Source organism: Stylophora pistillata, chromosome 5, assembly GCF_964205215.1.
Source record: "Stylophora pistillata chromosome 5, jaStyPist1.2, whole genome shotgun sequence".
In the NCBI taxonomy this organism is placed as follows: domain Eukaryota; kingdom Metazoa; phylum Cnidaria; class Anthozoa; order Scleractinia; family Pocilloporidae; genus Stylophora; species Stylophora pistillata.
The window spans coordinates 23,504,345-23,792,702 of NC_142523.1; the positions used below are offsets into that span (position 1 = coordinate 23,504,345).

Below are 288,358 nucleotides of genomic sequence, written 5' to 3' on the forward strand. Positions count from 1 at the left end.
GGTTCGACTGTAGTTGTTGATAACTGTTTTGAAGAGTCTGTTTTAATTCAGTAAACCAGCTCCAAAGTTAAACCAGCTCCAAAGTGAACTGTTGAAAGTACAATGTAGTTTTAACATTGAACACACTCCCAGTCATAATCGTGGCTCAGCAACGTGATAGTTTGTCGGGAATCGTGTGTTTACATAATCAAACCTTTTTAACGCGTTTAAATTTCGTTGTTTAATCCACCGGAAAGGGATAGGCATCGAATCTGTCATCTTTAGTAACTGTAAGCAATCAAAGGAAACATTCACCGATTGTATATCCTTTGCTCTAAAATACACCACGTGTGTTGTAAAAAATACTCGGCACGTTGTGAGAGAAAAATGTATCTGTTAAAAAGTTATATCGTGAGTGACTGATTTTAGCGCGAGTTTATCGGGAAAACCGCTGTGTTGTCAGGCAATTATCTTATTCCCAACACAAAGTGGCACCTCCGGTGGGAAAGGAACAAAAGAAAGGGGAAAATAATCAGATCTGACGCCGGGATTTTACAATGGAGAAACTGCTCGCGGATCTGAACACACAGTTACAATTGCTTAACTTCACCAAGGATAAGAGCGAAGGAATCATCGCAAAGGGAAACGTGGAAGGTGTGGAACGTCAACTTCAGTCTTTGAGGACTATCGTTACGAGAGTGGAGGAATTTAAGCTTCAAATCGAGCAAACAAAAATCGCAAACGGAGAGCAACTGGATGACGTGTCAAAATGGAGCCTCACAGTTGAGGCCGCGCAAACATCTGCTGATGAGAACGTCGCGTACTTACGAAAGTGGTTAGCAGAATGGAAGCAAAAGGAAATCCTCACAGAAAAGGAGGGAGAACAAGCCCTTTTAATGAAATCGAGGAAAGATCAGCTTGAATTTGAACGTGCACAACTGGAGATGAGGCTAACCTATGAGAAGCAAATCGGGGAGACAAATTAAAGGAAATCATGCGAAAACCACAGAACCGACGTTGACTCAAGCAGCGAAAACCGCAAAACTTCCTAAGCTTGTCATTACAAAGTTTAGAGGCGAGCTAACAGATTGGCCCCGGTTCTGGAGTCAGTTTGAAACCGAGATCGACAAGGCAGAAATACCCAGCGTGACGAAGTACTCCCACTTAAAGGAACTCGTAGACCCGAGGATACGAACGGATATCGACGGTTTGCCCTTTTCATCAGAGGGATACGAGCGCGCGAAGAACATCCTGTCAAGGAAGTATGGCCAAACAAGGGAGGTCATTAACGCGTACGTGGAAAAAATCATGTCTTTGCCTACAATTGGTGGAACCCAGCCGGCCAAAATCCACGATTTCTACGAGAAACTTTTTTTCAATGTGCAATCGTTAGAGACAATGGGGAAACTGCGAGATGTGAATGGATACGTGCGGATGACTATAGACAAGCTGCCAGGGATAAGAGGAGATGTTGTGCGAACGGACGATTCTTGGCGAGAGTGGAATTTCCCAAAGTTAGTGGATGAGCTCCGCAAATAGACAGAAAGAAACCCGATTCAATCTAAGCAAAGTGACAAGCCCTGGCGTGACACGAATTTTCAAGTCCAACATCACACTGATGGCAGAAACCGGTGATGCGTTTATTGTGAAAGCCATGATCACAAATCGGTTGACTGCAAAACTGTTGCAACTGTCGACGATCGCAGGAAAGTACTCAGCAACAAACGCCTCTGTTTCAACTGCACCGGAAGCAAACACAGAGCTGACGATTGCAAGAGCCGTTCCTTGTGCCAGATTTGTCACAGAAGGTACCACACCTCCATCTGCAACAGCAGAATCAGTAACAGCTACTTCAATGGAAAGACCAACTGTGATCTATCCGGTCGCCGTAGTGAAAGTGCTGGGAGTCAAGTGTCGTGCGTTGTTAGACACCGGTGCCGGAAGCTCGTACGCTTCAGCAACGTTACTTGATCGCTTAAAGATCCGTCCTCATCAACGAAGTACGACAGATTGAAATGATGATAGGAGTGGTTACTAAGCCTGTGGAGATTTTCAAGGTCCAGATAAGTTCCCTGAATAGTGATTTCCTTCTCGAAACGGACGTAACCATGGTAAACAGAAAACAGCTTTTATCCCTGGAAAACCCTCGCTACCAGCAGGTCCTGAAAAGCTACGATCATTAAAGAGAGTGAAAATGGACGATATGGACACAAAGGATCTCCTTCCAGTGCACCTTTTTTTGGGAGTGTGCGACTATACTAAGATAAAGAATGAAACTGCACCTCTTATCGGAGCCGCAAACGAGCCTATCGCCGAGAAAACAAGGTTTGGATGGACCATTATTTCGCCAGGCAAAGAAGTGGATCTGTCTCCAATGTTCCTGACACAAACATCGACGGCAGACTACGACAACTTGTGCAGACTGGACGTACTTGGACTCGCGGATTGTGCAACTGGTGACCAAGACGAGGTATATTCAGAGTTCAAAGAGCAACTTAGACGAGACGAAGAGGGTTGGTACGAAACTAGTCTTCCATGAAAGGGAAACCACCCACCACTGCCAAGCAACGAAGCAGGAAGTCTTCGCAGGTTAACTGGCCTCGTAAAGAGGCTTCACAGTCAAGGAATGATATAGCGTTACAATCAAGTGATCCAAGACCAAATCAAGGCTGGGATCGTCGAGAGAGTCAGTAGACCTCCAACTGGGCAACACGAGTTTTACATTCCTCACAAGGCAGTGGTACGCGACACAGCCGAAACCACCAAGCTTCGAATAGTTTATGACGCATCACCACGGGCCTACTTTGGTGCACCCTCGCTAAATTAGTGTCTGAATCCTGGTCCACCTCTTCAGAACAAGCTCTGGAGTGTCCTAGTTCGTTCTCGATTTCATCCAGTTGCAGTCACAGGAGACATCAAGCAAGCTTTCCCCCAAGTCCGTATTAAAGAGCAAGACCGCGATGCGCTAAGATTTCATTGAAGGACCCAAGCAGTCAAATTGTGGAAACGCTGAGGTTTACTAGAGCCCTTTTCGGCCTCACATCGTCGCCCTTCCTGCTGGGAGGCGTAATTCAACACCTGTAGGAGAGTTGCAGACAAAACTACCCGAACATTGTCAGCGAGATCGAAAGAAGTTTATACGTAGACGACCTTATCAGCGGCGGCCCTACAAGTGAAAAGGCAAAAGAAATCAAATCAGCTTCTCAGATTGTATTCGCCAAGGGCACCTTCGAGTTGCATAAATGGCATTCGAACGTGAAAGAGTTGGAATCAACCACTTATGAACAAGTCTCGATCGAGGAAGAAACGTACGCAAAAGGGCAGTCAAACGTCCCCAGAAGAAAAGGAACTACCCTGCTTGGCTTGCCATGGGACAAGGAAAACGATACTTTCGGCGTGAGTTTTCCACAAGAGAAAGCTGATCCCAGCAGGCGGGGAATTTTAAGCAAAGTGGCGAGGATCTATGACCCACTGGGATTGGCTTCTCCTATCTCATTGGGCGGAAAATTTCTCTACCGTGACGTGTGTGACTCCAAGCTGAACTGGGATGCAAGACTACCAAGCAAGTTGATGCAGAGTTGGATCCGATGGGAGGAGCGACTTCACGAGCAGCTCACAGTCCCGAGGTCTTGAGTAGCCTATCAAGAGGATATTCAGTCAATCGAGTTGCACGCCTTTGGTGATGCCAGTAGTAAGGGTGTAGCTGCGGCTGTGTATGCTGTAGTTGTTCAAGAGTCAGGTGCCAATCAGGGGCTCGTGGCAGCAAGAGCGAGACTTTCCAAAAAGGGACTGACGATCCCTCGGCTAGAGTTGGTGTCTGGACATATGGCAGTGAATCTTTTTGCAAACGTGGCCTCAGCTCTGGAGGGATTTCCCCTAATAGAAAAGTACTGTTGGCTCGATAGCACTGTCTCCCTGCACTGGATCGTATCTCCAGGCACATATAAGCAGTTTGTGAGTAACAGTATTGACAAAATACAAGCACATTCGGAAGTAACCTGGCGACACGTAGGGACTTCGGAGAACCCTGCTGACCTTGGAAGCCGTAGTGGAGATGTCACAAATAATCCCTCTTGGTACAATGGACCGAAGTGGTTGAAAAACAAAGCGTGCTGGCCTCCAGATATTCTGACTGAGGGATCAGATGAGTCAATGGCAGAAGTGAACGCGACGCGAGATGTTTTTGCTGTGGCGATAGCAACTACAGACGAGCTAGACACCCTCCTTGAGAAATCTACCTACTGGAGGACGAGGGGAATCTGTGCGTGGATAATGGGGTTCGTCCACAACGTTCGTTCAAGGAAGACAGGAAGACTCAAGGGACCGCTGACAACTGAAGAAACTAACAAGGTGATAATCTCTTGGGTGAAAAGAGCCCAGTCCCGAGCCGCAGCTGATAAACAATACCAAGAAGATCGGTTACAACTCAATCTACAACCAACCCAAGACGGAGTTTTGGAATGTCGAGGTAGAATCCAAGGGCATTTTCCGGTATGTTTGCCTGATAGTCACCCCTTCACACAGGTGCTCGTAACACAAGTTCATCTCGGAACGCTCCACGGGGGAGTCGTCAGTACCGTGGCAAAGGTCCGAGAGCTGTACTGGGTTCCGCGCCTCAGAAGATTGACCAAACGAATCGTGAAGAGTTGCCACGGCTGTCGGCGGTTTCAAGCCCAAGCATTTTTATCCCCACCCCAAGGAGACCTCCAAAGGGATCGGACGGAAGGTCAAACACCCTTTTAAGTCGTCGGCGTCGACTACACGGGTCCGTTGAAGTACCGTAAGAATGCGAAGACAGAGGGAAAGGCGTATGTGTTGCTGTACGCCTGTAGCCTGACACGAGCTTTATTCTTGGATTTGCTTCCCAACTTGGAAACTAAAGAATTGCTCGCGAGTTTCAAGCACTTCATCGCCCGACGCAGGAGATCGCAAAAGGTGTATTCTGACAACGGAAGAACTTTCGTTGGTGCTGCCCGGTGGACTAAGCAAGTGAGGCAAAATTAAAGGTTCCAGAGTTTCCTCGCTTACCAAGGGATCAAGTGGCAGTTCGATTTGAGTCGTGTACCGTGGTGGGGAGGGCAATTCGAGAGAATGGTTGGACTCGTAAAAGGAGCTCTTTACAAGTGCATTGGGAACGGTCTACTGTCCTGGACTGAGCTTGAAGAGGTACTGCTAGACATAGAAGTGGCACTAAACAACAGACCACTGAGTTACGTGGATGACGATATTCAGCTACCTATCCTGACCCCGAGTTCCTTCCTGTATGGTCAACCGAACATGCTACCCGAGTTAGAACCTCATCGCGTTCAGGAACATGACTTGCGGAAGAGAGCCAAGTATTTGAGGAAGTGCAAGGATACACTATGGTCACGCTACACCAACTGTTTTCCAACTGTTTAAGTTCAATGACATTTGCCCTCTCGAGGCAAATGAGGGGAGGGTGTCATAAGTCGTGTGTTTACATAATCAAACCTTTTTAACGCGTTTAAAATTTCGTTGTTTACTCCACCGGAAAGGGATAGGCATCGAATCTGTCATCATTAGTAACTGTAACCAATCAAAGGAAACATTCACCGATTGTATATCCTTTGTTGTACAATACACCACGTGTGTTGTAAAAAAAACTCGGCACGTTGTGAGAGAAAAATATATCTGTTAAAAATTATATCGTGAGTGACTGATTTTAGCGCGAGTTCATCGGGAAAACCGCTGTGTTGTCAGGCAATTATCTTATTCCCAACAAGTTGTTACCAGGATGTATTCGAGAACACGGCTCTGGGGTGTTTCTGCAATTTCCAAAAAAAAAACATACTTGCGTTTAAGCGTCAAATGCTTCACTAAACATTGTGCGTACTTGTACGTACTATTTTGAAGGATTCGTGTTTTTTTTAAATGGTGTGTTCGAAAACACAATTGACTACAAGAATGATCGGAGAGCAACTTCATAGCCTCGTGCTGCATCAATTGCTCTTCTGTTTTTCGTTTTCTCATTGACTAGACTATTTAAAAACGTTCACATGTTTTGAGGACCCCATTCTCGGGCCCTTTTCTCAAGAAGGAGCCTCCCTAGAATTAAAGGGGCCTACTGGCCCCTGTTTGGCCAATTTCTAGAATAAACCCTCAATCTCCCGTCGATCGTTTTAATCAGTTATCTTTACTGTGTTTTTGCTCGCTTGTCAGACTTTCTCTTTTTCATTTAAAACTGTTTTTCTGCGGTAAACAGATGTCACGAAGCTAAGAGAAGATTCCTGTTTTCCTCTTAAAACACTTTATTGGTCTGCGACATAACTTTACAGTGGTTTGTTAAACCTCAAAAAATCTCAGAAGATCTTACGATCTCGAGCCTTATATATAATAGCCGGTTACGTTATACCTCTTTCTAAAGCACTGTTTTTAGCAGTAAGAACAATCCAGACGTTCATGACGGATTTCCTTAAAATAACTGAACAGAATGTTCCGTAATAAGAAGAAGCTTCTAGCACAGCTAATAGGGACCTTAAGATACTCGGCCTAGGACGACGTCAACCGGAAGTAAATTCGCAAGATCTCAATTTTAATTTGCATAAATGTGACGCCACTTGACGGCCACCAGCTCAGTTGCGGCGGCGACGAAGTTTATTTTGGCGGCCTCTCAGAAAGGTGAGTCATTTTTCCAAATTCTTCCCTTAAATTTACAAGTTTTGCATAAAATTTGCAAACATTATTATAAACGAAAAAGATTCCCAAACTGTCTGGTTCATTTTTGTTTATATAATTCAGATTTACCGAGCAGATAGAGGGTTTTTGTGTGAGCGTCAAGTCTTCAGAAAGGAATCCGAAAAGCAGGTAAATCTGGGTAAATATCCTCGGACAGTATTGCTTTATTTTTCATTTTAACCTTCATTTTTATCGTGTAAAATTAATCAGTGGCAGTTTAGGAACGCTTTAGAAAATGGTTTTGCATTATTTATATTATTTTGCGCCATCTTTCTTCGGGGTCAAATCTTTCGTACTCTTCATACGGTAATTCTAAGTTCTTTGAAAAGCTGCAGTCATAGAGGAGCACGAATTCTCCATCAGAAATGACTTGGGCCAATAAAGAGCCTGTTAAAAGCTCTCGGGTCCTCATAAACGACGTCATAGCAGCCAAACCGCCTGATTCCAGCAGTTATTCTCTGACTGAATGTGTTTGTTGTTATGTGTTTCGGCGACCGCTTCCACATTGCAAATCTTAAGGCTCGTATTTCCCGCGAAAAGGTGGCGGTCACAACCCATGCCCTCTCGGACGTGACCGCGTTCTTAAAGGCAGCCGCGTCCAGTATCGTAACAGTGGTGTGGTAATTCATTGTTCTAAATTGTTCGCTCGATTTCTGGAAACTTCGTTACAACAGACCAAGTAAAAGATTTATTTGTGGAGTTTCTTATTGATGCCATTGAAAGCGCTGAAGATGATGAAGAGTTAGTGGAGACTTTTGTGCCTCTCATACTCGCATTTAACCAACACTTTGTAGGTAAAGAGATTCTGTTTTGTGGAAACAATAACAACTCCGAGGGGGGAAGGGTAGAAAGAGGCATTGCCCCCTCCATCTTCATGCCTTACAAAGTAAAAGTCTTCGTTTTAAATTTGGAGCTCAGATCCTCGTTATCAGAGAACAAAACCATCCAATCCAACCAGGTTCATTTTTTGTTGAATCACTCACTACCATTCCTGGTATCAGTTAACAAAAGTTACAAAACTTCAGACCCCTAGATAAAAACAAACTTCCCTGGGATTCCAATATGATAATTTTTTATCATTCTTTTTTAGGGGCAAGCCATTTGAAAATTTAAATTCATTTGAAAAAGGGAAGTGGTATGACACTCTAAACTTGAATAAATTCCTTTACGGTCAAATTTTGCGTATGTTTTTTTCGGCGCAATCCTGTGCTGAAGAGTCAAGAAAGTTATTACGATACCGACTAATCCAGAAGAGTTTAAAATATTGAATCACTCACACAAATTCTGGTACTGTTTATCAAAAGAAGCAGAATCATAAATCCGCGGATGAAAATAAACTCACCTGGATTCTACAAGATTTAATAATTTTTTTTTTCTATCTTACCTCCTTGGGACCAATTGTTATTTGTCGCCTCGAGTGGTGCCTGAGGGAGGAGGGGGAGGGGGTAGGTCATAAGATTTGGGGCAGGGGACATACGGTTTTGAGCGGAATCAAGAAGAGATCAGTTGTTGCTATCAGGGTATACAGGCGGCGGCTTTTTAACATCGACTACTGTTGAGAGACAGTCATTAGATAACTATAGAGCCTGAGGGGGGTTCAGGTAAAATTTTGTTATTACACAACCAAAGTTCCGCCCCCCTCCCTCTCTCTCTCTCTCTCTGCCGTGATTAAAATTTACTGGTGCCTAAGCTGCAGAGCCATGTGAAATTTAACCTTACTTGCCAAGGAGAAGAAATGAAGAAATTATCAACTGACATTATTCTTCATCGGTGCACAAGTATTTTGTATGCTTTAGCCATCCTCCCCCGCCCCACAAATTTAATAATTGATCGGTTCTTACCAGTCCTTTTCGTATATTTCTTTGCAAGAACTTGAGGGCGTTGGTTCTGAAGAGATGAGAATAGCTATTAATATTAGGCAATCATTTATAAGTGAATACAGCAGAAATTCCAAACAATGTTAACGATGAATTTTAGTCCAACCAAAAATCAGAACCGTCATAGTAACAAAGGTGTGATGTAGCTGTTAACGTTGAAACGACAGAAATGATCATTCTAAACCGTACCCGGTGTACAGCAGTCCTGTTTCTTCTTGATCAAGTCCTCAAGATTTGACAACTTCTTCAATATTTTTCTGCAAAGTTTATTTCTCTTAACAGCGTCAGCGCCAATGGCGAGAAAAACCAGGAAGATGAGCGCACAGTATTTCATCTCTGCCCTTTCACTGTCTTGAGTACTCCTGATCTCAGTGAGTCTCGATAATATCTAAGGAGGGAATAGCAAACCCTAATGTTCCTAACTGGCTAATCCGTTTAGTAGTGGACAAAGTAAAGACTTTGTCCAAAGTTGATCTCTGAAGAGCAGACTGATCCATCCTTACTTGTTCACGGTTTGGGTTAACAACTTCCCAGGAACTCTTTGAAGTGACTCTCTAAATTTACAACAGGACAAAGCTGGTGCAACAAAAGGCAAACTTTGCTGCGTTCTAAACGGGAATCAGATTCTATTTTTCTAAAAACGTTTTTATTAGTTTTTTTTTTTCTTGGCCAAGCTACGTTGATCAGACGAGCAGATTACATATAAGAATCATTCTTACAGCAATTTTTTTCTGCACAAAATCCCCACGAAGGTTTCTATATAACTCCACAGTGACTCAACTTGCACGGAATATTTATCCGGTGCACCATCGACATTTCTTCGATCTATGTACTTAGTTCGTAACTTCTCTCTCAGCCCTTTAATTCCATAAAGGTTTAGGCCATACTTTCCAAACGCTCTGAGAAGCGGAAATCTAGCATCTTATTTAGACTTGCTAAAAGTTAAGATAAAGATGGGTAAGTACGGCCTCCGAAATTTGAGACATTGCACTGAACACGTAATGTTATTCAAAAAACAAAGACATCCCTTACCTAAAGAAGTTATCTTGCCCAGTTTTAGTAGTGGTCTGCAAAAAAATACGAAAGTGCCAACACCTGATGTATCTTAAATACAACTCGACCATAAGTCGACGAGATAGGAGTGACACGAGCACGCTATTTGTACGAATGTAAGTTAAAAACAAGACTGATTTTGACATATCCAATGAAAAAGTTGTCATGATGGCTAATTTTAAAACTTCAAAACAAACAGTAATAATATATCTATCAAAGTCATCACTTTGTTCTTGACAATAGATCATACGTGCAATACTCACAAATTAGGTTTACTTTTCCTAATTTCCTTCCAATAACACTTGGCATGCCTCCACTTAATAATTTCTCGACAATTCTCTTTTCAACAAGGTAGAGAAAATGTTTTAATTAATCTCTAATAAGTTGATAAAACCCCCCTCCTTCCTCCAACAATGTTGCAATACAATTTTTTTTTTGTTAAGTTAAAACATGGCTGATCTTGACTCGTACAATTATAAAAATTTTCATAATGGCCAATTTGTGAAACTTCAAAACAAACGGTAATATTTCTTTCTATTAGAGTAATTACATTGTTTTTGATAACAGATCAGATGTACAGTACTCACAAGATCGACGTGCAACGAAAAAATTTATCATAATGGCTAATTTTACAACTTGAAAACAAACAGTAATAATTTATTTAATCAGAGTCATTACTTTGTTATTGACAATAGATCATAGGCAGAATACCCACAAAGTAGGCTTACTTTTCCTAATTTCCTTCTAATAACACTTGGCATACCTCCACTCAGTAATTGCTCAACAATCCTCTACTCAACAAGGTAGAGAAAATGCTTTAAATTAATCTCTAATAAGTTACTAAAATCCCCCTTCCTCCAACAATGTTGCAATACAGTTTTTTCTTAAGTTAAAACATGGCTGATTTGACTTGTGCAATAATTAAGAAAAAATTCATAGTGGCCAATTTGTAAAACTTCAAAACAAACAGTAATATTTCTTTCTATCCGAGTCATTACTTTGTTTTTTACTATAGATCATAGAAACAATACTCACAAGCTCAATTTAATATTTTTAATTCCTCTTATACGACAGTTGGCACACCTCTCCCTTCTAATTGGTCAACAATCTTCTACTAAACATAACAAGCAGAATTCTTTACATTCGTCTTTGATATTGTATATGCAAGTCCTCCTCCCTTGCCACAAACAATGTGAAAACACAAATTTTGACCATTTTGTTATTCATTGTACGTAATAATCACATACTCATATATATATATATATGTATATATATATATTTATTATCCAACTACACCTAGACGAATAGAAATAACGCCATAGACGAGTACAAATATCACGCGGCATTTGTACTCGTCTCATTAATTACCGGTTAAACAGGTTTTCTCGCATTGTGCAAGTGAAGAATTGGATTGTAGTTACGAAAAAAAAAACAAATGGCGGACAATTTGAATCATATTTCCGACGACGAAGAGTTAGAATGGCTGGAAAATATAGATCCAAGTTCATTAGATGAATCGAACGAAGAAAAACAGCTTGACGACCAGAAAATTTCTTCATTTAATGAAGAAAATAGAAACAGCAGCACAACAACGCGCCAATTCCGTTCCGCTTCGCATACTTCTGTTACGCACTCCCCGTAAATAAACATCCGCGAAATTCGCCCACACTGAAATAACAGTTTGGCGTGTTGGATAATAAATAACTTATTAGACGTTTTGTTGTGTAGTATCGCTGAGTATTTTTACTCGTTATTTGTATTTTGACTCGCGCTACAGGCTCGTCAAAATACGGCACAACTCGTAAAAATACTCAGCGATACTACACAACAAAAAGTCTAATAAGATATATATATTTATATAATAATTCTTTAACTTGAGTAGAATAAATCTATAGAGCGCTCAACTCTGAGAGGAGCAGTAATAATAATAATGATCAATGGTAGCAAAACTTCAGTTCATCGTTTTAATGCGACAACGCTGTTTCGTGTGGTCAGAGAATGACCACACTCATCAGGCAATATCAACGAGTGTGGTCATTCTCTGACCATACGAAACAGCGTTGTCGCATTAAAACGATGAACTGAAGTTTTGCTACCATTGATCATTATTATATTTGCCGTAATAGTTTTCTAGCGAGAGAAGAGCATTGTAATCCGCACTTCAACCAAACAGCAATGCGGAAACACTGATTCTCAACATTGATGCATCCTTCAGGGACAGAGGACGTTTCGGAAGATCATTACCCAGTGGGTTTTCGACACAAATACTGCTTACTTGTCGGGCCTTGATTTCAAATTTCCTCCTGTTTCTTTCATTGACGGCTTTTCTTCTTCTTCTTCTTCTTCTTCTTCTTCTTCTTCTTCTTCTTCTTCTTCTTCATCTTCTTCTTCTTCTTCTTTTTCTTCTTCTTCCCATGCCGATGTTGTCTTTAAATAGTCTTGTACCCAGATCCTATCGTGTAACTGTAATTTTATAGCCAAACCGGTGGAAGGACTGGGTACGAGACCAGTCTTTATGCGGGTCTTTAATATGTTACGAAAATTTTTAAAGCAGAAGTGAAAACAATAGTGATGATGAGAGCAATAAAGATTCCATCAATTCTGTGGTGACGATGATTCGACGAATGATGTCATTCTTGCTTTAATCGATAGCGAGAAAGAAATTAAGAGCTCAGATATGACAAGCTAAGGAATGATCTGTAAGCAGAAGATTGGAAATAGACTTTTCTTTCGTTTTAGTCTTGATTGAATCTCTCTATGTTTGAAAAACAGTATAGAAATATCATAACAAACAGACAGGAATTACTTTTCAATTAACGGCTAAGAGGCTGCTACATCTGTAGAATGAGTTGTTATCAGTTTCAAATTAAACAAAATGTTACAAATCATGCTGTACACTGCTAAATACATGCATGTCACCTTTAATGATGAAGTCTTTTTTTCAGGGGGAAAGAGGGGTAGGCCTATTTTGATTATGCCGGTACAATGCTGGAAGCTTGCTCACTAGAATGGATCACCTAATGCCGAAAGTTGCTTAGAAATTGCCAAAAAGTCCAAAAAATTGTTAACTAAATTTCAAAAGTTGCAGCTGTAATTGCTAGATTGTTTTATGTAAAAATTCATTAAAAGCTATATTTTTTATTTTTCGCAATAATTTCTAACATCGGTCTACAAATTACTTGAAACTTAGCTTTAAATAATTTCTCGCAATGTCCTCGTACTTCCATTCGTGGGTGGTGAATTGACAGGTGTTTTACATCATTTCAAACGCTTGCGAAACGTTGTCAAACTACAGGCTATGTCTTTCTCCAAGGTAATTTGGTTCTATCAACTAAGCTGAAATTGGAAATTGGCCACCGTGAAGAGTTAAAAAGCTGACGTTTCGAGCGTTAACCCTTCGTCATTCGCTCTGACGAAGGGCTAACGCTCAAAACGTCAGCTTTTTCCTCTTTGCGGTGGCCAATCTACAATTTCAACTTCGTTTATAAAACCAAATTACCTTGTTACCCCACTGCCACGCAGCACCACAGTTTCTTTAGAAACTTACCCCCTTTATTCATTTGTTTTTCCTCCAAGGTTGATAACATTCAAGAAATTCGCATAAATAAAGACTTTATGAGGTCGTCGACTTGATATAAGCTCTGAACCTTGGTCAAAAATTGCTCACAAATATGTGCTCGAGGTTACTGGAACTGCAAAAATTCGCATCAATCGCCAAAAGTTGCTCAAAAGTTGCCGAGCGCGATCGGATTTTGCGAAAGCAAGTCTTAGTTGAAAAACCATTGTTTGGATTTCACCTATTTTGAGTTTTCCAAAACAATTAATAGTTTTGAGATGCATTGACTTTTCCGACAAGTGGATTGAGGAATTACTTTAGTCGACTTTGAGCTGCGCTTTAATCATTGGTGTTGAAACGAGATCCTTGGGGAAGAGCTGTGCATTATGGTAACCTCACGCATTCCAAGGTCAGTTTTAGTTAGAAAACGATTGCTTCGATTTCACTGTAAGGGTTTTGTTACACAGACAAGGCATGTTAGAGGGTCTTACCGAGAGGAGCATTGGGGTCTCTTAGAAATCGAAAAACTGCTCCAAAGAAAGGCCAAAATCACGAAACCGAAAATCTCAAGGTCCCCCCCTCCTTATGGTAATATTTGGGTCATGATCATGATTCTGCAAAGTAGACGCAAATTAATCAGTCAAACAATATCGTATAATTTGCGCTAAGTATTTCTCTCTTTTTTAATCGTTCGTAGTCGTTATTACCTTTATTTGCTCTTCCTTGTGTTAAATGGAAACTAGACTGATTTCTCTCAGCAAATCGTGATGTAAAAGTTTGAAATCTTTTAAAGGAATTAACCTACATTTATTTGAAGCGTGTCGTGAGCTAATTGACACTGAAAATCATTTAGAGTTTGCCTAAAATGTTAGAAGAAAAAGTCTTTAGTCTCTTCTACGCGTTTCGGTTCTGCCTCGTTGGCGCAAGAGAAAATTCATTCGCACTACTTTCAGTTCCGCTTCCACTTCTAGCCAACACCAGCACTTACCTTTATATTGAAACTTCAGATACTATGTTGTAAAAAATTATTTGATTCTTTTTAGGATATTTTCTTTTAGTTTATTCTAATAGAAAAGTAACACTTTAAGATTGAGTTTCTCTTAGATATTGAGACCGAAAATCACTAATTAATTATTAACTTGAACTGTCTGTTTGTCCGTGAGTTGAGGAAAACGTACCGTGTGTGTAGTATTATACGACTAGATCTTTGCAATCTTGTTTCTTCAAGCGTCTTCCATCTATTTGCTACGTATTTTTGTCCTTTTCATTCCGTGTTCGCGATAATAAAGCTATCAAAAAGAATAAAGGCTGAATGTTTCTAAAGAAACTGTTTGGCGCTGCGTCGGTGGGGGTAACGAAATAATTTGAATATATTAACAAAGTTGAAATGGTAAATTTCCCACCGTTAGGATTATAAAAGCTGATGTTTCGAGCGTTAGCCCTTCGTTTGAGCGAATAGAGGAATTATGGGTTGTGTGTGCTGTTAAAAGCAGAAAATGGAGCTACGTGATTGAAGTTATGGAATGGACAGCTGCCATATTACATAAACAAGATCAATTCCCTCATACAATTCAATTCAATTCCCACATACTTTTGATCAAGATCAAAAGTATGGAATGGACGTAAGACAGCTCAGTTAGCATTTGATAAAAAAAAAAACAAACAAACAAACAAACAAACAAAAACAAAAATCAGCAGCGATTTGCTACACAGCATTTCGGAGGAAGGTCCAACAGAAAGCAGCTCTCGTCACTTGGGTGACCGTGAGGCGGGAAACGTTTACAATCGATCAAAAGATTAATCTCAAGTAAGATTTAAATGAGGGCTGCGAGATTAATAAGCAGTCTTTTTATATGGCACTAAGACCAAACTTGTTTATTTTGAATCAGCTGGCTTTTGCGACCAAAACTACATGGGCTTGTATGGCAAAGTGCGGACCAAGTGGGAACCAAAAAGAACTCGCAGATTATCTTTAGGAATGCCTTTTTCTATGATACATCATAAATAAAAACCTTGATTTCAAACGATAATGGTGACCTAGAAATAAGTGAAGAACTTGGAAACGAAATGATTGAGAGAGTATGTGCTGATGATTTAAATAATTTTCCACAGTTCTTCTCAAGTGAATGAATAAAATGCAAGAGTTTACTGAAGCGACCAGCATTTAAACAGTCACAAAAGGAAATAAGAAGAATAAATTTAACATAAATATCATCTTAGTCTTTTTTCAAAGAAAACATTTTGCTTCTGATTTAATTCTTTTTCAGATTCAGGATTACAGATTTTACATTTTTGACTAAATAAAAATGGAAAATGCGAAAGAGGAAATTGAAATTGAAAAATGAAAATTATAAAACATATATGTTTTGCTTCTGACTCAATTTTAATTCAGATTCAAAATCTCCGATTTGGCATTTTAGTCTAAATGAAAAATGAAAAAAATAAAGTGAAAAATGACAATTTCGATGGACGGTGAGAAGTCGCCTTTACTGCGAGCAACTAAGGTTAAACAGGTGAATAACGAAAATAAAGCTTTTAATTAATGTTTATATGAAAATATCATGAAATTTAGGACGCACCTTTTGAAATTTAGGGAGCAACTTGACGGATTTGTTTAGCTATTTCTCAGTAATTTTTTAACATTCCAGTGAACACCTTTGTAGCATTTTACGAGCACGATCGAGACAGGCTTACTTCTGATTACAGATCGCTAAATTGGTGGCTGTTAAAATTGTCTATGTTTACTTTCAAATCTGTTTTTCCAAAAACGAAAGTGAGACATCGCTAACTACTTATGTCTTCGGGACAGTAAAATGTATTGTAATCAAATGTCTTAATTCATAACACTCAACTCCTTTTTAACGGTAATGTAAATATCTAGAGCGATGATAAAAAAAAATAATAAAAATACAAAAGAACTTTTCAATTTTCTCGTATAAAAAACTTTTAAAAGAAAGTGTTTAAGAAGTGCAATTTCCCTCTTAATGCATCAGGCCGGCCTAATCCAAGAGAGTTTGGTTATTTCAACTTGGCTGAACTCTTAATCAAATTTTTACCTAGCCAAGTAAGATCATTCAGACCAGACGCAAAGGTCGTCATTCCCACTTACTTCCATATCTTGTGTAAGTTTAAAAGATCGTGGAGTCGTATAGCTTGTAAGGTCTAGCTGTGAAGCTCTCCTTAAGAATAACAGAGTGTGTGGACAGAGATCACTACACAGTAACTCTGGCTGGGTCTAAACCCTGAACCTTTTCATCTGAAGTCCAGCGGTCTTCCTATCGATCCCTACATCCCTTTTGTGGTTCAAGTGCATTGTGATACATTCTCACGAAAAGAACGTGAATTTGTGAAAAGATCAACTCTTGATTTGCTAAAATTAATTCAGCGGTGACAGTAGAAGGATTTTAGACAATAGAGTGAATTTGTACGTAATGCTAATGAGAAGAATAATTCTTAACGGCCGTTGTGAACGCTACTTCGAATCAAATATATGTCCAGCGCTGAATTTTCGCGTGAAAATTCCTTATAAACCGATGCTGCAAATTAAAGGGTAAGGATTTTCGTCCGGCGGCGGTGACTGTAAAGTCACAATAATCGTAAAAAAGGCAAGTTTATTCACAAGCACTACGTACGCAGACTATGCACCTTCATGACCTTTAGGCGCCACAGGATGTTTCTGGCTCTTTCTTTGCTAAATGCGGTGACCGCTTGTTTTCAAAAGTCCAGTACATTTCGACGTGAATCACTCGTGGGTGTCCAGCTTCCCTAAACAGGTCACGAAAAAATTACACAAAGAATATATTTTGCTGAGTTTTGGGACTTTATCGTTTGCAGTGTCGGTTTTATTAGGAAAATATAGTGGTGAGGACGTATTTGAATAAATGATGAGAACTGTTTTTAATTGTGATTCGCGCTTTCGATGTGAAGCGTTAATATAGCTTTGAAGGTTACAGATGTATGGTGACCCATTTATTTTCGTCCTGGTTGCCAGAGGAAGCAAGTCAAACTAAAAAACAAATACGGATTTTTTTAAATATAGAATAACATTTGAGAGTTCAATGAAATGTAACGTACAATTCGTAGGGCATTCCATACATCTTATAGATCTTTACGTAATCTTTGGCTGACCGTTATTTTTAATATTGGATTCGGCGCGTCTTTAAATAAAAAGTGGGGGTTGGTCCTCAAAATCCCTGGGACAAAGCTCTGTCGGCAAAACTATCAAACGCCAAGTGCACATCAAATTTTTCTTCTCATTGGCAATTAGCCGACGTCGACAAACTCATTTAGGGACCTTCAGCAAGCACGACGGCGACGGCAACGAGGAGAAGGAAAAACAAGAGATCTAATTAACAAAACAATAGCTCAGCATGTGCGTTTACAAACTTTGTACATTTCTTGGCTGTCCTATGCAAAACAACAACGTGAAATCGCCAAAATTTGCGTCGTCTGCGAACTGAAGCCGCCACGGCAAATAAATTAATTGCCATTTGGAACTCAACGCTACTTCTATTCTTCATGCTGAAGTCGAGCTGTGGCGCCGTATGAGACAGTAGTCTCATGCAGCCATTTTTGAAATTCTAACTAAGAGTAGTAATTCATTTTTTAATCGAAGTCTTCCTTGGCGTTGCCGTCCTGACTGCTTAAGGTCCCTACTAATTAGCACATAACGAACGGGTTATACGACTTCAATCTATTAGACTTATTTAGCTGTGGTCACGAGGTTTCAAATGGTTCAACAATAAATCGAAATGGCTACTCAAGTATATGCCGCAGACGACATCTTATGGACGAAATTCCTAGTTCTCGTGCCGAATTTTTTTTTATTCACGGATTAATCAGCACTGAAATGATTGAAGTACTGAGAAATTGCCTGAAATCGACTGCCGGTCACGGTCCTTAAATATCTAAATGACAACCAGTCGGAAACTAAATCTAAGAAATCTGAGAAAGCGACACAGCCTGTAGAATCCAAACGTTTCCTCCGTACGTATAACTTTCATGTAGAAAGTTCAATTTACGCTGGGGTAAGTGTCAACATCCATGGTTTCATTCCAACTTAAGTTGCATAACAAAGGGAAGGATACACTCGCTGTGAATCTGTCAACTGTTGTAAACAATTTACATAATCAAATTCAAAAAGGAAAGTGTCACTGTCTGTAAAGATGAACATCTGCATATTTACTTGAGGTTTCACTTTCTCCTGCCTAATTTCAAAATCAGATCGCGTGATATCCCGGTTAGCCCAATGGATAGACCGCTGGACTGTTGTGCGGGAAATCGAGGGTTCGAGCGCCGGCCGGACCAACACTCAGGGTCTTAAAATAATTGAGAAGAATATGCTACCTTTCTATAACATCAAGAAATGATTAGATATTCTAGTCTTTTCGGATAGGGACGAATAAATGGAGGTCCCGTCTCCTGCAGGGTTAGGGGCAGGAGACGTTAATTTCCCACGCAGGAGATTGCTGTGTGATGGATGTCCTCCCCTGGGTGGGTTGGGTGGGTAACAGGACCCCCGTTGATACCAATGTTTATTACACTGAAGGGGCTATCATGTACAAATATAGATGTCTACTCTACATTTGTACTCGTGTCGGGCGTTATTTGTATTATACGAAGCACATTTGGATTATAAATACACTTATTATCCAACTACGCCATAGACGACTACAAATCTCACGTGGTATTTGTACTGTAGAGTATTGGTTAAATAGGTTTCTCGCATCGCGCAAGCGAAGAATTGGATTGTAGTTATGAAAAAAAAAATGGCGGACAATTTGAATCGTATTTCCGACGACGAAGAGTCTGAATGGCTGGCAAATATAGATCCAAGGTTTTAAGATGAATCGAACGAAGAAAAACAGCAAGACAACAAGGAAATTTCTTCATTTATTGCAGAAAATAGAAACATCTACGCGACAACGCGCCATTCCGTTCCGCTTTGCATACTTCTGTCACGCACTCCCCGTAAATAAACATCCGCGAAATTCGCCCGCACTGAAATAACAGTTTGGCGTGTTGGATAATAAATAACTTATTAGACGTTTTGTTGTGTAGTATCGCTGAGTATTTTCACTCGTTATTTGTATTTTGACTCGCCCTACGGGCTCCTCAAAATACGGCACAACTCGTAAAAATACCCAGCGGTACTACACAACAAAACGTCTAATAAGATATAGATATTCGTATGACTAGAAGTTGAAGAAATATAGCATGTATACTTAACTTCTGAAGCTTAGAGTCCTCACGTTATTTATGAAAACACAAATCTGAATTTGTAGAAATTTTGTGGCAGTTACAGACGCAACGAAAGTGAACCAATTTTTTAAGCTTGGCTGCTACGTTACCACAGCCGCGACTCGTTATTTACCCATTTCAGATCGCGTGACTAATCTATGACGTTTGAAGCTAAACAAGTCTATTACTGTCACAAACTATTAAATTCTTCAACGGATCTGGACATGTTCAGGCATGCTCGTGGACATTTTCCAAGCAAGACTGAAGCTTTAAATCTTTATTACGTGTTTCCTATCAAACAATTTTCTTCCGCCAAGTGAGTTTACGTCAAATCAGCTTTATCAACTCAGAGTTGGTTAACAAGTTGAGATACTTTGAAAAACTTTCCATTTGTTTTTCTTACCTTAGGTTTGCAGAAGCAGTGAGTTGGCACTTCCGGCATCTTTTTATTGCGTTTGTCGTTAACGTTTCACTATGACCTGAGAGAAAACTGCACTTAATGATGAAGTTTCGATATTTAATTCAGGTATGTCGAATAGCTACAATTCTACAGAAATTCTTGTGGAAAAAAACATGAAATCGAGTTTAACGCAATAAGATAAACACGAGTAATTCAGCTTTCAAAGACCAGGAAAATCTGTGAAAGATAATTTACAAAGGCTTGTGAATATTCCAAAGTAGACAATTATTAAAAATAGAGTATACGTCTTCTCTTGTTTTGTCGCAATACTTACTTATTAATTACTTATTAACTTCTCAATGAGAGTGTTAGTTTGTCCGCGAGTTCAGACAAATGTACATTTCCTCGCTTTGCCAGAAATGATCAGTAAAACTGACAACAGCGAAAATCGGCTTTTCTCAGTATTTTCTGTATTACAGAAAAGGGAAGTCTACCATGTGTGTAATATTATTCGACTAAATCTCTGCAATCTTAATCGAGTACTGGCTTTTTATTCCCACATCTGGTTTCTTTAAGTGTCTATTGACTATGCAGTTTTGTCGTTTCATTCCGCGTTCGCGATAATGAAGCCACTCTGAAAAAAGGTCGTCCGTACGATGAAAAGCCGCCGCATTCTATGACAGACTAGATCAATTTCAAAGCATGGCATGAGCGAAAGACAAGAAAACGAGCGAAAGACAAGAAAACGAGCGAAAGACAAGAAAACGAGCGAAAGACAAGAAAACGAGCGAAAGACAAGAAAACGAGCGAAAGACAAGAAAACGAGCGAAAGACAAGAAAACGAGCGAAAGACAAGAAAACGAACAGCGAGTTTGGAAAAGCCTTGCAACACAGCATTTCGGAGGAAAGTCAAATAGAAAGCTCCTTTCGGCTCCTGGGTGACTGTCGGACTGGGAAAAGTTTACAATCGATCTCAAGCCTAATCCCATGTAAGTTTTTGAGTGACCCTTCATTCCCAGTGAAAAAAATTCAGAGAAACATTTCTCCTAAATTTCATCTTGATATCGTCAAGTCCTATTGTGTATGTTAAAACACTGTAAGTTTTTATTGAACGTGGAGCGTGACAAATTTATTCATAGATGGCTTGCTTTGCGCCTGATGCCGGAACGACACGAATAAATTTTCAAGTGTTCGAAGGTCCGTCTCTTTGTAACGCTTTTGGACGTGAAGGGTCGGTTCCGTGTTAAAACTTTCGCTTTCGCACACTTTTGTGTCCAAGAATATAATTTCGCAGAGGTCAGTGGTTCGAATCCCGTACAGGCCTGATTTTTTTTTTTTCAGGTCTGAAATACGCTATTGCATAAATAGCGCTATCTACTGCGAAGGATCGTGCATCATACGTATTTAATACCGCAGTTCAAATACGTGAACTTCATATATTCATTGTATCTGATTTATCATCCCGGGTTTATTACGAATCAACTTAACGGCCTGCTCCCAGTTGGCTTCTTAGCTCAATTGGTAGAGCGCTGCACTAGTATCGCAGAGGTCAGTGGATCGAATCCCGTACAAGCCTGATTTTTTTTTTTCAGGTCTAAATTTCGCTATTGCATAAATAGCGCTATCTAGTGCGAAGGATCGTGCATCATACGTAATATTTTCTGATACTTCAGAAATCACTATTTATAACAGCCATTTTTAAGGGGTAAAAGCCCATTTCTATGGCAATGAAGGGATAGATCCGCGACTAATAAATGCTGGTGGGTTCACTCGCTTACCCTTTAACTTTTTTAAAAATGCCATTTTGCTACCCAATCCGAAAGACCAAGTGGAGCATTCGAAACGTCTTCGATGTTCAAGTTACCTGTTTTGTTTTAAGGCCTTACAGTGCAATTTTTTTTAATTGCAAGGTTTCCTGTCTCGTTTTAATCTAAGTTACGACTTAAAAAACTGACCACATCATAGTCCTATTATCCAAAATTGTTTTCGCCAGGTTTTGCTTTTTGAGGTTGGAATTTTTTTTTATTACACGCGTTTTTTTAGACCCCAAATTAGACGCAACGCCGGGTTACAAAAGTGCCATAATTCTTTATACTCACCTAGAATTCCAATGCCCAGAGATAAATACCTAAACAAATCAGAAGTAAATAATCTTTGGTGCCAGTAATAATCAATATCATAGCTTTTTTGCAACTTTAATTGAAAGTTGTAGCGTTTTACCCCTTGATGCTTGATACAGTTTTGTCGGGTTTGTAATCGAAAGCTTTCAGTAAGCTCCATCCAGTACACTACTTAACCTTTTTCACAACTTTTTAGACATTCCTGCAATACGGGAAGGGTTTATACATTTTATCGGTTGTTTAGCGCAACTGCAACAAATTCAAAAAGCAACTGTTGGACTGATTTCTCTTCAGGGAACACTCGAACACAAACCTTTGAATGACAATGGCTATGGAAACACCCTCTACGATCGTTACAAAAGATTTACATTAAACTGGTGTTAACATATAAAGCACTTCCAGTAGCAAAACCGTTTTTCTAGTTCTATATAAGATAAGGTTTCAGTCCATCCGTTTACCTACACGGCATATAAAAGATATATTCTATAAATTTCATTGTCTTTCACTATCAGGAAATACATGTGTACGAGGACACATGGAAGGTTTGCATCGCGTATTATTCCAAACTTGCCGCATTGGTAAAAAAAAAAAAAAAGAAAAAAAAAAAGGAAGAAAAGAACACCCTTATACATTCGAACGAGCTTTTATAAATAGACAATAATTCTATTGGGAAAGAAAAGTCGATGATAAAATGCCACAAAGTGTTTGCATAGCCAAACTTTTGTGTCACATCAGAGCTGCAATTCACGGTGTCCGCTAAATACTCAATAGAAGCTCATTTTACAGTAAATGTAATAATAAAAGTTTAGGACGAAGCATAGTGTCCACGTTTCAAAGTTTCAAAAGTAGTTGATACCCAGAATCAGTTTACCAAAAATTTTTTATAAGACGTTCAGTATTGATCATTGAAATAATGAGGAACTGCGTGGTACGTTACGTGAATTAATCTGTATTAGGCGCATAGTTAAAAATGTTTACGAAAGTGTTTTTGGCTTAAAGGAATGATTAACAATTATTCCACGAGCGCGCGTTGGATATGAGATGATCGATAGCCAACGAAGCGCGTAGCGCGGAGTTGGCTATCTATCATCTCATATCCAACAAGCGCGAGAGGAATAGTTGTTTTTATTAAAAACATTAAATGAAATTATGGAATTTTATTAAATTTTTTAGCTCCCTTTTAATTTTAAGCTGACGCGTACACTTACCATATTTGTAGATTATGGTATATTGGCTCATATACCATAATGGCTAAGCCAATAAAAAGTCTAGAATTGCATTATCCAAAGATCCAGTTTTTAATAAAAGGGGTTATACCCGGAACGATATGTAAACTTTTTTGCTCACGTCACTTTTGGAAAAGATGAACTCGAAACAGTTACACCGGCGCAAATAAAAAGATGAATATCAACTAATGCTTAAGTAATTAATAATAAACCGCATAGATTTGGATTGCATTAATTTATATTGCAGCTCTTGGAGCGAAAGGTAAGAACTAAATCTAAGTTATTTTTACATTCGTACACACCTGGTTGTGGAATCGAAAGCGGGAATACTTTCGCCGTTCGTGTTAAGGAATTTATTTCAGAAAAACTGACTGAACTAAGATCGAACCGTTTCATATCATGCCTGGATCATAAAGTTAAAAATTTCACGGTCATTACGATTCTCCAAAAAGTTTAGTTGGAGTGGGAGAAGAACTGAAAAAAGGCGTGAAGTAGTATTGAATTTAGGACTCTATCAGTTGTATATTTAGTTCGTACAGAAAAATCTCTTTAGATTTTTCGTTCACCTTTGCGACAGACAGTTTTTTTTCCTGGTGAACTTCGATAAATTTCTTGTATTAAAGAGCTGAAAAAAGTTGCGCTTTTCCCATGACGCGATATTGAAGATTGTAGGCTCTTTTCTCGTCAGCTCCTTATTGAATAAGACACATTTTTCCTTGTTCTATAAGGTGATAAAGCCTCGTTAGATGGTGCGAGAACACGAGGAAAGCTTATTAATCACGAACTGAGAACTACATTTTTGTTAAATTACGCTTTTATTCATTGCTGACGAAAAAACTTAAACAACGATTGTTGCGTTTTTTGTTGTATTTTAGCCCTTTTCTCAGATGTGAAAAGTGTTTTTTCCCCTTGCAATATTGTAATGCTAGAATTTTTCAGTTTTGCAGTTTCTTTGCCGTCTCCATATCACGTTGCGAAATGATCAAAATTCTAAGGCTCTATAAGTTTCGCGTCATTTTATAGCTGTAAGAGTTGTAGTTTCAACTGTCACACAAGAGTTTGGAAACAAATGCAATACATACTTAACTAATCCTTTTGGGGGATAGACTCAAATGTTAAAGTCGAATTAACTTCCTTAAGAAAAAAAGAATCCCGGCAAAATTCCAAATTTCTCTGAGCAGCTGGTGCACCTCGGCATGATTACTGAGCTCACATTGAACCCGTAATTAACACCTTTTTAAAATTAATCGATAAATTTCCATTTTGATGAGTTTTAAGATCGTTTTGTAACAGGTAGAGTCAACATTAGTCGCAGGCCTATACTTCACACAATACAATTCACATTATAAAACGAGATATCGGGTGATGGCCGTGACTCTTTTAAGGATTTAATTTTAAGAGGAATTGGCTCATTTTCCGTTTTCTCTTATTATTGATTTGTTTTTTTGTGAAGATCTCTTTGTCGTTTTTGTTTACAAGCCAAATTCAACGAATTCTTGGCAGAATCTATTGAATGGGTGGGCAAAATGCAAGTTTAATCAGTAAGCGGTGTTTATCCTCATCAAATGTTTCTTCGAGTTGAGAATTCATCGATGTATATATGCATACAAGTGTATTAATGGCGAAATTAATCATTCTTTGGACATTGTAAGAAAGAGTGATATGCACTCCTACAATACGCGCAATAACGATACTATAAAGCTACCCAAAATCAAATACAATTGGGGAAAACATCGTTCGCCGTATCACTGTTTCAGAGACTTTAATGAGTTAGAGAGAACTGTAAGAAACTCAGTAAGTTTGCCAATTTTTAAAAAGTGTCTTTTTTCTGCTTGTTATAATTAGGTATTTTTTTTAATTAATTTTTGCGGTGTATGTGTTGTAATCATTTTTATATTTCGATTTTAGCTTAAATTTCTATATTTTAACTGTATTTTTATATAATACACATCTAGTATTTAGGACCTCTATGTAAACCACTATTGTGATGGAGTTTCCTAATAAAAGATTGTTATTATTATTAATTCAAAAGAAATCATCCGAGTATTCCTCTTTACAACAAGCATTTATAGAAGAAATATCTGCTGTATGGAAGGTGACATGGCAATTAATCTTCCTTGAAGTGCTTCGTGTGTTTTACTAATATACGTCCTTCCTCTGAATTTATTAGAATTAACACTCCGTTAGAAAAAAAAGCAAATTTAATTAAACTAGACAGGTTATAGTGGGATTGACGCTGAAAAGTATCAGAAATTGTTTCCAGCAGTTATTTTGGATGGGTACATACATGTTTTTTCCTGATTAAGTAGGTGTCATTTGCGCAGTTTTTGTGAAATTTTATTTTTTACCAACTGTTTAAGTGCATCGATTACAACGCAGCGACCCTTCAGTAACGTTTCTATATCAATTAGCGATCAGGTATCCGTCATAAGAAGGTCTCACTGTAAACTTTTTCATCAAATTTTTGCACCTGTTGGTGAGTGAAATGGAAGACTTGATCCCAACAAAAATCTTATTTCATCAACTTGCAGACTTGATGCATGGATTATCACGGTTTAAAAGCAAGACTCGCGGACTTGAGGAGTGCAGAATTAGCAGCGCTTCGTCGAAGAGACAACAAGGCTGCAGATAGGGTAAGCTGGCTGAACAGCGCCTAAATGATAAATTACATGTGGCTTGAAATAAATTTCCGCATGGACAGTAAGGGAAGATGCCAAATCCCATCCATGCTAGGGCATATTTGTTTTAAGAAGCGCACAAACTAAGTTAAAAAAATCTTTTGGCATTGTATCCACATCCAAACATCGAAAACAACGACTGTGGAAGAAATTAGAGCTTACGTTGATAAAGTGGATGCAGAGAGTTATGGGTTTTCGATAAAACGGAAACAGAATGCCACAAAAACGCTTTACGGTGTATGGGTATACGGAGCAAGATTGAACTATACGCACGTCGAGCAGTTCAATGAACCATAAACGTTTGAATTGGACAGAGAACAATGTCACATGGTAGTGGAATATTGGTTTATACCAGGAATGCTTTTATTGATATTTGCATACCTTTTGCGTTTGTGGTCACCTCTTTCATTCCGTATAATATGCAATACATGTTTGATCATACACTTTATGTTTTCACCGGCAATGTGAGTGCGCTTCTACTCAGACAGCGAAGTCTGTGAATTATATATTGTGTTTCTCTTAATATGTGAAAGCAATTATTTCAGCAAGTAACGACCGTATAACGGACTTCGACATATCCAACAAATGAGTAAGCCGGGTTAATTTTTTATTGATTCAACTCAGTTGAGAGGCTAATATGCTTCTTTTCCTCTAATATAGTTCAAAAGTGGGTTTTACGAATAGACCCTTAAAGTATGTGCTATTTCAAAGTTACCAAAAATTGTTGCGACCGCTGGCCATTTTTCCTGCGCTCAGTAAGTTTCCCAGGATCGTTGTGAAGGGTAGAGAGCACGAGGTCAAAAAAATCAAGTGTTGTTGTTGTTCAGCAAAACAAAAGTTATGTTTAATGGACACACCAGAATGATCAATGCCAGACATATATGAAACCTTTAGCCAGCTAAAGGATGGAGGAACGCGAAACGGTGCATTCCTTGGACGAACGAGTGTTTTCGCCGCTCCATAGCAGTATTGTCCAGGAAGATTCAGTCAGTCAAGCCTCGTCAACTGGAAGTTCTTCATCCTTGTCAAGGACGAGAAGAGCGCTTAAATAAGAGCGGCTATCGCAAACGTTCAGCAAAACAGTTACCGGAACGAATCGAGAGAAAAATGAAGCGTGTGAAAAGGAATTTGAAGAAGGGATGGCTCAAAGGGACCTGGAGCTAAAACTGGAATGTCGTAAACGGGAACTTGACCTGCTACGGAAGAAAAGAAACAACGGAACGGTTTTCATCGTCGCCCAAAACTAAGCAGAAATGGCTCAGCTCGAGTAGGGAATACTGGGGCAAGACTCAATCGAAGGAAGGACAAGCGACGACCAAATTACTGGTAAGGTCAGCATAGCTTCGCCATCTTTAAAACATCATTTGTCTCCCAGTACTCGCGCAGCTACTGACTTCGAAAGAGGGGACAATCATTCAGGTCCATGTACCGATGTAAAATCTGGAGCGCTATTGGGATATGTTTCCCGTGAATATAAAACTGTTTGTTCATAGTCATCTCTGGATTATGTCAGGCAAACTGTCATCCTCAATGAAAATACTCCATTGAGTATAATGCCTACGCCTTTCATGAGACGACACACAGGGCTTCCACTGTAAGTTCCCCAGAAAGCTTCATACAATTCCTTATAATTTTATTATAAGAAATAGTATGGCACTTTTGTAGCGTTAGTCGTGGAGCGGCGGGTGTTGTCACGTATGATCCTTGCGAGGATCATGTGTGACAACACCTACCGCGCCTCGACTAATGCTAAAAAAGCTCCATACAATTCCTTATAATTTTATTATAGCTCTCCGAGATACTTACAGTGCAAGCCCCGTGTGTCTCCTTATGCCAGTAAAGAGTTAAAGAGTTTCCTGTTACAAGCAGCAATGGCCTGATTTTGATCACAGTTAAGGGATCATCTGCAAAAGAAGGTGAAACCGATGCGTTGACCTTCAACACTATTTGGAAAGTATCACAACGGAGTCCTTTTCACCTCGAAAATAAGAGTTTAGTTACACACCCTCAGGTGTACCGGAAGTCCTGTTTGCCTGGTTGTATGACTAAAACACAAAAAAATGGGTCATCTCATTATGGTAGCGTATCTAACCGCTATTTTAGTGGAGAAATTCATCATGACATCAATTCCCTGCAGGGACTGCAAGAGTGCCTTTGGCATCAAATCTCAGCAGTAGTCGTAGGGAAAGTTTAGCTTGGGCTTTACATATCACCCTCCATCACTCAATGGGCTCCTGATAACCACAAAGCATCAACTCCTTACATGAGTGGTTTTGGCTTGACGCCTGGGCAACACTTAACACATGTTGAAGAACCAGAAGATGCATTTATTGATAGCCTCATAGAAGGTCAGGACACCTTCTTCCAGTTTAGCTTCAATAGGTCACAATCAGACTCAAGTATGGCCTTGCTCCGAGCACAAGAACATCAGCGACTGCCCCCCTCGAGCTTTTCAAGTTCTTCATGTTTTTCAAGTTCACAGGCCTATGGAGTGTCCAAAATTTATTGAGACACTTCGTGACCAGAGTCATAACAAGACAACGCTCACTGATTCAGACCGTATGGCCGACTTATTTCAAAACCTAGATAGTGAAGGCAAGAAAGCAGTTGAGGGTATTCACAGCTACCCAACTGCCCTAAGGACTCTGAAACACCAGTTTGGAACTGCTAACAGCGTGGAGGGCTGCTCAATTCTATTAGCCTGGTGGTTATTTTGGGCAGCCATGCACTTTATTTTATTTGTTTTATTACTTTTTTTGTAATGTAAATTTAATATACTTCAGGGTGTAAATAAAGTTGTTGTTGTAGTTGGCTTACTTGAGCAACATGTTAGAAAGTGCCTTTATTCCAGCAAATGATAGACAAGCATTACGTGTCAACTATTACCAAGTGAAGGCTTGTACAGCGCGGTGTGTAAAGATGGGCCAGTCTGCCATACTCCAAACCCCAGAGTATCTCTGAAGAGCAACCATATTATGTATTTCGCAGAAACATAAGATTATGCTTGAAATCGAAAACTCAACCGTTTATTTTCACAAATTTTTCCGTAATCGAACCAGTAAGGCAGGTTTTCTGCGAACAGAAGATGCACTGTAACAAGGGAAATTACAATTCACATGAAATCAACAAAACCTTATCGACTGTTTCGAGTCTAGAGTGTCCAACAACAAAAATTTACGGTAATAAAAACATGTTAGTACGAATACGGCAGCTCTCATTCGAAGAGCATATGGTAAATTTCCCAGATCTCTACGTAAAAATATAGGCACCCAATGGGAGCTACAAACTATGCGACTACCGATGCATCTCGGAGCGAGATAGCATGAATTTCTAGATGGTTGTACAGATGAGTCTACACTAGTAGAGCTCGAGAAATGGTTGCGAAAACGAGTGGAAACATCGTTTAATCCCCCTGGAGTTCATATCGCTGAGTGGAACAAGAAGCTAAAATCTACTAGAGCAATCTCAATGATTAAACTGCACCCTCTTGCCACGGTGACAGAGCTCCCATCGGAAGTTCCACTATACGGCAACAGTTCTTCAGACCCAAAACCATTTGTTCAACTGCACCCATAGGCTGTGAATGCAGGGGTCCCTTCTGAAACTCGGAGAGAAGGTAGTAGTTTCAGTGAGCCCGGGTAAACCCAAACTCAGTTCCAAAGAAAGTAAGTGGATAAGAAGGTAGATTTAGTTGACAAACTAAACAATCCATCTAGAAAAATGACGAAAGGGGTGGCCATCCAACAATGCAGTCGTTTATCGGCTGTCGACCATGCTCAGCTTGACATGACATGGTTCATCTACTGATCTACCTTGAGGTCCACCAGGGACGAGTAGATGAGCCCATCGCCGTGGAGACACCCATTGGGTGGACCTTCTCTGGAAATGCAACTAATAAAAGGAGTATGCGAAGCGATCCATGCGAACTTTCTTGCGTTGAACGAAAAACCCCCTTTTACGCAAAGGGTTGAACGAATTTAGGAGATTGATTCATATGCGACAAAACAAGCGGGTTATCCTTTAAAGATGAAGGCGCGTTAGCTACTTTACAGAGCATCACGGGAAAAGAAAGAGGACCGTGCTGTGGAGACGAGACCCGATCTTGCCGGACAACCGCGCGCGATTGCCGTCTCAAGACTTCTTTCAGGTGAGAAGGAACTTAAAAAAGAACCCACAACTGGCGGAGAAATAACAGAAAGTCATGAACGATTATGTCAGTAAAGGACACCCCGGTCACACTGGCCCCTTGGACAAGTGCCAAAGACGCTAGATAATGGTAGAGTGCGGATGGCAGAAGTGAAAACTCTTACGGGAATCCTTATGGGACCTACCCGCGAAGTTACGTTGGATGAAAGAATCTGCTCAATAGAGTGAACAATGACTAGTGGAACGTTATTAATAGCATTTGTAAAATAAGACTCGTTTCTTTGTTGTCGTTCGTCTTGTAGACTCACTGTGGGAGGCGGGGGAACGTTGCAGCCACTGGTCATCTTGTCTGCGGCCAGTAAGTTATCCAGGATACCATGGGAGGGGGGAGAGAGTATGAGGTCAAAAAAATGAAGTGTTATTGTTCTTGTTGTTCAGTAAAGCCAATGTCAATAGATGTCACAAACGTAAATATACATCTAAATCATTTTCTATTAACACCTTCTGGAAAAGCAGGATAGAAAAGTATTTCGTAAGGTATCAGGCATAGACCGACACCCTCTAAGGGGACTATTACCCGAGAGGAAAGTATCGACTTACAATTTAAGGAATCGAACAAGTCAGTATCCGAAAGTTAATACAGATAGATTCAAGAACTCTTTCATTAATCGCTTAATTTTTAAATACAATTTAGCTATGTGAGTTTATAATTTAGATATATATACTTTTTACTCAAATATTGTAACATAAGATATGTATTTTTTATCTTGTGAGGAAATAAAGACTACTAGACTAGACTAGTCCAGTCCAGTCTTCAAAATACCATAAATGTGTTTTTTTATTGGACTCACTAGAAGTGCTTACGATATTCGCACTCTAATGGTATAGTCGTGATTAATTTTATCAGTTTCATGGCAATGTACAGTTTTCCGGTGGAAACGAGACGGCTAACAGGTAGTAGTATAGTTTACCTTTTTAAATTCACTTTCTTCATTTTTCTCCAGTGCAGAGAAAGAGCATTTGCCCTCAGGAATCAGTGGACGACTTATCAGGCCTCCCTGTGCTCGCAACTGGAGACATTTAACGAGAATGAAAACGAGATCGGCGACGCCGAGAGTGATGGGAACCGCAGTTTGGGTGATAACCGAGAAGGAATCCCCACAAAATGCCAGAGTGACAGGAGAATTGGTAGTCATGACCAAGGTGATGAAAAAGAAGAAGCGTCATTAATGGAAGGTGAATTTAGCGACGAGAGTGAAGATAGCAAGAATACAGAAAGTACCGCTGATGACAATAGTAAAGATTGTCAGGAAAGCAAAGACGAAAAGATCACTAGAAAGCGTCAAAAAAAGGTGTGCCCGTTTCCACACTGCTACAGCAAGGTTGTTCACCTACCGAGACACCTTAGAACGGTTCATAAGTGTAGCAAAGATTATGCGAGAACAGCGACATCGAGATTTGGTTTGCGCAGAAAGTATAAATTTGCGAATAAAGAAAAGGCTTCGGCTGGAAATCGAAAATTGAAAGCGAACACTGAAAAAAGAAGCCAAAAGAAGCCTAATCGTAAGATGAAAAGGTGCCCTCTCACAGGTTGCATGACCACTACTAACCGACTGCCTCAGCATCTGCAGAAAGCTCATAAACTACAGCGCGCGTCTCCCAAGTATAACAAAGCTCTTTCAATGGCAAAAGTAATCTCACGTGACAACCCTCATATTTTCCTTAGAATGAAGCAGGAAAGTGAAAGATACCAAGGCCCAGACTTTGAAGATGCACTGTCGGTAGGTGGGGATGGTGAGGAGGTTGAGATGGCGGAAGGCAACACCTCAGTTAGGTCAGACGATCAAGAAGCCGATACAACTGAAGCGAGCTGTGACTCTGCTAGCCAAGCCTCAGGTAATATCGACATTAAAGGTGATGACGTTTCAAAGACTATGAGCGCATTTCGAGACTGGCTTCTTTCACCTGATGGGGGCAAGAAAGACAGGAGGACAGCAAAGAAACACGTTTCCCAGTTACACAAGGTGCTCTCAGTAGTTGGTAAAGGAGTTCTACTATCGTCTTTGTTGGACACGAAAAGAATAAGGGATACTTTCCTTCAACGTTATGCAGCAGAGAGGTACCACGCAGCCACAATCAAGTCATACCTACTGAGTCTGCAACACTATTGCTCGTTTTTGCTCGCAGATCAGCCCAGCGGTGTCGTATTCGACAAAGAGCATGTCCTCAGATTACGTGAGAAACTGAAAAGGTGGTCAGCATCATACAACCGCGAGAACAACAGACGCAGATGGGAGAAAATGGAGGAAGACAGAAACGCCCTCATCACTCCCGACAAAATCTGTGCATTTGAGAGAAGCCAAGCGGCAAGAGAGGCAATTATTCTTCTGAGTCAACTGTGTGGGACCTCCGCGATTCACATAACCCAAGAGAAGTACATTCTTGTGAGGGATTATCTGATCGCACAAATAATGATTGATAACGCCAACCGCGCAGGTGTCGTAGCATGTATGACTGTCATGGAATTTGAAAGAGCCACACTCGAAGGCGACCGTTACGTTGTTCGCGTCCTACATCATAAGACCGTGGACACCCATGGTCCCGCACAAGTGGTGTTGACGAGCCATCTGTATAACTACATCAAAGTTTTTGTGAAAGAAATACGATCTCAGCTACCCGGTGTCGCTCTTCTGAAGAAGCAGACAATGTTCCTCTCCTGGTGTGGAAAGCCAATGGAATCCAGCCAAATGACTAAAGCCTTGGGGTCAATTTTTAAGAAAGCAGGGGTAAATGGCCCAGTACATCACACCCTTTATCGCAAGAGTGTGGTCTCACATTGTCACGAGCAACACAAAGAGATCAGTGGCAACCTAGCTGACCTGATGGCTCACCGAGAGCAAACGGCACAGAAGTACTACCGAGTGTTCGAGAAGAGCAAAAGTTCAGTGAAAGCTTCACGAAAATTATCCAGAATAATGCGACATGATACTTCGCTAGAAGCACTAGATGGGACTGAAGATGAAAACGAGGAAGGGACTGGCGATGCAAAAGCAACTGAGGACGAAACCCCAATGCCGGGACGGAAGGTGTGGAATGAAGAGCTAAGAAGCGCTGTCCGGACACTGTTTGCCGAGGAGATTGCAGCACGAAGTATCACAATTTCTTGCGTTAGACAGAAAATACAGAGCAATCCAGTACTATGCCGTCTGGTGCCCAAGCGCGTATATGACAGGGTCCGGGCAGAATGGCGGTTCAATAGCACATCTGACGACTTGGGAAAAGTAACAGCAAATCCACCAGAAGAAGAAGAGACGATTGACAACTGCGTCAAAAGAATGTTTCAAGTGAAAGAAGACGATCAGCAGAGTAGTGCGTCGTCAGACATTTTGTCCTCTACTGAAACCACTGCGAAGTCCCGAGGCTTGTTTGCCGCTGAGCATGTTCAAATTCTGCTACATCTCTTTCAAGATATGATAAACGGTTCGCCAATTTCAAAACAAAAAGTCAGTGCTACTTTACAAAATGACAGTACTGGCAAATTCCTGTTATCGAAGTTCACCTTGGCACAGATTGTGAATCGGTTGAAGTATGAAAAGAAGCAGAAAAGAGAGAAGTAGAAAGCCAAAACGTAAACATTGGCAAACCAACCAGACAATGTAATTTGGTTATATCAATCAAGTTGAAATTGTAAATTGGCCACCGTAAAGAGTTAAAGACACTTACCGCCTTTAACCAAACAACGACCTGATGGTCTTTTCGAGCGGGTTAAGGTGGTAAACAGAGTGTCTCAGAAAAATTTGAAATATAGAGTCGGTGGAAGTTCAGTTTAACCAAGTGTTTCAGTATTGTTTCTTAGATCAAACTGTTCACTTCTATGATTATTCATTTTCTCGTTTATAAATCCAAAACATAAGTTAGTTCCTTTCTAACGAAAAAGAGGAGTATGTTGAGTAAGAATTGACTTAGAAATAATTGATTGTTAGTTTTTGCGTTAGGCTTTTAAAGGCATTAATCGAGCATGTTACTCAGAGTAAAGAAATTTGCCATGAGGTTAAAATTGTAGGAAAAGGATGTATCCGCCTCAAAAATTTCTTAGTTTTCTAAACGGAAGGGTTTGTAGGCTCATGAATGTTTGCCCGTTTCATTATTGCTTTATGGAGGTGCGTTGATCTCATGGTTAGTGCACTCGACTCCGGATCGAGTGGTCCGGGTTCGTGCCCCGCCCGGGACATTCTGTTGTGTTCAAGTGTGCAAGACACTTTACTCTCACAGTGCCTCTCTCCACCCAGGTGTATAAATGGGTACCGGCAATTTAATGCTGGGGGTAACCCTGCGATGGACTAGCATCCCATCCAGGGGGAGTAGAAATACTTCTAGTCGCTTCATGCTACAGAAACCGGAGTTAAGCACCGGCCTACTGTGCCACTAGGCTCGTAAATAGACTTTACTTATTATTGCTTTAACTATTCTGTGATGGATAACAGGCCGTGATACTACCAAAAAATTCCTCTATTCACTTCGTAGCTGGGACGATTTGTCTTTCCGCAATCCAAGCAAGTAACCCAATGAATAAACACAAGGCGGACTGTTTCTGTAAGTGCGGATTGGAAAGATTGCAAGCAAGAATTATAATCCACCTCGTGAAGGATCGGAATAGCACGTGTATGAGTGGTGTTTCCATTGAAGCAGCCGCTCACAGTTCCTCCAAATCTCTTGCTTTTGTCAAGTAGTTGGTAAAGGCTTTCATGCAGACTAGCGGGCGTAATGTTCACGCTTGCACTTCAGTCACATGACAAAACTAAGTCACGTGATCAAATAATGTTTGCTACATGTAAGGATGGGCCGATACGGTTTTTTCAGAATCCATACGATACAGAGGACGATACCGGTGGTTTCCCTCAATATTGGATGAAGGACGTACTAAGTCTAATCTTACGGTCGTCAAAGAGTTAACTCTTGCAGTGCTTACACGCCACTACTTAGACTGGTACACTGCGGTTCTCATTGCTCAATCTCAAGCCCGGGGTGCGCTTTCTACTTGATCAAAATTTTTGAGATCTCCGGTCTGAAATTGAATGGAACGGGATAAGTTTTCGAAAATTTAGGAGTACGTTTTGAGTGTACCCTCTTGGATACGGTCGGACGCGTTCTATTCTACCAGCGAAAATACCGACAATTTGAAGCGGTGATTTTTGTTGAATGGAATGCGCCCCCAGAGTTTTTTATACTCCTTGTCAGCGGTTGGTTGCTTGCGTCTGAAAACGCGCGAGTAGGTCACGTGCCTCTGAGAGGCACCCATACTTTTCGCAAGGAACGGTATATTTTCCGATCCGACCTCGGTATCGCTGGTATCGAATAATTTGTAATCGGTATCGGCCGATCCTAGTTAATTTTTGATGAAAAGGTTTTTCTCAGCGCAAATAGGGTTATACATCAGTATGTTAATCATCAAACTGACGAAGATGAAATGTACGAATAGACTATCAAAATCTTATAAAGATAGATAAAGATTCATGTATTTAGTACGTAGTTTCATCGAGTTACGAAGTTCTAATTTTTAGACTTGGTCGAATTGCACGATGGCGGAAGTAGTTTGTGCGGACCTATTACGGGGGTTTAATTAGGCTGGAGATATGGCCTACTTTTGTCAATCTTGTAATCTGGGTAAGTAAAGTGTCGGAACTTTAGCTTCAGTTCAGTGCACTTAACTGTGGAAGATGTAATTTTTACTGTTCATTACTGTGAGTAGGAAGAATTGAGCCTTTTTCCAGAATACCTTTCTATTCTGTTGCTGATTCAGGACTGTAGGTTTGTTTTGATTTAGTAATATCTCGCAGTAAGAGTAAATAAACTATTGCAGCCAAAGTCGTTTATGTTTTTTTCCTGTGATCAATAATATTTTTATATTTATCATTCCCTGCTGATAATACCCAATGTTGACCATTTGGTCGAATTTTTCACAAAGAAATACAAGACTACAAGACAGAAATAGTGATTATTCCTCTCCCACTCCCATTCCCCCTCCCCCCCCCCCCCAACCAGTACCCATATGTATATCTGCAGGAGGTGAGGCACTTTAAAAGTAAGGTATCTTGCCCCAGCACAGAATGCAGTGGTCCCCACTAGGGACTTGAAATCTTGACTGCTTAGAGTCCAGTGCACCAACCATTTCTCCATGATGCCTCCTCCTCTGATCCTTATGATTGCAGAGGTGTGAATGGGGTCAATTTAGAAGGGTGGAACCCTTATACCATTGCACAACCAATAGCAGCTTTAGGCGACTTAAGGTGATTTAAGGCAACTTAAGGCCCTAGAAGAGGCCTTACAACAGATGACTTGATTGCAGTCGGGTATAGCCTTATCAACTATCATACAGACCCAAGACTAACACTGTAACAAAGAAAGACAGGAAAAAAAGTACATTCAATTTGTAATGTTATGAAAGTGTCATAGTTACCAATGTGTCACATGTAAGTTACCAATGTGTCACATGGGTTAAAAATGTGCCATACCAGGTTTCAAAACTGCCACGAAAAGGTTACAAAAGTGCCTTTTCGTCTCTCTCTCTTAATTGAGGGATACCCATGTCTTTCTTGATTCTCCGTCGTCATCAGCAATCATCGTTGTCCAAAGCTCTTGATTCTCCTGGTTGGAAGCCACTGCATGAACAACTTCAAGGGTGTAAATAACACCACTGACAATTACAAGATGTGTTCCAAAGACGATTTTCACTTACCTCATGTAAGAACAAGCTGGGGCAAACAATGTTATATATCTTGGTGCATCGTAGACCGGAACTCTTCAAGTTAGGGTAATGTAAGTCTAAGGTCAAACAATTGCATTAAAGTTGTTAATCAGTTTTTAAATCGTTTTAATTGTTTTTGTACTGTTTCTATTCTATTCTTAACACTTTAACTCCCTGGACCTGATTGCTAATTTTCATCCCCCGCTGTGGCACATTTCCTTGCAAATTGGTTGCGAGAATTTGGTGTTAGATCAAGATAACTTCTACCTGACAAGTTTGAATCTTGAGCATTCTCATTACCTGTTTACTGGATAATGTATGGATATTAAAGGTAGAAGTTACAGGTTAATTACTTCTGAGAGATATAGGGCTAATCTGCTTTTTACTCTTCTTTTACCAATTGTGAAATTTTTATCTAACTTAAGTTAATTTTAGTATGGGTAGGGCCCCCCTGAGGGGCATCTTTTGGTGAAGTGGGCTCCTTGCTTAAGTATTGTTATTATTACTATTATTATTATTATTTGTTTTGTGGTCATTGTGGAATTACTTTCCTTACTTGCTAAGTCCAGTGTTTGGCATTTCATGAACATTTTAAAGACCTGAATAATTTCTCCTACTTCCTCTGGAGATAAGTAATGCTGGCAGTGGGACAAAGTACCTTCTTTTGGAGAAAAACAATCACAGTAGCGGTACAAAAAAAACTTCCTTTGCGAGACATTGATACGAAAACATCCCTGAGAGTTGTGCCTGGTTCTGAAGCTAATACATGTAGGGATAATGCATAAGCAAATTAAATAAACAGTAAATCAGCACATGCTCTTAAAATGTACACAAAGCAGAAAAAAAATGCCTGCTACAAAATGGAACTTCCCGTTAATGAGTTGTGTCAGCAACCTGTGTACTGTTGTAGATGCATTGAATGCAATGTGTATTAAACAGTAGAGTTAGAAGTAAAAATAGTCACAAAAAGGGAAAACAGGCAGGCCATCAAACACATGTAATGACAAGATCAAATAAAATGTTGTCTGTGTAATACTCAACGAAACACAGTCCATGAAGCTTGGTACATAAGGAGAATTTGTCATAAAATAAGGAGCTTCTTTGGTGATGATCATTTTCTTTATTCTCATGACCCTAATGTGTGATTCGGCAGTGATGTTGTAAGGAGAAACTAGGTGTGAATCACTCTCAGGGACAACAGGGTGAATGTGACACAATTCTTTAAACAAATTTATTGAGAAATCTATGTATTATTATTTTAGGGGGAACCAGGACAAACTATTTTAAATTCTCAATTTTTAACCGTTATGTTAATGACTAGAACTTGTTACCTAATTCTATTACGCCGGCTCCCAGTTTAAATGTCTTTAAAAATCGATTATTTATCTTCGTACTTAGTTGTGGTTTTTTTTGTATTATTTACTATAAATTAATGTATTTAGATTTTATTGTATTATTTATTATAATTTACTATATTTAGATTATGTCAAGACAAAGTAGTTCCTACGTTTTCTTTCTTATCTAAATGTGTGGTAATGCATTAGACATTTCTTTTCATTTTATCAAATCTTCTAACTTGGAGAGCAGTTTTTACATGGGAATTCCGTTTCCCCCTTTTGCTGTCTTTTACCTTCTGTACCTTTTTTATTGTTTATTATTCTTAATGTACAGTGGTAAAAAGCATTATTAAACTTAAACATTAAACTTAAAGAGAATTTCTGATGAGATCTTGGAATGTAAAGAGTAAACACATTTGCTTTTCTTTGACTGACTTTTTAGAGGGGTAAATGATGCAAGGGGTGGACTTGTCAAAAACAGGATTCAAGTTTGACTGAAGACATAAGGAAAAAGAAATCAGATTGAAACATTACTTCCAACTGTGGTAAACTGTATTAAATAGCATTTCCCTTGTTTGCTCTTTACACCCTTACGTCAGAATGTATTTTCTCCCCACTGCCCCCTAGATGTCCCCTGTGTTGCTGACAAGATTTTGTTTAACAATCGTAAGCTTCTTTAGTTGGTGATCATTTCTTCTATCCTCATTACTTTAATATTTGATACAGGGGTGATATTGTAAGGAGAAATTAGATGTTAGTCACTCCAAGGCCGAGGGGCTACTATGCTCATATTGGTAACTGTACCTGTCTAGTTGTAACAACTGCTTCTATGAAATGCACTCTTTTAATAACTAGACTTCCTGACAACTACAAACATGTGGCGTTCCAAAGCGGAATACACATGTACAAACTGAACTACAATTGTTGGAGTGGTGGACTTGATATTACACCAGCAAGAAAGAAAAATCAGTTAAAAAAAACTGTCTATCCTGTAAAACATCTGACAGTAATTATATTATTGATGATTATAGGAATGATAGAAAATAAATTTCATTATTTTGATTATCTCATGATTGCTTTCTCTAGAGTTGTGGATGTATTAATTATCATAACTGGGCAGCATTTAAATACTCTAAAAACCTTTTTTTTGCTTCTGTTAAGCAACCAGTTGATCTTTAGGGGTCATTAAAATTAATTATCAAAACTAGGCAACGGAAATATGTATGTCTGAAACTTCTCAAACCCAACTAGTATACTCAACACCATTTGCTTATTGCCCTGTTATTTGTTTTATTTTCCCAACTTATGAAGTTGACATTTCAAATGAACACTTCACTGGAGCATTGAATGACACATGTATATATATCTATAGACTAAAGAAAAATTAAAAAATGCAATGTCATGCCAAGATAATAAAAGGAGATAAAACTGAAAGAACTTAAATGCAGCTAAAACAATTGACAGTTGAAAAGGTGGAATTTTCAACATAAATGGTACCTGTATTTAATGATAGGAAAGCTATTACAAGAGAAAAAGTAACCTACAACTGAATACAAATGCTTATAATGCACTTACTTTAAGGAGCAAAAATATTTTTAAGTAAGAAAACATTTTTTTTTTTTAATTCAGTGAAAGAGGATCAATGGATATAACCCATGTAACCAAGATAAATTAACATTCATTATTTGTCCTAACCTACACCAAATTAGAAATTCATGCAATGAAATGAGGGTTCTAGCCCTCTAGTAGTCTTCAAAATTTCCATGCAGGGGGTGGTTGTGGCTACTGTAGAAGAACCACACTTTAGGGCCTATTTGAGGGCACTTAGAGAGGGTTTTTTCTGGAAACTGTCTTACCAACAACTCTTTTAGTTTGAGAGTTTCTCACATAGGGCTTTAAGAACTTTTTGTATTAAGGTCAAGAAGGTCTGATTTTTTTCTCAACTCTGGTCCCTCCAAAAGCAACCTCTTGGTGACAAATCTCATGACATCTGGACCAGTTTTACAATTTGAAACCTCACTTGTATTGGAGCTTCTGTACTCTGTCCTAAGGCATTTTTTCACTAGCTCCTTTTTTCTGGCATCGTTGTGGTCCAGCTGGACAGCTGACAGGCAATCTTCTAGAAGAAATGTGGAAAGATTATAATTTGTTTTCTTTTCAAACAAAATGGCTTTTTTAAGTTGCCCTTTCTACCCAAATGTTCTGTCTTGCCTTAATGTTTACACGATGCATACAATAACATGGATTCATTTGAAAGAACAACTGGTATTCTTATAGGGAACAAAGGATTATGAAACACATCTGTACTTAATACATATGCATCATTGACCTGGTGTGAGGTCAAGATGGTTGGATTTTGGCTGAGTCCTATCCTCATTTTATGGACTGCAGAATGTGGAAGATGTATATGATATTCAGACCCCTTTAAACTGATCTGATTTATCTAAGGTAATGATTTTAGATGAAATGAAGAAAAAAATTGTTAAAGATAAAATGGCTAGAAATAAAATAGATAAAAAATACTGTTGATGGTTTTGGTCAATGATTCAGTAGTTTAATGGGGGATGTCCACTCCTGACTGCATCCACCAAAACAACAAAACACCTTCACCCCAAGATATCTGAAATGTCTGCTTAAAAATTGTGCAGAATGTATTAGAATCTACCACTGAACAATAAATTAATACTTACTAGTTTTTGGTTGAGATATTTTGACACAATTTCCCAAAGAAGTGATACACTCAAGTCATCAGGATATTTCAGCGTGTTTTCACAGCTTTAGACTATCCCCATCAACAACAATCTTTATTTGTATTCCCCCTTGCCTGTGTCAAGTTAAAAAACAATATTGAAAATAAATAGTAAGAGTACCGGCTGTCTGGAATAACTATAGGGGCTAGCAGAGCCAGGCAGCCAGTAGACTGGCTGGAAAATGCTGTCGCTACACTATTAGAGACGTATGAAATGTACTGTATATCTAATAATCATTAATGAGATTGCATTTGACTGATTCTTTCAATTTTGAAAGAAAAAAGGATTTAGAGTTGTCACTTATAGAGTTCCATACTTAAGGTCCCTTAAACCTTATGTTGAATATGCCATAATTTGTTCTTACATTTGTTTAAGTGTGGAACATATTCAAAGCACTTCTGGTGTAGTAGTTCTGTCTTTTATTGACTCGTGTAAAGAAAGTACATGTATAAAAAACAGATGGTAGACGTCTGTTGCAAAATTTGTACATAAAGACTGCAATATTAAGAAAGACATCATCAGGCAGCTTAATATTTAAAAGATTTAAAATTGGACAAGAATGGTCACAAAATGATTCAAATTGCTCTCTTTTGTAAATTGTACCAAGGCTGAATAGTGGAGAATAGGAATTATCCCAAGAAATTAAACCATAGGTTAGGAAGGGACAAATCAGGGCATAATATAGGTTAAGCAGAACGTCTAAATTCACACAATAATTTTATTATAACATAACTAAAGCAAAGTGCATGCTCTGATTGGTCAATTCAGCATCTACTATTTGCCCACGGGTGTATGCTGTGGATGTGAGCAAATGCTAAGACCATTTTTCCGCGTGCGCTTGTTTTTTCTGATCACGTAAGATTTGTTAAATAAAAGGGAACTCATGTTACAATGTATCAATGTCATGTTATAAAACAAATGGTAAACACCACAGCATACACTATTGAGTTATGGATGCACTTGGAAGGTTTGCTAAGCACTCAAGAAGCCAGAGTTGCTCTCGGCTATCGCCTCACGCAACTCTTACGCTTCTTTCATGCTTAGCAACCTCCTGCATGCATCCATAACTCAATAGTGTATGCTGTGTTGTTTATCATTTGTTAAATGTAGTTTAGAAAGAATGCCAATATTTCACCTAATCTTAGCAATGTAGCTTACACAGCTTTTCCATGATAAGCTAGAATCTCTTCTAAGACCCAGATATGTTATTGAGTACTCTTGGTTTAAGTTTATGCCATTTAAGGAGTGTCACATTCAAGAATAATTTTCTTGACCGAGGGTGGAAAATGACGAAATTAGATTTATCAATGTTGAGTGACAATTTGTTAACACTCCACCAGGTATGGTAAAGGTAAGGTAAAGTCTGTTTACGAGCCTACGTAGTGGCCCATCAGGCCGGTGCTTAACTCCTATTTCTGTAGCAGGAAGCGACTATAAAGAGCATTTCTACTCCCCCCTGGATGGGATGCTAGTACATCGCAGGGTTATCCCCCAGCATTAAATTTGCCGGTACCCATTTAAACACCTGGGTGAAGAGGCACTGTGAGAGTAAAGTGTCTTGCTTAAGAACACAACACGATGTCCCCGGCCGGGGCTCGAACCCGGGCCACTCAAACCGGAGTCGAGCGCACCAACCATGAGGCCACCGCGCCTCCACCAACCAGGTATGGATGTTAACTAATTCATCATTCAAAATGGATTCAAGCACTTAATTAGATTTTTATGCTTCTAAAACAGATTGGCATCATTTGCAAATAAATGACAATCTAGTATTTTAAAGCAGGTTCTAATGTCACTAATACACAAGAGAAACAATACTGGACCAAGTAATTATGAGCCCTGAGGAACACCACAAGATATTAGTTGACGTAGAACAAATAATCAATGATGTTTCGAAAGTTAAATCCAGTTAATAGTAGTGTATAACTTATGTATTCTTCTATTTGTTGTCATCTGTTTTTGTTTCTGTATTTTTATCTCATACTGTCATTTCTGCTTTACTGATTTAATAGTTAATTTCTGTTTCTTGTATAATTATTTATTGAATCTTTTGTTGAGCCAAACTTTATTTAAGATGTTTTAGCGTCCACACACTGCCCGCTAAGACTAGCTCTGCTATTTGTGGGTAGTGCGTCATTATGCTAAGTGAAAAAGTATGCTAAGTAAACAAGTGTGGAAAAATAAAACATAATAAAAGAAACAGGTTGAAGCTCCAACCCAGTATCCCCCAGGGAAACAAACTGGTCTCTATTAGTAAGATATGATGTGAACCAATCTTTTGTGACTCAATGAATACCATAGTAATCAAGTTTTTCAATTAAGATGTTATGATTAACAGTGTCAGAGGCTTTACTGAAATCCAAAAGTTTACCACAAAAAAAATTCATGACAGTAAATTGATTGTTGTATCAAGTACATGATGCTTGGAATAGCATAATCAGTGGAATGCCTTGCATGGAAACCAAACTGCTAGTAATAAAGTACTTTTTCCTTTCCAAAAAATCTAATATGCTCTTATGCATCAATTTTTTTGGAAAGAGTACCATATAACCCCATACATTAATTATGCATTCAATATCATTAATTATGTATGCACCCCATTGTTTTTAAGACAATGACTTATTCCCACGGGTTTAGCATATATACATTACTAATAAGTACTTGCTACTTCAATAAAAGAGAAATTGATTGAAAGCGGCTTTTTCGTCTCCATTCCTTTCTCACGTTCTTCTCCCCTCTCCCCTTCGTTCCTAACTTCTCCTCTGTTTTTTTTTTTTTTTTTTTTCCCTTTTTACCATCTTGGCAGTTCTGCTGAGCCTTGAACCATCGCTCCTCAGACAACGCGTTATTATGAGACAATTATCAAACCATAGCCTTACCACTACGCCACGCAAACCAGTTAGGAGTTCCTCTCCAAAAGCTACATTTTCTTTTACCTTTCAGTTAAAAAAATTTTCATAACAATATGTGCATTGATATAATGCACCAAAGGTCCCCTTTGCACTAAAGAATGCATTTCTTCTTCTCTACGATTGGCCAAATACCACATAGAAAACAAAATTTATTCATACCTCTTTCTAATAACATCAACAAAAGAAGAAGATAAAGGGAAGAAGAAGAACAACAACTCGGAGATGGGGAGACGAGTTTTATTCGACTTTCTCGAATATTATCGGATCACGACCGGTGCATACAGTGGTGTAAGGATCACAACCTGCTTGTGACGTCGGTAAAATGTCCTCGAGCTGGGCGCAGCATTGAACTTAGCTGGACGCGACGTGCTTCATCGCGAGACGGGTACGAGTGGCGATGTTCAAAAAAGGGTTGTGATGGAATGGCTTCAATGCGCCGGAATTCACCGGTGCGCACACACATGGTATCGAAAATACATGGTGGGGAATCAAGCCAGGTTTGCCCCAAACAGGAACATCCAAAGGACTTTTCGATGGCTACCTACAAGAATATATGTGGCGTCAGCACTACGGAAACGATCCCTTTGGAAACATTATCGAACGTATCGCCCAACTTTGTGAAGTCCAGAAAGACTAGATACAAAGGTTTCTTTGCATCGCTGTATGCACCGGCCTTCACGAACAATTTTCATCACTAGGACACGAAAGGATAATGAAAGAATCAACCAAAATCACAAGAACAGGTAAGACACAACATTTATTTAAACTTTGCATTGACAAACTTCAAAGCCTGACCGTAGACTTACCGTTATTTTCCGGCCAATTTTACACTTTCAAAGCGAAACTGAACATTCAGTTATATTTCAAAATTAAAAACTTCTGGAAAATTACTTGAGTTTTCTGTTTTGCAAAGCCAAAACGCGCCAAATTTACCCTGTTTCAAAAAAGACTTAGAAAAAAAATCCAAATTTTCAAAACAAAGACTACTAGTCTCTGCGGAGTTCTATTGTTATCGCTATTGTTTTCATTGAACAAAGACTGAATGCATAATTAATGTATGGGGTTATATGGTACTCTTGCCATTTTTTTTGTTATAGCTCACTGAAATAGAATAGAAATGGGCGATAATTAACTTGTATGAAGGCCCTTTTTAAAACAGGGGTAACTTTAGCTATTTTAAATTTATCTGGGACAATTCCAGTAGAAAAAGAGGCTTGCATGTTAAGTAGCTTTTAGAATATTACCTGGAATACTAGAGGGCCCAGTAGACTTCAAGAATCATCAGGAACTCAGCTTTTAAACTCGATCTTGTTTACATAACTGGTGTTTTCATTACTTCTTCGTACGCTGTCATTTTTGCTCGTAGTTGGTCATATTAAGAGTTCACAGGTCGACTTCCCATAATGGTGAGTAATACAGGACAACATGAGACACAAAATATGAAGAAGGGAAGGAAAAAACAGCTTTGACAAGCTAAAGTGAAAATGAGAATCGATAAATCGCTGCCCGCTTTATCTCTCTAAACAGTATAACATGTCATGTAGTGTCCATCATTCCATCTTAGTCCCTCTCGACCGAGGTAGATTTTTGTATTTACCTCACGGTTCCTCATAGTTTGACGAAAGTCATATGATGAGGTTTAGGCAAGCTAGGGTGTAGGTAATTGACGCAAAATTCCCTCAATTATACTCACTCACTCCATTCTAATCAATTAATCTTTGCAATAAACGTGTTCTCCCCTGCCTCCCCTACAGGGTTCGACTTTGTCCGCCAGCTCGTGCCATTGTCTTCTCAACGTGTTCATATAACAAGACGGTGGGACAGAGGTGGACATTTTTGCCTGAGTACATGAATAGGTCAACGTAATAATCAAAATGGCATCTGTGTGTGTGCGGACGCCAAAATTATCCAAGTGGTTTTCCTTCCTTTCGCTCCATCCTTGATCAAAATACACCTTTGTAGACCTCACAAACTAAGAGGAAATGTGTGGAAGAATACTCAAGGTGAAAGAAGAGGGCTTCAAAGTCTACAAAACGACGATGACACGGTCACAACTTTAGATAGCTGTTTGATCAAATACATCAGTTCGTTTTTACGACGAGGAATCGAACACGCGCATGAAGAATGCGATACACGGAATGAACGGTTTAACATCTGGGAGAAAAGGTAAGCCTTCCTCCTTCTATTTTGATGGATTTTGTACAAATTATTTGCATAACATGCAATTCGAAATTAAATGTACCACCATTGTTGGAAGTGGTATGTTCATCTTTTTGAATTTACGATTATTTATTACAGTTTCTCCAAATCTAAATTACTAAATAAATAAATAAATAATATTAAATAATAATTAAATAAATAACGAATAATAATAATGATGATGGAGAGGCAGCATCCAAAAGCGTCCTAGACACCATACGAGGGATGCTCCCCAGTAAGCTAACAAAATATATCTATAATATTAAGTAACAATTATCATAGTTTAGAATTTATTATTAAAAACGAGATCATTGGATAATGCAATTCAAGACTTTTTATTGGCTGAGCCATTATGGTATATCAGCCAATATACCATAATCTACAAATATGACAAGCATACGTGTCAGCTTAAAATTAAAAGGGAGCTAAAAATTTAATAAAATTTAATAAATTTCAATAACTTAATTTAAGGTTTTTGATAAAACAATTATTCCACTCGCTCTTGTCGGATATGAGATAATTATAGCCAACTCAGGGCTACGCGCCTCGTTGGCTGTCTGTCTATCACCTCATATCCAATGCGCGCTTGTGGAATAATTGTTATATTTATAAAAATATTAAATTGAATTAAATCTGAAATTCTAAGTATTACCAAATTCATTAATAATTAATTAATAATATTCCATTCATTAATAATACGGATGAAAAAGCTATATTTGAAAATATTTGTTCAACTATATATGCTGACCAGGTCAAGGGAATCCTTAAATTATAATCCTTAAATTATAATCCTCACTACAATCTTTACAGAACAACAACTTATCAGAAGTATCCATATCATAATGCTCATTCATTAAATTGAATTTAAAAACAACATTCCTCATGTAGACTTCTGTGAAATAGACTTAATTACAACTAATAATGGGAACCCAAGAGTAATTGGATGGAATAAGTTTGATAACTGTTGGAGATCTTTTCCAGTTAAAACCAGTTCTTGATGAGTGGAATTTTGAAAATTGTCAATCTGGCTATAATGCTTTAGTAACTATTATTTTGGAGAGAATACTTCACCCTCTTCGAATAAACAGAAATAATGAGACAAAAAGACGACAAACAATTTGCAGAGCTACTTAATGGTGTGTGAGAGGGAAAACACTTGGAAGGTTAGGAGGTAAAAACGATTTTGGAAGCCCATTTGTTTAAGACTGACTGCCATCTTATTTTTCCCCATGGTATCTTCTCAGAATTAAACATTAAGGTCATTAGAATAACACAAATGATCGCCAATGAAAGAAGCTCTCACTTGTTAGGGTGTAAAAAGGTACCAGTAATTATTGACCATAATTATTATCAGCATAAATTTATCTCTTAATTCTTTGACATTTTCATGCCCTAATACATTGATAGAATAGTTTGATATGTAGTAAAACTATTCATTTCCTGAAGTAGGAACAGTCAACAGAGGCTAGACACCATGTTTTTCATCAGCTTATGCTCAGTTAGGTTTGTTTAAAGTCGTGGCTAAGCATCAGCTTGAGAAATCATGGGTAAAATGCCAAGGAAAACATTTGAAAAACAAAAGGAAAAGCAAACAACAGAACATGGAATTATGACTGATTACTTCACTTGTCCCAAATGGAACCTTAAGGGAATGAAAAAGTCAGGTGAATTTTTATTGTTTTTGTAGCTGGATGCTTACCTCACAGTCTGTTGAGCTGTACTCAAGCTTGATGATTATGATTATGTCAACGTGCTTGTTGTCTACTTCCAAATGGTAATTATGTATTAATGTAATGCAAAGTACATTTTATAATATTCAGAATTAAGTTATAAAGCCCTCAACTGTCCAAGCTTCTCCATATTTTTCTTTCTTTTTGTTTTTGGGTTTAAGACCTGGGGCCCATTTCTCAAAAGACCTGGTAACTTATTGGGCTTAAAGCCATATTTTAAAATCAAAATTTAAAGGGTAGGAAAGCAGGTTCTGGTACCCAAACTGGTCTTTTTTGTTTCTTTAGCTGACAGTTTTATTGTTAGTATCATTTTCAAAACTTTTGAAATTCCCATCTTGAATGAAAACAGAACAGCTTAAGGGGCCCGTTAAGTTACTGGGACTCTCTGTGCCCAGGAGTAAAATGGGGTACCGGTTGACTGTCATAGTAGTCTGACAAAATGTTGGAGGTGCTTTGTTCACCATAGAGTTCTCTCTAGCTGTAGAACAGGGGTCTGAATGCAAACATCTCAGGTTTGATTCCTTATGGGAATTCATCTTTTTTTGTTTGAGGTTCATCACAAGATTTAAAAAAAAAAAACATATTTTATAATTACATCTTGTTGACTCAGAGATCAGGCCTTAGTTATTTCCATGGGGAGGGGGTTGGGGAAACTTTGGTTGTGTCACAGTAAACTTTAACTGATCCCCCTCCCCACCCCCCTAAGGCTCCAAAGAATTCTAATGATACTTCCTCGTCGGCAGTCAATTGTCTATGGTCTCCCTCCCCTTTATATTCTGTTAGCAAGGACTGATACCCTGTGTTCTTCCAAAAACCCATGGTACCCCCTCAAAAAAAATCCTTTGATGATCCTTCTCCCCCTCCTCAGCAATAAATAATGACTAGTCATTTAAACACCAAATTCTCAGAACTACCTTTATGATGAATATACAGCTGATATTTAGGAGAATTACTATATTGATCTTGGATGCACCGGAGTTGAATATAACTTGTACCAAAGATTTCAAAGCTCATGCAGTAAATTTGTTCTTAATTGCAAGGAAGAGAGACAATCACTGCGCCAAAAGTTAATTGAGATTTTTGCTTGTATGTGTGGCTTGGAGAAGGAAATTCTCTTCCCACTTCTGTGTTCTGTCTTGGCTACAGAACTGGAAATACAGATTATGAACAGGAAAGTGGGTAAGTAAAGTCTGAGTTGTGCATGTGTGATTGATTTCAAAAAAGACCATATTAAAATAGGCATATTTTTAAACTACTCCCAACAATATTTTTACCTACGAAACATGCAAAGAAAATAAATAACACACAAGAAAGGGAAGGATACACGTACCTAGAGAGATAGACACAGATGCTCAGACAGATTGAAAGACAGGTAGACATTGGAATATAGACTGATTAGCTCAGGAATACAGGTAGACGGACAGGCTTAGACATAAATCTGAAAGCAGAAAGTCAGTGAGATCCAAAGATACAAGTATGCAGGTAGCAGGCAGATAGTTAGACGGATGGTTAGACAGTAAGACATACAGACTCACCAACTGACCTACCAATAATCAGGCAGACAGGCAGTCAGACGGTTATCAGACAGACAGACAGACAGACAGACAGAGTTACCAACTGACCCACCAACAGAGAAGGTTGGTCAGAGTCAATTGTTTTCGAGCGTTTTTTCCCGGGGGGGGGGGGGGTTGATGAGGGGTATGAGTGGGTGTATGGGCTCATCGCCCATTAAGACATGCCCAACATACACACACTACTCAGACTTCCGAAAATGTTCTTTGTGCAATGTTGGGACAATGAAATCTCTTTGCAATCTGAATTGTGTTCATTATGTCTGTAATATATTTTCAACAAAGCATACGTTAAGCGACCAGTCACATCGCCGGGGGGGAAAGTGGGACAAAAGGATTTTGGGGGGTACCAGATGGTTTTCAGGGGGAATGGAGGGGGCATCAGTCGTCACCAACAGAGTATAGAGGAGAACTATAGAAAATGGACTGTTATTAAATGAACCCCCCCCCTCGCGCAGGAAGACAAATAATGACCTTTACTTAATTAAGCAGTTGAAAAAAACGTCTTATAACATATTCTTTTCAAAAGTACGATCCCGATGATTTTTAAAAAAAAAACATTACGAGGCTGATTTTACCCCTTACGTCAGTATACATCTTGTCTACACTGTTCTCTATAAATTTCCTATGATTGCGACAAGGAGAATTTGTCTATCACCAAGAGATTCTTCATCTAACCACTCAGAAACTTCCTCATTTGTTTATCGCCTTTGCAAAGCTAGCAGCTTTAAATTCGGGCTCCAAAAAACGATTTGAGGCCTGTACGAAGACCACAGTCATGATCTCCTTTAGTTGGTGATTTTTTATTTTATTATTTTTATTTTTGTATCCTCATTGCGTTAGTGTTTGATTCACCGCGAATCGAGTAAGTCTGGGAACGAATTGACTGAGTACGAAACGTCGTTGGGTAAGAAACGACTGGATACCAAAACATGATATTAATGATTTTTATTCTCGCTTTTTACAGAGGATCCCACTGCCTTGTTCCAATATCCTCGAAGTTCTCCTGATGCAGTGCTCAAGTTTGTGACAGACATCTTTTCGTCTCAAGATACTTCTGAGTTTTTTTACACCTCAGATATGAAAATCCTGATAGAGATTGTTCTACGACAGCTGACGGATCTTTCTCCTGGGACTGGGGTCGGTTATCGAAGCAGCTTTTTTTTTCTGTACGTTTTGTAATCCATCAAATAATTTTAATTTGCACGGGTCTCGTCTAGATGCATTACATGGCCGAATATTCGCCAGTCAATACTGGGGAATATGCGTTGATGAACCCTAAGTGATATTCCCCAATTTTAAACCCTAAATCCAATACGGTAAAAGTCTTCGTTTAAAATTTATCTCAAGATGAGACAGCAATTAACTGCTGTTACAGAAGAAGGGTGATGTATTTTGATTCATAATCAAGAACATGTTCAACCTTTTTTCTTATTATTAAGATTTTGCCGATTATAAACGACTTTTTTATTATATTTTTGGCAATCCCACCATGTTAAAAGACGTTGAAAAGTAAATAACATGGTGTTATCAACTAAATTGATAACTACCAAATACCATGCCACCGTAGCGGTTTCCTAAAGCTGACATTTTTAGCGTTAGCCCCTCGTTAAAGTGAGAGATGAAGAGCTGACGCAGGAAAAGTCAGCAGTAGGAACTCTGTACATTGGCTAATTGACCTTATCAACTCGGTTGATAAAACCCAAGTAACCTGTGATACCTCCACCGACGCGGCAGTAGAGTTTCTTTAAAACCTTACCCCCTCCATCCATTTTGTCTTAGATAGTAGAGATGAGTTTCCTAACTGAGGCGAATTGTTTTTTTTTTTTCCTATAGATGAGAACGGAGTACATATCATTACTACATCAAATCCTGTTGAATTCTAACTACAGTGAACACAAACATCAGGCTAGTGAACTCCTCACTTGTCTGACGAGAATCAGAAAGGAAGAAGAAAAAGAAGGCGAACAAGACAGACTTATTGCCCAAGAAATACTCAAACACGCGTCGAAATATTTTTAATTTTCAATTGGGCGTCGGAAGTAACCTGGGATCGCTTTGGTTTGGTTTTTCTTTGCTCTCTGATTGGTCCAGACAACTCACGTCATACATACAACCAATCAGATGCAATCTGTAGTTAATGACGCTTTGACTTCTCGCATTTTCCCGCGTATGCCTTTACTTCTGAGATATTTTCCTTTGCTTTGATTGGTCGATATGATTATTTTGGTGTTAGCTTTGCAACAACCAACCCAAGGGTCCTTTAGAATGAATTTATGCTTATTCAACTGTTTTTTACGTATTTTTGCTGCAGACTTTAAATTATAACTCGAAGCTTCCCTACACAAAAAGATGTTATATGCTAATAAAATTATTTTGAAGATATGCTATCACTTTTAAAAAAGAAACATAGCTTTGGGAATTGTAAGAAATCCGTTTGATTGTAGTTTACGCTTTTCTTAGCGAGCAATCATTGTTTATCACCGGCCAGGGAATGGGGGAGGGGAGGGTCAGAGGATTTTGCTGGTTTCACTGTAACTTTTACGTGAACTCGTCTACGCCTCTGTAATACTATGATCCCCACTCATGGCAGTGAAGTTTCTATGGCTCTCCTTCTATACCCTGTTAGCCACGACTGATCCCCCTTCCTTCCCCTTGAAAACCATGTGATCCCGAAAATCTTTATAACCCTCCCATCCCCGGCGAAAATTAATGACTGGATCCGCAGTTTCATTAGAAGTTTCCTTTTGTATGAATCCCGATACCAGGTCGAAACTAGCTCACTCTGCAGCCCCACTTGTAGTAGTTCGAGTCCAAAACGATGGCGAAGATTGTTCAATAGAAAATTTGCAGTTGATATTGAGAAGGAAACTATCCCACGTTCACAATTTAGAAATTATCCACCAGTCTCGTTCCACTAAATCTCGTCCGCAGACGTTCTCACACAATTTGCCCAAGGGAGCCAGTTAGGTGAGATGCCAAAATACCTCTGCGGCAGTGATTACCTTTGAAGTTGTTGTTTGGTTTCATTAAGACGGTTGGCGGAAGAAAATGTCAGTTGCCGGACTACACCATCTCATGCGTATAGTTTGAAACTGCTTCTTCGGGAGGCAGTTGATTTCTAGTTTGGCTCTAAGCACATTTCTCAAGAATTCAAACATTTTTGTTAATCGCCTGATGAGGAATCGAAAGATTTTGGACGAGATCACATGATTATTATGATTCTTATCTTCCAAACAGTGTGTTGGTGAAATAAATGGAAATGACTTATTAGCTGCTTCTGGGGGTAAAAGAGTTTAACTTTCATAGACTACACATTTTCGATTGTGCAATTATAACACATATACCGAGACATGATTTTAATCAATTGATCCACATTGATTTCCCTTCATTTCACATGCAGCAAATGCAAAAACCCATATGAAAAATCCTCAATACTGAATTAAAGCATGATTATTGCTCAAGGATGCCTGTGGCTTAACAATTAATCCTTCATTTTGAGCAGAGCATGTAGTTCAGCGTCTTTACTGAACAAAGATGTATCCGAAGGCCCCGATAGTTTTGTCTCCGTTGTCCCCGCCAAACCTAGCTAGCTACGTTTCCGCACAGGACCTCAGCAAACGGTCCCCATCCACCGTGAGGCTGGTTTCTGATTCATGCGCAAGAACCTGGCTGCGCACGCACTCTGGAAGGAAAAGTTGATCACCGGTACCCATGGAAAAAATTCATTCATCACTTGAAGTTTAATTTTGTAGAGGGAACGTTTCCGATTGGATATCGCTGGGGAATCACAAATCATGAAACCCGTCATGCAAAAGTGGCATGCGCCTTCTCAAGATACCCTAATCAGTGTTTTTATCGTTTTCTGCTTGGAGTGGTTATATCATTTTTTCCGGATAGAGGCCCCAACCAAAAAGCAGAAACAACGAAAGAAAGAAATCATATAAACATCCCATGTAAACCTAGCCGCCTGGTTTTCATAATGTGAATTGAGCTCTTTCACCCAAAGGTATGCTTTTTAACACTCGACCACACTCTAGCCATGGATTGTAAGCCCAGTGGCCGAGGTGTGACAGGGTACAAGCCTGGCTACCAAGTTTGCAATGTAGGCTTTCAAACTCGATAAATAAGACAAGTCCTCTGTAGCCTTGGAGAAAAATGCCATTTGATCAAAGGGTTTCAAAAACCTACCCTCTCCACCCTCTGAGTTTTCCACACGAAGTCATTTGCAACCCGGCCCTTGGTTAGGATGGTGACTTGGATGCATGCGGGCACTAGCCTGGATGTTAAACTGCTTGCATTTTCTTTAGCCAGGCTGGCTTAGCTTGAGGGCGGACAATGCCCATCTTCAAGAGAAAACCTAGCCACAAGGCTTTTGCAATGTCAATCGAGCTCTCTTCCCCAAAGGCATGCTTTTTACACTCATTAGCCATGGAATGTCAGCAATGTGGCTGATGTTTGACTGGGTACAACCTGACTACCAAGCCTGCAATGCAGTCTTTGAATCACGATGAATAAGACAAGCCTCTTTCAGTCTCAGAGAAAAATGCCAGCTCGGCGAGGGGTTTCAAAAACTTTTTGAAACTCCTCGGCCTACTCTCCCTTTTCCCTGAGCTTTCCACCCAGAGCTATTCACAACCCATCCTTGGATAGATTGGTGGCTGGGCTGCACGCGGACTGCCTGCCAACTTTAGAAAGTTTCCGTACAGATTTGCAGATCACAATCGCTGGACCAATTTTGGCCTCAAAGTTCGTGTTTTATCCGTCTAACTTGAAGTATTCTTAAGTAGATGTATTTTACAATTTGTGCCTTTATCTTGCATATCGCTGTTTCTCGACAGTTTTCTTCACAATCGGGTTCTCAGCCATTGCGTCCATTCAGTGATAAATTGATTTCACTCTTTTGCTCTTCTGGCCGACATCTCATTCAGTTTTGGGCACTCTGATTGGTTTCTAGCACTATTTGAGCACTATTTGGTGACTTTTATGATAATCAATGACATGATCACAAAATTAGAATAAATTTATGATTCTCTCTGACAAACTTCACAAATATCTTTGTCGTACCGTAAATGCAATAAATCACTCTTTCTTTCGATTTACCAGCTTAATATACCACTTGGGATGTTGGAAGAACACTAGAAAAGTGATAATACCACTCGGCTGCGCCTCGTGGTTTGCAAACTTTCCTCGCGTTCCCCCAACGTCCTGCGTTGTTTACTACTTCGGTAAACCGATCGAAAGTGTGGTTTATTACTTGAGGTGATTCCTCAGAAAAAGGAATTATCGGAAAATTAACTTCTTTTAAACTTTCCTTTAATGTTCCCTATCAATGTCTGTTTCGGGGAAAAATACAATGAAAAGATAGGTCACCGTGCTTGCCTAAGAGATGTGATGAGCCAGTCTTACCCCATTTACGCCTGTTTTAATACCTGCAGAGGACCTCGATCTAACGAACCTTTATATAATGAAGTCCTCGGTATAACGAACCAATTTCTCCAGTCCCTTGGTACTTCGTTAAATCGAGGTTCTACAGTGTATTACGGTCGTCATCTCATCGATTCACGGTACATTTTGCGATAGCTGGAAGCTTGTAAACTTGAAAAAAATACTTGATTGGTGGAAAGTCTCAAATGTTTGAAACAACTTGATGCATCATTTATGGAAAATTACGCAATTTTAAACGAAATCGGCTGAAAACATTCCTCCAGTCGTTAGTTTGAAGGTCTTAACTTGCATCCTCGAGTAACAAGCTTCCTGCACGCTTTCAGCTCTATTGTATCATCTATTTACAATTTACCAAGAAGAGTAGAATAGACAAGTTATGAAAGAGAGGGAGATTAAAAGACTGAAGAAGAAGGCGTTAATTGTTTATTTTAATGTAACCTACAACTTTGAATGTGATTGGTCGACATAAACTACAACTTTGAATGTGATTGGCTTATTAACCTGTCCGATAAAAAAAAACTCTCCAATAACAAACTGTCTGATAACAACTTGGCAAGTGAATTATTGAAAATAGGAGTTTTTTAACCCTATCACAATCCCGAAAATTCTAATTTTAACAATTACTCCAATTTAGAAGGGGATAATTCATCCACCAAAATAATGAAATAAAAAGTATAGATCACTCTACCCGTTTACGAGCAGAAGACCATCGTGCCAGTTTACGACGTTCATCGATTAAAAAACAATACCATGTTCTCGGAATGCCCGCACTTCTTCGCCTGATTAAGTGATTTTTATGTGTAGTACACAATGCACAGTACAATACTGAGGAATCACCGTGCAAACATACCGTGACGTGTGCAATTTCAATTCAATTCAAAGTTTCTGTCCAGTTTAGTCGCAAGGTTTCAGAACTTTCACGATTGTTTGTTCGTTCCATCCCGACTGAGATAGACCTTGTGGAGCTAAAAATGAAAAGGAACTATGCTTAATAATACTCGACTCGGGAAACAGTAGACTTGTAGCTCTTTCAAGCGACGAAATCAGCTTTGGAGTTCCTATGCATTATTTCCGAACGCGAAACAAATTATGGCTCGAAAAAGAAAGCTAAACTTGCTGACCTAAAGCGAGGCTTCAAGACGTTGGAACGCTTCTTTGGAATGGTAAATAGTTCTTTAAGTATTGATAAATCTTATAAGTATTATTGAAGAGCAGAGTTTTCCCTAAAATCGTTCAATTTAAGAATTTTCAGCAAAAGCTACGCAATTTTCTAGCCTTGAATTCTAGTAAACAACGGTGCAAGCATGCTGAATTCATCACACGATTGTCATACACGATAGAAATCCGTATGTTTTCGCTTCTAACCAACAAATTTATCATTTCTTGGAATAAACATTTGGTCTTGGTGATGGGCCGGAATTGCTCTCGGCATACCCTCGCGCAACTCTCCGCGTGAATCCATAACTCAATAAATGCACGCTAAGTAATTAATGAAGTGTTTACATAGTCGCATCTAAAAACAAGAGAAGGGGTTGGGTTTGGAGAGTTCTCGAAAGTCAAGCAAACCCAAATCACAGTCGAAAAAGGAGTGTAGGGGGGAAACACGAGACGTAGTCGAGTGTTTCTCCGTACTTCTCGAACAAAGCCCATAGTATTAGTGTGGAATATGGAAATTTAACAAATAAAGAAGCCAAGACTGTGTTCTGTTATAAAGCACTTAGGAGGCGGCTAAAGCGCGAAAGAAGTGAAAGGGGAAGACACGATCTAGAGACGTACAAAACACAAACGAAGACAAAGTGTCGTAAGCATGTTTTATACTCTTACATACACGCTGAAATAAGCCAATAAGGACTCTTGTTAGAATGAATCAAATAATCTGATTGGTTGCTCGGGTAAAAGTGTCGGACTGATGTGACGGATGCAGCCTTCCACTCAAATCATCTGAAAGAATATCAGAGCAAGCTCTTGGTGGTTCACTCGAAGGGCAGACGATGTCATTACTGAGGCTCGCTGTAGAAACCAACCCCCGCCTTGCCCCAGTCCCAGCGTATAATAGCATAAACAGCTCCACATTTGCGCGGGTTATCAAATTTGTAAGGACTTCGTTAGTTAAAGGTCGACCAACATTAGTTCTTCAGACAGTATTCCAAAATCTTCAGGTAATGTCTCCTATCTTCGCTTGTTTCATATTTTATCCTATGTTATCCGCGTTTCCAATGTTATTTCATCGTTGAAATTGGTTGTTCCGCTCTTAATGATTTTGTATGTAACCTTCATTTTAGAAATCACTGGCAACTACATGTTCACTAAGAGTTTAAGTATATCAAATTTCTTTACCCCTTCGAATATATGCTGGTGCGTTGTTAACAGTTTCTGACGATAGTGGAATTATGTCAATGGAAAATTCGTCCAACGGACGATTGGACACCTTCACACGTGAAAGAATGCTATCCCTGCAGAGAAGTCGAGCAGGTCACTTTGGATATTTAAACAGATTATATAAAGAAGTCGAGTTATTAATGCGAAACGCTGAGAATTATCACGAGGTTTGTAAGAAGAATAAAAATGTAGAAGTCGCCTTTGCGAGATGTTTTCAAGCCTACGACGAATATTATCAATTCGCCGACGACCCTGAACTTAAATCAGAAGCGCTTAATGATTGCTACAGCATAATGACAGGTAAAAAGGAGTTCGACGAACGTTTTGAAGAATGGTCGCAATCCGTTCAACGCCCTGTGAATGAAAATTCAGTGATTCTTCGCCTAGAAGATGGTGATAATGCCTAATCACAGATTGTCACACGTTCAGTAGCCGGCTCAGGTAGCGGAAAGTCAAGGAGCTCCAGGTGCAGCTCACATGCAAGTCATCGATCAAGAAAGGCTAAAGCCGATCTTCTTCGCCGTGAAGTTGAGGTAAAGAATCTGTTAAAATGCCAGGAGATAGAACGTCAAATAGAACGTCAAATTGCCGAGGTGAAGTTTCAAGAAGATGAACTTAAACGCCGGATTGCGTTATTGACAGCAGAAGGGGAAATAAAGAAAGCCAAGGCTATCGATGAACTTTACGAAACAGCTGAATATTCAGAGCGCAGTATCAAGGCAGAGTTGAAACCACTTCGCACAGAGGAAACATATATGCGACTCCCTTCCTGTTACGAAAGAGCCTCGAGCTGGATCGAACTTTAATCATGGCGACTCCGAGCAAGTTGGGACAAACTATTCTAAATCTGTGCTGAACCCCGGTGCTCAACCTTGGAACCCAGGAACCCCGCAGAACACCATTGGTGCCAGACACCTGACTGGTTTCCATCAGCTCCAAGGAATATTAACACAGCAACAGGAAGCTTTGCAACTTATGGCTCACACGATTCGTCAAGGTTTTGAAATGCTCAAAAGAGAACTTTTGACCTTTGATAGTAACCCGCTCAACTACTGGTTGTTCATAGACAACTTCGAGGTCAACATCGCTAAGAGAGTGCCGGACGCCGAGACCAGATTAGCGTACCTGATTCAACATTTTTCTGGGAAGGCTAGAGACGCCATTAACAACTGTGCGATAATTTCCGGACCAGAACAGGGTTACAGGAAAGCACAACAGATTTTGTGCCATAGATTTGGACAGAAACACATAATTGCGCACGTGCACATCACGAAGATAGTGGAAGGCCCTCAGATCAAGAATACCGACGTCACTGGTTTATCAGACCTGTCCGTTCAATTGCAGAATTGCGCGGTGACTCTTGTTCAAATGGGCTACGAGGCAGATGTTAACAGCTCGGAAAATCTCGTAAAGGTATTGAGGCGCCTTCCTGTTCATCTGCAGTCTTAATCGGCTGATAGAGCCGGCTCGTTAACCCTGGCTGGGACGGGACCTACCTTCGTGGATTTAGCTGGTTTCGTTGAAGAAAAAGCTTTGTTGGCAAACACTGTGTACGGTCCAATCGTTGGAGCGATACCAGACAAAGAACGGAGCTCTAGGCCCCCGCTCAAAGTAAAGCCACCTTTCTCGAAAGGAAATGCCTTTGTGACGCTGTCGGAAGACGCTCCTCAAGCGAACACAGCCTCTACCCTAATTTGTCCTTTGTGTTCTGGTCAACATAGATGGTGGAAATGTGAGCTCATGAAAGCAAAGAGTCCAGAAGAAAGAAACAGCTTGTTCGACGAGCAAAACTGTGCAACAACTGTCTTGGAAGCGGTCACATGGCCATGGATTGCAGAAGTAAAATGAGGTGTCAAGTGAATGGACGTGGCTGGAAACATCACACAACGTTGCACGTTAAGAAGAATAGCAACAGTAATAGCACTCCTAACTATCCTGCAGTCAACTCCGAAGAGACTGGAACGAGCACCGGGGCCGGGGACACTGGTAGATGTGGTGCTACAGAGTCTGGCAAGAAAACCATTTGTTTCAGAATTATTCCAGTAGTCGTTAAAGGAAAAGATCCGGATAACGCAGTTGTGACAAACGCCCCTCTGGATCCTGGCTCGGACGTTACGTTATGTGATATGAGTCTAATGGAGAAACTTCAAGTAGTTGGCCGTCCATAGGAATTCTCACTAGCAACCGTAAATGGCGCATCCAACACTCGAAAGGGATTCGAGTTGTCTTTGTCTGTCCGAGGATTACAAATGCGAGAAGAAATCATATTAGAAGAGTATGGACAGTGGATACGTTGTGTTTACCTCAGAGTAGTCCACCAACCAAAGAAGATACTGATGAGTGGTCTCACCTAAGAGGAATAGGCTTCCCGAGGGCACAATCTGATAAGGTGTCGGTCCTCTTCGGCAGCGAAGTTCCTGAGGCTCATTGGGTGTGCGATCAGAGGCGTGCCAGGCGTGGTCAACCTTTTGCCGTGTGTACCCCTCTTGGATGGACGTTGATGGGACCGTCGAGCTCGTGTGATAGAGATTACTTTAGTGTGAACTTTGTCCGCCATGACGACGAAACGTTGCATCAGCAAATGGAGAGCATGTTTAGGAGTGGCTTTAACGAGTATAATTATGATCTCCTCAAGGCTTACAATGTCGGTTGAAGATCGAAGAGCTCGTGAGTGGCCACTGCTGCTGTCTCGTGAGTGGCAAGTTAGTGAACCTCCCGAACAATCGTGAATATGCATTAGGAAGATTGAGATACTTGCAGAAAAGGTTCAAGCGCGACCTTTACATCTTCGAGCAGTACAGTTAACGGTTATGTCTCCAGCGGCTACGCAAGACGAGTCCCCTGTAACGAGGAGGAAGCTGAGAAGGCCGTACCAGTTTCGTACTTACCCCACCACCCAGTGTCTCACCCTCACAAACCAAGGAAGGTGAGAGTTGTGTTTGACTGCGCTGCCAAGTTTAAAGGCACTTCCCTGAATGATAAACTCCTACAAGGTCCAGACCTAACGAATGGACTTCCGGGCGTTATCATACGTTTTTGCCAAGAAGCTATAGCCATGGTCGCGGATGTGGAAGGCATGTTTCACCAAGTACGGGTTGCGCCTGCTGATTGTCATGTGTTAAGATTCTTATGGTGGCCAAACAATGATCTCTCTAAAGAGCCAGTTGATTACCAGATGTTAGTGCACTCGTTCAGAGCCACGTCGTCTCCAAGTTGCGCGAGCTTTTGTGTAAAGAAGACGGCCTCGGATAATCAGAACGAATTTGATGTGGAAACCATTAAGATGGTCAACCAGAACTTCTATGTGGACGACTGCCTTAAGTTTATGCCTACTACTGACAAAGCGGCACGTTTGTCTGGTCAGCTACGCAAGTTGTTGTAAAGAGGAGGGTTTCGGCTTACCAAATGGATTAGTAATGACAGGAACGTAATCACCACTGTTCCAGTAATGGAGAGGGCTCCCTCTGGGGTCAATTTGGATTTGTAGGATCTCCCTGTAGAGCGCACTTTAGGGGTTCAGTGGGCTATAGAGACGGACACCTTTAACTTTCGCATAATGGACGAAGGAAAGGCCCCCACACGTATAGGAATCTTGTCAGTTGTAAGCTTCATGTACGACTGCCTCGTTCTCGTCGCGTTCATTATTCTGCCAGCCAAGAGTTTGTCGAAGAACCTATGCAAGCAGGAGTATGGCTGGGACGAAGAAATTTCTGATGCAGATTCTATTCTATGGCAAGGTTTGCTGATGGAACTAGCATGTTTGAGGTCAATATCTGTTCCCAGGTGTTCCAAGCCGCCAGAATTCGTTGCAGTTGTCAACGTCCAATTGCATTAATTCTAAGATGCTTCCGAATATGGTTACGGAGCAGTATTATACCTCCGGATTGTCGACGACAAGGGTGTTCCGCATTGTTCCTTTGTTCTTGGGAAATCTTGCGTCACCCCCCTAAAAACGGTGTCCATACCACGTCTTGACTTGGCAGCTGCAGTGGTCGCGGTGAATTTGAATTGCCTGATTCGGAACGAATTAGAGTATCCCATACACGACACAATCTACTGGACAGATTCCACCATAGTTTTGCAGTACATTCGCAACGAATCAAGAAGATTTCACACCTTTGTGGCCAACAGAGTCGCGATGATACATGATGAATCCACACCGCGTCAATGGCGACATGTCGACACTTGTGTTAATCCTGCAGACATCGCATCCAGAGGGGCTAGAGGTTCCGAATTACACAAATTGGAGCGGTGGCTCAACGGCCCGAAGTTTCTGTGGAAGGAAGAGGAAAACTGGCCCCGAACAACCGTCCCAGTTGCCGGAATTGCCTGTAGACGACAGTGAATGTAGGAGATGCTCTGGTTGTACGAACGCCATCGTCCGTGGTAAAATGTTGGAACCACTGCTGTCCCGCTATTCATCCTGGGAGCGTCTTAGAAAGGCCATAAGTTGGTTAGTACCTCTCAAGAAGTATTTGGTTGGCCTCCTTGACAAGGATCCAGACAGCATTCCCAAGGTACCCCTGACTGTGAATGAAGTTATTGCTGCAGAGAGTGTCATCATCAAAGCTGTCCAGCACGACGCATTTCCAGCGGAGATGGCTGTGGTAGGCCAAAGACCGTCGGGTAACCAGAAGAAGAACGTTCCACGGTCTAGTCCAACACGCAAGTTGAACTCCTTCGTTGCTGAGGGAATATTAAGAATAGGAGTTTGCCTCGAGAATGATCCTGTTTCATTCCAAACTAAGCACCCTTTTATTTTTCCGAGTAAACATCACGTGACAAATTTGATCATCCAGAATTGCCATCGCCAACAGGGGCATTGTGGACCTTCTCACGTTCTGGCGTTCATCCGACAGAAGTTCTGAATAATACGAGGTCTCTTGGCAGTACGCAGGGTTTTGGCGAGCTACATGAATTGTCGCAAGCAAAATGCTCGCCTTCGAGAACAGATTATGACCCCACTCCCGTCAGCACGAGTCGCTCCGACAGATCCACCATTTACCCATGTGGGTGTGGACTGCTTCGGTCCCCTCCTCGTTAAGCAAGGACGCAGTCAGGTGAAACGTTACGGATGCTTGTTTACATGCTTACCCATGAGGGTGGTGCACATTGAGGTCGCCCACTCATTAGAAGCAGACTCCTTCATCTGCGCGTATCAGCGTTTTGTCAGCCCCAGAGGAAAGCCTAAGGAGATTCATAGTGATTCTGGTACCAATTTCACGGGCGCCGGGCGAGAGCTGAGGGAAGCACTGGAGTGACTGGATCAAGCTAAAATCTACAATAGTTTAAGGTCGAATGACGTTCAGTGGTCTTTTAACCCTCCTGAGGCCAGCCACCGGGGTGGAATCTGGGAACGTATGATCCGCTCTGTACGGAAGATTTTGAGCGCCCTGTTAAAGGAGCAGCTGCTGAACGACGAAACTTTGTCAACCCTGCTGTGTGAAGTAGGAATGATTCTCAACGACAGGCTTTAAATCCCCTTAGTGATCACTCGGAGGACCCTGAGCTGCTTACGCCGAGCAAACTCCTGCTCCTCAGATCTAATACCTGCCTCCCGCCAGATGTCTTCAAAGACCACAACAAAGTACAGTAAATATTGGCGCCAAGCAAAATGCCTAGCTGATTCATTTTGGAAAAGGTGGATGAAAGATTATCTACCTGCACTTCAAGCAAGGCAGAAATGGAGCGTCCCTCGTCGAGACTTCGCCGTTGGTGACTTGGTTCTCGTTGTCGACGATAAGGCGCTAAGAAAGATCGCTGGCCAATGGGTTTGATTGAAGAGGTCTTTCCAGACCGCAATAGCTATGTACGCATTGCTAAAGTGAAGACTGCCACATCCGTCTATAAACGCGATATCAGGAAGCTGTGCCTCCTTGAAGGAGTCCAGAACTCATGAAATCTATAAACTATGATACGTTCCATGTGTAATCTTGAAATAGTCTATTTTCATCACATTACCTTAGGATTTTGGTAGTCTAGGAATTGGTTATCTTGTTACTAGAATTAGCTAGTATTAGTAGCTAATTCGGGGCCGGTGTAGAAACCAACCCCCCGCCTCGCCCCAGTCCCAGCGTACAATAGTATAAATAGCTCCACATTCGCGCGGGTTAAAAAATTTGGAAGGACTTCGTTAGTTAAAGGTCGACCAACGTTAGTTCTTCAGACAGTATTCCCAGATTGTCAGGTAATGTCTCCTATCTTCGCTTGTTTCATATTTCATCCTGTGTTATCCGCGTTTCAACAACAATAACTTTATTTCTATAGCGGTATATACAAAAGCTCTATATCGCTTTACAATGTAATAAATATCTTTCGAAACTATCAGCCTTTAATAAATATCTAACTAACAATCTTACCAAGACAAAATCAATTTAAAGCAAGTCTGAAAAAATAGGTTTTCAATCTAACCTATGTTATTTCATCGTTGTAATTGGTTGTTCCGCTCTAAATATATTTTGTCTGTAACCTTCATTCAAGAAACCACTGGCAACTGCATGTTTAATAAGAGTTTAAGAATATCAAATTTATTTAAGCCTTCGAATATTTGCTGGTTCGTTGTTAACAATCGCTTCACTTCAATGACCATGAGATCGCCAGAATGAGCTGGTCGTGATGGACCACAGTATGATCGCAGTCGCCCCGCGATCATTTGTATAAATTATTAACACTATGCCAATTCGTTATATTTTTCATCATTCCTGTTTTGTTTTGTTTTGTTTTGTTTTTTAACACGACGATTGTTAGCTGTGTTGGAGTCTCACTACTGTAGATACTTAGTGGCAGTCTAACTCAGGATGAAAACCTTCAAAGTTCGGACAACCCGATTTTCGTTTCTGCTCACGTTATAATTTCGTCAATTACAGCGCTTGGCATGTTTACAAACCTTTGTTTGGTTCTTTTGTTGCTACTTGCTTGTTCCAAAACTCTACTTTGCACCCAAGTGTAATTTGTTCTGTCACCTACAGGTTGTTCTTTATCAATTGAAGCCAAGAGCTCGATCGTTTTCACATTCGTTTCACAGGTCATGGAAGACTTGTGGGTCAAATAACGCAAAAAAGCTATACAGAATCGGGGGAAATTGTGGGACATAAAACAAATTGGCAGATGGCTTGAAAACTTTAGCTCTGTCCTTTGTACTCTGATGAAACACGCTCTTTCAAACAATGACAGTACCCGTTATATTATTATAAACAAAATATGTTGAGGTTTCGGCGAAATTCTAGCACAGCCGGTCAACATATGTTATATATATGCATATTTTCGAAAATTCTACCTTAACAATGCACAAAAACCGTATTACACTGGATGCGAAATTTCTATCGCCAACTTCTAGTTGACGCCTAAATTGAATGGTGTGAAGCTCTTTTATGATTGATAATATCATAAAATTATTGATAACATCATTCAGAGGAGAAAAATCTTTATTCCGCCGCCGTCATACAGCCGCCGAGATTCTAAGCGACCCATTCATCTTGTTTATCGCGCAGCTGATGAGAAAGAAAAATAAAACGCTTAAAGTCAGGAGAGATATAAAAATAGTCATGTTAGTGCAAAATATTTTTTATTCTTCCTCTAGAAACTGTTCTTGATAACACTCCACAGGGCAGCCTTTGAAATTGGAAAATGTAACCTGTAATTTTATTATGGTGCAAGACGTGAACTTGTTTATTCAAAGTTCCCTTTTTCTGTGTTTATAATCCAAAAGTTCTCAAAAAATCGCTAGAATATGAAATATTTACGAAAACACGTTAAAGAAATTAGGTAGATTGTTATTTGTATCATTTTTCAAGGCTTAAAGAGCTATATCGCACCGCTCATAACCTTCATGGTAATAGATTCTTGTAGTATCATTTCAGAGCTGAACAAAGAGTTTCCAGCAATCTGATTGGTCGAGCGGTTCCTTATATGACGCCGTACAAACCGCTCTGCGCGGTTTATATAAAATATTAAACTAAAATGTTAATTACTACGAATCAACTTAACGGCCTGCTCCCAGTTGGCTTGTTAGCTCAATCGGTAAGAGCGCTGCACTAGTATCGCAGAGGTCAGTGGTTCGAATCCCGTACAGGCCTGATTTTTTTCAGGTCTGATTTTCGCTATTGCTTAAATAGCGCTATCTACTGCGAGGATCGTGCATCATACGTAAAATGTTAATAAATGTTACTAAAATGTTATGATGTTAGAAATTTCTCTGTTGTTCAGCTCTGAAATTATACTAAAACAATTATTCGCCTCAGGTTCGGTGAATATTGTCTTCGTTTCGGGGATTACTTGACGATATTCCCCTTGCCTTCGGCGAATAATTGTTAATTAGTAAAATTTCAGAGCTGAACAAAGAGTTTCCAGCAATCTGATTGGTCGAGCAGTTCCTTATACGACGCTATATAAACCGCTCCACGCGGTTTATATAAAATGTTGAAGGCCCATTTCCATCCGAGATCCTTTGCAGTCGTTTGTTTTTGTTTTGGAATCGCGCTATTGTTAAATGGCGAGCTCTGATAGTCATTCACAAACACTATTAAAAAGAAAAACAAAGATTTCGTGAAGAACACAGTAAACAAATTTGCAGCTAAATTTTTGAGACTGAAAAATCATAAATCGAGTCTGTGTATGAAACTTGAACAAAACTTACCTGATGTTGAATAAAAATTGTTCGGCTTCAACACTAAATAAAATATAAGCAAATAGCCAATATTGGCCAAAAGTGATTTACTTTACGCATTTCAATTATAGAATAATGACTTGTACAAATGAGATCACTTACTTACATATCTCAGGATCTCAAGTAAAAATCAGTCAATAATTATTCTCACCTCGAAAAAATCTCCCCGGAGTCTCTAGTTCCATCGTGAGAACAATCAATAACATTTCTGCAAAAGCAATGTCTGTAGTGTTACCGAGATCCATGATTGTTTTCCTTGCCCTCCATAAATCATACACAGACTCTCGAAGTCGATTAACCTTTGCCGAGCCGGGCAGACTCGGCCTTCCTCTAGACCGCTTCTTCGGCGGCATCAACTTTTCAAATGACGTTTTTCACCGTCATACATGTAAGAACTAAAAACTATTTACTGATATGGATACTACGATAGTTTGTTGTTCCCACATGATCCAAGATGGAACTTTGAAAGCCCGAATTAGTAAGATGGAAGATGTCAAAGCGATTCCGCAACTACGAGGAAAATAGCGTATTTTTCATATATGAAAAATGATCCGGGCGCGCAAGGCATCTCGGTTGGAAATGGGCCTTTACAATAAAATGTTAATGTTACTAACAAAAATCAAATATAGACATGAGGTTGAAATGTATGTTAATTTAGGATAGAATGAAAATATAAATGTCTCTTGTAGAAATATTCTTCGCGTCTTCCTTATGACTCCCTGACCCCCATTTTTCGTTCCAGGCCTTACACTCGATGATGATTTGGTTTAATTGACTGAGTTGGTAAGGTAAATTGGACTCCGTAAAGAGTTTAAAAGCCTAACGTTTCGAGCGTATCAACGAACGCTTTTCATTCTACTAGTTTGTTCATGTTTTTCTTGTTATCATGTTCCCACCGATAGCGTAGCTCCATTTTCTGCATATAAACGCACACACAACCCACAATTCCTCCATTCACTCTGACAAAGGGATAACGCCGGCTTGGAACATCAGCTTTGAGACTCCTTACGGTGGCCGATCTACATTATCAACGCACTTCTTACCAAACTTACCTTGCAACAATAGCAACCGTGTTATTTCCTTCGTTTAGGTATGTTTCTAGAAACAACTACGCTTGCGCAGCGTTGGTTCCTTGGAAGCGGCAGCAGTGGACAGCTGTTTCGCTTTATTTAGAGCTCGTCAGCACTGCATAGCCAACTTCTCATGAAAGACACAAGTTCTTTGTAATGAGAGCTCATAACTTCCAAGGTGGGCTAAAGTCTTTTTAAACCCCAGCCACCAAATGTCTTCTGCATGTTGGAGACAGATACAGATGACGGAGTTATTGGGTCCCTAGGTATCCATTGATGACCGAGATGGGATGCAACCAATATCTCTAGATGTACTGTTGAAGGCACTTTTCTTTTTCCTACGTCATGCTAGCATCGCAGCAGGTCCCACATTTGTAATGCGGTGGTTGTATGCAGTGCTGATGAGCTCTAAAAAGAGCGAAACAGCTGTCCACTGCAGCCGCTTCCAAGGAACCAACGCTGCGCATGCCTAGTTGCTTCTAGGTGTGTTTCTCATTCAGATTAATTGTCTCTCAACAATCAGATGTACTAATGTTAACAATTTCAAACAGTACATGGAGTTTCACTGAGCGCCCTCCAAGGCCTTCATCATGCTGAAATATTTATGACAACCATCGCCGCTGAGATTCACCGATGCCGATATGTAAACAAACATATTTGTAGATCCTATTCTGAAGTCGCCTCTCGTCCTTTTCCACTGAATACAGTGCATAGGACTAGGAAAGGATAATCTGAACCAAGCACCTTTTAATAGAATCAAACATTTGAATAAAATCTCGCTTTCTGATTGGTTAACGAAGCGATGTATTTAGCGTAGAATTGCGAGTTGAAAAGGAGACTAAGTGATATTGCTTCGCATCTACGTAAACAGAACAATTTTAAGTGATGCTGTTTCCTTTCTTTTCTCATTTTTATTCAGTTATGCGATTCAAGGAAAATCCATTACTTCACTCGTGAATTCAGCATTAAATTGCACTTGAAAACCGATGTCGCACTCATCGCTTCGCGATTCGTGCAATATCGGTTTTCGCGTGAAATTTAATGCGGAATTCCCTCGTCAAGTAATGAATTTTCCTATAGAATCAAACATTTGAATAAAATCTCGCATTCTGATTAGTTAACGAAGCGATGTACTTAGCGTGGAGTTGCGAGTTGAAAAGGAGACTGAGTGATATTGCTTCGTATCTCTTGTTTCGCGCTCAGGATAAAAAAAAATATATCGCTGTTTTCAAAGTTTTATGAAAATTGCTTGCCTCTGACTGTTGTTATTTCTGAAACAGACGTTTCGGCTAATGTTTAAGCCTTCATCAGTGATATGAAAAGCGAAGATCGTTATCATACGCTATTTAAAGTTAAAAACGTGACGCGAAGCTTGCGCGCGTAACTTTGTATTTGATGCTCGCGCGAGGTCTTTATAGGCTTCTGGAAGTACGATGTGATCGTTCCCAGCATTCGGATCCAAAGTAAAGTGCCAGGCTTTAAGGAAAAGTCTCTCGTGGTAATTAGATTCGAAACCAACGACCCTGCTCTTTTCTTTTCTCCTTATTCTTATTCAATTATGCGATTCAAGGAAAATCCATGACCATACTTATGAATTCCGCGTTAAATTTCACTTGAAAACTGATATCGCACTCATCGCTTCGCGATTCGTGCAATATCGGTTTTCGCGTGCATTTAACGCGGAATTCCCTCGTCAGGTAATGGATTCTCCTACAGTAGAAGATAGCAGCGGCTAGTCATAGTTAATCGAGGGGCTGGATTAACTATGGGCTAATCAGCTCATTGACCACATGACAGCTAATGATTTGCATATGCCTCTCCAGTCCGCGTACAAGCAAAATCATAGCACCGAGTAAGCACTGCTCAAGGTGAAGAACGATATTTTGCTGAATATGGAGGCGCAAAAGGTCACTTTGTTAGTTCTCCTTGACCTTAGCGCTGCTTTTGACACTGTTCGGCACCACACTCTTCTAAATCGTTTGAAGTCGAGATTTGGTGTGGATAGCAAGGCATTAAAATGGTTTGCGTCGTACCTTGCGGATCGTACACAACGTGTCACTATAAATGACGGCTTATCATCAGCTTTTCCCCTCAGACAAGGAGTTCATCAAGGAAGTTGTCTCGGGCCTCCTCTGTTTACGGTTTACATCAGTAATCTGATTGATATCGTCAGCAAGCACCTCCCAAGTGTACACTGCTACGCAGATGATACACAGCTGTATTTGGCTGTGATACACTGCTGTGCAAGGGATGGACTAGGCGGCGCTAAATGCTATGCGCGACTGCATACATGACTTGAGGAACTGGATTATTGAAGACCGACTGATGTTAAATGATGATAACACTAAACTAATGCTTATGGGTACTAGGCAAAAGTTAGAGAAAGTCAACTGGAATGATATTACTGTAGGTGACACAGTCGTAGAGGCGAAATCAGACTGAACTAATGCTTATAGGTACTAGGCAACAGTTAGAGAAAGTCAACTTGAATGATATTACTGTAGGTCACACAGTCGTAGAGGCGAAATCAGTTGCGCGAAATCTTGGGTCATGGTTTGATCGTAATCTGGATATGTCATTCCACATAAGTAAGCCTCGGCATTCTATCAATTGCATAATATGAGTGGAATCCGTAGGTTATTAAGTACAGATACCACTAAAGCCATCGTTCATGCGATTGTTATCTCGGGCGCAGATTATTGCAATAGTCGCATAACGCCGTTGCTATACGAGCTACACTGGCTACGGGTTGGGCAACGCATTAGTTTTAAGATTCTGCTATTTGTTTTTAAGGCCACACATGGAACTGCACCAACGTATTTAAGAGAACTTGTGTCGATTAAAAGACCAGGAGTTTACAAATGAAGATCCTCTTTAAATGGTTTGTTGCTTGCAACGCCAACTTATAGAAGTAGGGTTACATTGGGAGACAGATCATTCCAGGTCGCAGCTTCGGCACTTTAGAATGCATTACCGTGTGAGATTCGTTCTATTACAGATCTAGGGATTTTTAAGTGCCACTTGAAAACGCACCACTGTAAGGAAGCTTTTTATTAGTTTTTAGTAAAATGTTATCATGATAGTTGCTAGTATTTTAATATGTGTTGTAAGCTTTAATTTTATCACAGTATATTTTTAATAACTATTATTGAGATGTAATGCGCGCTTGATCATTTGATGGAAAGCGCGAAATATAAAAATTACTATTATTATTACACATGAATATTTTTTTTGTAATGACAAATGGAACGTTGTAAAACTGCAACTTCTGCGGCGACTAATTAAACAATGAGTTGGATCGAGTTCGAAAGCAAAGTGGCCAGAACATCCCACTCACTTGTATAATAATGTAAAATAATAACGATATCTATAAAAATTATAGTAGTAATGATGATCGCAATAGTAATAAAAATTATAGTAGTAATGATGATCGCAATAGTAATAAAAAGTATTAAAACACAAAAGGGCTTTTTACTTCTTTTCGTAAAAAGAACTTTTTGAGGAAAATGTTTAGAAAATGCTATTTTTCCCTTGAAGCATCAGGCTTAATCCAAGGGAGTTTGGTTATTTCTACTTGGCTGAATACTTATTCAAATTTTTATTTGATTGAATAGGATCTTACGGACTAGACGCAAGGCTCGTCATTCCCACGTACTCCTATATCTTGAGTAAGTTAAAAAAGATCCTGGAGCCGTAGAGCTTATAGGGTTGAGCCGTGAAGCTCTCCTTGAGAATACAGTGTTTTGACAGAGAACATTCCACAGTAACTCTGGCTGGGGCTAAACCGTGAACCTTTTCATCTGAAGTCCAGCGGTCTTCCCATCGATCCCTACATCCCTTCTGTGGTTTAGGTAAATTGTGATACATTCTCACAAAAAGAACTCGAATTTGTGAAAAGATCAACTCTTGATTTGCTAAAAGCAGTTCATTCACGACAATAGAAGGATTTTAATCAATAGAGTGAAGGCATGAAACCCATTTGGCAGAACTAATGAGTTTGTCACCAAATCCAAATGACAAGAGCAATTCAGTTAAGGACCGTTGTCAACATCTCTTCGATTCAAACACATCTTCAGCGCTGAATTTTCCCCGTGAACATTCCTAGTAAAACAATGCTGCAAAGGGTAAGGATTTTCGTCGGGGTGGTGGTGACTGTAAAGTCACAAAAATCGTAAAAAAAAAGGCAAGTTCATTCACCAGCACTACATATGCGTGTGACCTTTTGGCTCCACAGGATGCTTCTGGCTCTCTCTTACGTAACTACGGTCTAGTACATTTCAACGTGAATCACTCGTGCGTGTCCAGCGTGCCCAAACAGGCTAAGTCACGAGAACATTACACAAATGATATATTTTGTTGATTTTTGTGACTTTACAATCACCACCACCCGACTAAAATCATTACCCTTTGCAGTGTCGTTTAATTGGGAATTTTCATTAGGAAAATACAGTGGTGAAGATGCATTTGAATAAATGTTAAGAATTGTTCTTAATTGTTCTTCTCATTGGCAATTAGCTGACGTCGAGAAACTCATTACCACATAACGAACGAGACCTATTTAGCTCTGTTTCACGAGGTTTGAAATGGATAAACAAGAATTCGAAATAGCTACTCAAGTATGTGCCGCAGAACGACATCCTATGGACGAAATTCCTTTTTCTCTTGCCAAAATATTTTTATTCACGGATGAATCAACGCTTAAATGACTGAAGTATTACCTAATTCGGCTGTCTTCGAAATGTTCAGAGCACACTTCGGTACCAGATGTCCCTCTTAAGTCTGTACTTCGATTTTACCTTATTCTAAAAGTCCACATCTGTTAATAAAAGTAAATAAATAACTGAAGACAACCGTGATAATTAGAAATCGAGATGAGACAAAATTATTTTCCCCTTGTGTCTGACCATTCACTCATGCAAATTAAAACACGTATTCGTGTGACTAGAAATTGAACAAATATAGCATGAATACTTAAATTCTGAAGCTATAAGTCCTCACATTATTTATGAAAAGACAAATCCGAATTCGTAGAAATATTGTGCAACGAAAGTGAACCATTCGCTAACTTTTGTTGGCTGTTAGGTTACCACAGCTGCGACTGTTATTTGTTATTTTTCAGACCATGTGACCAATCCATGACGCATGAAACTAAAAAGGTCTATTAGGGGCCGATCATTTAACTTTTGAGGGGGGTTGGGTGGGTGATTTCTGGTCATGAAGATTTTTTTTTTTCTAGTAATCTGCTGTGCAGGATATTTTTCCCGGTCTAAATGCTCTTTTTTTTCTGTTACATTTGGGCTGCATGCAATTTTTTTCTTCCAACAAGCGCTTGCAGGAAATTTTTTTTCCACAATCATCCACCCTTCCCTCTCAAAAGTGAAATGGTCGGCCTCTTTCTATCACAAACGCAACGGATCTCTCGACATTCAATGACATTCAGGCATGCCCGAGCACATTTAATTTTCCGAGCAAGACTGAAGCTTTAAATTGTTATAAAAGTTTCTTATCAAACTATTTTCTTCCGTCAGGTGAGTTTGTCGAGTCAGCTTTATGAAATTTACACTGTTTTAACTCAGAGTTGGTCAGTTTAGTGACTTTTCAATTTTTCCACCTGTTTTTCTTCTTATTTTAGGGTTGGAGAAGCAGTAACGTTGGCATTTCCGGCATCTTTTACGTTTGTCGTTAACGTTTCACGATGATCTGAGCGAAAACTGCACTTAATGATGAAGTTTCGACATTTGCTTCAGGTATGTCAAAATAGCCACAATTCAACAGAAATTCTTGTGGAAGAAAACATGAAATCAAGCTTAACTTGATAAGACTGAAACACGAGTAAATCGGCTTTTAAAGACCAAGAAAATGTGTGAAAGATAATTTACAAAGGCTTGTGGATATTCCAAAGTAGACAAGTATTGAAAAGAGAGGGTAAGTCTTCTCTTGTCCTGTCTCAATACTTACTTTTAAAGGACAGCTTCAGAGACAGATTTTTAAAGCAACTGCAAATTAGCCAGTAACGGTCTTAAATGGACCAGACGCTCGGCAGTCAAAAACTTTCCCAGAGTTTACACTGCGGAATATTTCTCTCAAACCTCTTAACTTGCTATCAGATGTTTGCAGTTTAGAAATGTGAAGCTAATCCAGAAATAACATTGATGTTTAGTTGACATATTTTTTGAGCTCGTACAATTTCCGGGAGAAATATATTAAATGTTGTGACTTCCGTCACGCGGCTTTCGTCCGCATTGCATTGAAACTCCGGCTGCGTCGTCGAAAAAATTATTTGATTCTTTTGGGATATTGTCTTCAGTTTATCCAAATATAAAAATTACACTGTCTAACTAAGTATCTCCGAGATATTAAGACCGCCAATAAAAATCACTAGCTAGTTATTAACTTGCAAGGTGAAAATGTTAGTTTGTCCGCGTGTTTAGACAAAAATTTCTTCGCCTTGCAAGAGATGATCAGTAAAACTTTGTGAAAGCATTTACCTGCTTGATTAGGAAACTTCAAAACAAGTCAATTTTCTGCAATATCTTGTTTAATTAAAACCATACCAGCACTTACAAAAAGTGATATGATTAATATCGGCTTCTAATACTCTCCAAACGGTATATTAACTCGAAATAGAAATACTTAGATGTTAATTCGCTTCAGCCTTCGGATCGGCAGTCAGGATATAGAATACGAGAACAATTCACCATTATCAGTCGTTGTATTCTAGAATTAAAGCTCGGTTTTAGTCACTTATCTCAAGAATGAGAATAATGCGTGATTCGTCATCATTGCCGGTGTCTAAATGTCTTCTTCAAGCAAGCATTAAAGACGCACACTCCAGAGAATCACGAGTTTAAGAGGATAATCAAGTTTCCTGATACATACCGCGTACGGCTCTTGATCTCCTCTGATTCTTGGTCGACAATAATGATCTTGAAAAATATCCTGGACCTCCATACCTGCGAGGTGCAAGAGCAGAAAAGTTTTCTTTCTGGTACTATTTATACCTTTCCCTTGAGCATAATACTCGAATGCGCGCTCCCACTTTTGCCATTTGGTTAACACCTGTAAAGTAGATCCCGAGAGATCCAGCGAAGGAAGACCTCTTTCTGCCATGAAGACTACTCCCAAAATTCTTCGTTTATCCTCGCTGCCAATGCAGTATTTGTACACAAAGTAACGCACACATAGTCAATACAAAACCGCTATGTCCTATTCTGCACGTCAATCTACTCCGAAGGTCCCGGATCTAGTTACCACTACCACACATGTGCATATGTTTGCGGCTATATATATATATATATATATATATATATATATATATATATATATCTATAATTATAACGAACTGGCTCAAGACTTCAGAGGTAACTCATCGTTTTATTACGACAGCTCTGTTTCGTATGGTCGAAAATGACCACACTCATCAGGTAATTTCAACCATTGACCGTTAACTTACAATTACTGGCTGTAAAAGCTGGAATATGGTTGCTACTGGAGATATAACGCTACTTATCCATATAAACAACGGTACTTATCCATATAAACAACGCTACTTATCCATATAAGTCGTGTGACTGGTGTGCATAGTTTCGGAGATTGTTACTTGATTATGAAGTTTTTGAGGAGGTATCTGTTTCTATGGGGGCATGAGCTTGCTAGCTCGTTTCGCTTGTTTAGACTGCGTTCCTTTTTCAGATGATCGTGAATTTTTCAAAAAGACATAAATTACATTTCTTAGTAATGTTGTTGTACGGTTTGCATTGTTTGATGATTTTCCACGCTAGCTTGAGAGGTTTGTTATTGTTATCTTAACAGATGATACGCTAAGGAGCTTTTGTTATCATTCCTATCATTGCTTTTCATACCCATCAGCATCGACCCACTTTTTTGTGAAGAAATGGGAAAAAACTATCGACTTACGCGAAAGAAGACAACATGAAAAAACGCTCTTGATTTTAATTTCTCAAAACTTCCCACTAAGGTATTAGCAAACATCTGCGGGCTAATCAACAAGTCTAAAGCGGCCTTTGTTTTTGTTTACACGTTTAGCCTTCTGCTTCGAATAAGTTTTTATCTCAAGAGTGTAAAGGCAAACGCTGCATGTACGGTTTTCGAGCATATCAATTAATCCATTTTTTTTGGTTTCAATCCACCCAAATGCAATAACTAGTGATTAACGTCGATTTTCTCTCCCTCTTAAATGCTAGCTCCTGGTTGCTTTTTTCCCTTCCGTTCTTAACGTGACGCTATACTGTTTAAGTTGTAGGATATCATTTGACAAGTTGAACTTTCAATGAAAGACCTGAAGGTTTATTCCCTTCACTCATATCTTCAATTTGTTGTTCAGTCCTCCCGAGATTCATGATCTCTAATTGATCATCTTTGTCATTCTCGTTACCTGCTTGCTTGAAAGTTTCTTCGAATTGCACATGAAGGGGAGTCAAAGAGTTGACTTTCATGAGAAGAGGCAGTTCTTTTTCTCCTCAATTATGGCGTAATTTGGGAATTCTGCCTTTGAGGTAGAAGAATGGCTGGCACAAGTTTCCTTCTGTTCTATTCCAATCTGGCATGTCATTCAGTTGTTTTCAAGAGAGTAAGCGAAACACTTCGCCAGTGGATGAAAGAAACTCCTGCACCAATCTCAGGTCGGCATCCACTCTTACTACTTCAATCGTGATTTTAAATCCAGAGCTATGAAAACCTTGCTATAGATGATATCATGTATGTTCCCTTCCTTTCATTGCCATCCGGAATTATAATCTCACGGTCCATCGATAACAAAACCAGCTTCCCTGTTCAAAGTAGCCTTTTCCTCTCTTAAGATATAAGAGAAAAAATTACTGAATTGTGATTGGTCAAGACAGAGGGCATTTTTTTCTTAATTTTTGTAATTGCCCCAGGAAAAATTACTTGAAAATGATTGGCTGAAAATCGCTTAGCAACGGCTGCCAAGGTAAAGAGATTTCTGTTTGTTTTGTAACAATGTCGTCCCGATTTGTGCGAGATCAGTAAGAAAACATTTTGCCCCTTATATTATAAACAAGTAATCGCATGGTTCTTCGTAAAATTAAGGATTAATATCACTTGTGTTTGCGGAAGTTGCAGAAATTTCACTCGTCACTGCGCGACTCGGGCAATTTCAGCAACTTCCAAAAACACGCGAGATATTAAGCCTAAATTTTACTCAGCCCCATGCGATTACCTATACTAATTGCGACAATTTGATATATTGTGTAGTTAGATTCAGTGTCATATTACAAAGTCTATGTTTAATCTTCTTTGTTTTTTTTTTTTCACTTTGTCGTAAATTTATAAACTGCGCATAGTCCTTGTAGGCCAACAGAGTGGATCAGTTATCAACATGGACGACACTCGATGGCCGTCTGTAATATACATCCAAGTTTATTAGGTGAATCGAACGAAGAAAAACAGCTAGACGCGTGATATCAATTTTAATTTTACTCGGCCCCATGCGATTACCTATACATATGTTCGAACCTTCGATAAACATTCAAGAAATCCGCATAAATTAAAGTTCTGCTCGAGGCTGCTGGAGCCGTAAAAAGCTGCTCCAAACGCCAAAAGTTGCTTCATTTCGAAAAGTTCTCGACGATGTTCGCTTATTCTCAGCGAGTAAAATATAATTTTGAAAATTACTGTAAAGAAGAAACAACGCGATTACCTTTTAAGAAGACCTTGGGATTAACAACGCGGTTCTAACTTGCATTGTTTTCTAAACTTCACCACAAGACTTAATAAGACTAATTGCGCACCAATCCATTTCTTTCTTTTAGCTACAAAAGCCTGGCATTTATTATTGATTGTCATATGATCTCCCTTTTTTTCGACCGTCTGATCGGCTCTCTCTATTTCATACCTTGCATAGTTTTTCCGCCGGTCAGTTCCCACGCAAATCATTACATAGACTAAGTATATTATGAATTAATTTTGACATTAAAATCTAAATATCAATGCGCTTAATCAAATATCAACCCTTTCCAGAACAAAACAGATTTTGTTGTTTCCTCAAACATAAATGACAAAAGATCCTTCCAAACCACCGACTGTTCAATGACGCAAAACTCTTTATTAGTTTTCGAAAACCCAATTTTATTACCTGCTTATATAAATTAGATTGTTCATTTACTGTTGACTGTGGCTTTGATCACTGGAATTAAAACGAAATTTTTGGGGAAGAGCCCAGCATTTTGGTAGCTTCGCATATTCCAAAGTAAGTTTTAGTTGAAAACGATTGCTTTACTTTCCCAATCAAGGTTTCATTACGCAGACAAAGTATGTTACAGGATCTTAGATAGATGGAAGGATAGATAGATAACTTTATTTATATTCGCGGTAAATCCTTCAGCACAATCTTAAAATATCTAGTCCTGCCTGATAAGAATAAAAATCCATTACATTAATAAATCTGACAGATTTTAACCGCTAATCGTAGTAAAAGTTAAGCGTGTAAATTTTCTGTCAGAAAAAGAATAAAACAAAAAGAAATTAATTGTTAGCCGTAAAAGCCACCACTTCATTGATATCCTCATATTGCATATGTACAATGATCAGTTTGCAAGATTTGAGACATCATTTCATTAAATTAACTTCTTACGAACCGAGCGTGAGGGCCTTACTGAGAAATATTGATCAGAGGTAGTGACAGTACAGACCGACCTTAGGTACGTTTGTGTAAAAACGACAGAGGGCTAATCAAGATTCCCAGTTCGGCTCATGCAAGCAAAAGCTGCGAAGTTAGTGAGTAGTTTATTATATGGCACTCCGACCAAACTTGTCTATTTTAATTTGCTGGGTTTTACGACCAAAGGTGTATGGCTTATGACCGGAGAAAAGGAAATTAAAATTGAAAAATAAAGAATTTTAAAAATGTAAATGTTTTGATTCTGATCCTAGTCAGATTTAGATTCAAAATCTCCAAATAGGCATTTTTGTCTAAATAAAAGTGAAAAATGAAAGTTTTGATGGATGGTGAGAAGTCACATTTATTGCGAGCTAAACACCATTCCTTTTTGAAATGGCTTTTTGTTGACTATAAAAACAATTAATGAAGGACAGGTGCATCCACCTTCAATCTCCTTTTTCGACTGTCTTCAAAATGTTCAGAGCACACTTTGGTATCAGTTGTCCCTCTTAAGTCTTTGCTTCGATCTTGCTTTATTCTAAAAGTCCATATCTATTTTAAAACAGAGTTAATGATTATTGGATCAAGACAAAGATTAACTGATCAATGAAATCAGAATTGATGAGCAAATTTTCAAGAGAGTGGACAAGACCAAATCTTTGGGTCTTACTATAGATGACCAACTGTCTTGGGGTAGCCACGTTGAAGAGACTTGCAAGAAAGTCTCTTCAGCTATAGGCGCCCTAAAACGTGTACGTCCCTTTATATCCAAAGAAACTGCAATTCAAATTTATAACGCTTTGATTATGCCTCATTTTGATTACTGCAGCCCCGTCTGGGACTGTTAAATGGCTACTTAAGCGATAAGCTCCAAAAATTACAGAATCGAGCAGCCAGAATTATTACTAAATTGCCCTTTGATACAAGCTTAAACCATTTTCTCTCCACCCTCGATTGGGAGAGGCTATCTCTTCGACAAGAGAAACAAAAAGCCCTAATGATGTATAAAATTATGAACAACCTTGCTCCCGAATATCTACAAAGTCTTTTCTCTCAGCGTCACTCTGTGTACGACAGAAGAAACTCTGAGGGAAGACTGGTCCTGTCCAAACCAAATACCAATTATTTGAAACGAAGCTTCTCTTACAGCGGGGCCATATTATGGAATAAATTGGCCAGTAACTTAAAAAATGCTTCATCCGTTAACCACTTTAGGCGAAATCTTAACGTAATCGATATGTAGGATTCCCACACGGCAATCTTGGAAAGGAGTTAGTCAATCTAAGTTTTTATTATGTAACTGATGATTTTCCGTGTTTAAATAAAGATTTACATACATACATAGATACACATACAAAAGAAACTGAACACAACCATGATATTTAGAAATCGAGATGAGACAAAATAATTTTTCGTGCCTCTGACTATTTACTCATGCAAACTACAAATCTTATTAGACATTTTGATGTGTAGTATCGCTGAGTATTTCTACGAGTTGTGCCGTATTTTGACGAGCTCTTAGAGCAAGTCAAAATACACATAAAGAATAAGAATACGCAGCGATATGACACACCAAAAAGTCCAATAACTTAATTATTATCCAACACGCCAAATTTTTATTTCAGTGCGGGAGAATTCCGCGGATATTTATTTACGGGGAGTCCGTGGCAGAAGTATTTGAAGCGGAACGTAATTGGTGCATTGTCGTGCTGCTGTTTGTATTTTCTTGGATAAACGATGAAATTTCGTTGTCTTTAACTGCTTTCTAAGCTCGATTTATCTAATAAACTTAGATCAATATTCGCCAGCCATTCCGAATCTCCGACGTCAGAAAAATGATTTAAATTGTCCGCCTTTTTTTTTTTCGGTAACTTTGATCCAATTCGTCGCTTGCTTGATGCGAGAAAACCTGTCTAGCCGGTTCTCTGGAGTTTTATACCGTAAACCAACACTGAACGTGCAAACAGATTCATCCGCGCCAAGGTGTTTGTTTAGGCCCTTTATTGTAATTTATGCTTATCTTGTACCTTCCTTTAATTAGTTGCATGTTAGTTAATTGGTCTCTTGATAATGGAGTCATGATGATTCCGAAACATCGAGCAGCAATAGATCTTTCCTGGATTTTTATATAGACATTTACTTCAAATTTTTATTTTCGTTCCTAGGCCCCCACATTTTGACCCAGAATCTTCGCGAAAATGGCGAAATTTTTAGGGAAAATAATAATTTGACGAAGTTATAGGTTTATATCTTTAGATGCAATAGTGGATTTAAATTATTTGACTATTATTCTATCTAGAAATGTTAAAATATATCCCAAACCTGAAGAAATATCCATGTAAATAGGGTTCCAAAATATGCTTCTCGATAGAAGCCATGGCTGGACCGTGAGCGCGCAGTCAGTACTATAAGCGGCGATTTTATTCAGAATAGGCGCATTTCTTAGGTGTACCAGTGGATCAAGAGAGCCTGGGATCTACTAAACATTTTGGTACAAATTCGAAACTTTTGGATCAAGAAATATTTATGTAAATCGGCGTTTCAAAACAAGGTGTTTGCAGATGTATGCGACCCTGCGGGGCACTTTGGCCCTTCTTATTGTTTTCACCATTCGGATATTTTGCCAATATTTATGATAGATATCCATTTCGATTCTCTCCTCGATTCTTACATCCGGTGATTCTCTTTTTGTAGAAAATAAACCAAATTTTATTTCCTTGCTCAGGTGGCTAAATAATGTAAAGCCCTGTCAGGCAAAGGATCTGCGTTTGGTACAAATCTTGGAAGTTAGCGTCCAATATATTTGTGGGTAGTGCGTCATTATGCGAGGTGAAAAAGTATGCTAAGTAAACAAGTGTGGAAAAATAAAACACAATAAAAGAAACAGGTTGAAGCGCCAACCCAGTATCCCCCAGGGAAACAAACTGGTCTCTATCAGTAAGATATGATGTGAACCAATCTTTTGTGACTCAATATTGCTTCGTATCTCTTGTTTCGCGCTCAGGATAAAAAAAAAGTATATCGCTGTTTTCAAAGTTTTATGGAAATTGCTTGCCTCTGACTGTTGTTATTTCTGAAACAGACGTTTCGGCTAGTGTTTAAGTCTTCATCAGTAATATGAAAAGCGAAGATCGTTATCATACGCTATTTAAAGTTAAAAACGTGACGCGAAGCTTGCGCGCGTAACTTTGTATTTGATGCTCGCGCGAGGTCTTTATAGGCTTCTGGAAGTACGATGTGATCGTTCCCAGCATTCGGATCCAAAGTAAAGTGCCAGGCTTTAAGGAAAAGTCTCTCGTGGTAATTAGATTCGAAACCAACGACCCTGCTCTTTTCTTTTCTCCTTATTCTTATTCAATTATGCGATTCAAGGAAAATCCATGACCATACTTATGAATTCCGCGTTAAATTTCACTTGAAAACTGATATCACACTCATCGCTTAGCGATTCGTGCCATATCGGTTTTCGCGTGCATTTAACGCGGAATTCCCTCGTCAGGTAATGGATTCTCCTACAGTAGAAGATAGCAGCGGCTAGTCATAGTTAATCGAGGGGCTGGATTAACTATGGGCTAATCAGCTCATTGACCACATGACAGCTAATGATTTGCATATGCCTCTCCAGTCCGCGGAGAAGCAAAATCATAGCACCGAGTCAGCACTGCTCAAGGTCAAGAACGATATTTTGCTGAATATGGAGGCGCAGAAAGTCACTTTGTTAGTTATCCTGGACCTTGGCGCTGCTGTTGACACTGTTCGGCACGACAATCTTCTAAATCGTTTGAAGTCGAGATTTGGTTTGATTTCGTTTGATTTGGCAAGGCATTAAAATGGTTTGCGTCGTACCTTGCGGATCGTACACAACGTGTCACTATAAATGACGGCTTATCATCAGCTTTTCCCCTCAGACAAGGAGTTCATCAAGGAAGTTGTCTCGGGCCTCCTCTGTTTACGGTTTACACCAATAAGCTGATTGATATCGTCAGCAAGCACCTCCCAAGTGTACACTGCTACGCAGATGATACACAGCTGTATTTGGCTGTGATACACTGCTGTGCAAGGGATGGACTAGGCGGCGCTAAATGCTATGCGCGACTGCATACATGACTTGAGGAACTGGATTATTGAAGACCGACTGATGTTAAATGATGATAAGCCTGTACTAATGCTTATAGGTACTAGGCAAAAGTTAGAGAAAGTCAACTGGAATGATATTACTGTAGGTCACACATTCGTAGAGGTGAAATCAGTCGCGCGAAATCTTGGGACATGGTTTGATCGTAATCTGGATATGTCATTCCACATAAGTAAGCCTCGGCATTCTATCAATTGCATAATATAAGTGGAATCCGTAGGTTATTAAGTACAGATACCACTAAAGCCCTCGTTCATGCGATTGTCATCTCGCGCGCAGATTATTGCAATAGTCTTTTATATGGCTTGCCAGCTTTTCACCTGAGCAAGATTCAGCGCGTTTTGAATACCGCAGCAAGACTAGTTTGTCGCGCGCCACGCTACTGTCGCATAACGCCGTTGCTCTACGAGCTACACTGGCTACCGGTTAGGCAACGCATTAGTTTTAAGATTCTGCTATTTGTTTTTAAGGCCACCCTTGGAACTGCGCCAACGTATTTAAGAGAACTTGTGTCAATTAAAGGACCAGGAATTTATAAATTAAGATCCTCCTTAAATGGTTTGTTGCTTGCAACGCCAACTTATAGAAGTAGGGTTACATTGGGAAACAGATCATTCCAGGTCACAGCTTCGGCACTTTAGAATGCATTACCGCGTGAGACTCGTTCTATTACAGATCTAGGGATTTTTAAGTACCACTTGAAAACGCACCTCTGTAAGGAAGCTTTTTATTAATTTTTATTAAAATGTTATCATGATAGTTGCTAGTATTTTAATATGTGTTGTAAGCTTTAATTTTATCACAGTATATTTTTAATAACTATTATTGAGATGTAATGCGCGCTTGATCATTTGATGGAAAGCGCGCAATATAAGAATTACTATTATTATTAGACATGAATGTTTTTTTTGTAATGACAAATGGAACGTTGTAAAACTGCAACTTCTGCAGCGACTAATTAAACAATGAGTTGGATCGAGTTCGAAAGCAAAGTGGCCAGAACATCCCACTCACTTGTATAATAATGTAAAATAATAACGATATCTATAAAAATGATAGTAGTAATGATGATCGCAACAGTAATAAAAAGTATTAAACACAAAAGGGCTTTTTACTTTTTTTCGCAAAAAGAACTTTTTGAGGAAAATGTTTAGAAAATGCTATTTTTCCCTTGAAGCATCAGGCTTAATCCAAGGGAGTTTGGTTATTTCAACTTGGCTGAATACTTATTCAAATTTTTATTTGATTGAATAGGATCTTACGGACTAGACGCAAGGCTCGTCATTCGCACGTACTCCTATATCTTGAGTAAGTTAAAAAAGATCCTGGAGCCGTAGAGCTTATAGGGTTGAGCCATAAAGCTCTCCTTGAGAAGACAGTGTTTTGACAGAGAACATTCCACAGGAACTCTGGCTGGGGCTAAACCCTGAACCTTTTCATCTGAAGTCCAGCGGTCTTCCCATCGATCCCTACATCCCTTCTGTGGTTTAGGTAAATTGTGATACATTCTCACAAAAATAACTCGAATTTGTGAAAAGATCAACTCTTGATTTGCTATAAGCAATTCATTCACGAGAATAGAAGGATTTTAATCAATAGAGTGAAGGCATCAGACCCATTCGGCAGAGCTAATGAGTTTGTCATTAAATCCAAATGACAAGAACAATTCAGTTAAGGACCGTTGTCAACATCTCTTCGAATCAAACACATCTTCAGCGCTGAATTTTCCCCGTGAACATTCCCAATAAAACGATACTGAAAAGGGTAAGGATTTTCGTCGGGGTGGTGGTGAATGTAAAGTCACAAAAATCGTAAAAAAGGCAAGTTCATTCACCAGCACTACATATGCGTGTAACCTTTTGGCTCCGCAGGATGCTTCTGGCTCTTTCTTACCTAACTACGGTAAAGTACATTTCAAAGTGAATCACTCGTGCGTGTCCAGCGTGCCCAAACAGGCTAAGTCACGAGAACATTACACAAATGATATATTTTGCTGATTTCTTGTGACTTTACAATCACCACCACCCGACTAAAATCATTACCCTTTGCAGTGTCGTTTAATTGGGAATTTTCATTAGGAAAATACAGTGGTGAAGATGTATTTGAATAAATGTTAAGAATTGTTCTTAATTGTTCTTCTCATTGGCAATTAGCTGACGTCGAGAAACTCATTACCACATAACGAACGAGACCTATTTAGCTCTGTTTCACGAGGTTTGAAATGGGTAAACAAGAATTCGAAATAGCTACTCAAGTATGTGCCGCAGAACGACATCCTATGGACGAAATTCCTTTTTCTCTTGCCAAAATATTTTTATTCACGGATGAATCAACGCTTAAATGACTGAAGTATTACCTAATTCGGCTGTCTTCGAAATGTTCAGAGCACACTTCGGTACCAGATGTCCCTCTTAAGTCTGTACTTCGATTTTACCTTATTCTAAAAGTCCACATCTGTTAAAAAAATAAATAAATAACTGAAGACAACCGTGATAATTAGAAGTCGAGATGAGACAAAATTATTTTCCCCTTGTGTCTGACCATTCACTCATGCAAATTAAAACACGTATTCGCGTGACTAGAGATTGAAGAAATATAGCGTGAATACTTAAATTCTGAAGCTATAAGTCCTCACGTTATTTATGAAAAGACAAATCCGAATTTGTAGAAATATTGTGGCAATTACAGACGTAACGAAAGTGAACCATTCGCTAAGCTTGGCTGTTAGGTTACCACAGCCGCGACTGTTATTTGCCCATTTCAGACCACGTGACCAATCCATGACGTATGAAATAAATAAAGGTTTATTAGGGGCCAACCATTTAACTTTTGAGGGGGGGTGAGTGGGTGATTTCTGGTCATCAAGAAAATTTTTTTTCTAGCAATCTGCTGTGCAGAATATTTTTTTTCGTTCTAAATGCTTTTTTTTTTCTGTTACATTTGGGCTGCATGCAATTTTTTTCTTCCAACAAGCGCTTGCAGCAAATTTTTTTTTCCAAAATCATCAACCCTCCTCCCCCCTTCAAAAGTTAAATGGTCGGCCCCTTACTGTCACAAACGCAACGGTTCTCTCGACATGTTCAGGCATGCCCGTGAACATTTAATTTTCCGAGCAAGACTGAAGCTTTAAATTGTTATAGAAGTTTCTTATCAAACTATTTTCTTCCGTCAGGCGAGTTTATGTCAAATCAGTTTTACGAAATTTACATTGTTTTAACTCAGAGTTGGTCACTTTAGTGACTTTTAAAAACTTTCCACTTGTTTTTTTTTTTATTTTAGGGTTGCAGAAGCAGTAACGTTGGCATTTCCGGCATCTTTTACGTTTGTCGTTAACGTTTCACGATGATCTGAGAGAAAACTGCACTTAATGATGAAGTTTCGACATTTGCTTCAGGTATGTCAGAATAGCCACAATTCAACACAAATTCTTGTCGAAAAAAACATGAAATCAAGCTTAACTTGATAAAACTGAAACACGAGTAAATCGGCTTTCAAAGACCAAGAGAATGTGTGAAATATAATTTACAAAGCCTTGTGGATATTCCAAAGTAGACGAAATAATGAAAAGAGAGGGTAAGTCTTCTCTTGTCCTGTCTCAATACTTATTTTTAAAGGACAGCTTCAGAGACCGATTTTTAAAGCAAATGCAAATACGTATGATGAACGATCCTCGCAGTAGATTACGTATGATGCACGATCCTCGCAGTAGAGAGCGCTATTTATGCAATAGCGAAAATCAGACCTGAAAAAAAAAAAAAAAATCAGGCCTGTACGGGATTCGAACCACTGACCTCTGCGATACTAGTGCAGCGCTCTACAAATTCAGCTAACAAGCCAACTGGGAGCAGATCGTTAAGTTGATTCGTAATAAACCCGTGATGATAAATCAGATACGGTGAATATATGAAGTTCATATATTTTGAACTGCGGTTATAGATACGCATGATGCACGATCCTCGCAGTAGAGAGCTCTATTTCTGCATTAGCGAGAATCAGACCTGACAAAAATCGGGCCACTACGGGATTCGAACCACTGACCTTAAATGGTCACGATCTTAAATGGACCAGACGCTCGGCAGTCAGAAACTTTCCCAGAGTTTACACTGCGGAATTTTTCTCTCAACCCTCCTAACTTGGTATCAGATGTTTGCAGTTTAGGAATGTGAAGCTAATCCAGAAATCTCTTTGATGTTTAGTTCAGGAATTTTTTGAGCTCGTACAATTTCCGTGATAAATCTATTAATGCTGTGACTTCCGTCACGCTGCTTTCGTCCGCATCGCATTAGGGAGCTTTAGCAACTACGACGGCGACGGCAACGAGAACGGCAGAAAACAATAGGCTTAATGAGCAAAAACAATCGCCATGCACGTGCGTTTAACATTTTGGTACTTTTCTTTGCCGCTCTCGGCAAAACAACAACGTGAAATAGCCAAAGTTTAGGTTTTCTCGAGAACGTGAACGCATGACGGTTAATTTTTCTTTCTCCTTACTTTAACACCGTTCGTAGTGATTTAGTCGCTGAGTAGTTCGCCAGCATTTTCCAAGTGAAACACATCGCAATAACCTCGAAAGAGTTACAAAAACGAAAAGTTAGATTTCGACTCGACGTTTTCGTTGCCATCGCCGTCGTCGTTGCTAAAGCTCCCTAACGAAACTCCCGGTGAGTCGTCGAAAAACTTATAACATTCTTTTGGAATATTCTCTTTAGTTTATCCAAATATAAAAATTACACTGCCTAAGCATCTCTGAGATATTAAGACCGTCAATAAAAGTCACCAGCTAGTCGTTAACTTGCTCGGTGAGAATATTAGTTTGTCCGCGAGTTTAGACAAAAATTTCTTCGCCTTGCTAGAGATGATCAGTAAAGCAAAACTTTGTGAAAGCATTTACCTGATTAACTAGGAAACTTCAAAACAAGTCAATTTTCTTCCATATCTTGTTTAAAAGTTTACCAGCATTTACAAAAAGTGATTTGATTCATATCGGCTTGTAATACTCTCCAAGCGGTATCTTAACTCGAAATAGAAATACTCAGATGTTAATTTGTTTCAGCCTTTGGATCGGCAAACAGGATATAGAATATGAGAATAATTCACCATTATTATTCGTCGTATTCTAGAATTAAAGCACGGTCTTAGTTACTTATTTCAAGAATGAGAATAATGTGTGGTTCTTCATCATTGCCGGTGTCTAAATGTCTTCTTCAAGCACGCAATAAAGACGGCACATTCCAGAGAATCACGAGTTTAAGAGAATAATCATTTGTGGTACGCATGACCTTATAAACCAAGTGTTACAGTTTAAACTTTCAGGAAAACCGAACTACTTCTTCAAGACTAGTCCTTCCCGAGAAAAAATAAATACAAGACATACTTTCCAGACTTTCCAGAGAGGAAGCTACTACTCGACCAGTTATGCCTAAAAGTTCGCTCTAATGAAATCGCTCGCGAGCTCATTTCCGTGAGTAAGTCCAGAAAAACCGTCAATACTTATTTTAGCGAAACACTCGGCTAACGGATCCTGCTCGATCAAATACACGTCTATGGAGCTTGTCGACACTTTTTTTATGGAAGGAATCGTCCGTAGTTCAAATTATGATTACTTGGTTGCCTGCATGCAGAGGTCTCCTATTTCCTTTGCTGCACGCGGAAAAGGGACGTCTGCGTAACGCCGTTGCTAATCATGTTCAAGCGTTCCGATGGCAGGGTATTTATTTCCGCATAAATTGTGAAATAATCTTTCCCAGGCTATCTAACTCTTCGGGCAGCATGTTCAATCTTACCTTGCTTGGCCACTGAACCTTTATTTGTACAACAGTTTGACTTTTATTTTGAGCTTGTTCACGTATGATTGCTGGTCTAGCTTGAGCAACGTTGGAAATAACGTCAAACGTGGGATTATTGTTTTTTACAGCCGTTGAAGAATGAATTGAGCCAAAAACGTTCGACGATTCCTCTAAGAGAATTCTCTTCTCAGGAGAAACAGTCTCTCTGCAGTTAAATCGTGTAGCCCTATAGTTTTTGGAACCACGTAGTATTGAGAATTTTCTTCGTCAAGTTCTCGTAAGTTGGTGCGAGGTCCACGCCGCTTTTGCAGTTTTCTCACATACTGTCTTCAAATATGATGGGGTGTATCATGTACATTAAATTGTAAAGAAGCAATTTACGGGCACACTTTAAATTTTTCGCGGCCCCGCACAATATTTCGATCGCTCTGCTTTCCAATCGACGAAAAACACAGCACAGAATTGCCCATCCTTTTATTTGTTTTGACGGGAAAACCCCGCTTACATAAATCACCACATACATTATCAGAGCAGATTATCAGAGCAGTCAAACAATTGGCGCTGTGTGTCGGACGTAGATTTCTCTGTTATCTAATTTTATGGTTACATCGTTACATAACGTACTTCTTAGGATCATCCTTTGTGTAAACGTACTTTGAAAATCTTGCTGGTGTATAGCACGTGTTTTGGGATTTGCAATAAAAAAGTTGGTCTTTCGTGAGTTTTACTTCAGTGTCAGCCTGTCACAGACACTGGAACACGATTAGCGATGGAGTTACGCTTACTTCTCTTTTCCGCGCGCAACATAGGAAATAAGAGACGTCTACACGCAGGTAAATTACTTGGCTATTCCAAAGTGCAAGTCCAGCACAAAATTTTCTGTCTTCCCACGAAATCTGTTTTTAATGTACCTGGAAAACGAAAATTTCATCAGACTTGTAGTATTTGTAACACAAAGTAATGGACACAAAGCCAATATATAACCGCCATGTACTATTCTGCACACGTCAACCTACTCTGATGGTCCCGGATCTAGCTACCAGTACCTTAATCTCTATCTTTTCCCGAAAAGACAAAGGAACCACTAAATGGTCCATATGGAAATAAACAGGAACTATGGTGCACCAAAGCAGGCGCCTAGACTCTAACTGCAGTAAATTAACGTCTTAAACTTTATAAAATAAATTGGCTTAGTGGGTATAAGGTCAAAATTCAACCATTTATCAGTTTCTTAAGTGTCCAAGACAGTACATAGTTAGTCAAAGCCCTCGGGGGCCGGCTAACTCTTTCCAACTTACGCGGGGCGTCGTACGTAACAGTCTCTTCTGTGAGAGTCATTCCTAGACGGGACTCGTCCACCACTTTCACCTTTGGTTCTGTAGCAATATACGGTGCTGACTCAGTCACCAGAGGCTTGATGTGTTTGAAATTCCTTTTTTGTTGAACTCCCTTGGGTGACTTCAGTATTACCTAGTATCCATTTCTTACATAAACCTCTTAAGGCTTACTCTCATGTGCTGGGGACAGCTTGTTCTCTTTTCTTCGTTCTATCAGAACCGAATCTCCAACAGCAATATGTCTGCCTGTAGCAAGGTTTCTTGCCTCAGCATACTATTTGGCTTGCCGTATCTTTGCCGCATCTCGATCTCTCACTTGTTGTAATGCTCCATCACTCCGATCTCTTGCTTCAACAAACTCTGATAGCTTGGTAGTTAAGTTCCTTTTAAAGAATAGCGTGACCGGGCCGACCCCTGATGTTTTGTGATTCGTTGATCCATTGGCCAACAGAAACTTGTTTAATTCTTGGCGTCCATCTTTTTCTTCAGCTTGAAAAACTTTTATGGCTTTTAGGAGTGAACGATTCTCACACTCGACTTCATCATTGCCTCTTCGCCATAAGGGTGTATTGCAGGGGTGTGCAATACCCATTCTCTCCAGATACATCTCCATCTCCTCTCCATTATCAGTCCTTAAACCAACCCGTACACCATGCCTTGCGAAATGGTTGTAAATACATTTTATGATTGTAGCATTGTTGTGAAGTGGAGCACATCTATTTCCATCCATCTTGAGAAATAGTCCACTACAACTAGTAAGTAGTCTCTTGGGGGTAACGGTCTACGATCCTTGTCCCTCTTGGCACTATCCGGACAATGTAAGTTAACTCATCACGGACTCTTTTCTCAGGTTAATTAGCTGTGATCCTGAAAACTCAAAGTCACAAAAAGCCCAATAATCTTTTCGAAAGACTTTGAAACGGTGTATTACCCTATGCCCTTTTCAAAATTTGGACAACCGCGAGTAAAATTCACAGCCCGAATTCAGAGAGGATAATATCGCTGAGTCCATGGTCGAGATGTTGAAACATGTACAGCAACTTGACAATGAGGAAATACCAAATGCTCGCGCTGGGGAAGACTGCCTTAATCTGGAAAACGAGCTCCCAAATTCACTGCAAATGTCTGATGAAGAGATTTTAGCCCCCATTGTCGGAGATTCGACGGAAAGCGAAAGTGTATGTAGCGATTAGGAAGAGGAGGGCGACAACGAGAAACTAGTATCGACTAAAGAGGCAGCACAATGTTTCAAAAAACACTTGTCGAGGATGGAATCACAGAGCGATGCCGACTGTGCATTTAATGCAGCTAAGACGAATGATGGACTTTGCAATGCGATCAAGCTATAAGTCTCATGTTGAAGCAAGCTAACATGCTTGAACATTTTAGACCTTTGTAAATACCTGAACCGAAAGTTTTTTTTATCGGAAATACATACAGGCTGCGTAGACTTCACAATTAAAATGGTGTTTTCTTTGCTTTTGTTTACATTTCTATCTCAGATATTCAAATTTTCCATTATCCGGACTCTCGACTATCCGCACTATTTACTGAGGTCCCGACGAGTCCGGATAATCGAGGTTCGACTGTACTAGGGAATAAGCTTTTGAAGTCTCACTCCAGTTACCGATCTTCAAAGACTTGCGCACAATTGCCAATCTTTCGTCCATAAACGAAACGTCGTCTATTTCCTCAGTCCTCAAGGCTACGGGCACAGCCTGCAGCGTAACTTCACGCACGGGTTCTTCATTCTCGAGATGTCCATTTGACGCTGGTATGTTAGTTCATCGCATCTGCAATGTTCTCCCTGGAAGTTACTTAACGAACTTTGTACTTGTAGGGCTGTAATCTCAAATCCCAATGTTCGATGCGTGCTGATGGTTTAGATCTGGGGCCATAGATGGTATTCAGTGCTTGATTGTCTGTCACCAAGTCAAAGTCTGGGAGGCCGTACAAATACAGATTGAATCCCTCGTAGGCCCACACGAGGGCTAAAGCCTTTTTCTCTGTTTGACTATATCTGCGCTCAGTGCCACTAAGACTTCAATGGCCGCAATGACCTGCAAGTGTGCTTTCCAGTGAAAGTAGGCTAACATGGATGCTCCAGCAAGATCCTCTTTCAGCGTTTTTTGAAATTATAGACTAGTGAGCAGCACGTCTGCGAACAGTAGTTGTAAAACTTCTTGTATTTTCCTACGCGTTTCGTCTAACTGTCGTAGACTTCTTCAGGGAGTTTTACAAGTGTGACTAAACGCCTGTATTTATAAGCCAAAGTTACAGGGGCCGATGACCGTAAAGTCTCGGCCGGACTTACGAACAGGAACAGGCGAAGTTGCGAAAAATTTGTGAAAAATTTAACACGTGTAAGGCAAGGTGAGAAAATATTTTTTGGGCCTCGGTTTTAGCTAACAGTTAGACGAAACGCGTAGGAAAATACAAAAAGTTTTACAAGTACTGTTCGCAGGAGTGCTGCTCACTAGTCTATAATTAAAAAGTTGTTGAAAGCGTTCTCTTGTTCTTTTCCCCCGACAAATAACTCATAAGGGCTCTGCCCTAGTCGCAAAATCTGGAACAAATCGGAAACTAAATCCAACCAGAACTAGTAAACTTCTCACTTCTGAGGCTGAAGTTGGACGGGTTGTTTCTTATACTGCTCGTACTTTTTTCTCCTATGTGGGACCGATGACACGCTCTTAAAGGAGTATCCCCATGAAAACAACTTTGTTCAATCCAAAGGTACGCTTGCCGCCATTCAAGGTAAGGTTCTTATCTTCCAGCCTTGCCAATAGCTCATGCAGATCTCGATCCTGTTCAGCGACCGTCTTACCGTGAACAACCGATTCATCCGCAATGTTTACAACTCCATGAATGTCTGCGATAACTTGTCTGTTGATGTGTTCATATTTCTCAGGAGCTGCATTTACTCCAAGGCTCACTCTCTTACAAGGAAACAAACCTTCATGTGTTAGAAAGGTGGTAATGTCCCTGCAATCTGGATGGAGCTCAATCTGTTGAAAACCGTGATGCAAATCTAACCTAGAGAAAACTGAACTTCCATTAAGTTTTTCTAAAACCTAATCAACAGTGGATATCGACAAGCGTTCTCTAACTATTGCCTCGTTTGCTCGTCGCATGTTCACACAAAGTCTAATGTCGCCATTAGGCTTACGTGCAATGAAAAATGAGCTTTCCCATGTGGTGGGGCCTTCCACCCCTTCAATTATATCGGCATGTAACAGCTCTTTCATTTTAGCCTCCACGTTTTGACATAGTGCAAATAGTACTCGCCTCACCTTTTGTGCCACTGGTGGTACATTTGGGTTTACATGTAACTTCAATTGAAAGTCTTTGAGCTTTCTAATTCCGCTGAAAACTTTAGATACTGAGCTTTCAGTGAATCTGCAACGTCACCCCTTATCTCATTGCAGTTATCACCCACAGGACTAACTCTTGGCCCAAGATCCTTTGCAGTACCATCTCCCAGAATGCAACGCCCTTTCTTGACCACTATAAATTTAGAGGTTACTTAAGTATTCACTAAGGAAATTTCAACTTAAAATTGGCCAACGACATCAATTTTATTGCCAGCATAAGCAAACAGTTTCTTGGAACAATGTTCAATGTCCCCATTCTTCCCCAATCAAATTGCTTACAGATCTAGAAACAATCAAAACTTCCTGAGCAATACCATTAATATTCACTTTCATCATAGACTCACTTGAAGATGATACCCACAAAAATATTCTTCGTTGTTTTCAGTCACCACAAAATCAAAAGCAGGGTTTTCCATACCACAACTGTTGCCTTCCCGAGGATCTTCAACATCGTTTGTCTGTCTTCCCGAATTCTTTTTGTTGTCACACGCTTTTCTTGAATTGGCCTCTCTCCCTCTCTCAGTTGCCGTTTTAAGGCAAGGTGACAAAAATATTTTGGGGGCCACGGCCTTAGCTAAAACCGTGGCCCTCCAAAAAACTTAGTTACATAGATTAGCTATTGTCACAGTTTTCTTGTACCACACAGTACAATCTAGGTTTGGTAGAATATAATTGATAACGTTCTTAATACGGGCATGACTGCAGTTGAAAGTAGTCTTAAAGACAATAGTCCTGCCTGGGCGAGATCTCTGCTTAGTTCCTATACACCTTTGCCATAATGGCAGCAGCCGAGTGAAGACTAAAGTTAATGCATAAGGACGAGGCCACCCGGGCATGCGGGATTTGTGCACTTGTAAGCGTTTGTCAAAAAGTTTCTGGCGCAATTTATTAATCCAAAAAGCTTTGTCTCTCAAAGGATCGATTACTAATATAGCTAAGGCTCAAGTTATGTACAATGCCATGCCACTGCTGTGTTCCTTTATGTACTACTAGGGGATATCGCGACGAAAACGTTTAAAAAATATCTTACTCCAAGTTTCCCAAAGAAAACTTGCGAGAAAGCAATGGCTTCATGCTATCCGTTTAGAGGAAGGAAAAAACTTCAAAGTCTTGGACTCGATCATGCTCTGCTCGCACTGTTTCAAAAAGGAAGACTTGAAGAAAACTTTAGCGGGCAAAATATGCCTTCAAACCAGTGCCGTACCTTCGGTATTTCAGTGGCGTACTTCGCCGCGCAAAAGAAAGCCTCCACCTCAAAGATCCACTTGTCAAGCAACTACTCATCAATCATCCAGGGCTTTATTCATGGTGTGCACAGAAAGTAGCGTAAATGAGAAATCGAATCAACAGCTAGAGAGTCAGATTACAACCGTAGAATCTAATGAAAACAACGTCGAAAATGAGGCAAAGAGAAAAGATGTCAAAACTCAGACCGATTTGGCCGAGTTGAAGGATGCACGGATTCAGACTGATCAGAGTGTTGTCGCGCTTGTGAAACAGTATGAAATGAGAATAGAAGAGCTCCAAAGAGAAATAGAAGGCATTTCAAAGAAGAATGAATGTTTACATGTAAAAAGTAGACTTTTTTCTTTTGAAAGATTTCGCCGCGACAATTCTGCTGTCCTTCTACACTTCGTTTCCTAAGGAAGCTCCTAACAACGCTGTTTTAATGGAAATCTACAACTATCTAGACCCCAGAACGTGTTATATGATTCTTTAATTCCACTCTAGTAAACGGAAGCATCTTCTGAAGTGAATAGCACCACATAGATTCAGGGAACTTAACGGGAACATGTCGTTTAGCAGTGGAGTGTGAACTTGTGTTGTTTGCCGAGCGTAGTTGTTTTCGTTTAAAATAAGGATTGTTTGGATCAGGATCAATGATGTTTTTATCCTTTCCGCTCTTGATGTATTTAAGAACCCTAAAGTATAAGAAATTAGGTCAATTTAAGTGCAAGGAATCACAATTGACAATTTTGTCAAGCAATCAAAACACCTCGAAGTACGCATCTTGTGCTCGAGACTAACCTTTTCACAAGCTCTGCTTTTGTCTTTAAACCTTTCGCTGGGTTACCTCTGCACTTCAACTAGGACTCAAGTCCTCAGTCTTAAATTGTGAGAGATTTCTATCTCCTAAGGAAGCTCCAGGAATGTCATTTTCGGTGAAAAAGCTCGAGGAATTGTGAGAGTTTGTATTCGCGTCAGACGCCGTATGGGTTGCCCGGATGGCCTTGCTTTTGTGAAATTATTCATAACTAGTCTCAGACCTCCATCGGATTTTTCGCCGTCAAAGCAAGGTTGAGTAAGAACCACGCCGTTCTCGAATTCGACATGTGTTACTGGTGTAGGGTACTTCAGCGACTGCCTATGGCTTGGGACCATATCTTCCGCGAGCACTTCGGACGAACAAGTAATAAATCGTTATTTTACCCGGAGCCTGAGAGATCTATGCGCAGTAGAGAGTTCTCAGCGTGTTTGAGTCATCCAGTCCTCTGCAAGTTCTTTTGATTAGCCCTAGCATTCTGTTGGCTTTAGACACAATAATATCAATGTGCGAATTCCAATTCAAGTGCTCAGTAGTTGTTTAACCCAAGTCTTTGAATTCTTTAACTTCTTCCACGATGGAATTGTCCGAGGAAAATTCAGAGACATAAGGTTGTTTTCTCTTTGTTATTCTCGTGCACCATTTTCGCATGGCTGGGGCAGCTGTTTCCTCTTTCGTGAGCCGTTTTATGTATCCCTTTTCCATGTCTACGTCAATAGTTTTCTTGTAATTTGCAGCCAACTCAGGATCACTAGTAAGTCTCTTCTCAAGAAATTCAAGTCACCGAGCTGCAGTGTTAAAGTTGTCAGGAAGACTAATAACGTCATCACACCAAATCGAGAGAACCTCCCAACGACCTTGCACCTTCCATGTACTTTCTCTCAAGAATTTCATGACTCTTCCATGTTCAACTGAACGTTGGGTATCGTTATCATAACGTCAACCAAAGTTCTCTGTTCGCCACCAGCTTTTACGGTTTCAATTGAGCTCTTCGTCTGGAGTTACCACATGAACTTTATAAATAGATTCTTGTTCTTGAATATGAACAGGTACCCGGCCAGTAACAGTCCAACCAATCCTAGTGCGAACACCAATAGGGGAACCCCTCGAACCACGCCGTATTTCCAGGGGGACTATGAGTTCCGCGGCATCACTACTAAGGAGTAAAGTGACTTCAGTCCCCACAAGTTTCGTCAGCCTTAAGTCTGAGAGGTGTGGCCACTTTTTTTGTAGCTCCTGGATTTTCACTATCTTTTCAGGTACACTCAGGTGATCAACCACAAGGACTCCACTCACATCAAATTGGGTACCAAAGTCATTTACTGGACTGACTTGTACATTAACACGCTTCGTCTGCAACTCAGATGTTTTCTGAATTCCATTTAAGAACACACTTTCCAAGGGGCCATCCAAACCAAGCTTTTCAGCAACATCTGATAACAGCAAGCTCCAGGTGCTTCCTGTGTCCAAGATTGCGTGAGTGTTAAAGTATCCCTTTGGACCATAGAGGATAACTGGTACCACTTGTAACAGCAAAGAGGTTTTACTGCTTTGATGAGAAGGGTTAGAGTGTTAAGTTGATAAACCGACTGCCCCTAGAACCACTGGGTTGGCAGCTGATACTGCATCACCATTCTCCTCCATTGAGGTAACGTTCCTTAAATTGCGCTACAATGCATTATGTGATCGTGAGCACCCACTCACACCACACTGTTTCTTATTTGAACAATTACTTAGCTAATGTTAAGGACTTAGGCATGAGAAGCACAAATCATGTTTTTGTACTTCACCAAGGTGTTCCTACCCACTTAGGGCCTTAAACTTGGGGCAAGAGGATAACTTGTGTCCCTGGCCATCTCTCGATATCAGAAAAGTTCCTAACTTCTCGAGGTTTGTCATTTTGTACACGAGGCGTTTTCCTGAGTCTATCCAATGTAACTTTTACAACAAGAGAGGGTTTTCCAAATCTAGATTCCAATTCCTTTAGTGCTTCATAGTAAGAATCTCCACAGTAACCATATCCTTCAATTGCAGACTTCGCTCTTCCAATCACAGAATTCTAAAGATGTTACATTTTTCCATCAAGGGAAAGATTAGCATCATGAAAAATCGATTTAAACATTGAAGACCAATCAGACTAGCGTAAAGGATCACCATCAAACTTTTGTAGGTGTAATTTAGGAAGAGAGTCCCGAGTAGAATGAGCACAGAACGGGGGTTTGGGGTTGTTTATACTTGTTAAAGCTGATGGCTGTGCTCGTAAGTCTCCAATCCATGAGTGATAAGATGGCAATGTTTCTTTAGATTTGTCAGACCTTGAGCTCTGATGGACTTTGAATGAGACAGCTGATTTTGTCTGTTGTAATAATGGTGTTAATTTAACAGCTTCTATTATGATGTTTGTTGACAACACAGTTCCATGATTCAGTTCTACTTCATGGAAAATATCAGTGAGGAGTTTGGGGATCATGGGTAAGTGTCCCACCACAGCATTTGATTGTTAAAATTCCAAAGATTCATCCACAAAATCGAGCAATCAATTCGGCAGAGTTTCAGGGTCATGATCTTCATTTTCAAAGATTGCTTCTTCTGCTGCGAGACGTGCAACCTCGTCCTTGGCTTCCTGAGTCTTTCTTCTTCCTTCGGCCTTACATTTGAGCCTTTCAGCTTCGTCTTCAACAAGTTTAAGTTTTCTTTTAACCTCCAGTTGTTTTTCGAACTCCTCCATTCTTTGCTGTTCCTCCAAGGTAAGCTCTTTCACTTTAATTTCCGCTGAGGTCATTCTCGCACGAATTTCGGCTGCTTGAGAGGATCTCGCCGCAGTAGAAGTTTTGCTTAATTTAACGGAGCTCAATCAGCTAAAACTTTCCTCTGCTCTTTCGAAAAGGTGCGCATTAGCCTCCAATTTAGCGTCTTGAACTCTTTCGAGCTGTTCCCCGTACCAATTTAAAGTGGTTTCGTGTTCATTCTCTGGGATTACAGAGACGAGCTCATCATTAAGGTCTTCCGCCTCGATGAGAAATTCTTGTAGTTTGCTTAAGTAGTCACAAATAATAGCTTTCCGTCCATGTGACTCAACGGTTAATACTAATTTCCTCAAAGTGTTAGTTATTCTTCTTTTGATCGTAGCACGTTTATTTTTTAAACTCGTAACTTTCCTACTCGCTGTTTGAGTTGTGTTAGTTGAATCCAAAGGGCGTCCGCCATCGCTGATCGCTTCGGTTGAATCCATACCCAATTTCACACCACTTCTTCGATTCGCTCGTCCGGCTTCCAAGGACCGGAAAATGTTGCCGAAACTTTAACTCAAAGCCATTTGCATTTTCTAACCATAATTGATTCCAGTTCTGACAGCCAGGTTACAAAGTTTCTTACTTAGTACGTCATAAAATATCAACGTAAATGTACACTCCGCAAAACACTGCCAAGCTATATTGTTCTGCGGCGGTAACACGCTGACTGTTGTCGATCTCTCGGCATTGAAGTTACAGAACTCGGTGTAATATATTGCTAGTGATATAAACCCACGAGGTCAAACAACATGGCCGCTTCAACACAACTTTATTCCAGCAATGTATTCTGGGTACATACACAGTAACCCTAGAGGGTACTTAATATATTACACTGCTTTCCCCTTACAAATAAGATATCCTTACCAGTAACACAATAGTAGCCATAACATTCACTACAGGTTCAGTCGGTCGACAGGTTTCCTAATTCTCTCTGATCGCCTCAGAACAACCGGCGATGGTGTGTTTAAATTCTCTTCACTAATACTAGAATTAGGCTCATCATCTTTATCTGAAAAATTGACTGGTGGCTGCGGCACCCCGGATGAAACTTGGCTATTATCTACACTTAGAGTGGGTTGCTCACACAGTTCTGGGACAGGTATGTCCAACTCTCTAGTTTCATATGGCACCTGATCATATGCTTTAATTAAATGATCAACATGAACATATCTGGTCTTATAGCCAGTCTTAACTAAATATGTTCTGGGTCCACAGACCTTAACTACCCTTCCCAGAATCCACCTCTCAGTATTGCTACGGGCTTGAGTATTTCTCACTCGAACTATGTCATTCTCTGCAAACAGCCTATCTTGATGACCCTTTAAATCCTTATATTCCTTCTGCTTATTTTGTTTACTCTCTACGGTTTTGGCTAGATCAGGTTTCACTAGAGTTAAACGAGTACGCAGTCTACGTCTCATCAGCAGTTCTGCTGGCGTAGCACCTGTGGTGCTGTGTGGGGTGGTACGGTATCTCAAGAGGAAGTCTGCTAGTCTATGTTTGATAGACCTTCCCTTGTTTCCCTCTAGAACTTGTTTGACAAGCGCCTCCTTTACCACCCTGACTGATCTCTCAGCAGCACCATTTGATTGTGGGTGATAAGGAGGAGTTAGGGTATGTTTAATGCCATTTTTATACATAAACTCAGCAAACTCACTTGAAACAAATTGTGGCCCATTATCTGATACCAACTCCTCGGGCAAACCATGTTGGGCAAATATAAGACGCAACTCATTTATGGTTTTCTCTGTGGTGATTGAGGTCATGTGCTTAACCTCTATCCATTTTGAAAAACTATCAACCACCACAAAAAAAAAATCACTCCCTTTCTGACAAAAATCAACATGAATACGCTGAAAGGGTCGCGTGGCCCATTTCCAGGGTATCAATGGGGCACAAGGTGGAGAGGTCCGCACATCCTGACACACTGAGCATAGTTTAATCTTTTGTTCAATTTCCTCATCCATCTTGGGCCACCAAACACAGGTGCGTGCTATTGCTTTCATTGCACAAATGCCTGGGTGCTCCCAATGCAACTCCTCCAACATCTTTTCCCTAAATACTGGGGGAATGATCACCCTGGAACCCCAGAGAATGCAATTTTGTTCGCAAGAAAGTTCATGTCGACGGGTGTAATAGGGTTTTAAATCTTCATCACAAACCTCTGGCCACCCCACCATGACCCAATCAAGTACCTTGCTTAACCCTGGATCCATCAATGTAGCTTTTCCAATCTCTTTTGCAGTTATGGGGAAATCTTTGTCAATGGCACTTACATTGTAAATCTCACTCTCACTGCCAATCTTAGACTCTTCATGGGGTAATCTAGAAAGGGCATCACAGTTGCTGTGCTTCTCGGAGCTCCTGTACTCAATGTTATAGTCATATGCTGAAAGGACAAGTGCCCAGCGCTGCATACGGGCAGCTGCAAGTGTGGGTATAGCAGCTTTTGGGCCCAAAATAGCCAACAATGGCTGATGGTCAGTTACTAAAGTGAACTTTCGTCCATATAGAAACTGATTAAATTTTTTTACCCCGAAAATAATAGACAAGGCCTCCCGTTCAATTTGAGCATAATTTTTCTCACTTGAGCTGAGGGTACGTGATGCATATGCTATTGGCCTTTCTTGACCATCCTCCATTACATGACTAAGCACTGCCCCCAAACCATAACTCGATGCGTCACAAGCTAACTTAAGCTCACGATTTAGATCATAGTGGACCAACAGCGACTCACTGGTGAGGCCCTCCTTGCATGCCTCGAAAGCTTTCTGGCAGTCATCTGTCCATTCCCATTGAATAGTTTTCTGCAAAAGCCTATGCAGAGGTGCTAAGGTTGTAGCCAGCCCTGGCAAAAAGGAATGATAATACTGAACCATGCCCAGGAAGGACCTTAATTCACTCACATTCTTTGGGGCTGGGGCTCTTTTCACTGCACTGATCTTCTCCTCCACCGGTTGCAGGCCTTCGGCACTTATTCTCAGACCTAGATAAACCACTTCAGGTTTCAAAAACTCGCATTTTGCCAGTTTTAAATGCAAATTGTATTGGTGTAGCCTGTCCAACACATCAGCAAGTATCTTGAGATTCTCTTGCCAGTCATTGCCCCCTATCAAGATGTCATCTTGTTTACAAACACATTTTTCAATTCCCTGAAGAATTTGATCCATTTTTGCTTGAAAGATTTTTGGGGATGACTTGACCCCATAGGGCAATTTCTGGTAGGAATAAAGGCCTTTATGAGTGGTAATTGTCAAGTACTCTTGACTTTCTTTGTCAACATTCAGCTGGGCATAGGCATGTGATAGATCAAGCTTACTAAATACCTTAGAGCCAACCAGAGCAGCATACAAATCCTGAGTAGTAGGTAAAACATATTGCTCATCTTCAACTGACTGATTGATAGTGGATTTGTAGTCTCCACATATTCTGACAGTGTTATCAGCCTTTGGCACTACCACAATTGGGCTAGCCCAAAGTGACCTGTCAACTTTCTTAATAACACCATGCTTTTCTAGTTTGTCTAACTCTTTTTCGACTTGCTCTTTTAAAGCATATGGAACCCTACGCGCTTTCACGAATACAGGTTTTGCATCGCCTCTCATAGTAATATGGGCCTCAAGGCCCGTCATACCTTTGTAACTCTCAGTAAACAATTCGCTATGTTTAGATAGCAACTCATTCAGTTGACTATCAGCACTCCTAGGGTCTCCCTTGGGAATACAAAATATCTCACCCCACTCAAACTTAATGTGCCGCAGCCAGTTTTTACCAAGTAAAGTAGGTTTTGCATCATAATTGGCTACAAGAATGGGTAGAGAGTATTGTTTACCCTTATACACTATGTCACACTGCATTTCCCCTGACACATCAAGTAATTCACCCGTGTATGTCTTAAGTGTTACTTTAGAAGGAGACAGAGGCTTGTCTGCAAACCTCTCTAGATATTCACTTCTACTCATTATTGAGAAATCTGCAGCTGTGTCTAACTCCATCATACACAGTTTACCATTGATTTCCATTTCTACAGTGTACCTATTGCAATTAGGCTTGTTTTGGTCAAGCGAATTCAGAGAATAAATTCCTAATTCCTCATCCTCACACTCATCATTGCCTGATTCTGAAGCCTGTACACTATGAATTTTACCCTTTTTCTTTTCATCCTTACTGCGACAAACAGAAGCTAAATGCCCAATCTTGGAGCACTTGTAGCATTTTGCTGACTTAAATTTACAAGACTGACCTGAATGATTACCCCCACACCTAGGACATGACAATTGTTCAGTGTTCTTCTTTTCAGTGTTTTTACTTCCTTGTTCTGTCAACTTGTTGACTTGAACAGTTTCACTGCGTGAAGGGTGAAATTCTTGGGTGTTCCTGTCTGCCATCTCCATGGTCTTGGCAATACTGCAAGCCTTTTCGAATGTGAGGTCATCTGTGTTCAGTAGTTTGTTTTGTATCTTCGGATTGTTCAGTCCGCATACGAATCGGTCACGTAACGCCCGATTGAGGAATTCACCATAATTACAGTGGACCGCCAATCTCTTCAAAGCCAGCACATAATCGCTAACTGATTCTTCGGATTTTTGATTTCGCGTGCCAAAGTGAAAACTTTGTGCGATTTCCAGGGGCTTCGGGTTGTAGTGTTTCTCCAAGACTTCCACAATGTTAGTGAATGACACATCCTTCGGTTTAGTGGGCGCCAATAAGTTGCTGAGGGTTGTGTATACCTCTGGCCCCACTTCTGTCAGGAAAATGGCACGTTTCCTGTTCGCTACCACAAGGTTGGTGGCAGCGCTTCCCTCTCCTGTTGTCGTTACAATGTTGTTGGCTGTAAAGAACATTTCCATCCTCTCAACGTAGGCACTAAACGTTTCACGTGCGACGTTGAACTCGCCAACACGTCCAAATAATCCACTCGCACTAGTGCTGGCCATCTTCTATGCCACAACACACACAGCGTTGTCCAAAGACCTTGCACTTTTGAATGACGTGGAAAAACGACCGATCCTCGTCGCCAAAATGTAATATATAGACCGGTTCACGCTCTTGAGTGCATGCTGGGTAATTAGGGCAAGCAAATCCAAAATGGCGGATACGAACAACACTCTTTTGCTCGATCTGAATACTTATAGTTCAATATAGAAGTCACAGCTACATTTTGAGCTCTTTATGTTATTGCCATCTCGCTCAAAAGTCGTTGACAGTTCAATATCCCAACAACACGATCATGGCCACGCACCTCGAAGTTTTTTGGAACTTTCATGTGGGGAATTGCAGTTTTATCTTAAACAGCGAGGTTTGCCCTCTGGAGGGACACACTCGGATCTTGCTGCTCGTGCTTTGGTAGCTTTTGAACATAAAACGCCTATTCGAGATTCGGCCGAAAGCCAAGCCAAGTCACTACAAAATGAACATGTAGAACTACTACGCACATGCGGTATAAAGGATCCGTTATCCATGGTCGATTGGGAGGACTGTGTAACAAAGTGGCCGCATACAAACATTGGTCAAATATTCTCGTTTATACTTGGAAAAAAAGCTTTCGACACTGACTATATTGGTCAATATAAAATCAGAAAAGCGTATTCATACTTTAAAAGTGGTTTTGTGCACACTGTATACTCAAAAACAATTCATGGACAAGACAAAGTTCTGTTGTTTGCATCTGTCACTCCATCTCAAAGAATTCGCGAAGAACCTCATAAAGTGTGGATAATTTGTAAATCTCCCGGTGAAATTCTTGGGGCATATTGTAGCTGTACAGCTGGATACAGTCAGTGCTGTAATCATGTCATAGCCCTTTTATATAAAGTTGAGTTTGCCAACCAGAAAGGTTTCACAGATCCTTCCTGCACAGATAAGGCATGTGTGTGGAATAATACTAGCAAGAAAGACATCCAACCCATGAAATTAAAGGACATGGTGTTCCAAAGCCACAAGGTAGTCAAAGAAAACCCAAGTTATGCTATTAATAGCAAGGAAAAACAGAACTTTGATCCTCGGCCAGAATCCTTGAGGGTTGTTACCGAAGAAAGCAAGCAAAAGTTTCTAGCTTCTCTTCGAAACATAAATCCTGATGCTGTCATCCATATTTCATATGCACCACCAACTTCTGATGATGTTCCCCCATCACTACAAATTATAGCTGATGATATATCCTCTAAAAACAATGGTGTAGATGCTGATGAATTAGTGAGACAATTTCTGGAACAATTATCTTTCAATGACAGTAGCATTAAAGAATTAGAAAAGGCCACAAGGGATCAGGCTAACTCCAGTATATGGAAAGAGCAAAGAAAAGGTAGAATAACTGCATCTCATTTTCATGAAGTATACACAAAGACAAAAACAATTCTTAGAAAAAGAAAGCCAAATTGCAAAGTAACACCTCTTCTTGAGCGAATTTTAGATTGTACCGATCTGTCAATGATACCTGCCATTAAATGGGGAAGAGAACATGAGAGAGATGCTGCTGCATCATTCTTTGCACAAGAATCCAAAAAACACAAAAATGCAAAGCTTCAGACTTGTGGCTTGTTTATATCTAAAACTTACCCTTTTGTGGGAGCTACCCCAGATGGTATTTTTCACTGCGATTGCTGTGGTCATTCTTGTATTGAGTATAAATGTCCATACTCACTTGCAGACATGAAATTTGATGAGCATTGGAACAATACAACTTATCTAGAATTAGTGAATGGGAATATCATGCTCAAGAGAACCCACAGTTATTATTACCAGATACAAGGACAAATGGCCCTAACAGGATGTCCTAAAACCTTTTTTGTTGTTTGGACTCCACTTAGTGGTGCTCATATTGAAATTATTGAGTTTGATTTAAAACTGTGGCAAGATATCATACCAAATCTAACAATTTTTTTCAAGACTTATGTTGCTAGGGTGTTGCTAGGTACTAGGCCTATTTATTATTGTGCTGTCTGTGAAAAACCCTGTCTTGAACCAGATGAAATTGAATGTGATGATGAAAACAGTGTTCAGTGTGAATGTTGTATGCTATGGTTTCACTGGGCCTGCTCAAATTTTGAACAAGAATCAACATTCATTTGCAGATTTTGCAATGAACAAGCAATAGATAATGATTAAAATTATAGAGTGGAAGCAATATGACCTCAACAAACTACTAAATAGTACAAAATAGTGCGGATGAAACCAAAACATTATAGTATTTAGTATTACTAAAGTTTCAAAGTTATTGTTTGAACATTGTTGTAGCTATATACAAACATGTTTGTGTAATTCCATAAAGGAATTGTATTCTAGAAGATGTGTAAATAAACTTGACTACCATAGCTTATAACCTGTGAGAAAATTGAATGGGAACATTTTGGACTGGTACAAAATGCAAACATAATTGATGAAATGAAATCTATGTACTCAAAGGCTTTTTCATATTACATATTGCTGCACAAATGATGATTATGTCATCCAAATGGGAAAGAATGCTAATGGGAATTTCTTGCTTTAACATAGCAAAGTCTTTAATTCGCTTGATAGCCTGCTCGACATAAATCCGTACATTAGCAATAAGTGATGTGTTCCTAACATCAGCACCTGACATCTGGAGATTGGAATGCTTGGAGGGTGGAATTGTTAGAGAACATTGGTAGTATGCTAACAGGTCATGAATCTTGAATCCCCTGTCTGCCATAACTTGGTCATGTGGCTGAAGATAGTTTAAGAAACCACTGTTTTCTACAATAAAAACATCAGATGACCTCCCACTGAAGGTCTCAGAGACAAATGATATGTGGCCATTTGGTGTTATCCCTATCAAAAACTTTAACGTGTAGTGTTGTTTGTAATTTGACCAACACATTGCCGCATTCTCTAAGCTTGATGGGGTTTCAGAGAATAGTTCTGTGCAGTCAATGATGACTCTACACTTTCTGTAATATCGTCGAAACATATCAGGCATATTTCTTTGAATTAAATACCTATCTGGCCAGGAAATCATCCACTTTAATTCTTTAGACATCAGCTTAACCCAAGTGGTAAAGACAGAGCTGACAGTCGCCTCGGAAACTTTGAACCTTAAAGCCAGATCAAATACAAAGAGTCCTAGCTTGATTCGCATCATGGTTAGCAAAAACTCTTGCTCCAAGGTTAGAGCTCTCTGTACATTATTTGACCTGGGCTTGGTGGTGTCCTTCAAAGCACTTTCTTTGTCTCCTTTCCAGTAGTGCATACACATGGCTTTTTCAAAGAGTGTATTAAACATCAATTGAAATGTTTCTACGTTAGGGAATCCAGTGAAACGCTGGACATCTTGCTCTGTTGTTAAATCAGCAAACTTCATACTTCCGTATGTTAGCGGATTTATTATCAAGCATTGAGTTCCTTCTTCTTTGAAGCTTGAGTTATTGGATGCCTCAGCAGTAGAGACAACTTCGTGTCTTGCCACAAGCTTTCTTTTCTTGGGTGAAGGTTTGTTAGAGTCACTTGGCACCATATACAAAGTTGGAGTTGGTGAGGAGTACGTTGGCTTTCCATATTGAAAGTGATTCGAACAAACAGTCTTGTAGTTGCCGGGTTCGAATCCAACAAGTCCTTTGGATATGCTGGCAATCCATTGGGCTCTTTTCTTTGGATCCTTCGGAATAAAATGCCAGCGAAGATTTTCGACATGTGACCGTTTCACTATCTTTTTTGGATATCTTGAGTCGTTGTTACAACCTCCAACACAACATCGGTAGTTAACCATTATATATCTTATTTTTTGACGCATTAAAATCGAAAATACAGAGCTCAAAATGTAGCTGTGACTTTTATCTTGAACTGTCAATACTAAAAATTGCGACCAGTTCTGAAACAAAGCCGATATTCATTAAGTATTCAGATCAAGCAAAAGAGTGTAGCCGAGCGTGTCCGCCATTTTGGATTTGCTTGCCCTAATTACCCAGCATGCACTCAAGAGCGTGAACCGGTCTAATTGCTAGTGATATAAATCCACGAGGTCAAACAACATGGCCGCTTCAACACAACTTTATTCCAGCAATGTATTCTGGGTACATACACAGTAACCCTAGAGGGTACTTAATATATTACACTCGGTACATCCCGTTCAACGAGAACACAGATAGCTACGAGCCCTATAGGTCTTCGAGCTAGTCAAACATCTTTTTCTTCAACATTTTCTCTTCAATCAGTCCGAATTCTTGCGTAACGTCATCATGTCTCATTGCTACACGTGCAAAGAAATTGAGCGAAAAATGCGTTTTCCAAGGCGAGCTCGGGTTCATGTTGTTAGGGGCCACTATTATCAAGACGACCCTAGTAGTGAATCAGCTTTCTATCCAAATGTTGGGCTTAGGTCGCTCTTCGAAACTTTTAAGGCCAAGTGTCTCGCAAACGCCGCGGATTTGAGAGAAAGCTATCAGCATTCAACCAGAAGATTGGTTTACAAATTCCCAGTCCCTTTTGTGGTTGGCACTTTTCCGATAGAACATCGCTGGGGCAATACCATACGCGAAACCTGTTATACCAGATTCGTCTGCGCCACCGCAAAATGCAATCGATGTGGTCGCCGTCGGCCGACAAGGGTTGCTACGGCCTTTCCAGATGGACGAAGAAGAAATATTACAATGGGGAGATATCGACGACGAAATAGAAATATTACACTAGGGAGACATCGACGACGAGATAGAAATATTACACTGGGGAGATATCGACGACGAGATAGAAATATTACACTGGGGAGATATCGACGATAGCCACGAAGTAGAAAAGCTATTACGATCAGAATGATGTACCCGCTTAATCAATGTAAATGCGTCAGATAGTAGCTGAATCGAATTAAAGGTCACTTAAGAGGCAAATAGAGCTGTAACTCTCTAAAGTAGGTGAAATCTCTCTGGTCGCCTATCTCTCTCTAGACGTAAAGTGTGGCACATTTTTCACCTTTCCGTCTCCCTCAAAAAGAAACGTTAATAAAAGATTTTCTTCGGAGTTAAGGCTATAGATCTATCATTCGAAACTATCTTCACATCATGCGCAAGTACTGGCTCTTTTGATAAGTTGTTCGTTAATTTATAGCGTGTTAATGACAATAATGTTACCAAAGTGCCACATGTTAGGGTAACAGCCATTTTTAAGGGGTAAAAGCCCATTTCTATGGCTTTAAAGAGATAGATTCGCGACTTATAAATGCTGGTAGGTTCACTCGCTTACCCTTTAAATTTTCTAAAAATACCATTTTGCTGACCAATCCGCAACATCGAGTGCAGACATTTGAAGTTTAAAAGTATTGAAAACGTTGGAGTGGGAGAGGAACTGAAAAAAGGCGTGAAGTGGTATTGAGGTTAGGGCGCTTAGATTTTTTTTTTCACCAATGCGACGGATTGTTTTTTTTTTTCTCTGAAAGAGTTAAAGAGTTGGCAAAGGTTGTGCTTTTCCCTTGACAAGATACTGAGGATTGCATGCTCTTCTCGTCAGTTGTTTTTTTCAGCAAGAGCACACATTTTCCGGGCTCCATAACGTGCTGAAGCCAAGTGAGATGTTGAGAGAACACGAGGAAAGCTTATAAATCAGGAACCGAGAACTACCTTTTTATCAAATTACCCTTTTATTCACTACTAACGAAAGAAAAAACTCATTTTTCTGTGCCTTCTTTAGTCCTTTTTTTGTAGGTATTAAACAGTGATGGTTGCGTTTTTTTGTTGCATCTCAGCCGTTATCTCTGATGTAAAAACTGATGTTGTAAAGTTGGAATTTTTCAGTTTTGCAGTTTCTTTGCCGTCTCATATCACGTTGAAAATGATCAAAATTCGAACGGCTCTATAAGTTTCCCGTCATTTTACAGCTCTGAGAGTTATGTTTTTAATCATCGCACAAGAGTTTGGAAAGAAAGGTTATGCATACTTAATCCTATCGTAGGATAGACACAAATGTTAAAGTCGAATTAACCTCCTTAACAAAAAACAATCTCAGCAGAATTGCACATTTCTCTCAGGAGCCCGTGCACCTAAGCATGATTAGTCAGCTCACATTGAACCTGTAATTAAAATCTTCATTAAAATTAGTCGATGAACTGTCATTTTGGTGAGTTTTAGGATCGTTTTGTAACAGGTAGAGTCAACATTAGTCACAGGCCTATACTTCACACAATACAAGTCACCCTATAAAACGAGATACCGTGTGATGGCCGTGACTCTTTTTAATTACTCAATTTTAATAGGGATCGGCTCATTTTTCGATTCTCTGTTGTTGTTGTTTTTTTAATGAAGATTTCTTTGTTGTTGTTTTTTACAAGCCAAAGTCGACGAACTGTTTTTGGAATCTATTGATTGGGTGGGCAAAATGCAAGTTTAATTAGTAAGCGGTATTTATCCTCATTAAATGTTTCCCCGAGCTGAGATTTGGGAATTAAAAAGAAAGTATTCCCCTCTAAAACAAGCATTTATTGGAAAAATATCTGCTATAGGTAATTCGAAGGTGATATGGCAATCAATTTCCCTTAAAATAAATGCTGGGCCCTGTGTTGTATTAGTAAACGTCCTTCCTTCTGAGTTGATTAGAATTAACAGTCCGTTAGAAAAAAATCAAATTTAGCTAAACTAAACGGGTTATACTGGAAATGAAGCTGAAAAGTATTAGAGAATGTTTCCAGCAGTTTCTTTCAGTTGCGTACATATATGTTTTTGCCTGATTACGTAGGTATTATTTCTTGCGCAGTTTTTATGAAATCTTATTTTTTACTTACTACAATTACAACGCAGCGACTCTTCAATCATGTTTCCATATCAATTAGTGATCAACTGTCCGTCATCACTAGGTCACATTATAAAACTTTTCATCGAATTTTTATACCTGTTATTAAGTGAAATGAAAGACTTGATCCAAACAAAAATCTTCTTTCATCAACTTATAGACTTGATGCATGGATTACCACAGTTTAAAAGCAAGACTTGCAGACTTGAGGAGTGTAGAATTAGAAGCGCTTCGTCGAGGAGACAACAAGGCTGCAGATAGGGTAAGTTACTAAAAAATGCCTAAATGACACACTACACGTGGCTTCAAATGAATGTCCTTAGACAGTAAGGGAAGAGGCTAAACCCCATTCATGCTAAGACGTATTTGCTTTAAGAGTGCGTAGATTAAGTTCAAAGCTTTTGGTATTGTGCCCACATCCAAATATCGAAAACAACGACAGCGGAAAAATTTAGTGCTTACGTTGATGATAAAGTGGATGCAAAGAGTTGATGGATTGTCAATAAAACGGAAACAGAATGTCACAAAAACGCTTTACGGTGTATGGGTGTATGGAGCAAGATTTAACTATACGTATCTCAAGCATTTCAATGAAGTATAAACGTTGCCAATTGGACTTCCTACAGTGACACATGGTAGTGGACTATTCGTTTAAACAAGGAGTGCTTTTATTGATACTTGCACACATTTTGCGTTTGTGGTCACCTCTTTCATTCTTTATAACATGCAATACATGTTTTAATTTGTTACGGCTATTCCTCAACAAGGCTTTACATTTTAGTCCGTTCCGTTCCTCATTTTTTGTATGTCATGTAGACCACAATCCTTCAGTAGTGATTTGACTCCCTATACTTTTTCGCACGTGGAAAAGCGCTTGTAAAATTTTAGGTACTTTAAACTTATATATGCACGATCCTTCGCAGTAAAGCACTATTTGAGCAATAGTGAAGATCAGACCTGAAAAAATTTCAGGCCTGTACGGGACACGAACCACTGACCTCTGCGATACTAGTGCAGCGATCTACCAATTGAGCTAACAAGCCAACTGGGAGCAGGCCATCAAATTAATTCGACATGAACCCGTAGATGATAAATCAAACAACAACAAACATATGAAACATATGTATGAACTTCGGTTATGAAAGGTATATGTGCACGATCCTTCGCAGTAAAGCACTATTTGAGCAATAGTGCTTTACTGCGAAGGATCGTGCACATATACGTTTCATAACCGCAGTTCATACATATGTTTCATATGCTTGTTGTTGTTTGATTTATCATCTACGGGTTCATGTCGAATTAATTTGATGGCCTGCTCCCAGTTGGCTTGTTAGCTCAATTGGTAGAGCGCTGCACTAGTATCGCAGAGGTCAGTGGTTCGAGTCCCGTACAGGCCTGAAGTTTTTTTCAGGTCTGATTTTCACTATTGCTCAAATAGTGATTTACTGCGAAGGATCGTGCACCTATACGTTTCATAACCGCAGTTCATACATATGTTTCATATGTTTGTTGTTGTTTGATTTATCATCAACGGGTTCATGTCGAATTAATTTGATGGCCTGCTCCCAGTTGGTTTGTTAGCTTAATTGGTAGAGCGCTGCACTAGTATCGCAGAGGTCAGTGGTTCGAGTCCCGTACAGGCCTGAAATTTTTTTCAGGTCTGATTTTCACTATTGCTCAAATAGTGCTTTACTGCGAAGGATCGTGCACATATACGTTTCATAACCGCAGTTCATACATATGTTTCATATGTTTGTTGTTGTACTTTAAACTGTTCCTTTTCTTCTGCTTACCGCCCTTCATCATGTGGTTTTTACGGCTCCCTGAGTCTCGTTATCCTTGATGAAAGGACGACCGGATCATTTTGCAAATATTGGCATTTTTCACCGTCATTAAACTCTTTGGTCGAAGCGCTGTTCTGTTATTGTTCGACATCTTCGCCGCTTTATGTGTCCGACCCAGACATAATTATACATTTTATGTTCCCATCGGCAATGTGAGTGTAGTTTACCCAAACAGCGAAGTCTGAAATATATATTGTTCTTCTCTAAATATGTGAAAGCACTTATTTCAGTAACTAACAACCACATAATGGACTAAGACATATCCAAGAAATAAGAGAGCCGGGTTATTTTGTTATTCCTTGAACTCAGTTGAGAGGCTAACATACTTCTTTTCATCTTACATAGTTCAAAACTGGGTTTTAGAAATAGACCCTTGTTTTATGTTCTATTTCAAATTTACGAAAAGATGTTGCCACCACTGGTCATTTTGCCTGCGGCCAGTAAATTTCCCAGGATCCCATGGGAGGGGGGAGAGAGGACGAGGTCGAAAAATTAGAGTGTTGTTGCTGCTCAGCAAAACAAAGGTTGTGTTTGTTGAACTCACCAAAATGGTCAATTCGAGCCGTAAACGAAATGGTGCATCCCTCGGACAAACGAGTGTTTTCGTCGCTCCATATCAGCATTGTCCAGGAAGATTCTATCAGTCAAGCCTCGTCAACTGGAAGCTCATCATCCTTGTCAAGGAGGAGAAGAGTGCTCGAATGAAAGCGCCTATCGCAAACCTTCAAGCAAAACAGTTATCGGAACGAATCGAGAGAGAAATGAAGCGTGTGAAAAGGAATTTAAAGAAGAGATGGCTCAAAGGGAATTGGAACTAAAAATGGAACGTCGTGAACGTGAACTTGACCTCCTACGGAAGAAAAGCAGCGGAAATCGTGCCTAATGCATTGATTGATAGCCTCATAGAAGGTCAGGAGAACTTTTTCCAATTGAGCTTCAATAGCACGCAATCAGACTCAAGCGTGGCCTTGCTCCAAGGACAAGAACATCAGCGACTGCCCCCCTCGAGCTCTTCAAGTTCACAGGCAAACCTATCGAGAGGCCAAAGTTTATTGAGACGTTTCGTGACCAGATTCACAAGATAACACTCACTGATTCACAGCATATGGCCTACTTATTTCAAGACATATATTTAGACAGTGAAGCTAAGAAAGACACCGAAACACCACTTTGGAAATCCTATCAGTGTCGCTGCGGCTTACTTGAACAACTTGCTAGCTAGTGCCTTTTTTCCGGCAAATGATAGACAAGCGTTACGCGTCTACTACTACCAAGTGAAGGCTTTTACAGCGTGGTGTGTAAAGATGGGCCAGTCTGGTATACTCCAAACCAACGAGGGTATCTCAATAGAGCAAGTATGCGACTACCGATACACCTCAGAGTGAAATACTATGAGTATGTAGATGAAAGTACAGTTAGGTTTACAGCAGTAAAGTTTGAGAAATAGTTGCGAAAGCGAGTGGAAACATTGAATCCCTTGAGGATTTCATATGCGATGATTGGAATGTGAAGCTGAGATCTACTAGAGCAAAGTAAAGCATTAAACTAAACCCCTTGCCACGGTGGCAAAGCTCCCATCGGAAGTTCCGCTGGACAGCAAAAGTTCTCTAGACCCAGTCATAATTTCAATTACACCCCTGGCTGTGAATGCAGGGCTCCCTATTGAAGCCCAGAGATAAGGCAATATTTTCAGTGAGCCTGGGGAAAGCAAAACTCAGTTCCAAAGAAAGGGAAGTGGATAAGAAGATTGTGTCAGTTGACAAACTAAACATCCCATTCCTAAAAAAATGGCGAAAGGGGTGGCCATCGAACAATGGATTCGTTTATCAGGTGTCGAACTTCCTGAACTTGATAGCTCTGAGGTAGTGCTTTTCATTAGATCTGACATGGCTCATCTACTAAACCACCTTGAAGTCCACCAGGGACGAGTAGGTGAGCCCATCGCCATGATCGAAGACGCCCTTGATTGGACCTTCTTTGGAAATGCAACTAAAAGACTATGCGAAATGATCAATGCGAACTTTAAATTTCTTGCGTTAAACGAAGAACCCCCTGAGGGGGTTGGGTTCAACGATTTTGGGAGGTTGATTCCTATACGAGAATGCAAGCACCCTACGAAATCAGGTTATCTTTCGAAGATGAAAGCTTCTTGGTTATTTTACAGAGCAGCACGGTAAAGAAAGAGGACTATGCTATGGAGACGAGACCCGATCGTGCCAAACAACCGCGCGATAGCCGTCTCAACTACGACGACAATTAAGAAGAATCCACAACCGGCGGAGAAATACTAGAAAGTCATAAACGATTATGTCAGTAAAAGACACACGAGAAGGATGACATCAGAAGAAGCTAAAGTAACCTCCTCCAAAACATGGCATCTACCTTACCATGCAGTATTGAACCCTTTAAAGGTCGGGGTAGTTTTTGATACGTTAGCAAAGTTTGACTATGTTTTCGAAGCGGAAGGATTGGTATCATTGTGGACATTGAGCGAATGTTTCACCAGGTTTACGTTTGTGTGAAAGATAGAGAGTCTGCGATTCTTGTGGAAGGACTTAGATGACACACAGAGACCAAATGAGTATCAGAAGACGGTTCACGTGTTTGGCTTTATCGACTGGTCGTGCTGTACGAGCAACGCATTGAAACGAACCACTCTTGACCAACATGGGAAATTTAGTGGAGACGCGATTTATGCCGGAAATAAGAACTGCTATGGGTATGACCTGCTTACTTTAAAGCCAGACTCAGACTAAGTTATAGCTCTAGCAAAAGAGTTGATAAAAATCTTAGACTTTTCAAAAAGTCACGGGAGCTCGCTAAAGAAGGAATCACCAGGGACTTCAACCCCCCCGTATCACATATGGGAGGAATATTTGAGGCGATGGAGAGCTACGAAGGCGGTGGTAAATGACCAGCTAGGTCCTACTCGAAAAAACACTCCATGCAGTCCTTGTCGAGACAGAAGCTATAGTAAATGGGCAACCACTCACCCCAGTTGGTGATGACATTAACTATTACGAGGCGTGAACACCAAACCATTTCCTCATCGGATGAGCATCACCGAGCACCTCACCTGGTCAATTTGAGGTCGCGAAGTTAACAGCCGTAAGAGGTGGAAAAAGGGTGCAGTTGTGGCTGACATGATATGGCGACGACAGCGTAAAGAGTACTTACCTAATTTGTCGATCCTGTCAAATGGAACTAGGAAAGGCGCAACCTTGAGGAAGGCGATTTGATCCTGTTAAAAAATAACGAGGCAGCCCGGTCCTACTGGCCCCTTAGACGAGTGCCTAAGACGCTTACCGGAGATGATGGGGTAGTGCGGATGGCATAAGTGAAAAGCTCTACAGGAATCCTCATGCGACCAACCGCGAAATTATGTTTGATGGAAGATTCTGCTCGGTAGAGTGAACAATGACGAAAAGAACGTTAGTGGGAACATTCGTAGAATAGGACTCCTTTTGTTGTCGTTCGTCTTGTAGACTCACTGGTTGGGGGATGGGAATGTTGCGGCTGCTGGCCATTTTTCCTACGGCCGGTAAGCTTTCCAGGATCCCACAAGATGGGGGGGAGAGAGTACTAGATCGAAAAAATAAAGCGTTGCTGTTGTTCAGCAAAGCAAAGTTTCTATTAATTAGACTGACTAAGGGTGCTGATGATATTTTCACCCTATTAGTATAGTCATAACTTATTTTATCAATTGAAAGCAATGTATAAATACTTGGAAAAACGAGACGGCTAACACGTGGTAATATACTTTACATTTTAAAATTAATTTTCTTAATTTTTCTTTAGTGCAAAGAAAGAGCATTTGCCCTCAGGAATCAGTGGACGACTTATCAAGCCTCCCTGTGCTCGCAACTGGAGACATTTAACGAAAATGAAAACGAGATTGGCGACGCTAAGAGTGAAGATTACTGCAGATTGGATGATAACCGAGAAGAAATCTCTTCAAAATACCAGAGTGACAAGAGAATTGGTAGTGATGACCAAGGTGATGAAAAAGAAAAACCGTCATTAATGGAAGTTGAATTTAGCAATGAGGGCGAAGATAGCAAGAATACAGAAAGTACCATTGATAAAAATAATGAAGATTGTCAGGAAAGCAAAGACGACAAGATCACTAGAGAGCGTCAAAAAAGGGTTTGCCCGTTTCCACACTGCAACAGCAAGGTTGTTCACCTACCGAGACATCTTAGAACGGTTCATAAGTGTAGCAAAGAGTATGCGAGAACAGCGACATCAAGATTTGGCTTGCGCAGAAAGTACGCGTTTGCGGATAAAGAAAAGGCCTCGGCTGGAAATCGAAAATTAAAAAAGGCGCACACAGAAAGAAGCCAAAAGAAGCCTTGCCGTAAGATGAAAAGGTGCCCTCTTACAGGTTGCATGACCACTACTAACCGACTGCCTCAGCATCTGCAGAAAGTTCATAAACTACAGCGCACGTCTCCTAAGTATAATAAAGCTCTTTTAATGGCAAAGGTAATCTCACGTGATCAACCTCATATTTTCCTCAGAATGAAGCAGGAAAGTGAAAGATACCAAGGGCCAGCTTTTGAAGATGCACTGTCGGTAGACGAGGATGGTGAGGAGGTTGAGATAACGGAAGACGACGCCTCGGGTAGGTCAGACGATAAAGAGGCTGATGCAACTGAAGCGAGGTGTGACTGTGCTAGCCAGGCATTTGGCAATATCAACATTAAAGGTGATGACGTTTCAAACACTATGAGCGCACTTAGAGACTGGCTTCTTTCACCAGATGGGGGCAAGAAAGACAGGAAGACAGCAAAGCAACACGTTTCCCAATTACGCAAGGTGCTTTCAGTGGTTGGTGAAGGATTTATGCTATCCTCTTTATTGGACACGAAAAGAATTAGGGATAACTTTCTTCAACGTTATGCAGCAGAGAAGTACCACGCAGCCACTATCAAGTCATACCTATTGAGTCTGCAACACTATTGCTCGTTTTTGCTCGCAGATCAACCCAGCGGTGTCGTATTCGATAAAGAGCATGTCCTCAGCTTACGTGAGAAACTGAAAAGGTGGTCGGCATCATACAAGCGCGAGAACAACAGACGCAGATGGGAGAAAATGGAGGAAGATAGAAACGCCCTCATCACTCCCGAGAAAATAGGTACATTCGAGAGAAGCCAGGCAGCAAGAGATGCAATCATTCTTCTGGGTCAACTGTGCGGGGCCCACGCTATTCAGATAACCCAAGAGAAGTACACTCTTGTGAGGGATTATCTGATCGCACAAATAATGATTGATAACGCCAACCGCGCAGGTGTCGTAGCATGTATGACTGTGATGGAATTTGAGAGAGCCACACTCGAGGGCGACCGTTACGTTGTTCGCGTCCTACATCATAAGACCGTGGACACCCATGGTCCCGCACAAGTGGTGTTGACGAGCCATCTGTATAACTACATCAAAGTTTTTATGAAAGAAATCCGATCCCAGCTACCCGGTGTCGCTCTTCTAGAGAAGCAGACAATGTTCCTCTCCTGGTGTGGAAAGCCAATGGAATCCAGCCAAATGACTAAAGCCTTGGGGTCAATTTTTAAGAAAGCAGGGGTAAATGGCCCAGTACATCACACGCTTTATCGCAAGAGTGTGGTCTCACATTGTCACGAACAACACAAAGAGATCAGTGGCAACCTAGCTGACCTGATGGCTCACCGAGAGCAAACCGCACAGAAGTACTACCGAGTGTTCGAGAAGAGCAAAAGTTCAGTGAAAGCCTCACGAAAATTATCCGGAATAATGCGAAATGATACTTCGCTAGAACCACTGGATGGGACTGAAGATGAAAACGAGGAAGGGACTGGCGATGCAAAAGCAACTGAAGTGGAAACCCCGATGTCGGGAAGAAAGATATGGAGTGAAGAGCTAAAAAGCGCTGTCCGGGCACTGTTTGCCGAGGAGATTGCTGCGCGAAACATCACGATTTCTTGCGTTAGACAGAAAATACAGAGCAATCCAGTACTATGCGGTCTGGTTCCCAAACGCGTATATGACAGGGTCCGGGCAGAATGGCGGTTCAATAGCACACCTGACGACTTGGGAAAAGAAACAGCAAATCCACCAGAAAAAGAAGAGACGATTGACAACCGCGTCAAAAGAATGTTTCAAGTGAAAGAAGACGACCAGCAAAGTAGTGCGTCATCAGACATTTTGTCCTCTACTGAAGCCACTACGAAGTCCCAAGGCTTGTTTGCCGCTGAGCATGTTCAAATTCTGCTACATCTCTTTCAAGATATTATAAACGGTTCCCCAATTTCAAAACAAAAAATTAGTGCTACTTTACAAAATGACAAAAATGGCAAATCCCTGTTATCGAAGTTCACCTTGGCACAGATTGTGAATCGGTTAAAGTATGAAAAAAGCAGAAAAGAGAGAAGTAGAAAGCCACAATGTAAAGACTGACAAACCAAACAGACAATGTAATTTGGTTATATCACCGTAGAGTTAAAGAGCTGACGTTTCAAGCGTTAGCCCTTTCACTCTGACGAAGGGCTAACGCTCTATACGTCAGCTTTTTAACTCTTTACAGTGGCCAATTTACAACTTCAACCTAGTTGATAGAACCAAATTAACTTGTTTAACTTATGTTTTGGATGTATAAACGAGAAAATCGATGATCACAGAAGTGATCATCGATTTTCTCGTTTATACATCCAAAACATAAGTTAGTTCCTTTCTAACGAAAAAAAGGAGTACGTTGAGCAAGAAGTGACTTAGATATACTTGATTCCTAGTTTTTGCGTTAGGCCTTTAAAGCGTTAATCGAGCCAGTTACTCTAAGTAAAGAAATTTGCCATGAGTTTAAAATTGTAGGAAAAGCATGTATTCGCCTTAAAAATTTCCGTTTCATGAACTACAAACGCTAGTTTTCTAAACAGAAGGGCTTGTAGGTTCATGAATGTTTGGTTGCATCATTGCTTTAACTATTCTGTGATGGATAACAGACCGTGATACTACCAAAAAATTTCCTTCACTTTACTTCGAATTGCATCGCTGGGACGATTTGTCTTCCAGCAATACAAGCAAGTAACCCGATCAATAAACACAAGGCCGGACTGTTTCTGTAGCTGTGAGTTGGAAAGGTTCCAGGCCAGAATTATAATCTACTTTGCGAGGGAAAAGCACGTGAGTGGTGTTTCCATTGAAGCAGCCGCTAACAGATCCTCCAAATCTCTCAATTTTGTCAAGTAGTTGGTAAAGGCTCTCGAGCAGAGCAGCGTGCGTAATGTTCACGCGCGCCAGCACCTCAGTCACATGACAAAACTGAGTCACGTGACAAAACTAAGTCACGTGACAAGACTAAGTCGAGTGATCAAATAATGTTTGCTAAGGATGGGCCGATACGGTTTTTCCGAATCCATACCATACTTAAGAATTGTTTCATGCTTAACGTGCGTATGTCGAGTTATGGATGCACGCGAGGAGTTTGGAGAGCGCGAGAGAAGCGTAAGAGTTGCTCGAGGCACAGCCGAGAGCAACTCTAGCTTCTTGAATGCTCTCCAAACTTCCCAAGTGCATCCTTAACTCGATATACGCAGAGCTAAAAGCGTGAAACAATTCTTTTATAACATACGAAAACAATTTGTGCGCTGAATGACGTTTTTGTAATGTTTTTTGAAATGAAAGTTGCCCGAAAATGTTGGCGTCTCCGATTGTTTTGTTGATTTTAAGTAATTAAATGGTTTTCGGTAGAGTTAACAAATGTAACCAAAAAAACGTCATCAACAGAGACGTTTACCTTTAAAAGTCGCCACAGACCAATTTTTAGTCTTCTTAGTTCTTGCTGAATGTCTTTCAGCTAAAATTTTCTCCAGCTACTGTTCCGATAAATTCGGGAAACGGGCCTGTTGTGTTTCGTTTTCGTAGTGCTTGTTGGCTTGACTAGTTGCGGGAAGGTCGAAAGCCCAAGAAAAGTTTGGTTGGTCTTTGATTTACTAATATCGCTTTCCCAAACTTCAACTTAAGGAACTCACACGACGGAAATTTTGCAGCTATTTTGAAACTGCACACGTCATTTTACCGAGAGCACGGCCGTGTGTACATAAAGATTTTGTCCATGTTGACGCAATAGGAATTAGATAGGACTAGCGCCCGCTATCTTATAATTGACAATTGGTTCATGCTTTAGCGTGCACTATCGAGTTATGGAGCACGCGGGAAGTTTGGGGAGCACGAAAGAAGCGTAAGAGTTGCCCGAGGCGATAGCCGAGGGGAACCCTAGCTTCTTTCGTGCTCTCCAAACTTCCCACGTGCTCTATAACTCGATAGTACACAGCTGAAAGCACGAACGAATTGTTTTAGAACATAGCCGGTGGAATTGTGCATCAAATCCGACGCGAAAAACGGACAACAATATCAGTTGAAGCGAATCGTGACGGCGCTGATGCCGAGTCTCCTTTTCCGTTGTTTTTTTCCTTTTCTGTCTCATTTAAGAGTTCTAGCCCAAGGGAAAAGGTCGAAACATTGTCTTCGTTTCCGGACTAGTAGGCCGAGTTTTAGTTTGTATCCATTATTGTCGCGAAATATATTATTTTTCGCCGCGCTAACAATGGCCGCTCGCGCGAAAAAAAAAATTTCTTGCGAAGCAATTTGCTGACGCTATGAGCGTGCACTATCGGGATTTTGAGCACGCTTACGTCTATTGAATTTGATTGTGCAGCTCTGCAAGCAATGTTCTAACAGCGTTTTTCCTCGCTATCGGGTGAAGGACGTACTCAAGTCTAATCTCATGGTCGTCAATGAATTTACTCTTGCGGTGCTCACACGCCATTACTTAGACTGGTACACTGCGGTGCCCATTGCTCAATCCCAGTCCGACAGTTTTTTATACTCCTTGTCAGCGAGTGGTTGCTAGCGTGAGACAAGGCGCGGATAAGTCACGTGCAGTATCAGAGGCACAAATATTTTCACAAGTAACGGTATTTTCCGATCCGACCTCAGTATCTCTAGTATTGAATATTTGCAATCGGTATCGGCCTATCATCAATTTTTGATGAAAAAAGGTTTTTCTCAGCATAGAAGAGGATTATACATGTATGTTAATCATCAAACAGACGAAGATGAAATGTGCGAAAAGAGTATCAACATCTTAAGATAGAAAAAGATTCATGTACTTTGTTGGTTCATCGAGTTACGAAGTTCTAACGTTCAGATTCGGTCGAATTGCACAGTGGTGGAAGTAGCTAGTGTAGATCTATAAGGCGTTTATGGGGGTTGATGCTTGAGAAATGGCCTACTTTTGTCAATCTTATAATCTGGGTAAGTAAAGTGTCTAAACTTTAGCTTTAGTTCAGTCCAATTAACTTTGGATGATGTTAATTTTTACTCTTAATTATAAAGAGTAGCAAGAATTGAGCCTTTTTCCAGAATATCTTTCTATTCTGTTAAATATGTTGATGATCCGGAACTGTGGTTTGATTTGATTCAGTAATAACTCACAATAAGAGTAACTATTGCAGTCAAAGTCGTTTATCTTTTTTTCCCGTGATCAATATTTTTATATTTACGATTCCCTGCTGATGTTACACAGCGTCAACCTTTTGGTCAACTTTTATCACAATAAAAAACAAGACTACAAGACAGAAATTTAGTTGAAACAGATGGCTGTCTGAGGAAGAAAAAGGAAGAGTGTACATTGTCATATTTCCTACATCAGTATTGTGTGTAGTAAATGGTTTGAACTCTGGGGTAACATGCAAAAGTGTAGTGTTGGGTGAGTGTAGTCCTGAGAAGGAATGTTGTTAGTGATGGAGACTGACGTTTCAACAACCTGTGCGGAAATCATCAGCAGAGTCAACAGGTTGTCAAAATGTCAGTCACTGCCACCGACAACAGTTCTCAGGACTACTCTCACTCGGACAACCACACTACACTTTCACATCAGTATAGTCTACATGTATAAATTACTCATGCTAACACAGGGGCTAGACAGGTGCATGAGTATTATAACATGGGGTTTCCATGTCTATGGAAGCCATTGCCAAACTCATAATAACTTGCAGTCCCTTGCAGGGTTATTCCTTCTTACTCCCAACCAGTACCTAGATTTACATCTGGAGGTGAGGCACTTTGAAAGTAAAGTATCTTGCCCAAAGACACAATGCAATGATCTCCGCTGGGGATGAAATCTGGACTAGTACTTAATCTAGAGTTCAGTGCACCAATCATTCGGCCACCATGCCTCCTTCTATGATCCTTATGATTGGAGAGGTGTGAATGGGGTCAGTTTGAAAGGGTGGAACCCTTATACCATAACATAACCAATAGCGACTTTAGGTGTCTTAAGGCAATTTAAGGCAACCTAAGGCCCAAGAGGAGGCTTTGAAACAGATGACCTGATTGCAGGTGGACCTGGCCTCAGTTATCATACTGACCCAGGACTGATACGGTACTATAACAAAGAAAGACAAGAAAAAGTACATTAAAGTTGTAATGTTACGAAAGTGTCATATTAGTTACCAATGTGCCACATGTAAGTTACCAATGTGTCACATGGGTTACAAATGTGCCATACCAGGTTACAAAAGTGCCTTTTCATCTCTCTCTCTCTCTGTGTTTCCTCAATTCTGAAAGATGCAATTTCTGATATTTGATTGACATGGGGACAGCCTAGTCAGAAATTAATATTCTGACAGCAGGTTGAAAAGGTTTGCGTGGCATCACAGTAGTTTTGGATTATTTAAGCAAAAAAATTTAAGTCATTCTGGGTCAGTCAGTCTTAGGTTTGACTGCTGTATTTTTTCTTATTTGATGTAATTTTGTTTTACAACTCTGTAAAATATCCATGCGTTTATTGATTTTTTGGTGTGATTAGTGCAGCACAGGTTATTTTTGTAGAACCCTTCAGTTTCAGTGAATGTAGTGTATTGCAGATTGTATTAGGGTACATCTACTACTAGGCTGGTAGACTCATGCATCCTGAATAAACTTTTATTGATAACTCAGCTAGTATTTGAAGTGTTTGTTTTTAAATTGAAAACCCAAAGAATACCTGAAACAATCTAAAAGGCTGCTCAAAATGGTTTCGACTCTTCAGTGGATGGTATCTTCCATGCTGTTTTTGTTTCTTTCCTTGATAAAAGGTGTTGTGATTACTCCTTAACATGTCAGGTTACAATGATGATACTACAGCTACTTTAAAGCATCCTTTGTTTTCACTTCATGTGCCATTTTACCCATTCACCCCTAAGATTGACCAGTATCTAATTTCTCCCTACAATATCACCCCTGAATCAAACAGTAAGACCGTCACTGGAATATAGGAAATGATCATCAACAGAAGAAGCTCTTTATTGTTAAACATATTCTCCTTGTCAGCACCTTATAAAATGTATAAGAAACAGTATTGAGAATATGCATACTGATGTTATGAGGTAAAAAAATTAGTTTGGTTATAGCCCCTTTGTTTATAACCCTCTAACCTTCAAGAGTGACTGCCATCTAATACTCCCTACAGCATCTTTCTGAATTAAACATTATGCTCATGAGAATAATGGAAATGACCACCAATGAAAGAGACTTTCAATTGTTAGCCAATTCACCTAGTCAGTAGCTTAAGAAATCTGAAGAAAAAATTATAGAGAATGCATACTGATGTTAGGGTGAATATAATTATAACCAGCATATCAATATTCATGTGTAAGTATCTGTGCATATAGTTCAAAGCCCTGATCTTAATTTTTTGACATTTTCAGGCCCTAATACATTGATACAATAGTTTGATATGTAATAAAATTTCTAAAATTTCATAGTTGCTTATGAAGGCCATATATTCATTTTTCGGATGATCTCCCAGCTATGGACATCGTCAGTTGACATACTAGTTGTCCAAAAAGTTTTAAATAAATTAAATAGTATGCTGGAAACCCCCAAAAAATCATAAATGTTTAGGGCTCACAGATAGATTAGCCACACATGGGTATGTTGAAAAAGTATGAACTAATTGAAACAATTGCCCTCTTTTGGTAGAAAATCACTTGGGCATGGAAATCAAATTAATTCAGGAGTCAAGGCTAATCCATGCACTGGCACAGCCACAGCATCCTGCTCCAACACATCTGCCTAAAAAGGAAAAGAATGAAAAAAAGAGAGAAGGAACTGACAAAAAGGCAGGCTCCTGCAGTTCCAACCACTTCTGCCTCAACACAGGATTCTGCAGTTAAAGGTTTGGAGGTTTATGATCAAACCATAAATTCTTCTGTCTGTTTGTTATACATTTTTGAACAATAGTCACTGAGAATTTACCAGCATGTCAACTTGGTAATAACACTGGTAAAAACTTGGTAATAACACTGGTAATAACTTGGTAATAACACTGGTAATAACTTATCTCTTTAACCTTTTACACCCTTAGATCAATATGCATGTTCCAGGGTGTCAAGTGACAACTGACAGTCAGAAAATAGGAATGACAATGGCCCAAAAAGAAAAAAAATTAATAAATAGGAATTCTCACCCCAAAATAGTAAAAAAATTGGAGGATTTCTTTGAGTTCTATCCTCCCAGCACTGACCCAACAGCAACTCTGTTCCACAACCCAATGCTTTGGTATTTAACAGGCACCATAACATACATCCACAATGCATTGCTGTATAAACAAAAGCAAGTGTTACCATCTATGTTACTATGCACAACTCATCACAAGATGCCTTTAATTTAAGTCATTAGTCCTTTAAAACTGTGAGAATGATAAGCAACAATAACTGTTTTGACAAACCAAAACAATATCAAAGTTTACTGTCACCAAATGTATGTCTGCCTTACAATAAAAGCCAATCCCGACTTTTGAACATCAACAGCCAAAAAGTCCAACACTATACTGTTTTCGCTCTTTTAGCAGATTGGGTAACCTTAGATTTGCTGTTGAGGGCCTGGCCTTTTCTAACAGTTTGTGCCGTTTGTCAGTCAACAATTTTCTCTTTTGTCCTATTTTTTTCCAAGCTTTGCATTGCTTGGTCTTGCTTGGTCTTAGAAGTGTTAAGCATCATTGTGGCTACATTTAATTTAACAGTTTATCTGTTGACAGTTGTTGCTGAAAGGGTATCATGTAGTTTTGATGTTGCATGACTCATTAATTCATCAGTTGCTTTCAAGTCTGCTTTTACTACTTCTTCCTCTCACGTCAGAGTATCCTCTCACTATCTTGGAGGGACTGTCTTGATTTAGCCATCTGTTTTTTAGCTTTCTGCATTTTTTCTGCCACGCTCCTTCTTTTGCTCAGCTTCCTCCCTCCTCCTCTCATCAAGTTTTTCTGCCTTTGGTTGTGCCTGATTAATGTAGTGTGAGCTGATTGATCTCTTCAATTCTTTTGTGATTGCAATGTTCTCAGGTTGACTATTAACTGGATCATGAAACCTGACTGCCTTCTTTACAGTGCACAGACCTTTAATTGTCACTCATAAAAGCTTCAAACTGGTCTTTTTTGACATGAAGTCTCAGTTTTTGTTGAACTTATCAATTTTAATGGCAATTTCATTTAAAATATTTCAAAATGTTTCTGTGTACCTAGTAAAACCCTAAAAAAATTGGAAAAAATAGGAGGCAGGCCAAAAAATATTAAAAAATAAGAACTTGACACCCTGATGTTTTCCATAGATTTCCTAGGGTGCTAACAAGGAGAATTTTTTTCATCAATCACGAGCTTTTTTAGTTGATGATTATTCGTTATTGTTATAACCTTAATCTTTATCCATTGACCTTAACCGCCTCCCGGTTAGCTCAATGGATAGAGCGCTGGACTATTGTGGGGGAGGTCGAGGGTTTGAGCCCCGGCTGGACCAACACTCAGGGTCTTAAAAAAATTGAGAAGAATATGCTACCTTTCTATAACATTAAGAAATGATTAGATATTCTAGTCTTCTTGGATAGGGACGAATAAATGGAGGTCCCGTCTCCTGCAGGGTTAGGGGCAGGAGATGTTAATTTCCGACGCACGAGATTACTGTGTGATGGATGTCCTCCCCTGGGGTGGGATGGGTGGGTAAAATAAGTACACTTTTAGTATACTACTTCTGTAATCAAAGAGTACAGCAAAAAAGATACACAAAGTATACTTTCAGTAGACTTGAAGTATAGTTTACAGAGCTACTAAAAGTATATTTGTAATATACTTGTTCCCACCTGAAAATGGAACATCCAAAAGTATACTTGAAGTATACTTGAAAGGTACTGAAAATTTTGCAGTGCACTCTCAGCATACTCCACGAGTAAAACCACTTGTGGCAAACTGACTAGTACAGATATTCATTCATAATATCTTGAATGTATTCAAGATGTTATGAATGAATGGCAGCATACTTAAAGTGCACTTCCCTTGCAAACTGGATCTTGGAATTCCCAGAAAAGCTTAGAAATTCCCCCAAAAACCTAGAAATGCCCAAAAATTCCATGTTTATAGCCAACAGGACTTGGAATTCCAAAGAATATTCCTAGGGATTCTTAGAAATTCCAACTCAGAGCACCAATGACTTCCCTGAAATTCTGTGAATCTAAAAACTTGCTGGAAATTCCTTGGAATTTATAGGAATTTTTAGCAATGTTTAAGAATTACTGGGAACTTTAGGAAAACTGCAAGGCAACTAATATCAAATAAATGCATGCATTAACTCCCAACTTAAAATTCAAGTTGTCAATGAAATTTATTTACATGCACCGTCAGTGTGAAATAGTTATTCATGCCCTTATTTTGTCAAAATTGGATTATTGTAATGTTCTTCTATCTGGCCTAGAGCAGTCACAAATTAATAGACCACAGTATGTACAAAATTCAGCTGCCCGCCTGCTCACAGCCACCAACAGATACTTAGAAGCCTCCATTGGCTGCCTGTGTCTGCCTATATTGATTTTAAGATACTTCTGGTCAATTCCACGTTGCGGACGTGACATTTAGAGGCAAAATTTGGGTATTAAATGTCTCCTAAAGCCAGATCCACTCTATTTGAATTGAAATTAGTCATGTCATAAAGTTACCCGTGAAGTACCTTTTATTTTGCCAGAAAACATTTTGACTATCTCTTAGAGATCCAGAGAAAATAATTTTTCAAAGTGTGTTGCGGATGTGACTCCTAAAACAACCATTGATTTGAATTGCTTTTGGTTACTTCAAATTTCCTGTGAATTGAAAACCTTTTAAAAAAACTGCATATACTAACTAAATGCAATAGTAACTGTGCTTCATAAATCTAAAAAGATATTATATAAATTACTTGTTACCATGGATTTATTAACAAAAATGTTGTGTTGCGGACGTGACCAAAATTTGTTGCGGACGTGACATTTTGGGGATGTTCAGGAAAGAGCTTTTCATTCACCCCTAATAACGTTCAGAGTAATATGCCACTGAAGTAAAAATGCTATTTTTATTGCTTTTATCTGTAAATTGGGAAATAAATAACAAATAGTATATATAAAGAATAAAGATGTTGTGTTGTGGACATGACCAAAATTTGTTGCGGAGGTGACATTTTGGGGATGTTCAAGAAAGAGCTTTTCATTCACCACTAATAACGTTCAGAGTAATGCCACTGAAGTAAAAATGCTGTTTTTATTGCTTTTATCTGTAAATTGGGAAATAAATCACAAATAAAATATAAAAACTTTGATGATTTAGGTCATTTTAATTTAATTTAATTTAGTTTAATTTAGTCCATTTTCACTGCATTAAGTTTTGCAGTGGGGAAGGACTAGAAAGGAACATAGGAACCATTCGTGCTAGTCCACCCTCCCACCCATCCCACCCCAGGGGAGGACATCCATCACACAGTAATCTTGTGTGTGGGAAATTAACGTCTCCTACCCCAACCTTGCAGGAGACGGGACCTCCATTTATTTGTCCCTATCCGAGAAGACTAGAATATCTAACCATTTCTTGATGTTATAGAAAGGCAGCAAATTCTTCTCAATTATTTTAAGACCCTGAGTGTTGGTCCAGCCGGGGCTCGAACCCTCGACCTCCCGCACAACAGTCCAGCGCTCTATCCATTGAGCTAACCGGGAGGTGGTTTGGTTTTGTAGGTCAAAGGGCATTTATATATTTTTGGAAAATTGTAAAAAAGTGATAGCTTTACATATATCATCATATGTCTATAACTATCATTTGCTGTCATTAAATATCAACATATCTTCTCATGTTTGAAAATTTTATGAGGTTTTCTGGGTTTTTACAAATGTGTCATGTCCGCAACGGTCACGTCCGCAACCCAATATCTCTTAAATAGTTGACAAATTTGAGCAAGCTGGGGTGTCAAAATTATCTTAATACTTAACAATAAGAGCAACATAAATAAGACCTGAAACAGTTGAGAACCTACATAAAAATTAAATAAATGTTGCTCTGAATCATACCCTGAAGGTCACGTCCGCAACACTTTTTATGTCTTTGTACGTCTGAGACATTAAATGTTTGAGAATTTTTCTCTTTTTACATTGAAAGGCTCATCCTAGTGGGTAGTTAAGATCGCAAAATCTGATTCATGGCAATCAATTTCTTTGAGATATAGCAATTTAGATATTGGTATGTAAAATGGCTTATTCGGTTAATAAAAACCCTCAAAAACAATGGCATCACACAACCTGGGCGTGTCCACTACTGCCAATCTAGATTTGGATTCTTATAGAACTATGTATAAGCTTTCATTAAAAGTAAGTTTGGCTCTCATATTTTGAATTTGAAAATCTGTCAAATTTTCATGTCTCATGTGGAATAGCCCTTCTTCTTCTCGTTTTAAAGTATTAAATGGTCTGAGTCCTCTGTATCTTAGTGAAGTGTTAAGACTGTACATCCTAATAGAAACCTAAGATCTTCTAAGAAAAAACTCTTAATGGTACCTAAACACAATCTTAAAACATATGAATATAGAGCATACTCTCATGGAGCTCCTACTCTGTGGAATGCCTTGCTGGATGATATATAACAAGTGGACCTTTTGACAACATTAAAGTCTAAACTTAAAACCCATTTATTTAGGCAGTTGTAGTTTTGCTTTCATTGAATTTTCACTAGTCTTTTATTTCACTTTAATTCTTAATTGACTACATTTTTCTTTCACTATTATTGTAAAGCACAGCTGGATCTTTGAGAAGCATTGCGCTGTATAAGCTATGTATTATTATTATAACTCAGGTTTACATGTTAATTGTTATTTTGCTGTTGTAAATTATCTTAACACCAACATGTAGTAATATTAGGATGAAATTTCTTTTTCTTTTCTTAAAAACTTTCTAAAAGTTATCCTCAATTATAGCTTTTCATTTAAAATAGTCCTAGTGAATCAGTAAATTTGGTTTGACACAAATTGTGAATAAAATCTGTTGATTCTTTCTCATGAAATGCAACAACTTGGGTTATGTTTATTGCAATAAATACTATTCATCAAAAAATAGTCTTTAAAGAATCATTTCATTGGGGATGATGATACAAATGGTATTTTATCCTCTCCACCCTTAGTCAGGGTTTGACTTAATTAAATGTGGTTGTAACTTCTTTGGATAAAACTCTTGTGTGTTAAAATTCAAATGTAAGCTGTCAAGCAGCATCTTCATGCTCTGCTGTTTGTTTTTGTTGATTCTGCAATGCAAGTTGAAATTCAAAGATTTCTTCTCAATTTTGACTGAACATTCTTGGGAGAGAAGGGCTTAATTGCAGTTAAATAATTGATTTTTTAATTACATTCTCGTTGTAACTGTAATAATTAGTTCGATGAAGTTATCCCAAACTGCAGACTAAGCAGCTGTTTGTCTTTTTCTGCTGGGCTCACAGCTTGCCAAACGTGACTAAAATAATCCCGAAACCCTTAGCTCACTGATAGATTTATTTCACTGTAAAGCGTAAGCTTAAGAAACTGTGGCATGCAAGTGACCGATTCGATTCTCAGGTTTAATCACGTACCAAACATCACAATTTGTACTCACCACAAACTTTCAGAATCTATAGCTTTATAAATGGCCCCTCGACCCTTGTAGCGGCCAGTTGATAATTGTTGTCCCTTCTTTTAACTTCACGGCGCCAACGACTTGATTTTCATAACAACACTCACACTATTCTCGTTTTTCCATTGAACAACTGTAAAACCAATCTTTAGAGATGTCATATGAAGCAAAACAGTCGAGAAAAGAAATAACTTAACGCACGACACCAAAAAGTACATTCAAAGATGAGCGCCAAATGGAATTTCCTTTGTTTCCAATCACGTGTATATTTTGGGCATTGTCATTGGCTTGTAAAGAGAATCCGCTGGCTTATCTGGAGAAGAATCGAGCGTACTGTAAATGCAAGACTTATGGCCGAAAGCTGTCGAGGAAACAGACTCGAAACACTGACTTGAGTTGTGTTCACGGCAAAGGTGAGAAACAACAGTGTACCTTCTTGATGTGTAATAGCGTTGAAGAGTAATAAAGTAGATGTACCAGTGCCCATATCAACGAAGTTGGATCGTAACAAGCGTTCAGCGACACGTTCCAACACTGCAATCTCGATAATTTCCTCAGTCTTTCGCTTCCACTGAGCTAGCAGCGGTGCCAACAGAGTCAAGTGCGTCTCATAACGAAGAAAAATTTGTACAAGAGAAGGAAGCGATTATAGTACGTTAGAATTCTTGCCTACAAATGAATGCATGTGCACATTCCGAAGCGTTGACCCCCGCTTATGATTTTGTTATGTTTTATGATTTTGGCACATCTCCGGACACGAGACTTATTTTGCATCACAATAAAAGCTTTTATAACTTTGGAATCCAAGCGGCCTTTGAGTTTAACGCGGACATTCTTTTGAGTTTAACGCGGATTTGTACATTTATTAACAACAGTAAGAACAGTGAAAAAATTACTTCAACAAACTACTTTAGCTGTAATCTCCAATCTTCTGATGATGAAAAAGTTAAAACTGTCTGCTATTCTCCAAAGAAAAGAACCAACTTGCAGCAAGTTGTAAATGAAAAGCAAGTCCTTGGCGCCATGAAGTTAAAAGAAGGGACAACAGTTATCGACTGGCCGGTATAAGGGTCAAGTTGCCATTTATAAAACTACGGATTCTGAAAGTTTGTGGTGAGTACAAATTGCGATATTTGGAACAAATTGGTCACTTGCATGCCACAGTTTCTTAAGCTTATGCTTTACAATGAAATAAATCTATCATTAGGCTAAAGGTTTCAGGGTTATTTTAGTCGCGTTTGGCATTAGCTGCGAGCCAGCAAAAAAAGACAAGCAGCTGCTTAGTCTGTAGTTTGGGATAACTTAATTTGGGATAATGTTAATTTGTAATTGTAAAGCGCATAGAGTTCAATTTTAATGCGCTATATAAGAACTTATTATTAAATTAAATTGCAATTAATTATTACAGTTACAACAAGAATTTAATTTTATAAAAAATCAATTATTTAACTGTAATCAAGCCCTTCACTCCTAAGAGTGTTCAGTCAAAATTGAGAAGAAATCTCTCAATTTCAACTTGCAGAATCAACAAAAACAAACAACATAGCCAGAAGCAGGAGAAAAACCAAATATACCAGAAGCAGGAGGCATTCCCAAAAGAGCGAGACAATAAGATGAACTTTATTACTTGTAACTATATATTGAATGCAAACCAATTTTAAATTTCTACTGATTTAGATCTTTCTTGAAATACATGATTGTAATCACAGTCTCTTTAATTAACTTCAATTGACATGAATTTTTAATCATTCTGTCCTTCTTCTACTATAATCTTTTTTAGTTGTTTCCATTGAGAACTGGTATAAGTACAAATTTAACAACTTAAAACTAGGAAAAAATTAGGTCGCTCTGTACGGGAGCAACCACAACATATCTCACAATTAATAGCTAGCTGCCATTATTACTTTTTGTCACATATATGTCAATTGCATGTCACATATATGTGGCACATATTTTTTATTTATTTGTGTAAAATCTATATGTCCACATAATTTTATATGTTACATAACTGCACATAGGTTCCAAATCCCTACATTTGACACATGTGTGACATATATGTGACACATATGTGACATATATGTTACATGTATGTCACATATATGTCACATACATGTAACATATATGTCACATACATATGTAGCAGGTATACGTAAAATATATGTGGTTTTGGTAAGGGGTGGTTTTGGTAAGGGATGTTTCACAGTCAACCATAGTCTGACCAAAAACATTCCTTGTCAAGAGTATTTGATTATATAATATAAAAGCTGATGCATTTGAGAAGTGCAAAACTGATTTAACTAATAATTATTTATCAATTGGAAAGTATCACCAAAGTAAAGGACTACTGACCATGGAATACCATGGGAAACCATGTCCAATGTGCTAATGGCATTTAAAAACTCAGTGGATAAGAAAAAAGATGAAATGGTGAGTGAATATTAAATTTTAAGGCACTTGCACTTTTCATTGATTTAATGTTGCATTTGGAACCTTTATTGTGTCAAAAATTATACGATAAGAATCACTTTTTTCCCCCAACTATGGAATAACGTAGAAGACCATGTAACAACCTAAACAGTGTTCCACAAGTATCCTACAGTTTTTCTATTTTCAACTTAATTTTTTTTCACTCTTGTCTATTTGTTCATGGCAATTTACAGCTTGTTTCATCTTGGTGTGCAAATCTAAAACACATGCAGATTGTAGGAGTAAAATTAATGAGCTGTGTCCTTTTTCTTATCTTTGGTGTACATTCACCTCACGTCGCATTCTATCATGCATAATTTACACAAGAAACTAGCAGGGCTCAGGAGCATGTCCTGAAGTAAACTTTTCTTGCCCATAACTAAGATTACTGCACTTAAATACCCAATGCAGTCTGTCCAGCTATGCCTTACAGCACGCATGAACAATTCCTTGGGAAACCGAAACACGATGGCCACAATAATTTACATAGCCACAATAATTTACATAAAATAGCCACAATAATTTACATAAAATCCCCTGATGAGTGGGCAACCACAAAACAGGTCTGTAGGGGTGAAATGTAGTTGATTAATTTTTTTTCTGCCTATCACACGTTAAACATTTTGTGTGAATACTCCAAAGAGCAAAAAATAGATAACTTTGGGAGAAAAAGAGAAGTGCATCTTTTTTATGTGCTAGTTGCATGGAGAGCATGAATCAGGGTTTCCTCCTTTTCATTATTGTTACCAAAAGGTAAATATTTCTGTTTATTTTTCCTTAGAGCAGCATATGGATCCTTTCTTGTTTTAGTTTCATTTTGGACATAGTGGTTCTAATCTTCAGTGCATCGTTTCTTGGGTGAAGAGGGATGTTTGGATTCTTTCTTTTGTTCAAGAGTCCTCTTTGCTTTGAACCTCTTGGCCTGCATGCTGTCAACAGGGACTTGAACTTTATAGTGTTTTTGCATCATTAATGCAAATTCTCCAACTCTGTTCTGAATTCTTTTTTTCTTGGGGTACCCAGGTACTGGTAATGGAAGGTAATTTCCAAAGGATGTTTGGAGTTGATTAAACAATGTTTGCGACGAGTTTTCCTTTACATGGACAGTTTGAAAAGTTGTGAACTTACTGTGTAAGATTTCAAGAGAACTTTCATTCTTTGAGGGCACTTACATCTTCAATATTGTATGTCAGAGATGTTAGTCCTTTTAAAAGTTTCGACCTACATATTATTGCCTCTTGCTTGATTTGGCTCTCAATACCTTTCATTTTCTGGTGTGAGACTACTGCTTTGTCAACTTGCTGATTTTCTGGTATGTTTTGATCAAGAACGTTATCATTTTCTTCATTAGTTTTGTATTTAGTACAATCAGCAAACACATGCTCTTTGTCTAGCGATAGATAAGGGTTTTCACGATATTTTTCTAGCAATGTACCCCACTGCCATTTTGGGTAGTAGTTAAAAATTGTAAAAAAAGCTTGCATAGGAGCCCAGTGTGGCAAAAATCAGGACAGTTACATTGTAACATTACATCCCCAGCACCAAAAGACAGGTTCCTGTGTTTCTTTAGAGTGATCTCACTTGGAATTGACCAACTTCTGTTCCAGTACAAACTTCCTTAATGTGCTGGGGTTCTACTTCTGTGATCAGCTGATCTTATCCGTTGTCTGCAATGGTTAACAAAATTAATGGTCTGGGTTTATTGTGCAAGTATTTTGGCACATCTGAGTTGTAACACCTGTACTGTTCACTGCACCTTGTATTGAGCTCTGCATACCTGGACAATAAACAGCTTTTTAGTGTGCTGTTTGTAATGTTAATAGTGATATTTGACTTTCAAATGTTTCAGATTTGTTACATTAACAGGGTGTCATGTGGCAAATGACACTTAGAAAATAGGAATGACAGAGGCCAAAAAATAGGAAATAAATAGGAATTCTCCCCCCAAAATAGGAAAAAATAGGAGGACTTGTTTGAGTTCCATCCTCTTAACACTCCCAACAGCAACTCTGTTCCATAACTCAATGCTTTAATATTCAACAGGCACCATGGCATTCATCCACAATGCATTGCCGTATAAACAAAGACAAGTGTTACTACTTATGTTACCACGCGCAACTCGTCCTACAACAATTACCAGATTCCAAATTTCATCAGATACATCACAAGATGCCTTTAATTTAAGTCATTAGTCCTTTAAAACTATGAGAATTACAAGCAACAATAATTTTTTGACAAACCGAAACAATATCAAAGTTCACCGTCACCAAATGTATGTCTGCCTTACAATAAAAGCCAACCACGACTTTTGAACATCACTAGCCAAAACGTCCAACACTATACTGTTTTAATTTGCTCTTTTAGCAAAAGGACTGAGGAAGTCTGGGCTCGAGTTTCAGAACAAAATCACTCATAAAGGCTTCAAACTGGTCTTTTTTGACATGAAGTTTTAGTTTTTGTAGAATTTATCAATTTTATTGGCAATTTTATTTCAAATATTTCAAAATGTTTCTGTGTACCTAGTAAAACCCTAAAAATTAGGAAGTTCATGAAAAAATAGGAGAAAATAGGAGGCAGGCCAAAAAATAGGAAAAATAGAAACTTCACACAGTGCGCTAAGTAGCTCAAACCTATTTCCAGCACATTTACTTTGCTGGAACATTGGTACTACTCTTCATCAGTTGATGCTTTGTCTAACAAATTATGATCATTTTCTTGGCATACTAGGTTAACAACAGTGTAACCTACAGCTTTAACTGTTTATAACTCGAAGACGAGTTTTTTATTATTGAATTGTAATCAGTATGCTAAGGTGTAACTTGAAAAGTTTAAAAAAGATTGGGAGTGGATTCAGAACCATCGTAAATAATATAAAATTTAAGGTGCAATTTAGCATACTGATGACAAACTGATAATAAAAACGGGTCACTGAGCTTGTTTTCCAGTTATAACAACTGAAAGCTAAAATGAGGTGTGTTTTCCACAGGTTAGACTGTTGCTATGGTAACCTGTTATGCCAAAAAAATGATTGTAACTTTCAAGCAAGGATTGTACATTTGTTTGGTACCAGTACTATAGCATCCACTGATAAAGAGTGGTAATATTGATCCATCAAAGTATACCTGCAGGAATGTGCTGATAAAATGTTTGACCCACCTTAATCCATACAATGAGCATGAGAATTTTTGGAATTTGCTGACTGCATTAGTATCCACACATACCTTCTTTATTTGTCAGATAAAAATTTCTCCACAAGTGTTGTAATCATTCCTCTGAGGTTGTTATTTCGGTTGTTCAGGTACTAGTATTTCAAGGACTCATTCTGTCATTCAATGCTATTGTTGGTGTTGATACTCAACATAAATCTGTCTTGCCTGAATGCCCACACCCATTGCTGTAATGTAAAACAAATTAAAGGAAACTCTAACTTTTAAGTGAACTGGTGTTAATGCATGTTAGCAGCTCTGTCAGCATCAATTCATGATTATACATGAATAAGTTAGACAAGGTAGTGCATGTCAGGTAAAAAAGAGGTAATTAGGCTTGCAGAGGCAAGCTTTCTTTCTCTCCATAGTTACAGTGTATCACAGATAAGTGGAAAACTGTGTGCTGTGTGCAATATTTTATCTCTTACCTCAGACTCGATGGGCCAAGTTTTTTCAAATCAATTCTTGAGCTTGCCAGGATTAGCCAGCCAAAGTGCACTCTCCTTAAGGGAAGACAGATTTTTTTCAAGCAACTCTTCTGTTCATGATTTTGCAATGTTGTGTAGGAATGTTCGGACCTCTTCCCTGCTGTCAGTCAACCCATTTTCAGGCTTTTGTAGCCATCGCTCCCAGTACTGTTCATGATGGAAGTCACAGATATATGTAGTTGTAGCTGTTAAACCAAATTAAAAAGGAAAATTTATGTACTTTTAATTTTGAGAGTTGGTAGTCATTTGAAAGAAATATAAGATAAAGTACAATAATGAAGGATGTAACTCCTATGGCATCAGCCTACTTGTTATTATTATTATTATTATTAAATTTAAATTTATACCGTGCAGTTTCTATAAAAGTATTCAACTGAATGAATAAGCTTGTAAGCTTAACTTTGTGGTTTTGCCTGCTTGGAAATCTCCAGATCTGTAACTGAATACCTAAATAACTAAGGTCCAAATGCATGCCCTTGTTTTCCAATCCCTAGATGAATCGAGGGTATTAGGATTGTATTGTTGTTACTTACTCTTTCAACATCTTGTTTGCACTTTTAATCTGCAGGGCCTAATCTAATGAAGCCTTGCACAAATAGGAGTTGCAAAACATCTGTAACTCCTTCACAACTTTGAAGCAGCTTATTTTAATGAATAATTTTAATTTATGGACCATTCTTGTCCTACTGTCCAGTATCTGCTTTCCTTGTTTCTCTTTTTCTAATTGCCACAATAGTCATGCAGTACTGTACTACCATCATTTTTATATTTTTAATTCATTCATATAATTTCAATTGTTATTTTAATAAAGATTTAAAAATTTCATATTAAGCTATAATTTTAGACAGAGGGCCATGGGACCATCAATGAAACCTGGAAGTTGGTCACCTCTCTAAATAATGTCTTACTCTGTACATTCTATTGAAAAAATTCAAGTTAAGGGAAACAAAGTTTTGATTGAAAAAGGAATAATTTTAAAGTTTTCATACTCTTGATTCTCCCAGGGGAATAAATCTAGTTTGCTACAGTTTCATTGTAAGTGTTCTCTCCCTTTGTAAACATTAGCCCCCTTTTAAGTCATTGTTGCCCAGGACTCAACACTAACGGTAGCCCACTAGCCACAGACTAGTAGAAATTCAGTTTTGGCTGGTGGTTTTCAATTTCCACTGGCCAGTTTGGCTAGTAAACTGACTGAAATCGTCGTAACTTCTAAAAACATCTAGGATGTCACTAGCCACTTGGCTAGTAAGTTGAAAAGTTAGTGTCGAGCCCTGGTTGCCTTTGAATGTGTTCTCAATGACATGGATCTCCTCATGCCAAGAGTCAGTCATAAAGAATTGGGATTTCTAGTTGGCATTCCAGTCATGGAAGATTCTTAGTGCTTCCTGAATTGAAGCCGTAGTTTTCCGGTTGAATGATGACAGAGCCAACAGTTTGTCTTCACTACTAGAAAAAATAGGGGGAGCTCATATCGCATTGTCTTGTATGTTGCATCAAGAAGGGTGATTTCATTTCTCCAACGGATCATAAGATTTTTCTGCCAGGCAGTTTGATGAGCGAACAGAAGATCATCTCCCATACAAGTTTCATCTGTTTCATCACTGCTGCTTTCGGCATCGATTGATGAAGATGACAGTGCACAGGATTTAAAGTAGAATGAATCCTAGGGTTTCTCCGGAAGCCAACTTTTAAATTTCTTTTCAAGGTTCTCCTGATCAGTTTTGGACGGCAGTTTTTTCACTGAGGCCTTATACATGTGGTTCCTTACATCCACATCTGTTGAATAATATCGTCTATATGCTGATGATGGTGGAGTTTTTGTCTATGGGCTGCGGAACACTACCAACCAGCAGGTTGTTTGTTGTTTGTTGTTTGATTCGTGTTCGTGCTGTTGAGGCTTTGTAACCTCTCTCAGACTCCCCTCAGCACCCGATTCGCTCGAAATTAACCGCTTACATGTGTATTTAATTAGCATCAAATTAACGCATACAAGCGGTCAAAGTAGGGCCTATTTACCTTTCGTGAGATGAAGGAAATCAAGGCCTGGTATCACAGCCAGCTAACCCCTTGAAACGCGATTTAGATACCATTATGCCTCCTAAGCGAGATTTTAGATCGAAAAAAAATTTTAATTTAGTAACTTTCAAAGGGGGAAAAGCTGTGAGGAAGGCGAAGTTTAGTGTTCCTGTTCGATATTCCGCCCAGCAATCTGTTGATTCAACGACTGTTGCCGCCGGATCTTTGAACGCAGGCAGGGGTTTTTCTCCATATCAAGAAACCTTCCCCATATTGACGAACCTCATGGCTTAAGAACTTAAAAAAAATCAAAGTTTACAAAAGTACGTCTGAGGCGCAAGCTGAAAGCTTACCATGAAAGGAAAGCCACGCTGGCTGCGTCCTGGCTCAATGCAAGAGAGTTGCTTGTCTGAGCACTCTTGACAAGCCAGGCTTTGCCTTTGAAGCAGATGTGTATCATTCCTTTTTGCGAAGAAAAGGCATGCGGCAGATGCCTTGACTGCAGTCCGGGGCACTTTATGTGTGAAAAGCACATCAATTTGGTTCACGCAGGAGGTAGATCACTTCATCACCCAGAAGTTTGGAAGGTGAATTGAAGTTTTTTGGAGCACAATCTCGTCAGCTACCTTTAAATATTCAATTATGTTGTGAAACCCAATTGCATGTCTCCTCTGGCCGTTTGCCAGTTTCGTTTGTTGTATGTTGTCTTGTGGTTTTATTTCAGGGCGGCATCCTTTCCTCTTTTTTCTTACTGTTACTGCACTATTACTTTTTAAAACTTATGTAGTTTTTCTCAACTTCAATGTGTATTATGTCAGTAAAATCTGTCCCATTTTTGTACAGAGGAAAAAGCGAGAACAGGGAGCATTATGTTTTCTTGCAAATGTACATGTAATTTTCCCTGGATTCAGAACTTAGTTAACTCCGTTTTTGGAAATTTTGAAAGAGTTGGCTGATTTAAAGGGTATGTGATTTATAGTCACCTAATAACAAAGGATATAATATACTGTTAGGATGAAAGATTTGTACCATATCAGTTTGAGGAGTGTGTCTGGACTACACTTCACAACTTGGATCATGGATATGTGCGTGATATTATAGCTGTTGGTTTGCATGGTAAGTAACTGACAGCAGTGCAATTTGTAACTATTATATTCGGTTCCATTTTTTCTTGTTCTTTTCTTTTATTTAAATGTTTAGGTTACCTCTTCTAGGAAGGTCTTTGTTTCTGTTTTTACTGGGTTTAAGGTGTTGATTATATTGATTTAGAAAGTTTTGTAACAAGGACATTACAGAGAGTAACTGATAAGTTAACTGCAAATTTTCCATTACTAAGTCTGGTTTATTCTAACCTAGACAGGTGTCTGTATATTGCAGAAGCTTGTATTTTTTTAGTCTTTTCGTTTTCATGAGAATAACTATCACTCTTTTGAGCATGGGTGGGAATTGATAAACAATAGAAGAAGAGCAGCATGGACACGCTATGTTGTTTGTCTTTGTACAGGGAAGCAGCATCTCATTAAAATCAAATGCTGTGAGCATGTCGAACCAGAAGCCATAACCCTGGTCAGGAATGGTTTCTGGGCATCTACATCAGAACAACCCCAGGTAGCCTTTGACCTTGGATTCATGGTCCTGCTCCAATACATTGTCCTAGAATGTAGGGTATCTTTAAAGTCAATATTTCAGGCACTACAATGGTTGGTCCCACCTGCTTCCAAGGTTTACGTAAGTATTCATTTAGAAGTGTTTTATCTTATGCTCAGGAATACAATTTTTTTTCTTAAGTTATACAATAAATAAATGATTTGTTCTTCTGTAGATAAAGGATATCTACTGGCTCCTTGTTGGAGATTGTTTCTGTGAGTTCCGGTTTATGTCCAGCATGTTGACCAATCTGAAGTATTTCAATCCTCGTTATGAGAATGATCATGAATGTCGTGCATGTCTTAAGGTTTGTGTAGAGTTATCCTTCAGTGACTAATGTCTACCATGATAGTAAATCTAAGAAAATCATTGTATAATTATATAGGCATAATGAATGACATGATATTACTTTACACAAGAAACATCAATTTGGATCATCTGAGCAGGAGCTATTTCCTCATTTTTTGATTTATTTTGGCTTAAGAAATATTTCTAACATGACATTTTTAATTTTGCTTTTTTGCATTTGATTATAGAATAATGGAAGTTTATTTGTCTCCATTGATGCATTGTTTGGATGTGTCTGCAAATGCAGTGTTGGAACCAGTGGAAAGTCTTCCAATCATGGAGAGGAACTGTTTATTAGCCAAGAAAAAGTAGATAGGTTTCTAGCTAATTACAGCAAAAGACCAAGCAGCAAGTCAACGGTGTGTTAACTAAGACTATCTTTTCCCCTTATTTCGTGTGTTGTTGCTTTATTCTTACCTTTTGTTACCCAGTATTACTTATGCTACTACTCAACCATTGCAACGAGATACCAAAAGTAACAATTATGTTCATTGCATGTAATACTGTAAAACATTGCATGTTTTTTTTTTTTGCATGATTTGCTTGTTTTTTTTTTTTTTTTTTTGCATGTTTTTTTTTTTTTTGGTAATTTTAAGTGTTATTTTATTTTTAACTTGTAATTAGTTGATTAAGTCAGGGCCACAAATTTATAAGCCTGTGGCTATTACGTGCTACCCTGTATAAATAAAGTCTTTATTATTTTATTATTATTATATATGAAGGTGTTGTATTAATCAAATATAGTACAGTTTGAAGGGTTGGTTACTTTGGTTCTGGCTGCTTATAAGTCTGCCCAAAATACATGTAGCTCTAATATATTGTTAGTTTGTTATGTTAACTTTACAGGAACCTTGTGAATTTTCAGGTTAAGAACAGTACATAACCTTTATTGCAGCCCTCTCTTTTCTTTGATTTTATCCTTCTTATTTTTTCAAGTAAAGTTTGTTTCTTCTTTTTTTTGTAATTAATTTATGGTCTTTATAGGTAATATATTGATTTATTACACGACTCGGGCAGTGAGAGGGCCAATAACTAAAATCAACCAATCAAAATGCTCTATTGCCGGTCAATATTCTCTCAGTATTGGACCGGGCGCTGTCCCGAATGGTCCCCAATGATACCGCACTTGTGTCCCTTTTAACCTCAGTCGTATAATAAATCTCTTATTAACCAAGCTTGCTCGGGACCATACTGGAAGAATATTGGCCCTCGCTCTTTTTTGTACGGACCGAGCGCAGCTCGGTCCGTACTGTCAAGACCTCAGGCCAATATTCTCCCAGTACGGCCCTCGCGCTTGGTTAATAATATATATATATATGCTTGCACAATAAACTCTGCCAAGGGTGTCTACCATCACTCTTGCTGGTCCCAAGCCCAAATAAAAGAGGAGGGGTTGTCAAGCAGTAAATTTATTTTGTTGTCTAAGTTTTGAATTTGATTACAAATTGAGAAGTGATGATTGTTTTCTGCTAATTTTTTCCTTGCCTTCTTTTCCATCATGTGATTTTTAATTTCTAATTGTACTAGTCCATTCCAAAACACATGTTACTCAAATATATTGTTGGTTTGCTAGTATGTAAACTTTACAGGAACCTTGTGAATTGTGAGCCTCAAGAACAATACTGAACTGTTTATTATCTTCATTAAGTATGGTTTCATTTGAAACCCTCAATTGGAAAGGTGTGAAGGAAGTTGAAGATTTAAGTTAAAAGTTTTTTGTTGTAGGAGCAATGTAACCAGTTTCAAGCTGGGTCCAATCTCCGCTCCAAGAACAAATCAACAAAGCTGGATGAGACGGCCCTCTTTGGAGGAGGCTGTAAGCATGAAGTGCCACTCAAGTTTTTCAGCTTAAGGAGAGGAGAAGAGTATGTACATGCAAAATGAAATATATACTAAAACTTATATTTACATTTTCGTTTGGCTATTGTCAAGCAATATGTAATTTATAGAGTTACTTAATGTTAAATTGTAAGATGTAAACTTTCAGAGACAAGTTACTTTGAATTCTTAGTAGCAAATTTACATGACCAATGTTGGGTCCCAAAGAAAGATTTTTTTGTGTGTTACTTATGTACAGCTGTATAGTGTAACCCTGTGTTATAAACCAATTACATTAGGGCACTCAATGAAGCTAGGGCATGATTCAATTACAGCATGCAAATGGTTATTAATGATGATTATAATTTTATCAAAGAGGATTGGAAATGCTGTGTATTTGCTGAAATGGATTAAAAATCATGTACAAGACAAAGCTGTCAACATTCGCTTCTTTTATGATATTGCATGTGTGCTGGATATACATTTGAGAGTGAGAATTTTTGCAGTTTTATTTCAACTGTAATCTTTGTCGTGGTACTCTAGTATTTTTGCTTGTTAAACGATTGTTGTATTGTTTTATCTGCACTGTAGAATACGCAGCAGGAAACATTGCTTGAAAATGTTACTCTTTCGATACCAGCATTTCACTGCTAAGGACACAAAGTTTCTTGTCAGGTATTTTGAAAGATATGCCCATTGAATACTTTTGAGGAGTTAATAGTTATAGCAGAACGCATGCATCCTTACTTCAAAACAGCTAATGTTTTCATGGTTCATTTTTTGTTCTTTTGCATTATAACACTAGGTCAACTACGGCGGGAGAAGGCTAGAAGGGTGTTGATGCACGTCATTTGCGTGACGGCGCTTTAAGTTACAGTTACACGCGTCACTTGCGTGACAGTGCTTTACGTTACAGTTAGGTTCTTTAGCTATTTTTGGATGTGATTGATTTAGAACGTGCGGAGCGTGTGTGTGGAGTAGACATTTTTTGCTGTGGTCTACAAAAAGAGATTATAAAGGCCTACGGTGTCGCGGGACAGATATGTAAGTTCGTTTAATCGTAATTTATCCTTATAGCTTGTGGTTAGCCCAGTTTGCAGTTCAATTAATATATTATTCATTTTATGTGTGATCATTGTGATTTTACGTACCGCGACCTCGTGGCCGCGTGGATATCTGAGTCGATTTCTTTATATTAGTTCTATTGTTTCGCTCGTTTCTGGCTGTTTGCATTTAGCCTGTTTAGTTCTATTTTGTTGCCTCTGAGGGTTTTCATTTGTCGATCGCTAGTGCCTTGTAACGTTTGTTTGTGCAACTGCCTTACGCTAGTCCTTCATTGTTTATTTCAGTTTACGAGATCAATTAATAAATGTGATGTGAATGTCGCTTAGGTCTCTGTAAAGTTCCACCCGTTCTGGTATTTTTCTCCGGTCGCGATTTTCACGGCAATACATTCGGCCTTGATGTTCGCCTGCCGTTACAAAGGGTTTGGGTTGAGTGATGGCAAGGTGAAGGAGAGATTGTGGTCTTACTTAAGGCCAACAGCAAAAGTAACTAAAGAAACGACTCCAGCCCATCGAGTTGATACTTTAACGGACTTCTTGATGCACTACGCAAAAAAGTCCATTTCGAACCTTGGTTACGTTGCTGTCAATCTTCACCTTTTGCAAATACGGTCATTACCAGAATATATCCTTTTGTGACCGATTTCAGTTGTGATGTTTTCGTAAACCAGTCGTTACGTAAACCAGTCGTTTACGTAAACCACTCTGTAATTTATATTTTTCTCGGTATATTAGCATCTCTATTGGTAGTGGCCTAACAAGCCTCGTTTTCATCTGAGTTTAAATAAAGTCATCATCATCACTTGCTGTTTTTGACTGATTCTTTTTTCCCAAAAATTTAGGAGAACGACCTCGTGACCATCTGAAGAAAGTAGTGGAAATGGAGAAAGAAACTGAAGAGCAACTAAATTTGCTTCTTGAGAACTTGAACGAAACAGGTTGGGGTTTGATTTTACTATCTGTCATTTTTTTGTTATCCCTCCAATATATAGGAATGTGGAGATGATGATACAGCCCCTTTTTACTATTGATTTTTGTTGTTTTTTTCCATTACCAAGGTATTAAGGTGGACATATCCAGCATCTCAGAGTGGAGTATGATGGAGAAATCTACGGCTAACAAAGCGGCCAGCGCAAGAAAAGCTAGTACGTACAAATTTTCCGTTTAAATAGGATGGAGATCGGGTGTTGTTAATGTTATCTGAGGTCGCATATTTATTGAGGGGAAGTTATTTGGATTGGCTCCTCGCCTTTAACGACCAATAATAAAAATTGGTTATAGATAATTGTTTTAAGTGCTAAAGTGGAACATAATGAACTACCACAACTGAAGCTAAGAGTTACTCAAGTGATTACAAATATTTAGGATTTGACGTTTTCTTCTTGAAAGGTTCATCACCAGATGATTACCCAGACAAGTTGAGGCAGTTCATCTGTGTACGTTATGAAGTGGTATGAGGATTTGGTTTTCATTTAATGCAGTTTACTCCAAATGTGCAACTCGTGATTTAGTTTCTGAATTTTGCAAGAATTATGTCACTTTTTGGTCCATCACCAGGCTCTCTGTCATTCATCTCCATTTTTCTGAAAATTTTCCACTGAATTTCTCACACCGTTCATTTACAGAACAAACCTGGAAAAATGCTCCCCGGGATCTGAAACTTGGAAAATATTGACCGATCAGCTTGACAGGTATGAAACAATCTTTTGGATCCTGCAAGTTACTCTCCTAGTCTGGGAACTAAGTTATATTTACGTCCAAATATTAGAACAGGTTTGAAATGAGATCTGCCAAAACAAAACAAAGTAGTCATTTCTAGCCACAACATCTACAAATAGTTAATCATACTACGAGACCTGAAACAGTCAGGCAATTGAGCAATAAGAATTATGGACAATGGCAGTCAAACGCGCAAGTCGTTATTGGTATGTTACTTCTCGCGGCAAGTTTGGCAATGGCATTGCAAAGCAATGGTATGTTACTTGATTCTCACGGCTGTTTGGCAATGGCATTGCAAAGCAATGCAGAACCAAACCAAATGCAATTTAATTTCAAAAATGATTTTGGCTTCTCCACTTTTTCCCTTTCTGGCGGTAATAAGTTGGATCAACAGCTAAAGAACCTTGAAAGCGGCCAACCCCGGTGGTCTCCGGACAGCAGCATGTATATTGCATACCTCCGCGATTTGCAAGACAAGCGTCGAGAGGACTTGTTGTTGTACATGCATGTTAAGTGCTCAGAAAGGTGGTTTCTCTTACAACTGATGAAGAAATATACAGGTATTGCATTGATATGTTCAGGTGTCAACATTTGTCGTCAAGAAGCCCTATTGAAACTGTAACTGTCATATCGTAGCGACATGATAGCTGTAAATCTCGGCTTTTTATGGTATCATTTTGACTTTTGTCGTGTTAATTCTTCAGATGTACAAGCCATTGCGAAACGACTTTGTACGCAGATCACGAAGGCAATAGGAGCCATTAAACAGCTGGTCAAGGAATAGACAATGCGAAACGTGCAAACGGGATCCAAAGAATTTCTAGTGATTACAAAGGTCACCAGAGGCGCGCGCTAAATCGTAAAATACTTAATGAATACGGTACTCTGAGAACATTATTTTTCGGTTGTGAGTGATTTCAGATGGTTTTGAATTGTTTAAGATAATTTTAGTTTGTTTTTAGGTGGCTTTAGGTGGCTTCAAATGGTTGAAGGCGGTTTCTGGTCGTTCCATCTGAAATTACATTATACATTACATGCTTAATTTTCTTTCAACATCAACGGCTTTCACATTATTCGTGAAAAGCGATGGACAACGCAGAACTCGAACTAAGCTGGATGGCGAAAATCTTTCCCTGTAACAACGTATACTGCCTGTGTGTGATAAAACAAAAAAAAAGGTCGAAAGATTTCCTAAGATCGTTACAGAAAAGGTCAAATGTTCAGAAATTACACCAAGATAAAAAATAGCTTGAAAGTCTTACCAACATACATACATGAAATTTAGTGTAGTAAATTAATTATCCTAGTGCCCATGATAAAATGTATGTTAATCACTTCTTGGCCGAGGAACCTTTCAAGGTGTAAGCTTAAAAATACCTTCACTTGGTTTTCGGAAATGCGGACTCTCGCGGCACATGCACGAATTTTGTCGCACATGGCTTTCTTGGTCGAGGTCATTCCTTCGTTGAAAAACGTGGTTAGCACTTCCTTTTGTTCCTCTGAATAAATTAATCTGGATTGCCTTTCCATTTTAGAGTAAAAAGGTCAGAATCAGGTAATGGGAAACAATAACCTAAAGGTTCACGTTGTGCAGGGAAACAAAGCAGCTTGTCAAAGGGGTCAGAAAAGGGCACAAATATTTTGACAGTATACGTCACAAGCTCACGATAGGTAAATAGGCCCTACTTTGACCGCCTCCCTGCGTTAATTTGATGCTAATTAAATCCGCATGTAAGCGGTTAATTACAAGCGAATCGGGTGGCATGGTGAAGTTTCCGGTGAACAACGAGGGGAATGTGTGAAAAAAGGAAGAAGCAGAGCCACACAAGCTATTGTAATGATAGCAGGACTGTGTTTTCAGCCGACAGTAGACTGTGCAACAAGATTCTGTCGTTTGCCTTCATCACAGAAACGAAGCGTCCGCTTTAAAATCAATACGGGGAAAGATTTCCATATAACCTCCTACATTAATTTTGCATTCCATTTCATAAAGACTAAATATAAACGTTGCTTTGCAACACACTATGCATAATTAATGTATGGGGTTAGATGGAAATCTTGTCACAGGAGGGATATCTCACAATGAAATACGATGAAGATTTAACCTTTCTTCAAAACCCTTCTTTCATTTGTCTTACACATTGGAATTGATAGGAATTTAAACTTTACTTGCTCGCTTTATGCACAACAAGCATTCGGAAATCCTTCTTGTTTTCAAACTCTGATGCATTCGTAGTGTTTGACCGCTGTGTTGGTTGCGCAGGCTCAAAGCCTTTAACAGCTTGTGATGAAAGTGCACCAATTCGGTTAGCAGAGACTGGATATGTAATCATTGCCTTGTTTCAATCTCACAAGGTTAAGTGAGGGAGAGTGCAGCGGCCAGTGCTGCCTTCAGGACTTAAGTTGATTTGTACATTAGAGGGCATTCGAATCTGGGTCCATATTGAGAGATTAAATAGCTTTACTTGGAGTGTCAAGTGGGCTCTTTTCTTTAAAATGTTTTCTTGTTCACTGAAGGAAGCAGTCCATTACATCAATAACTCAGAGGTTCGAGAAAATGAACAAATACTACTTGATTGGAATTCATCTTCATTGGAAACATGCTGTGGAGTGTACTTCAGTAACTGATTGAAATGAACCCTATTCATACTGCTTTCATGACTGACAAATTTCAGTTGCAGAGGCTGAATAATATTTAGTTCTTATTAACCGAGCGGGAGGTCTGTATGGGAGAATCTTGACCAAGGTTGCCAGTACCGACCAAACGTAGTGAAGTCTGTACCAGCGACCGACGTCAAGATTCTCCCATAGAGACCGACCTAGCTCGGTTAATAAGATGTGTATTATATGGCTGTGTCTTATATGCCAATTGTTTATATTCTTTGTGCCTTTTTTCTCTAGGCCGGTCTAGATGCCGGTCTAGATGGGAAAATCTAGACCGCTTTCAGTATCGATCTCAGCCAATCAAATTCGTGAATTCGGTAGTTCCCAGTCCTTGTGAGACACAGCCATATAATAAACAACTGTAAGTGATGATACACTGTATGAAAAAGGTGTTAATTGAGGATAGAAGCCTATTTTAAAAATGTCGAATTCAGCTAAAATTCATGCCGCTTTTTTCTCGAATATTTCTGAGTTGGTTGTGTAAGTGCTGCAAATACTAAGATAACTGTTTTCATCAATTTCATGGAAATCTGATTGTATTAATCCCGAGTGTACATGAGGATGAAGGGGTCTTTTAAGGGAAAATTTAAAAAGTGGAAAGATGTTTTGGATATTCACTGGTGATGATAGAAAAAGTTGACATCATCAGAACTTGAAAGTACAGCAGAGTTTTGAATAATGACACTTCTTAAATTTAATGAATCTGCCTGTTAAAAATCTATTTATGGAGGAGGAGGTGGTTGAGGTAAACTATGTTTGTGGTATCAGGCAGCAAATCCTAAACATCCAGCCGATCCAACTTCACAAGTGTTCATTTAGAACTGTTAAATCATTTTTGGGAAATACATGGGAGTTAACTTAGAACAGTTATAGCTGTCACTGCCAAAGTGTGAGTCTTGCAAAAAATTTTGTCAGAGAGTGCACTTCAGCTAGTTATTGAATTTAATTCAGTTTAACTGATTGCAAGATTGACCTAGGAGCCTGTTAGTGTACAATTTCACTTAGGAAGTGATATATGAATTATTATTAAAAACTGGATCATTGGATAATGCAATTCAAGACTTTTTATTGGCTTAGCCATTATGGTATATGAGCCAATATACCATTATCTACAAATATGTTAAGCGTACGCGTCAGTTTCAAATCAAAAGGGAGCTAAAAAATCCGGTTTCTTCTTACAGAATAATAATTTTTTGATGGCGTTTTTGATAAAACAATTATTTCTCTCGCGCCTGTTGGATATGAGATGATTATAGCCAACTTGGCGCTACGCGCCTCGTTGGCTATCCATCATCTCATATCCAACCCGCGCTGGTGAAATAATTGTTAATTAACCAAGCATAAGGTCAAGATGGCTGGATATTAGCCAAGTTCTTTTTTTGCATTTTTATGGACCGAGATGGAGTCAAGCTTGGTTAATAAAGGATTTATTATATGTTGGAAAATGATTAGGCATTTTTTAGAATTAAAAAATGACTTGTTTACTTCAAGAACTGGGAAAGAAAACCCACTGTGCTTGTAGCACGACAAACTCACAAGAGTGATGATGATGATGATGATGAAACTTTATTAAGGTGTCTAAAAATACCACATAGCCTAGGTTGAAGACCTGTACTAATTATGAGACACTACATAAATAAATATAAATTAAGGTAAAAATATATAAATATAAGCGTAGGTATAAATGATATTAATAATAATAAACAATGCTCGATTCCAGGCCCGGGAAAGTACAAAAATTGATGCCAAAGACAACATGGCGGATGAAGAGCAACTTGTGCTTTGGCTCTTATTAATCATTATTACACGACTCGGGCTGTCAGAGGGCCAATAACTAAACTCAACCAATCAAAATGCTCTAATGCCGGTCAATATTCTCTCAGTATTGGACCGGGCACTATCCTGAATGGTCCCGAATGATACCGCACTTGTGTCTCTTTGAACTTCAGTCGTATAATAAATCTCTTATTAACCAAGCTTGCACTGGACCATACTGGAAGAATATCGGCCCTAGGTCTTTTTTGTATGGACCTCGCTGCGCTCGGTCCGTACTGTCAAGACCTCGGGCCGATATTCTCCCAGTACGGCTCTCGCGCTTGGTTAATAAGATATTTATTTTGCGCAGGCGGAGACAATACAGGAGTGATGTCGTTCGAAAAAGAAAGCCATTTTGGGTTCGTGATATCTATCGGCGTCGAGCAGCTTTGGGAGTGTATGCTAACCTCGTAACCGAACTACGACTTGGTGATCGTGAATTCTACTTTCAGTAGGTTTCGAGTAATTTAAATTTAAATTTCGTAATTTTATAGTCAAGCTCACACGTTTAAATTTACAACTACTTGTACATTTTGGAAAAATGGAATCGAGCATTGTGATTGGTTTATTCTTCCGCTTCCGCTTCCGACTCCGACTATGCAGTTTTCACTAGATCGTAAGCGACGGAGTCATAGGCAGAATTGGTGTTCTGCTTCCTACTCCGTCGGTTTGATTTTCACTAGATCGTATCGCTCCACGCTTCTGATTACGACTGAGTGAAAACCAGCCTTAAAGAGCTCTCCGATGATCCTTCTTTCAAAGCTTCCCGTGGATGGTACGAGAAATGGAAACGACGCCACTCGGTCAGCCTACGAACAAAAACAACTCTGGCCCACCGATTGCCCGCCATGCAACCTCGAAGAGAGCATTGTGCAGTTTCATCGCTTCGTCATTGCAGCAAGAAAACGCGACGACTACCCTTTATCCCGCATCTATAACATGGATGAGACACTCGTGCGTGGATGATGAAGACATAGAAGAGAACGAGTTCGAGACAGACAGCGAAAACGAGACTGATGGCGAGTAAACCAATGGGTTGAAAGCCCTTGCACATATCTGTCAAACGGCTCCTTTAGCAGCTACCAATTTCATAAAAGTGAATGAACAATATTCAGAAGTTATTTTTGTTGTGTTTTATATTACTTCTGCTTCATTGCTAACTTGACTACAAGCCGAGGGGCAAAGGTATTCAGCAACTGTATATTTTTAAAATCTAAAACCCACGGCTACAAGCCGAACCCCGTTCTTCGTGAAAAATCTCCCAAAATTTTGGGTCCAAAATTGAAAATATCGGTCGGCTTATAGGTGAAGAAATACGGTACTTAGCTCACTGTAGTGTTCTTTCTAACTTATTTGTAGAACAGAGGTCGACTGAATCCAAAGATCTGAGGTTCAGTTCCTTGTGGGGACTTAGAACTTTTTTTTGTTTCGTGCTCATGACAAGATGGAAAAACATCTTTCTTAACTACGTGTTGTTGTCTTAGAGATCAGTTATTGCAGGGTTCCCATGCTCCTTGAAGGTCTTTGAATTTAGTTTTTGTTTTCAAGGACTTGAAAACCCTTGAATTTAGACTCGGGTCTTTGAAAATTTCTGAAAAATCCTTGAAAATAAGTACAGATGAATCAAAGTCAAAGTTTTCTTTTGTTTTCAGTGTTAAAAGTGTAAGTTTCCGGCACAAATTAGAAAATGAGTTTTCCTTTCAAATCCTGCACCCGATTATGATGTTTTACACATGATTTTTATATGTTTTATACCTGATTGGTGCATTGGAAATAATCTTGGTTATCTAGCACATTATCACTCTGATGTGCATGCCTGAAGTCACGCTTGTTGGATTTTTCGGCGGGTCTGCACGCAGTGTTTTTTTATTTCTATTAGCTCCTATTTAATGCCACAGGTCCTAGAATTTGAGAGCCAAGCCCTTGGAAATAACCTAAAAAGTTCTCGAAAGTCCTTGAATTGGGTTCCTGAAAGACTGCAAGAACCCTGTCATTAGTTATTGCCCTGGGGAGAGGGGGGATTAGATTGATTTTGGTACTGTCACATTAAAATTTACCAGATTCCCCCCCCCCCCCCCCACCCTTAAGGCATTAGTATTCTCATATCTCCCCTAATTGGCCGTCAATTTTCTCTAGCTTCCTTCTATATTCTGCAAGCAAGGACTGATCCCCCCTGTATTCCCCCCTGAAAACCATGCAACTCCCAAAAGCTTTCGATGTCCCCGCCCCCCCCCCAACCCCCCAGTAATAGATAGTGGGTGTTCTTTAACACCAAATTCTCAGAACTACCTTTATCATAAATATACTGCTGATGTTTTGGAGAGTTATCGCCCAAGTCGCAAAACGAGGTTAGGTGCCCCAGGGGCTCAGGGACTGCAACCACAATCACACCCAAGGCAGTAGAATACCTGACTGGACTGCCCAACCTACAACCCAGTCACGAGCCCCCCACACCAAACCCCGACAAGCACCTGTCACACTACAGCTAAAGGCTTAGTGGAAGAGAACTAAGGAAATTAATAAATAAAACCCCTGCACAAAGAAAAAACAATTGAGGGTGGGAGGGAGAGAACGCTGAGAAGCTGTCCTCAAGGACGACAACGCCACCTTACGGTCCAGCCGACTAAACGCAAACACATGGGAGAACGACGCATGCACTGATAAGGATAACCAAAGGACATAGCCTGCCCTAGGTCACCGACAGTCACAATGTTGCTGCAACGCTACAGAACGCACACAAACGCCGGGCAAACGCTAACAGAAGGCAAATACGCTGAATTCCATTTAACAATATTTAATATATAGATCTTGGACATACCGGCGGTTGAATATAACTTGTACAAAAGAGTTCAGGGCTCATTTGGTAAATTTACCCTTAGTTTCAAGGAAGAGAGACTATCACTGCGCCAACAGATAATTGAGATTTTTGCTAGTATAGGTGGATTGGAGAAGGAAATTCTCTCCCAGCTCCTGTGTTCTCTCTTGCCTACCGAACTGATGATAGAGATTACGAACACGAAAGAGGGTAAATAAAGTCTGGGCTGTGCGTGTGTGATCGAGATTAGGAAGACCATTTCAGATGGTCAGACTTACCAACTGACCCACCAACAGGCAGGCAAACAGACAATCAGACGGTGAAACAGTCATTCAGACAGACAGTGAGACAACCAGACGGTCAATGAGACAGATGGCCAGACAGATAGACGGACCGATTGACCATCAGTCAGGAAACTACGGCACAAACAAACGAGCAGACACGCCGGTTTGACTTTTTAACTCACCATATTTCGGTAGTTGGAGTATAAATCGGTGACTATAGATTTTAGATTTAGACATAAAATCAATGAACCGCCCTAATTTAATTTGATAACATACGATAATAACTGCAATTTGTGATATATGATGAATATTTCAGGTGCTTCAATGCAGCGTCTTTGTGCAATATTAATGACTATGATTTTTTCAACTGGAGAATCTGTTCCATTTACCGTTTATGGTGATTCCTTTCCTCTCCTTTATTTATAATGATTGTGCAGTTTGATCTTACAGCTGAGAGGGTAAAGTCGTGAGAAGGGCTGTTGTCGGTGATAGTAAACGAATTTCTGATTAGCAGTATTCACTTTCAGAGTCCAGTGAGCAGTTTCATTGTCAATTGTGAAAACTGTTCAGTTCGTTGTTTATGTTAGTTTCTAGGATAACGCATTTGTATAATGGTAGCACAGTGCAAACTGAATGAGGCGGCATGGTATTAAGCGGTCACCATGTATTAGGCGGTCAGTTGTCAAAGTCCCAAATTCAACTCTATCTAGCGGTCACCTCTATTATCCGTTCGCGGTCAACCTTTACTAAGTCCCAGCGTTCCTGTATTGAACGGTCACTAAAAGCGGAACCTCTCAAACATACAATACAATACATATATCTTATTAACCAAGCGCGAGGGCCGTACTGGGAGAATATCCGCCCGAGGTCTTGACAGTACGGACCGAGCGCAGCGTACAAAAAAGACCAAGGGCCGATATTCTTCCAGTACGGTCTCGAGCAAGCTTGGTTAATAAGAGATTTTTTATACGACTGAAGTTCAAAGGGACACAAGTGCGGTATCATTCGGGACCATTTGGAACAGTGTCCGGTCCAATACTGAGAGAATATTGACCGGCAATAGAGCATTTTGATTGGTTGATTTTAGTTCATTTCATTGTAAACTGTTTAGCAGTCTGGTAAAGTCCCCCGCACAGTGTTGTGAAGCGCCATGGGTTCAAGATATGAGCGCTATATAAATACAAGTTATCATTATTATTATTATTATTATTATTATTATTATTATTATTATTATTATTATCATTAGTTATTGGCCCTCTAACTGCCATAGTCGTGTGATAAAATAGTTTATTGTCACTCCCCTGGTGGGGCTTTTCGGTGACAATGCAATTAAAAACCATATAAACATACCTACTTAAGAATTAATCATATAATAAATGTTATCACTACATACTATACAATATGCAAAATTCAAGTTAAAATTATAAGAAATTAAAATACTAATAAGGTAATAAAAAACACTATCACATCGTGCTATTTGAAAAGTCAGTAATCAATTTGTTTTTCAGATAAAATTTAAAGGTAAAAATCGATTCTGAAGATTTAATAGCACTGTCAAGATTGTTCCAGATATGCACTATGCGATAGTAAAATGTTCCCTGTCCGACACTCGACCTATACTTAAATGGAATGTTTAATAGTTGGGAACTTCGAGTCACGCGCCCGGTGACCGTAATTCTTGTCGTAATTTGGTCGCAGAGGTAATGTGGGGCTTTACCGTTCATGCATTTAAATACAGTGACAGCGTCGCGGAAGAACAGCTGTTGTTTAAAAGGGAGCCAGCGAAGATCTCCTAGTTCGGGGGTTATGTGCTCGAATTTCTTGGTTCCTGTAATGATGCGCGCGGAAAAATTCTGCACAGACTGTAATCTAGGAATATTTTTGTTTGAGGTGTTCGACCACACTGTAGGAGAGTACAGTAACTTGCTAAAGACAAGGGCATTTATTACTGTCACCAGTTGGTTACGGTCAAGAACATGTTTAACCCGACTAATTTGTGCGAGGCTAGATATACAAGATGAGGTAGTTTTTAAAACATGGTCGTCGAACGTAAGTTGCGGATCTAGAACAACACCAAGATCTTTGGCCGAAGATGCAAGAGCGAGATCTTTTCCGAAAAGGGACATTTTGATGTCGGGGAGTTTGGCAAACAATTGCTGACTTCCAAAGACTATGAGTTTTGTTTTGTCAGGATTTAAAAAAGTAGGAAATTGTTGAAGCACCAGTCGCGTATTAAAACAACGTCGCTATTCAGATCGCTCATAGCAGTCGTACGGTCACGCATCTTAAAAGAAATCTAAAGTTTGGTGTCGTCAACGTAACATTGTTAGACGTAAGAATAATCTTTCAAGTAATTTTTAAATCTATGTTTATCTCCTAAAATCAAAATAAACAGTATTTTTGGGCGAGATTCTATACATCAAGTAGTCAATTATCCCATAAAGTGACGTTGTGTATCGTTTTTAGAAAGCCCCCTAATCTGTGGAACCTGTATTTAGCGGTCAACCTGTACTAAGCTGTCCTCTGTGGCTGAACTCTTAAATACAGGTTCGACTTTAGTTGTTGACAGCTGTTTGGAAGAGTCTGTTTTAATTCAGTAAACCAGCTCCAAAGCTAAACCAGCTCCAAAGCTAAACCAACTCTAAAGTCAACTGTTGAAAGTACAATGTAGTTTTAACATTGAACACAATCCCAGTCATAATCGTGGTTCGTTAATCGACAATGTTCAGCAACGTGATAGTTGCTACCAGGATGTATTCGAGAACGCGGCTCTGGGGTATTTCTACAATTTACAAAAAAAAAAACATACTTGCATTTAAGCGTCAAATGCGTCACTAAACATTGTGCGAACTTGTACGTACTATTTTTAAGGATTCGTGTTTTTTTTTTTAAATGGGGTGTTCGAAAACACAATTGACTACAAGAATGAACGGAGAGCAACTTCATAGCCTCGTGCTGCATCAATTGCTCTTCTGTTCTTCGTTTTCTCATTGACTAGACTATTTAAAAACGTTCACATGTTTTGAGGACCCCATTCTCGGGCCCTTTTCTCAAGAAGGAGCCTCCCTAGATTTAAAGGGGCGTACTGGTCCCTCTTTGGCCAATTTCTAGAATAAACCCTCAATCTCCCGTCGATCGTTTTACTCAGTTATCTTTACTGTGTTTTTGCTCGTTTGTCAGACTTTCTCTTTTTTTTTTATTTAAAACTGTTTTTCTGTGGTAGACAGATGTCACGAAGCTAAGAGAAGATTCCTGTTTTCCTCTTGAAACACTTTATTGGTCTGCGACATAACTTTACAGTGGTTTGTTAAACCTCAAAAAATCTCAAAAAAATCTTTCGATCCCGAGCCTTAAATATATTAGCCGGTTACGTTATATCTATTTCTAAAGCACTATTTTCAGCAGTAAGAACAATCCAGACGTTCATGACGGATATCCTTAAAATAACTCAACAGAATGTTCCAGAATAAAAAGAAGCTTCTAGCACAGCTAATAGGGACCTTAAGATACCTTGGACTCGGCCCAGGACGACGTCAACCGGAAGTAAATTCGCAAGATCTCAATTTTAATTTGCATAAATGTCACGCCACTTGACGACCACCACCTCAGTTGCGGCGGCGACGAAGTTTATTTTGGCGGCCTCTCAGAAAGGTGAGTCATTTTTCCGAATCCTTCCCTTAAATTTACAAGTTTTGCATAAAATTTACAGACATTATTATACACGAAATAGATTCCTAAACTGTCTGGTTCATTTTTGTTTTCATAATTCAGATTTACCGAGCATATAGAGGGTTTTTGTGTGAGCGTGAAGTCTTCAGAAAGGAATCTGAAAAGCAGGTAAATCTGGGTAAATATCCTCGGACAGTATTGCTTTATTTTTCATTTTAACCTTCATTTTTATCGTACAAAATTAATCATTGGCAGTTAAGGACCGCTTCAGAAAATGATTTTGCTTTATTTATTTTATTTTGCGCCATCGTTCTTTGAGGTCAAATCTCTCGTACTCTTCATACGGTAATTCTAAGTTCTTTGAAAAGCTGCATTCATAGAGGGGCACGAATTCTCCGTCAGAAATGATGTCGGCCAAATAAGAGCCTGTTAAGAGCTCTCGGGCCTTCTTAAACGACGTCATAGCAGCAAAAACGCCTTATTCCAGCAGTTATTCTCTGAGTGAATGTGTTTGTTGTTATTTGTTTCGGCGACCGCATCCGACGCGCAAATCTTAAGGCTCGAATTTCCCGCGCAAAGCTGGCGGTCACGACCCATGCCCTCTCGGACGTGACCGCGTTCTTAAAGGCAGCCGCGTCCAGTATCTTAAGGTCCCTAATAACAACAGTGGTGTGGTAATTCATTGTTCTAAATTGTTCTCTCGATTTCTGGAAACTTCGTTACAACAGACCACGTAAAAGATTTCTTTGTGGAGTTTCTTATCAATGCCATTGAAAGCGCTGAAGATGATGAAGAGTTAGCGGAGACCTTTGTGCCTCTCATACTTGCATTTAACCAACACTTTGTTGGTAAAGAGATTCTGTTTTGTAGAAACAATAACAACTCCAAAGGGGGAGGGGTAGAAAGAGGCATTGCCCCCCCCCCCCCATTTTCATGCCTTACACAGTAAAAGTCTTCGTTTTAAATTTGATTTAAGATGAGAGAGCGTCTAGCTGTTGTTACAGAAGGAGGGACATGTTCATTCGTTCATAATCAAGAATATGTTCAACTATTTTACTTATCATTAAGATTTTGCCGATTATAAACGTCTTTCTTATTGTGTTTTTGGCAATCCCACCATGTTAAAAGACATTGAAAAGTAAATAATATGATTTTATCAACTTAATTGATAAATAAAAAATACCATGCCACCCTAGCGGGTACCTAAAGCTGACATTTTTAGCGCTAGCCCTTCGTTAAAGGGAGAGATGAAGGGCTGACGCTCCAAACGTCAGCTGTAGGAACTCTGTTCATTGGCTAATTCACCTTATTACAACTGGATCATTGGATAATGTAATTCAAGACTTTTTTATTGGCTTAGCCATTATGGTATATGAGCCCATATACCATAATCTACAAATATGGTAAGTGTACGCGAATTTTCCCTCAAGCTTGAGATGATTATAGCCAAGTGGGTGCTAGGCGCCTCTTTGGCTATCTATCTACGCGCCTCGTTGGCATCTCATATCCAACGCGCGCTCGTGGAATAGTTGTTAATTATCAACTCAGTTGATAAAACCCAATTAACCTGTAATACTTCCACCGACGCGGCAGTACAGTTTCTTTAACTGAAACCTTTCCCCTCCATCCATTTTGTCTTAGATAGTAGAGATGAGTTTCCCAACTGAGACGAATTACTTTTTTTCCTATAGATGAGAACGGGGTACATATCATTACCACATCAAATCCTGTTGAATTCTAACTACAGGGAACACAGACATCAGGCCAGTGAACTCCTCAGTTATCTGACAAGAATCAGCAAGGAAGAAGAAAAAGAAGGCGAACAAGACAGACTTATTGCCCAAGAAATACTCAAACACTCGTCGAAATATTTCTAACTTTCAGTTGGGCGTCGGAAGGTAATCCGGGATAGCTTTGGTTTTGTTTTTCTTTGCTGTCTGATTGGTCCAGATAACTCACGTCACACTCTCAACCAATCAGATGCAAAACTGGAGTTAGTGACGTTTTGACTTCTCGCATTTTCCCGCGCCTCCCTTTATTTCGAGTTTTGAATGGCTCCTTGAGATAATTCCATTTCTTTGATCGGTCGATATGATCATTTGGTGTTGGCCTTGTAACAACCAAGCGAAGGGTCCTTTAAAAATGAATTTAAGCTTATTCGACTGTTTTAAGTATTTTTGCTGCGATGACTTTAAATTATAATTCGGAGCCTATCAGCAGAACACTCTGCAAGGAGATTCACTCCTTACACAAAAAGATGTTATATACTTAATGAAATTATTTCGAAGAGACGCCATCACTTTTAAAAAAGAAGTATAACTTTGGAATTGTAAGAAATCTGTTTCACTAGAGTTCACGCTTTTCTTAGAGAGCAGTCATCCTTTGTCACCTGTGAGGGGAGAGGAGGGTCGAAGGATTTTGCGGTTCACCATAACTTTTACGTGATCTCCTCTAGGGCTCTGTAGTACTATGATCCCCACTCATGGCAGTGAATTTTCTATGGCTCCCCTTCTGTACCCTGTTAGCCACGACTGATCCCCCCTCCCTTCCCCTTGAAAAGTATGTGATCCCAAAAATCCTTATAGCCCTCCTATCCCCGGCGAAAAATAATGACTGGATCCTCATTTTTACTCGTAGTTTTCTTTTGTATGAATCCCAATACCAGGTCGAGACTAACTCACTCTGCAGTCCCACTTGAGGTAATTCGAGTTCAAAATGATGGCGAAATTGTTTAAGAGAAAATTTACAGTTAATAATGAGAAGGCAACATCCTATGTTCACAATCTACGGATTATCCACTAGTCTCCTTCGACTAAATCTCGTCCGCAGAAGATCTAACACAACTGGCGCGAAAGGGAATTAGGTGACTTGCCTAAATACCTCTGCGACGGTGATTACCTTCGAAATCGTTGTTTGGTTTCATTAAGACGGTTAGCGGAAGAAAAATTGTATTGCAAAACTGGGTTAGTTTGAAATTGTGTTCTTCGGGAGGCAGTTGACTTAGTTTCTATCTAATTTCTTAAGAATTCAAACATTTTTATTAATCGCCTAAGGAGGGGTCGAAAGATTTTGGACGAGATCGCATGATTATGATGATTCTCATCTTCCAAACAGTGTGTTGGTGAAATAATTAAAGGGAAATGACTTATTGGCTGCTTCTTGGAGTAAGCGAGTTAAAATTTCATAGACAACACATTTTCGATTGTGCAATTGTAACACATCTACCGAGATATGATTTTGATTCATTGACCCACTTTTATCACATGATTATGATGATTCTCATCTTCCAAACAGTGTGTTGGTGAAATACTTAAAGGGAAATGACTTATTGGCTGCTTCTGGGAGTAAGCGAGTTAAAATCTCATGGACAACACATTTTCGATTGTGCAATTGTAACACATCTACCGAGACATGATATTGATTCATTGACCCACTTTTATTTTCCCTTCATTTCACAGCAAAAGCAAAAACCCACATAAAAAGTCCTCACTACTGAAATTAATTGCTCAATGGTACATGCAGCTTAACCCTTAATCCTTAACCTCGGGCAGACCATGTTGCTCAATGTTGCATCCAGCGTAGCCCTTCTTTTCCCTGAGCAGACCATGTAGTTCAGCGTCTTTACTGAACAAAGATGTATCCGAAGGCCTTAATAGTTTGGTCTCCATTGTCCCCGCCATGCCTAGCTACGTTTCCGCACGGAACTTCGGCAGCAGGTCCCCATCCACCAAATCCGATACTGGAATCAGGGGAATGGCACTCATTTTGTTCGTTGGCGATGATGCCAATTCGCATCTTAGCATGAGATTTACTGCTCCCCTGCGTATTGAATCCTTCTCGATTGCAGTTTTGCTGGAGGGAGGCAGCAGGACCGACCAATCTCTTCCATGCATCACGACCCAGCGAAGTAGCACGATATTGACCATCAGCGATGAGAGCATACAGTGAGGCTGCTTTCTGATCCACTCGCAAGAACCTGTTTACGCCATTGACCTTCATGCCGAGACAGATTTTGGTAAAGGACGTGCTCCAGTAAGTTGGTAACAGGGTCTCTAAGTTGTCCAACCCAGTGTCTCCATTTTCAGGAGAGACTGAAGACCTGGAAGACCACGCGCTTGAATCGTAATTGAAGTTGTGCTACGGAAAAAAGCAATTTTCCAGTTAGTGTGGAAAGCAATGCGGGGCTTCACTTTGCTCCATGAATGCTCCCTCCAGCTCGCGCCAAACCCCTAAGCGGTCAGATGCTATTCTAGAGCAATTTTTATATGGGGGTCCAAATTAGTCAGGCCTTCCATTGGTTTTGCTTGCTTATTTCGCAATGTGATTAGTCTAGAAAACTCGTGCTTCTCTCGATCAATCAGATTTAAAACTAATACCGTACACGACTTCGTTGCCCACGTTTTTCCGCGCTTTGTGAAGTTTGATTGTTTCCACTATTAGCTCTTAATGGCTCTTCGGGATATTTCCTTTCTTCTGGTAGGTAATTTTGATTACTTTGGTTTTGGTTTTACGACACTCAATCGACTGAAAGGTGTCCCAAGGCCAACCAAGACGTAGTCACTCGAACCTTGTTTCTCTTTGGGGAGTTTGCTTTTTTTTTATTTTTTCTTTGAGTTCTCATTAGCTCTTCAGATTGTTTTCCTTTAGGATGATTGTCTCTTGTCAGTTACTTCAAAGACTCAATCGCAATGTGGGCTACAATTAAGAATTACATCCGTTTCAAAGTCTAAAAGGCTTAACCATGAATTGAAGAAAATTTCAAAGGGCATCCTTGCTAGAGGATTGATCATATAAAGCACCACAATATTTTTAAGATAGCTTAACGTGACATCTAGAGCAGTAACTCACTCAAGGAGACAATGTGATAGAAAAAAATGAATGAGAGAAATGAGAAGGGAGTCAAAGTTTTTATTCGATTAACTTGAAAAGCTACGGTCCTTTGAGTAAGTATAGTTATAAAACCTAAAACACGTCTGAAATACCTTTGCACCGTCAATCTTCATGACCAGCGTCCATCCCCCACCACCGCAGTCTCCAAGCTCCCCACTCATGGAACAGTGCACAGGCAGATTTTGATTTCCTAGCTTGAGGTTATATGCCTTGTTTGGGCTGGCACTAATAAGAGAGCATCAGTGTGTAGCAAGCATTTAATCATACACCAATCTCGTTCCCAGGGACTTTTAAGGGAAAAGGCCCCAGTCAGTTCTGTCGCTGACCAGTTTTAAACGCGACTAGAATTTAAGACTTACATAAGTTTATATTCGAGATATATCAAAACTTTAATTCATAAACAACAGAACTTGACCCCAAGTAAGCCAATGAATTGCCTTGGTTATTTGACGTTTGAAGGTAAAAATGTGTTGCGTTTTTGACGGTTGTCGGTTGACACCGGGGAACTAAAGCTTAAAATTGTAAATTTTTTTTTGTATTCATTTCTAGTTAGCTGTAAAGGAGTAAGATAAAGTCTCGGTATCTATTTTTGTTCACTTCTTGTTATTAACGAAAAAATCAGATCTGAGGTTCCTTTTTCCTGTTTTTGCTGCCGTACGACCATGGGTTCAAAACTACTAACAGCGGTAGAATGTGACGTCAGTGTCGGAGAAATGAAACACTACTCTCATCACATGCAAATGCCGCACATTAGCGAAAAATTTAAATTCATCGGTCTTTCTTTTGCAAGTATGAGTGGTTTGAAGCCCTTCCAGTCTGAGCTGAATTATTTTCTTGGCCCTCGCAATGACTAATCACAAGTACCTCAGGGGCGAAACCATTCGATAATTTAACCTTTCGCTCAAAGGAAGAGAGGTGTGGGATTCCCAACTAACAAAAATTATTTTGTGTTCAAATTTTGGGAGAATGTTTCCCTGTGATCATGTGATCAAGGATCGAGAAAGTTGAAATATTATGTTTTTCTGTGCCTTTTTCCTTGTATATATCCCCCTTTTTTTCTTTTTTTTTTTCTCTTGCACAATTTTCTTTTAAAAAAGGATTTTTAGTACGTGTTTGCTACCCTCCCTCGCCCCGAAAATTTAACGATTGTTCATTACTTACCTGTCCTTGTCGTATATCTCCTTGCAGGAACTTGCGGGTTCAGTTGGCTCTGCGGGAACGAGAACAGCTATTAGGCAATCGACCATAAGGGGATAAATGAAACTATTCCTAACTATATTCAAGAAATATTTTAATCCAACCGAAATTGAGAACTGTTGGAGCAACAGAGCAGTGTAGCGGGTAATATTAAAACGACAGAAACGATTATTCTCAACCTTACCCGGTTTACAGCAGTCCTGTTTCTTCTTGATCAGGTCCTCAAGATCTACCAACTTGTCCATTATTTGCCTGCAGAACTTCTTTTTCCCGGCATCAGCGCCAATGGTGAGATAAACCAGAAAGATGAGTGCACAAAATTTCGGCATAGCTGCTGTTTTCTCACTCTTTCTTGAGTATTTCTTGAGTGCAGCGAGACTCGACGATAAGCGAGGAAGGTATAACAAACGTCAACTTATAAACACACGAATCGCCTCTAAGATTCACAGCAATTTCTCCCTACCTGAGTGCATACTCCAGCCAACGCTTTGTTGAGAGATTTTTTGCATTCATCAGACTTATTTTAAGAGGCTGTTTGTAGCAATTTTATTCAACCAACAGACCAATAACAATTCTGCTTAAAATAGTGATAATCGTGCTTTAGACGAAATTCGAATAACCATCGATACCAACGACAGGAGAGCGAGCGGAAGAAATGTCACTGTTTGATGTGTGGGCAGGGTAACTATGGCTTTTAAATTCAGATGAAGACCCCTCGTTCTGCTAAAAATATCGCAATCTCAAAATCTGGTTAGTCTTTTCCGGCAGCAAAATTATCTTTGTACTGCTTTGATTTCGGTTTCTTGGCCTGGGAGTTTTTTCTTCTCAATGTTCTCATAGTCTCAGATCTGCCATTAAATCCGAGGGTGTCGCTCAAATATGATTGCGCAACACACGGCTTAGAGCTATCTTTATACGTTGCGGAGGTCTCTGTTCAGGTGGACCCCCTGGCAATGTGCATGGGGCGCTTGTACATTTCTGCATACAAGGACCATGTACATCGAACACAAGAAAGAGCCGGATATGCATTTCTTTGTTTCCAGGATTTACGAAATAGCATTTCATTGCCTCAGTATTAATCTTAGTTATTCCATGGCCAAATCTAGTTACGTACGATCGCTCTCGTTTGAAAAACCTGTGACATAGACGCTGATGTATCGCAAAAACCGACACACACAAGATTACAAGTAAATATCCTTTATTATTTCATTTCATTTCATTGTTAGAGCTTATTTTGAAACGAAGCCAACACCAATGGCGAGATAAACTGAACCAATGCCTTATTGTACAAAACTTAAATTCGTTGCCGCAGTTCCTTTGTCTTGACTACCTCCTAATTTTAACGAGACTACATGATAACTGGGGAGGCTATTGGAAACGCCAGGAAAAGATGTTCTTCGGGAAGTTATTAGTTTGGGACTGAGGCTAGATATTACTCTAACTTATTATATTTTTCTTAGCACTTGAGAGGTGGTATTATACAAATCCTGTGATCTGATTGGTTCCGAGAGCGGGCAGTATTCTCTCCTCTAGCCCGTTGACAGCGGTCGGTATCTGTTGCGTGTTGAGTCACCCAGCAAATCCTTAGCTTCGTAGCAATTTTTAATAAAAATCTATGACCTTGTGCGGCTAGTTTATAACATATTAGCCTCTTAATCAATTTCTGCCTTTTGACAAGTAAATATTGTGATAGAAACTTCTTTTTACATAGAGTTTTTCGAGCTCTGAAGGAGATCTAAAAACTAGAGATACCGAGCGTAGAAGAATAATAAAATTGGAAGAATCTTTGAAGGATTTGCAATTTCATCACAACCAAATGAGAAAAGGCAGCTCAAATTACTTGTCTAAGGTCTTGCGTGCAAAGACTGTTTCTTGCGAATCTATATCAAATACTTTTCTGATCGCGCGTGGTGATTAAAGATTTCGTGGAAAAGCGAATGTCACGCATAAGTCAGAAAAAACTTCGCCCGTAGGCACAGAAGCCGTAGATACGAACGCTCTTTCTGTGGAATGCATGTGATTACAGATTACTTGTCTACAGTCTTGCGTGCAAAGACTGTTTCTTGCGAATCTATATCGAATTCTGTTCTGATCGCGCGCGGTGATTAAAGATTTTCATGGAAAAGCGACTGTCGCGCAGAAGTCAGAAAAAAATTCGCCCGAAGGCAAAGAAGCCTTAGATACTAACGCTCCGTCCGTGGAATGCATGTGATTAAAAATGCAGATGAAGAACTTGTTTTCATTTGTTTGGCCGCGGCTTTTCGAAATTGATTAGGGAAACTGTTAACGTCTAACAGCAAAAGAAATAGATATTAAAAAATAACGAAATATTTCAAAATCTCACTGTAAGAACATTCAGCGCTGTGACTGGTGGATTTTATAAAATGATCGCTGCACTAGTATCGCAGAGGTCAGTGGTTCGAATCCCGTACAGGCCTGATTTTTTTCATGTCTGATTTTAGCTATTGCTTAAATAGCGCTATCTAATGCGAGGATCATGCATCATATGTATCTAATACCGCAGTACAAAATATATGAACGTCCGCATATATTTCATTGTATCTCATAAAATGATCAGTAATTAATTATAAGTCTTAGATACTGTGAAGTCATGTTTGAAGCAAAATGGGACACCACTGCAAACATAAGAAGAACGCGTGCTAGGCAACCACTTAAAAGATCCTACAATAACAAAATTTTCATTTATTTCAAGATTCAAAACAAGAAAGTCAGAAGTCATCGAAGCTCGAATCGTTCCCTCATTTGTGCTTTCTGTTAAGTTTTATCCTACAATTAAAATTTTAGTTCGGGCTTTCAGGCAGAAATATCGAAATCACTCTACCGGAAATTTCATGAGGTAAATTGGATGAAATAAGGGATTTATTAAATTACATGCTGATTGTTGCAAAATGGCACATCCGTACCAACCGAAAAAGAAGTGTAAACCCAAATATTGAATCATTCAAGAAATTTGTGAACGTGAAATATATGACTGAACGATGTATTGCTGGTAAAAAAAAATCCACGAGAGAAATTTCAGGCTAGATGGAAATTATTCATTGAATAATGGCTTTGAATAATTATTCATAGAATGCGGCTAATCATAGGACTTTCCTATGGTAATAGGACAGAGTGGGGTCCAATTTGGTCTGTATATAATCATACAAGTCATTAACAAAATCTATTAGAATGCGACTAATCATAGGACTTTCCTATGGTAATAGGACAGAGTGGGGTCTAATTTGGTCTATATAATCATACAAGTCATTAACAAAATCTATTAGAATGCGGCTAATCATAGGACTTTCCAATGGTAATAGGACAGAGTGGGGTCCAATTTGGTCTGTATATAATCATACAAGTCATTAACAAAATCTATTAGAATGCGGCTAATCATAGGACTTTCCAATGGTAATAGGACAGAGTGGGGTCCAATTTGGTCTGTATATAATCATACAAGTCATTAACAAAATCTATTAGAATGCGGCTAATCATAGGACTTTCCAATGGTAATAGGACAGAGTGGGGTCCAATTTGGTCTGTATATAATCATACAAGTCATTAACAAAATCGGACGCTCGCGGGGTGGGGTCCGATTTGTCAATCACGAATCCTCTTACCAATCCATCATAACCATTATAATTTCCGGAGAAAAACAAAGACATTTATCTGAGAAAATATCTTTAGTAAACACGTTGTCTAGAGTAAAAAATTCCTCCGTTTTGGAGATTCTCCAGGTTTTGAGGGTAATTGGTTGTTTCTATGGTTATTGTAATAGATAACGTGATTGGTTGATTAAGCTGAGTGGACTTAGTAAGGCTGGCTGTTTTAACTGTCCGATAACAGGTTTCTGATTACAAATCTATTAAATAATGTGGGAAAAATAAAGCAGCTAATTAACCAATCACATTTAAGGAAATTGTTATGGAAGGAAATAGTTATTGATACGTGTTATTAAGTATTTTTGGACCTACTTATTAGAATAAAAATGTTCAAAGAAAGAATAAGTTTTCATCCACTATTAGATTTCCCCTTCTCGGAAAATGTGAAATAGCCGTACGAGTGCCTATGTACCGAAACAAGGATGAATATGTTGGGAAAGAAAAAGGGAACCGCAAAATTCTTTAACGAGGAAGCAGGGTTCTGTTTAAACCCTGACATTTCTACCTTTATCTTTTTAATTCTGCGGTCTGACAGCTAAGGTAACGAGCTTAATGTGGAGTTCAAATTCTTACACGTGAGCTGCATTTAAAGGAAAAAATCAGGCTTCGACAGGATTGGAATCGGTGATTTCTTAGCTACTAACTGGGCGTTACCATATCAACATGTTGGGAATGGGAAAATGTAGACTGTAGAGGGTTCCTTTATTTACTTGTGATGAGATTGCTTCATGGTGATGAAGAACTCATTCAAACTTGCCATCAATCCCATCAAAAGATCGCATGGTTTATTTGTTAGAACCACCCTACAAGTGTATCTGGGGTAAGAGTTCGAATGCTGTCGCATCGAAGAGTTCATTTTTTCTAGGCTTCTTTTCAGCTCGCCTGCAGGGATTATACTTTTAACTGACAAACCCCTTTCAAATGGTCATGTGGTCGATGATAGCTTCAACTTTCATTCCCTATCATTGACTATCATGTTTGCCTTCAAACGGTTCATGATAGTTGACGCGATGGGATCGCGTAATTGTAAATAAATATGGCGCGTGCTGTGGTCAGAAATTTCGGTGGCAATTGAAATCTTAGTTAAGAAGTTGCAAGTTGCAGATGATGAAAATGAACTATGAGACATTCTGCGAAATTTTCACAGCTGTTTTAGTCATTTTACCTTGTGCCACTTTGGTTTTAGCCCGTTTTTGGCAAAACCGCGCTCGTGCAAATGACGAAAACTATTTTCAACTATCATGTCGAATTTGTACATGTCCAAACTGCCTGATAGTCGATGATAGTGCATGATAGTTCGTGTTCAAACGCTCGTGACAGTTGAGACTATCAATAACTATTATGACCGTTTAAACAAGGCATTACTCATCCGCAAGCAAAAATATGATTTATGGCCGGCCGCATCTTTTCCCCGTCATTGCAATTATAGGCGAGGATTAATTTAACGCCCCTTCCTTTTCCCTCCAGAGCTCATTATCATAGACCGACTTCTCGATATAAATTGCATATTTGAATAAAATCTCGCATTCTGATTGGTTGACGAAACGAGGTATTTTGCGTGGAATCTGCGAATTGAAAACGAGGCTAACTGATATTGTTTCGCGTCACTTGTTTCGCGCTCAGGATAAAAACAAACGATACTACTGCCGTTTCCTTTGTTTTCCTATTTTTATTTACTTATGCGGTATTACTGCTGTTTTCTTTTTTTCTTATTTCTATTTATTTATGCGATTCAAGGAAAATCCATAACCTGACTCGTGAATTCCGCGTTAAGGAGGCTTGAAAGGGTTTTCTGCAATTAACGGCAAGCGCCAAATGATAAAAGACATTAGGACTGACCAACTTATCATCAGGATAATGCTTTGACAAATGTATAGAGCTATTTAAAGACAATTTTTGAGGGTGATCGTCAGACCTTATCTGTTGCCATGGCAACAATAGCGATGTTATAGGACGCTCTAAAAATCAGTTTTTGGAAGGTATTTAAAAAACCAAGTAGGTAACCTATTTTTTTTTTCAAAATTCTTAGATATCATCACATTCTCTACCCATACACGTGATAGAAATAAAACTATTTAGTAGAACTTGAGTTGTTTAGGAAAATGCTGTTACTACATGTAAAAAGAGTTTCACTTGATTTTTTACGTAATTGTGATTTTCTTCACAATTACGTAATGAATATAGTTTGTACACAAAAAAACAGGGTGAGTCACCTAGCTAGTTTTTGAGATACTATAGCTCATCAACTTAGCAAGCTTTATTTCCGCTTTTATTTCGCTGACTCAACGGCTCCTCTTCGCAAGGACGAGTCCGCGTCCGCGCGATCAATTGATGGCCTCGTGTAGCGAAGAAGAAGGTGTTCGTTCCGAAAATGGATTCGCATCGTTTCGTGATTTTACACATTCCCGATAAAAAACAATAATCATTTGAGACTCAGACTGCTTGCCGTTACGACTGTTAAAAATGTGAGAGTATTTCGGAGAGAATTCTCTTGTTGGAAGTCACTCTTACGGAGTTCGATTTATGGCAACAAGCAGATTTTGCAGTTGGTGCCAATGCTAGTATTCCATAGAGGCCATTGATGCCGAATTCCTTGTACAGAGATTGTAGCGTAATAGAAGACAAGCCGGCATCTGCCAGCTTCGGGACCATGTATGACGAGAGACGTAACTTTCTACGTAAAATCAGCTTGGTGCTTTTTTGTCGTTCCAAGAAGATGCCTTGATCGATGGCATTATTCGGCGATGCACATTTACCATGATTGACCAATTGTTCATGATTAATTTGTAGTAGAGGAGTGAAAAGAATTTGTCTGAGGGCTTTGAAGCCTTCCAGAGCAACATGAGCGTCAAACTCATCATAACCACCCCTTGAACTTCTTGTATTTACTTTTTACCTAAATTCACAAACCTAACAACTCCTCTGTGGCTCTGTAGGACTATGATCCCAACTGATGGAAGTGAATTTTCTATAGCTCCCCTTTTATACAAGTTAGTGACGACTGAACCTCCCTCACTCCCTCCCTTCCCCTCGAAAACCATGTGATTACCAAAATCCTCCTAACCCTCCCATCCCCGACGTTAATGATAACTGGTCCCTAGTTTCACTCGTTCTTACCTTTTTGTGTGAGTCCCGATACCAGGTCGAAACTGACTCACTCGGCAGTCCATTTGTAGTCATTCGAGTCCAAAAAAATGGCAAAGATTGTTCAGAATCCACCAGTCTCCTTCGTCTAAATCTCGTCCGCAGACGATTTCACACGACTCGCACGAGGGAGAGCTAGGTTACTTGCCTTAAGCCCTGTGCGACAGTGATTATCTTCGAAGTTGTTGTTTGGTTTCGTTAAGACGGTTGGTGGAAGAAAAAGTCAGTTGCTAGACTATACCGTCTCATGCGCTAGTTTCAAATTTTTTTCTTCGGGAGGCAGTTGATTTCTAGTTTCGATCTGAGCAAATTTCTTAAAAAATCCCAAATTTTTATTTATTGCCTGATGGGGGGAAAGGGATGTCGGAGGATTTTTAGCATGATTGCATGATGATGATGATTTTCATCCTCCGGACAGAGTGCAGATAAGTTAAAGAGAAAAAACTCATTGGCTGCTTCTGAGACTAAAGATTTGAAAATTTTACAGGAACGAAGATTTTCGATGATGCAATTACAACACATCTACCGAGACGTGATTTTGATTCAATGAGCCACTTTTATTTTCCCTTCATTTAGCAGCAAAAGCAAAAAATCCACATCTAAAATCCTCATCCCTGAAATTAATAAAGCTATTGCTCAATGTTGCATCCAGCGTAGCCCTTCTTCTCCTTGAGTAGACCATATAGTTCAGCGTCTTTACTGAACGAAGATATATCCGAAGGCGCTAATAGTTTGGTCTCCGTTGTCTCCGCCAAACCTAGCTACGTTTCCACACGGAACTTCGGCAAACGGTCCCCATCCCCCAAATCCAATTCTGGAATCAGGGGAATCGCACTCATTTTGTTCGTTGGCGATGATGCCAATTCGCATCTTAGGATTACTTTTTTTGTTCCCCTGCGTATTGAATCCTTCTCGATTGCAGTTTGGCTGGAGGGAGGCAGCGGGACCGACCAATCTCTTCCATGCATCACGACCCAGCGAAGTAGCACGGTATTGACCATCAGCGATGAGAGCATACAGTGAGGCTGCTTTCTGATCCACTCGCAAGAACCTGTTTACGCCATTGACCGTCATGCCGAGACAGATTTTGGTAAAGGACGTGCTCCAGTAAGTTGGTAACAGGGTCTCGAAGTTGTCCAACCCAGTGTTTCCATTTTCAGGAGAGACTGAAGACCTGGAAGACCACGCGCTTGAATCGTAATTGAAGTTGTGCTATGGAAAAAGGCAATTTTCCAGTTTGTGTCCAAAGCAATGCGGGGCTTCACTTTGCTCCATGAATGCTCCCTCCAGCTCGCGCCAAACCCCCAAGCGGTCAGATGCTATTCTAGAGCAATTTTTAAATGGGGGTCCAAATTAATCAGGCCTTCCATTGGTTTTGCTTGCTTATTTCGCTATGTGATTGGTCTAGAAAACTCGTGCTTCTCTCGATCAATCAGATTTAAAACTAATACCGTACACGGCTTCGTTGCCCACGTTTTTCCGCGCTTTGGGAAGTTTGATTGTTTCTACTTTTAGCTCTTAATGGCTCTTCAGGATATTTCCTTTCTTCTGGTTGGTAATTTTGATTACTTTGGTTTTGGTTTAACGACACTCAATCGACTGAAAGGTGCCCCAGGGCCAACCAAGACGTAGTCACTCGAACCTTGTTTCTCTTTAGGGAGTTTGCTTTTTTTTTTTATTTTTTCTTTGAGTTCTCATTAGCTCTTCAGACTGTTTTCCTTAGGATGATTGTCTCTTGTCAGTTACTTCAAAGACTTAATCGCAATGTGTGCTACAATTAAGAATTACATCCGTTTCAAAGTCTAAAAGGCTTAACCATGAATTGAAGAAAATTTCAAAGGACATCCTTGCTAGAGGATTGATCATATAAAGTACCACAATATTTTTAAGATAGCTTAACGTGACATCTAGAGCAGTAACTCACTCAAGGAGACAATGTGACAGAACAAAATGAATGAGAGAAATGAGAAGGGAGTCAAAGTTTTTATTCGATTAACTTGAAAAACTACGTTCCCTTGAGTAAGTATAGTTATAAAACCGAAAACACGTCTGAAATACCTTTGCACCGTCAATCTTCATGACCAGCGTCCATCCCCCACCACCGCAGTCTCCAAGCTCCCCACTCATGGAACAGTACACAGGCAGATTTTGACTTCCTAGCTTGAGGTTATATGCCTTGTTTGGGCTGGCACTAATAAGAGAGCATCAGTGTGTAGCAAGCATTTAATCATACAACAATCTCGTTCCCAGGGACTTTTAAGGGAAAAGGCCCCAGTCAGTTCTGTCGCTGACCAGTTTTAAACGCGACTAGAATTTAAGACTTACATAAATTTATTTTTGTGATATATCAAAACTTTAATTCATAAACAACAGAACTTGACCCCAAATAAGCCAATGAATTGCCTTGGTTATTTGACGTTTGAAGGTAAAAATGTGTTGCGTTTTTGACGGTTGTCGGTTGACACCGGGGAACTGACGCCTAAAATTGTAATTTTTTTCTTTTGCATTCATTTCTAGTCAGCTATAAAGGACTAAGATAAAGTCTCGGTATTTATTTTCGTTCACTTCTTGTTATTAACGAAAAAATCAGATCTGAGGTTTCTTTTTCCTGTTTTTGCTGCCGTACGACCATGGGTTCAAAACTACTAACAGCAGTAGAATGTGACGTCAGTGTCGGAGAAATGAAACACTACTCTCATCACATGCAAAGGCCGCACATTCGCGAAAACTTTAAATTCATCGGTCTTTCTTTTGCAAGTAAGAGTGGTTTGAAGCCCTTCCAGTCTGAGCTGAATTATTTTCTTGGCCCTCGCAATGACTAATCACAAGTACCTCAGAACCTTTCGCTCAAAGGAAGAGAGGTGTGGGATTCCCAAGTAACAAAAATTCTTTTGTGTTCAAATTTTGGGAGAATGTTTCCCTGTGATCAAGGAACGAGAAAGTTGAAATATTATTTTTTTCTGCGCCTTTTTCCTTGTATATATCCCCCTTTTTTTCTTTTTTTTTTTTCTCTTGCACAATTTTCTTTTAAAAGGATTTTTAGTACGTGTTTGCTACCCTCCCTCGCCCCGAAAATTTAACGATTGTTCATTACTTACCTGTCCTTGTCGTATATCTCCTTGCAGGAGCTTGCGGGTTCAGGTGGCACTGCGGGAACGAGAACAGCTATTAGGCAATTGACCATAAGGGGATAAATGCAAATATTCCTAACTATATTCAAGAAAGATTTTAATCCAACCGAAATTCAGAACCGTTGGGGCAACGGAGCAGTGTAGCGGGTAATATTAAAACGACAGAAACGATTATTCTAAATCTTACCCGGTTTACAGCAGTCCTGTTTCTTTTTGATCAGGTCCTCAAGATCTGACAACTTGTCCATTATTTGCCTGCAAAACTTCTTTTTCCCGGCATCAGCGCCAATGGTGAGATAAACCAGAAAGATGAGTGCACAAAATTTCGGCATAGCTGCTGTTTTTTCACACTTTTTTGAGTACTTCTTGAGTGCAGCGAGACTCGACGGTAAGCGAGGAAGGTATAAACACACGAATCGCCTCTAAAATTCACAGCAATTTCTCCCTACCCGAGTGCATACTCCAGCCAACGCTTTGTTGAGAGATTTTTTGCATTCATCAGACTTATTTTAAGAGGCTGTTTGTAGCAATTTTATTCAACCAACAGACCAATAGCAATTCTGTTTAATAGTGATACTCGTGCTTTAGACGAAATTCGAATAACCAGCGATACTAACGACAGGAGAGTGAGTGTAATTCATCAAATCTTTCAAAAACTAACGATTTTATTTAAACCAAACGAGGATGGCATTGACTTTGCGTGATTGAGACCAAAATTACAAATTTGACAGAAAGGGGAGCGTCATTCGGAAAGTTATGAACCCGCACGAGGTGTAATATAAGTGACCCGTGAATTATCTCTTCCATTTCGCGAAAATGAGAAGACTTCCTTGAGACTTCGCACACCGGAAGAGAGATCGATTTGAATTTTTCCGTTTTAATTTCGGGACGCGTGCGCTGCTGTTTGAGTACATGCGACGTGTGAATTTTTCTAAACAATTCGTGCGTGAGATGGGATCCACCCCCTTTTGCTACTCTCCAAAATGAGTACTGGTTTTCGTTGAAAGAAATGTCACTATTTGGTGTGTGGTCAGGGTAACTATGGTTTTAAAATTGAGATGAAGACCACTCGTTCTGTTAAATATACATCACGATCTCCAAATCTGGTCAGTCCTTTCTATGAGTAGTAAAGTTTTCTTTGTACTGCTTTGGTTTCGGTTTCTAAGCCTCGGAGTTTTTTCTTCCCAATGTTTTCATAGTCTTGGATCTACTCTTAAATCTGAGGGTCTCGCTCAAATATGATAGCGCAACATGGCTCGAAGCTATCTTGGTGTGTTGCGGAAGTCTATCTTCATGTCGTTCCCCTGAGAATGTGCGTGAGGCGCTTGTACATTTCTGCATACAAGGACCCTGTACATCAAACACAAGAAAGAACCGTACATACAGTCTTTTGTTTCCCGAAAGTACGAAATAGCATTTCATTGTTTCAGTATTGACCTAAGTTATTCATGGCCAAATCTAGTTTCAAATGATTGTTCTCGTTTGAAAAACTTGTGACATAGAAGCTGATATATCGCAAAAACCGACACACACAAGATTTCAAGTAAATATGCTTTATTTCATTTCATTGTAAGAGCTTATTTTCAAACGAAGGCAACACCAATGGCGAGATAAACCAGACCAATGCCTCATTGTGCAAAACTTCAACTCATTGATGCAGTTTCTTTGTCTTGACTACCTCCTATTTTTAACGAGACTACATGAGGGGAGGCTATTGGAAACGCTAGGAAAAGATGTTCTTTGGGCAGATACTGGTTTGGGACTGCGGCTAGATATAACTCTTATTATATTCTTCTCAGCAATTGAGAGGCGGTATTCTACAAATCCTGTGATCTGATTGGTTCCGAGAGCGGGCAGCATTCTCCCATCTAGGCCGGTGACAGCGGTCGGTATCTGTTGCGTGTTGAGTCACCCAGCAAATCCTTAGCCTCGTAGTAATTTCTAATAAAAATCTATGACCTTTTGCCGCTGGTTTATAAAATATTAGCCTCTTAACTTCCCTTTACATAGAATTTTTCGAGCTTTGAAGGAGATTGAAAAAATAGTGATACCGAGTGTAGAAGAATAATAAAATTGAAAGAATCTTTGAAAGATTTGTAATTTCATCACAACCATATGAAAAAAGGCAGCTCAAAATACTTACCTTAAGTGTTGCGTGCAAAGACTGTTTCTTGCGAATCTATATCGAATACTTTTCTGATCGCGCGCGGTGATTAAAGATTTCATGGAAAAGCGAATGTCACGCAGGAGTCAGAAAAAACTTCGCCCGAAGGCAGAGAAGCCGTACATACGAACGCTCCGTCCGTGGAATGCATGTGATTACAAACTACTTGTCTAAAGTCTTGCGTGCAAAGACTGTTTCTTGCGAATCTATATCCTACAATAACAAAATTGTAATTTATTTCAAGATTCAAAACAAGAAAGTCAGAAGTCATCGAAACTCGAATCGTTCTTACCGCGAGGTTTTTAAATATTTCGTTATTTTTTAATATCTATTTTTACCGCTGTTAGCCGTTAGATTTTCCCTAATCAATTTCGAAAAGCCACGGCCAAACAAATGAAATTAAGTTCTTAATCTGAATTTGTAATCACATGCCTTCCACGGACGGAGCGTTCGTATCTACGGCAGCGGTAAAAATAGCGGTAAAAATAGATATTAAAAAATAACGAAATATTTAAAAACCTCGCGGTAAGAACATTCAGTGCTGTGACTGGTGATTTTATCAAATGATATAGGGCGCACTTAATAAGGAGCCTCGCTCTGTTGTGCGACCCTCACCACACTCTGGTGAAAGTGAGTAAATCAAAATTAAATCAATTAAATCGAATACTTTTCTGATCGCGCGTGGTGATTAAAGATTTCATGGAAAAGCGAATGTCACGCAGAAGTCAGAAAAAACTTTGCCCGAAGGCAGAGAAGCCGTAGATACGAAGGCTCCGTCCGTGGAATGCATGTGATTACAAATTCAGATTAACAACTTAATTTCATTTGTTTGGCCGTGGCTTTTCGAAATTGATTAGGGAAAATTTAACGGCTAACAGCGGTAAAAATAGATATTAAAAAATAACGAAATACTTAAAAACCTCGCGGTAAGAACATTCAGTGCTGTGACTGGTGATTTTATCAAATGATCATTAATCAATTATAAGTCTTAGATACTATGAAGCCATGTTTGAACCAAAATGGGACGCCATTACAAACGTAAGACGAACGCGTGCTAGGCAACTACTTAAAAGATCCTACAATAACAAAATTGTAATTTATTTCAAGATTCAAAACAAGAAAGTCAGAAGTCATCGAAACTCGAATCGTTCCCTCATTTGTGCTTTTTTCTACAATGTCAAATAAAAATAACCTCATTGTACAAAACTTCAATTCGTTGCCGCAGTTTCTTTGTCTTGACTACCTCCTACTTTTAACGAGACTACATGATAACTGGAGAGGCTATTGGAAACGCCAAGAAAAGATGTTTTTCGGGAAGTTACTAGTTTGGGACTGAGGCTAGATATTACTCTAACTTATTATATTTTTCTTAGCACTTGAGAGGCGGTATTATACAAATCCTGTGATCTGATTGGTTCCGAGAGCGGGCAGTATTCTCCCCTCTAGCCCGCTGACAGCGGTCGGTATCTGTTGCGTGTTGAGTCACCCAGCAAATCCTTAGCTTCGCAGCAATTTTTGATAAAAATCTATGACCTTGTGCGGCTGGTTTATAACATATTAGCCTCTTAATCAATTTCTGCCTTTTGACAAGTAAATATTCTGATAGAAACTTATTTTTACATAGAATTCTTCGAGCTCTGAAGGAGATCTAAAAACTAGAGATACCGAGTGTAGAAGAATAGTAAAATTGGAAGAATCTTTGAAGGATTTGCAATTTCATCACAACCAAATGAGAAAAGGCAGCTCAAATTACTTGTCCAAGCTCTTGCGTGCAAAGACTGTTTCTTGCGAATCTATATCAAATACTTTTCTGATCGCGAGTGGTGATTAAAGATTTCGTGGAAAAGCGAATGTCACGCATAAGTCAGAAAAAACTTCGCCCGTAGGCACAGAAGCCGTAGATACGAACGCTCTTTCTGTGGAATGCATGTGATTACAAATTACTTGTCTACAGTCTTGCGTGCAAAGACTGTTTCTTGCGAATCTATATCGAATTCTGTTCTGATCGCGCGCAGTGATTAAAGATTTTCATGGAAAAGCGACTGTCGCGCAGAAGTCAGAAAAAAATTCGCCCGAAGGCAAAGAAGCCTTAGATACTAACGCTTCGTCCGTGGAATGCATGTGATATAAAATGCAGATGAAGAACTCGGTTTCATTTGTTTGGCCGCGGCTTTTCGAAATTGATTAGGGAAAAGTTAACGTCTAACAGCAAAAGAAATAGATATTCAAAAATAACGAAATATTTAAAAATCTCACTGTAAGAACATTCAGTGCTGTGACTGGTGGATTTTATAAAATGATCGCTGCACTAGTATCGCAGAGGTCAGTGGTTCGAATCCCGTACAGGCCTGATTTTTCTCAGGTCTGATTTTCGCTATTGCTTAAATAGCGCTATCTACTGCGAGGATCGTGCATCATATGTAATTAATACCGCAGTACAAAATATATGAACGTCCGCCTGACGAGCTTTGCCCACCAAAAAAATTTATGGAAATTAGGCTAAGCCAGATCTGAGTTCCGCCTGACAATTATTAACTGTAAGAGAAGATCTCAGTTCGCGCCCACAGCACGTTCAAGGTGTTGCGGATGAAGTTTCTGTAATTACTTTTTGGCACTTTTCGGCGTCAAAATTGCATAGTTTGGGTAACCCAAAACCCTTAAGCTCAACTTTCTTGTCATAACACGAATGTTTTCCAGAAAGGCACACGCGGTAATGTCGGTATCACTCGTGTGCACGCATTTTTCCAGGTAAAACCCTCGCGTGGAATCAACTCATGTTTACTTTAACGCTCCTTTTATGCGCACAATGTAAGCCAAAGCAATTTTATAGTTAAACGTAAAGATCAGAATATTTTCTTCTAAGGATGATAAATGATCGACGCTGAACTAAATTATACGTTGAAGAAAATGCAAAACAGCATAACATGCAAAAGAGCAAATTTGGAAAAATACGAAGTTACGGAAACCATGAAAATCTTCGATTTTTAAGAAAGGAAATTTTTATAATTCCAAGCCAAGTAAGCTTTTCTTGTGTTTCATTCTTTAAGGCTTTGTGTAGAGCGGGGCCTTTGTTTTATAAACCGTAAAACTTAGTGATAAGTCGAAAGGGCTCGCTCTTGGTTATGATACCAAAGAGTTGAGGGACACCACAGTGATCTTCCAGGTGTTTGATCATCGCCGACGCTCGTGGTGTACTTCGCTACTTAGGTGAGCGAGATCGACGTTCTTCCTCTCTTTAACTCTGACAGCTGTGTGAAAGACCTCCATACAATGAAAAACGGTCAATTGTGCTTTTTCAGTGGCGGCTTTAACGCTCGTCCATATTCAGCGCCTATCCTAAACATGGCATCTCTAGCTATCTACAAGACACGCTGCGATGTATTATTCGTCCATGCTCAACACAACAACTGCGCTAGTGAGATAGAGAATCGAAAGATCACATTGTTGCGCTCGAGGCAGAGTGCGCAAAGTTTGTCAAGTTCTACAATGGACAACAGATCGTACGGCCTCCCGCAAGAGTAAGGACAAGGTCTATCAGTTACAAGAAATGGATAAGTGGCATTGTAGAAAGTTTAAATTCGTCCGTGCATCCAAAGGCCGATGGTATGTAATTTTGCTCTTTTCCGTTCTTCACACACTCGAATAGCTGTTAAAATTAAATTTAATTGCGGGTTGTGCAGTCAAAATGCAACGTCGCCCAACATGGTTTTAGTTAAACCAGTGTCTTCTGAGGTGCTTCCACCAAAATAATTTAGAAGGGAACAACAACGCTAACCGATTTAATATCTTCTCAAGAACATGTCAAAATCTATTAAAACGCAGAAATTAAAGATGGTAAGAATTGGTGGTTCATGTTAAAAATCATTAAAGAACACTTCTCAGTTTAGCTCGATAGTGCTGTCACTTTGCACTAGTTGTTCATAGTGACTTACTCATTACTTTCAGTATCTGTTCGAGCTTTTCTTCGACGAAATAGGGGACATACAAGAAATCGCAATTCACCTCTAAAACAAAAAAAAATAACAAGCTCTTCTCCCAATTGGACACCAGATATGACTGCGTAGTAATAATTGCGTAGTAGGCGAAGTTGCAGTGTGAGAAATATAATGAGTGAGGAAAATAATTCTAAGTGCGGTACAGCGCGATTTTTAACATAGATTACCTAGCTAAAAGACCTTTTGTAATAATATAGGAAGGTCCCCAACGAATACTAATAGCCCGGCGTGTAATTTTGTGATTGACAAAACATGATAACTCAGGTTTATGTTTGAAAGGGCAAATCATTTAGTGCATTTCACTCCAGAAGTAAATAATCTCTTAACTTCCGTAATTATTATTTTGGTTTCAGTCAAATGGTGTCGAGTTGAAAGATACTAAGTTCCTGAAACATACATCCAAGCTTTGTTGGGTTCTATCCTGGTGTGCCGGTTCACAAGGGAATTACCATTGTTCTTTCTTTGTTTAGGAGTTATCGGTTAGCTATTGTGTATTGTTTGGTCTTTTGTACTGGCTCTTGTGAACCGGTACACGAGGACAGAACCCTTTGTTGGCAAGCATGCCAAATGCTTTTATAAGCGTGCGAGGGAAAAAATGCATTTGCGGCCCCCTGTATGGAGAGAAAAATCCAAAATTTTTTTATTACAGGGATGGTAGAGTGAATGATGTTATTTCCGGTCTGAGTCATCAAAGTTCTGTACCATTAGAGTTAAAGAAAAGCTATCGGGGGAATAGGGAGGTTGCTGCAAGTAATAGCTCTTAAACTCTCAACAAGCTTTACAGGCGGCCAAAGTAAGAGCATGGGGCAAGAAATCAAGCAGGATTCTCACCCAGTAAACTAAAATGGTTGTTGGAAATTGAGAGGGACGAGCAACCAGAGAATTTGAAGTAATTCAAGGAAAATCCATAACCTGACCCGTGAATTCCGCGTTAAGGAGGCTTGAAAGGGTTTTCTGCAATTAAAGGCAAGTGCCAAATGATAAAAGACATTAGGACTGACCAACTTATCATCAGGATAATGCTTTGACAAATGTAGAGAGCTATTTAAAGAAAATTTTTAAGGGTGATCGTCAGACTTTATCTGTTGCTATGGCAACAATAGCGGTGTTATAGGACGCTCTAAGAGTCAGTTTTTGGAAGGTATTTCAAAAACCAAGTAGGTAACCTATTTTTTTTTTCAAAATTCTTAAACATCATCACACTCTCTACCCATACACGTGATAGAAATAAAACTATTTAGTAGAACTTGAGTTGTTTAGGAAAATGCTGTTACTACATGTAAAAGAAATTTCACTTGATTTTTTACGTAATTGTTATTTTCTTCACAATTACGTAATGAATATAGTTTGTACACAAAAAAACAGGGTAAGTCACCTAGCTAGTTTTTGAGATACTATAGCTCATCAACTTAGCAAGCTTTATTTCCGCTTTTATTTCGCTGACTCAACGGCTCCTCTTCGCAAGGACAAGTCCGCGTCCGCGCGATCAATCGATGGCCTCGTGTAGCGAAGAAGAAGGTGTTCGTTCCGAAAATGGATTCGCACCCTTTTGTGATTTTACACATTCCCGATAAAAAAAAAAAAAAATCATTTGAGACTCAGACTGCTTGCCGTTACGACTGTTAAGAATATGAGAGTATTTCGGAGAGAATTCTCTTGTTGGAAGTCACTCTTGCGGAGTTCGATTTATGGCAACAAGCAGATTTTGCATTTGGTGCCAATGCTAGTATTCCATAGAGGCCATTGATGCCGAATTTCTTGTACAGAGATTGTAGCGTAATATAAGACAAGCCGGCATCTGCCAGCTTCGGGACCATGTATGACGAGAGACGTAAGTTTCTACGTAAAATCACCTTGGTGCTTTTTTGTCGTTCCAAGATGCCTTGATCGATGGCATTATTCGGCGATGCACATTTACAATGATTGACCAATTGTTTATGATTAATTTGTAGTAGAGGAGTGAAAAGAATTTGTTTGAGGGCTTTGAAGTCTTCCAGAGCAACATGAGCGTCAAACTCATCATAACCACCCCTTGCACTTCTAGTATTTACTTTTTACCTAAATTCACAAACCTAACCGACTCCTCTGTGGCTCTGTAGGACTATGATCCCAACTGATGGAAGTGAATTTTCTATAGCTCCCCTTTTATACAAGTTAGTGACGACTGAACCTCCCTCCCTCCCTTCCCCTCGAAAACCATGTGATTACCAAAATCCTCCTAACCCTCCCATCCCCGACGAAAAATGATAACTGGTCCCTAGTTTCACTCGTTCTTACCCTTTTGTGTGAGTCCCGATACCAGGTCGAAACTGACTCACTCGGCAGTCCATTTGTAGTCATTCGAGTCCAAAAAAATGGCAAAGATTGTTCAGAATCCACCAGTCTCCTTCGACTAAATCTCGTCCGCAGACGATTTCACACGACTCGCACGAGGGAGAGCTAGGTTACTTGCCTTAAGCCCTGTGCTACAGTGATTACCTTCGAAGTTGTTGTTTGGTTTCGTTAAGACGGTTGGTGGAAGAAAAAGTCAGTTGCTAGACTATACCGTCTCATGCGCTAGTTTCAAGTTTTTTTCTTCGGGAGGCAGTTGATTTCTAGTTTCGATCTGAGCAAATTTCTTAAAAAACCCAAATTTTTTATTTATTGCCTGATGGGGGGAAAGGGACGTCGGAGGATTTTTAGCATGATTGCATGATGATGATGATTTTCATCCGCTGGACAGAGTGCAGATAAGTTAAAGAGAAAAAACTCATTGGCTGCTTCTGAGAGTAAAGATTTGAAACTTTCATAGGAACGAAGATTTTCGATGGTGCAATTACAACATATCTACCGAGACGTGATTTTGATTCATTGAGCCACTTTTATTTTCCCTTCATTTAGCAGCAAAAGCAAAAAATCCACATCTAAAATCCTCATCCCTGAAATTAATAAAGCTATTGCTCAATGTTGCATCCAGCGTAGCCCTTCATTTCCTTGAGTAGACCATATAGCTCAGCGTCTTTACTGAACGAAGATATATCCGAAGGCGCTAATAGTTTGGTCTCCGTTGTCTCCGCCAAACCTAGCTACGTTTCCACACGGAACCTCGGCAAACGGTCCCCATCCCCCAAATCCGATTCTGGAGTCAGGGGAATCGCACTCATTTTGTTCGTTGGCGATGATGCCAATTCGCATCTTAGGATTACCTTTTTTGTTCCCCTGCGTATTGAATCCTTCTCGATTGCAGTGTGGCTGGAGGGAGGCAGCAGGACCGACCAGTCTCTTCCATGCATCAGGACCCAGCGAAGTAGCACGGTATTGACCATCAGCGATGAGAGCATACAGTGAGGCTGCTTTCTGATCCACTCGCAAGAACCTGTTTACGCCATTGACCGTCATGCCGAGACAGATCTTGGTAAAGGACGTGCTCCAGTAAGTTGGTAACAGGGTCTCCAAGTTGTCCAATCCAGTGTCTCCATTTTCAGGAGAGACTGAAGACCTGGAAGACCACGCGCTTGAATCGTAATTGAAGTTGTGCTACGGAAAAAGGCAGTTTTCCAGTTAGTGTCGAAAGCAATGCGGGGCTTCACTTTGCTCCATGAATGCTCCCTCCAGCTCGCGCCAAACCCCCTAGCGGTCAAATGCTATTCTAGAGCAATTTTTGAATGGAGGTCCAAATTAATCAGGCCTTCCATTGGTTTTGCTTGCTTATTTCGCTATGTGATTGGTCTAGAAAACTCGTGCTTCACTCGATCAATCAGATTTAAAACTAGTACCGTACACGGCTTCGTTGCCCACGTTTTTCCGCGCTTTGGGAAGTTTGACTGTTTCCACTATTAGCTCTTAATGGATCTTCAGGATATTTCCTTTCTTCTGTTGGTAATTTTGATTACTTTGGTTTTGGTTTTTACGACACTCAATCGACTGAAAGGTGTCCCAAGGCAAACCAAAACGTAGTCACTCGAGCCTTGTTTCTGATTATGGAGTTTGCTTTTTTTTTATTTTTTCTTTGAGTTCTTATTAGCTCTTCAGATTGTTTTCCTTTAGGATGATTGTCTATTGTCAGTTACTTCAAAGACTTAATCGCAATGTGGGCTACAATTAAGAATTACATCTGTTTCAAAGTCTAAAAGGCTTAACCATGAATTGAAGAAAATTTCAAAGGACATCCTTGCTAGAGGACTGATCATATAAAGTACCGCAATATTTTTAAGATAGCTTACCGTGACATCTAGAGCAGTAACTCCCTCAAGGAGACAATGTGATAGAAAAAAATGAATGAGAGAAATGAGAGGGGAGTCAAAGTTTTTATTCGATTAACTTGAAAAACTATGTTCCCTTGAGTGAGTATAGTTATAAAACCTAAAACACGTCTGAAGTACCTTTGCACCGTCAATCTTCATGACCAGCGTCCATCCCCCACCACCGCAGTCTCCAAGCTCCCCACTCATGGAACAGTACACAGGCAGATTTTGATTTCCTAGCTTGAGGTTATATGCACATTAGCTAAAAATTTAAATTCATCGGTCTTTCTTTTGCAAGTATGAGTGGTTTGAAGCCCATCCAGTCTGAGCTGAATTATTTTCTTGGCCCTCGCAATGACTAATCACAAGTACCTCAGGGGCGAAACCATTCGATAATTTAACCTTTCGCTCAAAGGAAGAGAGGTGTGGGATTCCCAACCAACAAAAATTCTTTTGTGTTCAAATCTCGGGAGAATGTTTCCCTGTGATCATGTGATCAAGGATCGAGAAAGTTGAAATATTATTTTTTTCTGCGCCTTTTTCCTTGTATATATCCCCCTTTTTTTCCTTCTTTTTTCTCTTGCACAATTTTCTTTTAAAAGGATTTTTGGTATATGTTTGGTACCCTCCCTCGCCCCGAAAATTTAACGATTGTTCATTACTTACCTGTCCTTGTCGTATATCTCCTTGCAGGAACTTGCGGGTTCAGTTGGCTCTGCGGGAACGAGAACAGCTATTACGCAATCGACCATAAGGGGATAAATGCAAATATTCCTAACTATATTCAAGAAAGATTTTAATCCAACCGAAATTCAGAACCGTTAGAGCAACAGAGGAGTGTAGCGGGTAATATTAAAACGACAGAAACGATTATTCTAAACCTTACCCGGTTTACAGCAGTCCTGTTTTTTCTTGATCAGGTCCTCAAGATCTGACAACTTGTTCATTATTTGCCTGCAAAGCCTCTTTTTCCCGGCATCAGCGCCAATGGTAAGATAAACCAGAAAGGTGAGTGCACAAAACTCGGCATAGCTGCTGTTTTCTCACACTTTCTTGAGTACTTCTTGAGCGCAGCGAGACTCGACGATAAGCGAGGAAGGTATAACAAACGCCAACTTATAAACACACGAATCGCCTCTAAGATTCACAGCAATTTCTCCCTACCCGAGTGCATACTCCAGCCAACGCTTTGTTGAGAGATTTTTTGCATTCATCAGACTTATTTTAAGAGGCTGTTTGTAGCAATTTTATTCAACCAACAGACCAATAGCAATTCTGTTTAATGGTGATACTCGTGCTTTAGACGAAATTCGAATAACCATCGATACCAACGACAGGAGAGTGAGTGTAATTCATCAAATCTTTCAAAAATTAACGATTTTATTTAAACCAAACGAGGATGGCATTGAGTTTGCGTGATTGAGACCAAAATTACAAATTTGACAGAAAGGCGAGCGTCATTCGCAAAGTTATGAACCCGCACGAGGCGTAATATAAGTGACCCGTGAATTATCTCTTCTATTTCGCGAAAATGCTAAGACCTCCTTGAAACCTCGCACACCGGAAGAGAGATCGATTTGAATTTTTCCGTTTTAATTTCGGGACGCGTGCGCTGCTGTTTAAGTACACGTGACGTGTGAATTTTTCTAAACAATTCGTGCGTGAGATGGGATCCACCCCCTTTTGCTACTCTCCAACATGAGTACTGGCTTTCGTTGAAAGAAATGTCACTATTTGGTGCGTGGGCAGGGTAACTATGGTTTTAAAATTCAGATGAAGACCACTCGTTCTGTTAAATATACATCACGATCTCCAAATCTGGTCAGTCCTTTCTATGAGTAGTAAAGTTTTCTTTGTACTGCTTTGGTTTCGGTTTCTAAGCCTCGGAGTTTTTTCTTCCCAATGTTTTCATAGTCTCGGATCTGCTCTTAAATCTGAGGGTCTCGCTCAAATATGATAGCGCAACATGGCTCGGAGCTATCTTGGTTTGTTGCGGAAGCCTATCTTCATGTCGCTCCCCTGAGAATGTGCGTGAGGCGCTTGTACATTTCTGCATACAAAGACCCTATACATCAAACACAAGAAAGAACCGTACATACAGTCTTTTGTTTCCCGAAAGTACGAAATAGCATTTCATTGTTTCAGTATTGACCTAAGTTATTCATGGCCAAATCTAGTTACAAATGATTGTTCTCGTTTGAAAAACTTGTGACATAGAAGCTGATAAATCGCAACAACCGACACACAAAAGATTCCAAGTAAATATCCTTTCTTTCATTTCATTGTAAGAGCTTATTTTGAAACGAAGGCAACACCAACGGCGAGATAAACCAGACCAATGCCTCATTGTGCAAAACTTCAATTCATTGTTGCAGTTTCTTTGTCTTGACTACCTCCTATTTTTAACGAGACTACATGAGGGGAGGCTATTGGAAACGCTAGGAAAAGATGTTCTTTGGGCAGATACTGGTTTGGGACTGCGGCTAGATATAACTCTTATTATATTCTTCTCAGCACTTGAGAGGCCGTATTCTACAAATCCTGTGATTTTATTGGTTCCGAGAGCGGACAGCATTCTCCCATTTAGCCCGCTGACAGCGGTCGGTATCCGTTGCGTGTTGAGTCACCCAGCAAATCCTTAGCCTCGTAGCAAGTTTTAATAAAAATCTATGACCTTGTGCCGCTGGTTTATAAAATATTAGCCTCTTAACTTCCCTTTACATAGAATTTTTCGAGCTTTTAAGGAGATCGAAAAACTAGTGATACCGAGTGTAGAAGAATAATAAAATTGAAAGAATCTTTATAAGATTTGCAATTTCATCACAACCATATGAGAAAAGGCAGCTCAAAATACTTGCCTTAGGTGTTGCGTGCAAAGACTGTTTCTTGCGAATCTATATCGAATACTTTTTTGATCGCGCGCGGTGATTAAAGATTTCATGGAAAAGCGAATGTCACGCAGAAGTCAGAAAAAACTTCGCCCGAAGGCAAAGAAGCCGTAGATACAAACGCTCCGTCCGTGGAATGCATGTGATTACAAACTACTTGTCTAAAGTCTTGCGTGAAAAGACTGTCTCTTGCGAATCTATATCGAATACTGATCTGATCGCGCGCGGCGATTAAAGATAACGTTCCGTCCGTGGAATGCATGTGATTACAAATTTAGATTAAGAACTTAATTTCATTTGTTTGGCCGTGGCTTTTCGAAATTGATTAGGGAAAATCTAACGGCTAACAGCAGTAAAAATAGATATTAAAAATAACGAATTATTTAAAAACCTCACTGTAAGAACATTCAGTGCTGTGACTGGTGGATTTTAACAAATGATCATTAATCAATTATAAGTCTTAGATACAGTGAAGTCATGTTTGAACCAAAATGGGACGCCATTACAAACGTAAGACGAACGCGTGCTAGGCAACTACTTAAAAGATCCTACAATAACAAAATTTTCATTTATTTCAAGATTCAAAACAAGAAAGTCAGAAGTCATCGAAACTCGAATGGTTCCCTCATTTGTGCTTTTTTCTTCAATGTCAAATAAAAATAACTGTATGGTAAAAGAGAAATCTAGCAATTGAGTGAAGATAAGTTACGTCTGAAAGTGCGTTGAGATCGACTTTTCATACCAGCACAATGCTAACATGGTCAATTTTCAAGGGAAATTTGCAATTTGAAAGCGCAACAGCAAAGTGAGAATGATACACTGTTCAATAGATCTTTCTTCTCTAAAAGCCATATGGTAAAAGTAGGATTTGAAAAGTAGTTTATCCGTAAACGAATAGAACGTAAGCCTTCTTCGACATTTTCAGCCCTTTTCCTTTATTGTTTGACAATCATTTTCTAATTAGCTTTTAATTTTAGCGCCAGTGTCTCAATAAAAGTCCCGGAGGACATGTCGCTGAATTCTGGGCGATGTATTCCACAATTAAAATTTTAGTTCGGGCTTTCTGGCAGAAATAACGTAATCACTCTATAAGATATTTCAATAGGTAAATTGAATGAAATAAGTGATTATTAAATTATATGTTGATCATTGCAAAATGGTACATCTGGACCAACCGAAAAACAAGTGTAAACCCAAATATTAAATTATTCTGGAAATTTGTGAAGGTTAAATATATGACTGAATGATACATTGCTGTTAAAACAATCCAAGAGAGAAATTTCAGGTTAGATAGAAATGATTCATTGAGTAATGGAGGCGGGGTCCAATTTGTCAATCACGAATCCTCTTACCAATCCATCATAACCATTATAATTTCCAGAGAAAAACAAGTACATTTATCTGAGAAAATATCTTTAGATAACACGTTGTCTAGATTAAAAAATTCCTCCATTTTGGAGACCCCTCAGTTTCTGAAAGTAAGTGGTTGTTTCTATGGTGATTGTAATAGATATTGTGATTGGTAGATTTAGCGGAGAGGACTTAGTATGGCTGGCTGATTTAACTGTCCTATTACAGGTTTCTGATTACAAATATATTAAATGAGGGAAAAATAAAGCAGCTAATGCACTAATCACATTAAGGGAAATTGTCATAGTAGGAAATAGTTATTGATACGTGTTATAATGCATTTTTGAACCTACTTATTAGAATAAAAATGTTTAAAGAGAGAAGAGGTTTTAGTCTACTATTAGATTTCCCATTCTCGGAAAATGCGAAATAGCCGTGCGAGTGCGCTTGCGGGGCCGGACGATTTCTTTCCCGACCAGCTCACGCCAGACTTTCGGACTCTACCAACGTCAGCCTTCATTAAAAGGTTTGTGTGATGGAGGCCGTGCAGTTTACGCTAAAAATGCCCTAAGCTATACGTGATTTACATATCGGAGGTAAATAGTCACACACACTATGAAACAACTACTGATTGATGTTTGTATGTTGTACAAATTACTGAACGGGAATATTCTACACCGTTGCTATTGTTATTATGCTTAGCGATCTGTCGAGGACTATTTCCAATTCCACACTTGTCCTAGGGTCATTTACGAGCAGTCTTGGCACGATCCCTCTATTCTAATTATTTGAACTAGTCACATATTCCACCATCAGGCGCTGTCGTGTCTGCCCCCGTTACTGCTGCCGTTCTTTGTTGCTGTTTTGAAGGGAGTATTAAGCTTAAATCACGTTCTGTCTTTTCATCTCTCTCTTCTACACCAACAAATTCCTCAGAAATCCCAACCTCTTTCCAGGACTCCTCCTTCATTGAAAGCAAGGTTATCCCGGCTTTGTCTAATTTTATGAGGCCATCTTTATTTTTTTTTAAAGTGTCTGTTTTATAGCAGGATGAAAATTGGATGATGAATTTTTGGATATTTGCTTTGTTTTCTTCCTTTTCATAAAATGAGATTAACTTATCTGCACAGTCGCCACAGGGAGAGTAATTGATGGTCAGAATAATTTCAATTCCAAAATGTTCCGCCACTATGTTAACAAATTCGCTATCATCAAGCAGTTTAGCTTCTACATGTTTTTTTCTTGGTGTGGTTTCAAAGCGTTTATTGAAGATGACTTCCTGGTCATTATTTTTGATAGTCGCGATAAGATATGCAACACTTGGCCAAACAGTTCTAGGGATTTTAGTCCTCTTTAAAGTTTCCGAAAATTTTCCTGAAAAAATAAGAAAAAAATTAAGATCAAATCTCAAAAACTGTTTATAAATGCCAACATCAGATCATGAAAAGGACCGCTAGAACAGCAACAGTCCAATGAGATGGAACAAATTCTTTTGACAAGGTAAACAAGGATGAATATGTTGGGGAAGAAAAAGGGAACCGCAAAGTGCTTTGTTAATGAGGAAGCAGACTTTTGTTTAAACCCTGACATTTTCTACCTTTATCTTTTTAATTCTGCTTCCTGGAAACTATCTAGGGGCTACTATATCAACTGAGCTAGAAAGCTCAGCATGTTAAGAATGGGACAATTTAGAGGGTTCCTCTATTTACTTGTGAACAGACTGCTCTATGGTTATGAAGAGCCCATTAAATTTTACCATCCCTCCCATCAGAAGATCTGGTAGTTTATTTGTTAGAACCACCCTACAAGTTTCTTTGGAGCAAGAGTTCGAATTCTGTCGAATCGAAGCGACGTTAAATTTTTCTAGGCTTCTTTGCAACTCACCTGCAAGGATTATAGTTTTAACTGTCAAGCCCCGTTCAAACAGTCATGGTGATCAATGATATCGATAGCTTCAACTCTCATTCACTATCATTGACTATCATGTTTGCCTTCAAAAGGTTGATGATAGTTAACGCGACGAGATCGCGTAATTGTAAACAAATATGGTGCGCTCTGAGTTCAGAAATTTTCGTGGCAATTAAAATTTTAGTGAAGAAGTTACAAGTTGCAGATGATGATAATGAACTACGAGACATTCTGCGAAATTTTCACGGCCATTTTAGTCATTTTTCTTTGTGCCATTTTGGTTTTAGCCCGTTTTTAGCAAAACCGCGCTCGTGCGAACAGCGAAACCTATTACCAACTATCATGTCGAATTTTCACATTTCCAAACTGCATGATAGTCGGTGATAGTACATGACAGTTCGTGTTCAAACGCACGTGATAGTTGAGACTATCAATAACTATTATGACCGTCTAAACGAGGCTTTACCCATCCGTAAGCAAAAATATGATTTACTGGCCGGCGCATTTTTTCACTGTCATTGCAATTATAGGCGAGAATTAATTTAACGCCCCTTCGTTTTTCCCACAGAACTCATTATAGTAGACCGAATTCTCGAGATAAATCGCATATATGAATGAAATCTCGCATTCCGATTGGTTGACGAAACGACGTATTTTGCGTGGAATCTGCGAATTGAAAACGAGTCTATCTGATAGTGTTTGCCACTTGCCGTTAATTGTGGAAAACCCTTTCGAGTCTCTTTAACGCAGAATTTACAAGTCAGCTTATGGATTTTCCTTGAATCGCATAGTTAGATAGAAATAAGAAAAGAAGAAAACAGCAGTAATATCGCACAATGCAATAAAAATAGAAGAAAAAAGAAAGAAAACGGCAATAATATCATTTGCTTTTATCCTGAGCGCTCACCCAGCTTCCGGACCATGTATGGCGAAAGACAAAGCTTTCCATAAAAAGTCTGGATGGTGTCTTTTCGTCCCTCCAAGAAGATGGCTTGCTATCTGATAGTGTTTCGCTTCACTTGTTCGCGGTCAGGATAAAAGCAAACGATATTATTGCCGTTTTCTTTCTTTTTTCTTCTATTTTTATTGCATTGTTCGATATTACTGCTGTTTTCTTTTTTTCTTATTTCTATCTAACTATGCGATTCAAGGAAAATCCATAAGCTGACTTGTGAATTCCGCGTTAAAGAGACTCGAAAGGGTTTTCCACAATTAACGGCAAGTGGCAAATGATAAAAGATGTTAGGACTGACAAACTTATTATCAGGATAATGTTTTGACAAATGTATAGAGCTATTTAAGGACAAATTTAAGGGTGATCGCCAGGCTTCATCTGTTGCTATGGTAACAGTACCGGTGTTAAGGACGCTCTAAAACTCAGTTTTTGAAAGATATCTCAAAAACCAAGAAGGTAGCCTATTTCTTTTTCAAATTTCTTAAACATCATCGCATTCTCTATCCATACACGTGATAAAAATAAAACTATTTAGTAGAACTTGAGTTGTTTAGGAAAATGCTGTTACTAAATGTAAAAAAAATTTGCCAGATAATTTTTCTTGGATCTTTTCACAATTGCGAAATGATGCGTACAAAAAATTGCGAAATAATTTGTACAAAAAAATAAAGGGTAAGCCACCGAGCTAGTTTTCAAATATTAGCTCATCAACTTAGCAAGCTTTATTTCCGCTTTTACTTCGCTGACTCAACGGCTCATCTCAGCAAGGATCGACGAGTCCGCGTCCGCGCGATCAATCGATGCCCCGTGTAGCGAATTGGAAGAAGGGGCTTAAGGTATTCGTTCCGGAAGTGGATTTGCATTGTTTTGTGATCTTATACATTCCTGATAAAAAAAAAAAAAATTCATCATTTGAGGCTCAGACTGCTTACCGCTACGACTGTTGAAAATGTGAGAGTATTTCGGAGAGAATTCTCTTGTTGGAAGTTACTCTTGCGGAGTTCGATTTATGGCGACAAGCAGATTTTGCAGTTGGTGCCAATGCTAGTATTCCATACAGGCCATTGATGCCGAATTTCTCGTACAGAGATTGTAGCGTATCATAAGACAAGCCGGCATCTGCCAGCTTCCGGACCATGTATAGCGAAAGACAAAGCTTTCCATAAAAAGTCTGGATGGTGTCTTTTCGTCCCTCCAAGAAGATGGCTTGATCGAAGGCATCTTTCGGCGATGCACATTTACCATGATTGACCAATTTTTCATGATTAATTTGCAGTGGAGGAGTGAAAAGAATTTGTCTGAGGGCTTTGACGTCTTCCGGAGCAACATGAGCGTCAAACTTAGCAGAAAATAGGGTTTCATATATATCACTCAATTTGTCTGTCTCAGATTTCAGAGTGCTGTTAGGCTGTTTCCGGAGGGCCTTCAGCATGGGTAGACTATCGGCAAAAAGTACTTTCCTTTTGGTTAGATTACACGCAAGCGTCTGGTCTCCATTAAGGAGAAGTCTTGGCGTGTCAAAAACAGAAGCATTGTGACCTATAAGGACCAAGGAATCGACGAATTCTGAAGAGCAAACATCTAAAAAATCCACGAACGATTCAAGGCAGGCTTGTAAGGACTTGGCTGGAACTGGCTCTCCAGCTTTGCATAAAATTCCTTGATCCCCAGAAAACCTTACAGTGATATTATGAATAGCAGTTGCATTACTTGATATAGAGTGCTGAGGAAGAATGTATTCGGAGAATGATTCACGTCCATCATCGGTAATCGCTGAGAGTTGGAGAATTTCAGTTCTTTTTGCCATTTAACTTGTTTCAATATCAAACACGATGAGTTTGTACCTTTTCAGGGGATCAAAGAGTATTTTTTTTTAATGGGGGCCTGACTGCAGAAGGAGTTATTAGTTTTTCATATTGTTTTAGTTCAGTTTCGCAAGTGTTTTTGTTTACTTTCTGCAAGATTTCGTAGTCGTTGGTGCGTTCATTCCCGTTTCCATTTGTGACCGTCGATTGAAATCTGATTAAGCGAAGCTGCTTTCTCCTAATTTTGAAGTCTTCAGTGGATTTTCTTTGTTTGTAAGCTGTTGCCATTTGATCTTGAGTTTCTTGGTAGCTTATGCAGTTGGGCCTAGGGTTTATTCCAGCTTTAATTAATGTTTTGCACACGAATTTGTGACCTTCTTCGTGCCGAGCGACTCCACAAGCTGTTCTTAAATCGCTACTCTCACTTCCTCTATAGCGCTTGATTTTCAGGTTCTTGTAGCTAATGGGTCCATTTAGGGACTCATTTCGCTGTGAGTCCAGGCGGGAGGTTAATTTTGTGGCAACTGTTGGGAATCTTCCTGTATGTTATTCAGGAACGTTCGCGGTCATTTTATTTTATTGGCAACTAAACTCAATAAGAAACAGATCTCAACACTAAGAACTATCCATTTAAATTTTTGCAAAACAAAGTAAGATCTACCGAGCGTCTGTGCTAGTGTGGCGTCGATTTCATATTTCTTTAGCTCTCTAAATAACCCTTTTTTGACCCGTTTCGGCTAGAGTCCTGCCATCCAAACTTTTTCCCTTCTGCTTTCGAGAAGTAAACTTTCCATTTTTGTTTCCTAAACAATCCCTTCCACTGGGAAAGAGTAGAGGTACCCAGCAATACTGAAACGTTCGTGGCGGTCACGTTTGCCTATAATTAGCCCGCGGAGGCGAGTAATTTGCTTGCATATATCCTAGAATCCATTCTCCGCACGGTCAAAAAAACCCTTTCAAACCTTCCTAAATTGCACTTGGAAACCGATATGGCCCAAATCGCTTCACGATTCGTGGGATGTCGGTTTTCGTGTGCAAGTTTACGCGGAATTCTCTCGCTTGTCAGGTGATGAATTTTCCTATACAGGTCACTTGACATATATTTACAATTACGTCGCATGATGGTGAAAATTGTTCTAAATCTCCAACGACGTCACCAATAGTATCTGGGGGTTAGAAAAGGCGAAAACGAACTAACGTGTATGTGTTTTTACTAAAAGCAAAGACTTTTCTGCCATATTTTCACTACCAAATAATGCCAATAAAAGGGTACAAAAGATTTATCACCAAGTTAAGTCAAACTTTTTACTCACTTTCAGCATTTTTCTTCAAGGACAACAGTGTTGCATCATTGTACACCAGCTTCTTAGGATCAAGTGAAATAATATGTTTTTAACAAATTTTCAGTGAGTAGAATTGTTGCAAACAGTGTGCCTGATTCCCAGCCATATCATTAATCCAAAAGTAAGTCTACTTTGATCGAAGAAACAGTCCCATCATACGCTTTCATGATATTAAATTTGGACTACCACTAAAGACAAACTGGACTGCTTTTATTTGATTATTTTTTGCCGAGAACAGGGGAGACCACTGACAGCTTTGCATTAAAAAATTAATATAAATAATAAATAAATAAATTTAGAATTTAAAAGGATACTTGCAATCCCTTGTCACACCAAGTAATCGTCTCTATGAACAAGTTTAGCCTATAGCAAGCCTTTGCTCCTGAAAAACAAAAATAGAATTAAAGGATTGCGAGAGTGATGAAATTTACCTCCTCCTATCATTTTCTTTCTTTTCTTCAGAGGAGGAACTAATGTGGTCTGCAAGCCTTCCAAAAACGTTAAGATGTTGTTACTTTTCCTCTTCCAGTCGAGTTTTCCTCTGACTACGACCAACGAGATAAAAATTTAAGAACTTGAGCTCAGGGTCTCATATTTGCAGTATGGTTGACAAATGCATTTGCGAGAACGTTTGAACTTGACTTTACCTGTTTCTATGGCTTTCAAACAGGTTGGTCTCAACTCGTGAGCAGCTTTGGAGTCCTTTAGTGATTCTTTGTAGTTTCCTGACATAGCAAAATAATATAATAATGATAATAATAATAATGATAATAATAATAATAATAATAAAAATGATAATGATAATTAAGACTTTAAGTGTCAAACCATGTAGCTTGGGAGAAACCCTTGGTAACAAGGCGACACAAACTAATACAAAATACAAAGCTTAGAGGACTAAAATGTCTGCACTAAAACATGAATAATACAAATACAGTCTAGAATGTTTTAAAGATAAAACTGAACAATAGAAGTAACTATTGATAACTGACTTTAGGTAAAAAAAAGCTATTAATTTTACTAATAGGATTTAAGAGTGTCATGTTGAGAAAGGGATTCAACCCTTGCAGCCGGCTTCTATCAAATTAGTTATATCTTTGCCACGAATGCGTCTTTTAAACACATTAAGTGTTTTAGCTGAGCTGTCATCCTTAGACAGTTTTCCCCATAATGTCGGTCCCAAATATCGTAGTGAGTGCCTATCGTACGTAATGGAGTTGTAACTAGGAGTGGAAAAATCAGATTTTCTCGAATTGTACCAGGAGTAATGTCCATTAAAAATATCGCAAATACTACTTGGGCGAAGTCTATCTTTAACTATACAAATTTCCTGGAAACGTCTGTCCACCAAGGTTGGCAGCTTGGCCCTTTCCAGTAGCTGAGAATAACCACCTTGCTTTTCATTGTACACTGCCCTCAAACCTCTTTCTTGTAGTCGCTCAAGTTTGCGAGAGTCAGTAGCTCAGCAAAAGTGCCACACAAGGTGGCAGTATGTAAGGTAAGGTAAGGTAAGGTAAGGTAACACAGCTGTCTTATATAGTTGGAGTTTAGCCTTAATCGGGATTAGCTTCTTACGTCGCACGAGGAAAGCAATTATTTGACTGGCCTTCGTGCACGCTGAGTTTACATGTTCAGAAAAAGTTTAATCTGGAATCTATTGATATCCCTGAAAGTTTGAGAGTTTCCGCGGTCTTAATTTCCTAAGTATTTATGCAGATCTCTGCATCTGTGCTCTCAGAGCCAGTCCCGCTCTTTCTGTAACCGATCTTCAACGTCTGGTATTTCTTAAGGTTCCCAGCCACTAACTTGGACTGCTACCACCTAGTAGTCTGATCCACACTCGCAATTAGGTTTGATGTGACCTCCCCCTGATCATGACTGCTGTGGCATATCTGATGGTCATCCGCATGCATCGATATATCGGTCGATACGCAGAAAGAGAGGTCGTTCTGAAAAATATTCCATAGCGAAGGCCCTCGGGCGGAACCCAGGGGACAGCCTCTATCTACCAGCCTGTACGAACTGACTTCATCTCCCGTTTTGACAGGGCTGTATCTGTTATAAAGGTAACTGTTCAGGATCAGTTCCTCCTGGAAACCATATGCTCTAAGCTTACTCAACAACAATGGCAGATGCAGTGGGTCTAAGGCTTTTGATATGTCTGTGGATAGAATGTTGACAGCGAGTTTGTCGTCCCTTGCCTTTCTTCATTCCTCTTTCAGATTGATTAGTGTAGTTTTGCAGCTGTGAAGTCTACGATATGCGTTAGAAATTTGCATACATGCGGGAGTCGAAATCAGAGGATATTTGCGAACCCAAAAGTTTTTCTAGGATTTTGTTCGCACAATGCGAGGATAGTAATTAGTCAGTAGTTCTCCTTGGAGAGCTTATCGTCTTTTTTAAACACAGCGGTCCAATCACCTCTCTTCCAACCGCTTGGCCACTTACTGTTTCCTATACATGAGCTGAAAGGAGTAGTTGGTGGTTCAGACAACTCCTCAGCTCCGATTTTCAAAACTTTAAGTGGAATGTCGTGGCTTTCTAATGTTCAACGATCTAAGTACAGTGAGAGCTTGTCCTTGCGTAACAAGACTGATATGAATGATCTACTTCCCATTATCGTTCTCCTGCTGAATTTTCAAGACACTTGAGTGATCTTTAAAATCATCCATTGCTTTGCACTCAACCACGTTATTTACAAATCCGTCCGTTAACATTATGTGAGCGTGTTAAGTCTTGATAAAAGCGCTGAGTTTTTCGAATTTATTCTGGACACTAGTAATGTTCAGGTAGGCTGGATAAAAGATTCTTACTTTGATGTTTCCTAAAAAGTCCCAACGGGGCATTTTCAGAAATGATATCTTAATCTTCAAGCTACCGCTCGCAACATTTTCTTGCATACATTTCTCTCGATCTTTTTCCAGTAAATTTATTTCCTCAAGCTCTTCTTACGAAACTTCTGCAAAGAAAACAGACACTCAGTGGTGGTAGACTACCAGATAGTGTTGAAAAATATGACGAGATATCTGGAAACTGTTGGCTTCTGACCAGTTATTGCAGCTACCACACAAGATGGCGTCCTGGTTGTTCCTCGTAGCCTTTGAACATTCGCCGCATGGTATCTTGGCGAAGTCTTCGTTCTTTTAGGACCAGGATTGGGCGCTATATCCCCACAGTGTGCCAACTTAACAAATATCTCAAAGAATATAAAATAAAACATCTCAGCCGTGTATTCTATGGTCTAGTGTGTTGTTACAAACTGAGGCTGCGAGGAAGATTTTGTTAGTGCTGTTTTCATTTACCTTCGGCAGCCCTTTTTTTGCCATCTAACTTTAGGCGATCCCCTGACAAAGCAAGAATAAGCCACTAAATTGTAATGAGATTCATTTAAGGCTTTTTAACAAAGGATAAAGTAATATTTTATATTGAATTCGCCGTTTATCAGTCATTTGTTCATTTAAAGTTGAGTAGTTTTAACCGAGGAATATTCAATGTGTTTTAGTAAATCCGCCATGCGTGAAGAGGCAAGAATTTCTTCGCAGCGCTTAATCTTCAAGGCCGATAAATCTTAGCTAACCTTGTAGATTACATAACAGGCTATTCATTTCCCTAAGATATGGAAACTGAAGATTAAAATCGATGGTAGGGTTTTCACCTATACCCCACCCCACCCCCCCATCTACGCCGTAGGCTACGAGGGGAGAGGGGGAAGGGGTACCGGTCTGCGAAATGGTGGACAGCTATCGTAACCCTTGAACCCAACAAGTCAACAGTGCGGGCCATGGACAGTTTTGTCCATACCATCTCCTCCGATATGATTGGTCGTGACAAAACCAAAAAAAAAACTGATGTGGCAGAGAGGATTGTAACGATCATACTTTTTCTTGCTAGCTTTCTCGTGGTGGCTATGTTGGAATGCGAAAGGCCTAGGGACGGTAGAACAGAATTCGATTTCAAGAGAGGCATGAAATACTTATTCATTTCAGTATTACTATATTACAAATCTAATTTTCGACAGACATGTTATATCTTTTCTCGCACTCTTGCTATGTGTTGCACTTACACGTATTTTGTTCGCAATGTTTTGTTATTATATTCTATTCGTTGCCTGTGAGATGTCTAAAAGACACCTCGTGGTTGGTAGCGACTGATGAAATAAAACTTTTACTTCAATCTCATCTGAAATTTCCTCATGAATGTTAAAGGAAATGTCTCATTCTATAAGTAGCTCTCCAAGAATTGCAGAGAACATACTTCGACTAGCTTCTTTAGCCGCCGGTTGTTTGTTTGCTTAATTTGAAGGACGCCCTCCAGCTTGTTTCACACAAATGCATTTTTGTTCACAATGAGATCGTAGGTTTCACAAAAAGAAAAAAAAAGATCAAATTCTATTCGTTTCCGGTGAGATATCCAAAAGACACCTCGCAGAAACTAGCGACTGATGAAATACAACCTATTTACTTTAATCTCATAAGCAATTCCCACATCAATATTACAGGAAATGTCTCAGACTAGAATTAGTTCTGTGAGTAAAATCCATCTCGCAGAAAGAAGCGACTGATGTGATAACATATTTGCTTTAGTCCCATTTGCAGTTTCCTCTTGAATGTTAAAGGGAATCAAGTATTAGAAGTAGGAGCTTGTGAATTTCAGAGAACACACTTAGACCAGCGTTAGCCCCTGGTTGTCTGTTTGTTTGCTTGATTTGGAGGGCGTCCTCTAGCTTTTTCTCGGAAGGGAAGTATTTAAGATGAGATATCAACACGAAAAGACCGTTTGAGGTCGACATAACTTTTTGTTGATCTTAGTTTTCCTTACTCGATAAGCATTCGTTTGGTTTCAGAGCAGACCCATTTGGGATTAATTTTTTTCAAAGTTCTGGTATGGTTGATATTACCTTTGAATGACCCGAAAGTTTATTTTTGAAAAAAGCTTTCGTCAGACTGTCTTACTTGACAGTCCTTTTTCACAAAGTCACGAAGGAGATATAATTATCCACGAGCTTAAACGAAAAACAAAAGGACCTTTAGGAACACTGAGAAAATTCATGATAGCTGGCAGAATCCATGACGCCATGACTGACCTCAGGGCCTAGGGCAACAAGTCACAACAACAACGGCCGTGCACTTGGACCGAAAACAACGTGCACTCGGATTCTGTTTAGATAAACGTGAGGCCCACGTATCGAGGGTTAGTGTAATATTTTCTTTATTCAAAAGAAAAAAAGAAAATGAACAAATAGTACAACCTCAAATTTACATGATAGGGAATGATTGTGATTTCTCCAACACAGTTCAACCGATGCCATTCAAACTGTTATTTGCGCCAAACTCTTTCTTTGCTACATCAAGTGAGTCGGGTCCCAAGGGCCATAGATATCAGAGACAAAAATGCGGGACTAAAATATGGGGCTACCCTAAGTTTTTAAAAATTGGACCGTGACGCCATGTTTTATGACCTCATAGTATGGAAAAAATTGCCTATGGCCCGGACTGTTCAAGAATGTTCCAGTGTACGAATGGAAATGGAAATGAGCGATGTAAACTGATTTAAAAGTCGCATAAATGTCTTCCTACTTGTTTGCCAAAGATAGAACGCGTCGGAAAAGTGACGAAAAGCCTCTACCATTGGGTTTAATGAGGAAACTACAACAGACAACTCACCCAACTTGAAAACGCAATGTGCCTCTTTCCTGAGAAGCTGTGCTTCGAGTTTCACTAAAAAAAAACATGAAAAGCAAAACTATTTACACATACTTGCAGAGATCTGTTATGAGAAGTTGTTTAAGTCAAGTGATTATACATAACACATCACAGAGAATCGATGCGTCCTTTTTTGTTCTCTAGCTTATGTATTTATATATAACTAACTGCAGATAGTCCTGTTTCGGCCTTCTGGGCCTCATCAGTGCAGGGCTGATGCTAAGATGGAGGAGAACCGAGATGGTCACCCCAAACGACCCAACATTTGTGGTGTTGTCTAAGCCATGCCAGAGTGCTCAAACTAGAGTAAACTAGTGAGCATGCGCATCTGCAACAGCAATGACTCATCCTAGGTGGAGTGCTCAACTTGGTCATGCTCGCTGGTTTACTCTAGTTTGAGCACTCTGGCATGGCTTAGACGATACCACAAAGGTTGGGTCGTTTGGGGTGACCGTCTCGGTTCTCCCCCATCCTAGCATTAGCACTGCACTGATGAGGCCCAGAAGGCCGAAACAGTACTGTCTGCAGTTAGTTATATATATATATATATATATATATATATATATATATAGATATATATATCGCAAGTCGTTAGTGGAACTCTCAGGCCAACAAAGCTGCACCGCGCCAGGAGGATCAATAAAGATTTGCAGTCCAAACCTCGCAGCAAACACGAACGTAGAAAGTTTAAAAATTGCGAGGATGGACAACTTCTGACGTCAAAAATATAAAAAAATATGAATAAAAAACGTTTCGGTCAGAGACCTTCTACAGTTATTTACAACTTTTGAAATAAAAAAAGAGCATTAAATAAGATCGAAGTGCTAATCATTACTTAATTACAGATAACGACTGATGAACTGTTCATTAGTCGTTATCTGTTCCACTAGAGGCTACCTGAAACTTTGACGCTGCCAACATCTCCTTAAGATTTTTGGTTCTACGATAAGCGGGAAAAATCGACTTGGATGGAAGAACCAAAAATCGTAGAACCGAAAATCGTAGAACCAAATATCTTAAGGAGATGTTGGCACCGTCAAAATTTCAGGTAGCCTCCAGTGGAAGGCAGAAAGAAGAAGACGGGGGCTGCTCAAAATGCGGCGGGAGATGCGATCTATGTAAAAATTATTTCATTCAAGTTTCGGGGTTTCTGAGTTCGGCAACCGGCCGCCGATATCCATTTCAGCAAAGGCTGTCTTGTTCGTCACGAAGGGTAATTTATTTAGGTTATAGGGGAAGCCTATAACCCCATATGAAACCCAACGAGGGATCTATTAAAGATACACGACCGGCTTCCCCTACCCTGTCACCTTAAAAATTAAGTTTCCCGGGAGACCACGTCTCCGATCACGTAAATCACATCTTCGATTGCCGTGTTGCCAGCACGGTTGTCCTGATAGTGTAGTGGTCATCACACCTGACCAGTAAACAGGGGGACGTGGGTTAAAATCCCGCTCAGGGTAAATTTTCTTTTCAAACATTTATTCTATTTAAGTATGATTATTTGGGGTGTACAGGGTCAGGGTTTCCCTCGTATACAGAATTTGTATGACTATATAATATATCCTTCTTTTTTCATGCAGTTAAAAATTTCTCTTTTACGCAAGGGAAAATAGAAAAGAACTTGGAACCAAGGATGATTTGCACTGCATATCAAACGTGAGGTCATGACGTCATTTTACGAACCAACATTAGGATCAGCTCCCATTCAGCTTTTCGCTTAGTTGGTAGAGCACTGTACCAGTATCGCAGAGTTCATGAGTTCAAATTTGGAACAGGCCTGCTTAAGTATTGTTCATTACTGCGAAATCGCTTTCGAATTCTTTTCTCAATCCGCAGTTCACTTCTATGATTTTCACAGTCATCGACAGAAGGGTTTTGATACTGAATCACAAACAAGATTTACATTGTAGCTTAAATAAAAATATTGTCTTATCTAGCTTTAAAGAAAAATTTAAAAAAAAGACACAAACCGAACTGAGCATTTTCAATCTTTCCTTTCAGTTCAAGTTTGTCTGCACCCGCGAGGCTCGTAAGTGCGTCTTTGTAACAATATTTAGCTCCTTCGAAGTCTTTCTGCTTAAACTTGACATCACCTTCTCTTTCAAACCCCTCTGCTTCTCCTACTACGAAGGGAAAGAATTAAAAATAAATCATTCTACAGAACACTGAATGCAAATAATTCGGCAGTTCTGGTTTAAAAGGACATGTATGAAGCTCATTGCGGATCTGGCCATGTTGAATTAACTAATCATGTCTTGGTAAAATGTACTTTTTTGTTGCTACAAAATAAACTCAGCAACTGGGAAACTAGCTGACCTGGAAAAAATTCAGTAAACGTCGAGCAATTACAGCTGTCGAACCGCTCGGAGGGAAGTTATGGTATCATGTATTTTTGAAAACTACTGTTGCTCTAGTCTAATATAATGTATGATAATAGTACCTAATCAGCAGCTGAACAGGTATTATCACGTGATCAAGTTATGTCACTCCTTTCTACAGAATTGACGGGAAACGAACAATAACTGCCTAACACTATTATTTGCAAGCGCGTCAATCGTTCTTTAAGGCTAATTTATGTATAAAAATGACGGAGGTTTCTTCAAGGAGAGTTTTAAAACTTCTCAATTCATGATTCCTTGAGTTTCACGATTTTTTCCTAAGGAATGCTAAAATATAGTTATTACTGATGATGATTATTATTTATTACCTTTGGCGATAGAGTTACAGTAATAATTTAAACTACAAAATAATCGAAGTGATAGCCCCTTGGTACTCACCAACACAGCCAAAGCCCTTTTATGAGAACAAACAAGCGACAGTGTACTGGGATGTCCCGGTTTATGCGGATCACACAGAAGTGCACGCGAATCGAGTATACGCGAGGATTGTGGACAAGGAAAATCCCCCTGGGTTGAGAATAGAGAACAGAAAGAGAAGTATAAAACTCTCAAGTACGCCCCACTACGTTGGGAGTTGAGGCAGGAATACCCGGGGTACAAGATCAACCAAGTGAACGTTATAATCGATGCTTTGGGGGGCTACTCCAATGAGCTGTACAGTCGTGTTAGGGATTTGCTAGGAGCAGAACGAAGTAGAGAATGCCTGAGAAGGATGCCGAAGTCCGTGCTGAGTAGAAGCTTAAACATTGCGAGATCTTTCAAGGTCTTGAGCTGAACAATATACTCGCAACATTAGGAACTTTTAGGGTTTTGTTCATTTATTTATTTAACGGCTTTCTTTTAACTAGAATTTGAAGTTGATTTATGTATGACATTTTAAATAGTATATCATACACAGAACTAGCCAGGGTTCGCTGCCTGGCTTTAGTGGTTTTTTTCTTTTTTTAATCTGGCATCCAGATGTGTAGAGCTGCCATGATAATAATAATAATAATAATAATAATAATAATAATAATAATAATAATTTCAATGATCTGAGCAGTGAAATATACAAATTTCACAACGAAGCCGTTTAGTTTGGTCTGTTTATAGCAGTCAAGTTTCGTTGTGATCTTGATAATGTTCGATCGTTAACTGTTTGTTTTCGAGTGTTTTTGCTGATTAACATCAAAAATTCCGGCTTTAATTCCTTATTTTTGTGTTGCTTGTTTTTTAACTGAGTCTTTTTGAAGCGTCACTAAAATAACGAGGTTAAGAATCGACGAGAACTTTGAGCACTTCGCTACCTTGGAACTTACACTGCAAACTCGACTTAATGGTTTCATTTAAGCTTTCTTTCAAGTCAAATCAATAGATTTTGGCTTTTAGGTAAGACATTGTTTTGAAATGCTGTTTAATGTCCCTTGTGCTAATGTATTTGCTATAATAAACAAAGAAGGCATTGGCAATAATTATTTTATTGTCAGCCTTGTTTTCATGTTTGCAGTATTTTTTAAAATAAACGAGTATACAAAAAAACTGGGAAAGCTACACTTACACGATTGATATCAAGTGAATTTGTAAAGTATTTCACATAACCGAGTCCATTTTGGCCGAACCTATCACCTCTTGAGCTCTCTTTAAAGTCATATAGTTACGTAATTGCCGTTTTTCTAACGCTTTGGTAAAATTAATTTAGTGGCGTACTGCCATTAATTTCCTCATGACAGGACGGAAACGCGTGCACTGTAAGTACCTCCTGTTGTCCCACACTAAGCCTTAGTAAAGTTTTTTAAGGCTTTGTATGGGACAACGAGAGGTACTTACAGTGCACGCGTTTTCCGTCCTGTCATGCCCGTTTCCTTATTTTTCCAACACACTTGAAGCTGTAACAGTATAGGCCTTGCTAAGTGATCGATAGGCTTTTAGTTGAGCAATGCCAAAACGAATGATTGTATAGCTTCACTATTGTTTGTGCAGCATATATAGTTGGTTGTTCCCTTTTTATCACTGAAAATCATTCAAATTATAACCAGTAGTGTTTAAGTCACTTAGCAACTGCTCCCTATCTCCACTTTATTTCCCCAGAAACATTCAAGATTTCTGCCATACATTTTCAATACACAAAAATAGATTCCGTTGGAGAAACACAGTTTTCTAATGGAAAAATGCAAAATTATATTCGTAACACCTTACCGGCCTCTGGAATGTTTCTCTGACCGGACTTGAAACGAATACCACTGTGATGAACAGGAGGCGTATATGAGTAAGTTGGCAATGTTCTCCGTGAGAGAGAAGGCTCCACTGTCACTAGAATAAAACGCCTTGGTTGTGAAGGCAACCATATCGGTATTGGAGGCCACCCTATTGGCACAGAAAAGAGTTTAATTTTCAACTCATTTTATTATTGTTATTATTATTTTTATTATTATCATCATAATTATATTTGCTATTACATTTGAAACTACAGCAATTTATTAAAAATGGTAGAGAAAAAAAGAAACAGATTGGAAAAAAAAAAAACCATTAAAGCTTGTAAGGTTAAGTTCCCTCTCAAGTATTACAAGATAGATAAGGCTAGACAACAGAAATAGTAACTAAAGATGATTTGGAAATACTGTTAAACTGTACCGTTTACAGAGAAGCCTCCATGCCTGGACCAGGGAAGAACCTGGTTGTTGATGCCACTGCGATGAAAAGGCATGGCCCAAGAGTTAGTTGCTGCAATGCGTCTTGAGAGAAAAGACCTCATTGATGCAGGCAGCCAAACTAGTATTGGAGGCAAATGCATTTGCATTCTAGGCGACGCTCTTGACACAGAAAAGATAAACGACATCGCTGCTTGACTAAACCAGAATTGCACCAACTGGGATCCTCAAGTGCATGCTGTGTATATCAAAATTTCGTGTCATGACTAATATATAAAACCCATAGACCCAGAAAAGGGTGAGATATGAGTGTAGTACGGCAGATTTTTTATTACCAAATAAGGTAGGCTTTTCTTAAACGCCGTTTTCTTTGCGTCACAAGTTGAGACGTGTAATCGGAAATAAATGCAAACCCGCGACGTTTAACTACACTTTCGGAAAGATGAATCCCTTCCCCTGCAAAGCCACATAATTATACAAAATGGTAGTGGTGACCCGTCAGACCGAAAAAAATTGGACATTCGACCGTACGGGCGTCCGTACAAGGTGCTACTTTTAGCATACGCGGTGAACTGTGCCGTGGGTACGCCAACGCCACGGCTTTTTCCAGCAGTCCAGTGGTCAGTGCACTGGGCTCCGAGTCGGGACGACCCGGGTTCGAGTCCTGGCCGAGGCACGAAAAAGACACACACACATACACCCTTATATAGTACAAATAGAAGAATACTAAGGTAAAGCACACAGCAATATAGCTACCCAGTATATAAGGCAAGGCGTTGTGCCCTTGAAAGGTGCGGGGAAAAAAGTGCGAGCTCCGCTTTTAGGCTTGGCTAAATCTATATATTATGTACTGTTTGACCGAGTAGGAGGGCCAGACGGGAAAATATTTGGCTCGAGTTCATGACCTAAGGACCTTGCCCAGCGAGGTCCGTGCGTCAGGAAAGAAAACTAAATATTTTCCCGTCCTGCCCGACCTAACTCAGTCAATGAGAATTTTATCATATGGCCTCTGACTATGTTTTGAATAATTCCCCAAACCTTGGTTCAACTTAGATAGGACGCGATAGACTGGCGCGCGCGGGAAAACCACAAGAAAAGGTTCCACAATGACAACTTTTCCTTAATTTTTACGGCTCAGAACAGGAAACTCGCAATTTACCTAAAAACGTGACTTATTTTATCTTTTTATGTTCTTTACTTTCATTGGTTTTTTTGCAGCAACAGCGAACGATGTCACCGCACAAAAAAATACACCAGGGCCGGACGGGTTTTTCCGGACCGGCTCACGTCAACCCGTCCAGCCCTGCACACGTCAGCTTTCATCATGGTTTTCTATGGGATTGCGCGAGCGGAGCCGGAAGGGTCATAGGATAATGTAGCTTATTACATCGCTCGCAGCGCCCGCCCAACGATTCATGAACAGGCGGAAAAAATTCTCCTTCCTACAATCGAAGAACTGTGATATAATGCAGTCTGCTTGTCCAGGTGTGTGTAATTTTTTCGGTAGTGATGACTGATGACTTTTGTCAGTACTGATGACTGACGTTTTGACATATTGAGTAGAAGTCAACATCCGAGTCAAGAGGTAGTTGTTGACAGTCGAATGTTCTCAGTCCCATTCTTATTAACTGATTGATCAGTTTTGTCTTGATGTTATTGGCTGTAAGACTCAAGTGGCATAAGTCGGGCGTGTGTGGGTCAGTTTCGATGCGTCGGTTAAGTTATGTCGTTCTTTTCAGTGCGTTTGTAATGTTGATGTCGTGAATAAGTTTTGTATGGTTGTTGATAGTAGTTGACACCCGTTGAGGAGAGTCTGTTGTAAGTTAGTCAGTCGTTGAAACTAGTTAGTGCTGTAGGTTAGGTATTACACAGAGTCCCAGTCAATAGTGTGGTTCGTTAGTCGATGATGTTCAGCAATGTGATTGTTGGTATCTCCTTTCCTTGTCACCCGCCTGTGCTCAGTCAGTCTTGTTGTGAGGTTTCTGCCACTCTCTCTGATGTAGGAGATTTAGCAGTCGGAGCAATTGATCTTAAAAACCGCTCCCTGTTTGTTCTTTAGGTCGTCCTTATTTTTAACGTTTGTTATTAACTGACGTGGTGTAGTGATGGGTTTGTGGGCGACGCGGATGTCGAAGGGTCGTGGGATGCGCGAGATGTTCTCAGACATGCCATTTACAGTATTGTTCAAAAGTAATGCAAACGATGCGTTTGACAAAACAAAACTTTGGATTACAGAGAGAAGTCGATCGCGAAGGGATGAGTACGATATCAGTTTTCAAGTGCAATTTAACGCGGAATTCACGAGTCAGGTAATGGATTTTCATTGAATCGCGTAATTGAATAAAAATAAGGAAAAAAGAAAACAGTATTATAATGTTTGTTTTTATTCTGAGTGCGAAACAAGAGATGCCAAACAAAATCACTTAGCCTCGCTTTCAACTGACAACTCCACGCTGAATACCTCGCTTCTTTAACCAATCAGAATGCAAGATTTTATCCAATTGCTAGATTCTATTAAAAATTCCTTGGTTCAGATTATCCTTTCCAAGTCTGATGCATTGCATTTATTTCAAATGGACGGGAAACAACTTCAGAATAGGATCTACAAACATATTTGGTTACATTTTCGGCATCGGTGAATCTCAGCGGTAATGGTTATCATAAATATTTGAACATGATCCAGGCCTTGGAGGGCGCTCAGTGACACTCTTTCAGTTTGGAATCGTTAGTATAAGTACATCTGAGTGCTGAGAGAAAATTAATCAGAATGATAAACGCATCGAAACGAAGGAAATAACACGGTTGCTATCGTTGCAAGGTAATTTTGGTCTTATTAACTGAGTTGATAATGTAAATTGGCCACCGTAAAGAGTTTTATAGCTGATCTTCCGAGCGTTGGTACTTTGATTACGCCCTTTCTTTCTCGAATTCTCCGTTTATTCTGTTGCTTTGCGACAAACTTCAAGGGCTGTTTTCGCTTTAATTATCTTTTTAAGGGTCTTTATCTTTCTAAGTTAAGCAACAATTTCTTAATCAATCAATCAATCAATCAAGTTTATTGTCTTCACGTGGGGCGGGGTTACCCAGATTGCCCGAGCCAGAGGCTCATGTATGAAACGCAAGACTGCAACCCACCCAACCCCCGCCCCCAGGGGAGGACATCCATCACACAGTAATTTCGTGCATGGGAAATTAACGTCTCCTACCCGTAACCCTGCAGGAGATGGGACCTCCATTTATTCGTCCCTATCCGAGAAGACTAGAATATATAACCATTTCTTGATGTTATAGAAAGGAAGCATATTCTTCTCAATTATTTTAAGACCTTGAGTGTTGGTCCGGCTGGGATATAATAATAATTTTGACATTGTCAGTCTTGTTTCTGTTTTGGTCGATCTTGAACGCTAAAGTACGAAATTCTAGGTAGAAAGTCAGCCCTTTGTTAGAGTGAATGTAGGGATTACGGGTTATGTGTGAGTTTATATGCAGGAAATAGAACTACGGTGTTGGTGGAACAAAGTAACGAGAAAAACAAGAATAAATTGGTAGAGTGAAAAGTGTTCGTTGATGCCTTTGAACGCTCGAAACGTCAACTATTAAACTCTTTACGGTGTTCCATTTACATTGCCACGCAGTAAATTAAACCAAATCATCGAGTGTAAGGCCTGGAACCGAAAATTGGGGTGGGGGGGGGGGGGAGGGGGGCTGGGAGTCGTAAGTAAGACGCGAAGAATATTTCTGCCAGAAACATTTATATTGTCATTCCATCCTAAATTATCAATTAAGATAAATTTCAACCTAATGTCTACATTTGATTTTGTCAGAATAAACGAATTTATTACCATGAAGGTTATCAGCGGTACGGCATAGTTCCTCAGGCCTTGAAAAATGATACAAATAACAATCCACCGAGTTTATTTAGCGTGTTTTCGTACTTATTTTATATTTCACATTCTAACGAGTTCATGAGAACTTCTGGATAACGAACACAGGAAAAGGGAACTTTGAATAAACGAAGTCACGTGCTACACCATAAAAAAAATTACAGGTTACATTTTCCAATTTAAAGGTTGACCTTTGGAGTGTGATTAAGAACAGTTCCTAGATGACAAATAAAAAATATTTTGTTTTAACATGACTATTTTTATATCTCTCCTGTCTTTAAACGTTTTGTTTTTCTTTCTCGTCAGCTGCGTGATAAACAAGATCAATGGGTCGCTTAGAATTTCGGCGGCTGTTTGACGGCGGCGGAATGAAGATTTTTCTCCTCTGAATGTTTGATAGTCGCATCAATAATAACAAAAGCTTCACAGCGCTCAATTCCGGCGTCAACTAGACTTTGGCGATAGAGATTTCGTCTCTAATGTAGTACGCTTTTTGTGCATTGTTTAGTGCAATTTTCGAAAATGTGCATGATATGTTGACAGGCTGTGCTTAAAACCTCAACATATTTTATTTATAATAATATAACGCGTACTGTCATTGTTTGAAAGAGCGTCTTTTGTCAGAGTACAGAACACAGAGCTAAAGTTTTCATGCCATCTGCCAATTTGTTCTAGTATGTTCCACCATTTCCCGAAATTCTCTTTTTAGCTTTTTTGAGTTAGTTGACTCACAAATCTTCCATGACCTGTAAAACGAATGTGAAAACGATCGAGCTCTTGGCTTTAATGAATAAAGAACCACCTGTAGGTGACAGAACAAATTACACTTAGGTGGAAAGAAGAATTTGGAACAAGCAAGTAGTAACAAAAGAACCACATAAAGGTTTGTAAACATGCCAAGCACTGTAATTGACGAAATTATAACGTAAGCAGAGACGAAAATCGCCAAAGCGAAAACGAAATGGGTTGTGCAGGTTTTGAAGGTTTTTATGGTAGGTTAGATTGTCACTAAGTATGTACTTGTAAAATTCGAACATAGGTAACAATCGTATAGTATATATTTGTGTTCAAAAACAAAAACAAAACAAAAAAACAGAATAAAATAGGAATGATGAAAAATATAACCAATCTGGTATAACTGTTAATAATTTATACAAATCGTGGTGTCAGAGCGACTGCGATCATACGGTGGTCCATCACGACTAGCTCATTCTGGCGATCTTATGATCATTGCGGTGAAGCGAGCCTCAGAAATGACATCGTCTGCTCCTTCGAGTGAACCACTAAGAGCTTACATACATAAATAAACTTTATTTCCATTCAGATTTATGAATAGCTTTAGATGTGCTAGTATCTCCGAACATATAACTACAAAAAAAATTATAATAAGTTTAAAATCGAAAGACTCATATAAAGCCTCATATAAAATTGCTAATAATTATTTACTAATCCCCACTAGATATATAACTCCTAATGGCACGTTTAAAAGCGGCTAGAGTGTCCGACATTCTTAATTCATCTGATAAGCTATTCCATGCAGAGGCAGCAAGATACCTGAAGGAGTGAAGTCCAAAAGTTGTGGTCTTCATCGCTGGTATCTGTGATTTCCTTTTACCCCTTCAATCATATGCACTTTGACTGCGCTCTTTGAGAAGTGATGTGATATACCCAGGAGCCATGTTGTAAAGGCCTTTGCAAACCATAGTTAATATATCCTGGACTCTTATTATCTTTTAGTGATACCATATCAAGCCTGTTCAGTAAAGCTGTATACGAACTTGATCTGTCTTTGATATTCTTTCAGATGCACTGAGTGAAAGGTCACATGAGTCACATCAGTCCGAGTTTTACGGACACTTTCACCCCGAGCAATTAACCTTCATGTCTTTGTGATTTCGGCTGTCGTTCATTCATAAAACAAATGCCTTGAGCAATTTGTTTTCTAATTGTCACGTTAAAAATTTGCGTATTTTCATGAACTACAAATCGGTTGGATTTCGTTAAAAGTTTCACTTTCAGCGACTGAATTTAGACTAAAAGACTACAGTAAAAAGCGTTAAATTCGACCTGCAGAACTATTTCAACTGGTGAACTATTACAGTGTGTGAACTTTGATGGTTTGACATTTATGACAGCTGTAATCTTATGCAACCAATCAGATTGTCTCAATCATTCTAACAATGATCCTGATTGGCTTATTTCAGAGTCTTTGTGAGAGAATAAAACATGCTGACGACGCTTTTGTCTGTGTTTGTGTTTTGTGCGTCTCTTGTTTCCCCCTTCACTTCTTTCGTGCTTTAGCCGCCTCCTAACTGCTTTATAACAGAACACAGTCTGGGCTTCTTTATTTGTTAAATTTCCATACTCCATACTAATACTATGCGCTTTGTTCAAGAAGTAGGGAGAAACACGCGACTACGTCTCGTGTTTCCACCTACACTCCTTTTTCGACTGTGATTTGGCTTTGTTTGACTTTCGAGACTTCATCCAATCTACCCCTCCCCGTTCTTTCGTTTTCAGATGCGACTATGTAAACACGGAAAGAAAAAGAAGAAAGTTCTCTATTACTTAGTTTCTCAGCGTGCGTTTATCGAGATATGGATGCACGCGGAGAGTTGCCCGAGGCGACGCCGAGAGCAATTCCGGCCCTTACCAAGACTAAAGCTTTATTTCAAGAAATGATAAATTTGTTGGTTAGAACCGAAGAACGTACGAATTTTTTTTAGGTATGACAATCGCATAATCAATTCAGCATGCTTGAATCGTTGTTTACTAGAATCCAAGGCTAGGAAATTTCGTAGCTTTCAGCTGAGAATTCTGAAATTGCACGATTTTAGAACAAAATCTTCTCTTGAGTAATTCTTATAAGTTTTATCAATACTTAAAGGAATTATTTACCATTCCAAAGAAGAGAGCCAACGTCGCGAGGCCTCGCTTGAATTCAGCAAGTTCAGCTTTCTTTTTCCAGCCATAGTTCGCTCCACGTTCGGAAATAAAGTATGGGAACTCCAAAGCTAATTTCGTCGATTGAAAGAGCTACAAGTTCACTGTTTTTCAAATCGAGTATTGTCTAAAATATTTCCTTTTCATTTCGAGCTCCAAAAGGTCTATCTCAATCGAGATGGAATGAACAAACAATCGCAAAGTTATAAAATCTCGTGACTGAACTCGACAGAAACTTTGCAGCTGAAATGAAACTGCACACGTCATGGTATGTTTGCATGGTAGTTTCTTAGAATTGCACTGCGCATCATGTACTACATGATAAAAATAACTTAATCAGGCGAATAAGTGCGCGCGCATCCCGAGAACATGTTATTTTATTTCAAGCAATGAACGGGGTAAACAGGTACGATGGTCTCCTGCTCTTGAACAAGCTAGTGAGCTATAGTTTTTATCATGACTTTGGTGTATGAATTGTCCCCTTTAATTTAGAGTAGTTAAAGTGTATATGACATGAAATTTTTTTTTTTGTTTTCTGCTAGTTCGATATATATAACAAACGGTTCGAGAGTTAAAAATCGTTGAAAATAATTATAAATACATAGTTTTCGTTTAAACTACGCGCTAAGTTGGCTTGAAATTTGTCCCCTCGAACGCGCGGCCAAAAGGTCACGTGAACTTTACCTGTGACGTCAGGTTGTTTGACTCAGTAGACCACTTTCATAAATGGCTGCCGCATTACAATTCGTTTGTTTACATATAAATTTGACAGGGCGGCCTCGTTCTCCAGTACAAAATTCACAAGAATACATTATCTCAAGCGAGGCCACTCGGGAAAATTTAAGTTTAAACAAAAGAATATTAATCCGGCAGCCATTTATGAAAGTGGTCTATGGCGGAAAAGAATAGGCCAGTACGGAAAGGTGGACGTTATTGTGTGGCTGGGGCGCCCAACAATAGAAGCTGTACGAATACCAGCTACACACCAGGTATTTCGATGCACCAGTTTCCTGTAAATCCAACAGTGAGAGCCCAATGGGTGAAATTCGTGCCGCGGCACCGAGTTGATTTCGGCGAACCTGTTGCCAAACATGCCTCGTTGTGTTCGGCTCACTTTGAGCAAAGTTGTTACGAGGGCAGCTTGGCATTTTCGCTGGACGGTATGACGCAGATAAAACGGAACAAAGTTCTTATCAAGGGCTCTGTTCCAACAAGACATGCAGTTCTACCAGAAGGTCCTGAAGTCCTGACAGATCGCAAAAGGCGACAGGTAAGCGTTTTCTCGTGATCTCCGATCATAAACATTAATATGTGTAAGTTTTTCTGATGTAAATAACCTATTCTTTTGGAAGCATTTATGTGTAAAATGTCCGTGTCTAATTGCGGTTTTGCCGTGCTGAAAGCAAACTGAACTGCTAAAACCTATACCTTAGTGAATCATCAACATGTTCACTGGAGTTTTGAGTATTGATTTATACAAGCTTTGTGATCGTTTCGAATCCTACACATAATCTTAGCAAAAGCAAGGGTGTCTTGAGCTCGATATATTTTATCAACCAGGATAAATTATGTTTTTGCTGCAGCTAAGGCGTGATGCCTTTGCAGACTTTCATGAGTCAGAGGCGAAGAAAAAGAAGGTTGATGAGGCCAGGGAAGAATCAATGAGTAACCTTGTAGATGATCATGATGATGATACAAATGAAGAGAATCCGTTCAACATCGCAACAGATGTGTGCATGAGCCCAACTGATGAAAGTTCTGGCAGCACCAATACCTCAACTGCTACTGTTTCTGTTATCACTCCTTTCACTTCTCCAGTTGCCTTGACCTCCACCAACAATACCTGTGCTACGCCAGTCAATACAACACCATCCCCCAACGTAACACCATTGCAAGGCAGCTCTTGTGTAGATTGTGTATGTAAATCCAAATTAAAAAGTCAGAAGAAGCAAACTATACGTCTAAGGAGAATAGTAAAGGAACAGAAAAAGGAGATAAGAGAGCTCAAAAGTGTGAGTGCTAAACAAAACCTATTTATGCTTTCTTGTAGCTTTGTAGAATGGCGAAAGAATAGTATCCATATTAAACTTGATTCAAGTGTTCCTAGTGCTACTCACTCTCACTAGTACTGGATAATTTATTCCATCTTGTTTGTTTGTTATTATAGAAAGTAATTGGTTAGGTTCTTTTTGTAGCTATGTATATGTTGTATTACAGTGACTCCCACCTAAATATGTTGCAAACAATATTTTATCCTTTTCCTTTTACACTCTGCAGATGTAGTATTCCTGGAAGTTTTATGGCCAAAGTAGTGTTTTGTATTGCACTTTTAGCTCAAAACTGTCATTTTTGAAAATGAATGGGTATGTGACTGCTAAATGTTACACATGATCTATTGACCAGACATCATGCAACATGTCTACAATGTATGCAACTACACAAAACAGTATTTGTTATCATTTATCACATTCCCATCCCCTTAATTCCTTTCCTTGGTTCTTTCCCTTGTGTTCCAACCATTATCATACACAATCTCATTTTCAGATTTTCATGTGTTCGCTCATCTAAAGTAAAATTTTCTAGGCACATACTGGCAAGCTTGCATTTTAATGAAAACCTCAGAAGAGAAACCCAAACATCAAGCGATGGAAAAGAATACATTCGGGTGACTTATCCAAAATTTAAACTGGGAGAAGAGGTTGTTAGAGAGGTGGCATCTCCACCTAGCTATGGTAATTATTGACCATTATGATTTTAAAAGTACAGTGGCTACACTGAACTAAGTGTAGGAAATGTTATGCTCTTTTGTTAAGAGTCAGATCACTCTTTTTACCATGATAAGTACTATTGACCAGCATCTTGTGTAAAGGACTCTGCTTCACCTTGTTTCCTTATATCTGATAAAACACTGTTGCACGTTTTTCAAATGACGTCGACATTTTATATGAATTGGGCTGTGATCTTTTCAGGGTATGTTGACACACTGAAGAATCTTCTCTTCACCTTGCCAAAGGCAGAAATGAAGAAAGTAGATGAGAAGTATGCAGCAAGGGTACCAGAACCCCTCAACCAGCAGTTCCCAGACAGAGTAAATAAAGAGGATGCTGTAAAGTTTTACCAGGCAAGAAAGGCAACGAAGAAAACGTCACTATTTCCACCAGGTTAGTTTGCTTTGACTCTTCAAAGCTCATGAAGCGCAATGTTCAAATATGACATAATGTTCTACGTACCAACTGTCATGCAACCTTGTCCTCAGGGTCTATCTTCTTCCCACCCACTAGAACTGGGGAAAAGATAGACCTTGGGAACAAGTTTGCCATTATGGTAATGCACAATGTGATTGTCTCCACGGAGGATATCTTCTACATGTTTTTTCCATAGTAAAAGGATGCTAAACAAACAAACTAAAAATGCACTAACATAATTAAATAAATTTATTTATTTTACAGAAGCAGAGCAGGCGAAACTACAGATGTCTATCAGTGACAATACCTCAAGCAGCAGTCAACCCACTTCAAGACGACCTTACAATTGCTCAGTATGACAAAAACCATTGCGAAGTCACAAAAGCCGTTGCAAAAAATAAAGTGACCAAACTTTTGTCACAGGAAGGTTTTCTGCGTGGTACAATTTTCCTTCTTACTTCAAATTTTCCATGCCTGCATTGCACTGTACTCATCGACTTACAATATTTGCACTGTACCTACAACAAGTTGAAATTTTAAATTTAGTCAAACTAGTGTGCATGTAGAACCTAAGCTGTTTCTGGTTCACAGTCCATACATTACCAAACAATAGAACAAGAAACAACCACCCATGAAAATCAATTTGAAAATTGTTGTTTACCGAGACAATCAGTGTAGAACAATCATGTCATAGGTTTGATTACGTGTACTATGCTAGTCTCTGTCATGAGCAGCAGCAAAACCTCTGGTATTAATTTTTGTGACTGGTATTTAGTTCTGATATTATGGTAAACACAGGCTGGTAGTGGTCTTCTGTTATCCCAGCCCATGTAGCCACAAAGCCACCTTGTGGTCCATCGGTATGCAACAGCTCTAATGAACCTAGAGTAAAAGCACAATGAAAATTATATAGGAAGGTGTGTAAGAATGCTCTACATTACTACAGGACCCTGCCTTTCACCTCCCCATGACACACACATTCAAATAAAAATATTTATGTTTAGGAATTGATAATGAACTGCAGGGCATTTCTCAAGCTTACATTTTCCTACAAGCTACTTTGCAAGCAATCTTATTAGTTCCTGTTTTATCTTAGGTCAGTGCATCAGATAAAAGTCCAAGTAAATGCAAAATCTAACTTAACTTGGTCAACTTTTATAGCTTGAGGTGCCTTAATTTACCCTGATTTATCTGAAGCTTAATGTTTTATGCCCAGCAAAGTGATTATGCTAGTTTACACATTGTATGTTTTTATTTATGTTTTTACTAAAAATGTACTGACTCGTTTTCTGACTCCACCTCGGCGACGGTAAGTCCCACCATCCTGGTTTCTCAACAAGGGAGCCACTTGGAGAAGAACTGCGCGGTTCCTAATCGCATCGTAGTCCTCGTGTTGTGTGATGCATTTTATCCGTTCATTGGAACCATCAAACACCATCTTTGCAGATGAATTTGTTACCTCTCTGCAACATCGAAACTCCAGGGAACCAACTAACGTCCCGGTATTACATTGCTTGGAGCGACACCTGAAGAAGACAGCAAAAATGAATTGTTGTCTAACAAAGATTTGCTATAAGTATATATACAAGGAATTTTAAAGGACCAGTTTTACTAACCAGGAGTCTACGTCTACAGTTCTCTCGTATCTAGCCTCCAGAGTTGACGGGGTAAGTCCATCAACATCGGTTTGTTCGCTCGAAACGCCAGTTTCTTCGTCGTTCTCATCCGCGAGCGGCTCATCTTGATATGGAGCTATCACACCAGTGATAACTCCCCATTCCTCTTCAGAACTGTCGCTTATTCCACAATCCATACTTTCTATAAAGTCAGACGACTCAATACTCTCGGAATCGCTGGACATTTCGAAGCGTGAAACGATAGAATTGAGCGAGTAATCACAGCGTGTTACAAGGAAAACACTGAAAGTTGTTGACCTTGCCAATCATAGGATCAAACAACCTGACGTCACGAGTCCCAATTCTCGGCCCAGTCTCCGGGAACAATTTTACACATAAATTTAGCGTGTTTCGGGCGCTAAAAATCGACCAAAAAAATTGTTTCATTCATTTTAAACTCTCAAACCGTTTATTATACACATGGAACTAGCTATCAACGAAAAAAAAAATTTCGTGTCATATACACTTTAATAAAAATTACAATTTTCTTGATTGTGATGGTTTAAAAAAACTCCTATTTTCCACTAATTCGCTTGCCGAGTTGTTATTAGACACATTGTTGTCGCACATTTTGTTTTTGGCCATTTTGTTATCGGACAGTTCAATGAGCCAATCACATTCAAAGTTGTAGTTCAAATCAACAAACACATTCCAAGTTGTTTTTTAAATCAAAATAAACAATTTACGCCTTCGTTATCAGTCTTTTAATGCAAATCGTCCCTTTCTTTCATAACTTGGCTACTCTTCTTTTCTCGGAAAATTGTAATTTTTATGATTAATTAGTAATAGGAATTGGCGTTGTTTGTAATCATACTCGTGATAAAATAATCGGTCTCCCGTGGCGCGGTCTTCCGACTTTGTTATCACTCGTGTCATAACAGACCGAATTGGACTCCACTTGGTCGTATTACCATCACAGATTAAACAATATATATATATATATATATATATATATATATAAAGTGTGACTTGATTTTCGTAGAACAGTGCTCAATACATAGAAGCAGAGCGAAGTATATATTGTGGGAGGAAAAAGACAAGTAAACTACAAGTTCATCCCTACAAGCCTGTTTCGTGGTCGCCCCCTGATGAGTGGGCGACCACGAAACAGGCTTGTAGGGATGAACTTGTAGTTTACTTGTCTTTTTCCTCCCACAATATATATATATATATATATATATATATATATATATATATATAATTATCAGCAACGAATTGGGTTATTTGGTCCAAGACATTTAATGCTACCCAGAGTCTCATGCTCCAACAGGAGCAGTCATCAGGCAATCATCAGGCTGATAACTTATCTACTGCTATAGTCCAGCTATTGAGCACTTTGATAGTTGATGAGGAGCATTCCAGCGTAAGAATTGGTTCTATATATATATATATATGTATATATAACAAGACAAAAGGCCTCGAGCCAACAGTGACGCCGCGCCAGAAGGATCCAAAAGGATTCACAGTCCAAACCTCGATAAATGGTAGGAGAAGTAGTCTGGCACACGAGGACGGACAACTTGGAGCGAAGGAAGACATATACTCAATAAAAAGTCTAAAAAGTTTAATAAAAAACGTTTCGGTCCGAGACCTTCATCAGTTGTAATACAATAACTTAAAAATTCCTTAAATAGATTTATTTAGGGCGTGATGTCACATATAAACAAACAAAGTAATTACTACTCGAAAAATTATCACTATAAAAAGAAATGGAAAATTGTTGAATCCACTGAAAATGTAAAGGAACCAGCGTTGACTTGAAAGGCGAGAATTGTACTAAAATTCTCAATTAACGCTGAGACTGGGACCTTTGATGTCCGCCCAATTTGAAAAAAATCTCCGCATTAATTATAGTTTATTCTTTTTTTGGAGTGAAATTCCTCGCGCTTATATATATATATATCATAGCGTAAACAAGAGAGAGCTGAGAGCGTGCTGGAAGCCCGTTACTCAAGGATGCAAATTGCGACCTTGAAATTAACGACTCGAGAAATGTTTTGAGTCGATTTCGTTTAAAATTGCGTAATTTTTCCATAAATGATACATCAAATTGTTCGACACGCTTGAGATTTTCCACCTATCAAATTTTTTTTTTCTAGTTTTGCTTACTCATATCTCTTATTAGTATAATTTCAGAGCTGAGCAAAGAGTTTCCAGCGAACAGATTGGTCGAGCGGTTCCTTATATATGACGCTATATATAAACCGCTCCACGAGATTTATGTAAAATGTTAAAATAAAATGTTATTAAATGTTACTAAAAGGTTATGATTTTAGAAATTTATCTGTTGTTCAGCTCTGAAATTATACCAAAACAGTTATTCGCTTTAGGTTCGGTGAATATTGTGGAATAATTGTTAAAATCAAGCACGGTGACCTATATTTTCATTGTATTTTTCCACGAAACAGCCATTGTCAAAAAAAAAGAGTTTCGATGATTCTTTTCTGAGGAATCACCCCGAGCAAGAAACCACACTTTCAATCAGTTTACCGAAGTAATAAGAAACGAGGGATGTTGGGAAAACGCGAGAAAAAGTTTGTATTATCCCTTTTCTAGTGTTCTTCCAACATCCCAAGTGTTCCATTACGCTAGTAAACCGATGGAAAGAGCGGTTTATTGCTTTTATGACATAGTTATGTGTGAAGTTTGGCAGAGAAAATGTTAATTTATTCTTAGTTTGTATTCATATCGTTAATCCTCATGAAAATCATCAAAAAGTACACCCGAAACGAGAGTTGTCTAATACACCCAAACCGTTGCGAATCGTCAAAGGCAGTTGATCAATCGTTCTATCGGAAGTTGATTCGCAGTTAAGCGGTGCCGTGATTCCGGAAGTTCGATGAACCATCTCTTAGACACCCTGTGTCTACATTTGAGCTTTTACCAAGGTAAAAATTTACTAAGCTCAAGTTACTTGACCTTGGTACATTCGTCCAGTGTTTACACTAGCTCAAATAACTCAAGTTGATCTGTAAACACTCCCGCTATCTGCATTATCTACGTCATGAAATCCAACTGGCGGAAGAGGATCCGACTGCAGGGAATTAACAGGAGAAAATTGAGGTGCCATCATGTCCATAGGCGCTGACGTCATTCCATAATATTGCGGGGAAAAATCAGGTGGTTGATCATACGCAGAGTGCGCGTGGTTGTATGGGAAGAAACGTGGATATTGTTAATAACCAGCATCCTCCCTGGTGGGAAAATACCACGACCATTATTACACAACGAAGGATAGAAGTTTGTCTGGAAAAAGTTGTAAATAATACTGAAAATTAAAAATACAATGCCTTCTTTTACCTGACCGATTGTTCGCCGTACGAAGATCGATCCAATCGCTCTCTGACTTCTCTGTTATCTGCCATGATAGAAACGCTTGGCCGAAAACGTGGCAATCGCACGATCTGCTCACCGCGGGATGTGACATATTACACCGCCACAAGCGGATATATCTGTCATCTTGACCTTGGTTACCAACTGTAACCATGCCTGATCACAAGGTAATTACAACTTTTACCTTGGTCAAATTTCTTTTGTCTTTTGCGGCATTTACAAAGTATCAGTTAACGTTTAAACACGGAAAATGTTTACCTAGGTAAGTAAACTCTCGTACCTCAGTAAACCGTTCAAGTCTAAACACGGCATTAGACATGGAAACGTATACCGGAAGTCAATTTGCAAGACACTTAACGGTCTTGATATCTCAGAGATACCTAGTTAGAGAGCGCAATTTTCGTATTTGGATAAACTAAAGAAAATATCCCAAAAGGATCAAAATACTTCTTTTCGACAAAGTACCCAGAGTTTCAATGCAAACAGTAAGTGCTGATGTTGGCTGGAAGGGGATGCAGAAGAATGCCGAGTGACCGTGGAAGTCCCAATATTTAAATATAGAGGCAAGACCAATACAACGTAGATAAGTTTTAAGACAGAGCACTATATTTCGGCTGGCCAAACCAGCCTTCTTCAGGTGCAGTGGGAATTGACATAGAATTAAGGTGGTACTTAGATAGCTGTATAATATAATAACGGAAATACGTAAAACTTATTTGATTGACAATGAGATAACAATTAAAAATAGAAATAGTAAATAAAAATAGAAGTAAAGTAGGGTAAATTGAATAAATAAAATAACTAGGAGTAAGAATAGTGGAAGGAAAAACACTAATACATTTCTTCGCGAGCGTTAAGGCCATCGGGATAAATAGTATTGCCTCTTGAAATTAAAAAAGCTTCTCTGGTCTGGCGGATCGAGTCTCTCTTGGAAACCACACTTTTTCGATGGCGATAAGCTCCATGTCTTGAGCAGAGTGGTTGGGAGAGGAAAGGAAGTGTTCTACGACTGTAGTAGGTTTAGATTTAGAGTTGAGTTTATCAATGGTACGGCGGTGTTCATTAAAACGGTCTTTTAAACGTCGTTTAGTTTCTCCTATGTATTGTAAGTTACAGCGGTTACATTGAATTAAGTAGATAAGGTTTTAAGTGTCACAAGTCTAGTGAGATTTAATAGTACGTGTTTCGCCGGTAGAAAAAAAGGTATAGTTAGTAAGTCCGTCAGAGATGTAAGGACAAGTAGCGCAGTTACTACCACAACGGAAAGAGCCGGGGGGGAGTTGAGGATGGGAAGTGGTAGAAATGGAGGGGAGTTTGGCTGTAATTAATGTGTCGCGAAGGTTGGAGGAGCGTCTGAAGGCAACAACTGGCAACTGAGGAAATGCTCTTTTGCAGCGGTTAGAAGACAGCAGCAAATGCCAGCGTTTTTTGATAATGTTGGAGTTGTTAGGAAGCGACGGATTAAAAGTAGTTATACATGGAATACGGTTAGGTTTTTTTGCGTCTTTAGTTTGTAAGGTGAGTGTGCGGGGGATGTCAGCGGCGCGTTGTATTTTTTTGGTGACGAATTTATGGCTGTAACCTCGTTTGAGGAGGTATGTGGTAAGTTGAGCGTCGCGAGTCTTAATAGCTTTGTCTGTAGAACAGATACGTCGTAAGCGGAGTGCTAGACTGAACGGAATGGCTTTTTCGGTGTGTAATGGATGGCAAGAAGAGTACAATAGATACATGTGTTTGTCTGTGGGTTTGGTGTAGAGGTCAGTGGAGATATTACCGTCGGTGCTTAAAGAGACACTAACGTCAAGGAAAGCACGTTAGTGGAGGAGTGTGAGCTGGTGAATTTGATGTTGGGGTGAATATTGTTGAGATAATCGACGGTTATTTTCAGGTTATCTAAACCTTAGGTCCAGATCATAAAAATATCGTCGATGTATCTAAACCAAGTGTGGGGTTGAAGTGGGGAATGTTTCAAAGCGTTAGCTTCGAAAAGACCCAAAAGAAGGTTAGCGAAGGAAGGGGCCATTTTGGTACCCATGGCTGTGCCGTGAACTTGGAGGTAATGATTATCATGAAAAGTAAAATTATTCATGGTGAGAATCATACGAATGAGGTCACAGAGTGTGACGGTAGGAATAGTGGTATTGCAGGAGGTACACAGAAAATGGTACCAAGCATTAATACCTTCGTTCTGTGGGATATTGGTGTAGAGTGATGAAACATCAAGTGTAACTAGTAAAGAGTTAAGGGGCAAATTACCAATGCTAAGCAGTTTGTTGAGGAAGTCATTGGTGTCTTTGATATAAGATGGTAGTTTGTGAACTAGTGGTTGCAGGTAGTGGTCAACGAACTGGGATATCCGTTCAGTGGGATGGCTATTGGATGAGAGACAACGGGGCGTTCTGAATTACCCAGTTTGTGTATTTTGGGTGGAATGTAACATCGTCGTGCCCAACGTCTGGTCTATTTAAGACCATTCCTAGCTAATTTGCATTTGAATAAAGGCTGAAAGTTTCCAAAGAAACTGTGGTGCTGTGTCGGTGGGGGTAACAAGGTAATTTGGTTATATAAACTAAGTCCAAATTGTAAATTGGCCACCGTAACGAGTTAAAAAGCTGACGTTTCGAGTTTTAGCCCTTCGTTAGAGCTCTGACGAAGGGCTAACGCTCGAAACGCCAACTTTTTAACTCGTTACGGAGGCCAATTTACAATTTTAACTTAGTTGATATAACCAAATTATTTTGCATTTGCTTTGCAAATCCGTCTCACAAGCTGTCCTTTAAAAATAAGTATTGAGACAGGACAGGGAAAGACTTACCCTCTCTTTTCAATACTTGTCTACTTTGGAATATCCACAAGCCTTTGTAAATAATGTTTCACAGATTTTCTTGGTCTTTGAACGAAAGCTGAATTACTCATCTTATCTTATTACGTTAATTCAGCTTGATTTCATGCTCATTTCCCTCATGTTTGTGGCTACTTTGACATACCTGAATTAAATATCAAAACTTCATCATTAGGTGCAGTTTTTGCTCAGATCATCGTGAATCGTTAACGACAAACGTAAAAGATGCCGGAAATACTAACGTGACTACTTCCGCGAACCTAAAATAAAAATAAAATCAAGTGGAAAGTTTTGCAAAGTCTTTGAATAACTGAGTTAAAACAGCACAGAATTTCATAAAGCTGATATGACATAAACTCACTTGACAAGAGAAAATAGTTTGATGGGAAACTAATAATAAAGATTTAAAGCTTCAGTCTCGCTTGGAAAAACGTTCATGAATCAAAAGATCCGTTCAAGGGTTTAATAGTTTATGAGAGTAATACAACTCTTTAGCTTCATACGTCATAGATTGGTCTTGTGGTCTAAAATGGGTAAGTAACAGTCGCGGCTATGGTAACTAAGGCCCTGTTTATACGTCGCATTAGGGACGAATTTGATTCACACGAATTTAATTCCAGCAATTTTCTTCAACAGTAAAGTGACGTCTACAAGGAATTAAATTCGTCTGGCAAATTAAATTCGTCCTAGACGCTTTATCCGTGTGCCCCAGATGGATAAAACGTCTGAAATGCGTGTCAGTTTTATACGTCGCTTCTCTGTCGCATCAAAGTAAATGCATACATTATTTTTCGACGACATAAATTATTCCACCGGTTAATTTTGAACCCACGCTCACAGTTTTCACCTGCATGGCATGCGTAAGGGGAGAAGAGTTCCCGCGAAAATAGAAAACATGGTGACTGCAGGAGCCCTTTTCCAAAAAACGTTGAGTCAGACTTGTTGGCCACGCGAGGCTAAAACGAAAGACAGTTGTATTTGATGTGACAGACCTGTATGTGTTCGTTTGGAATGTTCTGTGGCTGAACTGGATAAAGACGCGGAGGGATGGGAGCCGGGAAAGCGAGTTGGGTACTGTCTTTCTTGTTCAAGAATTTATACACGAACATCCACTCCTCGTAGCCCAGAAGCATCTATCTTGGTAGATTTGGTACAAATTCCTGCCTCTCTGAACGCCGCCATGTTGTTTTTGGAAGTTCTCCGCCGATAAAAGTCAACTCAGGCACAAAACGACATCGAAATTATATTCGACGTCTAAAATGAATTAAATTTAATTTCGTCTCCCAGACGAAAAAAATTCATCAATTAAATTCGTTTCATTAAATGCGACGTGTAAACCATGCCTTAATTGCGGAGCATAGAGGGTGGTTCACTTTCGTCGGTTGCGTCTGCATCTGCCACAATATTCCCACAAATTTGGATTTGTCTTTTCAAAAATAACGTGAGGAAGCTTCAGAAGTAAATTAGTATCCGTGCTTTATTTCTTCAACTTCTAGTCACACGAATATGTGTTTTAATTTAATCTGAACATTTCAAAGACAGTCGAACTAGGAGATTGAAGGCTAATGGCACCTGTCCGTTGTTTTCATGGTCAACAAGAAGCTATTAAAAAGGAATAGTGCTATCATGCTATTAGGAATAAGCTATCAAAAGGAATAGTGTTTTGTTTCCAGCATGTTAATGTTGGATATGGTTGTCACAGATCAGGAAAATTCAACACAAAATGTATTACTTCAAGGCGTTAGAAAAGTCAGAGAATTTCAATTTGAGTCGCGGAAAATCTAAGTCTTGAAAAATGAGGCAGGGAAAAGTAAAATTTCAAGTAAACATGCAATAGAAACTTTCCTATTCGAAGTTGATTATGTAAATTATTTACATCAGTTGACAAATTCCTGACAAGAATATCCTTACCTTTGTAATGCAAGTTAAAGTTGGAATGAAATCACGTATGTTGACACTTACCCCAGCGTAAATTGAACGTTCTACATGAAAGTTATAAATACGGAGGAATACTGGTTTGAATTGTACAGGCTGTCTCGCTTTCTTAAATTTATAGAAAAATTTCCGACTGCAGGTTCTTTAGATACTTAGGAACCGAGACAAGCAGGTGATCTCACGCAGCTTCTAATAATTCTGAGCAAGCGTAAACCAAGAGCTCGATACGGAATTAATAAATCTCACGAGAAAGGAGATTTAAAAATATCGTTCAGTCGTTTGAGCACCTTGACCGGCCGCCCCTCACTTAACTAGAACGTACCAATCATCGCAAAAAAGAAAATAAAATGACAGTTTTCCACAATATATAACTTGACTCTAACCTCAAATCACAAAATTTCCAAAATTGATGTTCTCTTTGTTATACATTTGCTTCCCTTTTGTGCCCGTTTCATGTATTTTTGCGATCTTGAAGGATCGTATGCTTACAAGTTTGTTTTTCCTGCTTGAGGTTGTTTATAATCTCAGTTTAAGACTCCATTTCGATTGACACTGCTTTCAATATCACTTCCGTCAATTCAGCGCTGATTAATCCGTGAATGAAAAAAATTCGGCGAGAGAACAAGGAATTTCGTTCCTAAGAAGTAGTCTGCGATTTTGAAATCAGCGATTTTGAACTCTTATTTACCCAATTCAAACCACGTGATCACATAGATTTAAAGGTCTATTAGAGTTAAGTAGTTCGTTGAATGCTAATGAGTTTGTCGACGAGGGCTAATTGCCGATGAGAAGAACAGTTAAGAACAGTTGTGAACATTTATTCAAATGCGTCTTCACCATTGAATTTTCCCAGTGAAAATTCCCAATTAACCGACGCTGCAAAGTGTAGTGATTTTCGTTAGGTGGTAGTGACTATAAAGTCACAAAAAGCAAGCCAAAGATGTTATTCGCGTAATATTCTCCTGATCTGTTTGGGCACGCTGGGCACGCACGAGGGATTCACCTTGAAATGTACTGGACTGTTCAAAACAAGCGGTTACCATAGTTAGCTAAGAAAGAGCTAGAAACATTCTGTGGCGCCAAAAGGTCATTAAGGTGCACACGTATGTGTAGTGCTTGTGAATATACTTGCTTTTTTGCAGATTTTTCGTGACTTTACAGTCACCGCTGCACTACGAAAATCGTTACCCTTTGCAGCATCGGTTTTTGTATTAGGAGTTTTCGAGGGGAAAATTTAGCGGTGAAGATGTATTTGATTCGAAGAAATGTTCACAACGGTCCTTAATAATCGTTCTTCTCAATAGCATTTAGTAAAACTCATTAGCATCTATCGAACGGGTTCTAAGAATTCCCTCTATTGCTTAAAATCCTGTTACTGTCGTCACTGAATTACTTTAAGTAAATCAAGATTTAATCTTTTTACAGATTCAGGTTCTTTTTGTGACAATGTATCACAATTTACCTGAACCTGGGGGATGTAGGGATCGATGGGAACTGAGACCGCTGGAGTTCACGCTTTAATCTCAGTCAGAGTTACTGTGTAATGTTCACTGCCCACACACTGTATTCTAAAGATGAGCTTCACAGCTCAATCTTATAAACCCTCTCTCAGGATCTTTTCAAACTTATTCAAGATATAGGAGTGCGCGAGAATGACGACCTTTGCGTCTAGTCCGTAAGATCCTAGTCAATTAAATAAAAATTGGATGAAGTATTCAGCCAAGTTGAAAAGATAACCAAACTCTCTTGGATTAAGCCCGATGCTTCGAGGGCAAAATAGCATTTTCTAAACACTTTCCTCTAAAAGTTCTTTTTACGAAAAAAGTCAAAAGCTCTTTTGTATTTTATTAATTTTTTTTATCATCACTATCACGATTATCATTACTACAACCTCGTTCCCAGGACCTTTTCCCTTAGCAGGGACTGGGGCGGGAAAAGGCCCTGGGAAAGAGGTTGTCATTACTACCGTCATTTTTATAGATAACGTTATTTCTTTTAAATTATTATAAAAAAGGGTTGTATTATGAATTGAGATATTTTGATTTGAAGACATTTTACTGTCTCGATAACATTAGCAGTCAGCAATGTCGGACTTTCGTTATTGAAAGTACAGATTTTAAAAGTATACATAGACAACTTTAACAGCCACTAATTTAGCGATCGGTAAACAGAATTAGACTTGTCCCCATCGTGCTCATAAAATGCTCTAAAGGTGCTCTCTGGAGTGCAGAAAACATTATTTGAAAAATTGCTAATCAAATCCCAAAAGTTGCTGCCTAAATTTTAAAATGTGCCACCAGGATGTCTCTACATTTTTACATAAAGATTAATTCAAAGCTATATTTTTCCGTTATTCGCTTTAATAAACTTAGTTGCTCGCAAATAAAGACGCCTTCTAACCATCCATTGCCGTTCATGGAAAATAAATTAACAAAGACAGCCATCTTGCCGTCTTTGTATTCGTTTTAGCCGATTATTCGTTCTACTTTTAGCCAATAGGCCGGCGAAACATTTAAGAAATTTACATAAATCGAAATTTGAAGGATATCTTTGAATTCATGCATGCTTTAATTGTAAAAGTGGCTGAAACAGTTTTTTTTTAAATTTCTTTTAATTTTTAATTTAGTCAAAAATGCAAAAGTCTAAATCAGAATTGAACCCGAAGCAAAAAAAATTTTTTTTTAAAATTGTCATTTTTCATTTAATAGAATATGAGAACAATTCACCGATGCTCATGTCACATTTCTTATTGGTCGTTGCATCATGTTCTAGAATTAAATCACGGTTTTTGGTTTCTTATCCCAAGAATGAGAATAACGCGCGGTTTGTCATCATTGTATGTGTCAAAACATCTTTTTCAAGCACGCAGTAAAGATGCACACTCACGAATTTAGGAATCATTTTGTCTTACGCATGACCTCAGAGTCGACAGTATAAATCAAGTGTTCAAGTTGAAGACTTGACAAATAAACGTGACAGACATTTCATCTTGAGCTGGCGCACACCACTCTCACACAACGGGTTTGTTTTACTTATCTTCCTTACCCACCGATGTCGAATTAGAAGCGTTCCCACTAAAAAATCAAACCTCAATCGATAAATCAATCTTTTCGATGGGCAGTGGTGATCAAATCTTCCTTCCTGAGAACTTGTCTTAAGCTTGGTCTTAAAGTTTCCAAAATCCACTCAAGGGAAATCGTCGGGTAAAATAGCGAGATATATTCACCATCTATACGGTCGAATGCTTTGCAATGTGTTTCTCATTCATAAAGAATTGCTCGAGACTCTTTCCGCACGTGTAACATCGCAAGGCAAAAACAGAAAAAGGACAAGGAGGGATCTGCTTCCACGACGCATGTCTACGATAAATCTTGGACAACTAGTGTGCTTTGCGCGCCGCCGTATCCTAGTTGAGACCTACGTCAGTCTGATGAAATTCTTATTTCCCAGGAAGTTAAAAATGAATTTCGTGGGATTACGTCACATTTTGTGCCGGACTTGTACTTAGGAATAGCCCATTTATCAGAATTTGAGCCACTGACGATTCTCTCCTCAAAAGTGTCGACGGGCTCTACACTAGCGTTTTTGGTCAAGCAAGAGCCGTTTGCCGAGTGTAACGCTAAACATCACCAGAAATCGGGGACATTTCGAACCCGTTACGAAATGTCAGCGGTATATCGTATTACAGAGAATTCAATATGGCGGCGGTGGAAGTGAAGTGAACACGTAACTTTCTATTTTCGTAAACGTCGCCAGAGAAAGGCCTGGTACATTACTATCCCAGAAGGCCGAAGGAGACGTAAAAACAAGGAAAATGGCGGCCAAATTGTGCAGTTACAGGGACTTGTATCTTTCGGGTTCTTCCTCCCTAAAATTGAGGTATTTAAAAATGGGGTATTGGGCTTTTGAGCTCTGTGAAATTACGAAGAGTCTCCCGGCTTGGGGAAAATTGTGGGCCAACATATTCCACCGTTTACGAGCGATTAAGTTGAGAAAACTTCTGCATAATGCATATCGAACTACGCGGTTGCGAATCTTCACGAAGTTGTTCCCACGACTAAGGAATTGCAACACCTAGTCGAAGTAGATTTTAAGAGTTTGTATGGGAAATGGAGTCAGAATTATGAGTTTGCTCTTATACCTTGGGAAAAGGTAGGCTTGAAATTGAGTATTTCTTTTTCGTACCGATGGACGCTTTAACCGATTCGGACTGCATTTCCAACTACGCAACGAAAGAATGTCCCATTCTTAGAGAGCTATTTTGAAAAAAACATCTCTTCACCTACATTTCTTATACTGTTTCGGCGCCATTTTGCTTGTAACACGAGAACCGCCTCCACCATATTGTCCCAAATCTCTGGCAATGATAAGTATTGACGGTATTTCTGGACTTATTCATTGATATAAGCTTGCGAACGATGTCCTTGGAGTTAACTTTGAGATAGAACTGGTCGAGTGGTCGCCTTCTCTGAACGTTCGCGTGATATAATTGCGATCACGCTGGACTCTGGATTAAACGGCCCGGGTTCAAGTCCTGGCTGGGGCTTTACGTTGAGTCCTTAAGCAAGACACTTCACTCACATTGTTTCGTCTTCTCGGATAGGACTTAAAGCCGGAGGTCCCGTCTCTTAAAGGGTAAGGGGTAAGAGACGTTAATTTCCCACGCACGAGATTACTGTGTGCTGGATGTCCTTCCCTGGGGTGGGTTGGGTGGGAAAACAGCAGGTCCACATCAGCTCATACAGTTCCCAATAAATTCAACCTGCTTGAACAAATAAACATGATGATGATGATGATGATGATGATGATGATGATTACTTACGAGACTTTGTTTGTATGTCACGGTTCAATGCATTGGAGAAGTAGGCGAACTCATGGATCAGTGTAGAAGACACTATCCGTATAAGAGTCTTAAGCGAAAGATGTCTTGCTGTAGCTGATAAAAACTCAGGGTAAATTTAACAAATCGAGAGTGGTTTAGGGTGGTCTGTACCCCTATCGACAATGATATTCGTCATCATAGTGGTAAAAATGTTGTGGACTCACGAGGCGCAGTCGAATGTCGTTATCGGTAAGGACGTAGGTCGTGCTAAACCATTACCTATTTATTTTTTAACGGAACATTTAAGTCAAGCAAAACGATTCTTTCAGTGCGTGACACATTGCGTGACATACGGACGCGAGCAGCGTTGCCTGAACTCTTATTGACAACGGCAAATTGGCCAATCAGATAGCGAAGTGACTTCCAATTGTAATAAAACTGGTATTTCGAAATTGTACAGCACACAAAAGAGAAAAGCCTAAAAAGTATGTCCTGGCATTGTCTATATTTTTGCTCGAGAGGGACAAGTCAGGAGAAAGTAGTTCGGCTTTCCTGAAACTTTAAACAAATTGTAGCACGAATCTCCAATTATGATCAGAGCTCCTATTCAGAATGTTTAAGCCCTTTACTCGGTAACGTTAACTGACCATAATCTCAGTAAGCTATATCAATCACAAATGACACAGCGTGTCTACTCTAAAGAGAGAATAAAGCTCTAAAAGATTGGCTTTTTCCGTAATATTCCTCTTTAGATTTGTCACATGGCAATGGAGTAACTCTTGATTAAGCAAATTTAGGAGTCATATACTACATTAAAATTTAGAGAAATACTACGAAGATAATTTGAATCGGACAGTTTTTGAATGCGTTCTGCTCACACTGTTTGACAAATTGTTTGTGATAAATAATTATTATCCTGTAGACATAAGAAGTGTGTGTTTCGATTTTTTCGTATTGCAGTGCTCGATACGTAAGTCGAGTTGGAAAAATACAAAGAATTTGCTATTAGGGATGAAAGCATAGTCTTTGTATTTTTCCAACTCAACATATATTGTGCTCTACTTTTATGGATCGAGCACTGTAAGACGGCAATCGAAACGCAGACTTCCAGATGCAGACTGATGAATTTCACGCAGGCTGATGAATTTCACTATAGCATACCCCAGAAAACAGCAAACACAAAAGACACTTTTTCTCATTAATGCGAGGCTATTCCTCGTGACTAATGCGGCTGTTAGCGTCGCTTTCGTTTTTCCAGCTCTGGCATACTTTCCAGGATACAAAAAGCAACGCAATTTACATGTAGGCCTCCAACGTCTGGCTACTGGTTTGTGATGATTCTGCTCAAGTACTGCTCACTTGTCAGACATTGATTTGAAACCTCTTTTTTTCCTTTCATCCGATTTTCGATAGCTTTCTTTTTTCTTCTTCCCTCGCCGATATTGTCTCTATGCAATCTCGTACCTAGATCCCATAGAGATATTGTCTCTATGCAATCCTGTACCCAGGCCGTGGAAGGTCTGGGTACAAGAATAGTCTCTATGTAGGTCCTTAATATTCTACAAAAACTTTCAAAAGCGGTCAGTTACAATCGAAACGCTCAAGAGATCCATTAGCAGAATATTAGAAATTGACTTTTCTTTCTTTTGAGTCTTCATTTCATGTTTGAAAAACAATGAAGAATGTCATTACAAACAGACAGGAATTCTTTCTCAAATTGATTGTTAAGAGGCTGCTTCATTTGTAGAATGAGTTGTAAACAGCTTTGAATTAAACAAAAAATTTCAAATCATACTGTACAATGCTAAATACATGTGCATTTCACCTTTAATTGTGATGAAGTCTTATCCGAGGGGGGAATGGGGCTAGGTCTGTTTTGATTGTGCTCCTAAAATGCTGGAAGGTTGTTCACTGGAATGGATTACAAAATGCCAAAAGCTGCCTAGAAATTGACAAAAATCAAAGAAGCTGGAGACCAAATCTCTCATGAGTAGCGACTTTAATTTCTAGATGTTTTTATGTAAAAGTTAATTAAAAGCTACTTTTTCTATTTTTCGTAATGGTTGCCAACATCTGTCAAGAAATGGCTTGAAACTTAGCTTTAAAGAGTTTCTCGCAATGTCCTCGCATTGCGTTACGAAACTCGGGTCGCCATAAAAAGCTTTCATTTGCCGGCCTGTTAGTATTCAATCCTGATACGATTAATATCATGTCTACTGTCCTACGTTTGCTCGGGCATTCATAATTGTTATTTCATTGTCTGTCGATAAAAAACAAAAAACAAAAACAACCTGCCTGTTCAAAGTACATTCCTGCTTTCCAATTGTGATCATTTGATGTATTGTGTATTTAAAATTCAAACATCGCAATTACGTGGTCGTAGAGTCATATCACCATGTTTATCTACAATCTTCTTTGTCTCAATTTACTTTGTCGTTAAGAAACAGCTTAGTCCATGTAAGCCATACAGAGGATATCAGTTATCTGGCAACAGGAACGACGCTCAATGACCGATTGTAAATTAAGCTAGATGGCTGATTTCTTCTCCAAGACACGATCCGCATTGCGTTCATGACAGCGTGTCGAATGTGTCTCATCTTCCAGCAGTAAATGACAGGTGAGGGTTCAAAGAGGAATTAACATACACGAGAGTCCAAGAAAAAAGAAAGTTTTTGTAAAACGACACTCAAGCCATAGATTTTCAAAATAGCGGCACAAATAAAATATAGCGAGTAACAATTTAAAAACAAGTTAATAAGACAAAATATACGTAAAATATACTAACTTTGGACTTAATAAGGGCAGAAATGTTTTTTCTCATCTCATCAGACGAAGCTACTACTTGCAAAGATTGAATCTGATTCTTGTACCGCCGAACAGTTAAATATATCCTGGTGTACACCACAACTGAAAGATGTAGAAACTAAAATGATAAGATCTTGAATACTGACTACCCCAACATTATCATCAAAGAAACAGATGTAGCATTCAGCCATAGGGAGATTAACATCTAGGGGCGGTCAAGATGTTCAATTGTATTTTCATCAGTTTGAATCGAAATTTAGACAATAAAAGAGTGCTTCAGTAAAGATACGATAATTTTAATTATTTTCGCGGGAGTTGATTTTTACGATTTTCGCGATTGTCAAAAATCGCAAAATAGAAAGACCTTCTTAAAATAGTTCTCTGTGGAAAGTAACTAGGACCGGAGGAAGGAAATGGATCCTTGTAACTCGTCCCGATAAGCTATTTATACATATGAATTATTTCTCTGTTCGTTCTGATAAGTGTTTTGACAATTTTCGCGTAATTTAGTCCGTTTTATTAAATACTTTTTGGTCAAATCGTGAAATAAGTGTTCGTACCATTTTCGCCACATTAAACTCTCGAAAACCCGAGATTACCCTTGTCTGTCTGAGCGAACAGAGGTAATCAAGAAATACTCATCCTTTAAAAAGAATTTTCAAATCTCTCCGTCTTTCCTCAGGCGTACACCATGTACAGAGACCTCTAGCGTACTTTCTAAAAAAATTAACTTCTGCCACCACTGTTGTCGCTTTCATAAATATATTGCTGTTTAGCTGATTAGGCGGATTACAACTCAGATAGTCATTGCGCACAGGTATTCAGTGACTAATATGAGTGTCATTTGAACACCGCTTGTAAATTATTCGATATGGCTGATTTCTTCTCTATGAAATGTTCCGCACAATATGTTCACAATAGCGTGTCGAATGTGTCTCATCTTCTAGCAGCAAATGACAAAGTTCAAAGATGAACTGAGAGACATGAGAGTCAATAAATAAAGACAAAAATATTAAGCCCATTTAGGTTGGTTTCGTTGATTCCAGATTGACAGCTATGTCTATCAGGAAATTAATAAAACATGGCAAAGCCTTCAAGATGATAATAATTCGTTCTGGACTCTAAACAATGTTTGGTTTAGTTATCTTAACAGAAGATACGCTAAGGAACTTTTGTTATCATTCTTATCATTGCTTTTCTCACCCATTAGCACCGACCCACTTTTTTGTCTAGAAATGGGAAAAAACTATCGACTTACGCGAAAGAAGACAACAAGGAAAAACGCTCTTGACTTTAATTTCTCAAAACTTCCCACTAAGGTATTAGCAAACATCTGCGGGCTAATCAACAAGTCTAAAGCCGCCTTTGCTTTTGTTTACACGCTTAGCCTTCTGCTTCGAATAAGTTTTTATCTCAAGAGTGTAAAGGCAAACGCTGCATGTACGGTTTTCGAGCATATCAATTAATCCATTTTTTTTAATTTCAATCCACCCAAATGCAATAACTAAAGAGTAACGTCGATTTTCTCTCCCTCTTAAATACTAGCTCCTGGTTGCTTTTTCCCTTCCGTTCTTAACGTGACGCTATACTGTTTAAGTTGTAGGATATAATTTGACAAGTTAAACTTTCAATGAAAGACCTGAAGGTTCATTCCCTTCACTCATATCCTCAATTTGATGTTCAGTCCTCCCGAGACTCTTGCCATCCATATCATGATCTCTAATTGATCATCTTTGTCATTCTCGTTACCTGCTTGCTTAAAAGTTTCTTCGAATTGCACATGAAGGGGAGTCAAAGAATTGACTTTTATGAGAAGAAGCAGTTTTTTTTCTCCTCAATTATGGCGTAATTAGGGAATTCTGCCTTTGAGGTAGAAGAGTGGCTGGTACAAGTTTCCTTCTGTTCTATTCCAATCTGGCATGTCATTCAGTTGTTTTCAAGAGAGTAAGCGAAACACTTCGCCAGCATGGGAAAACTTTTGAATGGATGAAAGAAACTCCGGCATTAAGCTCAGGTCGGCATCCACTCTCACTTCTTCAATCGTGATTTTAAATCCAGAGCGATGAAAACCTTGCTATAGATGATATCACGTATGTTCCCTTCCTTTCATTGCCATCCGGAATTACAATCTAACGGTCCATCGATAACAAAACCAGCTTCCCTGTTCAAAGTAGCCTTTTCCTCTCTTAAAATATAAGGGGAAAGTTTACTGAATTGTGATTGGTCAAGACAGAGGGCACTTTTTTCTTAATTTTTGCAATTTCCCCTGGAAAAATTACTTGAAAATGATTGGCTGAAAATCGCTTAGCAACGGCTGCCAAGGTAAAGAGATTTCTGTTTGTTTTGTAACGATAGCGTTCCGATTTGTGCGAGATCAGTAAGAAACATTTTGCCCCTTATATTATAAACAAGTAATCACATGGTTCCTCGTAAAATTAAGGATTAATATCACTTGTGTTTGCGGAAGTTGCAGAAATTTCACTCGTCGCTGCGCGACTCGTGCAATTTTAGCAACTTCCAAAAACACGCGAGATATTAATCCTTAATTTTTCTCAGCCCCATGCGATTTCCTCTACTAGTTGCGATAATTTGATATATTGTGTAGTTAGATTCAGTGTCATATCACAAAGTCTATGTTTAATCTTCTTTGTTTTTTTTCACTTTGTCGTAAATTTATAAACTGCGCATACTCCTTGTAGGCCAATAGAGTGGATCAGTTATCAACACGGACGACACTCGATGGCCGTCTGTAAATTACGCGATATGGCTGATTTCTTCTCCGCGACACCTTCCACAGTATGTCCATGATAGCGTGTCGAATTGTTCTCATCTTCCAGCAGTAAATGACCGGGTTCCAAGAAGAATTTAGATATACGAGAAGCAATGAGAAAAGGTAGAACTTTTTTAAAGTGGAATTCGAGCCATAGAGTCGAATTACAGCAGTGCAAATCAAAACAGGCAAATAACAGCTTAAAAACACGAGATATACGTAGAATACACCAACTGTTGATTTAATGAGAACAGCAAAGTTTTTTATTTCATCAGACTGAGCTTCGTCTCGTATTTGCATGGACTGAATCTGATTACTGTGTTGTCGGACAGTTAAATATATCCTGATGTACACCCCAGATGTGATGATTAAACTGAAAGACGCAGAAACTAAAGTAGTAAGAGCTCGAGTACTGACTAACCCCCACAACATCATCAAAGAAACAGATGCACTATACACCCATACGCCGGCCACCACAATAACAACACGTCTGTGAGTCACGAGCTCTTGGTATCTGAGATGAAGATGAATAGCTAAGAACCTATCTACACTTACGGCCACCACACCAAAGAACGAAGCAGTTGAAAATAAGTTACTTGAAATAATCCACATTTGCTGAGTTGTACAGGCATGTTTTTGCAGTTGAAGACGACTGACAAGAAATAAAGTATATAACGGTTGAGTAAACAAACCAACCGCAACATCAGAGCAGGCAAGATTCAGCAGCAGAGTTTTTAAAGTTTTTGCCATCGTCGAGGTTTTGTGTATGGCGTAGATTGTCACTATATTTAACATGATGGAGGTGTAAGTTAGACAATTGTTGAAGACACAGTTGGCGATAAAACTCGATCGAAGATCTGCGAATTCGGCGTTTATAGGGATATATTGTGAAGACTCATTACAAAAAAATTCTTTCATGACATTAACTCACGTATAAAAGATAGGAACTCCTCTTCCAGAGAAAAAAAATCTGTTTTGATTCTTTAGCGGGACAATTTCTCCTTATTCAGGGTAGTGATTCTGCATAAAATGTTCTTTTTTTCGCGAAAGTGATGAAGCTCAATAAAGGGTATACACTAATTATGATATGGGTTCTTAACATGTAAGCAAATGACAAGATGATATATGCAAATGACAAATAAAGACTTGCATCAGGCATATCAACAAACGGAGGTGGTCAGGACATTCAATTGTAATTTTCTTGCTTAATTGCAAGTAAAATAATGAATACTGATCGGGTTTTCGAGAGTCGAAATTAAATGTCATGTCATCTGTCAAATTGAGTTTTGACAATTTTCTTACTAGGCTTAACTTTCAAAGTATATCTTGGACTTCATTCACACCAACAAAATATGTTGAATAAGACCTGGTTTAACTGAATGAAAATTAAAAACAGAGACCTGTGAAACTGCATGAATCATTTTCCATAGATTTCAAGTAGTCACCAACTTGTAAATATTCAGTTCAATATGGTAAATTTGACGTCTACAAACATTGGTTCGACAGCCTCTTCGAAGAAGACAATTTTAAACCGTGTCTAACAAAACATGGGAGGCGAGGTGGCCTCATGGTTGGTGCGCTCGACTCCGGATCGAGTGGTCCGGGTTCGAGCCTCGGCCGAGGACATTGTGTTGTGTTCTTAGGCAAGACACTTTACACTCATAGTGCCTCTCTTCACCCAGATGTTTAAATGGGTAACGGCAAATTTAATGCAGGGATGCGATGGACTAGCATCTCATCCAGGGTGGGGAGGGGGTAGAATTACTCCTAGCCGCTTCATGTTGCGGAAACCCGAGTTATGCGCTGGCCCGATCGGCGACATGGCTCGTAAGTGCGGTTTACCTACCTGACCTCTAACAATACATCTTTTGTGTATATGTGGCGTATGCATATGCATTTCTTTAACACTCCTTTAAAATTGAGGCAAACTGTTTAACACGAAAAACAAATGAATTCTGAAACTTTCTCGCCCTAGTACAGGCCTGAACCATCTGCAGAGATCTCTGAGCTAATCGGTGAAACGTCGAATAAAAGCCACCAGTGTTTTCATGCTCTTATGAACACTGATGTTTGGATTATGATTGCATCTCAGAGGTTTAAAGGTGTTAATAACGTTTTCAGTTCTCTTCTTTAGATTCTTTTACGATCCCTAATAAACGCAGGTTTCACCTAGACTAAAATCAACCAGAAACAAAAGGACAGCATCAACATGGGTATCAGCCGGAAACGATTAAACTTGGAAATGAATTAAAACGTTTAGTTTGCGTCAATAGAGAGATTAAGCACCACGTATTTTTTCCCCGCGAACGGCAGAGAGGGTCATGTGACCTGACATTTCCCGCGTTTGCCGTTTGCCGGCCGCCGTTTCTACTCGAGGATCACACTTTTCCCATTTGTAGGGAACTCGAAAACTTGAGTATTTGCAGCCTATTTTACCGACTATTTCTACATTTTGATCGCTTGCTTTTGTAGTTAAGCTCCGTTTATCACCTTACTTCTATATGAACTGCTTGTAAAGCTAGTACAGTTAAAATTCAAGCGGAAAATGCATTACTTCTTTGTATCCATTATTTCTGGTCGCAGTGAGTGGCGATCGAGAACATTTGTTCTGCCGTGTCGTCGGGAAGCTTAAACAGACGAACATCGCGGACGGAACGGCAAACAATAAACGGCTAGCCGACGTTCAGCGTTCGCCGTTTTCGCGGTACTTAATCTAACTAATGATTTTCTCTCTAACGTTTATTTAAGTGACTAGAAAACAATTTTGATGATAACGAAGCAAATATGTCACTCTAGGGTGTCACGTGCCTTTGGCATACCGCGTCCGTTAATATCTCTGGTTCTCACTAGCTAATTTGCGATGTTCACCATTCTGTTCTGATTGCCCGTTTGGATTATACCGGTTTTGCTCTTTCGAAACACCAATTAAAACTGCTCTGTCTAAACCCCTGTTTGAATATGTGGAACATATGTTCCCTGAGGTTTACAAAATACAAATTTGCACTTTAGTGGCGAGCACCACTAACCTTGTCTCAGTCCCCTCCCGTGCAAATGACTTCCGGTAAAAAATATAGATTGTCAACAAGTGTACGAACAAAAGAAGCAAATTAATTCTCTGTAAATTATATAGATACAATATTAAGAAAAAAAGGTGAGTGTTCCATATAATCCCATACGTTAATTATGCATTCGGTGTTGCGAAAAAACCTTTACATTTAGTCTTTATGAAATGAATGCATAATTAATGTATGGGGTTATATAGAACTCTTTAAAAAAAAAAAAACTGACAACTTCAGCATATAAATACAAACGAAACGAAATTCAGCCAATGCAATATGAGGAAATGATGAGATCGTTTCATTGTACATTGTTTTAATTCTATACGAAAAAATGAAAAGTGCATACGAAATTAAAACATAATTACGAGCTTGTAGTCCTGCTGGAAGCAATCAAGAAATTTCAGTCTTTTCTTTTACGCGCTTGCTACTCTAAATTTTCTCCGCCGTGTCAGTTCTTTGTTCTTCATCCTCCGAAGCCGTACAGCGTGCGTCCATGTCGTTTAAGCGCGTAAACGACGTTCATCGCGGCCACCGTTTTTCGTTTAGCGTGTTCGGTGTAGGTCACCGCGTCGCGTATTACATTTTCGAGGAAAACTTTAAAAAATCCGCGCGTTTCTTGATAAATGAGACCTCAAATGCGTTTCACACCGCCTCTTCTGGCCAAACGTTTAGTACCAGGCCTGGCGATACCCTGAATTTTGTGGCGTAAAATTTTCCTATGTCGTTTCATGCCTCTTCCTCCCAAACCTTTTCCTCCTTGACCACGACCGGACACCTCTTTGAAATAAACTGATTTTTCTTGGGAGGCCTGCTCTGAATTTCCATAAGAACGTATATTAAATACCTAGCAGGGCTTAGAATAATCCTCCTGTGTTTTATACCCCTGTTGCATTGTCTTCCGAATTTGATTTTAACTGATTGGTCCAATTTGGAAGAACTCGTCTACTAACTAATCAGGTTGGTTGTGTCATCAATGTGATATTTTTCGTGCCTTTTTCTCCGGTGATATCTGCCTCCATGAAATCCAGCGTAATTATTCTATCTTTTATTTTCATTTTTCATAAGCTGAAAATATCATCAGGAGCTTTTTTCGAGATAGTACCGGTTCATTTATGGCAGTTACTTCGTCAATACCTCTGGTAAGGCTAATAACTCAAATGAAAGTCAAAAAATTTTAAAAGGTAGTAAATATATGAACGAATGCAACCAGAACGGTAAATACTCCAAGGCTCTTTGACTGAAAGAAAAGTGCAGTGAGAGCCGACCATACGTAGATGTAAATGTTTGCATTTTATTTTGTATCTGAACCAAAGCAATCGATTCCTTTCTCGCCATATCTTTACTATACACTAAACTTATGCTCCTGAGACAAGTCTGTCACCCAATACAATTCAATGCGCGTTAGAAGAGAAAGGCCCAATAATTTATCCAAAAAACTATCTGCAAGGGGTGGGGGGGATGTTAGAGGATTCTATTCTCATGACCCCTACCCTCCTTATTAGTTATAGTCTGTTGGCAACGTCGAGTCCCCTTCCCGTCACCCCTGAAAACCAGCAGGAATCGATCCTGCTACGAATAGTATCACGATTTCTAGACCTCGAGAGCACGCAACGATTGAACTTTGCATGAGTTCAATTTGTTTTGATTTTCTTTGTTATCAATTTATTTATTCTCTAAGACTCATAATCCGCCATGTTAGGTTTGTACACAAACAAATTTGTTCTCCTAGAATAAAGTCTTACCTTTCCTTTTAAAAATTGCTTTAGTGTGGCAATATTAGCTTCAATTCGTAAATACCAATATCTCTATATTGCTGTAGGAGTATGAAAATTTGTCTACATTCCTAACTTAACCAGGCCTGATGAAAGCCATGGAAAAGGCCTCTACAGTTGAGAAGACAATCTTTCTAGCGTACTACCATTCTTTTGTTAATCAATTTGCCCCAAAGATGTAGATCAGCTTATACCAATACTCTGCAGTTTTCTGAGATCTCCTATAAAGCACAGTACAGGTCGTTAATTTTACTGTATGAGAACAGCACAGCACCAGGTACTATTTTGTTAAAAACAGAATACTTTCATTGGTTATAAAATTATCAGGAGTAATTATATTTTTGGGGGCAGGTTAAATGAGTTTCTCCTTGATGTGCATAGCATGGCCACACTGATAATTTTAAAGAAGAAAAGCTGGAACCTGCATATTTATTTACTTATAGTTATGGTTTATCAGATTATTCTGTTTTCTAATTCTTGATTATAGAAGCAACTGGTATCAATTACCTATTCTCAATTGTAGTGCTAAATATGGGTTATCAATCCTGCCACTCGCAGCACTTAATTTCGGCTATAACCTTTGAAGGGAAACAAAGGAGGAAAATCAATGCCAGCCACGTCTTTGGGTAACCTACCCAAAGTACAAGGATGTAAAGGAAATGTCATGATAAGCCAGGGTAGCATTAACTTATGATGAAGTTTTGGTTAGTGCATAGATCAAGCAGGTGCATACTAACTTACATAAATGCTTCCCTGTAAAAACAAGTGTGCAATATGTGTGATCAGACTCCTTTTCTTGTTTTCTCAATTCATCATCTTGATACACACTGCAATTGATAACCATATCAATAGAATATATTAAAAGAAGTGACCAATGAGCTAAAAAATGGTACGCCCGGTGCTTTACACTTGATGCTTGACAAGGGATCAGAAGAGTAAGCCATACAAAAGCATTAATGATATCAGTGAGTGTTCCAATGATCCCTGTGTAAACAGTGGTACTTGTACTGACCAAGTGAACAGTTATGTTTGTGCTTGTCAGCCTGAATTCGAAGGACTCCGTTGTGAAACGAGAAGCAAAAGAAAACTGTGATTTGTTTATAATGGTAACCTTGACATTATTCCTTCTGAAGTTTTTATTACTAAGTCAATCCATTACTGGTAACCCCACAATATAGTGGATAAACAAGTGTCCAAATAAATAAACAAAGGAATCACTCAGTAGTAATATTATAATTGTTCTGCTTCACCAAACGTTTAGAAACACGATTACCTTATAATAAAATCAGTTAATATAACCTTGGTTAAGATTTATTTCCTCTGATCTAAATTTTGGGAAGCGCATTCAAATACAATTAACTTGTGGAAGGCAGACCAACGGGCCAATTTTTGGGGTAAAAAGGTGGGGAACTACAGATTTGCGGCAGGCCATGCAACCATGCAAAGTAGGAGTTAGCAAACTCCCTGCTGCTGCTGTTTAGTTGCCTTGAATTGCAAGGACATTACATAATTATATAAGTACATGTATTTCTGGAGTTCACGGTTTCTGGGTGTCACAATAACAGTGTGGACAAAATACCTTTGTTCCCTGAGAATAACAAAAAGTAGTCCTTTGTAAAAGTTCATCAGCATTCTGATATTTTTCCGAAGATGAAAAGCTGCACAAGCACGAGTCCATAGTAATGTGTAATAACTAAAACACAGTTAATAGCAATAAACAGGCTATTGAACTTCAACGAAACCATAGTATACCACAGTTTCGCTAGGAAAAGCCTTGCATAACGGCCAAAAAGCATTGCATGACAAAAGGAAAAGATTTGAACTTCCAGCGAAATAAGAACAAGGGTAAACTGGCAGGAAGAGTACTGCTCGAAGACACCTTAAGAACCACTGACCGAAAATATCGAGAATCTATCCGCCGACAGTTGCAAAATTTCACGATTCGTTTTCTTTTTTCTAAAGGACCCTTTTAACGAACCTTTCTCGAAAATTATATCAAAAAGTTCTATCGCGCTTTTTTTCATCCGAAAAATCGAAAAGTTTAAATACTCCTAAATGGCCGTTGGCCCTCCCCCCCCTCCCCCCTTCCTTGAAGCACTAAAAAATTATGCAACTTCGCACGCTACAACGCGATGCAATCCCGCTTTTTAAATTTTATGTGCTAGCAGAGGGTACTCTCATCTCTTGGAAAATATTAATTCCTTGTTAGGTTGTTAAGTTTAAATCTGAATAGTGACCAGTCGAAGAAAGTACCTCACGTCTCTTACGCGAAGGTATAATAAAATTCAAATTCAGTGGCCTATGAACAGGTCTGCCATATATACTTAAAAATCATGATACACATTATCTTAGAGCTCTATTTTAGCATTTTAATTTCTCCAATTCTCTATCTTGGCCCATCATAAGTTGCACGTCCAGGTTTAAAAGAGTTTGGGCTATTTTGTCAAAATTGCAATGCGAACTGCTGAACAGCTGTCACGACCTATTTAAGAGGCACTGTCAGTAAAAATCAGTTTTGATCATCAAAATCGCGGACACAGCCAAAAAATCCATTTCGCTCATACTTTCTATATTGATAGACCTTTGTACCAAAGTAACCAAAACAGGTTTAGTCTTTTCTAATCTTTTTTTTTTGAGAGTAATTAAATAAAAATGGTCGAGTGCGGATCGAGCCAAATTTCGATATTCGTAATATCGAAATTGTCATATTCATGGCTTGCCAGCGTAAGTCGAAAATCATCTGTGAATTTTCCTTCGCAATAACATTATAGTTAGGGCCCTGAACAACTCATTGATGACATGGAAAGCAGATTTTTGCGTGTTGTCAGTTTGTTTACACAAGATATTTGGTGACTACTGCACCAAAAAGTTGCGTTTTGTTGATACCTTCGGTTTCGGTTGCAAATCTACTTTCTCGGCATTTCAGTTATTAGTTTTATCTTTCAGAATGTACAATCTATGAAAACTGCGGATTTTCCATGACACACTGATCAAATAATAAATAATCTAAACTATGTAGCGCGTGAAACAACCTGTGTCTATAATGTATCCGTCGGCAGACTGTCGGCACGCATGTTTGATGACAGAGCTACCGATATTTAATTGAACATTATAATAGTTATAGTAGTTGGGGATTTCTTCAGTATTACATATTTTATATATGAATCGGGTTCGAAGGGACGATTAATTAATGATGAGTTGTACATCATAGTATTTGTAGTAGTTGGGGATTTCTCACTGCGCATTTTCGGGTTGGAAGGGATGGGTCATAAATCATAAATTGTAAAAATTACGATTTTCATTCTTTTGATTACATGTTTTAATATATTTTTTGGTATTTAACATGTGCACGTTCTTATGAGCTTTGTCGTAAGCTCTTTTATGTTCAACGTGAATAAATAAACTTACTTACTTACTTACTTACGGTTGTCCAAAGATAAGTATCACCGGCATGAGGAAGTTCGCTGATTTAAACCTTATTAATATTTTAAAAAGTAGGATATGTCCAAGTTTTATTCATTTAGTTATGTCTGCAAGGTTTATCTGAACGTAATCGTACGTATCCTACTCCAGTAACAGTTCTTTTCGTCTGCTTGCGTGACACTAGCTGTGAAGTGTGAATTCTGGAGCTGTGAATTCAATTTTCTCTGAGAACTTTTCAGAAAATTGTCTCATAACATTGCGTCAATAAAGCAGTAAACCTTTCGCAAGCATGGCTTGTACGGTTTCATTGATGGTCGGAAGAATGTGGACCTGATCCAAGATGGGAAAATCAATCTTGTTAGGGACTCCCCCTCGTATCTTGCAACAGCAATATCACATACCATAAAAAAAAAACAGTTGAAGATTATTGGATATGAAACGGAAATTGAGCTTATTTTAGCAGGGAGTACTCTCTTATGTTTTCGTAGTACCATGCTTTGCTTGTTCAAGCGTCAGTAGTGTTACAAAAATTCCCAGTCACTGTAGCATGATGGCCATATTCTTGCCATGGCAAGGGTTGTTATGGCAGTCTTTTATGAAATTCCAAAGAAACAAATAAGCGAGGTTCTGAAAAAATTATTTGCGCGCGTGCCAAAAAAAAATTAAGGAGATCTGCTAAATAATACTTCCATAATATCTCTTATTTTCTGATGAAGAGTAGCTTTTATTTTGTTGATGAAAAAGTCTCTGTGAGAATCTAATCTATCTTACAGTAAGGGTGTTTATAGGTTACCATATTGCATGGTAATTTACTGTCAGTAAACGACCACCAAGTAGTGAATATTGTTTATAATGGTAATTAAACTGACTGGAGTGCAATTTGGGCTGAAATCATACGCGTGATTTCAAAATTGAACGAGCGCGCTGCACGAGTTCGATTTGAAATCACAAGTATGATTTTAGACCAAAATTGCTCGACATGAGGTTCAATTACCACTTTATTACATCCATTTTGAAATCGCCCAAATACAGGACTTGGTCTATTCAAATATTTTACTGATGCAGCACTGAGCTGGTTTTTAAATAATAAGTGGAACCGGAAATGCTTTTACATCTTATTTTGTACGTAAAACAGAAAGACTGACGTCATGTGTCAAAACTCAGTCAAGCGTAAAATGATGCGATTTACACCAAAAAATGGTGCGATTCGTGAATAAATCGCACTAATTAGAGCCAATCAGATTACAGGGAGCACCAGTGATCTCAAAATGGATGTAATAAACACCATAATCTGCGTTAATATCAACTGATAAAAGGACAGCAGCATGGAAACTTATTTAAATCTTGATTTCAAATTTAGAGCGATGAAAACCTTGATATAAATAATACCATGTCTGCTATCCTTCTTTCATTGCCATCCGTAACATGCCAAGATATCGACGACAGTCAGCGGTTGATGTTGTGGGCGCTGCATATGCTAATGAGGGACTTTCCATTCTCAATTCCCACCATTCTCAATTCCCACCTCAAAAAATCCTTCTAAGAGAGACTGGATGGGGGAAGGAGGGTACGAATGTGAGTTGTCAGTTAAAATTTTAGCCCTTTATCAGCTGGCAGTTAAATTTTCGGGCATTCGTCAGTTTTCAGTTACATGACTGTTAATGATTATCTTGGCAAATCAATTATTAAAAATTAAGTCGAAATACAAAAGGAACTGCTATTTCTTAGTTCTGGAACGGAAAAAGATCTTTAAAATTAATTTCAGTCATTGTTTAAGTCAGTTACGACTCTTCTGAACACAAACATAAACAGCGCATATATAGCGCATATAAACGTAAATTTGAAAATTAAGTCGAAACCTAATACAATAAGAACTACTTATTCACAGTTCTGGAATGAAACAAGATCTTTCAAATGACTTTAAGTCATTGTTTAAGTCAGTTACGACTATTCTGAACACAAACTTCTGTTTCCCCGTGCGCAACATTCCTTTGCAACCACTTAACGGGTCAAAGTGTTGGAAAGAAGATCATCAGAAAGAAAAAAGAATTGTGAAAATTCCTCTAGCACAATATATTAGATTTGTTTTCTTTTACAAAGCTTCGATTGCGATTGGCTCCGATGAAATTATCGGAAAGGAACGTTCTTCTGTCTACTTTTCAGCTAGGTTTATTATAGAAAGCGTACCTTAGAAATCCAAGCGAAAGTGGGCACGACCTGGCCGCCCAGATCTAGAAATCATAATTGGGGTAATATCTTCATCTTCTTGATCAGAAAAGTCGTTAAGTCGTTTCAAGATACATTAAGGCTGACCGTAGAGCAATGAGTTATCATAGTCCATTCTTGCAGTAACAACTGAAGGCATGAATTAGAGTTTTGCACGTATCGCTTGAGAGAAACTTGCGAATGTTAAAAATATTGCGTAGATGAAAAGAAGAAGACTTGCATACAGCAGTAACGTGTGGTACCATCGATAGAGAGTTATTAAAAATGACCCCGATGTTTTTTAGTAGTCGTTGAAAATTAACAGTGTCCGAGGCAATCACCAGGTTTTTTAACGCAGGACGTGGGCGATAGGAAGATGAAAAAACTATAATTTCAGTCTTCCCACTGTTCAGTTTCAGCTTCTTTTCTAATAACCAAAGGTCAATATCTTTAACGCAATCTTCAAGGGCAGATTTACATGTTGACAAGCCTTCAGGCAAAGATGTTTCAAAAGATAAATATAGCTGTGTATCATCTGCATAAAAGTGATAAGAGAGACCATGAGATCTTGCAATATCACCTATGGGGGTGGTGTACAAAGAATACAGCAAGGGGCCTAATACGGAACCCTGAGGTACTCCGTAAGGTAAGGCATGCACATTAAAAGAGACGTCTTGGATTCTGACATACTCTGTGCGATCAGATAGATATGAACGAAACCAGTCCAGTGCCTGGTCACAAATGCCAAAACGGGTAGATAGTCTTGAAAGGAGAAGAGAATGATCAACTGTATCACAGGCAGCTGACAGTTCCAATAGAACCAAAACAACAGATTTCTGATCAATTGTCAATGGACATAGCAATATCATTGTAGACCCTAAGAAGAGCCGTTTCGGTGCTATGGTTAGCGCGGTAGGCAGATTGAAAAACTTCGTACAGACCATTGTTGCAATTGTCAATGTAGTCAACAAGCTGCAAAGCCACTACTTTCTCAATAACTTTGAACAAATAGGTGAGGTTAGAAATCGGTCGAAAGTTCTTAAAGTCTGGATGATCTAAATTCGGCTTTTTTTAACAAAGGACGAATTACAGCTTGTTTAAGTCCAGTGGGCATAACAGAGGTCTCCGATGACAAATTAACAATATTCCAGATCACAGGGCAAAGAAGATCAAGACAACCAAGGAGTATTCTAGAGGGAACAGTGTCAAATTCACAAGACTTTGATGCCAAAGGATGCACAATCTGAAGTAATGCCGAATATGAAGGACTGCTCAAACGATGGAGTCTTTTTGTCGCTAGTGTGACTTCATGAAATAAAATAGGGTTTGATTCCAGTTCATGTCGAATAATACTGATCCTCTCACCAAAAAAGCTAATGACTCTATTCGCAAGATCTGCCACAGAAGAGCAAGATGGATACCGCGGTACAGGACTTCTATGTAATAACTTACCGACAATGCCAAGCAGTTACCTCTGATTAAGGCAATAATCATCAATAAGCTTGGTGTAATATTAATTTGAGCGGACAGAGAATAATAGCTCATTTACAATACGATTTTTTTCAGTGAAACGCAGACGAACTTAAGGCATTCTAGTCCTACGCCATCTCCTTTCTAGTCGACGACAAACTCTTCTCTCCGGTTTAATCTCCTCACTAAACCATGGAGCAGCAGGGCGTATGGTAACCATGCACGATTTCAATGGCGCATGCTTAATCAGACACTAGATAATTCCGAATTATACAAGTTAAGCGGTTCAAATAAATCATTGGATGATTCAGACAAAAGAGGAGACACTGCAAGATCCTGTCGTAAGTGATCAAAGTTGATGGTTTTTAGTTTTCGACCACAAATATGCTTCCTTTCCTAATTAGGCTTAGCAAAACGAAGATCAGCACAGACAGTGTAATGATCCGATATCAAAGAGGAATCATCAGCTGAAATAGCATTTAAGGTGTACTCAGCACCACGAGTGATAACAAGATCCAAAATATGTCCAGCGCTGTGGGTGTCACAACGAACATGTTGTAAATCAAATGACTCCAATAAACTGAGGAAATTAGGCGCCGCAGTATCAGTTGTAATGGTTTTCCTTGGCAGACAGATGAGCAGTGTCTTCCGCATTTCAACCACAGAACAATGCAGAAACACTCTCAACGTTGTTGAATCCTTTAGAGACAGCAAGGCATGGAGGATACAGAATACATTTCCGAAGATCATTACCCAGCGGGTTTCCGACACAAATACTGCTCACTCGTCGGAAATCGACTTTAAACTTTTTATTTTTCCTTTCATCCGATTTTCCGTAGTTTACATTTTTCTTCTTACCTCGGCAATGTTGTCTCTATCGTGTAACTGTAACTGCTCGGCCGTGGAAGGTCTCAGTGCAAGAGTAGTCTCTATGTAAGCCCAGGGGCTGCCGGGATAGGGTTTAAATATGCTACGAAAACCTTGAACAGCGATGAAGATGCTTACAGCAGAGGTGAAGGCAATAGTTAGTGTAGCGACAATAATTCCATTAATTCTTGCTCTTATCGATGACGAGAAAGATGTTAAGAGGTCAGATACAACGCACTCAAGAAGATCCATTTGCCGAAGATTGCGAATAGACTTTTCTTTCGTTTTATTCTTGGTTGAGTCTGTCCATAAAATTTGAGAAACAGTGTAGGAATGTCATAGCAAACAGTATCAGCTTTAAATAAAAAAAAAATATATAAATCATACTGTGCACTACAAAATACATGCCTGTCACTTCATATGCATATTGTCAAATTACAGGTTTTTCATATAAGGGGCAAAATTACTGAATTGTTATTGGTCAAGACAGAGGGCATTTTTTCTTAATTTCTGTAATTGCCCTGGGCAAAATTACTTGAAAATGATTGGCTGAGAATCGCTTAGCAACGGCTGCCAAGGTAAAGAAATTTCTGTTTGTTTTGTAACAATGGCGTCCCGTATTGCGCGAGATCAGTAAGAAAACATTTTGCCCCTTATATTATAAACAAGTAATCACATGGTTCCTCATAAAATTAAGGATTAATATCAGTTGTGTTTTCGGAAGTTGCAGAAATTGGCCGAGTCGCTGCGTGACTAGGGAAATTTCAGCAACTTCCGAAAACACGCGTGATATTAATTCTTAATTTTACTCGGCCCCATGCGATTACCTATACATATGTTCAAAAGTTCGATAAACATTCAAGAAATCCGCATAAATTGAAGTTCTGCTCGAGGCTGCTGGAACCGCAAAAAGCTGCTCCAAACGCCAAAAGTTGCTTCATTTCGAAAAGTTCTCGACGATGTTCGCTTATTCTCAGCGAGTATAATTTTGAAAATTACTGTAAAGAAGAAACATAGACTTAATAATACTAATCGCGCACCAACCCATTTCTTTCTTTTAGCTACTAAAGCCTGGCATTTATTATTGGTTGTCATATGATCTCCCTTTTTTTCGACCGTCTGATCGGCTCTCTCTATTTTATACCTTGCATAGTTTTTCCGCCGGTCAGTTCCCATGCAAATCATTACACAGACTAAGTATATTATGAATGAATTTTGACATTCAAATCTAAATATCAATGCGCTTAATCAAATATCAACCCTTTCCAGAACAAAACAGATTTTGTTGTTTCCTCAAACATAAATGACAAAAGATCTTTTCAAACCAACGACTGTTCAATGACGTAAAACTCTTCATTAGTTTTCCAAAACCCAATTTTATTACCTGCTTATGTAAATTAGATTGTTCATTTACTGTTGACTGTGGCTTTGCACTGGAATTAAAACGAAATCTTTGGGGAAGAGCTCTGCATTTTGGTAACTTCGCATATTCAAAGTAAGTTTTAGTTGAAAACGATTGCTTTAATTTCACAATCAAGGTTTTATTACACAGACAAAGCATGTTACAGGATCTCAGATAGATAAAAGGATAGATAGATAACTTTATTTATATTCGCGGTAAATCCTTTAGCACAATCTTAAGATATCTAATTCTGCCTGATAAGAATAAAAATCCATTACATTAATAAATCTGACAGATTTTAACCGCTAATCGTAGTAAAAGTTAAGCGTGTAAATTTTCTGTAAAAAAAAAAATAAAACAAAAAGAAATTAACTTAGTTAACTTCGTCTTAAATTAGTAGCTAAAGTGTGATAGGTACAAGCCTGACTACCAATTCTGCAATGCAGGCTTTAAAACTTGGTGATTAAGAGATACCCTTTGCAGCCTTAGGAAAAATAATTCCAGTTGACCAAGTGGTTTTAAAAACCAACCATTCCCACCCTGAGCTCTCCACACAGAATCATTAGGAACCCACCCTTGGATTAACGATGGTTTGGATGCATGCAATCACTAGTCTTTACGTTAAGCTTCGTACAATTTTTTCCAGCCAGGCTGGTTGGAATGCGAGCGATATCCAACTTCAAGTGAAAACCTAGCCACAAGTTTTTTGCAATATCAATCGAGTCCTCTCCCCCAAAGTCATACTTCTTGACACGTAACCATCCTCCTGCCATGAAGTTTCAGACCTGTGGGAGGTGTGTGGTAGGGTACAAGCGTGAATGCCAATCCTGCAGTGTAGGCATTGAACCTGGGGTAGGGGTAGGGGTAGGGTTAGGGTTACAGCCTTAGAAAAATATGTCAGTTGACCACGTGGTTTTCAAAACGTACGCTCCCCACTCCTTAGCTTTCTACACAGAGTCATCTGCACCTGGATAGGTTGATGGCTGGGCCGCTTGCTTAGATGGATTAGCGCAAGCTGGCGTGACGGTGGGCGATTCCCGCCTTCAAGCGAAAACCTAGCTATCAGGTTTTTGCAGCCCTTTCTAAGCCTGCTGCTGTGGACTTCAAGCACCCTCCAACCACAGGGAGCTCACCCACTTCCTAAGTTCTGGCAGGGCATGAGCCCGAGTGTCAGTCTTGTACAAAGGGGGCCTGTGAATCTAATCAAATATATATCTGAGTAATTCACTAAAACATACCCGGTAAATAAACAACAAACTCAAAGTCAAATTCCAAGTACACACCCATCAAAATTGGATAGTTTCCCAACCCTACCACACCCCCAACCAAAACGATCTACTTTACTAAATGAAAGGCACAAAGCACGGGTCCGACTCTGAATTAATGGCAAAAGGCCAAAAGAAATTAGGCCTGATAACAACTCAGCCAAGATGTCCACTTTTATGCAAAAAGGAAATCCCTATGAAGTATACCATCCCCACCCCTGAGCTTTCCATACACCACACAAAACCATTTGCAAACCTCCCTTGGACACGTTGGTGTCTGAGCTGCATGCAGACACTAGTCTTGACGTTTAGCCCGCTTCATTTTCATTGGCCAGGCTCAATTTACATTGTAAACACCTTGTAGCTAGGTTTTCACCTTAAGGCGGGCATTGCTCACCTTCAAGCCAGCCAGGCTAAAGAAAATGCAGGTAGCTTACCGATCAGGCTAAGGCCTGCATGCAGCCCAGACACCAACTTATCCAAGCGTGGGCTTCAAATGACTCTCTGTGAGAAGCTCAGGGATGGAGAGGTGAGGTTTCTGAAAGCCTTTTAGTAAACTTGCATTTTTCCTAAGGCTGTAAGGGGCTTGAATAGGTTGGTGGAGAGCTCAAGGGATGGGAGAGTAGGTATTCGACTTATCAGTCATGGGGGATTCTTGTGGACATCTTGGCTGAGTTCTTAGGGGTTAGATTTGTTTTGGACTTTGACCATTGATCTAGAGTCAGACCTCAGACCTATGCTTTGTGGCACCCCTTTTAGTGGACTAGATCATTTTGGTTGGGGGTAGGGTGGGTTTAGGGAATTTTCAATTTTGAACTGGTCACTTGTTTTCTTTGATATTGACTATGAGTTTGTTGTATTTTGGGGTATGGTTTGCTGAATTTACTCTGGTATATATGTGTATATATATACACATATATATACTTTGGCATACAAAGCTTTGCTTTCATGTCCAAATTGAGCACTCTATCTAGGATGAGTCATTGCCGTTGCAATTGCGCATGCTCACTGGTTTACTATAGTTTGAGCACTCTGGCATGGCTTAGACGATACCACAAAGGTTGGGTCGTTTGGGGTGACCGTCTCGGTTCTCCCCCATCCTAGCATAAGCACTGCACTGATGAGGCCCAGGTCTCGCATGGTAAGTGTTGCTTCATACTCTTGTAGTTTGAAGTTGGTTCTGGTGTTTTTCGAGGTCTGAGTTGGATAAGTGAGTACCTGCCGGGAGGGAAAACTTGCGACTTTTTCCTCCCTGGCAGTGTTTGTTTTCTTTGGTTCCGTTTTGGTCGCCCATCCCTTTTTTGGGATTTCTCGGTCGATCCGAACTTGCTTTCCTTTTTGCTTTTTCTCTGTTTCGGTCACCCATCCCTCTGACTTGTCTTTGGGTTGGGTCCGAGTTTCAGCATGGTCGTGTCCTTTAATAGGACCATCGACGTTGACTGTCAGGGGCTCCCTGAGGAGGTACTTTTCTCGGAAGCGGTTGGTTTGTTGCTGGGTTTTTTTGACCGTGAGTCTGACCATCGGGTGGCTGCGGTGCAGGCATGTCCTGGCCGTGTTGCGAGAGTCACTTTTGCTGAGAACGGCGATGCTGCTAAGTTATTTTTTGAGGAGCTAGGTGTCATCAAGTTGGGCGATGTAGAGTGTAGGGTGGTTAAACCCCCTCCTCCTCCTCCCCAGCTTACTACTGTTGTAGTCTCTTGGTTTCCCTTTGAGGGATCAAACGACGCCATCAGCACAGCTTTGTCCGCATATGGTACGGTCAAATCTGTTCGCAATCAGGTTTGGCCCGGAAGGCCTTCAGTGTCCACCGGGTCACGCATTGTCCAAATGGTTATTAGGAATGTCATTTCACCGTTTATTTCTATCCGTGGCGTCCGCTGTAAAATTTGGTATAGGGGGCAACCCCTCCAGTGTACTACTTGTCATAAAGTTGGTCATAAGTCGGCGGAGTGTCCCCTTAGGGGCAAATGCTTCCGATGCCGTCAAGGTGGACATCTAGCTAGGAACTGTCAGGCGACCGTGGGTGCTCAACCTGCTGTAGACACATCAGTAGAGATGGACATACCCTCGTCTGTAGCTCAAGAAAATGATGTGACAGCTGAGACAATTGCTCCCGTCCCTAAGGACGTTGTTGCTGAGTCTGAAGAGTGCGATTATAACCTTGAGGCCAGGAAGGACCGTTTTCCAACCTGCACATCGGTTGACCAAGTACAATCAGACAATGTCTCCCGTAAACGCGCTGCTCCCCAGACTTCTCCGGTTTCAAAAGGAACTGTAAAGAAGCCTGCTACAACGGATACAACCCAGTCGATTTCCGTACCAGTCGCTAATAAGATAACCGCGCCACCCTCCGTTACGTCGGTCATTTCTTCCAAGTCCAGAAGTGAAATTCTCGAATTGCTATCCACACCTCCTGGCCTTTCAGGTGATAGAGTAGACCTCCTACGGTTAACATCACACCTTCAAGTTCCTCCTGGTTCAATTGCCTTTGTTCTCAACCCGCAAAATGGTCCTCCTAGACATGTGCTAAAGTACACTCCGAAGAAATAGTTTAATATTAGTTTAAAAATTTAAAACCTAAAAATGAAAACTAAAAGGTAGTTTAAGTTATTTAAGTTATCGAGTGTGTGTGTTCAATTTTTGGTGTGAGTGTGTTAATTTTTGTTGAGGTGGGGTTCGATTCCCCAGCGAGTTTGGTGTCTGGTGACCCTCGTTTCTGGTGGACCCCAACCCTAAGGCATTGCACGCAAGCCATGGGTGGGATTAGTCCTGTTGGTCGGCGGGCATTGCACACGCCCTTCATCGGGGGCCCGGCCGTCCACCTTAAACATAAAAAAAAAAAACTGCACTGATGAGGCCCAGAAGGCCGAAACAGTACTGTCTGCAGTTAGTTATATATATATATATATATATATATATATATATATATAAACAATTGTACAGGAAAATAAAAATTAAAACTTCGCACTTCAGATCTGTTTCGAAAGAGTTAAAAAGTCCTCTCTCATCAGGTGCATTAAGATACTGGTTGACTAACGATCCTTTTTTAGGAAGGTGGTTGAAGCATGCCTTATCAAATATCTAGTTGAGTGCCGGCACGCACTCGCCAGTTCGTCCCTTCTGTTTAGGGTGTCCGCCCCTGTTCTGCATATGATGAAGAATTTCTCAGTTATGCAAAGATTGCATATCTTTGTAGTATTCGAGTACGGCCTGGCGCGAGCCATTATTTTCCAGGTCACGGGAAACTCCGTTTTCCGGAGACCTGGTCACGGAGTTTTCCGTGACCTGGAAAATAATGGCTCGCGCCAGGCCGTACTCGAATACTAGAGAGGCAATCTAATCCTAAGAATCCTAAGAGAGGCAATCTTTGCATAGCTGAAAAATTCTTCATCATATGCAGAACAGGGGCGGGCACCGTAAACTAAAGGAACGAGCTGGTTAGTCAAAGGGTTTCAGAAACATACCCTCCCTTTTCCCTTAGCCTTCCGCACTGAGCTATTTACAACCCACCCTTATATAATTTGAATATATCAACAATATAGGCTGGTGGCTGGGCTGCATGTGGGCACTAGCCTTGACGTTAAGCCACCTGCATTTTCTTTGGTCAGGCAGGCTTGAAGGCGGGCGATGCACCAGGCCTTAGCTGCGCATCATAAGCTCTCGACCACCCTTCAACTACAAAGTGTTTACCCAATAGCTGAGCTCTGTCAAGGCATGACTGTCAATCATGCAACATAATGGATAGAGTTTTGCAAATCTAATCAGATGTAGTTTTGGACATATAAGTACTACCTTATTCTTGAAAAATGAAACAATCCCCCCTCTCTATTTGCTAATCGAGAGTTCCCATACATCGGCAAAGCAAATTCTTACTACACTATTGAACTCCTCCATGCAACATCTTCCCGTCTTGTTCAGTTTGCTGCAACAAATTACACACATACAATCAAACTACATATAAAATACAACATTTACGCTTTTTCCACTAGAAACGTAACTCGCCCATTGCTCTCTTTATCGCTTTTTATCCAAGTCAAAATGACAATAAAAATTATATATTATAAACAATATCAAAAATGTTGAAAAGTAGGAGATAACGCTTACAACAATAACTGAGGCTTTCAATTATTACCGTTACCTAAAACAAATCTTGAAGTTCTAGAGTTTACGACTGCCATGTAACTTCAAACGGAGCCTTTACAGTTTTTTGATGAAATTTATTTTAATTTTCTGCTTTTGGGGATTGAAGATAGAAATCTACTGCCTTGATTCAGCAATAGCCCCACGCTGTTTTGAGAGATTTGAAACTTTATGTGGAAATATCACTCATCAGCGATCGTTTTCTCTCTATCAGCCGTCATATTGGAAACTAACTGATTTTTGCCCTTAATAATAACTTTCTGGCTAAAGCGAGACAAAGCGAGGCCTTAAACCCCAATTTTAAGACTTCAAAGGAAGCTTCACCATTCTTCTTCTTCGCTTGGGTATCCCTCAAAGAAGGATACTCTTTGCATTAGCATTCCGAAGTGACGTAGTTTAGAGAGACAGACAGGCAGAGAGACAGAGAGAGATAAGTAGATAGAAGCAAACGCCCTTTTACTGGCCTAGAAAGGTCACTTATTTGAACATAGCCTCATCATACTATCTTATCATACTATCTAGCGGGGTTAAAAAAAAAAAAAACTCGTGGGCCTGGGGAATATGACTTTGTTCTTTATTTCCAGAATGTCTACCCTCCAATATTGTAAGGAAAACTAAATTGGGAACAAATGAGGGCTGGATATATGCTCTTAAGAACCTATTAATAAAGCTAAAGATCGCAACATATTGCAACCCTGAAACAGTGTCAGCAGAATGCATTCAAAAACTGCTCGATTACAAAAACCTTCGTATCATTTCACTGAATTGTTAAGTAGTGGATGACTCCCACATTTGCTTCGTTGGGCGTTACTTCATCGCTGTGTAACAATTCTAAAATGAAATATTCCGGCAAAACTAAATCTGTCAGAGCTTGATTCTTACTTTATAGTGACACACTGTATCATTTGTGAATGATATAGCTAACTGAAATCGCGTTCAAATAGCGGGATGTTTAAACAGGGTCACAACTTCTTTCATTGTTTTTGTTTTTTAGTTTATGGGGGGGGGCTCCATCAGGAAACATTGTTATCACCTCGGTTGGAACACAACGACGACAATTCTTATAACTGCAACTTGAGCTGGCGCATACCACTCTAAAATAGGAGGTATTTTCATTTCTCCGTCGATGTCGAAAAGTTCCCACTGCACCTTTAAAGTTCACATGATATATCACTCTTGGCGGTGAGTACCGGTGATCAACTTTTCCTCTCACATTGCCATCCCAAAGCTTGTCCTTAAATTCTTTGAAGAGAAACCGTACAGAGATGTGAGAAAAAATAGCTAAAGCATTTTCAACATTTGTACTGTGGAAATGCTTGTCGATGATGTGTTTCTTACGTATGCTGAGTCCATCGAGACTCTCCCTGCTCGGGTAACATTGCAAGAGACTCATTGTAAACGATAAATTTGTCTTTTACGATTTTTGTGGACTTGTGGACAGTCAGCGGACTTAATCATAGGCGCATGCCAAAATATTTTCCCTTTGCACGAGACAAATACTCCCGTATTATTACAAGATGCACGTATGTATTACAAGATGCTTCTGCCCATGCGCAGTTTGAATGAGCGCGCTCTGGGAATTAGATCGAAAACAAAACAAAATGGCCATTGGAAAGCGTGCTCGACCAGAAGAAGGATTTTATCGCAACCTAGACCGCGATGTTCGTCTCAAAGCTGAGAAGACACGTCCAAACATCCCAGAAAAGGTGGATCAAGAAAAGTTTTATGTAATCGAGGTAAGTGCACGGCATTTTTACGAAAATCGGGTTTAATATTTCAAACAAAACTTTTACTCGGATCTTCTAAATCGAGGTATTTTATTCAAACTACACAAATCAGGTGCTATAAAAATAGATAGGCAGATTACTGACCGAGACAAAAACTCAGTTCAAGTGAAGATTCACTTTGTTGGATATTAGGAAGAGTTTGATGAATGGAGTAATACAGTTGACTTTGTTAATAGTCATGATAAATCATACATTGGCCGCTAACTTCCAAGATTTGTACCAAACGCAGATTCTTTGCCTGACAGGGCTTTACATTATTTAGCCACCTGAGCAAGGAAATAAAATTTGGTTTATCTCCTAAAAAAAGAGAATCGCCGGATGTAAGAATCTAGGAGAGAATCGAAATGGATATATATCATAAATATTGGCAAAACATCTGAGTGGTGAAAAAGATAAGAAGGGCCAAATGCCCCGCAGGGTCGCATACATCTGCAAACACCTTGTTTGGAAACGCCGATTTACATAAATATTTCTCGATCCAGAAGTTTCGAATTTGTACCAAAATGTTTAGTAGATCCCAGGCTCTCTTGATTGACTGGTACATCTAAGAAATGCGCCTATTCTGAATAAAATCGCCGCTTATAGTACTGACTGCGCGCTCACGGTCCAGTCACGGCTTCTATCGAGAAGCATATTTTCGAAGCCCTATTTACATGGATATTTCTCCAGGTTTAGGATATATTTTAACATTTCTAGATAGAATAATAGTAAAATAATTTAAATCCACTAGTGCATCTAAATATATAAACTTATTACTTTGTCAAATTATTATTTTCCCTAAAAATTTCGCCATTCTCGCGAAGATTCTGGGTCAAAATGTGGGGGCCTGGGAACGAAAATAAAAATTTGAAGTAAGTGTCTATATAAAAATCCAGGAAAGATCTATTGCTGCTCGATTTTTCGGAATCATCATGACTCCATTATCAAGAGACCAATTAACTAATATGCAACTAATTAAAGGAAGGTACAAGATAAGCATAAATTGCAATAAAGGGCCTAAACAAACACCTTGGCGCGGATGGAATCTGTTTGCACGTTCAGTGTTGGTTTACGGGATAAAACTCCAGAGAACCGGTTAGACAGGTTTTCTCGCATCACGCAAGCGACGAATTGGATTAAAGTTACCGAAAAAAAAAAGGCGGACAATTTAAATCATTTTTCTGACGTCGGAGATTCGGAATGGTTGGCGAATATTGATCTAAGTTTATTAGATAAATCGAACTTAGAAAAGCAGTTTAAGACAACGAAATTTCATCGTTTATCCAAGAAAATACAAACAGCAGCACCAATTACGTTCCGCTTCAAATACTTCTGCCATGCACTCCCCGTAAATAAATATCCGCGGAATTCTCCCGCACTGAAATGACAATTTGGCGTGTTGGATAATAATTAAGTTATTGGACTTTTTGGTGTGTCATATCGCTGCGTATTCTTATTCTTTAAGCGTATTTTGACTTGATCTAAGAGCTCGTCAAAATACGGCACAAATCGTAAAAATACTCAGCGATACTACACATCAAAATGTTTAATAAGATTTGTAATTTGCATGAGTAAATAGTCAGAAACACGAAAAATTATTTTGTCTCATCTCGATTTCTAAATATCATGGTTGTGTTCTGTTTCTTTTGTATGTGTATCTAAGTATGTATGTATGTAAATCTTTACTTAAACACGGAAAATCATCAGTTACATAATAAAAACTTAGATTGATCAACTCCTTTCCAAGATTGCCGTGTGGGAATCCTATATATCGGCTACGTTAAGATTTCGCCTAAGTGGTTAACGGATGAAGCATTTTTTAAGTTTTTGGCCAATTTATTCCATAATATGGTCCCGCTGTAAGAGAAGCTTCGTTTCAAATAATTGGTGTTTGGTTTGGACAGGGCCAGTCTTCCCTCAGAGTTTCTTCTGTCGTACACAGAGTGACGCTGAGAGAAAAGACTTTGTAGATATTCGGGAGCAAGGTTGTTCATAATTTTATACATTATTAGGGCTTTTTGTTTCTCTCGTCGAGGAGATAGCCTCTCCCAATCGAGGGTGGAGAGAGGATGGTTTAAGCTTGTATCAAAGGGCAATTTGGTAATAATTCTGGCTGCTCGATTCTGTAATTTTTGGATCTTATCGCTTAAGTAGCCACTTAAACAGTCCCAGACGGGGCTGCAGTAATCAAAATGAGGTATAATCAAAGCGTTATAAATTTGAATTGCAGTTTCTTTGGATATAAAGGGCCGTACACGTTTTAGGGCGCCTATAGCTGAAGAGACTTTCTTGCAAATCTCTTCAACGTGGCTACCCCAAGACAGTTGGGCGTCTATAGTAAGACCCAAAGATTTGGTCTTGTCGACTCTCTTGATAATTTGCTCCTCAATTCTGATTTCACTGGGCAGATAGTCTTTGTCTTGATCCAATAATCATTAACTCTGTTTTAAAATAGATATGGACTTTTAGAATAAAGTAAGATCGCAGCAAAGATTTAACAGTGACAACTGATACCAAAGTGTGCTCTGAACATTTCGAAGACAGTCGAAAAAGGAGACTGAAGGTGGATGCACCTGTCCTTCATTAATTGTTTTTATAGTCAACAAAAAGCCATTTCAAAAAGGAATGGTGTTTTTCTCGCAATAAATGTGACTTCTCACCATCCATCAAAACTTTCATTTTTCACTTTTATTTAGACAAAAATGCCTATTTGCAGATTTTGAATCTAAATCTGACTTGGATTAGAAGCAAAACATTTACATTTTTAAATTTCTTAATTTTTTAATTTTAATCTCCTTTTCTCCGGTCATAAGCCATGCACCTTTGGTCGTAGAACCCAGCAAATTAAAATAGACAAGTTTGGTCGGAGTGCCATATGATAAACTACTCACTAACTTCGCAGCTTTCGCTTGCTCGAGCCGAACTGGGAATCTTGATTAGCCCTCTGTCGTTTTTGCACAAACGTACCTAAGGTCGGTCTGTGCTGTCACTACCTCTGATCACTATTTCTCAGTAAGGCCCTCACGCTCGGTTCGTAAGAAGTTAATTTAATGAAATGATGTCTCAAATCTTGCAAACTGATCATTGTACATATGCAATATGAGGATATCAATTAAGTCGTGGCTTTTACGACCAACAGCTAAAATTTTGGCCGATTTACGGCTAACCCTCCAAGGCTAATGTGAAAATCCAAATTGAGATCCTAGCGATCGGGTTTTGAAAATTTCAATTGAGCCCTACACTCCAGAGGCATGCTTTTTGATACCCAACCACCCTCCAGTCACGGAGTGTTAGCCCAGTAGCTGAGGTTTGACTGAGCACAAACCTGACAACCAATCCTGCAATGCAGTCTTTCAGCCTCGATGAATAAGACCAGCCCCTTCCAGCCTTAGAGAGAAATGCCAGTGTGTGCCGGCATTCAACTAAATATTTAATAAGGCATGCTTAGACCACCTTCTTAAAAAAGGATCGTTAGTCAACCAGTATCTTAATGCATCTGACGAGAGAGGACTTTGTAACCCTTTCGAAACAGATCTGTAGTGCGAAGTTTTAATTTGTATTTTCCTGTACAATTGTTTACAAAGCTCCATGATTGTAGAGCACTCTCCGACTCGTGGATAAGGTTTTTTTTATGTTTATGCATATATATACATAGAAAGTTAAAAAAACTGCGAGGATGGACAACTTCTGACGTAAAAATATAAAAAATTTTAATTAAAAACGTTTCGGTCAGAGACCTTGTTCAGTTATTTACAACTTTTGAAATAAAAAAGAGCATTAAATAGGATCGAAGTTCTAATGATTACATAATTACAGATAACGACTAATGAACTGGTGCTAGTAAACAAAAAACCTAATTAACAAGAACGCAATGGAAAAAATACAAGGAACAAACCCTAAAAACTAAGAGATTCTTATCTCTTATCTGTTTCGACCCACATAGGTCGAAACATTGTGCACCCTGTTATTTATGCAGTTCTATATATATATATATAGGTCCAGTTAGATTAATACAACGACTACACTTTAATCTTTTTCATCAGGGGATTATATTTTATTTTATCCCCCGATGAGTGAGCACTCACGAAATAGGCTTGTAGGAATGGAAGCGTGGTCGTGGGTGCGAGAGTAAGCTCTATGTAGGTCTTCATTATGCTACGAAAACTTTAAAAGGTAGATAGTTACAATCGGCACGCTCAAGAGATCCATAAGGAGAAGATTGGAAATTGACTTTTCTTTCTTTTGAGTCTTCATTTCATGTTTGAAAAACAATGAAGAAATGTCGTCACAAACAGACAGGAATTATTTTCCAAATTAATGGTTCATACGTTGTAATATTAGACAAAAGGCTTGCGAAACGTTGTGAAACTACAGGCCTTGTCTTATGAAAGGTTGATAAACATTCAAGAAATTCGCATAAATTAAAGTTTTCCTATGAAATCGTCGACTTTTTGGAGCTTGATAAGTGCTCTGAACCTAAATGTTGCTCAAAAACTTCTCAGCAAAGGCAAAAAAGTGCTCGAGGTTGCTGGAACCGCAAAAAGCTGCATCAAACGCCAAAAATTGCTCAAAAGTTGCCGTGCACAATCGGATTTTCCAAAATAATTGATAGTCTTGAGATGTATTGACTTTTCCGATATCCACTTATTCTCAGTGAATAGAAGAGAGTTTTAAAAATCACTGCGAATAATTCCGAAATAAACGAAGAAACAATGCGATCACCAGTTTAGGAGGATTTTAGGATTAATTGAACACAGCTTTAACTTTCGGTGTTCTTAGAACTTTGCCGTAGGGCTTAATACTTATTGCCGACTCATTTTTCCTTCAGCTACAAAAACCTGTTATTTAGTTTTGTCGTATAAGAATATTTTTTCCGATTGTCGGATTGGCTATCTCTATTGTATACTTTGCACAGTGTTTCTGCCCGTCAATTCCCGATGTGTTTATTTAAAAAAACCCTTCAGAACAAAAACACAGTCAATTGAAAATTGATTTCCTTCCTCAACTGAAAGTGATCTTTTCAAGCTCCCACCTGAATTACAAATCACAGGCGGCGACGTCATAATCAACAATCATTTAAATTTAACTCCCAATCTTAGTTTTATGATATGTTCGTAGTTTCTCACTTTATTAGACTGTTTTTATTTAGTATTCACAGTCGACTGTAAGCTGCGCTTTAATCATTGGTGTTAAAACGAAATCCTTGGCGAAGAGCTCTGCATTTAGTAACTCACGTATTCCAAGGTCAGTTTGTTTTGATTTCACTATAAAGGCATTGGGGTCTCTTAGAAACCGAAAAACCGCTCTAAAGAATGGCCAAAACCACAAAATCGAAATCCCCATACTCATTTCCATTTTGTACCATTGGTCAACCGCAAACTTATTAATTTAGCAAGATCTGAAATGTCATTTCATGAAGATTTACTTTTTACTAACTGAGCGCGAGGGCATTACTGAGGAATATTGACCAGAGGTAATGACAGAGACAACAAAGTTTGTACAAAAATGACAAAGGACTAGCCATGATTTCTCAGTTCACCTCAAGCAAGTGAGGGCTGCGAAATTAGTAAGTAGTTCTTTAAAAGGCAATAAGGCCAAACTTCCTTAATTTTTAATTTGCTGACTTTTGCGACCAAAAATACAAGGCTTATGACCAAAGACTGCCTTGCTATATGATAATCTCATCAGTAAAAAGTTTGATTTCAAACAATCATGATAGTGACCTAGTAAAGAGCTTGGAGACAAAATTGTTTTGAGGGCATGTGATGATGATAAAGTTAATTTTCGAAAGTTCTTCTTGGGTGAGTGAATCAAATGGAAGAACTTACTGAGGCAAGAAGCACTAAAACAGCCAAAGAATGAAAGAAGAAGAACAAACAAGATCTATTTTAGTGTCTTCACTGTGAATCTACTTAACGACTTAGTTCCTCAGAATTTGCATGTGAACAGTTCCTATTATTGCTGTGACATGTTCAGTATTTTGCTTTACGAGAAACAAGAATGTAGTTGATATGACAGTGGGTAAATGTTGAGCTTCTTGTTTGACTTTCTAGATGCTAGACAATACAGTACACAAAGTAGCAGAAGCTCTTTATACAGAGGAAATGGAAGAAAGGCAGCCTAAAAAATTCAGGTAAGCAATGATTTCAGAGCTTTATCATAATAAACAAGTAGGAGACATACGAAATTAAACCTATGTTTAAACGGATTGATACTTGAACATGCTCCAGGGCAAGACTCCTCGAGTAAACATTTTTCCAACCAAGACTGAACTTTGAATCTTTTTTACAAACTTCTTATCAAATTCTACCATTCCCGTCAGATGAGTTTATTTCAAATCAGTGGTTTGAAATACTCCACTGTTTTAATTCAAAGTTGGTTAATTTAAATACTTTGCAAAACTTTCCAATTGCTTTTCCTCTTGTTTTGGGGTTACAGATGCAATGACGTTGACAATTCCCGCTTCTTTTCATTTTTTCATTAACTTTTTATGATGATCTGAGCAAAAACTACTCTTAATAATGAAGTTTCGATATTCAATTCAGGTAAGTCAAGGTAGCCAAAACAGGAAAAAGTCATGAAATCGAGCTTAACGTAATTTTATAAATTTTGTATTTTTTTTATGCAGTATACCTAGTGCAATTTAAATTAGATAAACACGAGTAATTCAGCTTTCAAATACCATGCAAATATTTGAAAAATAATTTACAAAAGCTTGTGAATATTCCATGCTAGACAAGTACTACCAAGAGACGATCAGTTCTCTCGAGGTCTCGTATTGATCATTATTTACTTATATTGCATTATTATCATGATTACAAAGATGATGCAAATTTTAGCCAAGCATAGTCTCAAATGGACCAAACGCCCTGCAGTCAGAAAATTTTGCAGAATTTACACGGATTGTGCTAAATGCAAACTGGATTTCTCTCAGCAAATCATAATGTAGAAGTTAACATTCGTAAAGGAGATTTAGAAGTTTAAATTTTCGAAGGAAATAACATACTTTTATGTGAAGCATGTCGTGCGCTAATACACGCTGAAATCATTTAAAAGTTACCAAAAGGACGTAAAGACAGCAGAGTGACAATAACTCTGAAGAAAGAAAGGACAACTTTAAGTTTAAATTTACAAGACATGTTTCGACATTCGCATGTCATCTTCAGTTGCAAATGAGCTTTTAACGGTTGTACATTTGAATTTATATTGAGGTACGTTACAAATTACGTGTCAGGGCTTACGTTTCAATTTGAATATTAAACACGCAAAAAATGTAACTAGCGCGCGCTTTACTAGATAAAAGATAGTAAAAATAATAATAATAATAATAATAATAATAATAATGATAATAAAATAATAATAATAACAATAATAATAAAATAAGAGACCAAGGATAAACGTAATTAAAAGGAAAGAGATAATTCTAGATGCTTCAATTGCTGATTAAGAATGGGTTTTTCTCACTTAATATGCAATGCCTCTTTGATCTTAATTTGGTATTTTGAAGCGGCAGAATCTAAAGACCTGGCTTAACTAGGAAACTTTGTTGCGGAAACATTGTTGCGGAGCCAAATGTTTCCCAGTTTAGCCGCGCGGGAAACACAAGTTGCGGAAACAAATTTTGCTGCTCGGAATTGTTTTTGCCTGCAGACAAAAACATTTTTGTTTCCCGGACACAAATTTTGCGTCCGAAACATATGTTTCCCAGTTTAGCTGGGATGAAAACAATGTTGATTAGTCTCCAGTGCCACTCGCACATTGAAAAATGTTTCATAGCAACGGCGAGCAGACAACAATTAACATGACTGACTGCGAAGAAATTCAAGCAGGACACGCTCAAAGAAAGGGAAGGGGAAAAGAAAAGGTATTGGAAAGATGAAGAAATTGAAATGCTAATTACAATAACAAGAGGTGCTCACGAACTCGTGTACAAATGTGGCGAGTGCTCTCACCAATATAGCTGACATTATAGCCAGCACACGAAAATTTATAAACGACACGCGAACGTAGACCTAGCGGTACTGAATCTTTCACACTAAACAATCGGACAAAACTTCGCATATTTACAAGCATCTGCAATCATCAAGGTCCTGTCTTGACTCTTGTGATACTGAATTTTTCACGATCTTAGATTCTGCCGCTTCAAAATACAAATTAAGATCAAAGAGGCATTGCATATTAATTGGGAGAAACCCATTCTTAATCAGCAATTGAAGCATCTAGAATTATCTCTTTCCTTTTAATTACGTTGTTCCTTGGTCTCTTATTTTATTATTATTACTATTATTATTATTATTTTTACTATTATTTTTATTATCTTTTGATCTAGTCAAGCGCGCGCTATTTACATTTTTCGCGTATTTAATATTCAAATTGAAACGTAGGCCCTGACACGTATTTTGTAACGTACCTCAATATAAATTCAAATGTACAACCGTTAAAAGCTCATTTGCAACTGAAAATGACATGCGAATGTCGAAACATGTCTTCTAAATTTAAACTCAAAGTTGTCGTTTCATTTTTGAGAGTCATTTAAAAGTTCTAAAATGTAAGGGGAAAAAGTCTGTAGTCTCTTGTATGCCTTTTTCTGCCTCGTTTGGCGCAGAAGAAAACAAACAATTGGAAGGTAACTCTGCTTCGTGAGGCTGAGGTGGCCAACAATTTTCGAGAAACGCCGGCTAAAATGTTAAGACATTCACAGTACTTTTAGTTGCCTCTCCACTTCTAGCCAACACCATCACTTCGGTACCTTTACATCGAAACTCCTTGAACTGTGTCGAAAAAAAAGATATACTTTCTGGGATATTGTTCTTTTAATCCATCCCAAAAAAAAATATACCATCTGATTAACTATCTCTTAGATTGCGACCGACAGGGAAAATCACTTATTACTAAATTATTTACTTGCACAGGGAGAGAGTTAGTTTGTCCGTGAGTTCAGGAAAGCCTACCAATTGCGTAACGTTACTCTCCTGGATCTCTGCAATCTTGTTCGACGACTGGCTTTTTACACCCTCGTATAGTTTCTTTCTTTAAGTGTCTTTCGTCTTTTTGTTACATATTTTCGTCATTTTCATTCCATGTTCGCGATAATAAAGTCATCGAGAAGTAGTCGTCCTGCAAGGATGGACAGCCGCCCTATCATACGGCTTAATAGATCAATTTACAACCATGGAATGAACGTAAGATAGCACAGTTAGGATTTGGCGAAAAAAACCAGCAGCGATTTCGCAGAGGCCCAGCTACACAGTATTTCGGAAGAAAGTCAAACAGAACGTTCCTATCGGTTCTCGGGTGACCGTGAGATGGGGAAACGTTTCCATCGATCGAAGACCTAATCCCATGTAAGTTTTAATGACCTTTCTCTCCCATTAAAGTCAATTACAGAGATACATTTGTCCAAAATCTCATCTTGGTACCCTCTATTCTTAAAGCGTATTTAGAAACACTGCTTGTCTTAGTCAATCGTGCAGCGTGTCGAATATACTCACAGTATGCGGAGCGCTTCTCTTCTTACGAATCGTTTCTTTGTGAGTAGTGAATGACACGAATAAAAATTTAACCACGCATGATCTTCGTCTCCTAATAATGCGTTTGGACGTCGAGGGTCAATTCTTGTATTATTTAAGCCGTGATAGTGATTGTATCGTGGTACAATACACAGGTCTGTTTGCCCGTCTTATAAATTCTTCTATTTTGTCTTCGGTTTTGTTACACAGACTATACCTTTAGTTGTGCCCTTACTCCATTTTTACCATGAAAATATTGGCAAACGTTCTTGCCATTGTGCAATTCTTTGCCGTTTATTAATAACAACAGCACGCTCGTACCCAGTCGCATTTTACCGGTTTCCTTGTGAGAGAATACTGGATACGAGGATAGATCGAGGCGAGCGGGAAGCATGGAAAAAGGCAAACGAAGAATTATCGTTTCAAGTCTGACAAACCATACGACGAGGCGCAAAACAGACTGGTCGAACGTGGCCTTTTTATCTCGGCCAATCAGAACACAGGATTCGCCTCATAGTGTCTAAGGCCTGCGAGCGAGCCTGGGGCAGGCAAGCCCTCCTCTATCATTTTCCCTTCGGTGACCCGGTACACTTGAAGATAGCGATGATTCCTCGTTGTTGCAGAAAGACTCTCCGGCGATTGGGTATATCCAAGAAGCACATCGTTAAAAAGCATTACGACCCAAAAAATGCCATTGATGTTTCCGTATTTTATCCGCACATTGATCTACATGTGGTCTTCAAAACATTTAAGGCCAAGCTTCGCGCAGACATTCTGAAAGGAAAAGTCGACTATTTATCTCGTCAATTGGTTTACTACTACTCGTTCCATGATGTGGTGGGTACCTCTCCAATAAAACATCGATGGGGCATCACAACACATGAAACCTGTTGTGTAAGATTGGTGTGCGCAACCTCAAGATGTCGTTGTGGTCGTATCGTGCCCACAAGGGTAATAACATCTTTTCCGGATGGACGCCCCATCTAACCATCCCTCAAAGAGAGTGAATCTTACGGAGTTAAAATCCATATTTTTGAAATAAAAAATAACTGAGGAACTATCGAATATAGCCATGAAGCAGACAAGCCAATCAGCCAAGTTGAATTGAAGCTGAATCAAGAAATAAAACAGAAATGTAACTTTCTAATGTAGCTGACATATTTACATCAAGTGTAATGACTTAGTTCAATGTCATGAGTTTTCTCAAGTCCAGATCCAGTCAGATCTAGCTCACCACAGTCCAGTTTATTCAACTTAATACCTTGAAATGTGTTATGCTCACACTACTTGACTGATGTAATGTAAACGGATTTCTATCTTTACTGAGAGCTTCTTAAAAATCAGATCTCCAGCTCTCCTACGTTCCTTATTAAGTTTTCTTTACAATGTTGGAAAATAAACACTCTGCAAATAAAGAACAAAATCATGTTCTACATGTCCACGAATCTTTTTAAGCAAGCTGATCCTATGAAGGAGAGGTTGGGAAGAAGGAAAAATTTTGAAAAATGATCAACTGAGAATAATTGTAATGAGACTTCGGTGAGCAAAAAGTAGGGTGAATTTCTGACTTAATCAGGGTATCGCAGTATAACTGATCTATGTAATCTCAGGATATACTAAAGACATCTTGCGTAATTCGTTTAGGAAAACATTTTTCAGGAAAATGACTCGGTTGTAACTAAGAATATGATAACATCATCTCTTTAAATGGACCATGTAGACTAATTCCACAACCGTTTTCGAAGTCCAGTTTGGCAAAACTTCGTATTGAAAAACTTCCTATTGAAGATAGTATGAGTAAACTTACGTCCAAAAATGGCATTTCTAGGTGAATAAGGGGGCTTGTTTCAGCTCCCTCTCGCTCTCAATTGCGTAAATAAAGAATGCTAATGCAATGAATATCCTTCTTTGCGGGATACTCAAGCGAATTAGAAGAATGGCGAAACTTCTCTTGAGGTCTAAAAAGTTAGGTTTCAAAGCCTTGTTTTATCTCGCTAAGCTTTACCTAATAAGTTGTTACAGAGCGTAAAATCAGTTGGTTCTTAATACGACGGTTCATCGATCTCGAGAGAAAACGATCGCTGATGGGTGATATTTCCACATTAAGTTTCAAATCTTTCAAAAGACACATTTGTTTAAAGTGACTGTAATAAATGAAAGCTATAGTTACTATTGTGAGTATTATCTCTTACATTTCACCCTTTCTAAAATTATTTATAACATATAACTATTATTATGTCATTTGGTTTGAATGATTGACTTAATGGTCTGTAAGAGGGCGAGAAAGGCTAAATGGTGTAATTTTGACAGAGTTTGATTGATTGTACGTTATTTTTTGTAGTACAATGAACAAGATTTGAGCCGGAAGATGTTGCATAGAGGAATTCGATAGCATGGTAAGATTTTGCTTTGCCAGTGTATTGGGCCATTAGATTACCAAAGATTGAGGGAGGCTTGTTTCATTTTTCAAGAATCAGTTGTACTTGTCGTTTTAACCTTTCTTTCGTATCCAAAAATACATTTAATTCGCAAAAACATTCCTAATTTGTTGGAAGACTGACAGTCAGGTTTAAGACATGACAGAGCTCAGCTATTGGGTGAATACCCTGTGTTTGAAGGGTAGTTGAGAGCTTAAGAGGGGAAGGAAATACCTGATGCCTGGCCAAGGAAAATACAGGGGTCTTAACGTTAAGGCTAGTGCTAATATGCAGCCTAGCCACCAACCTATGCAAGAGTGGGTTGTAAAAAAACTCTGCGTGGAAAGCTTAGGAGAGGGGAGGGGTAGGTTTTTTAAAGCCTTGCACCATGAGGCTGGAAAAAGCTTGTCTTATTCATCGAGGTTGAAAGACTGCATTGCAGGATTGGTAGTCAGGCTTGTGCCCTGTCAAACCTCGGCTTCTGGGCTAACAGTCCATTGCTGGAGGGTTGTTGCGTGTTAAAAGCATACCTTTAGGGGTGGGGGTTCAATTGACTTTGCAAAAACCTGATTGCTAGGGTCTCCATATGGATTTTCGCTTTAGCCATGGAGTGTTAGCCTGGTTCTTGGGATGTAACAGATACAAGCCTCACTAACAATTCTGCAATGCAGGTTTTTAAACTCGGTGAATAAGAGAACCCTCTTGCAGCCTTAGAAAAACAACAAGTGGAAGTTTACCGAGTGGTTTCAAAAATCAAACCTTCCCACCCCTGAAATTTCCATAAAGAATCATTTGGAACCCATCCTTGGATAAAATGTTGGCTTGGATACATGCAAGCACTGGTCTTGAAGTTAAGCGTCTTGCAATTTCTTCGGCCAGGCTGGCTTGAATGCAGGTGATGCCCATCTTCAAGTGAAAACCTAGCCACAAGGTTTTTGCAATGTCAGTCGAGCCCTCTACCCCGAGAGTATAATTTTTGATACTCAACCACCCTCCAGCCATGGAGTTTCGGCCCTCTGACTGGTGTGTGATGAGATACAAGCCTTACTACCAACCCTGCAGGCAGGCTCTGAACCTGGATGAATGAGACAAGCCCCTTCCAGTCTTAGAGACATATGCCAGTTGGCCAGGGGGTCTTAAAACCTACCCTCCCCATCCCTTAGCTTTCTACACAGAGTCGTTTACAACCCACCCGTTGATAGCTTGGTGGCTGGTCTGCGTGCGGGTACTAGCCTTGACTTTAAGCTTCCTGTATTTTATTTAGCCAGGCTGGCTTGAAGTTGGGCGATTCTCGCCTTTAAGCGAAACCTAACCACCAGGTTTTTGCAGCTTGCTGCTGCGGACTTTCAACCACCTACCAACCCCAGAGTGCTCACCCACATCCTGAGCCCTGGCAGAGCATGAGCTTGAGTGTCAATCTTATAACATACTGCGCCTGTAAATCCAATCAGATATAAATCTGGGGGAATCCGCTAAAACATACCCCCCCAGAAAAAACAAACTCAAAGTAAATTTCCAAGGACACACCTTTCAAAATTGAAAATTTTCCCAGTCTTACCACACTCTCAGCCAATATCATCTAGTCGACCATGCCAGAAGAAAGCAGAAAGCATGGGTCTAACTCTGACTTAATGAAAAAAGCCCAAAAGAAGTTCAGTCTGATAAGAAATCAAGATGTCCATTTTATGAAAAAAGTAATTCCCACATGAAGCTTACACTCCCCACCCCTCAGCTTTCCACACAAAGCCATTTAAAGCCCACCCGTGAATAATTTAGTGCCTGGCTGCATGCAGGCACTAGCCTTTGCGTTAAGCTCACTGTATTTTCAAAGGCCAGGCTCGATTGACATTGGAAACACTGTGTAGCTAGGTTTTCACCTGAAGGTAGGCATCACTTGCATTGAAGCCAGCCAGGCTAAAGAAAAGGCAGGAGGCTGCAAAGGGCTTGTCTTATTCATCGAGTTTGAGAGATTGCATTGTAGGATTGATAGTCAAAGCCGGTACCCTGTCAAACCTCAGCTACTTGGCTAACACTCACTGGTTGAAGGGTGGCTGAGTTTTAAAAGAATACTTTTGGGGAGAGGGCTCCATTGACATTGCATAAACTTTGTGGCTAGGTTCTTGCTCGGAGGTCGGCATCGCCCGACTTCAAACCAGCCTTGCTGCGGAAAATTCAAGGGGTTAACGTCAAGACTAATGCTTGCATGTAGCCCAGCTACCAACCTATCCAAGTGTGGGTTGCAAATGGCTCTCTGTGAAAAGTTTAGGGGGTGGGAAGAGAAGGGTTTTTTAAACTCCTTGGTCAACTGACATATTTGTCTAAGTCTGGAAGGAGCTGGTCTGATTCATCCAGGTTCAAAGCGTGCATTGCAGGATTAGTGGTCATACTTTTACCCTGTCACATCTCACCTACTAGGCTAACACTCCATGGTTAGAGGGTGATTGCGTGTTAAAAGCATACCTCTGGGGGAGAGCGCTCAATTGACATTGCAAAAACCTTATGTCTAGTTTTAAGTTTGAAGGCGGGTATGGGCCGCTTTCAAGCCAACCTGGTAGAGGGAAATGCATAGGGATCAACGTCAGGGCTAGTGCCTGTATGCAGCCCAGCCCCCAAGCTATCCAAGGGTGGGTTGCAAATGACTATGTGCTCAAGGAGTGGGAGGGTAGGTTCTTGTTTTATAAAATATGGGGGGATTTTTTGTGGACATCTTGTTTGAGCTATTATGATGGAAATTTTCAATTTTGCAAGGTCACTTGTTTTTTCGGATATTAACTGACTGTGTTGACTCTTTGGGTATGTTGTGGTGAATTAACTTAGATCTATCTATATATGTGTTCATTATCCAACTTTGTTTCGTAACAAAACGTCTAATAATATATATATATAATATATATATATATATGATATATTATAATATATATATGATATATTATAAGAAGTATAGAACGTAGGTATTCGAAACGTTTGGTAAATTAGGGTGAATGAATATATAAATTTTCTTACCAATGTTCGGGTTGTGTGACTGCAGCCAGCCCAGTCCGCGCGCGGTCAAGTTTTGCGCCATTTTGGTCGCGTGACCATTAGACTCTTATTTATAAGGGCGGTCGTAAAGTTTAGCATGCCTTTACGTTCTTTTCGCGTTCCTTAGGCTGAACAAGGTAAAGAACTGTATTTTCATGTCTTTAGTTAATTAGTTTCTGTACTGCACTTCATTTCGAATTATATTGCTACGTTCATTTCTTATGTAGCGTCGTTCGACAAACATTCGCATTACGTCATCAGTGTACTTTTGCCATTTATTTTCAGTTTTATGGCCTCCGTTTGAGTTCAGTAAAGTCTACCAGCCATAACTACAACGTTTCATTTAATCTAAGTAGTTAGAGCTTGTAATGAGTGCTAAAGACGTTTGGCCTTTGGCCTGGAGTCTTAGATCAAGGGTAGTAGTAGAAGGTGCTCAAGACGGTGAAAAGGCCGAGTAACGATAATGTTTAGCAGACTTATAGTTTTGGTTTTACTCTATGATCTCGCCATTGGACGAATGCGTTCGTTTTACCATAATTTCTCTTGCAATAATAAATGGGATAAATAATATGATATTGTTTGTGTTGATTTTTGCGATGTATCAGCTTCTATATCACAATATTTCCAAATGATAGCGATCGTGCGTTACCACATCAGACATTAATATAACTAAGGTCAAAACTGAGGCAGTGAAATTCTGTACACATATCAGATTCTTTCTTGCGTCTGATGCAGATGGTCTTTTCAATTGTAGGCAGAAGTATGCAAGCGCTCCGTTTACATTCCCAAGGGGGTACCCTGAACACAGACTTAATTCACTTAACAAATATAGCTTCAAGCCGTGTCCGATTATCTTTTGACTTTCATCATAAGAGCAAATCTGAGACTATGGGAATTTGAAGGAAAAAAACGCATGACTGAGAAACTGAAGTTAGTACAGTGCAAATGAAATTTTGCGAAGGCAGACGAGAATTGAGAAGATCGCGTTATGCTGCTTCGGGCACGACACTTCCCGCTCTAAAAGCCTACAGAATTCTTAACATTGCACAGTTTAGTCTGTTTGCTGCTGGTCTTATACCGTTAGCTGGAGACATCTCTCCTCAACCTGGTCCTTCTTTTCAACTAAAAAATTCTGGCTTATCGTTCGGCCCCAAAAGTAGAGGATTAGCTAGGGCTCATCTTAATATTCGTAGTCTGCTACACAAGATTGATCAAGTGAACCTTATCATGGGCGGTGTTAAGTCGTTTGATATATTATCATTCTCGGAGACTTGGCTTAATGATTCGGTTACTGACGACGAGATTCTCATGCCTGGCTATAGCTGTGTGAGGCGGGATCGCCAAGGAAAGGTTGGTGGAGGAGTGGCAATTTATTACAGCTATTTTATCAATTTACTATTCGCGAAGACCTAAATAATGCGAATGAAGCTGTGTGGATTCAAGTCAACCGAAAGAATTGTACACCTCTTGTTATTGGTTGTATCTATAGACCACCAGATCAACCGATCGACAACTTTACTGATAACTTCGATAAATCATTGTCCAAGATTGACCCTGCGTTTGATAAAGTTGCGCTTGGTGATTTTAATATAGATTTTTTGATTGGAAGGAGAAATGCAAATTTGGCTCACAAACGATTGCTCACGGGAATTGCTGAGCTACACGATCTCAAGCAAGTGATTGAATCTTCGACACGCGTCACGGAACACTCTGAATCTCTCATCGACTTATGCTTTACCAATGCTCAACAAAAAATTACGGAGTCTGATGTTTTAGATCCTGGTTTGAGCGATCATTCTTTGGTTTACTATGTAATGAAGAATGGTCGTCACCGAGTTCCACCAAAAATGATCCAATTTCGCTCGTATAAAAATTACAACAGAGATTCCTTTGTATCTGATCTCCACCAAGCAGCTTGGCATGTGGCTTTAAATAACCATGAAGATATCGATGACTGTGTCGACACCAGGAACAAATTATTCTCAGAGGTTGCCGCAGTACATGCTCTAATAAGAACAAGCCGGGTTAGAGGCTTTTCTATTTCTTGGATAAACTCTAGCATTATAGCTCTTATGAATAAGCGAGATCACCATCTGAAAAAAGCCAAGGGGAATAAAGACAACACTCACTGGCGTCTGTACCGTGAATTGAGGAACAAGGTAACCCACAGTATCAAGAAAGCCAAATCTGACTATTATACTAACCTAATAATTAACGGCAGTAAATCAAGCTTTAAAGACTTCTGGAAAGCTTTAAAACAAACTCTACCTTCGTCTAAAACTTCCTCCAGGATTACCAGTTTGTTGGCTGATGGTGTCCTTCTCACCTCAGGTCAATCTATTGCCTCGACTCTTAATTCATATTTCGTGAACGTGGGTAAGTCCCTTGCGGAAAAAATCGTTCCTGAACCGTACATAGCTAAAGCTACGGCCTGCCACTCGACTTTTACGTTTCAACCGATTAGTGAAGATTTTGTCTCAAGATCCATCAGTTCATTGAAAACGAATAAGGCCATTGGTCTGGACAAAATTAGCGCGCGTCTTTTAAAAGATGCTGTGGACGTTATTACTCCTTCTCTTACGGCCTTATTTAATTTATCCCTTCAAACAAGAACATTTCCTTCGATATGGAAAACAGCAAAGGTTATACCCTTGTTTAAAAAGGGTGATAAACAGAATGCTTCTAATTACAGGCCAATTTCCATTCTCCCGGCTGTAAGCAGGATTTTAGAGAGGGCGGTACATACTCATGACCTGCCGGTTACATTTAACTCTGAACCTAGGTGTTATGGAGGGTGTTCTACTGATGAGAAGGAAAAGAAAATATTGAGTTTGCCACCAAAATTTGCTGTATACGACAAGGTGAACACTGTTGAGTGTGAGGCGGAGATCGAGAAAGGGCTAGCGAAGCTGAGATGGACAAAGAGGAAGCAATTCGAGGGTGACAAGAACCAACAAGACGAGAACAAAGAGCCTGAAGGAGAAACAAAGGGAAGTGTGTACGATGTTAAGAGTAACACATTTGATTTCAGCAATATGAGGGCAACAGATCTCCCCTTCAACAAGAGAGTGCATCTACCTGAACCTCTTGACGAAAGGTCGGAAATTGCTATGCAAAACCTGAAAGTAAAATTAAATCAAATAACAGAAAAATACGTGAAAGATGAAAAGGTTTGCAAATGGAGCAACCTAGAGAAGAACGAAAAGGAAGGCTTGGTTTCAATGAAAAAGAAAGTTCAGAGTCAGGAGAGTGTGGTGTTTCAAACAGACAAGTCAGGTCGCCTCTCCGTAGACAGCATGGGGAACTACAGAGTAGCTTCTCAACCGCACGTTGTCGATAGCGTCTTAATTACCAAAGATGAACATGACCGGTTACAACAGCTCATAAATGCACATTCGACGTCTTGGGTGCGCATTTTAAATGCAGGGAGCGAGACCAATAACGAGACTAGGGTAAAGAACAATATGTTAAATAGTGATAGCCAAGTAGCACCGCTATATACCCTACGTAAGGACCATAAAGAGTACAGTGATGAGTACAAGGGCCCCCCCGTTAGACCGGTATGCGGGGCAGTGGTAGGTTACAACTGCAAGCTCTCTCACCTGGTGAGCGTTGTACTTACAGAGGTATGGAAATCGAGAGAGAATAGCGCCATATGCACGAGCACGGAAGACATGATCGCGGAAATGAACAGAGTTAATCAGGACCAGGATAACGACAACTTAATAATTGGCTCCACCGACGTGATTGCTTTATATCCTAGTCTTGATATTGGGTTCACAATCGATAAGGTGTGTGAGGTTTTCTACGAGAGTAACATCAGTATCCGAAGTATCAACAGTCAGGAGTTGGGTCTGTACCTGGCATTAACGACATCACCGGAAGTGCTAGCTAGGATGGAGATTACAAATGTATGTCCAACGAGAAAGACGAATAGAGGGAGACCACCCACGATCACTGCAAGTGGGAGTGAGGAGCAGAAAGAGAAAAGATTTAAATCGTGGAACCCACCAGTCACACAGCCAGATGAACGTGCGAAACGTATTATGTTGAAAGAGGCATTAAGAGTCGTATTGACAGTGATTATGAAAAATCATGTTTTCACATTTGATAACGAGATCAGAAAGCAAATAAGAGGTGGTCCAATTGGCCTTAAATTAACCGGGGTACTGGCCCAGATTTTCATGATTTGGTGGGAGGAAAAATTTGCAACAAGGCTGAATGAATTGGCCATCGTTGTGAAAATGAACAAACGGTACGTGGATGACATCAACATGGCTGTACAAGCAACACCAGTTGGGATGAGGTACAAGGATGGAAAAACTCACATGGATGAGAGATCCGTAGCTGAGGATCAAGGAATCAGTGACGATGAGAGGACTATGACATTGATAAAACAGATAGGAAACGACATACACCCGTCAATACAACTCGAAATAGATTACCCCTCTAAACACCAGGACGGAAAGCTACCTATCCTTGACTTGAAGGTGTGGATGGAAACAAAAGGGAAAGAGACAGACAGGCAGGACGAGAAAGCCTCAGCCTCAGTGATCATGTATGAGTTTTATTCCAAGAGCATGGCTTCTAAGACAGTCATACATGCTAGGTCTGCCGTAAGCTGGAGTACAAAGAGAACAGTCCTGACCCAAGAAGTCCTTCGGGTCTTACTTAACTGTAGCAGATTGTTACCATGGGAACGAGTAGTAGAGAATGTTAACGAGATGGTCCTGAGAATGCAATACTCGGGGTATAGCAAGAAATTCAGATATGAGGTTGTAGATTCAGCCCTCAAAGCTTTTAGAGCGAGACAAAGAGCTGAGCGAAAAGGAGAAAGACCGTTACATCGACCCAAGGAGTGGAGAAAGGTGGAACGAGAAAAGGAAAAGAGCGAAAGGAAATCCAACTGGTACAAACGCGGCGGGAATGAATCAGTAATATTTGTACCAGCTACGCCCAACTCACGGTTACGGAAGGAATACCAGAAAGAAATAAAGCAGCAAGGTTTCAATATTAAAGTGGTGGAGAAAGCCGGAATCGCCATTAAACGACTACTCCAAAAGTCCGACCCATTTAAACCGCGACAGTGTGGACGAGAAGACTGCCCAGTGTGTAGCACAGGTGGAAAAGGACCGTGTGATAGAGAAAGTGTGACGTATGAGATTAAGTGTATCCAGTGTAACAGCGTATACGTAGGGGAAACAGCCAGGAGCGCGTATACCAGAGGGAAAGAGCATACGCAATCACTTAACAATAAGGAAGAACGATCTGCATTGTGGAAACACTGTAAAGAGAAACACAATAGAGAGGTAAAGCAGTTCCGAATGGATGTGACGGGGGTTTATCACAATGACGCGATGCTGAGACAAATAACTGAAGGAGTGAGGATAAATAATGTGAACGAAGACTCGCTTAGGAACTCCAAGAACGAATGGAACTTTTTTCAAATCCCACGAGCTGTGATTGATACATCATGACCGCTTACATGAAGCCTGGAAGAAGTGTGGACATTTCAGAGTCACTTATATGAACAATTATTTATGAGTATTTTAAACATGGCGGAGTACTACTGATGAGGATCGTAATTGATCGAAATCGATTTGGAATTCCGCTACATTTTTACAAGTGACTTTTTATATACCATTTTACACGTTTTTACAATTCTTGTATTCGTTTTATAATAGTTTTTAGTGCGTCGAACGTGACTACGAGACGTTATGTCTAGCAAACTGACTCAAGGTACATACTCAGTTTTATGCATATCTTACTGAGAATAATTTAATTTCACCCAACCAGTTTGGATTTAGATTGAAGTCATCTACTGTTACTTCCGCCACTCAGCTTTCTGATCAGATCCCTCACTCCATGGACAATGGTTGCCTGACCGGTGCTGTTTTTTTAGACCTCGCCAAAGTGTTTGACACTGTCAATCATTCAATACTGCTCCAGAAGCTCTCAACTTACGGTGTTGATGATGCTGGCAAAGCCTGGTTTACTTAATTCTTAACAAACAGAACAGAAATGACTAGCTGCGATTATGCTTGTTCTAAAGCTTCCGCTGTATCCACTGGCGTTACTCAAGGCTCTATATCGGGCCCGCTTTTATTTATGATTTACATGAATGATCTACCTGATGTTTAGCAATTATGTCAGGTTACTTTATATGCAGATGACACTGTTTTATATCTCGCTTCCTAATCTACTGTAGAATTACAAAGTAAGATTAACGCTGACTTAAAACGTATATGTGGGTGGCTTCGGGCAAACCAACTGACTCTGAATGTTCAAAAATACAAATTTTTGCTTATCGATAGTAGTTCCCGATTGAATAGAGTTGAGTCCCTACTCATTTCGGCTGATGATACCCCTCTCGATAACGTAGATTCTTTTACTTACCTAGGCATTGTGATTAATAACCGCTTCTCCTGGACTGACCACATTGACTATATTCGTAGTAAGGTCAGTGGAAAGTTAGGTCTTTCAAGGCGTATCAAATCTTGCCTCCCCCTCAATGCTATAATTATGTTTTTCAATAGTTTCATTTTACCTATTTTTGACTATGGGGATATCAATTGGGGAGATCGCGGAAATGCGTCCTTAATGTCTGAGCTGCAAGTGTTGCAGAATAAGGCCGCTCGCCTCATTTTAGACTTACCTGTTTATTTTTCCGCAAATGAGGCCCCATAAAGACTTGGCTGGAAACCATTACTGCGTCTTAGAAAGGAACACCATGCCATCTTTATGTATAAATTAATTAACAACCATTCATGTAATACTATTCCTGTCACATTTAATTGTGACTTTCCTGGTTACAACACAAGATCGAGAAATGACGTTCGAAAATCCAGTGCTACGAGAAGATAGGGTCATTGGTCGTCAGTTAACTTTAGCGCAGATATAGGGAATGGTTTAGACATCTCACTAAGAAATGCAAACTCACTGCCTGCCTTCAAATGTGGCCCGCCTAAATTTAATTTTTAACTTTAATTGACTTTGCTAGTATTACTTTTAGTTTATTACTTTGTCATTAGTGTTTTTAATTAGTTTTTAGATTTAGCTTTAGTTATTTGTTGCTATTTGTAATTTATCTTTGTATTAGTATTTAACTTAAGAGGACCCTCCTGTAAACCACTTTTGTGACGTTGGCATCCTCATTAAAGATTATACTATATAATTCGAGGTCGAAGTGTGCGAGACACGCTTTTTTTTTAACGGAACGAAAGGTCTTCATCTGAATGGTAAAACCATAGTCACGCTGTCTGCGGTTTAAATGAAACATCCTTTAGTGGTGGACATTAATGCATTAATCACTTAGCTGAAATAATTAAAATAGAAGATTCTAGAAATATTTGACAAATTACACTGGCCGGCGTGTCATCAGTATCCAATTTTTAAAACCTTAGGCTAGCGCCACATTTTTGTCCTTGATATATGGCCCTCGGCACTCAGCTCACTTGATATAGCATAGAAAAAGCTTCGCGTCGATAGCAGTTTGAATGGCGTTGGTCGAACGTGAGGGAGAAATCACAATTTAAAGTCAAGCTGCGGTGACTAATATGGGACCGTTGAGGACACACATGCTATAACTATCATGTAAATTTAAGATATGTTCGGTTTGTTTTGCAAGAAAGAAGAATATCACAATAAACCTCGATAAATGTGCTAGACAGTTAACTATCACATCAGAAGTCGAGTGCACGTTAGTTTAGTCTGAGTGCACGGCCGTTCTTGTCGTGACTCGTTGCCCAAGGCCATCGTGGCGTCATGGCTTCTCCCATCTATCGATTTTCTCATTATTGTGAGGGTATTTTTGTTTTTTGTTGTAGCTTTTTACTTTTTTTGTCAAGTAAGACTGTCTGACAAAATCTTATTCAGTTCAATTGAAAATGACTTTTCCCATACCGAACAAAAAAAAAACAACAAATGGATTGAGGAAATTCTGGTAGGCCGGAGAGTCGCAAAAACAGATTGAATAAACAAATTGAAATATTCAATCCCCACTTTGTCAAATTTATTTCAAAAATTTCTCAACGCTTATTCCCAATGAATAGAAGAGAGTTTTAAAAACCACTACAAATTATTTCGAAATGAACTAAGAAACAACGCGATTACCAGTTTCGGAGGAGTTTATGATTAATAACACGGCTCTAACGTTCGGTGTTTTTAGAACTTCGCTGCATGACTTAATAATACGTATTGCCGACTGTTTTTTTTCCTTTAGTTACAAAAACCTAGCATTTACTACAGGATGTCATACAACCTTTTTTTTTTTTGATTGTCTGACTGGCTATCTCTATTGCATAGTTTGTACACACAGAGTGTTTCCGCCCGTCAATTCTCAATTTGCTTAATTAAATATCAACCCTTTCCAGAACAAAAACACATTTGTATATGTGCACGATCCTTCGCAGTAAAGCACTATTTAAGCAATTGTGAAAATCAGACCTGAAAAAAATTCAGGCCTGTACGGGATTCGAACCACTGACCTCTGCGATACTAGTGCAGCGCTCTACCAATTGAGCTAACAAGCCAACTGGGAGCAGGCCATCAAATTAATTCGTGCACATATGTGCACATATCGTGCACATATACGTTTCATAACCGCAGTTCATATATATGTATTTCATATGTTTGTTGTTTAAAAACACATTTGATTAAGAATTTATCTCCTTTCTGAACTGACAGTGATCTTTTCAAGCAACCTGAACTATCAATCACAGGCGGTGACGTCATCACAAACAATCATGCGAATTCAATTCTCAATCTCAGTGTTATAATCTGTTCGTAATTTCCGCGTTATGAGACTGTTTACTTTAGCATTCAGAGTCGACTGTAAGCTGCGCTTTAATCATTGGTGTTAAAACGAAATCCTTGGCGAAGAGCTCTGCATTTGGTAGCTTCACGTATTCCAAGATAGGTTTTAATTTGAAAACGATTGTTTTGATTTCACTTTAAAATTTCTATTACACAGAAAAGGCATGTTAAAAAGTCTTATTGAGGGAGGGGGGCATTGGGTTCTCTTAGGAACCGAAAAACCGCTCTAAAGAATGGCCAAAACCACAGAATCGAAAGTCCCAATGCCCCTTTCTAAGTTCAAATCTAGATTGGAGACCTTTCTTTTTAAGCAAGGTTATGAACTATCCTAGGTTCTCCATTTTGTAATTAATTTTGTTATTATATATATATAGGTATACGATTTTAGTCCTTTTCAAAGCATTGTAAAGCGCTTGGCACTGAAAAAGATAGGCGCTATATAAATATTTTATTATTATTATTATTGTTACTATTATTATTATTTCCTATGGTAATATTAAGTCAACCGCAAACTTGTTAATTTTTAAAGATTTGAAATGTCATTTTATGCGGATTAACTTCTTACTAACCGCCTTATTGAGGAATATTGACCAAAGGTAATGACAGACAGCGATGTTTGCACAAAAATGAGAAAAGGGTCAGTCCTGATTTCTCAGTTCAGCTCAAGCAAGCGAGGGCTGCGAGATTAGAAATAAGTTCTTAAAAAAGGTGCTAGGACCAAATTTCCTTAATTTTCAATTTGCTGACTTTATAATTGTTCTAATTATTAACGTGACATGTCCAGTATTTTGCTTATGGGAACAAGAATGTAGCTGATATGACATTAGGTAAATGTTGAGCTTCCTGTTTGACATCCCAGGTGCTAGACAATACAATAAACAAAGTAGCAGAAGAAGTTCTTTCTACAGATGAAATGGAAGAAAGACAGCCTAAAATTCAGGTAAGCAGTGATTTCGGAGCTCCATTATAGCAAACAAGTAAGAGTCATACGAAATTAAAGCTATGTTTAAAGGGATCGATCTTTGGAGACGTTCCAGGGCAAGACTCACCGAGTAAACATTGGCCCAAGCAAGACTGAAACTTTGAATCTTTATTACAAGTTTCGTATCAAGTTCTCCCCTTTCCGTCCGTTAAGTTTATTTCAAATCAGTAGTTTCAAATTTTCCACTGTTTTAACTCAAAGTTGGTCAATTTACGATCACTTCGAATTATCACGAAATAAAAGAAAAAAAAACGCGATTACCAGTTTAGGAGGATATTAGGATTAACGACATGGCTCTCACTTTCGATGTTCGTAAAACTTCCAAACGAGCCACAGGACTTTAAGGCAACAAATATCTCGCATCTATCACAGGATGTCATATAATCTCCATACTGAACTTTGCAAAGACTGTTTTCATCTGTGACATCCCACGCGAATGAATAATTGAATAGGAAATTCATGGTGAGATATGAAAATTGCTTGGTGACACACAAACACACTTGACTGAAAAGATATCTACTTCCTCGACTGACAATCGATTAATTTTTCACGCTCCGACCTAAAATACCAATCAGATGCAACAAAAAGCAATTACGCAAACTCACTCTTACTCAGCAATCTATTACCTCTTCCTATGAGTTTCATTATCTGTTAGATAGTTCTCATGCAAATTACAAACCGCAATACACACATATTTTAATTTTTTCAAAGCCAAAGATTTCATATTTACTTGTTGTCCACTGCCAGCTGCGCTTTCAGTCGTTGGTGTTAGAACGAAATCCTAGGGGAAGAGCTCTGCATTTGGCAAATTCACGTATTCCAAGGTAAATTTCAGTTGGAAAATAATAGTTTTGATTTTATAGTAAAGATCTTATTACACAGACAAGACATGTTTGAAGGTTTTATGGCCTTAACTCGTGCAGATAAAAACACAAGGTGAAGAATGTAGCACTGATAATTAAAACTTCTTCAGCTTAAAGTCCTTAAGTTATTTATGAAGGGATTTATCGACTTGTTCAGGCAAGACATTTGTCAAAGCAAGAATGAAGCTTTAATTCTTTATTATAAGTTTCTCATCAGACGTTTCTTTCTTTTCAAGTAAGTTTATGTCAAATCAACCTTATGAAATTCTGCACTGTTTTGACTCAGAGTTATTTAAATACTTTGCACAACTTTCCACTTGTTTTTCTTCTTATTTTAGGGTTACAGATGCAATGATGTTGGCAATCCCGCTTCTTTTACGTCTGTCGTTAACTTTTTGCGATGATCTGAGCAAAAACTACTATTAATAATGAAGTTTCGACATTCATTTCAGGTATGTCAATGTAGCCAAAATTGGAAATAGTTATGAAATCAAGCTTAACGTAATTTTATACAATCTGTAGTTTTTTTTTTTGGGCAGTATAGTGCAATTTCAGTTAGATTAAACGAATAGTTCAGCTTTCAAAGACCATGGGAATATGTAAAAAATAATTTACAAAAGCTTGTTAATTTTACATTAATGTTCAGCATGAACACAAAGATTATGCAAATTTTAGCCACACACTCAGAAATTTTCGCAGAATTTATACAGAATACTTCTCTCAAGCTTGGTATCAGATATAATTTTTCTAGAAAGGTAAAGCTAATCCAAAAACTAATTTGGTGTTTAGTGGACGAGTTTTCCGAGCGTGTACGTGTCGTGTGATCAACTATGTTTTAGTCTGTTTGACCTTTATTTCTTTTGCATTGTGTTAAATGCAAAGGGGATTTCTCTTAGCAAATCATAATGTAGAAGTTGACATTTTTAAAGTAAATGTAGAAGTTTATATTTTTAAAAGAAATAGCATAAATGTATGTGAAGGATGTCGTGCGCTAATAGACACCGAAAATTATTTAAAATTTGCCTAAAAAATGTTGGGGGAAAAGTCTTTAGTCTCTTCTACGCCTTGTTCTGTCTTGTTTAGCGCAGAACCGAAATAATCAATTGGGAGGTTATACTTCCACAGGTTGAAGTGGCCAGCAATTTCGAGGAACATAGGCTTAAATGTTAAGACAATCACACTACTTACAGTTCCGCTTCCACTTCTAGTCAACACCAGCACTTACCTTCACATTGAAACTCCTATTACTATGTTCAAAAAACTTTTGATTCTTTTTGGGCTATATACTTTAGTTTATTCTAATAAAAAAAGTGACACTTTCAGACTGAGTATCTCTTAGATGTTGTGACCGACGAAGAAAATCGCTAATTAATTATTAACTTGCACAGTGAAAGTGTCTGTTTGTCCGTGAGTTGAGGAAAACCAACCGTGTGTGTAGTATTCGCTACGTACTTTTGCCATTTTCATGACGTGCTCGCGGTAGCGAAACTATCAAAAAGAGGTCATCTTGCAGGAATGGACAGCCGCCATATTATATATACTAGATCAATTCTAAAAGCATGGAATGAACATAAGACAGCTCAGTTAGGGTTTTTGCAAAAAAAAAAGATAAATAAACAAAAAAAAACCCAGCAGTGATTTAGCAGAGGCCATGCTACACGACATTTCGGAAGAAGGTCAAACAGAAAGCTCCTCTCGGTACTTGGGTGAACGTCACGCGGGAAACGTTTACAATCGATCGAAAGATTAATCCCAATTAAGTTTTTCAGTGACCTTCTTCTCCTAGTAAAAACGAAATACAGGATACATTCCCCAAAAATTTCGTTTTGGTATCCTCTATTCTTATTGAACATGGATTGTGCCAGATTTTCTCGCAGATGCGTAGCGCTTCTCTTCGTACCTTGCTTTGTACCTGAGGAATGACACCAATACAAATTCAAGTATTGGAATGTCTTCGTCTCTATGTAATGTGTATCCAGACGTTAAGGGTCGATTCCTCGTTAAACCTCTCGCTTTTTACACTTATTTTCAAGAGCATAATTTATGAGTCTGATATTTCAGCCATGAGTTGTGATTGTATCATGGTACAATGTACATTTGTAATTTGCCCGTCTTACAAATTCTCCTATTTGGTCTTTGGTTCTGTCATATCGAAAGCGTCGTCGATATACCTCTTCCAAAGTAGCGGTTTAGTTGTGCTCTGGGTAGTAATACCCTTTTTTCTAATTTTTCCATGAAAATAATGGTAAAAATTACTACCGTTATGGTACTCTTTGCATTATTCGGGGTCCCGGATAATAGACAATAAACACGGCGCGCAAAGCATCTCGGCCTAGGGCCATCCTCGTGGTTCGATTTCGTGGCTGTTTGTGCTTTACAGATAGAAAACGTTGTGTTCTTACCTCATTCTCGTGGCTTTAATCTCGGGGTTGGTTGTGCTCTACAGACAGATAACGTTGTCGTTTTATCCCGTCCACAATAGCGGTTCAGTTGAGCTCTGGTTGATGATATTTTTTGTACTTTTGCCATGGATGTACCTTGTTACTCGTGCAGAGAGAGAGAGTGGCCGTATTTAGGAAACAGATCCTTGAAGCACATCATTGACAAACACTACGACCAAACTAATGTTATTGGCGTTTCCAAATTCTATCCAAACATTGATCCACTGTTGATCTTCAAAACATTCAAGGAAAAGCTTTGCGCAGGCATTCTGCTAGTAAAAGTTGATCTCCGCTATCCATCCGCGCCAAGATTGATTTATTACTGCCCGATAGAATTTGAAGTAGGCAGCTATCCAATTGGAAGATGGAGCATGCCAACAGAGGAAACCCGTTATGTAAGAGTCGTATGCACCACCTTAAGATGCTCCTGCAACCTTCTTGTGCCTAGATGGGTGTTAACAATTTTTCCGGATAGAGACCCTAACTAGTTGGACTAGCTAGACCCTAACTAACGATCTCCTATTGGAGGTGATGCTCATGGAGCTAAAATCCAAAGCTTTGGCAAAATTAAATAAGGAAAGGAACTGTTGATTGCAGTCACGACGCAGAAAAGTCAATCAGAATGATATACCTTTTCAGTGTAGATGCGCGAGAAAATAGTCAAGAATTGAGGCTCGATAAAAAAAACAAAAAACAAACAGAGCTGTAACTTTTTGCTTTAGCTGAGATATTTACATTGCTGTAATGACATGATTCCAGATCTAGTTGAACCCAATCGAGAAGTCATCTGGCTAAACTGACAGAAGCCCCACGTAATCTAGCTCAACATAGTCTACCACAATTCTTTCAACCTGGTTTTTCCCAACTAGTACCATGAATCAGAGTCAATTAACCTTCTGCTTTGTCTACCTGCTTTGTAAAATAAGTCTGATATGCTGTTTAAAAATTGTCCTTGTACCATTACCTGGAAGCTTTGCAGCTAAATGGCTTCCTTTCTTACTAGAATCAAAGCATAGTAACAGCTTCCCAGTACAATTAGTTTCCTCAATCTTAGAAGTCGCATAGATGTAATATTTGATTACAAGAGATAATGCGTGGTGCAATGGATTAAAATAACAAAAGAAGTTGGTGTTAAATTCGATATGTTTGTACCTTTTACATCATCATGAAATGCACAAAAAGGAGCGTATAAAAAATTATGCTCGATTATTTGGCTCTCCTCTTTTCGAGTATGATAGATAATAGAGATGTTATATGCATTCCTGGAAAATTATTCTGATTTATTTCATTCCTTCGCAACATTTCAAGGTCTCCTCATACAGGTACCTCTTTTTGAGACTAAACTAGGCTAACGGGTGTTGTTAATGATATTCCTACCAAGATAATAGAGAGAGAGAGGGGGAGAGAGAAAGAGAGACAGGGAGAAGAGGGGAGGGGGAGTGGGAGAGAGAGAAAGAGAGAGGGAGACCTCATATGTGTCATTTCCTTCTTGCCGCCCCTCACCACACAGAGTGGGGAGTAAAATTGACAATCCATGCACTAGTGGCCCCTGCTCAACCAGAGTGGATTGTAGCGGAAGTAAGTATTCTAATCGAAGCAGTTTGCACGTCTTACAATTTGTTCGATTTCGTGATTGGTTGTGCTCTACAGACAAAAAGGGTCGTCATAGTTCCTCTTTTAAACAAGCGGTTTAGTTTTCCTCTGTGTTCTCATTGGCCTTTAATCTCGGCCAATAAGAACACAGGATTGTCCAAAATGGCTGCCCTCGACCATTTTCTCTTCGATGAGGACCTAGATACTCGAGGATAGCCATGATTCCACGTTGTTATTCGTGCAGGGAGGCTCTCGGACGAGTGTTTATATCCACGGAATCTAAGGAGCATATTACTGAAAGACACTACGACCTAAAAAATGCTATTGATGTTTCCCAATTCTATCCAAATGTTGATCTTCAGTCGGTCTTCGAAATATTCAAGGCCAAGCTTCTCGAAGGCATTGTGGAAGAAGTATTTAATAATTCAACCCGACACGGAAAACTGGTTTATAGATGCCCATTCGATTTTGTAGTGGGTACCTTTCCAATTGAACATCCATGGGGCATCACAACACACGAAACCTGTTACTCCAGAGTAGTTTGCGACACCTCCATATGCCCAATATGTGATCATCTTGTGCCCACAATGGTAAAAACAGCTTTTCCAGATGGGCGACTGAACTAACCTATCCCACATCGAGAGTGAAATTTATTGAGCTAAAATTCGTAGGTTTGACTAACTGAAACTGAGGAACTATCGAGTATAGCCATGAAGTAGAAAAGCCTTTTACAATGATGCACCTTATTCAATGTAAATGGGTTAAATGATGCCTGAATTGAATTGAAGCTGAATTAAGAAACAAAGCAGAACTGTAACTTTCTACTGTAGGTGATATATTTGCATCAAGTTGTAATGAAACAGTTCAGGTGCTATATGTGTTACCAACTTCAGATCCAATTCAACTCAATCAAGAAGCATCCAATCATCTCCTGCCTAAACTAACTGAAGTTCCACGTGATCTAGCTCAACATAGTCCAATTCATTCAATGTAATTCCTTTGAATGCGTTCTGTTCATACTGGTTGAAAGATGCAACATGGAATGAGTTTTACCTTTCCTGATAGCTGCTCAAAAAAGTCAATTCTAGCCCTCCTATGTTCCTAATGAAGTTTTCCTTGCATTGTTGAAAAGAATACATTCTGCAAATAAAGAACAAAACCGTGTTCTGAAAATCCACGAGTCAATCTTTTAAGCAAGCTGAGGGATAGGGTATTTTTAGGGAACCAAAAGTAGGATAAATTTCTAACTGAATCCAAGTACCGCAGTATAACCAACATGTGTAATCTAGACGTATTCCGAAGAAATCTCGCATAATTCGTTTTGAAAAATATTTCTTAGGGAACTGACTTGTAACAGAGGATGTGATAATATCATCTCTTCAAATGAAGCATGTAGAACAAGTCTTGTCACATTTCTATCTCTCTCTTTAAACTACGTCACTTTGGAATGCTAATGCAATGAGTTTCCTTCGTTGGGGGATACCCAGGCGAAGAAGAAGAATAGTGAAGCTTCCTTTAGAGTCCTGGAATAAGGTTTTAAAGCCTTGTTCTCTCTCACTTTAGCCAGAAAGTTATTACTAAGTGTAAAGATCAGTTAGTTTTTAATATGACTGCTGGTAGAGAGAAAACGATCGCTGATGGGTGATATTTCCACATAAAGTTCAAATCTCTCAAACAGTGTGGGTCTGTTGCTGAGTCCAGGCAGTATATTACTATCTTCAATCCCCAGGGGAAAAAAATTGCAGTGAATTCCATCACAAAGCTGTAACGGCTCTGTTTTAAGTAACGTGACAGTCATAAATTCTAAAACTCAAATAGTTTTTTAGGTCACTGCAATGAATGTAAGCCTATATTATAATTGTTGTGAACTTTATCTCCTACATTTTCACATTTTAAAAATGTTTGTGATAATTAATTATTATTGTCATTTGACATGGACGAAAAGCTTAATGGCTTGTAAGAGAGCAATGAGGGAGTTACGTCTCTAGTGTGAAAAGCTTAAATGCAGTATTTTTTATGTAGTTTGATTGTATGTTTGTAATTTTTTGTAGCAAACTGAACAACACTTGAGCGGGAAGATGATGCATGGTGGAATTCAATAGTATGGTAAGATCTTACTTTGCCAATGTATGGGACCGTTAGATTAGCAAAAAGTGTGGCCGGGAACTTTTTCATTTTTCAAGAATAAGGTACTTTCATGTCCAAGAAAAACATCTGATTGGATTTGCAAATACCTGCTCATTATGTTGCAAGATTGACGGTCAGGTTCATGCCCTGATAGAGGTCAGCTATTGGGTAGAGACCCTGTGTTTGCAGAGTGGTTGAGAGCTTATGAGGGGCAGCTAACACCTGATGCATTACCCCCCTTCAAGCCTGCCTGACCAAAGAATATACAGATGACCTAACGTCAAGACTAGTGCCCCTACGTAGCCCAGCCACTAACCTATATAAGGGTGGATTGCAAATAGCTAGGGGCAAAGGGAGGGTATGTTTTTGAAACCCCTTGACCAACTGCCATTTTTCTCTGAGGCTGGAAGGGGCTGGTCTTATACATCGAGGTTGAAAGACTGCATTGCAAGATTGGTAGTCAGGCTTGTGCCCTGTAAAAACCTCAGCTGCTGGGTTGACACTCTATGGCTGGAGGTTAGTTGGGTGTTAAATAGGATACCTTTGAGGGAGGGGGCTCAATTGACATTGCAAAGCCTGATGTTTAGGATATCGACTTGGATTTTCAGTTTAGCCATGGAGTGTTAGCCCAGTAGCTAAGATGTGACAGGTACAAGCCTGATTACCAGTTCCGCAATGCATGCTTTAAAACACGGTCAATAAGACAAGCCCATTGCAGCCTTAGAAAAAAAGTTCCAGTGGACCAAGTGGTTACAAAAACCAACCATTCCCACTCTTGAGTATTCCACACTGAATCTTTTGGAACTCAGCCTTGCATAAAGTGTTGGCTTGGATGTATGCAAGCACTAGTCTTGACGTTACGTTTCTTGCATTTTCTTCAGCCAGGCTAGCTTGAATGCGGGCGATGCCCATCTTCAAGTGAAGACCTAGCCACAAGATTTTTATTGCAATGTTAATTGAGCCCTCTCTCTCAAGGGCATGCTTTTTAACACTCAACCACCCTCCGGCCATGGAGTATCAGCCATGTGGCAGGTGTGCGATAGGGTAGAAGCGTGACTACCAATCCTGCAGTGCAGGCTATGAACCTGGATGAAGGAGACAAGCCCCTTCCAGCCTTATAATTATATGCCAGCTGACCTAACCCTTAGCTCTCCACACAGAGGCATTTAAAGCCCACCCTTTGATAGGGTGGTGGCTGGGCTGCATGTGGCTCTAGCCTTGACGTTTAGCTTCATGCATTTTCTTCAGCCAGGCTGGCGAAAAGGGTGGGCGATTCCTGCCTTCAAGCGAAAACCTAGCCATCAGGTTTTTACAGCTCTTCAAAGCCTGCAGCTGTGGACTTTCAATCCCCCTCTAACCACAGGGTGCTCAGCCACTTCCCGAGCTCTGACAGGGCATGAGCCTGAGTGTTAATCTTATACAAAGGGGGCCTGTGAGTCTAATCAGATGTATATCTGAGTGAATTTACCAAAATATACCCAAAATAACAACAAACTAACTGTCAATTTCCATGCACACACCTTTTAAAATTCCAGACTTTTACCAACACTTTTACACCCCCTAGTAAAAGTGATCTAGTCCCATAGAAGAACTGTAGAAAGCATGGGTCTGACTCTGAATTAATGAGATTCAGCCTGATAAGAACTCAGCCAGGATGTTCAATTTTAGGCAAAAAGCAAATCCCACATGAAGCCTACCTTTCCCGTCCTTTAGCTTTTCACACAAAGCTTAAGTATTGGTTATGTGTTGGTGTTTTAACTTAGATCTAATATGTTTATATATATATATATATTCTGTATATGAGGGAAACCCTGACCTTGTACACCCCAAATAATCATATATATATATATATAAACGATTATTTAGGACAATAAAAATTAAACGATTTGTAAACGATTATTTTCCTAAATAATCGTTTACAAAGCTCCATATGATTGTAGAGCACTCTGCGATTCAAAGATAAGGTTTTTTACATTTTTACATTTATATATATATATATATATATATACACCCTATATTTAGGAATTATTCCACGAGCGCGCGTTGGATATAAGATGATAGATAGCCAACGAGGCGCGTAGCGCCGAGTTGGCTATAATCATCTCATATCCAACAAACGCGAGTGGAATAATTGTTTTATTAAAAAAACGCCCCAAAACTATTAGACAAATCTTCTCGACTTTATTTTGTGAGAAGAAACCGCATGAATATCAATGTACAGAAATTAGATTATGGTATATTGGCTCATATACCATAATGGCTGAGCCAATAAAAAGTCTTGAATTGCATTATCCAATGATCCAGTTTTTAATATATATTTATATATATAGTTTATATATATACAGTTTTTAATATATATATATATATATTTTTACATATATATATATATATATATATATATATATATATATATATGTACTCAAATACCACAGAGAGATGCAATCTTTGCATAGCTTAAAAATTCTTTATCATATGCAGAACAGGGGCGGGCACCCTAAACAACCAGCATGGTTGTCCTGATAGTGTAGTGGTCATCACACCTGACTAGTAACAGGAGGGACGTGGGTTCAAATCCCGCTCAGTGCAAATTTTCTTTTGAAACATTTATTCTATTTATAAATATATATATACACATTTGAGGAGGTAGACGATACCGTTGAATAGTGCTCAATACACATGTACAGAGCTTAATACAGTAGGTAGCGATCAAACAAGACGACACGTGGTTTCTGTTACTTGGAGTTTCGTGCTTACGCACTTATCAGATAGATTAAATCTGTATGATGAGTGCGTAAGCACGAAGACTCCGAGTAACAGCAACCGTGTGTCGTCTTGTTTGATCGCTACCATCTGCATATATATTTAACAATTATTCGCCTCGGATTCGGTGAATATTGTCGAATAATCGATAATCGATTATTCGACGATATTCACCGAACCTCAGGCGAATAATTGTTTTAGTATAACTTCAGAGCTGAACAACAGAGAAATCTCTAAAATCATAACGTTTTAGTAACATTTATTAACATTTTATTTTAGCTTTTTATATCAACCGCGTGGGGCGGTTTATATAGCGTCATATAAGAAACCGCTCGACCAATCAGATTGCTGGAAACTCTTTGCTCAGCTCTGAAATTATACTAAATATATATATATATATATATATATATATATATATATATAGCGGTTATAAAACATGTTTTCCATCGATA

At 39.3% G+C, this 288,358-nt stretch overlaps 10 protein-coding genes, 6 long non-coding RNA genes and 3 pseudogenes across 36 annotated transcripts in view; 10 read left to right on the forward strand and 9 right to left on the reverse strand.

Annotated features, from left to right (window-relative positions):
* Positions 1 to 10,983, reverse strand: part of LOC148730906 (uncharacterized) — a 23,058-nt gene extending 12,075 nt beyond the window's left edge. Inside the window, exons 1-4 of one of the 2 annotated variants that reach the window (XR_016001109.1) lie at positions 9,869 to 10,977; positions 9,585 to 9,619; positions 8,742 to 8,940; positions 8,517 to 8,562 (exon numbers count right to left, since the gene is read on the reverse strand). This is a non-coding gene — a long non-coding RNA (uncharacterized LOC148730906). Of the gene's footprint in view, positions 1 to 8,516; positions 8,563 to 8,741; positions 8,941 to 9,584 lie in introns of both variants that reach the window. The other variant, XR_016001110.1, reaches the window with a different exon arrangement.
* A 2,490-nt stretch (positions 10,984 to 13,473) lies between these two features.
* Positions 13,474 to 35,836, forward strand: LOC148730907 (uncharacterized). 2 transcript variants are annotated; one of them, XM_088759607.1, is made up of 4 exons: positions 19,590 to 19,717; positions 19,810 to 19,927; positions 25,679 to 25,780; positions 30,976 to 35,836. In XM_088759607.1, exons 3-4 carry the CDS (start codon positions 25,688 to 25,690, stop codon positions 33,586 to 33,588), a joined length of 2,706 nt encoding a protein of 901 aa, XP_088615733.1. In that variant the 5' UTR covers positions 19,590 to 19,717; positions 19,810 to 19,927; positions 25,679 to 25,687; the 3' UTR covers positions 33,589 to 35,836. The 2 variants fall into 2 exon arrangements, with proteins under 2 accessions (XP_088615734.1, XP_088615733.1); XM_088759608.1 differs by lacking the exons at positions 19,590 to 19,717; positions 19,810 to 19,927 and adding an exon at positions 13,474 to 13,570.
* Positions 16,755 to 17,372, reverse strand: LOC148730908 (uncharacterized). Its single transcript, XR_016001029.1, has 2 exons — positions 17,236 to 17,372; positions 16,755 to 16,926 (listed from the first exon to the last, which is right to left on the reverse strand). It is a non-coding gene; the product is annotated as an uncharacterized LOC148730908 (long non-coding RNA).
* Positions 35,837 to 38,878: 3,042 nt separating the features above from the next.
* Positions 38,879 to 136,548, reverse strand: LOC148730909 (uncharacterized; annotated as a pseudogene). Its single transcript, XR_016001971.1, has 4 exons — positions 136,480 to 136,548; positions 134,101 to 136,395; positions 40,744 to 40,877; positions 38,879 to 40,172 (listed from the first exon to the last, which is right to left on the reverse strand). The product of XR_016001971.1 is annotated as an uncharacterized LOC148730909 (transcript).
* On the forward strand, positions 45,500 to 51,600 carry LOC148730910 (NCK-interacting protein with SH3 domain-like). 4 transcript variants are annotated; one of them, XM_088759614.1, is made up of 5 exons: positions 45,500 to 45,881; positions 47,602 to 47,688; positions 48,685 to 48,823; positions 50,183 to 50,384; positions 51,052 to 51,600. In XM_088759614.1, exons 2-5 carry the CDS (start codon positions 47,686 to 47,688, stop codon positions 51,053 to 51,055), a joined length of 348 nt encoding a protein of 115 aa, XP_088615740.1. In that variant the 5' UTR covers positions 45,500 to 45,881; positions 47,602 to 47,685; the 3' UTR covers positions 51,056 to 51,600. The 4 variants fall into 4 exon arrangements, with proteins under 4 accessions (XP_088615740.1, XP_088615737.1, XP_088615738.1 ...); XM_088759611.1 differs by having other exon boundaries at positions 45,503 to 45,881; positions 50,183 to 50,355; XM_088759612.1 differs by having other exon boundaries at positions 45,503 to 45,881; positions 48,689 to 48,823; positions 50,183 to 50,355.
* LOC148730911 (uncharacterized) lies at positions 60,098 to 60,756 on the forward strand (annotated as a pseudogene).
* On the forward strand, positions 63,151 to 130,888 carry LOC111338402 (uncharacterized). 5 transcript variants are annotated; one of them, XM_088759606.1, is made up of 9 exons: positions 63,151 to 63,229; positions 70,392 to 70,628; positions 72,410 to 72,524; positions 82,806 to 83,042; positions 84,831 to 84,945; positions 108,775 to 108,876; positions 114,257 to 122,651; positions 129,386 to 129,526; positions 129,936 to 130,888. In XM_088759606.1, the coding sequence occupies exons 6-7, from the start codon at positions 108,784 to 108,786 to the stop codon at positions 116,888 to 116,890; spliced, it is 2,727 nt and encodes a 908-aa protein (XP_088615732.1). In that variant the 5' UTR covers positions 63,151 to 63,229; positions 70,392 to 70,628; positions 72,410 to 72,524; positions 82,806 to 83,042; positions 84,831 to 84,945; positions 108,775 to 108,783; the 3' UTR covers positions 116,891 to 122,651; positions 129,386 to 129,526; positions 129,936 to 130,888. The 5 variants fall into 5 exon arrangements, with proteins under 5 accessions (XP_088615732.1, XP_088615727.1, XP_088615729.1 ...); XM_088759601.1 differs by lacking the exons at positions 63,151 to 63,229; positions 70,392 to 70,628 and adding an exon at positions 72,170 to 72,305; XM_088759603.1 differs by lacking the exons at positions 63,151 to 63,229; positions 70,392 to 70,628 and adding an exon at positions 72,170 to 72,305 and having other exon boundaries at positions 82,806 to 82,859.
* On the forward strand, positions 136,468 to 141,787 carry LOC148730912 (uncharacterized; annotated as a pseudogene). Its single transcript, XR_016001027.1, has 8 exons — positions 136,468 to 137,176; positions 137,603 to 137,705; positions 138,094 to 138,317; positions 138,412 to 138,543; positions 138,773 to 138,943; positions 140,310 to 140,449; positions 140,994 to 141,077; positions 141,208 to 141,787. The product of XR_016001027.1 is annotated as an uncharacterized LOC148730912 (transcript).
* A 112-nt stretch (positions 141,788 to 141,899) lies between these two features.
* Positions 141,900 to 145,682, forward strand: LOC148730913 (uncharacterized). Its single transcript, XM_088759615.1, has 7 exons — positions 141,900 to 142,040; positions 142,309 to 142,404; positions 142,525 to 142,611; positions 142,856 to 142,917; positions 143,092 to 143,157; positions 143,568 to 143,745; positions 143,890 to 145,682. The coding sequence occupies exons 1-5, from the start codon at positions 142,007 to 142,009 to the stop codon at positions 143,122 to 143,124; spliced, it is 312 nt and encodes a 103-aa protein (XP_088615741.1). The 5' UTR covers positions 141,900 to 142,006; the 3' UTR covers positions 143,125 to 143,157; positions 143,568 to 143,745; positions 143,890 to 145,682.
* A 7,581-nt stretch (positions 145,683 to 153,263) lies between these two features.
* LOC111339788 (uncharacterized) lies at positions 153,264 to 157,580 on the forward strand. Its single transcript, XR_016001028.1, has 3 exons — positions 153,264 to 154,414; positions 154,535 to 154,600; positions 156,124 to 157,580. It is a non-coding gene; the product is annotated as an uncharacterized LOC111339788 (long non-coding RNA).
* Positions 157,581 to 157,849: 269 nt separating this feature from the next.
* LOC148730914 (putative skeletal organic matrix protein 5) lies at positions 157,850 to 160,927 on the reverse strand. Its single transcript, XM_088759609.1, has 4 exons — positions 160,704 to 160,927; positions 160,484 to 160,532; positions 159,415 to 159,547; positions 157,850 to 158,569 (listed from the first exon to the last, which is right to left on the reverse strand). Exons 1-4 carry the CDS (start codon positions 160,846 to 160,848, stop codon positions 158,054 to 158,056), a joined length of 843 nt encoding a protein of 280 aa, XP_088615735.1. The 5' UTR covers positions 160,849 to 160,927; the 3' UTR covers positions 157,850 to 158,053.
* A 6,934-nt stretch (positions 160,928 to 167,861) lies between these two features.
* LOC148730915 (putative skeletal organic matrix protein 5) lies at positions 167,862 to 170,839 on the reverse strand. Its single transcript, XM_088759618.1, has 4 exons — positions 170,644 to 170,839; positions 170,424 to 170,472; positions 169,384 to 169,516; positions 167,862 to 168,537 (listed from the first exon to the last, which is right to left on the reverse strand). The coding sequence occupies exons 1-4, from the start codon at positions 170,786 to 170,788 to the stop codon at positions 168,022 to 168,024; spliced, it is 843 nt and encodes a 280-aa protein (XP_088615744.1). The 5' UTR covers positions 170,789 to 170,839; the 3' UTR covers positions 167,862 to 168,021.
* An 8,616-nt stretch (positions 170,840 to 179,455) lies between these two features.
* On the reverse strand, positions 179,456 to 182,220 carry LOC148730916 (putative skeletal organic matrix protein 5). 2 transcript variants are annotated; one of them, XM_088759620.1, is made up of 4 exons: positions 181,725 to 182,220; positions 181,505 to 181,553; positions 180,977 to 181,078; positions 179,456 to 180,131 (listed from the first exon to the last, which is right to left on the reverse strand). In XM_088759620.1, exons 3-4 carry the CDS (start codon positions 181,043 to 181,045, stop codon positions 179,616 to 179,618), a joined length of 585 nt encoding a protein of 194 aa, XP_088615746.1. In that variant the 5' UTR covers positions 181,046 to 181,078; positions 181,505 to 181,553; positions 181,725 to 182,220; the 3' UTR covers positions 179,456 to 179,615. The 2 variants fall into 2 exon arrangements, with proteins under 2 accessions (XP_088615746.1, XP_088615745.1); XM_088759619.1 differs by lacking the exons at positions 181,505 to 181,553; positions 181,725 to 182,220 and having other exon boundaries at positions 180,977 to 181,100.
* A 3,470-nt stretch (positions 182,221 to 185,690) lies between these two features.
* LOC148730917 (uncharacterized) lies at positions 185,691 to 201,938 on the reverse strand. Its single transcript, XM_088759616.1, has 9 exons — positions 201,799 to 201,938; positions 201,364 to 201,531; positions 198,760 to 198,912; positions 196,748 to 196,801; positions 194,387 to 194,428; positions 191,735 to 191,812; positions 191,402 to 191,469; positions 191,058 to 191,106; positions 185,691 to 186,450 (listed from the first exon to the last, which is right to left on the reverse strand). Exons 1-9 carry the CDS (start codon positions 201,917 to 201,919, stop codon positions 185,870 to 185,872), a joined length of 1,314 nt encoding a protein of 437 aa, XP_088615742.1. The 5' UTR covers positions 201,920 to 201,938; the 3' UTR covers positions 185,691 to 185,869.
* Positions 201,939 to 209,138: 7,200 nt separating this feature from the next.
* Positions 209,139 to 213,114, forward strand: LOC148730918 (THAP domain-containing protein 2-like). Of its 9 annotated transcripts, XM_088761253.1 has the most exons (5): positions 210,618 to 210,654; positions 210,920 to 211,005; positions 211,226 to 211,374; positions 211,612 to 211,803; positions 212,092 to 213,114. In XM_088761253.1, exons 2-5 carry the CDS (start codon positions 210,998 to 211,000, stop codon positions 212,184 to 212,186), a joined length of 444 nt encoding a protein of 147 aa, XP_088617379.1. In that variant the 5' UTR covers positions 210,618 to 210,654; positions 210,920 to 210,997; the 3' UTR covers positions 212,187 to 213,114. The 9 variants fall into 9 exon arrangements, 5 of the variants coding, with proteins under 5 accessions (XP_088617376.1, XP_088617377.1, XP_088617380.1 ...); XR_016001709.1 differs by lacking the exons at positions 211,226 to 211,374; positions 212,092 to 213,114 and adding an exon at positions 209,139 to 209,912 and having other exon boundaries at positions 210,226 to 210,654; positions 211,612 to 211,750; XR_016001710.1 differs by lacking the exons at positions 211,612 to 211,803; positions 212,092 to 213,114 and adding an exon at positions 209,139 to 209,912 and having other exon boundaries at positions 210,226 to 210,654; positions 211,226 to 211,280.
* On the reverse strand, positions 212,059 to 213,985 carry LOC148730919 (uncharacterized). The gene is made up of 2 exons (XR_016001712.1): positions 213,110 to 213,985; positions 212,059 to 212,709 (listed from the first exon to the last, which is right to left on the reverse strand). It is a non-coding gene; the product is annotated as an uncharacterized LOC148730919 (long non-coding RNA).
* A 17,865-nt stretch (positions 213,986 to 231,850) lies between these two features.
* LOC111344308 (beta-1 adrenergic receptor-like) lies at positions 231,851 to 233,112 on the reverse strand. Its single transcript, XM_022951534.2, has one exon. It carries the CDS (start codon positions 232,926 to 232,928, stop codon positions 231,954 to 231,956), a length of 975 nt encoding a protein of 324 aa, XP_022807269.2. The 5' UTR covers positions 232,929 to 233,112; the 3' UTR covers positions 231,851 to 231,953.
* A 20,074-nt stretch (positions 233,113 to 253,186) lies between these two features.
* LOC148730920 (uncharacterized) overlaps positions 253,187 to 288,358 on the forward strand; it is a 45,050-nt gene continuing 9,878 nt past the window's right edge. The window contains exons 1-3 of the long non-coding RNA XR_016001934.1: positions 253,187 to 253,349; positions 259,433 to 259,512; positions 265,230 to 265,284. This is a non-coding gene — a long non-coding RNA (uncharacterized LOC148730920). The remainder of the gene's footprint in view (positions 253,350 to 259,432; positions 259,513 to 265,229; positions 265,285 to 288,358) is intronic.
* LOC111344307 (uncharacterized) overlaps positions 277,574 to 288,358 on the forward strand; it is a 34,290-nt gene continuing 23,505 nt past the window's right edge. Inside the window, exons 1-5 of the long non-coding RNA XR_016001935.1 lie at positions 277,574 to 277,848; positions 278,000 to 278,080; positions 278,870 to 278,946; positions 279,324 to 279,437; positions 285,071 to 285,125. This is a non-coding gene — a long non-coding RNA (uncharacterized LOC111344307). The remainder of the gene's footprint in view (positions 277,849 to 277,999; positions 278,081 to 278,869; positions 278,947 to 279,323; positions 279,438 to 285,070; positions 285,126 to 288,358) is intronic.

Bases quoted from the DNA above. Each gene is read 5' to 3' on its own strand.
- LOC148730907 (XM_088759608.1), top strand. From the start codon at position 25,688: ATGGATTATCACGGTTTAAAAGCAAGACTCGCGGACTTGAGGAGTGCA. The intron at 25,781-30,975 runs GTAAGCTGGCTG...ATTTTTCTCCAG, and splicing joins ACAACAAGGCTGCAGATAGG to TGCAGAGAAAGAGCATTTGC.
- LOC148730910 (XM_088759611.1), top strand. The intron at 48,824-50,182 runs GTAAGTAAAGTC...CGCTTTTTACAG, and splicing joins GATTATGAACAGGAAAGTGG to AGGATCCCACTGCCTTGTTC. The intron at 50,356-51,051 runs GTCGGTTATCGA...TTTTTCCTATAG, and splicing joins ATCTTTCTCCTGGGACTGGG to ATGAGAACGGAGTACATATC.
- LOC111338402 (XM_088759606.1), top strand. From the start codon at position 108,784: ATGGATTACCACAGTTTAAAAGCAAGACTTGCAGACTTGAGGAGTGTA. The intron at 108,877-114,256 runs GTAAGTTACTAA...ATTTTTCTTTAG, and splicing joins ACAACAAGGCTGCAGATAGG to TGCAAAGAAAGAGCATTTGC.
- LOC148730913 (XM_088759615.1), top strand. From the start codon at position 142,007: ATGCACTACGCAAAAAAGTCCATTTCGAACCTTG. The intron at 142,405-142,524 runs GTTGGGGTTTGA...TCCATTACCAAG, and splicing joins TGAGAACTTGAACGAAACAG to GTATTAAGGTGGACATATCC. The intron at 142,612-142,855 runs GTACGTACAAAT...TCTTCTTGAAAG, and splicing joins GGCCAGCGCAAGAAAAGCTA to GTTCATCACCAGATGATTAC.
- LOC148730914 (XM_088759609.1), bottom strand. From the start codon at position 160,848: ATGCCGAAATTTTGTGCACTCATCTTTCTGGTTTATCTCACCATTGGC. The intron at 160,533-160,703 runs GTAAGGTTGAGA...TCGTTCCCGCAG, and splicing joins ACAGGACTGCTGTAAACCGG to AGCCAACTGAACCCGCAAGT. The intron at 159,548-160,483 runs GTAAGTAATGAA...CTCTCTTATTAG, and splicing joins GAGATATACGACAAGGACAG to TGCCAGCCCAAACAAGGCAT.
- LOC148730915 (XM_088759618.1), bottom strand. From the start codon at position 170,788: ATGCCGAAATTTTGTGCACTCATCTTTCTGGTTTATCTCACCATTGGC. The intron at 170,473-170,643 runs GTAAGATTTAGA...TCGTTCCCGCAG, and splicing joins ACAGGACTGCTGTAAACCGG to TGCCACCTGAACCCGCAAGC. The intron at 169,517-170,423 runs GTAAGTAATGAA...CTCTCTTATTAG, and splicing joins GAGATATACGACAAGGACAG to TGCCAGCCCAAACAAGGCAT.
- LOC148730916 (XM_088759620.1), bottom strand. From the start codon at position 181,045: ATGAGTGGGGAGCTTGGAGACTGCGGTGGTGGGGGATGGACGCTGGTC. The intron at 180,132-180,976 runs GTACTTCAGACG...CTTTTTCCGTAG, and splicing joins TGAAGATTGACGGTGCAAAG to CACAACTTCAATTACGATTC.
- LOC148730917 (XM_088759616.1), bottom strand. From the start codon at position 201,919: ATGAGGTCTTTTCTCTCAAGACGCATTGCAGCAACTAACTCTTGGGCC. The intron at 198,913-201,363 runs GTAAGGTGTTAC...TTCCCTTCGTAG, and splicing joins GAGAAACATTCCAGAGGCCG to TAGGAGAAGCAGAGGGGTTT. The intron at 191,813-194,386 runs GTAAATGAAAAC...TTGCTATGTCAG, and splicing joins CAAAAAAAGGGCTGCCGAAG to GAAACTACAAAGAATCACTA.
- LOC148730918 (XM_088761250.1), top strand. From the start codon at position 209,535: ATGGCGGAAAAGAATAGGCCAGTACGGAAAGGTGGACGTTATTGTGTG. The intron at 209,913-210,225 runs GTAAGCGTTTTC...TTTTTGCTGCAG, and splicing joins CAGATCGCAAAAGGCGACAG to CTAAGGCGTGATGCCTTTGC.
- LOC111344308 (XM_022951534.2), bottom strand. From the start codon at position 232,928: ATGAAAGAATTTTTTTGTAATGAGTCTTCACAATATATCCCTATAAAC.